The following is a 265,000-nucleotide window of genomic DNA, read 5'->3' on the forward strand; positions in this document are numbered from 1 at the left end:
ACATAAGACAATAAGAACATGGAAAACACTCAAATAACAATGTTACAGTAAGAGTAACGTGATAAAATAAATAACAAACTGGAGGTCGGACAGCGAAATCACTGTAAGAGCTTTTTTCGGATTCCAGCTGACAATAGCCATTTTTTAATATTTGAATTACCTCCCTTTTTCAGATCAGTTATTTACAATCCAAATTGTGAAAACTAACTCTCCAAAGCCATTGTTCACCACTGTCACGTAGGTACAAAGCTTAAAAAATACATTTCACAGGCAGGCTGTGTAAACAAAAATTTGTCATTTACCACTTACGGTAGCAGACCACGGTAGACACACACTCTCTCGAGCCGCGGACGCCTTCTTGATCTCCACCACGCTCAATTCAGAAAACAATGAACCTGCAATCATAAAAACACATTCACTGCACACAAGTAGTCTGAAACTTACATTTAAGATAAAAAAAGAGCATATGGAACCTGTACAGGTGATACTATTGACAAAAGTGAAAGAATGACAAGGCCGCAAAAAGGGGCTTCAAAATCAACTTTTTACATGTACGAAAGTGGCTGGGACGAATGAAACGTAATGATAGCCTGCTTTTGGAATGATATTTTTACAACGCAAAACATAGCACAACCCATCAAACCATGAATAAATACCAGGTATCCAGGTGGTTTTCGCGCAATAATTCACAGCGTGACCCTACTAGCGATTCCAGCTTAAAAAGAACCCCAAATACAATATGCCTACCGCAGTTTTCCTTCCTGAGTAACAAAGAACACAACAACAACAAGAGGTCATGACCCCACAGTTTCGCATTTGAAAATGGTCATATTCTCAGGATTTAATGCAATTTGGGGATACAATAGACCTATTACCCTCAAATTTGACATGGAAACCTACCCTTTCCCAATATTTCACTTTTGACCGGGGCCAATTCGCATATTTCTGCTTCCTACCGTGTACTGCTACCTTAAGGACACCAATTATTCTTTTTCATTACTGCAAAAGCAGCTTTTCAAGTATTGTAGACTATTCCTGACAAAAACACACTGTTTTCACTCAACTGTACTGCGAAATAGACTGTCTTTCTTCATATCAAACATTTAAACCAAAGTGCACACTTTACTCCTATTTCACGGAGAATTCATGCATTCAGAGTTCTGAGTGAGACACTCTTTAAATCTCTCCTGGAACCTTTTAGACACCTTTCAAACATGTTTCCTTTTTATAAACACTCTACTCATGCTTTTATACATCTTACTTGAACAGCAGATACCTTTTCCAACATGTCTGGACCTAATTTTTTGAGAAAAATTGTTGATTTTTCAGCCCGCGAAGTGCCAATTTCCTTGACTTTTGTCTATTTTGCTCCTTCTCCTACATTAATACAACTGTTTTAGCATACATAAGACACTAAGAACATGAGAAACACTCAAATAACATGAAACAGTAAGAATAACCTGATAAAATAATAACAAGCTCGATGTCGGACAGCCATATCACTGTTACGAGCTTTTTTTCTGATTCCAGCTGAAACAAGATGTGTTTGTGAAACACTATGTACACCCACCACATATATATGACCTTTGTACTTGACCTTTGACCTTGACGGATGACCTTGACCTTTCACCACTCAAAATGTGCAGCTCCATGAGGTACACATGCATGCCAAATATCAAGTTTCTATCTTCAATATTGCAAAATTTGACCTTTGACCTTGAACTTTGACCTTGAAGGATGACTTTGACCTTGACCTTTTACCACTCAAAATGTGCATCTCCATGAGATACACATGCATGCCAAATATCAAGTTGCTATCTTTAACATTTGCATAAGTTATGGTAAATGTAAAAGTTTGACGCTAACAAACAAACCAACGAACAAACCAACAGACAGGGCAAACACAATATGTCCCCCAGTATAGTCTGGGGAACATAAATAGCCATTTTTCAATATTTGAATCATCTCCCTTATTTAGATCAGTTATTTACATCCAAATTATGAAAACTAAGCTCATCCAAGCCCATTTTTTGACTGGACGGTGGTGAAAAATCTGTAAAAAATACATTTCACAGGCCGACTGTGTACATTTTTTTTGTCATTTACCAATTAAGGACACCAAGTACTCTTTTTCATAACTGTTTAAGCATCTATTTCTAGTATTTTAGACAATTCCTAACAAAACAGACTGTTTTCAATCAACTGTTTTGCAAAAAAACTGTCTTTCTTCACACCAAACACTTAACCCAAAGTGACACTTTACTCCTATTTCACTGACAATTCATGCTTTCAGAGTTCCAAGAGAGACACACTTTAAATGTCTCCTGGAACCTTTTGGAAACCATTTAAACACTCTGCTCATGCTTATATACATCTTACTTGCACCGCCGATACCTTTCCCAACATGTCTGGGCCTAGTTTTTGAGAAAAATAGTTGATTTTTCAGCCTTCGGGGTGCTAATTTTCTTGATTTTTGTCTATTTGGCTCATTTTCTTACATTAATACAACTGTTCAAGTATACATAAGACAATAAGAACATGAGAAACACTCAAATAACATGTTACAGTAAGAGTAACGTGATAAAATAATAACAAACTGGAGGTCGGACAGCGAAATCACTGTAAGAGCTTTTTTCGGATTCCAGCTGAAAATAGCCATTTTTTTAATATTTGAATTACCTCCCTTTTTCAGATCAGTTATTTACATCCAAATTGTGAAAACTAAACTCTCCAAAGCCCATTTTCACACTGCACGTTAGTACAAAAGCTTAAAAAAATACATTTCACAGGCAGGCTGTGTAAACAAAAATTTGTCATTTACCACTTAAGGTAGCAGACCACGGTAGACACACACTCTCTCGGAGCCGCGGACGCCTTCTTGATCTCCACCACGCTCAATTCAGAAAACAATGAACCTGCAATCATAAAAACACATTCACTGCACACAAGTAGTCTGAAACTTACATTTAAGATAAAAAAAGAGCATATGGAACCTGTACAGGTGATACTATTGACAAAAGTGAAAGAATGACAAGGCCGCAAAAAGGGGCTTCAAAATCAACTTTTTACCATGTACGAAAGTGGCTGGGGACGAATGAAACGTAATGATAGCCTGCTTTTGGAATGATATTTTTACACGCAAAACATAGCACAACCCATCAAACCATGAATAAATACCAGGTATCCAGGTGGTTTTCGCGCAATAATTCACAGCGTGACCCTACTAGCGATTCCAGCTTAAAAAGAACCCCAAATACAATATGCCTACCGCAGTTTTCCTTCCTGAGTAACAAAGAACACAACAACAACAAGAGGTCATGACCCCACAGTTTCGCATTTGAAAATGGTCATATTCTCAGGATTTAATGCAATTTGGGGATACAATAAGACCTATTACCCTCAAATTTGACATGGAAACCTACCCTTTCCCAATATTTCACTTTTTGACCGGGGCCAATTCGCATATTTCTGCTTCCTACCGTGTACTGCTACCTTAAGGACACCAATTATTCTTTTTCATTACTGCAAAAGCAGCTTTTTCAAGTATTGTAGACTATTCCTGACAAAAACACACTGTTTTCACTCAACTGTACTGCGAAATAGACTGTCTTTCTTCATATCAAACATTTAAACCAAAGTGCACACTTTACTCCTATTTCACGGAGAATTCATGCATTCAGAGTTCTGAGTGAGACACTCTTTAAATCTCTCCTGGAACCTTTTAGACACCTTTCAAACATGTTTCCTTTTTATAAACACTCTACTCATGCTTTTATACATCTTACTTGAACAGCAGATACCTTTTCCAACATGTCTGGACCTAATTTTTGAGAAAAATTGTTGATTTTTCAGCCCGCGAAGTGCCAATTTCCTTGACTTTTGTCTATTTTGCTCCTTCTCCTACATTAATACAACTGTTTTAGCATACATAAGACACTAAGAACATGAGAAACACTCAAATAACATGAAACAGTAAGAATAACCTGATAAAATAATAACAAGCTCGATGTCGGACAGCCATATCACTGTTACGAGCTTTTTTCTGATTCCAGCTGAAACAAGATGTGTTTGTGAAACACTATGTACACCCACCACATATATATGACCTTTGTACTTGACCTTTGACCTTGACGGATGACCTTGACCTTTCACCACTCAAAATGTGCAGCTCCATGAGGTACACATGCATGCCAAATATCAAGTTTCTATCTTCAATATTGCAAAATTTGACCTTTGACCTTGAACTTTGACCTTGAAGGATGACTTTGACCTTGACCTTTTACCACTCAAAATGTGCATCTCCATGAGATACACATGCATGCCAAATATCAAGTTGCTATCTTTAACATTTGCATAAGTTATGGTAAATGTAAAAGTTTGACGCTAACAAACAAACCAACGAACAAACCAACAGACAGGGCAAACACAATATGTCCCCCAGTATAGTCTGGGGAACATAAATAGCCATTTTTCAATATTTGAATCATCTCCCTTATTTAGATCAGTTATTTACATCCAAATTATGAAAACTAAGCTCATCCAAGCCCATTTTTTGACTGGACGGTGGTGAAAAATCTGTAAAAAATACATTTCACAGGCCGACTGTGTACATTTTTTTTGTCATTTACCAATTAAGGACACCAAGTACTCTTTTTCATAACTGTTTAAGCATCTATTTCTAGTATTTTAGACAATTCCTAACAAAAACAGACTGTTTTCAATCAACTGTTTTGCAAAAAAACTGTCTTTCTTCACACCAAACACTTAACCCAAAGTGACACTTTACTCCTATTTCACTGACAATTCATGCTTTCAGAGTTCCAAGAGAGACACACTTTAAATGTCTCCTGGAACCTTTTGGAAACCATTTAAACACTCTGCTCATGCTTATATACATCTTACTTGCACCGCCGATACCTTTCCCAACATGTCTGGGCCTAGTTTTTGAGAAAAATAGTTGATTTTTCAGCCTTCGGGGTGCTAATTTTCTTGATTTTTGTCTATTTGGCTCATTTTCTTACATTAATACAACTGTTCAAGTATACATAAGACAATAAGAACATGAGAAACACTCAAATAACATGTTACAGTAAGAGTAACGTGATAAAATAATAACAAACTGGAGGTCGGACAGCGAAATCACTGTAAGAGCTTTTTTCGGATTCCAGCTGAAAATAGCCATTTTTTAATATTTGAATTACCTCCCTTTTTCAGATCAGTTATTTACATCCAAATTGTGAAAACTAAACTCTCCAAAGCCCATTTTCACACTGCACGTTAGTACAAAAGCTTAAAAAAATACATTTCACAGGCAGGCTGTGTAAACAAAAATTTGTCATTTACCACTTAAGGTAGCAGACCACGGTAGACACACACTCTCTCGGAGCCGCGGACGCCTTCTTGATCTCCACCACGCTCAATTCAGAAAACAATGAACCTGCAATCATAAAAACACATTCACTGCACACAAGTAGTCTGAAACTTACATTTAAGATAAAAAAAGAGCATATGGAACCTGTACAGGTGATACTATTGACAAAAGTGAAAGAATGACAAGGCCGCAAAAAGGGGCTTCAAAATCAACTTTTTACCATGTACGAAAGTGGCTGGGGACGAATGAAACGTAATGATAGCCTGCTTTTGGAATGATATTTTTACACGCAAAACATAGCACAACCCATCAAACCATGAATAAATACCAGGTATCCAGGTGGTTTTCGCGCAATAATTCACAGCGTGACCCTACTAGCGATTCCAGCTTAAAAAGAACCCCAAATACAATATGCCTACCGCAGTTTTCCTTCCTGAGTAACAAAGAACACAACAACAACAAGAGGTCATGACCCCACAGTTTCGCATTTGAAAATGGTCATATTCTCAGGATTTAATGCAATTTGGGGATACAATAAGACCTATTACCCTCAAATTTGACATGGAAACCTACCCTTTCCCAATATTTCACTTTTTGACCGGGGCCAATTCGCATATTTCTGCTTCCTACCGTGTACTGCTACCTTAAGGACACCAATTATTCTTTTTCATTACTGCAAAAGCAGCTTTTTCAAGTATTGTAGACTATTCCTGACAAAAACACACTGTTTTCACTCAACTGTACTGCGAAATAGACTGTCTTTCTTCATATCAAACATTTAAACCAAAGTGCACACTTTACTCCTATTTCACGGAGAATTCATGCATTCAGAGTTCTGAGTGAGACACTCTTTAAATCTCTCCTGGAACCTTTTAGACACCTTTCAAACATGTTTCCTTTTTATAAACACTCTACTCATGCTTTTATACATCTTACTTGAACAGCAGATACCTTTTCCAACATGTCTGGACCTAATTTTTGAGAAAAATTGTTGATTTTTCAGCCCGCGAAGTGCCAATTTCCTTGACTTTTGTCTATTTTGCTCCTTCTCCTACATTAATACAACTGTTTTAGCATACATAAGACACTAAGAACATGAGAAACACTCAAATAACATGAAACAGTAAGAATAACCTGATAAAATAATAACAAGCTCGATGTCGGACAGCCATATCACTGTTACGAGCTTTTTTTCTGATTCCAGCTGAAACAAGATGTGTTTGTGAAACACTATGTACACCCACCACATATATATGACCTTTGTACTTGACCTTTGACCTTGACGGATGACCTTGACCTTTCACCACTCAAAATGTGCAGCTCCATGAGGTACACATGCATGCCAAATATCAAGTTTCTATCTTCAATATTGCAAAATTTGACCTTTGACCTTGAACTTTGACCTTGAAGGATGACTTTGACCTTGACCTTTTACCACTCAAAATGTGCATCTCCATGAGATACACATGCATGCCAAATATCAAGTTGCTATCTTTAACATTTGCATAAGTTATGGTAAATGTAAAAGTTTGACGCTAACAAACAAACCAACGAACAAACCAACAGACAGGGCAAACACAATATGTCCCCCAGTATAGTCTGGGGAACATAAATAGCCATTTTTCAATATTTGAATCATCTCCCTTATTTAGATCAGTTATTTACATCCAAATTATGAAAACTAAGCTCATCCAAGCCCATTTTTTGACTGGACGGTGGTGAAAAATCTGTAAAAAATACATTTCACAGGCCGACTGTGTACATTTTTTTTGTCATTTACCAATTAAGGACACCAAGTACTCTTTTTCATAACTGTTTAAGCATCTATTTCTAGTATTTTAGACAATTCCTAACAAAAACAGACTGTTTTCAATCAACTGTTTTGCAAAAAAACTGTCTTTCTTCACACCAAACACTTAACCCAAAGTGACACTTTACTCCTATTTCACTGACAATTCATGCTTTCAGAGTTCCAAGAGAGACACACTTTAAATGTCTCCTGGAACCTTTTGGAAACCATTTAAACACTCTGCTCATGCTTATATACATCTTACTTGCACCGCCGATACCTTTCCCAACATGTCTGGGCCTAGTTTTTGAGAAAAATAGTTGATTTTTCAGCCTTCGGGGTGCTAATTTTCTTGATTTTTGTCTATTTGGCTCATTTTCTTACATTAATACAACTGTTCAAGTATACATAAGACAATAAGAACATGAGAAACACTCAAATAACATGTTACAGTAAGAGTAACGTGATAAAATAATAACAAACTGGAGGTCGGACAGCGAAATCACTGTAAGAGCTTTTTTCGGATTCCAGCTGAAAATAGCCATTTTTTAATATTTGAATTACCTCCCTTTTTCAGATCAGTTATTTACATCCAAATTGTGAAAACTAAACTCTCCAAAGCCCATTTTCACACTGCACGTTAGTACAAAAGCTTAAAAAAATACATTTCACAGGCAGGCTGTGTAAACAAAAATTTGTCATTTACCACTTAAGGTAGCAGACCACGGTAGACACACACTCTCTCGGAGCCGCGGACGCCTTCTTGATCTCCACCACGCTCAATTCAGAAAACAATGAACCTGCAATCATAAAAACACATTCACTGCACACAAGTAGTCTGAAACTTACATTTAAGATAAAAAAAGAGCATATGGAACCTGTACAGGTGATACTATTGACAAAAGTGAAAGAATGACAAGGCCGCAAAAAGGGGCTTCAAAATCAACTTTTTACCATGTACGAAAGTGGCTGGGGACGAATGAAACGTAATGATAGCCTGCTTTTGGAATGATATTTTTACACGCAAAACATAGCACAACCCATCAAACCATGAATAAATACCAGGTATCCAGGTGGTTTTCGCGCAATAATTCACAGCGTGACCCTACTAGCGATTCCAGCTTAAAAAGAACCCCAAATACAATATGCCTACCGCAGTTTTCCTTCCTGAGTAACAAAGAACACAACAACAACAAGAGGTCATGACCCCACAGTTTCGCATTTGAAAATGGTCATATTCTCAGGATTTAATGCAATTTGGGGATACAATAAGACCTATTACCCTCAAATTTGACATGGAAACCTACCCTTTCCCAATATTTCACTTTTTGACCGGGGCCAATTCGCATATTTCTGCTTCCTACCGTGTACTGCTACCTTAAGGACACCAATTATTCTTTTTCATTACTGCAAAAGCAGCTTTTTCAAGTATTGTAGACTATTCCTGACAAAAACACACTGTTTTCACTCAACTGTACTGCGAAATAGACTGTCTTTCTTCATATCAAACATTTAAACCAAAGTGCACACTTTACTCCTATTTCACGGAGAATTCATGCATTCAGAGTTCTGAGTGAGACACTCTTTAAATCTCTCCTGGAACCTTTTAGACACCTTTCAAACATGTTTCCTTTTTATAAACACTCTACTCATGCTTTTATACATCTTACTTGAACAGCAGATACCTTTTCCAACATGTCTGGACCTAATTTTTGAGAAAAATTGTTGATTTTTCAGCCCGCGAAGTGCCAATTTCCTTGACTTTTGTCTATTTTGCTCCTTCTCCTACATTAATACAACTGTTTTAGCATACATAAGACACTAAGAACATGAGAAACACTCAAATAACATGAAACAGTAAGAATAACCTGATAAAATAATAACAAGCTCGATGTCGGACAGCCATATCACTGTTACGAGCTTTTTTTCTGATTCCAGCTGAAACAAGATGTGTTTGTGAAACACTATGTACACCCACCACATATATATGACCTTTGTACTTGACCTTTGACCTTGACGGATGACCTTGACCTTTCACCACTCAAAATGTGCAGCTCCATGAGGTACACATGCATGCCAAATATCAAGTTTCTATCTTCAATATTGCAAAATTTGACCTTTGACCTTGAACTTTGACCTTGAAGGATGACTTTGACCTTGACCTTTTACCACTCAAAATGTGCATCTCCATGAGATACACATGCATGCCAAATATCAAGTTGCTATCTTTAACATTTGCATAAGTTATGGTAAATGTAAAAGTTTGACGCTAACAAACAAACCAACGAACAAACCAACAGACAGGGCAAACACAATATGTCCCCCAGTATAGTCTGGGGAACATAAATAGCCATTTTTCAATATTTGAATCATCTCCCTTATTTAGATCAGTTATTTACATCCAAATTATGAAAACTAAGCTCATCCAAGCCCATTTTTTGACTGGACGGTGGTGAAAAATCTGTAAAAAATACATTTCACAGGCCGACTGTGTACATTTTTTTTGTCATTTACCAATTAAGGACACCAAGTACTCTTTTTCATAACTGTTTAAGCATCTATTTCTAGTATTTTAGACAATTCCTAACAAAAACAGACTGTTTTCAATCAACTGTTTTGCAAAAAAACTGTCTTTCTTCACACCAAACACTTAACCCAAAGTGACACTTTACTCCTATTTCACTGACAATTCATGCTTTCAGAGTTCCAAGAGAGACACACTTTAAATGTCTCCTGGAACCTTTTGGAAACCATTTAAACACTCTGCTCATGCTTATATACATCTTACTTGCACCGCCGATACCTTTCCCAACATGTCTGGGCCTAGTTTTTGAGAAAAATAGTTGATTTTTCAGCCTTCGGGGTGCTAATTTTCTTGATTTTTGTCTATTTGGCTCATTTTCTTACATTAATACAACTGTTCAAGTATACATAAGACAATAAGAACATGAGAAACACTCAAATAACATGTTACAGTAAGAGTAACGTGATAAAATAATAACAAACTGGAGGTCGGACAGCGAAATCACTGTAAGAGCTTTTTTCGGATTCCAGCTGAAAATAGCCATTTTTTAATATTTGAATTACCTCCCTTTTTCAGATCAGTTATTTACATCCAAATTGTGAAAACTAAACTCTCCAAAGCCCATTTTCACACTGCACGTTAGTACAAAAGCTTAAAAAAATACATTTCACAGGCAGGCTGTGTAAACAAAAATTTGTCATTTACCACTTAAGGTAGCAGACCACGGTAGACACACACTCTCTCGGAGCCGCGGACGCCTTCTTGATCTCCACCACGCTCAATTCAGAAAACAATGAACCTGCAATCATAAAAACACATTCACTGCACACAAGTAGTCTGAAACTTACATTTAAGATAAAAAAAGAGCATATGGAACCTGTACAGGTGATACTATTGACAAAAGTGAAAGAATGACAAGGCCGCAAAAAGGGGCTTCAAAATCAACTTTTTACCATGTACGAAAGTGGCTGGGGACGAATGAAACGTAATGATAGCCTGCTTTTGGAATGATATTTTTACACGCAAAACATAGCACAACCCATCAAACCATGAATAAATACCAGGTATCCAGGTGGTTTTCGCGCAATAATTCACAGCGTGACCCTACTAGCGATTCCAGCTTAAAAAGAACCCCAAATACAATATGCCTACCGCAGTTTTCCTTCCTGAGTAACAAAGAACACAACAACAACAAGAGGTCATGACCCCACAGTTTCGCATTTGAAAATGGTCATATTCTCAGGATTTAATGCAATTTGGGGATACAATAAGACCTATTACCCTCAAATTTGACATGGAAACCTACCCTTTCCCAATATTTCACTTTTTGACCGGGGCCAATTCGCATATTTCTGCTTCCTACCGTGTACTGCTACCTCAGAACGGACTATTGTTATGAAAGCGTCTCATTCATGTCATGATCATACCAAGCGTTCATCATTGAGGTTACAGTATACTAAACAATCTCTTGCACAACGGTTACATTTCATTCACTGCGTTAAAGAAAACCATCTCATACCATGATATCTTATATCAGTCTTAATTCATTATTATAAAATTGATATGGTTTCTTGATGTTAAGAAACCAACATGCATACACACGTCGAAGAAATTTCTAACGTCACTTAATAAACATTATGTTCAATTGTTGACATTTGTAAAGTGCGTGAAATGATTCCATCTGCGTAAATGGGCAATAAAATAGTTCCAAAGAGTTGCATTAAAACTCGCAAGTTTTTGCACGATTTATCGTACATTTAAAAGTCATATTTCTTAATTTAATGCATGCGATCTTAAATATCCAATCAAATATACATTGAATGCGTTTGTTCGGTTTTAGCTATTCAAAATGGCGTGCTGAGCCTTTCGCAGAGTTGTATGTGAGAGCAAGGAACGACAACTCTGCGTGGAGATTGTTCATCTGCATGTCATCTAGGTAGACACGCACCAAACATCAGCTCCGGAAAAAAGTTTAATATTGAGAAAATGTCTAAGTGCAATCTTATGTCAGAGCTGTAGACGATTGTGATGGTTTATCTGTGTTGATGATGGTGAAAGTAAAAATATGTAGTAGATGATTAATATTTCATTAGGAATTTACTTTGAAACTTTGAGGAGGTTTGAATTTAAAGAGAAAATACTATTATGGTATTCAGTCATACTTTATGATACATAGTTACTAGTAATCAAGATTTTTGATTTTCAAAGTTTGCTTTCCTTCTTTATCAAACATCATACATTACTAAAATGTAAAAGCTTTAAACATTGGTGTGTAATTCAATCAAATGTTTAAAGCTTTAGACTTCAGAAAGGTTTTACTTGTTGTATTACATCAATTTATATAAGAAATAAGTTTTTAAGTATTAAAATTCACCTTGAAAAGATCCAAATTTAAAAAAAATGAGGGGCGACCCCTCCCGCACCCTCCCCTGTTGGCCTCCAATCAAAAAACCCTTCGTACGGCCTTGGCATCTATCGCAGTCCGATAAAGAATCTAGTTCCAAATTTTGATCTGTACACGTCAACATGAAGCGAGTTTCCACGTCGAGAGTGTTTATCTTGAATTCAACAGAAAATCAATCTGTTTTGTATACTGACGAAAGTGTGATATGTCAGTGTGAACAATAACGGTAGAAGAGTAAAAAAAATGAAATTCTTGAATTTTCAAATAGGACTTTTGGTGACAGTGTTGTGTATGAATTATCTAGTGCTTGGTGACATGGCGTACACCTGTGACGTTATAATTGCAGGCGGAAGTACTGCTGCGCTGGGTGCAGCGTTATCCGCTGCGCGTGCGGATGCTAATTTAGTTGTTTGTCTGACGGAACCTTCTGATTGGCTTGGAGGACAACTGACGTCATCTGCTGTAAGTGCGATTGATTTCGGAACACTGAATCGCAATTGGTGGTTTCAGTCCACTACTTTCCAAGCGATGATCAATTCATTGGGTTCGAATCATGGCGCCTGTTGGGTAAGCACGGTTTGCTACCTTCCGAAAGATATTTTGGTGTGGATTAACGACAACGTTGCCAGACTTCCGAATTTGAAGGTTTTCTACAACACCGTTGTTAAGAGTGTCACCACTGACAATGACACTGTTAGCTCTGTGTATGCAATACAACGGTCTTCGAAAGACGGGATCGACCAATGGGGACGCTTATTGTCAGACACGATACGCGACTGGTATTCTCCAGCAGACTCTGCCATGTTCACCAAATCTGTCATAACGCTCCAAAGATCCAATGGCGGTACACCGGTGATCATTGATGCATCCGAGTTCGGAGATGTCCTCGCTCTCGGGAAAACCGGCTATCGACAGGGAGTGGAGTATCCAACTGAAAACTCTTCTGCAACAAATGAACGCTGTGGACAAAGATTCACAATTCCTTTCTATATGAACTATAACCACGTACGCTTAAATGATACCACACCTTTGCAAAGCCACGGCGTTTACAGCATGGGAACTTCTCCGTGGGGAAACATTTGGAGTTATCGGAGATCCAAAAGTATGCCTGGACTAGTGTTCCATCAGGCACACATCGGAGAAATTGCCAACCAAAACTGGGGAACTGGAAATGATTTTCTGGATTCGTATATCCTTCTGTCTGAAAGTGAAACCACTGGTCAGTTAAGTAACTGGATGGGTGGTATCGATGTATCCGTTCTATTGCTCGGGGAAGCGAGGGCATACGGCTGGTACCATTTTTACAAAAACCAGTCTGGGTCTATAAAGGAATATCTAGGGTTGGACACTCTACACTCTGCTGGAACGCAAACTGGTCTGGCAAAGTTGCCTTACATCAGAGACACCAGGCGTAGTGTTGGTCTTGACGGATTCGTTCTCAAGAAATCCGATATGGACACCCCGGTTTGCTCTTCGCCCAACATTTCGCAAGTCAGTCCAAATGTTAATCCACACGCTTTAAATTGCAAACAGTACGCCACACGTTTTCCCGATAGCGTTGCCATTGGGAACTACCTGGCTGACATCCATGGGGTTGCGAACTGCGCCTGGCCGAGTTATATAAATAATTACAAAACGCTGCCGTTCCACGTGCCGTTTCGCGCGCTAACGAATCAACGCTATAGCAATTTGCTAGTAGCCGGTAAGACAATGTCTCAGACGTTCATGGCCAACGCTGCAACGAGAACGCACCCGACCGAGTTTGCCACCGGAGAGGCTGCTGGTATGGCTGCTTCATTAATGGTCAATAACGGTTACTCGTCGCGAGACATGTTGGCGAACATCGATTCGCTTCAAAAAGAGCTACGCAAATTCATGCCTTTATACTGGGACGAGCCTAGAGTGGGCCAATTAACTGTTATTGGTTAATTCAACGCGTATCTGTGTGTTCTGTATGAATCATTTCAAACCTACACATATTGTTCGTAATTGCTCTTACTTGAATTTTAAATAGCTTACAATATTAATTTATTTGTGTATATGTTTCTTAATCACATGGAATACATTTATAAACACATAATAGTCAACAGTTACAAAAGTAAGGATCTTTATAAACGATTGATGTTTTTCTTTTAATAAAAGTATTTTAAAGAATAAAGCTAATCACATATTCACTAAGCTTACATTCGCGTTTTTAATGGTGACGATGTTTTATTTTATTTTTTCGAATTCCTCATAGATGTCTTTTGAGAGAATAGTGTGTTTATATTGTGTAATTATGTTCTTTCCTTTGTGACAAGTAAGACACTCCCATTTTCTTATATTTTCCTTTGTAACTTTAAATTACTTACTTTCATTTCCTTACGTGACCGCTCAATATTTGCAGAAACTACGTCTGGTTTTTATTCTATATGAAAACAATATTAAGCATGGATTATATTTAAAGAATACACAATCCTTAATTAAGATAAAAATGCGCTGCATCGTCATGATTTCATTTTATTTCAAGCGGGTATAAAAGAAAATCGCCACTTAACTGTAGATCATGTTTTTTGCGGAGTCAACCTCCGCGCAGAGATTTGACGGGGAACCTGGGCCCCGTTTCATCAACGATCGCATTTTTTAAAAAATTTTAAAATGATCTAAACTGTTTGTGTCAGTGTCATCAGTGTGTTTGGTTAAATTTTATGTGGCAATCAATTAAACATTTGAAATTCTCAAAGCCTTTTCTTCGGAAAATTAAAAAATAGAGGTGAAAATGTCCGAACATGTTAACCAGAATCGCCTTACATTTCACCAATGTTTGCCGACGTTGGAACTGCCCATTAAGTTATATAAATCAGGCGATCAACAGATTCTACGCAGATTGTGGTTGTTACAGGAATATGCGTATATTTTATTAGTTTTATTGTTGCAGGATTAACTAAACATGTACTTTTTGCGATGGGAAAAGTGGCAGAATACATTTACTATAATTATGGCAGCGAATGAACGTTATTCCCTTAAAAAATGTTGCACGCATTAACATGTTTCTGCTCATATTTGGAAAACAAATTTAATATTGTGTATTTATCTTTTTGAAATCTAATAACTGCATATAAGACATCTGAAAATAAGAAATGCTGATTTTCATTCCTTCGTAGTCCGTGTTCATCATTGAGTAAGAGTAGACCGCACATGTAATGAGAATTTTCCGTCATACGTTTGAAATATTTGTTTTGAGAAGTCATACATATAGCATTTGTTTGTTAGTTTTTCAAGGTATAATATAATATACTGGTACACATCTTTTTTGTTCTTTCATTGTGGTTTGCGACATGATACATTTACAAGTACAATACTGGCGATTGATAATTGTTCATTCCAAGGCACCTGTTTCAACAATATATGTGTTTATTAGCATATCTTTATAGTAAAATTGACGACATTTACATTTGGGGACAATCTCCGATTATGATTTTCATATAAACCGAACAAGAATAATATAATCGTGCTTTGTCCTCCGTATTGATTATTTAGTTTGAGAACAGACCGCACACGTGATGAGTTTATTTCCGTCGTACGGTGGACACTTCAGTGAACCACACGCAGCCTTCACAAAATTAAGCAAGGCTCCGTCTTGGGAGCCAGAATTGCTCCCTTCTGCAACCGTCGCATCGGAATCTACGCAGATAAATTCTTTGCTGCCGGCGTGACCGTGATACGTTGTCATCAGGTATCCGTAGTACTCAATTTTTCATCCGTCGTAGCAAATATTTCTTCCTGGGATCATCATGGTCGGTCTCGTGGATTTACACGCTGCACAAGGAACCTCGTTGTTATGGAGATTCGTCAAGATATTAGCCGAATTGTTCTCATATACTGCACCATATATCAATCCAACGTCATATGCCGTTGGACTTCCGTTAGCCCATCTTGGTTCCTTGGATAGACACAGATAGTTCACGCCACTCCCTTTTGTGTAAAGTGGGCACCTGCCACAAATCCTTCATAGATGAACGAAGCCCCTGTAGGACACGAATTTCGGCGTGAATACACGGATCCGACTTGATCGTTCACTCCATCCGTTCGTCGGGTACCGTCTGAAAACATAGAACATTATATTTAAGATCATTGAAACAAATTTAACGTAAATCAGTGTCTATCGTATGGTTACTTAAAATATAGTCCTTTTGGTTTTATTGTTAAGCCAGTTATGTCAATTTTGTTCTGAAGTGGTCACGTTTTCCAAAATGCAACTTCAAACTTAGAACCATCATAATACCTGTAAATATGTGCGATGTATTGTATTTATTCAGTCAAAATCATCACAGTCATATATTTTGCAATGAAATTATTTTTAAAAACAATGTAGAGCTATATACATCTTTAAAAAGATAAATCATTCTACAAGCAAAATGTACATGTCACCATAAAATGATCACGTTGGTAACATACATACAACTCAAGACATTAAATGATATCGATATAGTACTTAAATGATATCAGCTGTATAATACTGTTTTCACATAACGTTCAATTTTGCGAATGGCTCCGAAACAATGTCAAGTCGTTGCTGTAGGCGCTCCATGTTAAATTCCATCCGGACCATCTTTTCAAGGAGTTGTTTCTCGTAATGGAACCGGGAGCACTCTGGTTCCCGGTCAGTCCTGCACGCCACTGAGTGTACGTGCATAAACACCAAGAAACAAACTGTGCTTGTTACAAACATTTTTAGAATGAAAATATTCGTGGATTTCTGGCGTATTTATGGGTATCTTATATATACAGGATATCATGAAAAGACGTCTTGGCATCTTGAGTAAATTAATTGTTGAAAGTGATAAAATACAGAAATCACGCCAAAACAATTTGGCAGAGGAATGTATTTTTATAGTCGTTTCAAATCTTTTTAATTCGGCTGTTTCTTCTTCTATAAATTCATCCGTTTATACGCATTTTAGAGGTAAAACAATCTCTCGGTGAATTTTTTTATTTGGGAATTGCTGATACTGGTTTTTACTTTCTTTCACCAGAAAGGTGGAACACTGTTCGTCTATCGTTTCTTTTTCAACATTCTAAATTGTAAAACGGGAAATTTAAGTAAATGTCTCGTTCCACAATATAAGCAAATTTGAACATTATGCAAAAAAAAAAATGCCGGAAGATATATAATAATATATAGTACAAAGTGACAATTGAAAATGCATGTCTGCAACGCGTTCAAAGTTTGTGAGGGGTGGGGGTATGTAACAGGATGCCCTTTTATCAACAGATCTTAGGGCGATCTTACGTACATTCGGTCGCACGCTTATCGTAAGTCCTATTAACCGTTTTATCAGAGAGCTCGCAGCTAAGATGTCGTAAGATTTTTTGCTTAACGCTAGAATTGGGTTAAATTAGTAGCCAGACCTCGCATACTTCGGTAGTTGCTGTGCAAGTTAGTTTGCGACACAATTGACTGATTTACATTTTTCTCATACAGTTTTGAATTTGATTTCCACCTCTTATAATACCTGGAATATCTGTCCCATTGAATTTTAGTTTTAAACTTAATGAACCCGAATATTATCCATGTTTTGCAAAGATAAGTTTAAAAAATGGTACAGGATATGTACAACATAAGCAAAATGAATCTTAGACCGATGGTTGAGTAGTACAGTAGTTGGTTCAACCGATTCTCACATAGTTGATCCCAGTTGACCAGACCGCAATTGGATATTTCAGTAAATAAAATAAGCTGGACTTTGCAGCAGTAATTAAAAAAAAAAACCACCTTTTGTGAGTCTAGTCATTGTATTGGTTAGGTGCGTTACGACAACGTGTTATCTTGTAATGCTCAGTCTCAGACAATGATATACCTTATAAACTTCAAAACGTTCACCTGACACTAACCCCATGCATTCAACTGTTTACATTTTATACAGTTGTTTCCTGGATGATATCTACTCAACTTTCCCTTAAATTGACACTCAAAATACCCCACTGAATTAACTTTACCTGACTCATTTTAAAACAAATCATGCAAGAACAATCCATCGGACAACATTTGGAAGAAAATCATGTTTTGAATTTATTGTAAATGAAATAACATTTATAGCGTTAATTGAGTCTAGCTTTACAAAATGCTGACATGCATTTTATTACAAAACAATTACGGCACTGTGTGATGTATGGTTACATGCTCAATAGTCATGGGCAAATGAACTACCATACAGTGTACACAGAAGCACCACGTTAGCAAGGAATGTCTGTATTAGTTTCATTACTTGCATGATAACTATTTATTATACACATAACTCTTTCATTATTCTTTGGTTCTTGAAACTTCCAAATAATTGTCAATCAACATCTTTTATTGATATGTGTCTGATTTTCTTATAGCTTGTGAAGCGTCATTGTAATGATCAACTTTGAACAAACAACTGCATTTTTTTTAATGTGCAACAATTTTACTTTGATTTTACATTAAAAGATAACTATTTTTAAGTATTATGTTATAAGATGGAATCATAATTCAAAAATTTAAACATTTTAACTATTTTTTGTACATTTAGTAATGATTAGTGTAAATTATGTGTAAATATTTTAGTAGGTAATGGTGAGGCTTCGGTACATTGATAAAGGTCCCCAAAGCGTTTTAATAACGCGTTCGTTTATAAACTGCATTATTGAGCCATTATAGATCTTAGTGAATCCTGATTACAGTTATATTTTCTTTATCTTTAACCTCATCGCGATAAAACTAAATCGGAATATTGCTTATCTTGACTTAACGTGGGCAAAGGTTAAAACTAGGTCAGTGGAAGTCAAAAGCGGAAGTCAAAATCAATGCCACCAGGTCAAACCTTTAACACATGTTTAACCTTGATCACAGGAGCTCGATGGCATTGACTCAATGATCGACTATCCGTTGTGACGCAATTTTAGTTACCCGTTGTTTATTATAATGCATAATACTAGGTCAATAAAAATCTTCCGACAAAACGTCTTCTTAAAAAAAGAAAGTTCGATATGTATATAGATATTGACAAGGTAAATCTCTAGCCATTTTCTCAAGCAACGGAAGTGCGTCATTACCCATAATTAAATCACTGTCACCCCGCTCGCTCATTGAAATGCGTCCGCAGGCCGGAAACCTCGCTCTTTCTCTACAACAACAGCCAATACACACTATGGGCGCCAGATTTAATTGTTTTCGCGCTGATTTTTTTTACTGGAAATTAACATGGCAGACGTAATCAAGTTAAACAATTGGTAAGGAATGATTCATATGTATGCAATTTACAACCTATTTTATTGATTACCCCATTAAGTGAGTGATATAATTGTAACAGGGATTTATCACATCGTCTGTGGAGGTCTCTATACAGTTTTCAAGTATTACCAGAATAGATAGATCTTCATCCCGATGTACATAAAATGATAAACTAAAGAATATTGTACTCAGTAGCTACGTTCATGCATACATGATTCTGTTCGAAAATGATCATCTACTTTCAGTTTTAACAGAACGTATGCATGTACATGCGTGGTTCTCGGCCCTTGTACATTCAAATTAAAAGGTTGTTTTGTTTTCAAATGTGTCAATATGAAAATTCATCTAAAATAAAACACAGTATAAATAAAGTTGTGTCTTTCAATACAGTCGCTTTAATATTACTTCACGTATTTTGCGGCTTTGATTATGATCAAACCGACTTATTTGATTCGATAAGACAGTCAGAGGTACAATACATAAATCCTTAGGGGGAACAAGGTTAATCCAGTTTTCATACATGGGGTGTGTGGGACTTAGCACTTGACGAAAATATGCAATTGCAGGAAGTACAAATTGCAGGTAAAAACAATTACACAGCCGATCGATTGAGTTGCAGTATTCTTTATACAACAGAGTGGATATTGAATCAAGCGACAGAAAAGATGATATTTAAAACTTAAGGGCAATCTCTGAAAACAGAACAAGAAGACAACACTATTTTTCAGTTGGTCATACCATCCAAACGTGTATGCAACAAACGCATGATCAGTCACCCGGGACCAATTCTTTGCATACGTTTTTCAACCTTCTCCTCTGATACCAAGAGTTCTGTCTCAAATGACACAATGTCAGTGTCAGATCATTTAATTGCTACACATTGGCAATGCGGTTTGGGTATCCTCATTTACTGGAACTTCTCATAGCAAACCAATAGCACATCCTGTTTAGGACAATCTATTATCTCAGAAAGGGATCCTTTATCCCAGTGTGAAAACTCTCAACCTGACTGCGTGGCAATTATCATCAAACAGTTTGCAATAAAAGAATGTTCTTCAGATACAAGACAAATAGTGTTACAATCATAAAGGTAGGGGACTAAAAGAGATTTCTCAGCTAAATTCAGGAAGTTCTGTAGCTGGTGTGCCGAAAGGAAAATTGATACCTTTTCAATATCTTTGACTGAAACAGTTCAGGTTTTAACAGAATTGTTTCGTTCAGGTCTACAATACAGGACTATTGCTGGCTATAGGTCTATGCTTTCTTTTGTTTAACCGCATGTAGATAAAATACCAGTGGGTCAATACTCATTTAGTATTAGACTGCTAAAGGGGTTACTAGTCGCGAGACCTTATGGCAAACATCGATACGCTTCAAAAAGAGATACGCAAGTTCATGCCTGTATACAGGAACGAGCCCAAAGTGGGCCAATTAACTGTTATTGGTAAATTAAACGCGTATCTGTTTGTTCTGTATGACAAATTAAAAACTTACACATATTGTTCGTTACTGCACCTACTTGAATTTTAAAAAGCTAACACTATCAATTTATTTGTGTATATGCTTCTTAATCAAATGAACTTATATTTATACACACATAATCATGAAAAGTTAAAAAAGTAAACGTCTTTATAAACGATTGGTGTTTTTCTTTCAATAAAAATATTTTAAAGAATAAAGCTAATCACATATTCACTAAGCTGACATTCGCGTTTTTTAATCGTGACGATGTTTTATTTTTTTATTTTCGAATTCCTCATAAATATTTTGTAAGAGATGAGTGTGTTTATAATGCATACTTATGTTCTTTCCTTTGTTACCGACAAGTAAGAAGTGCCTATTTTCTTATATTTTCATTTGTAACTTTCTAGTTCTGACTTTCATTCACTTACGTGACCGCACAATATTTGCAGAAACTGCGTACGTCTGGTTTTTATTCAATATGAATACAACATTAAGCCTAGAATATATTTCAAGAATACCCGTTTCTTAATTACCATACAAAATGCGTTGCATCGTCACATGATTGCATTTTAGCGTGTTGTGCAATTGTAAATAACTCATGTATGAAAGGCATGTACAATGTTGGAAAGTCTCCACTTAACTGTGGATAATGTTTTTGCGGAGTAACAGACACATATCGATTTAAGGATTTAAGGATAAAACAACTGTAGAGAACACAAATGCTTTTCTCTTGGTAACACTTTGTCACAATATTAAATCCGAGTTCTAATATGGCACATCATATGTCACCAAGTTACATCTTACAACGTTACAATATAGATGCCACTTGTATAAATCAATCTAGAAACTCGGTCAGAATGTCTCTCTTGACATTATTTGTGTTATCATTCTAGAAGCGACATCAATGACTCAATCTTAATGAAACATAATCAGACTACTTATCTTGGCAATATATAGTGCAGTCTTAAATCTTAATCAAATGAAGTGAAAAACTAGGTAACTAAGATAAGTCTTTGTTGGTGCAATTTTAACCCGAATGACCGCTTCAGGGCTATAATTTCCCTCGCATTTGTTCTAGCATTGAAATTAAAGGTGTCATGGTTTTGCATCACATTTATATTTAAAAAATGATCTAAACTGTTTGTGTCAGTATCACCAGTGTGTTTGGTTAAATTTTATGGGACAATCTGTTAAACATATTTAAAATTTTCAAAGCCTTTGCTTCGGAAAATTAAATGAGAATTTAAAAATGCAGGTAAAAATGTCCGAACATGTTCATCAGAAATTGCTTTACATTTTACCAATGTTTGCCGACGTTGTGATGGCCCATTACGTTATTTGAATCAGGCGATCAACAGATTCTACGCAGATTGTGGTTATGTAACAGGAAATATGCGTATATTTTATTAGTTTTATTGTTCCAGGATTTAATAAACATGTACTTATTGCAACTGGAAAAGTGGGAGAATACATTTACACGTATAATTCTGGCAGCGAATGAACGTTATACCCTTAAAAATGTTGCATCAATTTTCATGTTTCTGCGCATATTTGGAAAACAAATTTAATATTGATATAAGTGTATTTATCTTTTTGTAATCTCATTACTACATATAATACCGCTGAAAATAAGAAATGTTGATTTTCAGTCCCTGGTAGTCCGTTTTCATTATTGAGGTAGAGCAGACCTCTCATGTACGTTTGAAATATTTGTTTTGCGGTGTGATAAATATAGCATTTATTTGTTAGTTTTTCAAGGTATAATATAATATACTGGTACACATCTTTTTTGTTCTTTCATTATGGTTTACGACATGATACATTTACAAGTACAATACTGGCGGTTGATAATTGTTCATTCCAATGCACTTGTTACAGCAATACATGTGTTTATTAACATATCTTTATTGTAAAATTGACGACATATTCATTTCGGGGCAATCTCCGATTATTATTTCAAAAGTAAAGCAAACAAGAATAATATAATCGTGTTTTGTATTATGTCCTCCGTATTGATTATTTAGTTTGAGAACAGACCGCGCACGTGATGAGTTTATTTCCGTCGTACGGTGGACACTTCAGTGAACCACACACAGCCGTCACAAAAAACAGCAAGGCTCCTTCCTGGTTTCCAGAATTGCTCCCTTCTGCAACCGTCGCATCTGAATCTACGCAGATAAATTCTTTGCTGCCGGCGTGACTTTGATACGATGTCATCAGGTATCCGTGGTACTCAAGTTTCCATCCTTCGAAGCAAATATTTCTTCCTGGGATCATAATGGTCGGTCCTCTGGATCTACACGCTGCACAAGGAACCCCGTTGTTATGGAGATTCGTCCAGATATTTACCAACAAGGTCTCGTATTCGGCACCATATATAATACCAACATCGGATGCCGTTCGACTTCCTTTGGCCCATCTTGGTTCCTTGGATAGACACAGATAGTTAACGCCACTTCCGGTGTGTGAATAGAGAGCACCTGCCACAAATCCGTCATAGATGAAATTTGCCGAAGTCGGGCAAATATCACGGTCCCAGCGTGTATACACTGATCCACCTGATAATAATGTATTAATAAAAGGTAAATGAAAAGAGATGACATTTAGTGAATATCGAATAATCAATATTGCCATTTGTGAGTAATGACATGGTTTTGAATTAAAGGCAGTATTTACGTTATCATTTTAACTATGTCCGAGTTGTTCCAAATATTTATACCACAAACACTAATTTCTGCATACCAACGTAGCAAATTTACAGTTAAAATAATAAACTTGTCCAAAATGTTGTATAATAACGTCGGTCTCGCCATTTTTTATTTGTTCTTTTAATTTTGAAAATACATTTGAAACTATACCTGAAAAAAACAACAACTATAAAATGTATATGAAGCAGAAACATCAGAGTATCATTTCCACGAAAGTCAAATTCATGGTGCAATTTACACGATTTAAATAATTAAAAAAACATGTTATAAGCTAAACGAGTACGAATAACGTATTACTTATTGCCTGCTAATGCAACATACCGTAAGACTCGGAAGCGCTTTCGATTCGTTGGTGCACGCGTTCTATGTTAAACTCCATTCGGACCAACTTCTCCAGTAGTTGCTCCTCGTAGAGAAACCGGGAGCATTTTGGTTCCCGGTCAACCCTGCACTTTCCTGACTCTATCCACACCGAAACAACGCAAAACAAGCGTATGATGTTCATAATGCAATATTTTAAATTAAGCATTTGGTTGAATAATTTCGCTGATCGAATTATGTGCGGAGATGTGTCCTGGAACTAAATAAATACTTATGATCATTATGCAGTTGGCCTAGTTTGGTGGAATGTACCGCATTACACTTAATATGTAACACCTAAATGCCTTGTTAACTGCTTGATAATTGCCCATTTATGTTCCTTTCAATTTAAAGTGTGAATGTATATGAAACGTAATATTAAATAATGTAATATCTGGTTTTCTTCCACGTATATGGTGTAAGCTAATACAATGCTCTTACTCAAGCTAAGAACTATATACTCATGATCACTATACAAACTTGAGATTTTATCAACAATGTGCTCATGTGTTCTCTGTGAACTTGTTGTTTTGATATAAATCCGCTAGTGTCTTTTTTTCAAGCAACACGGAAACAATGCATTTTGTATCTTTTTATAGTTTAGTTGGGTTAACTTTTTTTTACTCAAGATAAGTTTATTGCCCAATATCATATGTGAACAATGTCCATAGATAGAAGCCGAAAAAAGTTTAATAAAATTGTTGAAATGATTCGATCACTTCTTATTTTCCATATAATTAAATTAGATTCTTAGAAGACGGAGCGAGTAATGTGCGCGGGCAAACCTTACGTTGTTGTCACAAATCCTTCAAATTGAAAACGTTAGCTCCTCTTTACAAAGTCAGCTTTGACTGCGTTTGGTAGGTAGATACGGTTTGTTGTTTCAATTGTCGTGTTACAAACAATTACCTTAATTATTTAAAGTAATTTGTTAGAAGCGTCAGTGAATTTTATCATATAATTTATGTACTATTTATCATATTCTTTTAAATAGTACATATTCAAATTATTTCTCGGTTTCTTGCCAAAAATGAAGGAGCTCGTAGCGATTATATGATTAAACTCTACAATTCGCTGCAACTGGAGTTTCACTTGGTTTCTCATCGTGCTTTTTATTGCTATTTTTGTTGAAACTCATTAAAATCCTTATTGTACATACTTAATCCTGACCGAACTTGCATAACTGGTCAACTACGTTGAAATGCCTCCAATATACCGTTCTTTTTTAATTACAATAACATATAATATCAAAGAGTGCAGAGGTTCTTCAGAACAACATTGAAGGATTTCGAAGAGGAGCGGTAGTAAAATGCTTTGTGGATTTGTCAACATTATCGAGGATACCTTCTTGTGCAAAATTTGAAAATATGGACCCACATAGTGAGGGCAAACGACGACTTTGATTAGGAGGTAAATTGTTCGTTTGTGGACTATGTTTGTTATTGTTTAGCATCTGACACGTTTGGTTTGCTAGATGCACATGTACAATAATATGCAAGGTTTATTTCAACTGATCGCAATGTGCAGAATGCTTTTATAATCATTGGTCAGGCTGACAGAATGTGCTAAGTTGGGCACGTAGATGTTTTGATTCACTGCTTGAAATACTATGACAAGGTGTCCTAAAAGGCTTCATTATTAATCAATAAACTAGTCTCTATCATGGCGGGCAATATATCGTATGACGATATTAAATTGTCTGTCGGAGTTTCAGAAATAACAGTTGGGGACGACATTGGGCATGTTAAGGCAACTACGAATGAGAATACAACCGCTGAGCAAGAGAAGCAACGAATTGACACCAAAACGGTAATGTTTCTTCAACAAATCCGGATCTCTGTCAACAATTATACTATTATTTGTCAATTGCCGCGACAAAACGTCAGACGGATGAAAACATTTCTTAAATAGAGTTATTAATGACATTTTATATAAATATTTGGACAGAACTGCATATCATAGCGACGATGAGAATAATACGGTTGATTACTTCAAGTAATCGGAAATTTTAATATAATGTGTGTATTAGCCAGATGTTATTTATATAAAATGGTATTTTTAATGGGTGGAAAATTATGTTTATTTTTGCAATTTGCAATTATATTCCTGTACAATAATACATGTAACAGTGTATGAATTTTTAAAAACATATTATTTGTCGCATTTTCAATGTATTAAAATATAAATAATATTTTCTATACGTCAGATTGACTTTTATTTAGCAAAGATATGCGTAAAAAATTTTCACTAAAATAAAATGGTATTCAACAAGAACGCTTTATATAAAAATGTTTATATAGCAAAATGATTTTTACCGTAGATATTATGCATCTATCGCAGTCAGATAAAGACAGTAGCTGCAAAGTTGGATCTGTACACATCTATGTGAATGAAGTTTCCACTTAGAGAGTGATTAACGACTTCAACAGAAATATCGCCTGAATCCGCTTCGTATACTAGCAAAAGTGTGATATTTCAGTCTTCTTTCCGGCAAACCATTACGGAGGTCGAGTCTGAAAAGTATGACATTCATGTATTTTCGAGTAGGACTTTCAATGAAAGAGTTGTGTATGAATGAACCAGTGCTTGACGACATTGCCTACACCTGGGACCTAATTAGTTTATGCGTATTTATTGCTGCGCTGGGTGCATGCGGATGCTTATTTGGTTGTTTGTCTGACGGAACCCTCTGATTGGCTGGGAGGACAACTAACGTCATCCGATTTATTTCGGAACACTGAATCGCAAGTGTTTGTTTCAGTCAAATAGTTTCCAAGCGAAAATGACTTCATTGGGTTCGAATCATGGCGCATGTTGCTACCTTTCGAAAGATACTTTAATGTGGATTAACGAAATCGTTCATGACGTAAGAATTTGAAGATTTTCTGAAACACTGCTTTAAAAACAGTCACCGTTGACAATAACATTGTTATGTCCGTGTCTTCACTACAGCTGTTTTTAAAAGACGGGATCGACCACTAGAGTCGTTAATTATGAGACACGATACGCAACTGGTATTTGCCAACAGACTCTGCCATGTTCACCAAATTTGTCATAATGCTCCAAAGATCCAATGGCGGTATACCGGTTATCACTGATGCATCCGATTTTGGAGACGTCCTCGCGCTCGTGAAAGCAGGCTATCGGCAGGGAGTGGAGTATCCGAGATATACAAATTAATTACAAAACGCTGCCGTTCCACGTGCCGTTTCGCGCGCTAACGAATCAACGCTATAGCAATTTGCTAGTAGCCGGTAAGATTGTCTCAGACGTTCATAGCCAACTCTGCGACGAGAACGCACCCGACCGACTTCAGTACCGGAGAGGCTGCTGGTATGGCAGCTACAATGGTCAATAACGGTTACTCGTCGCGAGACATATTGGCAAACATAGATTCGCTGCAAAAAGAGATTCGCAAATTCATGCCTTTATACTGGGATGAGCCTAGAGTGGGCCAATTAACTGTAATTGGTTAATTCGTCGCGTATCTGTATGTTCTGTTTAAATCATTTCAAACTTACACGTGTTGTTCGTTATTGCTCTTACTTGAAATTTGAATTGCAAACAACTTTGTACACGATTGCCATTTTTCATTCTTTAAAGATATTTTAAAGAATACGGCTAATCACATGTTGACTACGCTTACATTCGCGAGTTTTAAAGGTGACGATGTTTTATTATATTTGTTTTTTTCGGAATTCCTCATAAATGTCATGTAAGAGGAAGAGTACGTTTATAATGTACAATTATTTTGTTTCGTTAATTACAGACAACTAAGAATCGCCCATTTTCATATATTTTCCCTTGTAACTTAAAACTGCTGACGTTCATTCACTTGCGTGACCGCTCAATATTTACAGAAACTACGTATCTGGTCTTTATTCAATAATACCATGTTAAGCTTGGATCATTTTTAGCTCGGCTGTTTTCGGAAAAAAACGAGGTATTGTCATAGCCAGCTCGTCGTGTTCGCCGTCCGTGTCAAGATTTGTTAAGGTTTTGAACATTGGCTCTAAAATCAAAGTGCTTCAATCTACAACTTTGAAACTTCATATGAAGCTGCACCTTGATGAGTTCTACATGCCACACCCATTTTTGGGTCACTAGGTCAAAGGTTAAGGTCACTGTGACCTCTAAAAAATATTCTGACAAGCTTTCATTATTCAAAACTGCACCCCAGCCGAGCATGGCACCCGTTATGCGGTGCTCTTGTTTAAGAATAGACGTTCTTTAATCAAGATTAAAAAAAAGTGCGTTACATCGACATATGATTGCATTTTTTTTCAAGCTGGTATAAAAGATCTCAAAATATTTCGACACGAATACACAGTTCATTTATACAAAACTAGACAAAAAGCAATAAGCAATTTGTGCAATAGCAAATAATTCATTGATGAAAGACATGTACACTGTTGGAAAATCGCCACTTAACTATGGATACTATTTTGGCTGAGTGACAGACATATATACACAATTTTTGTTTCTACAACTTATGCGACTAAATGCGCCGGTAATAGCGTTAATTGGTCGTTATCAATTTCATAAAAGTAAATGACATTTGATTTATTATGCCATAATTCAATTATTAATTAGTTTCATTGATTGTTTCTCGTATATTAACACAGTTTGTTTTAAAAATAAGACCACTGTAGACAGCATGAATGCTTTTTCTTGATAAGACTTTGTCACAATATCTATGCCGAGTTATAATGTGGTACGTGATATGTCACCAAGTTACTGCTTGTAATCACCGTGTTACCATTCTAGATGACACGTGTATTAATCAATCTAGATGACACTTGTATTAATCAATCTAGATGACACTTGCATTAATCAATTTAGATGACACTTGTATTAATCAATCTAGATGACACGTGTATTAATCAATCTAGATGACACTTGTATTAATCAATCTAGATAATCTATCTAGATGACACTTGTATTAATCAATCTAGATGACACTTGTATTAATCAATCTAGATGACACTTGTATTAATCAATTTAGATGACACTTGTATTAATCAATCTAGATGACACGTGTATTAATCAATCTAGATGACACTTGTATTAATCAATCTAGATAATCTATCTAGATGGCACTTGTATTAATCAAAGAGGGCACTTGTATTAATCAATCTAGATGACACTTGTATTAATCAATCTAGATGACACGTGTATTAATCAATCTAGATGAAACTTGGTCAGAATGTTTCTCTTGACAATATTTATGACGAATCTGTGTCAAAACATGGTCTCCGTTTGGATTTCAATTTCAAATTCTTTGAAAAACCTTAATACCATTCAAGTAGCGACATGCATGACTCAATTTTAATGAAACATGATCAGAATACTAATCTTGACAATACATAGTCCAGTCTTGAATCTTGATCAAGTTGAGTTAACAACTAGGTAACTAGGTTAAGTCTTCGATAGTTTGTTTACCTTGAACCCGGGTGACCGCTTCAGGGACATCATTTCCGTCTCGTTTTATTTTCTAGCCTTGAAATTACAGATTTTATATTTTTGCGTCAAATTTATATAAACATTTAATCGGAACTGTTTGGTTCAGCGTCATCTCTGTGTTAGAGTAAATTTCATGTTACAATGAATTAAACATTTAAAGTGGTCAAGGCCTTTTATGAGGCTTTATTTTTAATAATAATTAAAGGAAAATTCACGTGCTAATGTCCAAAAATGGTCATCAGAATCGCTATACATTTCCCCACTATTTGCCGACGTTGTAATGACACATTAAGTTAAATGAATGAGGAGATCAATAGAATTGACGCAGGTTGTGGTTATGCAATGGGAAATATGCGTCTTTTTTATTGTTCCAATATTTAATTAACAAACACTTATTTCAAATGGGCAAAATACATTTACATGTATTGTAATGGCAATCAACGTTATTTCCTTAAAATATGTTGCAACAATTTACATGTTTCTGGTCACTTTTGGAAAATACGTGTAATATTAATAGAAGTTAATTAATCTGTTTGTTATGTCTAATAACTACATATACGACAGCTGAATATAAGAAACGTAAATTATAATCTTTGTAGTACGTCTTCGTTATTGAGTGTAGAAAAACCGCGCATGCAATGAGTTTTTTTATCGTCATACGGTTTACATATTTGTTTTAGATGTGACAAAGTAAAGCATTATGTTGTTGCGTTTTAAGGTAAAATATTATAAACCGATACACATCTGTTTGTTCTTTTGTTCGGGTTTGCGACATACAACATTTACAAGTAGAACAATTGCTCTGGATAATTGTTCATTCTAAGGAACTTGCTACAGCAAAACATGTATTTATTAACATTTCTTCACAGTAGAAATTTTACATCAAATGCATTTAGGGGCAATATCCGAATATGATTTCCATATAAAACCGAACAAAAATGTTATACTCCTGTTTTGTTTAAAGTCCTCCGTATTGATTATTTAGTTTGAGAACAGACCGCGCACGTGATGAGTTTATTTCCGTCGTACGGTGGGCACTTAAGTGCACCGCACGCAGCCTTCACAAAATACAGCAAGGCTCCTTCCTGGTTTCCAGAATTGCTCTCTTTTGCAACCGTCGCTTCTGAATCTACGCAGATAAATTTTTTGCTGCCGGCGTGACCGTGATACGATGTCATCAGGTATCCGTGGTACTCAAGTTTCCATCCTTCGTAGCAAATATTTCTTCCTGGGATCATCATAGTCGGTCCTCTGGATGTACACGCTGTACAAGGAACCTCGTTGTCTTGGAGATGCGTCCAGATATTTGCCGACGAGGTCTCGTATTCTGAACCATGTATTATACCAACGCTAGATGCCGTTGGATTTCCGTTAGCCCAGATTGGTTCCTTGGATAGACATAGATAGTTCACGCCACTTCCTGTGTGAGTATAATAGGAACCTGCCACAAATCCGTCATAGATGAACGTAGCCCCTTTAGGACATGAATCTCGGCCCCAGCGGGTATACACGGATCCAACTTGATCTTTCACTTCCTCCGTTAATCGGGTACTGTCTGCAAAACATAGAACATTATCTTTACGGTCATTAAAACAAATGTATCCATTAATCAATGTACATATATAATGCATGGTTACTTTAAATAAAGTCCTTTTGCTTTTTGATAACACATTTTATTGTTCAGCAAATTATGTCAAAAGTGATGTTAGTGACATCCGTTTGTTCTAAAATGGTAACGAAATGCTTTCCAAAAACGAAGCAGCTTCACAATTAGACCGTTACTATTACCGATATATTGTCTTTATTTAGTACAACTATTCACTCATACTTTGTACTGAAATTTATGTATCAACACAATTTAAAGATATGTTTAAAAAGACAAATAATGTAACCAGCTAAATGTAAATGTCACCGTGCCATTATCACGTTGATAACATTAATAACACTTTAGATATCATACGATACCAATATAGTACTTAAATGGTATAAACTATATTTTACCTGTTAGCTGTTTTCTTATTCCTTCCAATTTTGCGACTACCTCCGAAACACTGTCAAGTCGTTGCTGTAGGCGCTCCATGTTAAATTCCATCCGGACCATCTTTTCAAGGAGTTGTTCCTCGTAATGGAACCGGGAGCACTCTGGTTCCCGGTCAGCCCTGCACGCCACCGAGGTTACGTACAAAAATACCAATACACAAACTGCGCTTGTTACAAACATTTTATAATGGAAATATGTGTGAATTTCTTGTTAATTTGTGGTATCTTTTATATACACGATATATCCTGAAATGTCGTCTTGGCGTCTACAGAAAATTAATCGTTGAAAAAAGACAGAGAAAACACGCCAACAACCACTTGGCAGAGGAATGTATTTTTTTTATCGTCGTTTCAAATATTTTTAATGCGGCTGTTTCTCCTATAAATTCCTGCGTTCAGACGCATGTTCGAGACAAAACAATCTCTCATTGATTTAGTTTATTTGCGAATAGATGATAGTTGTTTTTAATTGTTTTCGCCTCAAATCTTCAACTCTGTGCGTCTATCGGTTGTATTTGAACAGGTGGGGAATTTAAGTTAATGTCTCGTTGCACAATATAATCAAATTTGAACATTTCTTTATGAGGAAATATAGATTGAAAGATATGTAATGTTCAAGTATAAAGTGACAATTGAAAATTCATGTCTGCAGCGCGTTCATAGTTCGTGAGGGGGGATACGTATCAGGAGGCCGTTTTATCAACATATCATAGGACGATCTTACGTAAGGTTCGTAAGATTCGGTCGTTCGTATCCTGAGTACTATTGACCGTTTTTATCAAATAAATTCATAATATCGCAACATCCGGGCACTTGCGTCAGTTAAAGTTACGTACCCCTTGACAACGGTGAAAACAATATTTAGCGCTGCGCTTTTTTATTTGCATTGAGAAATAGAGCGTGATCGTTATTTATATATTTAAACGATTAAATTAAGATTTTTTTCAACATGCAAACAAGTTGTTCTACTTTACTGAAACAAATTAGATTAAAAACAAACAATAAATATATCAATTTAAAATATACAACATATATATTCCTTAACCGTATAGGTATTTAACTGGGAAAACAAACACGTTGATACCTTAAATTTAATTAAATTAAATGCAATATTTTTTATTTGAATGTTTGCATCAATCTTAAGATCGTGTAAGCCTTTGAATTCCGGTGTTTAATTGCCCCTTTGTTCTGCATAAACCGATTATCTCGTCTTGATCAGATATTATCCAGACTTAACTAACAGCATGGTGTCATAAACCACACTGGGTGGTAGATGACAGCACCATAAAACACGATTGATGATTCCACCATGTCTTCTTCTCTTTCTGTGTGTATTAAGCCGTCATTTGGTTGAATAATTGCTTAATAATAATAATAATAATAAAATCTTTATTTAAAGAAGATAGACTTGTTAAGAAATACATCAGATGAAATTACATAATATGCAATTTATATAATACATTTCTTATTTTCAACAAGGTCTTCTAACAAGATACAATTTACAACAAATACATCACATTTCATCTTGAGCAATAAGAACAAAACATAAAGAATCACATATGCATGCACATATAATGATATATATTATAATTAAAAACAAATGACAGACATAAAACTACAATAACCATTTATGCAAGAACAGTATTTAAACATTAAACTAATGTTATTTACCAAAACAACATGAAGCATGTTCAGTTTATTTCGTTAAGTGTGGAAGAAAGATAAGCTTTTATCTTAAATGTAATTAAATTGTTTGTTTGACGTATAGATTGGGGTAACGAATTCCAAATTGTTTTGCTAGAAAATTCAAACGATTGTTTGAAATAGTTTGTTTTGGGTATTCGCACTAGCTTTAAATCCCCCTTTTCGCAAGATCGCAAGTTATAGTGATTATTTTGTGAAGGTGTCAAAAGGTCACGTATGTATGTTGGGGTTTGATTGTGAAATGCTTTAAATACAATAACTGACGTGAAATAGTAATTACGCTGTTCGAAAGTCAACCATTTTAGATCTTTAAATAGTGTTTTTGAATTAGTGTTGTACTTTTTATTTAAAATATGTGCACCACAACGCTTTTGTATTTTGACTATTCTATTAATTTCCGTTTTAGCCGCTGAACTCCAGGTAACGCATGCGTAGTCGGATATAGGTGAGATATAACCATTATAAAAGAGCTTACGCATTTCAAGGGTTAAATATGGTTTTATTTTTTGCAAAAGAAACATTCGTGATGACATTTTTTAACAAACGCTGTTAATGTGTAGTTTCCAAGTTAGAGTATTGTAATATAAAGGCCAAGAAGTTTTTGACAATTTACTGTTTTGATCACCGTATCTGAAATTTTAAGTTTTAGATCTGTTATGTTTTGAGCTTTCCGTTTTGACCCTAATACCATACAAGTAGTTTTTAGTGGATTAATAATCATGTTATTAGTTTGGCACCAATCATTAACAATTGAAAGATTTGTTTGTAGCTTATTTTGAAGTGTTTGAATATTTGTTCCCACAGTGTGCAATGTTGTATCATCAGCATACATTGCAGAATCACATGTAAGATCTAGCGAAAGATCATTAACGTAAATAAGAAATAGAAGAGGTCCTAAAATAGATCCTTGGGGAACACCAGCAATGATGCTTTTACAAGTAGAGGTAGTGTTTTCTGCTTTGATAAACTGAAATCGATTGCGGGGATATGAAGAAAATAGGTCGCATGACCTATCATTAAAATGATAAATTTTTAATTTGTGTAAAAGAACCCTATGGTCCACAAGATCAAATGCTTTTTTAAAATCCAAGAAAATTGTACCTACCAGATTTCCATTATCAATTTGTTTAAGCCATGAATCAACTATATTAATCAATGCTGTTTGACAAGAATGATATTTGCGAAAACCCGACTGAGTTTTGTTTAATAGACCTGTAGATTCTAGATATATATGCAATTGTTTAGCTATATGCTTTTCAAATATTTTAGATATAGTAGGTAAAAGTGATATTGGTCTATAATTATTGGGATCTTCTACCGATCCACCCTTGTATAAAGGTATTACGTTTGCAATTTAAAGCATGTCGGGAAAGGTTCCATGTGATATACAGTTATTTATAAGAGCAGTGATTGGTTGTATAATGAATTCTTTGCAAAGTTTAATAATGCTGGGCCCTATACCATCAGACCCAGCAGATTTGTTTGAATGAAGTTGATTAATTAAAGTACTAACTTCTGATGTAGTAATAAACTGAACAGAGAAATGCTTAGATTCTAGCTTAGCATCTAGATATGTTTTAAGTGAGTGGAAATCGTGTTCAGCAAATTTAGTCTTTTTAATAAGTTTCGAGATGTCAACAAAGTGGTCATTAAGTGCATTAGCTACATTTGTTTTACCAGATATTATCTGATCATCCTTCCTTATTACATTTGGCAAAATAGAGGATTCTATGTGTTCATTTGATGCTAATTTAATAGTTTTCCAGAGCGATTTCGCACTTGTTTTGTTTTGTACCGCATTCGAAAAATATTCTTTTTTAGCCTTTTTGATTGCACTGTTACATTTATTACGCCACAACTTATATTGTGGCCAATTAGATTCACGTTTATATTTATCCCTTAAAGACCTTGCTTGTTTTACGTTTTCGTTGTACCAACCAGGTTGTTGTAATCTCTTCACTTTTTATATTTGATAGGGGCATTCTTATTAAGGACTGAGTTTAATATGTTATAAAATACTTCAAATGCCTCATTAGCATCCTCTATTGTTTCAACCATATCAAAATTAGCATTTGCTAAGTCATTTTGAAAATTGATTTCATTAAATTTGTTTAAACATCTGTACTTAATAATTTTATGATCATCTGTTTTAACAATTTTACCTTTGACGCTTAATGTAAAAACTACTGGGTAATGGTCACTTATGCCTATTTTTGGTATGATTACCTCAGAAATGTTGTCATATTTTGAATACAAATGGTCTTATATTGATGATGAACGTTCCGTAACCCTTGTTGGAAAAGACACGTGTTGTTTTAAATTAAAATCAGTGATAAGTTTTTCCCATTTCTTATTGTTAAATATGTTTTGGCTTAAATTAAAATCCCCGGTTGAATACATATTACTTAAATAAGATATGTTACATATTGTACAAATTAAAAGTCATGTCCAATAAACATTATCAGAAATTGTACACCGTAAAGATACTAGCCCGATTAATTTATAAAAAAAATTAAAGAATTTAATAATTACAAAATTTACGTAAAACACAAGTAACGTATCTAGCGTGAATCGGTTTATTCAAACGACGTCATTCCGAATCCCGGACAATCACTCCTACGGACCGTATTAATATTAAATGTTACGGCAACAAACGAACGACATCATAAAAACAAGAAATTACGTTTGACAGCAACGGGGTTAAATAATTAAAAAAAATGTACATAGATGTGTGTGTTAAAAGTCTTATATATTTGCCACTCATACTCATAACAATCAACTGGTTTAAACAACACATGTCAGGGACGAGAAGTGATATATAACAGGGCTGAGTATTGCAGTTTTAGTATTGACTTCCTATATACGTACAGCTCTAATGCATTTGCCATTTGAGAAAGTGCTAACTTAGAGGTAGACGTTCTTTATTTTTTGAATTTAATTAGATCTATTTATTTGTTTTAATTTGATTTAATCAAAAACGTAAAAGCGATAGACAATTAGTAAGTAAGTCACGTTTATTAAACCAATCTTGGGTCATAATGAATGGCATGTAAATCACAATGTAAACGGATAATGCACCAAAATAAAAGAAATACTATAAATCAGATCAGTATAAAGTAAATAAAGCTTGATTTTGATAACACAACTTTCAGTAGGTGTGCCAGAATTTCCTACTAATTTTCCAGCTTCACGTTATTATAATGAATTGACATAGTAGAAATATACAATGTACGAATATGAATGAACTCTAAAAGAACGACAAAATTAATTACATCAATATCTACAATGATACTCCCATTATTTGAGAATAAACTTATTTACCTAGTGTCTCAATGAGAAAGATACCCGAAAAACTAATCGAATTCGTAAAAAATTACACGGAATTATACAACCAACGCAGTTCTGCATATCGGGATTATGATTTCACTTAAAATGTTTGGAAAAGCATAACCAAGGCACTAAAAGAAGATGTTACCTTATATCTACTTAAATTCACGCTTGTCTTTCATAATAATTATCTCAATTAAAATTTTTTGTTTTATCCATATATTTTTTTCCCAAAAAAGAAAGATACGTTCGACGTATGCGGATAAATGGAATATAGTGTCCGTATTATGATTTTGCGGATACGGATGCGGATACGGATGCGGATAGATTGAATACTAGCCTTAGACGTGGAAAGTTTGAGTCGTTATCTACTTGACAGGCGATCCATTGAGAGGCTAGTTGAGTTGTTGACAGAGGATCTAAAAAACCGACGAGGGGATTACATTGAATACCTGTCCTGACGCAGATTTGATTTAACATCCATTTACATGCTCTGTTGTCAATGCTCCAAATTTAATTGAACTTACTTTCGTTTGATAACGTTTAATGACTTTGTTATATCTACATAAATAGAAATGTGCGTCTGAATGTTTTACGTTTGGTTCATTTATTGTTTAGTCGTAAAAAACATAAGTATTTACATTTCTTGTTTTTACTTTTCATCAAAACCAATGTTTAATTGTTTCTTTTAAACTAAAACTGTTCAGTTAATGACTTATATCTAAAAAAATAAGGTTGAATTAGTAGCTAGACATTGCATATTTCGGTAGTTGCTTTGCTAGTTAGTTTGCGGCACAATTTACTGACTTATATTTTTACAGTTTTGAATTTGATTTCCACCTTTTATAATGTATGGAATATCTTCCCAATTGAAATTAAGTTTAAACTTAAGAAAACCGAGTATTAGCGATATACTGTCAAGATAAGTTTGAAAATTTAACAGAAAATGTACAGCTAAGACAAATCAATCTCAGACTGATGGTTGGTTATTACACTAGTTGGTTCACCTGCCAAGTGGGCATCAAACGTTTTGCGAACGTTGCTGCAACGTAATATTTAGGTCGCAACGTCGGCAACCATTACCGAACGTTGCCACAACGTTGCATACAAAACATTACCCGGACGTTTCATCAAACGTTGCAGTTTGGTTGTCACAATGGTGTATATAAAGTTTTCCCGACTTTTTTTGTCTTTAGGTTGCATTCAAACGTTGCAGTTTGGTTGTCACAATGGTGTATATGAAAGTTTTCCCGACGTTTTTCTTTCCAACGTTGCTGCATCGTTGGATTTAGGTTGCATGCAAATGTTTCAGTTTGGTTGTCACAATGGTGTATATGAAAATTTTCCCGACTGTTTTTTCCAACGTTGCTGCAACGTTGTATTTAGGTTGCATTCAAACGTTGCAGTTTGGTTGTCACAATGGTGTATATGAAAGTTTTCCCGCAACGTTGTATTTAGGTTGCATTCAAACGTAGTATTTTTTAATTTATAATTTTAAATAATATAAAAATAAAAATCATTTACTGCCAACCGCCCTTTCGAACATTATCGGCAGATATGCACACTGTCGTGTCCGTTTCCTAGAAAGAACAAGTACTTGGTGTCTATAGAGGGGATATTGAAACGCTGCCCGAGTAGGAATCGTACTTTATAATAATACAGTTCATGCATAACATCAATGAAAATATGATTTCTTGTAAATTTTAGAAATTCATTTTTTTTTAATTTTACAAATAAGTTGCTTAAACTTAAAGATGCTCAAGATGAACTTTAACTCAAAATCGCCGGATGAAATTCAAAGTTTCAACCAAAATGAATTTTCAACATTTTTGTCTGAATCTTTCAACAGTCGCCGTGATGTAGTGGATGAGGTGTCCGCCTAGCGATCGGTAGTTGGTGGGTTCGATTCCCACGCGGGGCGCATTTTTTTATATTATTTATTTTATTGCGTTTTAATGCGACCTAAATACAACGTTGCAGCAACGTTTGGAAAAAAAAACGTTGCAGCAACGTTTGAAAAAACGTCGGGAAAACTTTCATATACACCATTGGTACAACCAAACTGCAACGTTTGACTGCAACCTAAATACAACGTTGCAGCAACGTTTGGGTGCCCACTGGGTGATTCTCACATAGCTGGTCCCAGTTGACCACACCCCAAAAGGATTTTTCAGTAAATAAAATAAGCTGGGCTTTGCAGCTGTAATTTAATAATGTGTATCCAACTTTTGTGAGTCTAGTAATAGTATTATTTAGGTGTGCGTTAAAATAATATGTCTTCTTGTAATATGAAGCCTCAGACACTGATAGACCTTATCAACTTCAAAACGTTCACCTGACACCGACCTTATGATTAAACTGTTTTGCATTTATATGGTTATTTCCTGAATGAAATCTGCCAAAATTTCCCTTAAATTGACAACAAAATACCCCACTGAATTGATTTAAGTTAACTCCTTTTAATCATATCAAGCAAGAACAATCCATCGGAAAACGATTGGCAGGAAATCACGCGTTGAATTTATTGTAAATGAAATAACATTTATAGAGTTTATTTAGTCTAACTTTAATTAATTGTGACATGCATTTTATTACAACACAACTACGGCACTGTGTGATTTATGGTTATATACTCATGGGCAGATGAAAAACATTACAGTGTACAAAAAAGCACCATATTGGCAAGGAATGTCTGTTTAATTACTTGCATGCTAACTATTGATTATACTCATGACTCTTTCATTATTTGTTGGTTCTTGAAACTTCCAAAATCTTGTATCGACATTTGTCTGATTTTCTTACTGCTAGTGATGCGTCATTGTAATGATAAAATTTGAAACCAACAACTGCATTTTTTAAATGTGTAAGACGTTTACTTTGATGTTACATTAAAACATAACTATTTTAAAGTATTATGTTATAAGATGGAATCATAATTCAACATTTTGATTTTTTTTTGTACATTTAGTTATTATTAGCTTTAATTATGTGTTAATATTTCGGTAGGTAATTGTGAAGCTTCGGTACCTTGCAAAAGGTTTCCAAAGCGATTTCATAACGCATTCGTTGAGAAACTTCATTGTTGAGCCATATTATAGATCTTAGTCGAGCCTGATTACAGTTCTATTTTCCTAATCTTTAGCCTCATCGCGATAAAACTAAATCTGAATATTCTTTATCTTGACTTTACTTGGGCGAAGATTAAAATAAGGTCACTGGAAGTTAAAAGTGGAAGTAAAAATCAATGTCACCAGGCCAGACCTTCTACACATGTTTGACCTTGATCACAGCTTAGCGCAATAAAACAGGAATGGCTTTTGTGTTTATAATAGTAATTCTTTGTTATGGGTTATTTACCTGTAATAAATATCATGTCGGTGGTCAGAAATGAAAATCATCCGACATGGTACACATGGATTGGAACAAACAAACGCAAATAAAAAACCTTTAGAAAATCAATGCCACATAAGGCAACACAGTACTACTTCCTGTACAAAAAGAGTGTACTTATGTCACAGAGCCGGATGCACTGTACTTTTAAATAAAATAATCTACATTTTACAAAAACGTTGATCGAGGGCAAAGTGGCAGAGTGTCTGCTTTAAATACATAGAACTATACTTGCATTATATTTTTTAGAAGGATATATAATTCATCGTGAATCGATTGTAAATGATATTGATAGTTTTACGAGAAAAGTAAGGATGGTAAAGAATATCCGGATATCCGAATACTGGTCAATCATCCGTATGGTAAAAGAGAATACGAATACTTTATTGAACACTATACCCCCGTTTGTTATGCACATTATGAATATTTCGACATTAATCTGTATACCAGACAACGTTGACGGACTGTCATAAATCCATTGTTTGTTTCTCCGCGGGTGTCTTTGACGGGCAAGCTTTATGCCTTATTGCTCACTTGCACATCCGCGTTTTGTGTTATTGTCATTTCTTTTCGATAATTGACGCAGAATGGCTACATGGCTTCACTTAATGGGTGAAATTCTGATAAAAACGTGCGCTATGTACATTCAAATTAAAAGGTTTTTTTGAAAATATGAAAATTCATCTGCAATAAAACACAGTATAAATAAAGTTGTGTCTTTTATTACAGTCGTGTTAAACTAATTTCACGTATTTTTTCGGCGTTGATTATGATCCAACAGACTGTTTTGATTCGATCAGACAGTCAGAGTGAAGTAGAATACATAAATCGTCAGGGGGAACAAAGTTAATTAAGTTATGTTCCCAGACATGGAATTTGTGGAACTTAGCACTTGACAAAAATATGCAATTAAAGGCAGTACAAATTGAAGGTAAAACAATTACACAGCCGATCGATTGAGTCGCAGTATTCTTTATCCCATAGAATGGATATTGAATCAAGCGATAGAAGAGATGATATTCAAAATGTGTGGGCAACCTCTGATAGATCTTTTTGCGCAAAAACAGAACAAATATACAATACTATTTTTCAGTTGATCATACCATCCAAACGTGTATGCAACAGACGCATTATCAGCTATGCTTTCTTTTGTTTAACCGCATGAAGATAAAATACCAATGAGTTAACATCCATTTATTATTAGTGTGCCTTATGGGTTTTTAAGAGTAGCCCAACGGTAAATAAGATTGTACATGATTGGAACCTACTTATTGTTTTGCAGGTCTATGAACAAGGCACTGCTGAAGTATGTGATGTGCTTCTTATAGCAATTACCAATTTTAGACGTTGGTGTGATCGTCAGTCTCTTACACTTGGAGAATAAATTTGTAGTTTACAAAAAGGGTGTTACTTTTGTAATAAATGGTTTCAGTAAGCGGGATCATATAAATCCAACTATATTTATCCCTGCATTTCCAGAATCAAAGTTGTTGGACCTCAAGCATGCAATTACTATATATTTAAGAAAAACTGAAAAATTTAGACACATAAATAATTCAGAGTAGTTAAAAAAATTATTTGTTTCGTATGTGATGCCTAATAAATCTGTATATAAACAAAACATTAAGGATGTTCAAGTTAAAGGACTCTCAACTCGAGCAGTAGCCCCTTCATGGTGTTTGTACAAAATTAAGGACTTTTCATGAAAAGTATCATGAAAGCAGCTGTTTGGACAAAAAGTCCACTTTAACACGTTTCTTTTTAAAAAGTGTAAATCGAGGGGTGAAAGCGAAACAGTTCTAAGTGCATTTTTCAAAATTTTACAGGAGAAGGTTAAAACTGTATCAAATAAACACAATAAACTATAAAGGCTTTATATTTTCAAGTTTGATAGAGAATATTCTGTTTTAACCACATTTTTAACAAACATTTTTGAATTTTCAGAAACAAAAAAGTTATTTGAAAAAATGTCACTAAGACCCTTTTCGCATTGAAATTTCACATTTTTTGCACTTGGCGTTAAGAACGAAACAGGTCTAAGTGATTGTTAACCTAACTTAATTAATCAGTTTGCAGTATTTATTTTATATAAACATCTTTTTTCTATATTGAAAATAATAATATTGCAAAAAATGGCACTTAAAACCTTTTCGCACTGAATAAATACTTTTTTCAACTTATTTTTAAAAGCAAAAAAAGTTCTAAGCGACATTTAGTGACTTGAAAAAGTAATGAAAATTCTCACTTAATAGCAAATATTTGAAATTGAATACTTTTAACATTTGTATTAAGGTATGTTTAAAATATATTTGAAAAAATACTTATAGCCATTTTTGCTCTAAACAGATAGCATAAATATATTGTTTTTATATAATTTTATAATGCTTAATATTCTATATGTCAATTGATGTTAGTTTACTCTTAATATTCATTTCTTTGCAGTTGTTTTTTGTCTAAACATAGGAGATGTACAAAAGTATTTTGTCAAATGTCTCAAAAACATTAAAAAAATGTTTTGAATTCACAACAAACAATAAATAATAAGATTTTTTTTGTTGTGAGTGTGTCCAACAATTAGTATCTAGTTAGAAATGGTGCATTGGGGAAACTTCTGTGATAGTACAATACGTTGTTCATTCCTTTCTGATTTTTTTTATAATGTGTAGTTTTCAATTAATTTTGCAACATTCTATCATTATTTGTGAAATTAATTCATGCTTTGGCATATATTTAGCGTATTGTGTAAGCCTAAGTCATGTCATTATACAACACAATTTATACCAAATTAATTAACAATTTTATATTGAAATGTAATATTTCATTTAACATCAAAACTATTAGTTAAGTGCATTCTTAGTTTTACTTACAGTAAATGCAGTATGTCTTGACATTTTTATAGAAAGTACACAATCAGAAGTCAAGCACACAACAACAACATGCACCATCAAACTTTTTCCACTGAACACTAGTATTAGCATGGTGTTGTACATGTACGTCGGATGAACCGTAAAACACATAGTTACTTGAGAAGGGGCTTTTCCACTGGGATAACTGAACTGTTATCAGGAAATTATTAGGCATGATAATCAGGCATGATAATCAAATTATCATGATTGGTATACATTTACATCATTCAGTTGTTTGATTTCAACTGAACAGAATTGTAACCCTCTGATGAACAACCACTGACACACATAGCAAATCACATCATTCCTAAATCGTTACTTATTGTTCATCATCTACTGACACAGAAACAAAGCAAATCACATCACCAATAAATGGTTACTTATTGTTGTACATTCACTGGCACAGATACCAAGCAAATCGCATCACCCCTGAATGGCTTCTTATTGTTGTACATTCACTGGCACAAATACCAAGCAAATCGCATCACCCCTGAATGGTTACTTATTGTTGTACATTCACTGGCACAGATACCAAGCAAATCGCATCACCCCTGAATGGCTTCTTATTGTTGTACAATCATTGGCACATACACCAAGCAAATCGCATCACCACTGAATGGCTTCTTATTGTTGTACATTCACCGGCAGATATACCAAGCAAATCGCATCACCCCTGAATGGCTTTTTATTGTTGTACATCCACCGGCACATATACCAAGCAAATCGCATCACCCCTGAATGGCTTCTTATTGTTGTACATCAACTGGCACAGATACCAAGCAAATCGCATCACCCCTGAATGGCTTCTAATTGTTGTACATTCACCGGCACATATACCAAGCAAATCACATCACTCCTGAATAGCTACTTATTAACCACTGGCATCCACAGGCACATAAAGTAAGCAAATCACATCACTACTTAATTGGAAACTAACTGATTAGCAATCACCGACACAGATACCAAGTTAATCATATCACTCCAGAATGGACATTAACTGATTGACATCCACTGGCACAGATACATGTACTAAGCAAATCACATCACAACAGAACTGAAACTAACTGATTAACAACATTTGACACAAATTCCACCCAAATCACATCTCTCTTGAATGGCAACTTACTGATCTACATCCATAAGCACACTTACAAATCAAATCTCATCACATCAGAATGGAAGCCAACTGATTCACGGTTTATTTTCAGAGTTTCCTAAAAATCCATGTCTTTCCAGAAAAGTACTTATTTGACCAACGAGTTCACATCTCACCTCAGAAACAAATTCAGTATTGGTAAATACCATAATATCAACCAAATTGCTGTTAAGTTTTTTTAATTTATATATCATAACTGTTATGTTTAACTTTCATTATGAAGTTGTATACAATAAACTAGGTTCTAGGTAATTTTGAGAGAAGTATACAAAGATTTCAGGTATAAGCAATTTAAGAATTACACAACTTAATATTCAATAAATAATTATATAAAACATAGAAACAACTTCTTTGTTTTTAAAAAAATCTATTCACTCAACGTTTCGGTCAATTTAGACCTTCATCAGGAGTAAACATTTTGTTATTTAATAAAGGAAATGACGTCACAATCACATGACGTCAATTGCAACAACGTCAAAGTGTTACATACTATTTGGCGTTAAAATTAACATATAACCAAAATAATATACAACATCATTATAAAAAGCATACAGTTCATATATGTATATTTTATCTAATTAACTAGATTATTAAAGTAGGATCAGTTATGATACAAAATTACTGGAAAAATGCAGTTTGAATGCGAAAATGTTGAATGAACCAGTAAAAACTACCTTAAAACTAGAAAATTAGAAGAGAACTTTAGAATTCATACCTAGGGGAGCTATAGTTCCTAGGTAATGCATCCAAGAACATTCTTTTAATTGGCGTTTCCAGTTATTTTGTATTTGTTCAATAGGAACAAAAGAAAAATCATCAATGCTATGTCCAGCCGAATTAAAATGTTCTGAGACATTAGTTAGACAGTCGGGAAAATGTTTAATGTCAAATTTATGGCTATTCATTCTTTGACTACATTTTTGATTAGTTTGACCAACATATTGTTTTAGACATTTTTTACACGTAATCAAGTAAATAACACTTGATGAAGCACAATTTAAATTATTCTTAATAGTAAATTGTTTACCCAATGTAGAGCTGGTAAAACCATTTGTTTCTGTAATATAATTACAATGTGTGCATCGTTTTCTGTTTCTATTATTATTAAGATTTGTATGTACTAAGATATCCTGTAAGTTTCTGGGTCTTTTGAACGCCACTAATGGCTTATGACTATATACTTGTTTCACACTCTCATTAAGAGATAACTTAAGCAGATTCCAGTAGTTGTTAAGAATTTTCCCAATGTTGGGCAGTGAAGGGTTGTAAGTACATACAAATGGGATAATTTTCATATTAGCTGACTTTTTAACACTAACTTCTAGTGCATCTTCCATAGATAGCATGGACGCTTTTTTAGCGCTTTGTCTATTACCTCTTTTGGATAATTACGTGCAAGAAAAATATCATTTAGATGAGTCAGTTTTTTTGTATAGGTATCATTATTAGAAGTGATCCTTCTATAACGTTTAGCCTGTGAAAATGAAATATTAGCTTTACAAAACATAGGATGGCATGAAGAATATTCAATATATTGATGACAATTAGTATTCTTTTCATGAACTGATGTATGAATGCAACCTTTTTCATCCTTAGCAATATTAACATCTAAAAAAACAGCACTTTCCTTAGAAAAATTGTATGTAAATTTAATTGTTTGATGAAAACTATTAATTTCTCTGAGGAAATTTATAAGCTCTTTTTCGGAATGGTTCCAAATCATGAAAATGTCATCAAGAAATCTTAGCCATATAACAGGCTTAAACTGGCAATTTTTTAAGAAATTTTCTTCAAATTGACCCATAAATAAAGATGCATAACTTGGTGCCATTTTTGTACCCATGGCAGTGCCTAAGACTTGCGCATAATCAACATCATTAAATTGAAAATGATTTTTGGTTAAAACTAGTTTTACAAGTTCTGATACTGAAGTAATAAAAGATTCAGATTTATTATTTTTTCGTAAAAAATAGTTACATGCTTTTATACCATCATCATGAGGGATATTACTGTAAAGTGAAGATACATCTAATGTAACTAAGTACGAATCGGTTGTTAAGCCTTGCAAACTATGTAATTTCTTAATAAAATCAGAAGTGTCTTTAACATAAGATGGTAAACATTCCATGTAAGGCTTTAAAATTTTGTCAATATGGAATGAAATATTTTCAGTTAAACTATTACAGCCTGATATAATTGGTCTACCTGGAAAGCCTAATGGTAGTTTAGTATCATGCACTTTATGAACTTTAGGTAATAAATAAAAGAGCGATGTACGGCTCTCTTTAGATGGGCAATCAATAGTTTTTACGACATACTCTATATCTTTTCGAAACTGTTCATGTGGATTCTCACTAAGTACCTCGTAGTATGTGCTGTTGTTGAGTTGTCGTTGGGCTTCAGCAATGTAATCTTCTCTGTTCATTATTACAATTTTGGATCCTTTGTCAGATTTTTTAATCACAATATTGTCATCTTGGCTTAAAGATTTCAAAGCTACCTAATATTCAAATTTTGATCACTTTACCGTGATAGTTTTATTCTTCTTGTTTTCTAAAACAAGATATTGTACATTAAGAAATTAGACAGAGCTCAAAACAAATTTAGTATGCTCACATCTCTTTGAAATTCATTTCAAATTAAACTAGCTTTTCTGCAATTATGCTTCATAAATTATGGATGAATAAAACAGAATGTTAAATAGCGCTTCAATGCTTATTAAATTGTCAAAAAAGGTAATTATTAATGTTACACATGAAAAGAATAATTTAAGAAAATTAGTAAATATCCAAATTCAGTGCGAAAAAGATCTAAGTGAACAATTTATTCAATATTTGTTACTAGTTTTCATCAATTACAAAACATTATCTGTTCTGGAGGTTTCAAAAATACAATTTTTTTTTGTATATATATTCCTCAAATATTGATAAAAGTTTCATTTAGATTTTTTCTTTACGCTTACTACCTGAATGCGAAAGAGCTCTAAGTAGCACTTTACTGCACATAGAACCTTTTCGCACAAAAAAAATATATTTAATTTCACTTAGAGCTGTAGGAAAAATTTCTATAATACTTTTTATTTGATTGCCTGGAACTAAGATATTTTAATACATGATGGGCATGGGTGTTGCGATACAAAATATACAAAAAAGTCATTTTGTGAAAAAATGTCAGTTAGAGCCGTCTCGCTTTCACCCCTCGAAATGCTAATTTTCTTGAATAGAAATGTCGACTTATACATATTAGCGATTGGGAAAAGAACTATTAATGGTTATGAATTGTCTTTGTACATGGCTAATAATATGCTCTAGGAAATAAAATAAATTGTTGAGGACTATAATTTGAAGTTAAATAGTCGCTGTAAAGTTTTTAAATATTTTTATTAAAATTCAAAGTTAAGCAGGTGAGGCAGACCTACACATACTTCTTTCTAGAATCAGTGGAATGAACTTTCCAAGATCATATTTTCCCACCCTTCATTTTAAATTGCTCTGGTATCTTTAGATATCCAAAATGTATGTCAAGCAAGTATAGCGATGAAATAAAATTGTTTTTTTAAATACTTACTTGAAATTTAAACAGCAAACAACTTTATAAACAATTGTTGTTTTTCGTTCTTTAAAACTATTTTAGAAAATACGGCTAATCACATGTTTACTTAGCTTACATTCGCGTTTTTAAAGGTGACGATGTTTTATGTTATATGGGATTTTTTTTATCGAATTCCTTATAAATATCATGTAAGAAGAAGAGTGTGTTTTAAATGTACTATTCTTTTCTTTCGTTAATTACAGACACGTAAGAAACGCCCGTGTTCATCTATTTTCCATTGTAACTTTAAACTACTGACTTTCATTCACTTCCCTGACCGCTCAATGTTTGCAGAAACTACGTATCTGGTCTTTATTCAATAATAATACCATGTTAAGCCTGGCTAATTTTAAAGAATAGACGTTCCTTAATTAAGATATAAACAAATGCGTTCCATCGTCCTATGATTTCATTTTGTTTCAAGCGGGTATACAAGATCTTAAAATATTTCAAAACGAATACAAAGTTCGTTTACAAAACTAGACAAAAAGTCCAGAACAAGTAGTTCCAGAATATCAAAGAAATAAGCGTCTTGTGCAATAGCAAATAATTCATTTATGAAAGATACGTACCTGTTGGAAAATCGACACTTAACTATGGATAATAATTTGGCGGAGTAACAGACATATTACACACTTTTTGGTCCTACAACATGTGCGACTAAATGCGCTGTTTAAGGCGTTCACTGATCGTTAGGAAGTTCATTTAAGTAAAACAGCGTTTGATTCATTGCACCATTATACAATTATTAATTGGTTGTATAGAATATGTCTCGTATATTTACAAAGTTTGTTTGAAGAATATGACCATTGTAGATACCACGTATGCTTTTCTCTTGATAAAAATTTGTCACAATATCTATGCCGAGTTCTAATATGGTACGTCATAAATTGAACGAATTACATCTTGTAATCACCGTGTTACCACTCTAGATACCACTTGTATTAATCAATCGAGATAAAACTTGGTCAGAATGTTTCTCTTGACAATGCTTTGACAAATCTGTGTCAAAAACAAGATCTCCGTTTGCATTTCAAATTCAAATTCTTTGAAAAAACATTATTACCATTTTAGAAGCGACATACAATATCGTTTATAATTCACTCGTGATCATAGAAAAAATATTTTTTCACGAGTATCGCAACACTCGTGGCTGCGCCACTCGTGAAAATGTTATTTTCTATGATCGCTCGTGAATTAAAATCGATAACCCACCGAATCCAACAAATATCCTCTATGTAAACATTTTTTTACCGTCATACGGTTTACATATTTGTTTTGAGATGTGATAAAATAAAGTATAGGTTGTTTGGTTTTGAAGGTATAATATTTTTAACCGGTACACATCTTTTTGTTCATTAATAATGGTTTGCGACATGACACATTTACATGTCAAGTAGTATATTGAAGTTTGATAATTGTTCATTCCACTTGTTACAGCAATAAATGCGTTTATTAACATGTCTTTATAATTGTAAAATTAACGCCAATTATATTTAGGGGCAATATTCGACTATGATTTCCATATAAAACCGAACAATATTGACATAATCGTATTTTGTTTTATGTCCTCCGTATTGATTATTTAGTTTGAGAACAGACCGCACACGTGATGAGTTTATTTCCGTCGTACGGTGGACACTTCAGTGCACCGCACACAGCCTTCACAAAATACAGCAAGGCTCCGTTCTGGTCGCCAGAATTGCTCCCTTCTGCAACCGTCGCCTCTGAATCTACGCAGATAAATTCTTTGCTGCCGGCGTGACTTTGATACGATGTCATCAGGTATCCGTAGTACTCAAGTTTCCACCCTTCGTAGCAAATATTCCTTCCTGGGATCATCATGGTCGCTCCTCTGGATCTACACGCTGCACAAGGAACATCGTTGTCATGGAGATTCGTCCAGATATTTGCCGACTTGGTCTCGTATTCTGAACCATGTATTATACCAACGTTAGATGCCGTTGGACTTCCGTTAGCCCAGATTGGTTCCTTGGATAGACATAGATAGTTCACGCCACTTCCTGTGTGAGTATAATGGGAACCTGCCACAAATCCGTCATAGATGAACGAAGACCCTGTTGGACACGTATCTTGGCCCCAGCGTGTATACACGGATCCAACTTGATCTTTCACTTCCTCCGTTAGTCGGATACTGTCTGCAAAACAAAGAACATTATCTTTACACTGCGGGGAATCACGTGATCACAAAAGTACATCGTACGCACAAAATGGCGGAAAAAGCTCTCGCTTAATGACGAAAATCAAGGTATTCTCATATTTTATAGTTTCAAAATAAATGATAACTATGCGCAGAGTACCCGCTTAGTCGCCTTATGTACTCTGGTAATTGTCGTTTTTCTTAGATTTCTGTAGTTTTCTCAAACATTCCGGAACAATAAGCAATGAAAATTGTACATCGTCTGAACATAATTTATTTTGACGTGTTTGCTATTCAAGACGACAAACAACGAAACAAATACAACATTTTTTGGTTGATAACATGCTTAGAGTATTTCGTACAAGGTTTTGCAGATTGTTTAAGCTTTTTTAGATCTGTGGCGAGGAATTTTTAAAATAGTACATCGTCTGAACTTTTTTTGTTTGAGTACATCGGCTTAACGCATCTGAATTGCTTCTGTTTTTACTTTTAATGCGATGTTTATCATAATAAAATTGTAATAACATCTGTGATCAGCCAATAACTTTATTTATGACGCTAGTATTCTTTTAATTTTACTACAAAAATTCATAGACAAAGAAATCCTAAATGCCCATCTGTGAATGTGTGTTTATTCAATGTGTTAAAAATTTATTTGCTGTTATATTGTCAACTGTATGCTATTATATTTAAATTTCAGAACTGAGATAAGATTGTAACACACAAGGTCCACGAAGTCTTTGCCAACAGCAAATTGAATCCAGTAACGTTCTACATAGCGATGGGCAAATAAATTAAGCCATCAATATGAAATGGACAAATTACACTGGATTGCTTTTGATTGTTTCATATTGAGAATTAAACATAATGAACGGAATGAAACAAGCTTCAGTAAGGGCAATTTTATAACTGCACTACCATGACCACGAATACTTGTGCTAAGGTACAGCTGGCTTGGTTTGGACACGTCTCCAGGCACGAATCTCTGTGCAAGACTTTTCTCTATGGCAAGTTAGAGGGAGGTCGACGCCGAGGCCGTCAGAATAAAAGCTGGATGGATAATGTAAGAGTGGACATCCCTTCCCATGGATGAATTTCATCTAAGCAGCTCACAACAGACTTGACTGGAGGAGGATTTTTGTATTGCTGTCCCTCATGTCCCCCCAACAGCCGAACCGGTCAAGGGGTTGATGAGAAAATTATCACCGTGATATGACTTTAATAAATCTTGAGAATGACTGTGATAAAGAATTTTTTTAAACTAACAGTCATATATTTGAATTTGTGAACATGCCAATTTATGTACTGTATATGTGCATAATATTTACCTCTCTGACTATGACGTAACGAATAGGAAGTACTGGAAATTTAGTTTAGTGAAAATAAAAATTACATTTGTTTCATAAAGCATATAACGTTAAGTTTCTTATTTTTAGCTCACCTGAGCACAAGGTGTTCATGGTGTGCTTTTAGGATCATTTGTCCTTAATGCGTTGTCAACATTTTCCTTGTTTACACTCTACAGGTAACATTCATTGCTTGATTGCCATGAAAATTGGTATGAAAAGTTGTCCCAATGATATCTTTTTCGTGTTCGAAACTGGGTCACACCAGGTCAAAACCTAGGTCACTTGGTCAAAGTAAAGACAACGATTGTTAGCACTAGAATCCACATTTATCGTTCAATCTTCTTGAAACTTCGTCAAAACGTATGTCTTAATGATATATCAGCTTTCTTTGAAAATGGTTCTGGTTCGTTGAAAAAGATGGCCTCCAGGGGGGGGGGGGCATTTTTGCTCACATTGCTATAGTAAAACCTTTTAAATACTCGAGAAGTCACATTTATACTTCAATCTTCATGAAACTTTGTCCGAACATTTGTTGTTATGATACCTCGGCTGAATTCGAAAATTATAACTGTCCGTTGAAAAACACGGCCACTAGGGAGCGGGGCAGTTAACCTTGTATGGCTATAGCAAAACCTTGTTAACACTATCGTTTATGAAAAAAACTTGCTGCACTGATGTTGTTCATTGGTACTTGTATCTGACAATGTAGAAAATACTCTAAGCACTAGTTGTAATGCACCACATGCTGAAGTGTACACATGCATAATTTCAACATTTTGCAAGGCTATCAACATCAGTATATTCTGTTATGAAGACATTCATGTACCGGGTATAATATATATAAAATAGATAATAGATATAAAAGTCCTCAAAAAGCTTAAATCCAGTAAATTCCTCTCGAGTATCAAATATACTTGTGTAAAGAGTATTTGCTGTTTTTTGTTATATAAATAACAACCTTTTTTCGAGCATGACTTGTATTTAATTTGATAAATTTAATTTAATAAAATTAAACACTATGTAAACATGTTAAATAATACAGGATTTTGTGTTTTCTGATCATATAACGGAACGTCATTTTGACGAAAAATCGCTTGGCTGATCACAGATGTTATTACAATTTTATTATGATAAACATCGCATTAAAAGTAAAAACAGAAGCAATTCAGATGATATGATAAACTCAAGACAGTTCAGACGATGTACTCAAACAAAAAACGTTAAGACGATGTACTATTTTCCAAATTTCTCGCCACAGATCTAAAAAAGCTTAAACAACGTTCAAAACCTTGTACGAAATATTCTAAGCATGTTATCAACCACAACATGTTGCATTTATTTCGTTGTTTGTCGTCTTGAATGTCAAAATAAAGTATGTCCAGACGATGTACAATTTTCATTGTTTATTGTTCCTGAATGTTTGAGAAAACTACAGAAATCTAAGAAAAACGACAATTACCAGAGTAATTACCAACGTGATTCCCAGCAGTGTTAAAGGTCATTAAAACAAATGTATCCTTAATCAGTGTACGTGTATAATGTATGGTTACTTTAAATAAAGTCCTTTTGCTTTTTGATTATACATTTTATTGTTCGGCACATTATGTCAATAGTGATGTTAGTGACGCCGTTTGTTCTAAAGAGGTAACGAAATGTTTTCCCAAAACGAAACAGCAAACAAAGAACCATCACAATTAGACATGTAAATATTATCGATATATTGTCTTAATTTATTCAAAATAACCACTTATACTTTGTCCTGAAATGTATGTATAAGCACAATTTAAAGCTGTTTTTAAAAAGACAAATAATGTAACCAGCTTAATGTAAATGTTACCGTATCATTATGACGTTGATAACATAAATAACATATTATACGATATCAATATAGTACTTAAATGGTATCAGCTATATTTTACCTATTAGCTGTTTTCACTTACCGTCCAATTTTGCGCATGACTCCGAAACACTGTCAAGTCGTTGCTGTATGCGCTCCACGTTAAATTCCATTCGGACCATCTTTTCAAGGAGTTGTTCCTCGTAATGGAACCGAGAGCACTCTGGTTCCCGATCAGCCCTGCACGCAACCGAGGCTACGTACATAAACACCAAGAAACAAACTGTGCTTGCTACAAACATTTTTAGAATTGAAATCTTCGCGGATTTCTGGCGTATTTATGGGTATCTTTTATATACAGGAGATACCCTGAAAACACGTATTGGAATCTTCTGTAAATTTATTGCTGAGAAAACACGCCAACAACCATTTGGCAGAGGAATGTTCTTTTTATCGTGGTTTCAAAAAATGATTAATGCGGCTGTTGCTGCTATAAATTCCTATGTTCAGAGGCATTTTCGAGATAAAATAATCTCTCGGCGATGTATTTTATTTGGGAATTGCTGATACTGGTTTTTACTTTGTTTCACCAGAAATGTGCAATTCTGTTCGTCTTTCGTTTCTATGTTAACATTTTAAATAGTAAAGCGAAGAATTTAAGTTAATTACTCGTTCCATAATTTTAGCAAATTTAAACCTTACGAGAAATAAAAGATCGAAATGTATATAATGTTATAGTTTAAAGTGACAATTGAAAATTCATGTCTGCTGCGCGTTCATAGTTTGTGAAGGGGGGATATGTATCAGGAGGCCGTTTTATAAAAAAATCAAAAGTTATATTCGGTAGTACGCTTATCGAAAGTACTATTAACCATTTCATCAAAGATCTCAGCTAAGATGAAGTAAGATTGTTTTTTTAACGCTACGATTGGTAAGACCAGTCTTAGCGTTCGTTAACATGGCGACTATAGCAGACGTCGTAAAGCCTAGGGAACTTTTCACAGATGTTTGCAGATGTTGGAAATTGTCATTAAATGCTTTATATTGATAAATGCATATATTGGATCTAAAAGGCTCCAATAAAAAAAATAAAATTAAAGAAAGAAAAAAGCACCCTCAACTGGGCAGGAACTACTTGCCCCCTGGAGTAAAAGTCTACCGCTAAGACCATTCGGCGGCCAACCGTGCTCACACAATGAGTGATGTTTTATACTTTATATAAGAAATCCTCGTAGTGTCACAAAATATAACGACACCAACAGAACTCTCCAAATTATTCAATCGTTGCAATGCTTTATAATGTTAAGGTTTTTAAATCGTCAAAAGATGCATAATTATAGTTGATATTTTATAGCATGGTAAATTGTCAGTATTACTGTTTCCTCACAAATATCGTACAACGAAAATTTGCGAATCTGAAACATTTTTTTTAATGTAAATTTACCAAAACGTAAAAAGGCCTCTTTAAAAGGATAATAATTTACTTTGATTTGTTTCACTTTCATCAACGTCAATGTTTTGTTGCTTCTTTTAAACTAAAACTGTTCAGTTAATGACATATATCTCGAATTTTTAACGTTGAATTAGTAGGCAGACATTGCATTGTTCGGAAACGATTTTCACACTTATTATCGGTAGTAACTTTGCGACACAATTTACTGATTTACATTTTTCACATGGAGTTTTGAATTTGATTTCCACCTTTCATAATGTCTGGAATATATGACCCATTGAATTTTAGCTCTAAACTTAATAAACCCGAGTATAAGCCATGTTCTGTCAACATAAGTTTTCAAAATTGTACATAATATCTACAGCCAAGCAAAATTAATCTCAGACTAAGGGTTGGTTTGTACAGTAGTTGGCTCACCCGATTCTCACACAGCTTATCCCAGTCGACCACCACCGCGATTGGATATGTCAGTAAATAAAATAAGCTGGGCTTTGCAGCAGTAAATTAAAAATGTGTATCACACTTTTGCGAGTCTAGTAATTGTATTGGTAAGGCGTGATGTCTTCTTGTAATGTGCAGCCTCAGTCACTGATAGACCTTATAAACTTCAATACGTTCACCTGACACTGACCTAATGCATTAAACTGTTATGCATTTATATAGTTATTTCCAGTATGAAATCTGCTAAACTTTCATTAAAATTGATACTAAAATAACCCAGTGAATTCAATTCATTTAACTCACTTGAAATCAAATCATGCAAGAACATCGGAAATCCTTTTGAAGAAAATCAAGTTTTGAATTTATTGTAAATGAAATAAATTTTATAGCGTTAATTTAGTCTAACTTTAATTATTGTTGGTATGCATTTCATTACAAAACAATTACCGCACTGTATGATATATGGTTATATGCACAATAGTCATGGGCAAATGAAATACCAAGCAGTGTGCAAATAAGCACCATATTGGCAAGAAATGTCTGTTTAATTACTTGCATGCTAACTGTTTATTATACACATAACTCTTTCATTATTTTTTGGTTATTGAAACTTCTAAATAATTGTCAATCAACATCTGTCATCGATATTTGTCCGATTTTTTTATTGCTAGTGAAGCGTCATTGTCATGATCAACTTTGAAACAAACAACTGCATTTTTTTAATGTGCAATAGTTTTGCTTTGATTTTACATTAAAAGATGACTATTTACAAGTATTATGTTAAAGATGGAATCATAATTCAACAATTTAAAAAAAATAACTATGTTTTGTACATTTAGTAATTATTAGTGTTAAGTATGAGTTAATATTTTAGAAGGTATTGGTGAGGCTTCGGTACATTTCAAAAGGTCCCTAAAGCGATTTAATAACGCGTTCGCTGAGAAACTGCATTATCAAGCCATTATAGATCTTAGTGGAGCCTGATTACAGTTACATTTTCTTAATAATTAACCTCATTGCGATAAAACTAAATCGGAATATTGCTTATCTTGACTTAACGTGGGCGAAGATTAAAACTAGGTCAGTGGAAGTCAAAAGCGGAAGTCAAAATCAATGCCACCAGGTCAGACCTTCTACACATTTTTGACCTTGATCACAGGCGCTCGATAGCAATGACTAAATGATTGACTATCCGTTGTGACGCAATTTAAGTTACCCGTTGTTTATTATAATGCATACACATACTTAATCAATATAAATCTTCCGACAAAACGTCTTCTTAAAAAAAGATAGTATATGATAGGATATGTATATATTTACTGACAAGGTTAATCTCTAGCCATTTTCTCAAGGAACTGAAATTCGTCATTACCCATAATTAAATCGCTGTCACCCCGCTCGCGTATTGAAATGCGCGCGCAGGCCGGGTACCTCGCTCTTTCTCTACAACAACTGCCAATATACACTATGGGCGCCAGATTTATTTTTTTACGCGCTGATCTTTATACAGTTTTCAAGAATTACCAGAATAGATAGATCTTAATCCCGACGTATATAAAATGATAAACTAAGGAATATTTTACTTAGTAGCTACGTTAATGCATACATGATTCTGTTCGAAAATGATCATCTACTTTCAGTTTTAACAGAACGTATGCATGTACATGCGTGGTTCTCGGCCCTTGTACATTCAAATTAAAAGGTTGTTTTGTTTTCAATTGAGTCAATATGAAAATTCATCTAAAATAAAACACAGTATAAATAAAGTTGTGTCTTTCAATACAGTCGCGTTAAAATAACTTCACGTATTTTGCGGCTTTGATTATGATCAAACCGACTTATTTGATTCGATAAGACAGTCAGAGGTACAGTACATAAATCGTCAGGGGGCACAAGGCTAATCCAGTTCTCATACATGGGGTTTGTGGTACTTAGCACTTGACGAAAATGTGCAATTGAAGGCAGTACAAATTGCAGGTAAAAACAATTACACAGCCGATCGATTGAGTTGCAGTTTTCTTTATACAACAGAGTGGATATTGAATCAAGCGATAGAAGAGATGATATTTAAAACTTTAGGGCAATCTCTGAAAACAGAACAAAAAGACAACATTATTTTTCAGTTGGTCATACCATCCAAACGTGTATGCAACAAACGCATGATCAGTCACCCGGGACCAATTCTTTGCATACGTTTTTCCACCTTCTCCTCTGATACCAAGAGTTCTGTCTCAAATGACACAATGTCAGTGTCAGATTGTTTAATTGCTACACATTGGCAATGCGGTTTGGGTGTCCTCATTTACTGGAACTTCTCATAGCAAACCAATAGCACATCCTGTTTAGGACAATCCATTATCTCAGAAAGGGATCCTTAATCCCAGTGTGAAAACTCTCAACCTGACTGCGCGGCAATTATCATCAAACAGTTTGCAATAAAAAAATAAAAGAAATGTTCTTCAGATACAAGACAAATAGTGTTACAATCATAAAGGTAAGGGACTAAAAGAGATTTCTCAGCTAAATTCAGGAAGTTCTGTAGCTGGTGTGCCGAAAGGAAAATTGATACCTTTTCAATATTTTTGACTGAAACAGTTCAGGTTTTAACAGAATTGCTTCGTTCAGGTCTACAATACAGGACTATTGCTGGCTATAGGTCTATGCTTTCTTTTGTTTTACCGCATGTAGATAAAATACCAGTGGGTCAATACTCATTTAGTATTAGACTGCTAAAGGTTACTAGTCGCGAGACCTTATGGCAAACATCGATACGCTTCAAAAAGAGATACGCAAGTTCATGCCTGTATACAGGAACGAGCCCAAAGTGGGCCAATTAACTATTATTGGTAAATTCAACGCGTATCTGTTTGTTCTGTATGACAAATTAAAAACTTACACATATTGTTCGTTACTGCTCCTACTTGATTTTAAATAGCTAACACTATCAATTTATTTGTGTATATGCTTCTTAATCAAATGAACTTATATTTATACACACATAATCATGAAAAGTTAAAAAAATAAACGTCTTTATAAACGATTGGTGTTTTTCTTTCAATAAAAATATTTTAAAGAATAAAGCTAATCACATATTCACTACGCTAACATTCGCGTTTTTTAATCGTGACGATGTTTTATTTTTTTTATTTTCGAATTCCTCATAAATATTTTGTAAGAGATGAGTGTGTTTATAATGCATACTTATGTTCTTTCCTTTGTTACCGACAAGTAAGAAGTGCCCATTTTCTTATATTTTCATTGGTAACTTTGTAGTTCTGACTTTCATTCACTTACGTGACCGCGCAATATTTGCAGAAACTACGTACGTCTGGGTTTTATTCAATATGAATACAACATTAAGCCTAGAATATATTTCAAGAATACCCGTTTCTTAATTACCACACAAAATGCGTTGTATCGTTACATGATTGCATTTTAGCGTGTTGTGCAATTGTTAATAACTCATGTATGAAAGACATGTACAATGTTAGAAAGTCTCCACTTAACTGTGGATAATGTTTTTGCGGAGTAACAGACACATATCGATTTAAGGATTTAAGGATAAAACAACTGTAGAGAACACAAATGCTTTTCTCTTGGTAACACTTTGTCACAATATTAAATCCGAGTTCTAATATGGCACATCATATGTCACCAAGTTACATCTTACAACGTTACAATATAGATGCCACTTGTATAAATCAATCTAGAAACTCGGTCAGAATGTCTCTCTTGACAATATTTGTTTTATCATTCTAGAAGCGACATCAATGACTCAATCTTAATGAAACATGATCAGACTACTTATCTTGGCAATATATAGTGCAGTCTTAAATCTTAATCAAATGAAGTGAAAAACTAGGTAACTAAGATAAGTCTTTGTTGGTGTAATTTTAACCCGAATGACCGCTTCAGGGCCATAATTTCCCTCGCGTTTGTTCTAGCATTGAAATTAAAGGTGTCATGGTTTTGCATCACATTTATAATTAAAAAAATGATCTAAACTGTTTGTGTCAGTATCACCAGTGTGTTTGGTTAAATTTTATGTGACAATCTGTTAAACATATTTAAAATTGTCAAAGCCTTTTCTTCGGAAAATTAAATGAGAATTTAAAAATGCAGGTAAAAATGTCCGAACATGTTCATCAGAAATTTCTTTACATTTTACCAATGTTTGCCGACGTTGTGATGGCCCATTACGTTATTTGAATCAGGCGATCAACAGGTTCTACGCAGATTGTGGTTATGTAACAGGAAATATGCATATATTTTATTAGTTTTATTGTTCCAGGATTTAATAAACATGTACTTATTGCAACTGGAAAAGTGGGAGAATACATTTACACGTATAATTCTGGCAGCGAATGAACGTTATACCCTTAAAAAAAATGTTGCATCAATTTTCATGATTCTGCGCATATTTGGAAAACAAATTTAATATTGATATAAGTGTATTTTTCTTTTTGTAATCTCATTACTACATATAAGACCGCTGAAAATAAGAAATGTTGATTTTCAGTCCCTGGTAGTCCGTTTTCATTATTGAGGTAGAGCAGACCTCTCATGTACGTTTGAAATATTTGTTTTGCGGTGTGATAAATATAGCATTTGTTTGTTAGTTTTTCAAGGTATAATATAATATACTAATACACAACTTTTTTGTTGTTTCATTATGGTTTACGACATGATACATTTACAAGTACAATACTGACGGTTGATAATTGTTCATTCCAATGCACTTGTTACAGCAATACATGTGTTTATTAACATATCTTTATTGTAAAATTGACGACATATTCATTTCGGGGCAATCTCCGATTATGATTTCAAAAGTAAAGCAAACAAGAATAATATAATCGTGTTTTGTTTTATGTCCTCCGTATTGATTATTTAGTTTGAGAACAGACCGCGCACGTGATGAGTTTATTTCCGTCGTACGGTGGACACTTCAGTGAACCACACACAGCCTTCACAAAAAACAGCAAGGCTTCATCCTGGTTTCCAGGATTGCTCCCTTCTGCAACCGTCGCCTCTGAATCTACGCAGATAAATTCCTTGCTGCCGGCGTGACTTTGATACGATGTCATCAGGTATCCGTGGTACTCAAGTTTCCATCCTTCGAAGCAAATATTTCTTCCTGGGATCATAATGGTCGGTCCTCTGGATCTACACGCTGCACAAGGAACCTCGTTGTTATGGAAATGCGTCAAGATATTTGCCGAACTGGTCTCGTATTCTGCACCATATATCAAACCAACGTCAGATGCCGTTGGACTTCCGTTAGCCCATCTTGGTTCCTTGGATAGACAAAGATAGTTCGCGCCACTTCCTGTGTGAGTATAATGGGAACCTACCACAAATCCGTCATAGATGAACGAAGACCCTGTTGGACACGTATTTCGGCCCCAGCGTGTATACACGGATCCAACTTGATCTTTCACTTCCTCCGTTAGTCGGGTACTGTCTGCAAAACATAGAACGTTATCTTTACACTGCGGGGAATCACGTGATCACAAAAGTACATCGTACGAGCAAAATGGCGGAAAAAGCTCTCGCTTAATGACGAAAATCAAGGTATTCTCATATTTCATAGTATCAAAATAAATGATAACTATGCGCAGAGTACCCGCTTAGTCGCCTTATGTACTCTGGTAATTGTCGTTTGTCTTAGATTTCTGTAGTTTTCTCAAACATTCAGGAACAATAAACATTGAAAATTGTACATCGTCTGAACATAATTTATTTTGACGTGTTTGCTATTCAAGACGACAAACAACGAAATAAATACAACATTTTTTGGTTGATAACATGCTTAGAGTATTTCGTACAAGGTTTTGTACATTGTTTAAGCTTTTTTTTAGATCTGTGGCGAGGAATTTTTAAAATCGTATGCATCATCCGAACTTTTTTTGTTTGAGTTCATCGTCTGAACGGTTTTGAGCACATCATCTGAACTGCTTCTGTTTTTACTTTTAAAGCGATGTTTATCATAATAAAATTGTAATAACATCTGTGATCAGCCAATAACTTTATTTATGACGCTAGTATTCTTTAAATTTTACTACAAAAATTAATAGACAAAGACATCCTAAATGCCCATCTGTGAATGTGTGTTTATTCAATGTGTTAAAATGTATTTGCTGTTATATTGTCAACTGTATGCTATTATATTTAAATTTCAGAAATGAGATAAGATTGTACCACACAAGGTCCACGAAGACTTTGCCAACAGCAAATTGAATCCAGTAACGTTCTACATATCGATGGGCAAATAAATGAAGCCATCAATATGAAATGGACAAATTACACTGGATTGCTTTTGATTGCTTTATATTGAGAAATAAACAACAATGAACGGAATGGAACAATCTTCAGTAAGGGCAATTTTATAACTGCACTACCATGACCACGAATATTTGTGCTAAGATACAGATGGCTTGGTTTGTACACGTCACCAGGCACGAATCTCTGTGAAAGACTGTTCTCCAGGGCACGTTAGAGGGAGGTCGACGCCTAGGCCATCAGAATAAAAGCTGGATGGATAATGTAAGAGTGGACATCCCTTCCCATGGATGAATTTCATGTAAGCAGCACACAACAGACTTGACTGGAGGAGGATTTCTGTATTGCTGTCCCTCATTTCCCCCCAACAGCCGAACCGGTCAAGGGATTGATGAGAAAATTATCACCGTGATATGACTTTAATAAATCTTGAGAATGACTGTGAAAAAAAATTAATTTAAACTAACAGTCATATATTTGAATTTGTGAACATGCCAATCTATGTACTGTATATGTGCATAATATTTACCTCTCTGACTATGACGTAACGAATAGGAAGTACTGGCAATTTAGTTTAGTGAAAATAAAAATTACATTTGTTTCATAAAGCATATAACGTTACGTTTCTTATTTTTAGCTCACCTGAGCACAAGGTGTTCATGGTGTGCTTTTAGGATAATTTGTCCTTAATGCGTCGTCAACATTTTTCCTTGTTAACACTCTAAAGGTAACATTTATTGCTTGATTGTCATGAAAATTGGTAAGAAAAGTTGTCCCAATGATATCTTTTCGTGTTCGAAACTGGGTCACACCAGGTCAAAACCTAAGTCACTTGGTCAAAGTAATGAAAACGATTGTTAGCACTAGAATTCACATTTATAGTTCAATCTTCTTGAAACTTCGTCAAAAGTATGTCTTAATGATATTTCAGCTTTCTTTGAAAATGGTTCTGGTTCGTTGAAAAAGATTGCCTCCAGGGGGGGGGATATTTGCTCACATGGCTATAGTAAAACCTTTTAAACACTCGAGAAGTCAAATTTATACTTCAATCTTCATGAAACTTTGTCCGAATATTTGTTGTTATGATACCTCGGCTGATTTCGAAAATTATTACGGTTCGTTGAAAAACACGGCCACTAGGGAGCGGGGCAGTTAACCTTGTATGGCTATAGCAAAACCTTGTTAACACTATCGTTTATAAAAAAAAACTTGCTGCACTGATGTTGTTCATTGGTACTTGTATCTGACAATGTAAAAAATACTCTAAGCACTAGTTGTAATGCACCACATGCTGAAGTGTACAAATGCATAATTTCAACATTTTGCTAGGCTATCAACAGCAGTATATTCTGTTATGAAGACATTCATGTACCGGGTATAATATATATAAAATAGATAATAGATATAAAAGTCCTCAAAAAGCTTAAATCCAGTAAATTCCTCTCGAGTATCAAATATGCTTAGCAGCTGGAGTTTCACTTCTTTATATTGTGTAAAGAGTATCTGCTGTTGTTTGCTAATGTCTTATATATCCCCCCATCAAATTGGGTACATGTCCGGTAGAAGTTATTTTATCAGTTATTTAGCTAGTCGAGTCAATAAAATATTTTACTTCCTGCGTGTGGCCACTTCTGACCCCAGTCAAGATTAAATAACGCATACATGTATTCGAGGGCCTCTATATGATGCTTCATATAAAATATAACATTAGGTCATAATGACTTCGTTATTAACATTACATTTTATTTTATGACATAACATTAACATAATTTTTATTTGGCATAAAATAGCATTAAATTGGTATTAAAAAGAGGTGGTAGAATCTGAGAAGAGTTGATATATGAGATGTAGATATACAACTATGTCATATCTTAGATACATTATTACAAACTATTTTATGAAAATTATCTCGTTACATTGTCTGCTTGTGTTGTAGTATTCTCATAGCTTTGAGATTCACACGATATCGATTCCACTTGACTGTTCTAAAAAAGATCTAAAAAAGCTTAAACAACGTACAAAACCTTGTACGAAATATTCTAAGCATGTTATCAACCAAAACATGTTGCATTTAAGTCGTTGTTTGTCGTCTTGAATGTCAAAATAAAGTATGTCCAGACGATGTACAATTTTCATTGTTTATTGTTCCTGAATGTTTGAGAAAACTACAGAAATCTAAGAAAAACGACAATTACCAGAGTACATAAGGCGACTAAGCGGGTATTCTGCGCATAGTTATCATTTATTTTGATAATATAAAATATGAGAATACCTTAATTTTCGTCATTAAGCGAGAACTTTTTCCGCCATTTTGTGCATACGATGTACTTTTGTGATCACGTGATTCCCAGGAGTGTTTAAGGTCATTAAAACAAATGTATCCTTAATCAGTGTACGTGTATAATGTGTGGTTACTTTAAATAAAGTCCTTTTGCTTTTTGATAATACATTTTATTGTTCAGCACATTATGTCAATAGTGATGTTAGTGACGCCATTTGTTCTAAAAGAGGTAACGAAATGTTTTCCCAAAACGAAACAGCAAACAAAGAACCATCACAATTAGACATGTAAATATTATCGATATTTTGTCTTAATTAAGTCAAAATAACCACTCATACTTTGTCCTGAAATGTATGTATAAGCGCAATTTAAAGCTGTTTTAAAAAAGACAAAAACTGTAACCAGCTTAATGTAAATGTCACCGTATCATTATGACGTTGATAACATAAATAACTCTCTAGATATTATACGATATCAATATAGTACTTAAATGGTATCAGCTATATTTTACCTATAAGCTGTTTTCACTTACCGTCCAATTTTGCGCATGACTCCGAAACACTGTCAAGTCGTTGCTGTATGCGCTCCACGTTAAATTCCATTCGGACCATCTTTTCAAGGAGTTGTTCCTCGTAATGGAACCGGGAGCACTCTGGTTCCCGATCAGCACTGCACGCAACCAAGGTTACGTACATAAACACCAAGAAACAAACTGTGCTTGCTACAAACATTTTTAGAATTGAAATCTTTGCGGATTTCTGGCGGATTTATGGGTATCTTTTATATACAGGAGATATCCTGAAAACACGTATTGGAATCTTCTGTAAATTTATTGCTGAGAAAACACGCCAACAACCATTTGGCAGAGGAATGTACTTTTTAACGTCGTTTCAAAAAATGATTAATGCGGCTGTTGCTCCTATAAATTTCCCTATGTTCAGAACATTTTCGAGATAAAATAATCTCTCGGTGATGTATTTTATTTGGGAATTGCTGATACTGGTTTTTACTTTGTTTCACCAGAAATGTGCAATTCTGTTCGTCTATCGTGTCTATGTTAACATTTTAAATAGTAAAGCGAAGAATTTAAGTTTATTTCTCGTTCCTCAGTTTAAGCAAATTTAAACCTTACGAGAAATAAAAGACCGCAATATATATACTGTTATAGTTAAAAGTGACAATTGAAAATTCATGTCTGCTGCGCGTTCATAGTTTGTGAAGGGGGGGGGGATATATGTATCAGGAGGCCGTTTAAAAAAAAGTTATATTCGGTAGTACGCTTATCGTAAGTACTATTAACCATTTCATCAAAGACCTCAGCTTAGATGAAATAAGATTGTTTTTTAACGCTACGATTGGTAAGACCAGTCTAAGCGTTCGTAAACATGGCGAATATAGCAGACGTCGTAAAGCCTAGAGAACTTTTCACAGATGTTTGCAGATATTGGAAATTGTCATTAAATGCTTTATATTGATAAATGTATATATTGGAGTTAAAAGGCTCCATAAAAAAGAATAAAATTAAAGAAAGAAAAAAGAACCCTTAACTGGGCAGGAACCACTTGCCTCAGGCGGCCATCCGTGCTCACACAATGAGTGATGTTTTATACTTTATATAAGAAATCCTCGTAGTGTCACAAAATATAACGACACCAACAGAACACTCCAAATTATTCAATAGTTGCAATGCTTTATAATGTTAAGGTTTTTAAAATCGTCAAAAGATGCATAATTATAGTTGATATTTTATAGCATGGTAAATTGTCAGTATTAGTGTTTCCTCACAAATATCATAAGTACAACGAAAATTTGCGAATCTGAAACATTTTTTTAATGTTGTAAATTTACTAAAACGTGAAAAGGCCTCTTTGAAAGGATAATAATTTACTTTGATTGATTTCACTTTTCATCAACGCTAATGTTTTGTTGCTTCTTTTAAACTAAAACTGTTCAGTTAATGACATATATCTCGAATTTTTAACGTTGAATTAGTAGGCAGACATTGCATTGTTCGGAAAATATTTTCACACTTATTATCGGTAGTTGCTTTGAGACACAATTTACTGATTTACATTTTTCACATGCAGTTTTGAATTTGATTTCCACCTTTCATAATGTCTGGAATATCTGCCCCATTTAATTTTAGTTCTAAACTTAATAAACCCGAGTATTAGCCATGTTCTGTCAACATAAGTTTTCAAAATTGTACATAATATGTACAGCCAAGCAACATTAATCTCAGACTGAGGGTTGGTTTGTACAGTAGTTGGCTCACCCGATTCTCACACAGCTGATCCCAGTCAACCACAAACCGCGATTGAATATGTCAGTAAATAAAATGAGCTGGGCTTTGCAGCAGTAAATTAAAAATGTGTATCACTCTTTTGCGAGTCTAGTAATTGTATTGGTAAGGCGTGATGTCTTCTTGTAATGTGCAGCCTCAGTCACTGATAGACCTTATAAACTTCAATACGTTCACCTGACACTGACCTAATGCATCAAACTGTTATGCATTTATATAGTTATTTCCAGTATGAAATCTGCTAAACTTTTATTAAAATTGACACTAAAATAGCCCACTGAATTCAATTCATTTAACTCACTTGAAATCAATTCATGCAAGAACATCGGAAAACTTTTTGAAGAAAATCAAGTTTTGAATTTATTGTAAATGAAATAAATTTGATAGCGTTAATTTAGTCTTACTTCAATAATTGTTGGCATACATTTCATTACAAAACAATTACCGCACTGTATGATATATGGTTATATGCACAATAGTCATGGGCAAATGAAATACCAAACAGTGTGCAAATAAGCACCATATTGGCAAGGAATGTCTGTTTTATTACTTGCATGATAACTATTTATTATACACATAACTCTTTCATTATTTTTGGTTATTGAAACTTCCAATTAATTGTCAATCAACATCTGTCATCGATATGTGTCTGATTTTCTTATTGCTAGTGAAGCGTCATTGTCATGATCAACTTTGAAACAAACAACTGCATGTTTTTAATGTGCAATAATTTTACTTTGATTTGACATTAAAAGATGACTATTTACAAGTATTATGTTAAAAGATAGAATCATAATTCAACAATTTAAAAAAAATTAACTATGTTTTGTACATTTAGTAATTATTAGTGTAAAGTATGAGTTAATATTTTAGAAGGTAATGGTGAGACATCGGTACATTTCAAAAGGTCCCCAAAGCGATTTAATTACGCGTTCGTTGAGAAACTGCATTGCTGAGCCCAGGGCTCGAATTTAACTTATTTTTCTACTTGCAAAACATTGCGAGCAGCTTTAATACCAACTCGCAAAATCAACAACATTCTCGCAAATTTTGCTGGAAACATAATTTAATTTCGTTTTTTTATTCAACAGTTAACTTTGCTTTATCTTTCGTATTGTTATTTCCATCTGTGGGCAAAAAGAAACAAGTTATTTTTCGCTTCGACGCCATGTCTGTTCAAGTTCAATGAACACGTGTGAATTAGTTGACTGTTTAACGTTCTTTGTACCAATACCATCCTCGTATCTGTACTATAAATATACTAGTCTATATACAAGGTGCGCGCTTCCGCATACGGGTATTAGGACGTTCTATGACATATGGTTTAGCGTTAAGGATGTCGAACGCATTTAGCAATATTACTGTTTTTATTTCACTATTGCGTTACTCGCAAAAAATTACTAGTGGCTTAAAACTTAACTCGCAATCGGTATTTTTCACTCGCATTTTGCGAGTGTGCCAGTGTTAATTTCGAGCCCTGGCTGAGCCATTATAGATCTTAGTGGAGCCTGATTACAGTTATATTTTCCTAATATTTAACCTCGTTGCGATAAAACTAAATCGGAATATTGCTTATCTTGACTTAACGTGGGCGAAGATTAAAACTAAGTCAGTGGAAGTCAAAAGCGGAAGTCAAAATCAATGCCACCAGGTCAGACCTTTTACACATGTTTGACCTTGATCACACGCGCTCGATGGCAATGCCTAAATGATCGACTTTCCGTTGTGACGTAATTTTAGTTACCCGTTGTTTATTATAATGCATACACATACTTAATCAATATAAATCTTCCGACAAAACGTCTTCTTAAAAAAAGATAGTATATTATAGGATATGTATATATATACTGACAAGGTAAATCTCTAGCCATCTTCTCAAGCAACTGAAGTTCGTCATTACCCATAATTAAATCGCTGTCACCCCGCTCGCGTATTAAAATGCGCGCGCAGGCCGGGTACCTCGCTCTTTCTCTACAACAACTGCCAATATACACTATGGGCGCCAGATTTAATTTTTTACGCGCTGATTTTTTCTGCAATTCACCATGGCAGACGAAATCAAGTTAAAAAAATTGGTAAGGAATGATTCATGTGTATGCAATTTACAACATATTTTGTTGATTACCCCATTAAGTGAGTGATACAATAGTTACATGGATTTATCACATCGTCTGTGGAGGTCTTTATACAGTTTTCAAGTATTACCAGAATAGATAGATCTTAATCCCGACGTATATAAAATGATAAACTAAGGAATATTTTACTTAGTAGCTACGTTAATGCATACATGATTCTGTTCGATAATGACCATTTTCTTTCAGTTTTAACAGAACGTATGCATGTACATGCGTGGTTCCCGGCCCATGTACATTCAAATTAAAAGGTTGTTTTGTTTTCAAATGCGTTATTATGAAAATTCATCGAAAATAAAACACAGTATAAATAAAAATGTGTCTTTCAATACAGTCGCGTTAAAATAACTTCACGTATGTTGCGGCTTTGATTATGATCAAACAGACTTAATTGATTCGATCAGTCAGAGGTACAATACATAAATCGTCAGGGGGAACAAGGCTAATTCAGTTATATGCCCAGACATGGGATTTGTGAAACTTAGCACCTGACAACGAAATACATTTGAATGCAGTACAATGTGCAGGTACAAACAATAGCACAGCCGATCGATTGAGTCGCAGTATTCTTTATCCCATAGAGTGGATATTGAATCAAGCGATAAAAGAGATGATATTTAAAATTTAAGGGCAACCTCTGATAGATCTTTTTGCGCGACAACAGAACACAAAGACAACACTATTTTTCAGTTGGTCATACAATCCAAACGTGTATGCAACAGACGCATTATCAGTCTTTGCATACGTTTTACCACCTATTCCTCTGATGCCAAGATTTCTGTCTCACATAAAACACTTTCAGTGTCAAATCATTTTAATTGCACCACATTGACAATGCGATTTGGGTGTCCTCAGTTACTGGAACTTCTCATAGCAAAACCAATACCACTTCATGGTTAGGACAATCTATTATCTCAGAAAGGGATCCTTTATCCCAGTGTAAAAATCTCAACCTGACTGCGCGGCAATTATCATCAAACAGTTTGCAATAAAAGGATTTGTTTTCTCCAGATACAAGAAAAATAGTGTTACAATCATGGAGGACAGCGACTACAAGAGATTTCTCAGCTAAATTCAGGAAGGTCTGTAGCTGTTGTGCGGAAATGAACATTGATACCTTTTCAATATCTTTGACTGAAACAGCTCCGGTTTTAAGAGATTTGTTTTATTCAGGTCTACAATACCGGACAATCGCTGGCTATAGGTCTATGCTTTCTTTTGTTTTACCGCATGTAGATAAAATACCAGTGGGTCAATATTCATTCATTATTAGACCGCTTAAGGGGTTACTAGTCGCGAGACCTTATGGCAAACTTCGATAAGCTTAAAAAAGAGCTACGCAAATTCATGCCTGTATGCTGGGACGAGCCAAAAGTGGGCCAAATAACTGTTATTGGTTAATTCAACGCGTATCTGTATGTTCTGTCTGAATCATTTGAAACGTGCGCATATTGTTCGTTATTGCTCCTACCTGAATTTTAAATAGCTAACACTATTAATTTATTTGTGTATATGCTTCTTAATCAAATGAACTTATATTTATACACACATAATCATGAACAGTAAAAAAAGTAAACGGCTTTATAAACGATTGGTGTTTTTCTTTCAATAAAACTATTTTAAAGAATAAAGCTAATCACATATTCACTTAGCTTACATTCGCGTTTTTTAATCGTGACGATGTTTTATTTTTTTATTTTCGAATTCCTTATCAATATCTTGTAAGAGATGAGTGTGTTTATAATGCATACTTATGTTCTTACCTTTGTTACCGACAAGTTAGAAACGCCCATTCTTTTATATTTTCATGTGTAACTTTTTTTAGTACTGACTTTAATTCATTTACGTGACCGCGCAATATTTGCAGAAACTACGTACGTCTGGTTTTTATTCAATATGAATACAATATTAAGCCTAGAATATATTTCAAGAATACCCGTTTCTTAATTAACATAAAAATTGCGTTGCATCGTCACATGATTGCATTTTATTTTAAGCGGGTATAAAAGATCTCCATATATTTTAAAACTGATACAAAGTCCATGTATACAAAACAAGAAAAAAGTCCAAAACAAGAAGTTCCAGAATATCAACTAAATTAGCGTGTTGTGCAATTGTAAATAACTCATGTCTGAAAGACATGTACAATGTTGGAAAGTCTCCACTTAACTGTGGATAATGTTTTTGCGGAGTAACAGACACATATCGATTTAAGGATAAAACAACTGTAGAGAACAAATGCTTTTCTCTCGGTAACACTTTGTCTCAATATTAAATCAGAGTTCTAATATGGCACATCATATGTCATCAAGTTACATCTTACAACGTTACAATATAGATGCCACTTGTATAAATCATTCTAGAGACTCGGTCAGAATGTCTCTCTTGACAATATTTGTGTTACCATTCTATAAGCGATATCAATGACTCAATCTTAATGAAACATGATCAGACTACTTATCTTGGCAATATATAGTGCAGTCTTAAATCTTAATCAAATGAAGTGAACAACTAGGTAACTACGTTAAGACTTTGTTGGTGTCCTTTTAACCCGAATGACCGCTTCAGGGCCATAATTTCCCTCGCGTTTGTTCTAGCATTGAAATTAAAGGTGTCATGGTTTTGCGTCACAATTATATTTTAAAAATGATATAAACTGTTTGTGTCAGTATCACCAGTGTGTTTGGTTACATTTTATGTGACAATCTGTTAAACATATTTCAAATTTTCTAAGCCTTTTCTTCGGAAAATTATATGAGAATTTAAAAATGCAGGTGAAAATGTCCGAACATGTTCATCAGAAATTGCTTTACATTTTACCAATGTTTGCCGACGTTGTGATGGCCCATTACGTTATATGAATCAGGCGATCAACAGATTCTACGCAGATTGTGGTTATGTAACAGGAAATATGCGTATATTTTATTAGTTTTATTGTTCAAGGATTTAATAAACATGTGCTTTTTGCAACTGGAAAAGTGGGAGAATACATTTACACGTATAATTCTGGCAGCGAATGAACGTTATTCCCTTAAAAAATGATGCATAAATTTTCATGTTTCTGCTCATATTTGGAAAACAAATTTAATATTGATATAAGTGTATTTATCTTTTTGTAATTTCACTTCTACATATAATACCGCTGAAAATAAGAAATGTTGATTTTCAGTCCCTGGTAGTCCGTTTTCATTATTGAGGTAGAGCAGACCTCTCATGTACGTTTGAAATATTTGTTTTGTGGTGTGATAAATATAGCATTTGTTTGTTAGTTTTTCAAGGTATAACATAATATACTGGTACACGTCTTTTTTGTTCTTTCATTATGGTTTACGACATGATACATTTACAAGTACAATACTGGTGGTTGATAATTGTTCATTCCAATGCACTTGTTACAGCAATACATGTGTTTATTAACATATCTTTATTGTAAAATTGACGATATATTCATTTCATTCCTGTACAATAATACATGTAACAGTGTATGAATTTATAAAAACATATTATTTGTCGCATTTTCAATATATTAAAATATAAATAATATTTTCTGTACGTCAGATTGACTTTTATTTTACAAAGATATGCGTAAAAAGTTTTCACTAAAATAAAATGGTATTCAACAAGAACGCTTTATATAAAAATGTTTATATGCAAAATGATTTTTACCGTAGATACTAGGCATCTATCGCAGTCAGATAAAGACAGTCGCTGCAAAGTTGGATCTGTACACATCAACGTGAATGAAGTTTCCACTTAAAGAGTGATTAACGACTTCAACAGAAATATCGTCTGAATCTGCTTCGTATACTAGCAAAAGTGTGATATTTCAGTCTTTTTTTCCGGCAAACTATTACGGAGGACGAGTCTGAAAAGTATGACATCCATGTATTTTCGAGTAGATCTTTCAATGAAAGAGTTGTGTATGAATGAACCAGTGCTTGGCGACATTGCCTACACCTGGGACCTAATTAGTTCATGCGCAGTTATTGCTGCGCTGGGTTCAGCGTTATTCGCTGCGCATGCGGATGCTTATTTGGTTGTTTGTCTGACGGAACCCTCTGATCGGCTGGGAGGACAACTGACGTCATTCGATTGATTTCGGAACACTGAATCGCAAGTGTTTGTTACAGTCAAATAGTTTCCAAGCGAAAATGGCTTCATTGGGTTCGAATCATGGCGCATGTTGATACCTTTCGAAAGATACTTTAATGTGGATTAACGAAAGCGTTCATGACGTGAGAATCTGAAGATTTTCTAAAACACTGCTTTAAAAACAGTCATCGTTGACAATAACATTGTTATGTCCGTGTCTTCACTACATCGGTTTTTAAAAGACGGGATCGACCACTAGAGTAGTTAATTATGAGGCACGATACGCGACTGGTATTTGCAACAGACTCTGCCATGTTCACCAAATTTGTCATAATGCTCCAAAGATCCAATGGCGGTATACCGGTTATCATTGATGCATCCGATTTTGGAGACGTCCTCGCGCTCGTGAAAGCAGGCTATCGGCAGGGAGTGGAGTATCCGAGTTATATAAATAATTACAAAACGCTGCCGTTCCACGTGCCGTTTCGCGCGCTAACGAATCAACGCTTTAGCAATTTGCTAGTAGCCGGTAAGACTGTCTCAGACGTTCATGGCCAACTCTGCGACGAGAACGCACCCGACCGAGTTCAGTACCGGAGAGGCTGCTGGTATGGTAGCTGCAATGGTCAATAACGGTTACTCGTCGCGAGACATGTTGGCAAACATAGATTCGCTGCAAAAAGAGATTCGCAAATTCATGCCTTTATACTGGGATGAGCCTAGAGTAGACCAATTAACTTTAATTGGTTAATTCATCGCGTATCTGTATGTTCTGTATAAATCATTTCAAACTTACACATGTTGTTCGTTATTGCTCTTACTTGAAAATTGAATTGCAAACAACTTTGTACACGATTGCCGTTTTTCATTCTTTAAAGATATTTTAAAGAATACGGTTAATCACATGTTGACTACGCTTACATTCGCGATTTTTAAAGGTGACGATGTTTTATTATATTTGTTTTTTTCCGAATTCCTCATAAATGTCATGTAAGAGGAAGAGTACGTTTATAATGTACAATTATTTTGTTTCGTTAATTACAGACAACTAAGAAACTTTCATTTTCATATATTTTCCCTTGTAACTTAAAACTGCTGACGTTCATTCACTCCGCTCAATATTTACAGAAACTACGTATCTGGTCTTTATTCAATGATACCATGTTAAGCTTGGATCATTTTTAGCTCGGCTGTTTTCGAAGAAAACCCGAGGTATTGTTATAGCCAGCTCGTCGTGTTCGTCGTCCGTGTCAAGATTTGTTAAGGTTTTGAACATTGGCTCTAAAATCAAAGTGCTTCAAACTACAACTTTGAAACTTCATATGAAGCTGCACCTTGATGAGTTCTACATGCCACACCCATTTTTGGATCACTAGGTCAAAGGTTAAGGTCACTGTGACCTCTAAAAAATATTATGACAAGCTTTCATTTATTCAAAACTGCATCCCAGCCGAGCGTGGCACCCGTTATGCGGTGCTCTTGTTTAAGAATAGACGTTCTTTAATCAAGATTTAAAAAAAGTGCGTTACATCGTCATATGATTGCAATTTTTTTCAAGCTGGTATAAAAGATCTCAAAATACTAGTATTTCGAAACGAATACACAGTTCATTTATACAAAACTAGACAAAAAATAATAAGCAAGTTGTGCTATAGCAAATAATTCATTGATGAATGACATGTACACTGTTGGAAAATCGCCACTTAACTATCATGGATACTGTTTTGGCTGAGTAACAGGCATATATTAACAAAATTTTTGTTTCTACACCTTATGCGACTAAATGCGCCGGTAATAGCGTTAATTGGTCGTTATCAATTTCATAAAAGTAAATGACATTTGATTTATTATGCCATTATTCAATTATTAATTAGTTTCATTGATTGTTTCTCGTATATAAACACAGTTTGTTTTAAAAATAAGACCACTGTAGACAGCACGAATGCTTTTCTCTTGATAAGACTTTGTCACAATATCTATGCCGAGTTCTAATGTGGTACGTGATATGTCACCAAGCTTACAGCTTGTAATCACCGTGTAACCATTCTAGATGGCACGTGTATTAATCAATCTAGATGAAACTTGGTCAGAATGTTTCTCTCGACAATATTTATGACGAATCTGTGTCAAAACAAGGTCTCCGTTTGCATTTCAAATTCAAATTCTTTTGAAAAACCTTAATACCATTCAAGTAGCGACATACATGACTCAATTTTAATGAAACATGATCAGAATACTAATCTTGACAATACATAGTCCAGTCTTGAATCTTGATCAAGTTGACTTAACAACTAGGCAACTAGGTTAAGTCTTCGATAGTTTGTTTACCTTGAACCCGGGTGACCGCTTCAGGGACATCATTTCCGTCTCGTTTTATTTTCTAGCCTTGAAATTACAGATGTTATATTTTTACGTCAAATTTATATAATTATTTAACCGGAACTGTTTGGTTCAGCGTCATCTCTGTGTTAGACTAAATTTCATGTTACAATGAATTAAACATTTAAAGTTGTCAAAGCCTTTTATGAGAATAATTAAAGGAAAATGCACGTGCTAATGTCCAAAATTGGTCAACAGAATCGCTATACATTTCCCCACTATTTGCCGACGTTGTGATGACACATTAAGTAAAATGAATGAGGAGATCAATAGATTTGACGCAGGTTGTGGTTATGCAACGGGAAATATGCGTCTTTTTTATTGTTCCAATATTTAATAAACAAACATTTATTTCAAATGGGCAAAATACATTTACATGTATTGTTATGGCAATCAACGTTATTTCCTTAAAATATGTTGCAACAATTTACATGTTTCTGGTCACTTTTGAAAAATACGTGTAATATTAATAGAAGTTAATTAATCTGTTTGTTATATCTAATAACTACATATACGACAGCTGAATATAAGAAACGTAAATTATAATCTCTGTAGTACGTTTTCGATATTGAGTGTAGAAAACCGCGCATGCAATGAGTTTTTTTATCGTCATACGGTTTACATATTTGTTTTAGATGTGACAAAGTAAAGCATTATGTTGTTGCGTTTTAAGGTAAAATATTATAAACCAATACACATCTGTTTGTTCTTTTGTTCGGATTTGCGACATAAAACATTTACAAGTAAAACACTTGCTCTTGATAAATGTTCATTCTAAGGCACTTGCTACAGCAAAACATGTGTTTATTAACATTTCTTCACAGTAGAATTTACATCAAATGCATTTAGGGGCAATATCCGAATATGATTTCCATATAAAACCGAACAAAAATGTTATACTGTTTTGTTTAAAGTCCTTCGTATTGATTATTTAGTTTGAGAACAGACCGCGCACGTGATGAGTTTATTTCCGTCGTACGCTGGACACTTAAGTGCACCGCACGCAGCCTTTACAAAATACAGCAAGGCTCCATCCTGGTTTCCAGAATTGCTCCCATCTGCAACCGTCGCCTCTGAATCTACGCAGATAAATTCTTTGCTGCCGGCGTGACCATGATACGATGTCATCAGGTATCCGTGGTACTCAAGTTTCCATCCTTCGTAGCAAATATTTTTCCCTGGGATCATCATGGTCGGTCCACTTGATTTACACACTGCACAAGGAACCTCGTTGTTATGGAGATGCGTCCAGATATTTGCCGAATCGGTCTCGTATTCTGAACCATGTATTATACCAACGTAAGATGCCGTTGGACTTCCGTTAGCCCAGATTGGTTCCTTGGATAGACATAGATAGTTCACGCCACTTCCATTGTATGTATAGTGGGCACCTGCCACTAATCCGTCATAGATGAACGTAGCCCCTGTAGGACATGAATCTCGGCCCCAGCGGGTATACACGGATCCAACTTGATCTTTCACTTCCTCCGTTAATCGGGTACTGTCTGCAAAACATAGAACATTATCTTTACGGTCATTAAAACAAACGTATCAATTAATCAGTGTACATATATAATGCATGGTTACTTTAAATAAAGTCCTTTTGCTTTTTGATAACACATTTTATTGTTCAGCAAATTATGTCAAAAGTGATGTTAGTGACGTCCGTTTGTTCTAAAGAGGTAACGAAATGTTTTCCAAAAACGAAACAGCATCACAATTAGACCGTTACAATTACCGATATATTGTCTTAATTTAGTAAAACTAATCACTTATACTTTGTACTGAAATTTATGTATCAACACAATTTAAATATATTTTTAGAAAGACAAATAATGTAACCAGCTAAATGTAAATGTCACCTTGCCATTATCACGTTGATAACATTAATAACACTTTAGATATCATACGATATCAATATAGTACTTAAATTGTATAAACTATATTTTACCTGTTAGCTGTTTTCTTATACCTTCCAATTTTGCGACTACCTCCGACATACTGTCAAGTTGTTGCTGTAGGCGCTCCACGTTAAATTCCATCCGGACCATCTTTTCAAGGAGTTGTTCCTCGTAATGGAACCGGGAGCACTCTGGTTCCCGGTCAGCCCTGCACGCAACTGAGGTTACGTACATAAACACCAAGAAACAAACTGTGCTTGTTACAAACATTTTAGAATGGAAATATGTGTGAATTTCTTGTTAATTTGTGGTATCTTTTATATACAGGATATATCCTGACATGTCGTCTTGGCGTCTTCAGAAAATTAATTGTTGAAAAAAGACAGAGAAAACACGCCAACAACCATTTGGCAGAGGAATGTATTTTTTATCGTCGTTTCAAATATTTTTAATGCGGCTGTTTCTCCTATAAATTCCTCCGTTCAGACGCATGTTCGAGATAAAACAATCTCTCGTTGATTTAGTTTATTTGCGAATAGATGATAGTCGTTTTTAATTGTTTTCGCCACAAATGTGCAACTCTGTGCGTCTATCGGTTCTATTTGAACAGGTGGGAAATTTAAGTTAATGTCTCGTTGCACAATATTATCAAATTTGAACATTTCTTTATGAGGAAATACAGATTGAAAGATATATAATGTTCAAGTATAAAGTGACAATTGAAAAGTCATGTCTGCAGCGCGTTCATAGTTCGTGAGGGGGGATACATATCAGGAGGCCGTTTTATCAACAGATCATAGGGCGATCTTACGTAAGGTTCGTAAGATTCGGTCGTTCGTATCGTGAGAACTATTAACCGTTTTTATCAAATAAATAGCAGCTAAGATGTGGTAAGATTTTATCTTAACGTAGCGTTAAGCAAAATTATGTAGATTGGGTAAGACCAGTCTCAGCGTTCGTAAACATGGCGGCCATAGCAGACGTCGTTAAGCCAAGGGAATGGAGGCTGCTTCGATATAGAAAGACAGTTAGGCTAGTATTTCATCTGTCCGTATCCGCATCCGCATATCCGCATCCGCAAAAAAATAGAACAAGTTGAAATGCACTGCGCTTATTCTATTCATCCGCATCCGCATCCGCATATCCGCACGCGAAATAGGCGTCCACAAAAAAAAGCTCAAGTGAGCATTCTAATGCGGATGCGGACAAGATACGGACGGCATTTAGCACGATGAAGGAAGCTGTCATCTCAAAAATCAACTGAAAAACTAATCGAATTCGAAAAAAATTACCCGGAATTATACAACCAACGCAGTTCTGCATATCGGGATTATGATTTCACTTAAAATGTTTGGAAAAGCATAACCAAGGCACTAGAAGAAGATGTTTCAGGTATTCACCATATGTATTCTTTTACAGACATAATGGTGATCTGTACCTTATATCTACTTAAATTCACGCTTGTCTTTCATAATAATTATCTCAATTATAATTTTCAGTTTTATCCATATATTTTTTTCCCCAAAAAAGAAAGATACGTTCGACGTATGCGGATAAATGGAATATAGTGTCCGTATTATGATTTTGCGGATACTGATGCGGATACGGATGCGCATACGGATGCGGATAGATGGAATACTAGCCTTAGACGTGGAAAGTTTGAGTCGGTATCTACTTGGCAGGCGATCCATTGAGAGGCTAGTGGAGTTGTTGACAGAGGATCTACAAAACCGATGAGGGGATAACATTAAAAACCTGTCCTGACGCAGATTTGATTTAACATCCATTTACATGTTCTGTTGTTAATGCTCCAAATTTAATTGAACTTACTTTCGTTTGATAACGTTTAATGACTTTGTTATTTCTACATAAATGTTAAAGAAAAATAATTTGAACCGTTTTAAATAGAAATGTGCGTCTGAATGTTTTAAGTTTGGTTCATTTATTGTTAAGTCGTAAAAAAGATAAGTATTTAAATTTCTTGTTTTTACTTTTCATCAAAACCAATGTTTAATTGTTTCTTTTAAACTAAAACTGTTCAGTTAATGACTTATATCTAAAAAAAATAAGGTTGAATTAGTAGCTAGAAATTGCATATTCAGGTAGTTGCTTTGCTAGTTAGTTTGCGGCACAATTTACTGACTTATATTTTTACAGTTTTGAATTTGATTTCCACCTTTTATAATGTATGGGATATCTTCCCAATTGAAATTAATTTTTTAACTTAAGAAAACCGAGTATTAGCGATAAACTGTCAGATAAGTTTGAAAATTTAACAGAAAATGTACAGCTTAGACAAATCAATCTCAGACTAATGGTTGGTTATGACAGTAGTTGGTTCACCTGCCCAGTGGGCATCAAACGTTTTGCGAACGTTGCTGCAACGTAATATTTAGGTCGCAACGTCGGCAACAATTACCGAACGTTGCCACAACGTTGCATACAAAACATTACCCGGACGTTTCATCAAACGTTGCAGTTTGGTTGTCACAATGGTGTATATAAAATCTTTCCCGACGTTTTTTGTTTTTAGGTTGCATTCAAACGTTGCAGTTTGGTTGCCACAATGGTGTATATGAAAGTTTTCCCGACGTTTTTTTCCAACGTTGCTGCAACGTTGGATTTAGGTTGCATTCAAATGTTGCAGTTTGGTTGTCACAATGGTGTATATGAAAGTTTTCGCGACGTTTTTTTCCAACGTTGAGGCAACGTTGTATTTAGGTTGAATTCAAACGTTGCAGTTTGGTTGTCACAATGGTGTATATGAAAGTTTTCCCGACGTTTTTTCCAACGTTGCTGCAACGTTGTATTTAGGTTGCATTCAAACGTAGTATTTTTTAATTCTTTTTTCAAATAATATAAAAATAAAAACTATTTACTGCCAACCGCCCTTTCGAGTATTATCGGCAGATATGCACACTGTCGAGTCCGTTTCGCAGAAAGAACAAGTACTTGGTGTCTATAGAGGGGATAATGAAACGCTCCCCGAGTAGGAATCGTACTTTATAATAATACAGTTCATGCATAGCATCAATGAAAATATGATTTCTTGTAAATTTTAGAAATTCAATTTTTTAAATTTTACAAATAAGTTGCTTAAACTTAAAGATGCTAAAGATGAACTTTAACTCAAAATCGCCGATGAAATTCAAAGTTTCAACCCAAACTGAATTTTCAACATTATTTTCGGAATCTTGAGACAGTCGCCGTGGTGTAGTGGATGAGGTGTCCGCCTAGCGAGCGGGAGTTGGTGTGTTCGATTCCCATGCGGGGCGCATTTTTTTATATCATTCATTTTATTGCGTTTTAATGCGACCTAAATACAACGTTGCAGCAACGTTTGGAAAAAACGTTGAGGCAACGTTTGGAAAAAACTTCGGGAAAACTTTCATATACCCCATTGGTACAACCAAACTGCAACGATTGACTGCAACCTAAATACAACCTTGCAGCAACGTTTGGGTGCCCACTGGGTGATTCTCACATAGCTGGTCCCAGTTGACCACACTGCAATAGGATTTTTCAGTAAATAAAATAAGCTGGGCTTTGTAGCAGTATTTTAATAATGTGTATCCAACTTTTGTGAGTCTAGTAATTGTATTATTTAGGTGTGCGTTAAAAAAATATGTCTTCTTGTAATATGAAGACTCAGACACTGATAGACCTTATCAACTTCAAAACGTTCACCTGACACTGACCTTATGCATTAAACTGTTTTGCATTTAGATGGTTATTTCCTGAATGAAATCTGCCAATTTTCCCTTAAATTGACAATAAAATACCCCCACTGAATTGATTTCAGTTAACTCCTTTAAATCATATCAAGCAAGAAAAATCCATCGGAAAACGTTTGACAGGAAATCACGGGTTGAATTTATTGTAAATGAAATAACATTTATAGCGTTTATTTAGACTAACTTTAATTAATGTTGACATGCATTTTATTACAACACAACTACGGCACTGTGTGATTTATGGTTATATACTCATGGGCAGATGAAAAACATTACAGTGTACAAAGAAGCACCATATTGGCAAGGAATGTCTGTTTAATTACTTGCATGCTAACTATTTATTATACACATAACTCTTTCATTATTTGTTGGTTCTTGAAACTTCCAAAATCTTTTATCGACATTTGTCTGATTTTCTTACTGCTAGTTATGCGTCATTGTAATGATAAAATTTGAAACCAACAACTGCATTTTTTTAAATGTGTAAGAAGTTTACTTTGATTTTACATTAAAACATAACTATTTTAAAGCAGTATGTTATAAGATGGAATCATAATTCAACATTTTGATTATTTTTTGTACATTTAGTAATTATTAGCTTTAATTATGTGTTAATATTTCGGTAGGTAATTGTGAAGCTTCGGTACCTTGCAAAAGGTTTCCAAAGCGATTTCATAACGCATTCGTTGAGAAACTTCATTGTTGATCCATATTATAGATCTTAGTCGAGCCTGATTACAGTTCTATTTTCCTAATCTTTAGCCTCATCGCGATAAAACTAAATCTGAATATTCTTTATCTTGACTTTACTTGGGCGAAGATTAAAATAAGGTCACTGGAAGTTAAAAGTGGAAGTAAAAATCAATGTCACCAGGCCAGACCTTCTACACATGTTTGACCTTGATCACAGCTTAGCGCAATAAAACAGGAATGGCTTTTGTGTTTATAATAGTAATTCTTTGTTATGGGTTATTTACCTGTAATAAATATCATGTCTGGGGTAAGAAATAAAGATCATCCGACATGGTACACATGGATTGGAACAAACGAACGAAAATAAAAAACCTTAAGAAAATCAATGCCACGTTAGGCAACACAGTACTACTTCCTGTACAAAAAGAGTGTACTTATGTCACAGAGCCGGATGCACTGTACTTTTAAATAAAATAATCTACATTTTACAGAAACGTTGATCGAGAGCAAAGTGGCAGAGTGTCTGCTTTAAATACATAGAACTATACTTGTATTATTATTTTTTTAGAAGGATATATAGTTCATCGTGAATCGATTGTTAATGATATTGATAGTTTTACGAGAAAAGTAAGGATGGTAAAGAATATCCGGATATCCGAATACTGGTCAATTATCCGTATGGTAAAAGAGGATACGAATACTTTATTAAACGCTATAACCTCGTTTGTTATGCACATTATGAATATTTCGACATTAATCTGTATACCAGACAGCGTTGACGGACTGTCATAAATCCATTGTTTGTTTCTCAGCGGGTGTCTTTGACAGGCAAGCTTTATGCCTTATTGCTCACTTGCACATCCGCGTTTTATGTTATGGTCATTTCTATTCGATTATTGACGCAGAATGGCTACATGGCTTCAAATAATGGGTGCAATACTGATAAAAACGTGCGCTATGTAAATTCAAATTAAAAGGGCTTCTTGTTTTCGAATTTGTTCATATGAAAATTCATCTGCAATAAAACACAGTATAAATAAAGTTTTGTCTTTTATTACAGTCGTGTAAAACTAATTTCACGTATTTTTTCGGCTTTGATTATGATCCAACAGACTGTTTTGATTCGATCAGACAGTCAGAGTGAAGTAGAATACATAAATCTTCAGGGGGAACAAGGTTAATTAAGTTATGTTCCCAGACATGGGATTTGTGCAACTTAGCACTTGACAAAAAAATGCAATTAAAGGCAGTACAAATTGAAGGTAAAACAACAACACAGCCGATCGATTGAGTCGCAGTATTCTTTATCCCATAGAATGGATATTGAATCAAGCGATAGAAGAGATGATATTCAAAATGTGTGGGCAACCTCTGATTTTGCGCAAAAACAGAATAAAATTACAACACTATTTTTCAGTTGAGTATATTATCCAAATGTGTATGCAACAAACGCATTATCAGCTATGCTTTCTTTTGCTTAACCGCATGAAGATAAAATACCAGTGAGTTAACATCCATTTATTATTAGTGTGCTTTATGGGTTTTTAAGAGTAGCCCACCGGTAAATAAGATTGTACATGATTGGAACCTACTTATTGTTTTGCAGGTCTATGAACAAGGCACTGCTGAAGTATGTGATGTGCTTCTTATAGCAATTACCAATTTAAGACGTTGGTGTGATCTTCAGTCTCTTACACTTGGAGAAGAAATTGTTAGTGTACAAAAAGGGTGTTACTTTTGTAATAAATGGTTTAAGCAAGCGGGATCGAATTGGTCATATAAATCCAACTATATTTATCCATGCATTTCCAGAATCAAAGTTGTTGAACCTCAAGCATGCAATAACTATATATTTAAGAAAAACTGAACAATTTAGACACATAGATAATACAGAGTAGTTAAAATGATTTGTTTCGTATGTGATACCTCATAAATCTGTATAATTATAAACAAAACATTAAGGATGTTTAAAATAAAGGACTCTCAACTCGAGCAGTAGCCCCTTCATGGTCTTTGTACAAAATTAAGGACTTTTCATGAAAAGTATCATGAAAGCAGCTGTTTGGACAAACAGTCCACTTTTACACGTTTCTTTTTAAAGAGTGTAAATGCTAATTTTCTTGAATAGAAATGTCGACTTATACATATTAGCGATTGGGAAAAGAACTATTAATGGTTATGAATTGTTTTTGTACATGACTAAACATATGGAAAATAACATAAAATGTTGAGGACTATTATTCGAAGTTAAATAGTCGCTGTTAAGTTTTTAAATATTCTAATTAAAATGCATAGTTAAGCAGGTGAGGCAGACCTACACATACTGCTTTCTAGAATCAGTGGAAAGAACTTTCCAAGATCATATTTTCCCACCCTTCATTTTAAATTGCTCTGGTATCTTTAGATATCCAAAATGTATGTCAAGCAAGTATAGTAATGAAATAAAATTGGATTTTTTTAAATACTTACTTGAAATTTAAACAGCAAACAACTTTATAAACAATTGTTGTTTTCCGTTCTTTAAAACTCTTTTAGAGAATACGGCTAATCACATGTTTACTTAGCTTACATTCGCGTTTTTAAAGGTGACGATGTTTTATGTTATATGGGATTTTTTATCGAATTCCTTATAAATATCATGTAAGAAGAAGAGTGTGTTTTTAATGTACAATTATTTTCTTTCGTTAATTACAGACAAGTAAGAAACGCCCGTTTTTATCTATTTTCCATTGTAACTTGAAACTACCGACTTTCATTCACTTGCCTGACCGCTCAATATTTGCAGAAACTACGTATCTGGTCTTTATTCAATAATAATACCAAGTCAACCCTGGCTTATTTTAAAGAATAGACGTTCCTTAATTAAGATATAAACGAATGCGTTCCATCGTCCTATGATTTCATTTTGTTTCAAGCGGGTATACAAGATCTTAAAATATTCCAAAACGAATACATAGTTCGTTTACAAAACTAGACAAAAAGTCCAGAACAAGTAGTTCCAGAATATCAAAGAAATAAGCGTCTTGTGCAATAGCAAATAATTCATTTATGAAAGATACGTACCTGTTGGAAAATCGACACTTAACTATGGATAATAATTTGGCGGAGTAACAGACATAATACACACTTTTTGGTCCTACAACATGTGCGACTAAATGCGCTGTTTAAGGCGTTCACTGATCGTTAGGAAGTTCATTTAAGTAAAACAGCGTTTGATTCATTGCACCATTATACAATTATTAATTGGTTGTATAGAATATGTCTCGTATATTTACAAAGTTTGTTTGAAGAATATGACCACTGTAGATACCACGTATGCTTTTCTCTTGATAAAAATTTGCCACAATATCTATGCCTAGTTCTAATATGGTACGTCATATTTAAACGAATTACAGCTTGTAATCACCGTGTTACCACTCTAGATGCCATTAGTATAAATCAATCGAAATAAAACTTGGTCAGAATGTTTCTCTTGACAATGTTTTGACGAATCTGTGTCAAAAACAAGGTCTCCGTTTGCATTTCAAATTCAAATTCTTTGAAAAAACATTATTACCATTCTAGAAGCGACATACATATTTGCCGACGTTGTGATGGCAGATAAAGTAAAAAGAATCAGGAGATCAATAGATTTGATGCAGGTTGTGGTTATGCACCGGGAAATATGCGTCTTTTTTATTGTTCCAAGATTTAATATACATACATTTATTTCAAATGGGAAAGAGGCTCAATACGTTTACATGTATTATTCTGGCAAGTAACGTTATTTTCTTTAAAAATGTTGCAACACTACATGTTTCTGCTCATATTTGGAAAATAAATGTAATATTAATATAAGTTTAATAATATGTTTGTTAGATCTAATTACTGCATATACGACGGCTGAATATAAGAAACGTAAATTATCATTCCTTTGTAGCCCGTCTTCGTTATTGAGTGTCAGAACAAAACGCGCAATTATTTTATGCTTTCCGGTGGATTATAGAGAAATATCAGTAAATTAATTCATTGTTAACTGTGAAATTACGTCATTTTTTGACGAAATGACGTAATTATCCCAGCGAAATTATTTCGTTTAAGTCTTTAACAGTGTATATAAACTGTGAAAAAAAGCATAAAATAAAAATAAAATGCGTTGGATTCGGTAGAATATCGTTTTTAATTCACTCGTGATCATAGAACAAATATATTTTCACGAGTGGCGCAACACTCGTGGCTGCGCCACTCGTGAAAATGTTATTTTCTATGATCGCTCGTGAATTAAAATCCACCGAATCCAACGAATATCCTCTATGTAATCAGTTTTTTTTTACCGCCATACGGTTTACATATTTGTTGCGAGATGTGATAAAATAAAGTATAGGTTGTTTGGTTTTGAAGGTATAATATTTTTAACCGGTACACACCTTTTTTGTTCATTCATAATGGTTTGCGACATGACACATTTACATGTCAAGTAGAATACTGACGTTTGATAATTGTTCATTCCACTTGTTACAGCAATAAATGCGTTTATTAACATGTCTTTATAATTGTAAAATTAACGCCAAATATATTATGGGCAATATTCGACTATGATTTCCATATAAAACCGAACAATATTGACATAATCGTATTTTGTTTTATGTCCTCCGTATTGATTATTTAGTTTGAGAACAGACCGCACACGTAATGAGTTTATTTCCGTCGTACGGTGGACACTTCAGTGCACCGCACACAGCCTTCACAAAATACAGCAAGGCTCCGTTCTGGTCGCCAGAATTGCTCCCTTCTGCAACCATCGCCTCTGAATCTACGCAGATAAATTCTTTGCTGCCGGCGTGACTTTGAAACGATGCCATCAGGTATCCGTAGTACTCAAGTTTCCATCCGTGATAGCAAATATTCCTTCCTGGGATCATTATGGTCGCTCCTCTGGATTTACACGCTGCACAAGGAACCTCGTTGTTATGGATATGCGTCAAGATATTTGCCGTATTGATCTCGTATTCTGCACCATATATCAAACCAACCTCAGATGCCGTTGGACTTCCGTTAGCCCATCTTGGTTCCTTGGATAGACAAAGATAGTTCACGCCACTTCCTGTGTGAGTATAATGGGAACCTGCCACAAATCCGTCATAGATGAACGAAGACCCTGTTGGACACGTATCTCGGCCCCAGCGTGTATACACGGATCCAACTTGATCTTTCACTTCCTCCTTTAGTCGGGTACTGTCTGCAAAACATAGAACGTTATCTTTACACTGCGGGAAATCACGTGATCACAAAAGTACATCGTAGGCACAAAATGTAGGAAAAAGCTCTCGCATAATGACGAAAATCTAGGTGTTCTCATATTGTATAGTATCAAAATAAATGATAACTATGCGCAGAGTACCCGCTTAGTCGCCTTATGTACTCTGGTAATTGTCGTTTTTCTTAGATTTCTGTAGTTTTCTCAAACATTCAGGAACAATAAAAAATGAAAATTGTACATCGTCAGAACATAATTTATTTTGACGTGTTTGCTATTCAAGACGACAAACAACGAAATATATACAACATTTTTTGGTTGATAACATGCTAAGAGTATTTCGTACATGGTTTTGCACATTGTTTAAGCTTTTTTTAGATCTGTGGCGAGGAATTTTTTAAATAGTACATCGTCTGAACTTTTTTTGTTTGAGTACATCGTCTGAACGGTTTTGAGTACATCATCTGAACTGCTTCTGTTTTTACTTTTAATGCGATGTTTATCATAATAAAATTGTAATAACATCTGTGATCAGCCAATAACTTTATTTATAACGCTAGTATTCTTTTAATTTTACAAAAATTAATAGACAAAGAAATCCTAAATGCCCATATGTGAATGTGTGTTTATTCAATGTGTTAAAAATGTATTTGCTGTTATATTGTCAACTATATGCTATTATATTTAAATTTCAGAACTGAGATTAGATTGCACCACACAAGGTCCACGAAGACTTTGCCAACAGCAAATTGAATCCAGTAACGTTCTACATATCGATGCGCAAATAAATTAAGCCATCAATATGAAATGGGCAAATTACACTGGATTGCTTTTGATTGTTTTATAGTGAGAAATAAACAACAATGAACGGAATGAAACAAGCTTCAGTAAGGGCAATTTTAAAACTGCACTACCATGACCACGAATATTTGTGCTAAGGTACAGCTGGCTTGGTTTGGACACGTCACCAGGCACGAATCTCTGTGCAAGACTTTTCTCTATGGCAAGTTAGAGGGAGGTCGACGCCTTGGCCATCAGAATAAAAGCTGGATGGATAATGTAAGAGTGGACATCCCTTCCCATGGATGAATTTCATCTAAGCAGCACACAACAGACTTGACTGGAGGAGGATTTCTGTATTGCTGTCCCTCATTTCCCCAAAACAGTCGAACCGGTCAAGGGATTGATGAGAAAATTATCACCGTGATATGACTTTAATAAATCTTGATAATGACTGTGATAAAGAATTTATTTAAACTAACAGTCATATATTTGAATTTGTGAACATGCCAATCTATGTACTGTATATGTGCATAATATTTACCTCTCTGACTATGACGTAACGAATAGGAAGTACTGGAATATTAGTTTAGTGAAAATAAAAATTACATTTGTTTCATAAAGCATAAAACGTTAAGTTTCTTATTTTTAGCTCACCTGAGCACAAGGTGTTCATGGTGTGCTTTTAGGATCATTTGTCCTTAATGTGTCGTCAACATTTTTCCTTGTTAACACTCTAAAGGTAACATTTATTGCTTGATTGTCATGAAAATTGGTGAGAAAAGTTGTCCTAATGATATCTTTTTCGTGTTTGAAACTAGGTCACACCAGGTCAAAACCTAGGTCACTTGGTCAAAGTAAAGAAAACGATTGTTAGCACTAGAATTCACATTTATAGTTCAATCTTCTTGGACCTTCGTCAAAACGTATGTCTTAATGATATATCGGCTTTCTATAAAAATGGTTCTGGTTCGTTGAAAAAGATTGCCTCCAGGGGGGGGGGGGGGGCATATTTGCTCACATGGCTATAGTAAAACCTTTTAAACACTCGAGAAGTCACATTTATACTTCAATCTTCATGAAACTTTGTCCGAACATTTGTTGTTATGATACCTCGGCTGAATTCGAAAATTATTACGGTCCGTTGAAAAACACGGCCACTAGGGAGCGGGGGCAGTACCGTTAACCTTGTATGGCTATAGCAAAACCTTGTTAACACTATCGTTTATAAAAAAAAACTTGCTGCACTGATGTTGTTCATTGGTACTTGTATCTGACAATGTAGAAAATACTCTAAGCACTAGTTGTAATGCACCACATGCTGAAGTGTACAAATGCATAATTTCAACATTTTTCTAGGCTATCAACAGCAGTATATTCTGTTATGAAGACATTCATGTACCGGGTATAATATATATATAAAATAGATAATAGATATAAAAGTCCTCAAAAAGCTTAAATCCAGTAAATTACTCTCGAGTATCAAATATACTTGTGTAAAGAGTATTTGCTGTTTTTTGCTAATGTTTTATATATCCCCCCCATCAAATTGGAAACATGTCCGGTAGAAGTTATTTTATCAGTTATTTAGCTAGTCGAGTCAATAAAATATTTTACTTCCTGCGTGTGGCCACTTCTGACCCCAGTCAAGATTAAATAACACATACATGTATTCGAGGGCCTCTATATGATGCTTCATATAAAATATAACACTAGGTCATAATGACTTCGTTATTAACATTACATTTTATTTCATGACATAACATTAACATAATTTTTATTTGGCATAAAATAGCACAAAGCATTCGGAAAGTCTATAACAATTCATTACATTGGTATTAAAAGGATGTGGTAGAATCTGAGAGGAGTTGATATATGAGATGTAGATATACAACTATTTCATATCTTAGATACATTATTACAAACTATTTTATGAAAATTATCTCGTTAAATTGTCTGCTTGTGTTGTAGTATTCTCATAGCTTTGAGATTCACACGATATCGATTCCACTTGACTGTTCTAAAAAAGATCTAAAAAAGCTTAAACAACGTGCAATACCTTGTACGAAATATTCTAAGCATGTTATCAACCAAAACATGTTGCATTTATTTCGTTGCTTGTCGTCTAGAATGTCAAAATAAAGTATGTCCAGACGATGTACAATTTTCATTGGATATTGTTCCTGAATGTTTGAGAAAACTACAGAAATCTAAGAAAAACGACAATTACCAGAGTACATAAGGCGACTAAGCGGGTACTCTGCGCATAGTTATCATTTATTTTGATAATATAAAATATGAGAATACCTTAATTTTCGTCATTAAGCGAGAGCTTTTTCCGCCATTTTGTGCATACGATGTACTTTTGTGATCACGTGATTCCCAGGAGTGTTTAAGGTCATTAAAACAAATGTATCCTTAATCAGTGTACGTGTATAATGTGTGGTTACTTTAAATAAAGTCCTTTTGCTTTTTGATAATACATTTTATTGTTCAGCACATTATGTCAATAGTGATGTTAGTGACGCCATTTGTTCTAAAAGAGGTAACGAAATGTTTTCCCAAAACGAAACAGCAAACAAAGAACCATCACAATTAGACATGTAAATATTATCGATATATTGTCTTAATTTAGTCAAAATAACCACTTATACTTTGTCCTGAAATGTATGTATAAGCACAATTTAAAGCTGTTTTTAAAAAGACAAATAATGTAACCAGCTTAATGTAAATGTCACCGTATCATTATGACGTTGATAACATAAATAACACTCTAGATATTATACGATATCAATATAGTACTTAAATGGTATCAGCTATATTTTACCTATAAGCTGTTTTCACTTACCTTCCAATTTTGCGCATGACTCCGAAACACTGTCAAGTCGTTGCTGTATTCGCTCCACGTTAAATTCCATTCGGACCATCTTTTCAAGGAGTTGTTCCTCGTAATGGAACCGAGAGCACTCTGGTTCCCGATCAGCCCTGCACGCAACCGAGGTTACGTACATAAACACCAAGAAACAAACTGTGCTTGCTACAAACATTTTTAGAATTGAATTGATTTCTGGCGTATTTATGGGTATCTTTTATATACAGGAGATACCCTGAAAACACGTATTGGAATCTTCTGTAAATTTATTGCTGAGAAAACACGCCAACAACCATTTAGCAGAGGAATGTACTTTTTATCGTCGTTTCAACAAAATGATTAATGAGGCTGTTGCTCCTATAAATTCCTATGTTCAGAGGCATTTTCGAGATAAAATAATCTCTTGGTGATGTATTTTATTTGGGAATTGCTGACTCTGGTTTTTACTTTGTTTCACCACAAATGTGCAATTCTGTGCGTCTATCGTTTCTATGTTAACATTTTAAATAGTAAAGCGAAGAATTTAAGTTAATTTCTCGTTCTTCAATTTAAGCAAATTTAAACCTTACGAGAAATAAAAGACCGGAATATATAAAATGTTGTAGTTTAAAGTGACAATTGAAAATTCATGTCTGTGGGGGGGGGGGATATGTATCAGGAGGCCGTTTTATAAAAAAAAATCATAAGTTATATTCGGTAGTACGCTTATCGTAAGTACTATTAACCATTTCATCAAAGATCTCAGCTAAGATGAAGTAAGATTGTTTTTTAACGCTACGATTGGAAAGACCAGTCTAAGCGTTCGTAAACATGGCGACTATAGCAGACGTCGTAAAGCCTAGGGAACTTTTCAGATATGTTTGCAGATATTGGAAATTGTCATTAAATGCTTTATTTTGATAAATGTATATATTGGATCTAAAAGGCTCCATTAAAAAGAATAAAATTAAAGAAAGAAAAAAAGAACCCTCAACTGGGCAGGAACCACTTGCCCCCTGGTGTAAAAGTCTACCGCTAAGACCATTCGGCGGCCATCCGTGCTCACACAATGCGTGATGTTTTATACTTTATATAAGAAATCCTCGTCGTGTCACAAAATATAACGACACCAACAGAACTCTCCAAATTATTCAATCGTTGCAATGCTTTATAATGTTAAGGTTTTAAAATCATCAAAAGATGCATAATTATAGTTGATATTTTATAGCATGATAAATTGTCAGTATTACTGTTTCCTCACAAATATCATAAGTACAACGAAAATTTGCGAATCTGAAACATTTTTTTTTAATGTTGTAAATTTACAAAAACGTGAAAAGGCCTTTTTAAAAGGATAATAATTTACTTTGATTTGTTTCACTTTTCATCAACGCCAATGTTTTTCGGAAACGATTTTCACACTTATTATCGGTAGTTGCTTTGCGACACAATTTACTGATTTACATTTTTCACATTTAATTTCCACCTTTCATAATGTCTGGAATATCTGCCCCATTGAATTTTAGTTCTCAACTTAATAAACCCGAGTATTAGCCATGTTCTGTCAACATAAGCTTTCAAAATTCTACATAATATGTACAGCGAATCAAAATTAATTTCAGACTGAGGGTTGGTTTGTACAGTAGCTGGCTCACCCGATTCTCACACAGCTGATCCCAGTCGACCACCAACCGCAATTGGATATGTCAGTAAATAAAATAAGCTGGGCTTTGCAGCAGTAAATTAAAAATGTGTATCCCACTTTTGCGAGTCTAGTTATTGTATTGGTAAGGCGTGATGTCTTCTTGAAATGTGCAGCCTCAGTCACTGATAGACCTTATAAACTTCAATACGTTTACCTGACACTGACCTGATACATTAAACTGTTATGCATTTATATAGTTATTTCCAGTATAAAATCTGCTCAACTTTCATTAAAATTGACACTAAAATAACCCACTGAATTCAATTCATTTAACTCACTTGAAATCAAATCATGCAAGAACATCGGAAAACTTTTTGAAGAAAATCAAGTTTTGTATTTATTATAAATGAAATAAATTTTATGGTGTTAATTTAGTCTAACTTAAATTATTGTTGGCATGCATTTCATTACAAAACAATTACGGCACTGTATGATATATGGTTATATGCACAATAGTCATGGGCAAATTAAATACCAACAGTATGCAAATAAGCACCATATTGACAAGGAATGTCTGTTTAATTACTTGCATGCTAACTATTTATAATAGACATAACTCTTTCAGTATTTTTTTGGTTATTGAAACTTCCAAATAATTGTCAATCAACATCTGTCATCGATATTTGTGCGATTTCTTATTGCTAGTGAAACGTCATTGTCATGATCAACTTTGAAACAAACAACTGCATTTTTTTAATGTGCAATAATTTTACTTTGATTTTACATTAAAAGATGACTATTTACAAGTATTATGTTAAAAGATGGAATCATAATTCAACAATTTAAAAAAATTAACTATGTTTTGTACATTTAGTAATTATTAGTGTTAAGTATGAGTTAATATTTAAGAAGGTATTGGTGAGGCATCGGTACATTTCAAAAAATCCCCAAAGCGATTTAATAACGCGTTCGTTGAGAAACTGCATTGTTGAGCCACTATAGATCTTAGTGGAGCCTGATTACAGTTATATTTTCCTAATATTTAACCTCATTGCGATAAAACTAAATCGGAATATTGCTTATCTTGACTTAACGTGGGCGAAGATTAAAACTAGGTCAGTGGAAGTCAAAAGCGGAAGTCAAAATCAATGCCACCAGGTCAGACCTTCTACACATGTTTGACCTTGAACACAGGCGCTCGATGGCAATGACTAAATGATCGACTATCCGTTGTGACGCAATTTTAGTTACCCGTTGTTTATTATAATGCATACACATACTTAATCAATTTAAATTTTCCGACAAAACGTCTTCTTAAAAAAAAGATAGTATATGATAGGATATGTATATATTTACTGACAAGGTAAATCTCTAGCCATTTTCTCAAGCAACTGAAGTTCATCATTACCCACAATTAAATCGCTGTCACCCCGCTCGCGTATTGAAATGCGCGCGCAGGCCGGGTACCTCGCTCTTTCTCTACAACAACAGCCAATACACACTACGGGCGCCAGATTTTATTTTTTACGCGCTGATTTTTTTCTGCAATTCACCATGGCAGACGAAATCAAGTTAAAAAATTGGTAAAGAATGATTCATGTGTATGCAATTTACAACATATTCCGTTGATTACCCCATTAAGTGAGTGATACAATAGTTACATGGATTGATCACATCGTTTGTGGAGGTCTTTATACAGTTTTCAAGTATTACCAGAATAGATAGATCTTAATCCCGACGTATATAAAATGATAAACTAAGGAATATTTTACTTAGTAGCTACGTTAATGCATACATGATTCTGTTCGAAAATGACCATCTTCTTTCAGTTTTAACAGAACGTATGCATGTACATGCGTGGTTCCCGGCCCATGTACATTCAAATTAAAAGGTTGTTTTGTTTTCAAATGCGTCATTATTAAAATTCATCTAAAACAAAACACAGTATAAATAAAAATGTGTCTTTCAATACAGTCGCGTTAAAATATCTTCACGTATGTTGCGGCTTTGATTATGATCAAACCGACTTATTTGATTCGATCAGACAGTCAGAGGTACAATACATAAATCGTAAGGGCAAACAAGGTAATCCAGTTCTCATACACGGGGATTGTGGGACTTGACGAACATATGCAATTGAAGGCAGTACAAATTGCAGGTAAAAACAATTACACAGCCGATCGATTGAGTTGCAGTATTCTTTATACAACAGAGTGGATATTGAATCAAGCGATAGAAGAGATGATATTTAAAACTTAAGGGAAATCTCTGAAAAGAGAACAAAAAGACAACACTTTTTTTCAGTTGGTCGTACCATCCAAACGTGTATGCAACAAACGCATGATCACTCACCCGGGACCAATTCTTTGCATACGTTTTTCCACTTTCTTCTCTGATACCAAGAGTTCTGTCTCAAACGACACAATGTCAGTGTCAGATCATTTAATTGCTACACATTGGCAATGCGGTTTGGGTGTCCTCATTTACTCGAACTTCTCATAGCAAACCAATAGCACATCTTGTTTAGGACAATCTATTATCTTAGAAAGGGATCCTTTATCCCAGTGTGAAAACTCTCAACCTGACTGCGTGGCAATTATCATCAAACAGTTTGCAATAAAAGAATGTTCTTCAGATACAAGACAAATAGTGTTACAATCATAAAGGTAGGGGACTAAAAGAGATTTCTCAGATAAATTCAGGAAGTTCTGTAGCTGGTGTGCGGAAAGGAAAATTGATACCTTTTCAATATCTTTGACTGAAACAGTTAAGGTTTTAAGAGATTTGTTTCATTCAGGTCTATAATACAGGACTATTGCTGGCTATAGGTCTATGCTTTCTTTTGTTTTACCGCATGTAGATAAAATACCAGCGGGTCAATATTCATTTAGTATTAGACTGCTAAAGGAGTTGCTAGTCGCGAGACCTTATGTAAAACATCGATACGCTTCAAAAAGAGATACGCAAATCCATGCCTGTATACAGGAACGAGCCCAAAGTGGGCCAATTAACTGTTATTGGTTAATTAAACGCGTATCTGTTTGTTCTGTATGACAAATTAAAAACTTACACATATTGTTCGTTACTGCTCCTACTTGAATTTTAAATAGCTAACACTATCAATTTATTTGTGTATATGCTTCTTAATCAAATGAACTTATATTTATACACACATAATCATGAACAGTTAAGGAAGTAAACATCTTTATAAACGATTGGTGTTTTTCTTTCAATAAAAATATTTTAAAGAATAAAGCTAATCACATTTTCACTAAGCTTACATTCGCGTTTTTTATTTGTGACGATGTTTTATTTTTTTATTTTCGAATTCCTCATAAATATCTTGTAAGAGATGAGTGTGTTTATAATGCATACTTATGTTCTTTCCTTTGTTACCGATAAGTAAGAAACGCCCATTTTCTTATATTTTCATTTGTAACTTTGTAGTACTGACTTTCATTCACTTACGTGACCGCGCAATATTTGCAGAAACTACGTACGTCTGGTTTTTATTCAATATGAATACAATATTAAGCCTAGAAAATATTTCAGGAATACCCGTTTCTTAATTAACATAAAAAATGCGTTGCATCGTCACATGATTGCATTTTATTTTAAGCGGGTATAAAAGATCTCCGAATATTTCAAAACTGATACAAAGTCCATGTATACAAAACTAGAAAAAAAATCCAAAACAAGTAGTTCCCGAATATCAACTAAATTAGCGCGCTGTGCAACTGTAAATAACTCATGTATGAAAGACATGTACAATGTTGGAAAGTCTCCACTTAACTGTCGATAATGTGTTTGCGGAGTAACAGACACATATCGATTTAAGGATAAAACAACTGTAGAGTACACAAATGCTTTTCTCTTGGTAACAGTTTGTCACAATATTAAATCCGAGTTCTAATATGGCACATCATATGTCACCAAGTTACATCTTACAACGTTACAATATAGATGTCACTTGTATAAATCAATCTAGAAACTCGGTCAGAATGTCTCTCTTGACAATATTTGTGTTAACATTCTAGAAGCGACATCAATGACTAAATCTTAATGAAACATGATCAGACTACTTATCTTGGCAATATATAGTGCAGTCTTAAATCTTAATCAAATGAAGTGAAAAACTAGGTAACTACGTCTTTGTTGGTGTACTTTTAACCCGAATGACCGCTTCAGGGCCATAATTTCCCTCGCGTTTGTTGTAGCATTGAAATTAAAGGTGTCATGGTTTTGCGTCACATTTATATTAAAAAAATTATCTAAACTGTTTGTGTCAGTATCACCAGTGTGTTGGGTTAAATTTTATGTGACAATCTGTTAAACATATTAAAAATTTTCAAAGCCTTTTCTTCGCAAAATTAAATGAGAATTTTAAAATGCAGGGGAAAATGTCCAAACATGTTCATTAGAAATTGCTTTACATTTTACCAATGTTTGCCGACGTTGTGATGGCCCATGACGTTATATGAATCAGGCGATCAACAGATTCTACGCAGATTGTGGTTATGTTACAGGAAATATGCGTATATTTTATTAGTGTTATTGTTCCAGGATTTAATAAACATGTACTTATTGCAACTGGAAAAGTGGGAGAATACATTTACACGTATAATTCTGGCAGCGAATGAACGTTATTCCCTTAAAAAATGTTGCATCAATTTTCATGTTTCTGCTCATATTTGGAAAACAAATTTAATATTGATATAAGTGTATTTATCTTTTTGTAATCTCATTACTACATATAATACCGCTGAAAATAAGAAATGTTGATTTTCAGTCCCTGGTAGTCCGTTTTCATTATTGAGGTAGAGCAGACCTCTCATGTACGTTTGAAATATTTGTTTTGTGGTGTTATAAATATAGCATTTATTTGTTAGTTTGTCAAGGTATAATATAATATACTGGTACACATCTTTTTTGTTCTTTCATTGTGGTTTACGACATGATACCTTTACAAGTACAATACTGGCGGTTGATAATTGTTCATTCCAATGCACTTGTTACAGCAATACATGTGTTTATTTACATATCTTTATTGTAAAATTGACGACATATTTATTTCGGGGCAATCTCCGATTATGATTTCCATAGTAAAGCAAATAAGAATAATATAATTGTGTTTTGTATTATGTCCTCCGTATTGATTATTTAGTTTGAGAACAGACCGCGCACGTGATGAGTTTATTTCCGTCGTACGGTGGACACTTCAGTGAACCACACACAGCCTTCACAAAATACAGCAAGGCTCCGGTTTGGTCGCCAGAATTGCTTCCTTCTGCAACCGTCGCATCTGAATCTACGCAGATAAATTCTTTGCTGCCGGCGTGAGCGTGATACGATGTCATCAGGTATCCGTGGTACTCAAGTTTCCATCCTTCGTAGCAAATATTTCTTCCTGGGATCATCATAGTCGGGCCTCTGGATCTACACGCTGTACAAGGAACCTCGTTGTCATGGAGATGCGTCCAGATATTTGCCGACGAGGTCTCGTATTCTGAACCATGTATTATACCAACGCTTGATGCCGTTGGATTTCCGTTAGCCCATCTTGGTTCCTTGGATAGACATAGATAGTTCACTCCACTTCCTGTGTGAGTATAGTGGGAACCTGCCACAAATCCGTCATAGATGAACGAAGACCCTGTAGGGCAAGAATCACGGCCCCAGTGGGTATACACGAATCCAACTTTATCGTTCACTTTATCTGTAAGTTGTATATTGTCTTTAATACAAAACAACATTACGTTAAATGTCATATTTAAGCTTAAATCAGTGTATATCATATGGTCAATTTAAAGATGACCATTTTGTGCTTTCAGATCAACCTTTACTTCGTCATTTTAGTTACGTCCTTTTTGTTCAAAATTGTTAAAGATCGAGGTGTTGTAAACAACATAAATAACACCATATATACCACAGAACCGTTTCAATTACACGTGTAAATTTGTCCGATATAATGTTTAAATTAAGTTAAAATCACCACTAAAAAAAGTACTGAGGTTTGTACTGGCATTATTTATAAACTTACTTTAAAAATAATTTTAAATAAATATGATGTTTAAAGTAAAATGACAATAACACCGTATCATAATGACGTTGATAACATGAATAAAATTCATTATATGATGTCGATATAATAGCTATACGAGTACCATTTTACTTATTATTTGTCTTTACATACCGTCCAATTTCCCAACAGACTCCGAAACGCTATCAAGTCTTTGCTGTAGGCGCTCTACGTTAAACTCCATCCTAACCATCTTCTCAAGGAGTTTTTCGTCGTAATGGAACCGGGAGCATTCTGGCTCCCGATCAACCCTGCTCGCCACTGATTGCACGTACAGAAACACCAAGACACAAACTTCGCATCTGACAAACATTTTAAGAATGAAAAGCTTCGTTGTATTATGGGTATCTATTATATGCAGGAGATATCTTCAGTAAATAAGATGTTGGATAACAAATTACAGCTAAAACATTCCAATAACAAGTTGGCAATAAACTATAATTGAATCATTGTTTCAAGGATTCACCATATGGCATTTTCTGATTTAAATCCGAGATTAAATCTGTGTCACGGTTGTCAAAAAACTAGGCCATACAATCAAATCTTTTTAAAAAAATCTAGAGACATTTATGACTTAATCTTGATGTAACTTGGTCGAAAAGTTTATCTTGACTTTATCTGAAACGAGTTTAAATTTGTGTCGCGTGCGTATAAAAACTAGGTCACCAGCAAAACCGTGTTACCGCTTTAGAAGTCACATATTTGACTCAATATTGATGACATTAATCATACATTTAATATTGCCTATATCCAGAAAGTGTTTAAATGTGGGTTAAAGCATGTCCACTACGAGCTTAACAGGTTTTTCTTATGCCCGTCTCTTATATTTATGTTACGGAGAAATAACTGTCTTATATATTAAGAAATGTTCATATTAGTTTCTATACATGTTATCAGTGTGTTAAATTAATAAAATCAATAATTAATGTATATGTTACAGTAACTCTGTTTCATGTTTGGACGCAACGAAATATCTATTTTTGTCTATTCGGAAATATGGGGCATTACGGTAATTTTGAAAGCTCTTTTTTGAATATTTTATGGACTATTTCATTGTATACGCCGTGTGAGAGCAGGTTGTTTTATGGATTAGGATTTGCATATGTTTCTTCATTTACTATTTTTAGTAAATGAAAAATCCGGGCGAGATTTATATCTCTTCATGTCATAGTCCCGCAACCACTTTCTATGTAAGAACCTAACCATTAAAAAGTTCATTCGTCCGAAACTGACAACTACAATAGTTCAATATTGCAGTAGGATTACGATATGATTACGTCCTAGAAATTAAGACAGAAGAAGGTCGGGCTCGATGCCCACTCTTTCATCGTTCTGAAAACTTTCAACCAGACACCAAGTACTGGTACAGGAAACAAATTCTTATGTTCTCAGTATTCCACACACATTCGATGCTTTCGAGCTTAAAATAACGAGATGTGTGTATTTCTAAGTTTATGAGGTTCTACATTATGTGTGGATCTGGAGTGTGCCACCCAATTAACTTCCTTGACTCAAACAAAGTTTAGATGATTTTTTAAATTGTAGCTGCAATTTCCAGCTATTTCGTTGTTACTGAAATATTTTTCAATTTTGGTTTTGTCGTGTGTTGTGGTGGGAAGCCGGAGTACCCGGAGAAAAACCCACATGTCCGGTATGGTGAACACTAACCAAACTCACATGCTGCCGGGAACGGGAATTAAACCTGTGTCGCCGAGGTGAGTTTACCAACCACTTCGCTAGCCGGAAAGCATTTTTTTATATATATTTACAATAAGATATAAATATATCGCCGGCACAAAATCTTCTATTTAGAAGGAGTGCTGTACCAGAAGAAAAAGAAGATTTAAAACTAATGAAATATATATCGCAGCCTACTTCATAGTGCTCATGCGACAACCGCAGATTACTCTCTTCAATTACGATATAAACGACAAACAAATGCTTTGTCACGTATATGATGAAATATTTATCTTCAAATTGCTAGCACTGACAAAATAAGAAAATGCTCAACCTCCGAATCTGAATAGCTGGTTCAAATTCCTGCATTCATAATCAACCACGTGATGATTGCCGAGCCACGTGGTACAATAATTTTCCAAATGGTATTTTTATTTATTTTTTTATTTTATTTAAGGTTTTTTGGTAAGAACCTAAACTTATAAACCTAATTTTTAAAATATTAAAGAAATGATTCTACTTGTCATAATATAAAACTTAAACATAAAAATACATTATTATAAAATCTGGTAGGATTTTCATGTGATGGCAGAGATTGTATGTGAGCATGGAACAACAACGGAAATTGGTTTATTATCGGAAAAATGAATGACTGGATTTAGTCGTATCTAAACGTTTTCACGGGAAGTAATACTATTTCAGAATAGACAAAAAAAATGACATTCCGTAAAGTCCAAAAATAAAAAAGCCATTTCATCAAAATCCAGAATCGATGAGGAATTTCGTAAATATAGAAAATTCACAGAGTTACTGAAACATATAAATTGTTAACTAATTTAACTCACTGATACCATGTATTGAAACTAATGTGAACATTATTTAATATATGAAACAGTTCTTTCTCCGTAACATAAATATAGAAGACGGGCGATAAAAAAAACTTATTATACCTGTTAACAGACTCTGCCATTTTCACCATGTCTGTCATAACGCTCCAAAGATCAAATTGTGACATTCCGGTTGTCATCGATGCGTCTGAATACGGAGACATACTCGCGCTCGGTAGGCTATCGACAGAGAGTGGAGTATCCGACCGGTAACAAATGAACGATGTGGACAAAGATTCACAATTTCTTTCTGTATGAACTTTAACAACGTGCTCTTAAATGAAAGCCTGCCTTTGAAAAATCGAGGCATTTACAGCATTTGTGCTTTTCCGTGGGGAAAGATTTTGAGTTTCCAAGAGTGTTCCCGGACCAGTATTTCATCAGGCACATATTAGGGAAATGTTATACTAAAACTGGGGAACCGGAAATGATTTTCTGGATTCGAATACCATTCTCTCTGAAATTGACACCCCCAGACATTAAATTAAGTTACTGGATGGGCGGTATCTATGTATCTATTCTATCACTCGGGGTAGCCTACGCCTGGTACCATTTTTGAAAAACCAGTCTTAGGCTATAAAGGCATATCTAGACTTGGACACTACACTCTGCTTGAACGCAAACTGGTCTGGCAAAGTTGCCTTACATCAGAGACACCAGATGTAGTGTTGGTCTTTACGGATTCATTTTCAAGAAATCAGATATGGGTATCTCAATTTGCTCTTCGAACAACTTGCGCAAATCAGTCCATATTTAAATCCACACGCTTTAAATGTCATCTAGTACGCCACACATTTTCCCGATAGCGTTGTCATAGGGAACTACCTGGCTGATATCCATCGGGTGGCGAACTGCGCCTGGCCTAGTTATATATATTTAACTACAAAAACTCTGCCCTTCACGTGCCGTTTCGCCCGCTAACGAAGCAACACTATAGCAATGTTCTAGTAGCCGGTAAGACAATATTTCAGACGTTTATTGCCAACGCTGCGACGAGAACGCACCCTACCGAGTTCAGCACTGGAGAGGCTGGGATGGCGGCTACATTAATGGTCAATAAAAGTTACTCGTCGCGAGACATGTTGGCTAACATCGATACGCTGCAAAACGCGCTACGCAAATTCATGCCTTTATATTAGGACGAGCCCAGAGTGGGCCAATTAACTGTAATTGGTTAATTCAGCACGTATCTGTATATTCTGTATGAATCATTTCAAGTTTACACATATTGTTCGTTATTGGTCTTACTTGAAATTTAAATAGCAAAGAACTTTGTTAACGATTGCCGATCTTCTTACTTTGAAAATATTTTTAAAAATACGGCTTATCACATGTTGACTACGCGATCATTCGCGTTGTTTAATGGTGACAATGTTTTATTTTATTTTCTGATTTTTTTCGAATTTCTCATAAATGTCATGTAAGAGGAAGAGTGTGTTTTAATGGACATTGATTTTCTTTCGTTAATTACAGACAAGTAACATACGCCCATTTTCATATATTTTCCCTTGTAACTTTAAACTACTGACTTTCATTCACTTGCGTGACCGCTCAATATTTGCAGAAACTACGTGTCTGGTATTTATTCAATAATAATATAATTTTAAACCTGGATTATATCTTAAGAATAGACGTTCTTAAATTAAAATAAAATAATGCGTTACATGCTCGTGTGCTTGCATATTTTTCAAGCTTGTATAAAAAATCTCAAAATATTTCAAAACTAATACAAATAAAGTTCATTTATACAAAACTAGACAAAAAGTCCAAAACAAGTAGTTCAAGAATATCAAAGAAATAAGCATGTTTTGGGATAGCAAATAATTACTTTATTCAAGGCATGTACACTTTTGGAAAATCGCCACTTAACTATGGATAATGTTTTGTCGGAGTAACGGACATACATGCACAGTTTTTGGTTCAACAACATATGCGACTAAATGCACCGGTAATGGCGTTCTTGGTCGTTATAAATTTCATTAAAGTAAATGGGATTTGATTTATTATACCATAATACAATTAATTGGTTTCATTGAATATTTCTCGCATATTTACAAATTGTTTTTAAGAATAAGACCACTGTAGACACCACGTATGCTTTTCTCTTTATACGACTTAGTCACAACAGTCATGCCGAGTTATAATGTGGTACCAAGTTACAGCTTGTAATCACCGTGTTTCCACTCTAGATGCCACTTGTATTAATCAATCTAGATGAAACTTGATCAGAATGTTTTTCTTGACGATATTAATGACGAATCTGTTTCAAAAACAAGGTCTCCGTTTGCATTTCAAATTAAAAAAAACATAAAATAAAAAAAACTTGTTACCATTCTAGAAGCGACATACATGACTCAATCTTAATGAAACATGATCAGAATACTAATCTTGACAATACATAGTCCAGTCTTGAATCTTGATTGAGTTGGGTTAACAACAAGGTAACTAGTTTGTTTACCTAGAACCCGGTTGACCGCTTCAGGGACATCATTTCCGTCTGGTTTTCTTTGCTAGCATTGAAATTAAAGATGTTATATTTTTGCGAAAAACAATAGTAAAATTTTTAATCGAAACTGCTTGTTTCAGTGTCATCACTGTTTTAGACTAAATTTCATGTTACAACGAATAAAACATTAAAATTTTTAAAGCTTTTTCTTAGGAAAATTAAGGAAAATATATAAATGCAGGTGATAGTGTCCGAAAATAGTCATCAGAATCGCCATACATTTCCCCAATATTTGCCGGCCTTGTGATGGCACATTAAGTAAAATGAATCTGGGCCCGGTTGCTCAAAGCATCGTTAAGTCTTAATGGACCGTTAAATGATAACGGACCTGTTAAAATCTGGGTTAGCGTTAACATTGGGTTGCTCAAAATAACGCTGGCTTTTAACGGCAAGTTTAACGTCAGTTTCTGCCGTTAACTTTAATTGAGGTTTAAAGCACAATTAAACAGTTAACGCTAGGTTTCAAAATGGCTGCTTTAGCTGTTCTGCCATTTAGGAAACCAAAGGAATTTCGATTGTCACATCATCTTGATGAATTAACTAGTGAAGAGTTTATTGCACTTTATCGTTTTTCTAAGAATGGAGTCTCTTTCTTGGAAAATCTTCTTAAGGACGATTTGCAACGGCAAACAAACAGAAACCATGCGCTGACATCAATCAAACAAATCCTCATAACATTGAGATTTTTTGGTACTGGAGCATTTTATTCAGTCATTGGAGACACTCTAGGATTCCACAAATGTACGGTATCTAGAGTTGTTGAAAATGTAACGGATGCCATCATCAAGCACTTGCATGAGTTCGTTGTGTGGCCATCACCAGCGGAGAAGGAAAGAGTTAAACAAGGCTTTTATGCAGTTGCTGGATTCCCGAATGAAATTGGCTGCATAGATGGAACACACATCCGCATTCAGGCACCTCATGATGATGAAGCTTCATATGTCAATCGGAAAGACTTTCACAGCATAGATGTCCAAGCTGTCTGTGATCATCAAGGTAAACTTAATGCTGTTTTATTGTTTATATATATATATATCATCTGAAATGAATAAATAAATGCATTTAGATCATGTGCTTATTTGTTTGTACTTGTAGATTTTTATTTGCAAAATCAGCGCTCAGGCAGCAGTATCATAAATTTGCCCCCCCCCCCGGGACCCTACCCCACCCCCCCCCCCCCCCCCCCCACAAGCTTACCTCAGGGGTTCCAGATTGTTAAATGTACACGTATTGTGTGTGGTTTGACTTTTCAACAACGAATATTGACAAAAATTCATAGTTTGAAAAAATAACCCTCGTATAGTTATTATATATACACAAGGTATGAAACGCACTATATGCCTATTGCTGAAAGATTGTGGAACACTGGACATGACCTTTTTCATCGAAAACACACATGTTCCCATGCAGTTGCCGACAAAATGCAACTGGATTCGTTAAAAGACAGTAAATGCAACGAGATTACACTACTAACCGATCTCCTGCTCGGCTAATAACTTTAATATTCAATTAAATTCGACTTTCTCGCTACATGTCTGTGTTTTGCTGTCATATTTTGTCGATCGAATGCTCGGTTCTAAAACGCCATATCATTGGCCAACACAATGAGAACAACCAACCAGATGACGCGTTAGAAAATTAAAATGGTGTACATGTGTAGATGAAACACCGAGTGACATATAGCGAGAAAGTCGAATTTAATTGAATATTAAAGTTATTAGCCGAGCAGGAGATCGGTTAGTTGTGTAATCACGTTGCTTTAACTGTCTTTTAACGAATCCAGTTGCATTTTGTCGGCAACTGCATGGGAACATGTGTGTTTTCGATGAATACTGATGCAGTAACTGCGTTAAATTACGCTGCGTTAGGGTACTTAACAGAGGTAAAGCTTAAAGGTAATGTTATCTTAACGATGCTTTGAGCAATCGGGCCCAGGAGATCAATAAATTTGATGCAGGATGTTGTTATGCAACGGGCATTATGCGTCTTTTTTATTGTTCCAAGATTTAATAAACATACATTTATTTCAAATGGGAAAGTCTCAAAATACGTTTACATGTATTATTCTGGCAGTCAACGTTATTTCCTTAAAACATGTTACAACAAATTTACATGTTTCTGGTTATTTTTGGAAAATGCATGTTTATCAATCTGTTTGTTATATCTAATAACTGCAAATACGACAGCTGAATATAAGAAACGTAAATTATCATTTCTATGTAGTCCGTCATCGTTATTGAGTGTAAGAAAAGACCGCACATGTAATGAGTTTTTTTATCGTCATTCGGTTTACATATTTGTTTTGAGATGTTATAAAATAAAGCACATGTTGTTTGGTTTTGAAGGTGTAATATTATAAGCCGGTACACATCTGTTTTGTTCTTTCATAATGGTTTGCAACATGATACACTTACAAGTACAATACTGACGATTGATTGTTCATTCCAAGGCACTTGTTACAACAAAACACGTGTTTATTTATATTTCTTCATTGTCAAAAATACGTCAAATACATTTAGTTGCAATTATCGATTATGATTTCCATATAAAACCGAACACGAATAGTGTAATCGTGTTTTGTTCTATGTCCTCCTTATTGATTATTTAGTTTGAGAACAGACCGCACACGTGATGAGTTTATTTCCGTCGTATGGTGGACACAATTCAGTGCACCACACACAGCCTTTACAAAATACAGCAAGGCTCCGTCCTGGTCAGCCGAACTGCTTCCTTCTGCAACCGTCGCCTCTGAATCTACGCAGATAAATTCTTTGCTTCCGGCGTGACATTGATACATTGTCATCAGGTATCCGTGGTACTCAAGTTTTCATCATTCGTAGCAAATATTCCTTCCTGGTTGGTCCTCTGGATTTACACGTTGCACAAGGAACCTCGTTGTCATGGAGATGCGTTCAGATATTTGCCGACGTAGTCTGGAATTCGGAACCATATATCAATCCGACGATCGATGCCGTTGGATTTCCGTTAGCCCATCTTGGTTCCTTGGATAGACAAATATAGTTCACGCCACTTCCTGTGTGAGTATAGTGGGAACCTGTCACAAATCCGTCATAGATGAACGAAGACCCTGTCGGACACGTATCTCGGCCCCAGCGTGTATATACGGATCTAACACGATCGTTCACTCCATCTGTAAGTTGAGTATTGTCTTTAACACAAAGAACACTAGGTTCAGTATCATACAAACATGTTTAAGTTTAAATCAGAGTGTATCTCATTGCAAATTAATAGATGATCCCTTCGTGTTTTCAGATCAACCTACACTTCGAAGCCTATAGTCATTTTAGTTAAGTCCTATTTGTTCTAAATTGTCAAAGATTGATGTGTTGTAAACAACATAAATAACACCATATATGTCACAGAACCGTTTCAATTACACGTGTAAATTTGTCCGATATATTGTTTTAATTAAGTTAAAATCACCACTTTTGAGGTTTGTACTGGCATTTATTTATAAACTTAATTTAAAAAAAATCTAAATAAATATAATGTTTCAAGTCAAATATCAGTGCCAACGTATCATTATACCGTTGATAACATAAATAAAATGCATTATATGATATCGATATAATAGCTTTACCGAGTAACATTTTAATTACTTATTATTTGTCTTTACATACCGTCCAATGTCCCGACAGACTCTGAAACGCTATCAAGTCTTTGCTGTAAGCGCTCCACGTTAAACTCCATCCGAACCATTTTCTCAAGGAGTCTTTCGTCGTAATGAAACCGGGAGCATTCTAGCTCCCGTTCAACCCTGCTCGCCACTGATTTCACGTACAGAAACACAAAGACACAAACTGCGCATTTGACAAACATTTTAAGAATGAAAAGCTTCTTCGTATTACGGGCGTATGTATGAGTATTTATTTAATGCAGGAGATTTCCTATTACGATATATTGGCATCTTCAGTAAATAACATGTTGGGTAACAAAATACAGTTAAAACATGCCAATAACAAGTTGGCACAATACTATAATTGAATCATTTTTTCAAGGATTTACCACATGACATTTGCTGATTTAAATCTAAGATTGAATCTGTGTCACGTGCGTCAAAAAACTAGGCCAATCAATCATATCTTTAAAATACTATAGAGACATTAATTATTTATGACTTGGTCGAAAAGTTTATCTTGACATTATCTGAAACGAGATAAATTTTTGTCGCGTGTGTCTAAAAACTAGGTCACCAGCAAAACCTTGTTTCCGCTTTAGAAGTCACATATTTGACTCAATATTTATGATATTAATCATACATTTAATATTGCCTATATCCAGAAAGTGTTTAAATATGGGTAAAAGCATGTCAAACACGAGCTAAACAGGTTTTTTAACGCCCGTCTCGTACATTTATGTTACGGAGTAAGAACTGTTTTATATATTAAATAATGTTCACATTAGTGTCAATACATGTTATCTGGGTGTTAAATTAATTAACAATGTATATGTTACAGTAACTCTGTGAATTTCTAAATTAACGAAATTCCTTATCGATTTTGGATTTTGATGATCTGGCTGTTTCATTTTTGGACGAAATGTCCAATTTTTGTCTATTCTGAAATGTGGGACATGACGGTAATTTTGATAGCCCTTTTCTGAATATTTTATGGACCTTTTCATTTTTAACATATCTAAGTTCCGCAACCACTTTCTATGTAAGAACCTAACTATTAACAATTTCATTCGTCCGAAACTGACAACTACAAGAGTTCAATTTTGCAGTACGATTACGCTAAGATTAAGTCCTAGAAATAAGAAAGAAGAAGGTCGGGCCCGATGCCCACTCTTTCATAGTTCTGAAAAATTTCACCCAGACACCCAGTACTGGAACAGGAAACACATTTTAATGTTCTCAGTATACCTAACACGTTGATGCTATAGAGCTTAAAATAATTAGATGTGTGTACCGGTATTTTCAATTTATGAGGTTCTTTCCGAACCAAAGGCTACATTATGCGTGGATCCGGAGTTTGCCCCAGCGGAGTGCCTAATAAACTTACTAGACTCACGAAACTGAACGATGTTTTTTTCAATTTTGGTGTTGTCTTGTTTTGTGGGGGTGCGGGAAGCCGGATCGAGTACCCGGAGGTTACCCCACCTGTCCGGTATGGTGAACACGAACAAAACTCACATGCTGCCGGGAACCGGAATTGAACCCGGGTCGCCTAGGTGAGTTTACCAACCACTTTGCTAGCCGGACAGCATTTTTGATATATTATATGTACAATAAGATTTAAATATCGCGCCGCCACAAAATCTTCTATTTAGAAGGAGTGCTGTACCAAAAGAAGAAGATTTAAAACTGACGAAATATAAATCGCAGCCAGCTTCATTTTGCTCATGCGAAAGTCGCAAATTGCTCTCTACAATTAAGATATAAACGAAAAACAAATCATTGTCACGTGTATACGATGAAAGATTTATCTTTAAATTGCTAGCACTGACGAAAAAGAAAATGTGTTTAAATGCTCAACCTCCGCGCAGAGATCTGAATAGCTGGATCCAGTCCCTGCATTCATAATCAACCACGTGATGATTGCTGAGCCGTGGTACAATAATTTTCTCAATGTTATTTTTATTTATGTTTTTTTTTGGTAAGAACCTTTACTTATATACACTATTTTGAAAATATAAAAGAAAATGATAGTTCTTTTCATAAACAAACAAATACATTATATTAATATCTGGTAGGATTTTCTTGTGATGGCATAGATTGTATGTGATAGCGTGGAACGACAGCGGATATTGGTTTATTATCGGGAAAATGAATGATTGGCTTTAGTCGTATCTAACCGTTTTCAAGGGAAGTAATACTATGACAATACCGATCACATGATTGGTCACATGACAGTGTACTGATAGCGGACAAAATGGTTGCTCTGTCGATTGTGTTGTTTGCAGTAGTAATTGTTTTATTTAGCGTCTGGTTGTTTAAGCTTGAGAAAATACGACGTAATGTGGATCGACTTGGTGGTCCAGTATCTTTACCACTTATTGGTAATGTACACCAGCTTCGAAGAAATCCAAAAGGTTTGTAAATTTATAAAATATAACTGAAGTAAGATTAGTCTTATTTATAAGACGCGCAAAGAATTTAGAAATTAGAGATACTTTTTAGATGGGCTAAATTCTTTGGAATATTTCCAAATATTACCCATATAAAAAGTAGCTTAAAAGTTAAGAGCGTCAAAAATTTGGACTAAAGTAAGGTAAACCTAAGGTCACCATCAAACATAATCCAAATAATTAGACGTAATTACCGATATCGACCTCATATTAATAGGAGAACATTACAAACAGCCATGCTGTTGTTAACAATACTAAGCTAGCACTTAAGCAAGCGATAAGAGTGTCAAAGTTAATGAGGTCTGTTCCAAACCAGAGGCTACATTATGTGTGAATACAGAGTGTGCCTTAGCAATCCTACATGTACCTAATTAACTTATTCTCCTGTTTACCGCGCATCAAGCGGTTAAATAACGGAGTTAAAGAATTTCTGAATTAATGCAACAAATTCAGCTATAAACAATTTACCTTCTAAAATGTATCACATTCCGGTTAAATCCATGTCATAATTATTCATTAACAGAGTGTTTAACCATGCAAAACCTATATTTCCATAAGTTCATAACACCATCAATAACATCCACTACACACGTGTTAACAGGCTGGTATTGAGATGTCAAATAGTCACTCTGAAAAGGGAGAGTACTCAATTTTAATAGGCATTAGGCTTACAAAAATTGATTCACTGAACACATTTTATTCAAACTGAAAGAGTAATTTAACTTTTATTTTGTGGAGGAAAGCCAGAGTATGGTAGTCAGGGGTGGCGAAATCTCAAAAAACTATACTTGTCCACGGACAATCATTTAGGAAATTTAACTTGTCCGTTGCTGAACTACACTTGTCCGTTAATGTTTATATAAATTATACACGCATTTATTGATTAATGTAAAACAATGTGGAATATACCAAAATGAGTATGATTTGCTAGTTTTGTTTATAGTTGTATTTAAATAGTACATTTATTACAGCAGTATATTATAAACAATATAAAGACTTTCTAAAACTTTTAATCTTGCAAAGCTATTGTTATTAAAACATGTGTTGAACATAAGTACACCGTAATCTTAACAAATTAAACTAGTCCAATATGTGGACCTCATCAGACTGAGGCTCCGCACTGGTAGCAATTTGATTATCATCAACTGGTAACCATTGAAAATCTGTGAGCCAAATTTCTTGAAAAGTTCTGGTGCGTTTACTTAGATCATATTTGTTATCATAATCTTTCTTAGTTTTTTGGGAGGTGGACTGCTCAAAGCTTCGGGTTTCTGCTCCGTTGTTGAAGATTTAAAAAAACTAAATGTTCCAATTTTACCATTAAAGTCATTTTAAATAACAAGGTAGACCGTGTTTTGATTACCTTACTTTGATACTTTTTATTTCCGTCTGATTGTAAAAATAAAGAAACCAGTCTGTACACTGTCTAACAGTCGGGCCAAATGTTTAAAATGCGGCATGCTCCTGGTCTCTTATAAAATAAGGGAGATCACTGCGCAGGGGAGTGCCCGTATTTTAGCTTGATTGCTCCGCAAATAGCACTGGCAATGTAATCGCATGTCAACATCGGGTTTTGTAAAGTTTAATTACGGCTTTAATACAATGTATTTTTTTGTATACCTGGACCCGACTTTTAAAAAACTTGTTGTCCACGGACAACTTAATTGAAAAAAATCAGTTGCCCAGACAAGCAAATGTACGACTCGGGCAACTCGGACATTTGATTTCGCCACCCCTGGTAGTTTCTTGTTGAGTCCTGGTTTCTTTTAGAGTCGTGGTTAAAGAGATCGCTCGAAATAACGTGATTACACGTTCCAAAATTATGCAGTTTTTAGAAAAATAGTTTTGACCAGGTCAACATCTATTTTCTTATCATAAATGCGACAAAAACAGGTCAATATTGTAATTCATCGGAGCTCTTATAAAATATTTCCTCTTTTATAAATTGTTCATATAGTGTTCCTCAGTAACACAAAATCGTTTATTTACAATTATTTTCCATACTACATCGTCTGTTGACATTTTTAGCTCGACTATTATATATGAAATATAAAGTGGAGCTATCCTACTTACCCCGGAGTCGGCGTTGCCGTTCCCGTGTCCGTTCACGTGCAAATGTTAAAGTTTGCGTACTACCCCAAATATTTTCAATGTCCTTTGACATAATTGCTTTCATATTTTGCATACTTGTTTCCTATCATGAACCCAACCTATAAACAAGAGCAGACAACTGTATCAAGCATTTTGACAGAATTATGGCCCCTTTTATACTTAGAATATGCATATTATTGATAAATCTATGTTAAAGTTTGCGTACTAACCCAAATATTTCCTGTGTCCTTTGACATATTGCTTTCATATTTTGCATACTTGTTAACAATCATGACCCCAACCTATAAACAAAAGCAGACAACTGTATCAAGCATTTTGACAGAATTATTGCCCCTTTTATACTTAGAATATGCATATTATTGATAAATCTATGTTAAAGTTTGCATACTACCCCAAATATTTCCTGTGTCCCTTGACATATTGCTTTCATATTTTGCATACTTGTTAACCAACATGACCCCAACCTATAAACAAGAGCAGAAAACTGTATCAAGCATTTTGACAGAATAATGGCCCCTTTTATACTGAGAATATGCATATTTTTGATAAATCTATGTTAAAGTTTGACAAAACAACACTTACCTTACATACCACAATGCACTCCACCCAAACCATCCCCCACGCCCCCCCCCCCTCCAGAACCCCCCCCCCCCCCCCAATTTTTTTCTTCTTCTTATTTTTGAAAGATCATTTATTAAATGATCACACACCCACACTATACCCCCCTCTCCCCCCCCCCCACCCCCCCCCCCCCCAACCCCCCACCCCCATTTTTTTTTTCTTATTTTTGAAAGATCATCTATTAAATGATCACACACCCACATTATACGCCCCCACCCCCCCTCTCCATGATGGCTTACATTATACTGTCAAGCACTCGAATAGTCGAGCGTGCTGTCCTCTGACAGCTCTTGTTTCACAAGAAGTTACTCTTCTCTGCAATATCAGTTTTAAGGCTATTTATAGATATGCAAATCTTGAAATTAGAATAGCCAATCAGAATACACGGCTCAACAAGAAAACATTTTCAGGATGGCAGTTTGACACTATCAAGACAATCGATTATTATCCCCATGCTTTTTGAAAAGCGTTGTGATATTGTGGTTATCTCCACCGTCGGTCTGTCTGTCTGTCCGTCCTGGCCACTATCTCCTCCTACACTATAAGCACTAGAACCTTGAAACTTACTCACATGGTAGCTATGAGCATATGTGCGACCCTGCACTATTTGGAATTTTGATCTGACCCCTGGGTCAAAAGTTATGGGGGTTGGGGCGGGGCCGTGTCAGGGATTTTCACTCATTTTTTTGTTATTTTACGTTAACTTCTTCATTTCTGCACCCATTTACTTCAAATTGATAATAAACCTCTCTTATGACAATACAGTTAATCTCAACTATGCATGGCCCCATTACCAACCCTGGGGCGCCCCGCCCACATAGACCACACCCACCCAAAATTGCCTTTTACTATAATTTCTTCATTTCTACACCGATTCACTTCAAATTGATACTGAAATTCTCTTATGACAATACGGTCAATCTCATCTATGCATGACAATACGGTCAATCTCAACTATGCATGGTCCCATTACCAACACTGAGGCGCTCCACCCACATAGGCCACACCCACCCAAAATTGCCTTTTACTATAACCTCTTCATTTCTACACCGATCCACTTCTAATTTATACTGAACTTCTCTAATGACAATACGGTCAATCTCAACTATGCATCGCCCAATTACCAACCCTGGGGCACCCCGCCCAAATAGGCCACACCCACCCAAAATTGCCTTTTGCTATTATTTCTTCATTTCTACACCGATTCACTTCTAATTGATACTGAACTATTCTTATGACAATACAGTCAATCTCAACTATGCATAGCCCCATTACCAACCCTGGGGCGCCCCACCTACATAGGCCACACCCACCCAAATTGCCTTTTACTTAACTTCTTCATTTCTACACCGATTCACTTCTAATTGATACTGAACTTCTCTTATGACAATACGGTCAATCTCAACTATGCATGGCCCCATTACGAACCCTGGGGCGCCCCGCCCACATAGACCACGCCCACCCAATTTTTTTCAAACATAACTTCTTCATTTATTCACTAATTGACTTGAAATTAATACCGAACATCTCTTATGACAACACTGTCTATTTCCACCATCCATGTCCACATTACCCATCCCATGGCTCCGCGCACATACGCCGCATCCACCCAAAATTGCCTTTTACTATAACCTCTTCATTTCTACACAGATTCACTTCTTATTCATACTGAACTTCTCTTATGACAATACGGTCAATCTCAACTATACATTGCCCCATTACCAACCCTGGGCCGCCCCGCCCACATAGACCACGCCCACCCAAAATTTTGTTTCAACATAACTTGTTCATTTATTCACCAATTGAGTTCGAAATCTGCGACAGTGATTTGAAAAAGGCTCATAACTACTGTGTCCCTTCAGATATTGCATTCAAATTTGGTATGCATGTGTATCTAGACAACAAGTTTCTATGTGCATACAATTTTTTACCCCTGTTACCTTGACCTTGAACATGAGGTCAGTGTTCATGTTTCGAAATCTGCGACCACGATTCGAAAAAGGCTCATTACTACCGTGTCCCTTCAGATATTTCTTTCCTTTTTGGTGCATGTGTCCCTTCAGATATTGCTTTCATATTATAGTAAGTTTTGTTCATTTATAAAACATGGCCGCCAAGGGGCGGGCATTTTTCCTTATATGGATATATAAGGCTATAGTAAAATCTTGTTAACACTCAAGAGACCACATTTATAGTCCGATCTTCATGAAACTCGGTCAGAAGATTCATCCCAATATTATTTTGGAAGAGTTTAAAAATGATGCGGGTTGGTTGAAAAACATGGCCACCACAGGGGCGGGGCTATTTTCCTTCTATATGGCTATAGTAAAACCTTGTTAACACTCTAGAGGTCACATTTATTTTCCGATCATCATGAAACTTGGTCTGAAGATTTGTCTCAATGATATCTTGAATGAGTTCAAAAATGGTTTTGGTTGCTTTAAAAACATGGCCACCAGGGGTGGGGCATTTTTCCTTAAATGGCTATATATGGCTATAGTAAAACCTTGTTAACACTCTAGAGGCCACATTTATTGTCCAATCTTCCTAAAATTTGGTCTGAAGATTGGTCTCAATGATATCTTCGATGAGTTTGAAAATAATTATGTTTGCTTGAAAAAAATGGCTTCCAAGGGGCGGGGCATTTTTCATTATATGGCTATAGCAAAATCTTGTTAACACTCTAGAGGCCACATTTACTGTCCGATCTTCATGAAACTTGGTCAGAAGATTCATCCCAAAAATATCTTGGACGAGTTCAAAAATGATGCCAGTTGGTTGAAAAACATGGCTGCCAGGGGGCGGGGCATTTTTCTTCATATGGCTATAGTAAAACCTTGTTAACACTCTAGAGGCCACATTTATTTTCCGATCTTCGTGAAACTTTGTCAGAAGATTTATCCAAATAATATCTTGTTGTCTCAGGTGAGCGACTTTGGGCCTTTCAGGCCCTCTTATTTTTTCACTGATTTACATCATAATTCATTGTTGATTACGGGGAATTGAAAATATGCATGACTTTGAAATTTAACTGGATGACATTACTAACAACATGCCGTGTGGGGATACATGTACGTGTCGGCCGAGGCGGCGCCATTTCTAGTTTATTATTATTTCTGATGATAAACTTTTGGGAAAAAAGCAACAAATATAAAGAACAAATGTTAATAATAATGTTTATAATGATTCATTGTCTTAAATTTATATAATATTTGTGATGTAATCACTTTATTAAAATTACCCACAACTCAATCAACATATAGCATACCTGAAGGAAACCCCACCTGTCAGGTATGGTGACCACCAGCCAAACTTACATGCTGCTGGGAATAGGAACTGAACTTGAGTTGCCTACATCATCAGAAGCGAGCGTACCAACCACTGGGCTAGCTAGACAGCTCTCTGGTTATTGAAGACCTTGGTTAAATTCCCTGTTGGAGCTTGGGATTTTTCGCTTTTTTGTGACAAGGCAAACACACATTGGGATTAAGTAAATGGGTCTGTGATTGTGTAATTCTATCAGGGTCATTGAGAGGCAAGATAAATGTACACTAAAGTGAGTGTTCTGTTCACCAATTTAATAGGACCATTTTTTCAGGTTTGAGTTTAGACATTATGCAATCAGATCTCATGTAAAATTTGGATATTGTGGTTATCTCCGCCGTCCATCTGTCCATCAGTCCGTCCTGGTCACTATCTCCTCCTATACTATAAGCACTAGAACCTTGAAACTTACACACATGGTAGCTATGAGCATATGTGCGACCCTGCACTATTTGGAATTTTGATCTGACCCCTGGGTCAAAAGTTATGGGGGTTGGGGTGGGGCCGGGTCAGAGATTTTCACTCATTTTTTTATTTTATGTACTTTAACATTGGCCATAACTTTTGCAATATTGAAGATAGCAACTTGATATTTGGCATGCATGTGTATCTCATGGAGCTGCACATATTCAGTGTTGAAAGGTCAAGGTCATCCTTCAAGGTCAAAGGTAAAAAAAACAAATCCATGGGAAGTAATAAGCTTTAAAGGGAGGTAATTAATAAACCTGCTAAATGATAAAAAAATATTATTAAATCAAAGCGACACAGTAGGGGACATTGTGTTTCTGACTAACACATCTCTAGTTTTATGTTATTTTACATTAACTTCTTCATTTCTACACCGATTTACTTCCAATTGATACTGAACATCTCTTATGACAATACGGTCAATCTCAACTATGCATGGCCCCATTACCAACCCTGGGGCGCCCCCTGGGTCAAACATGCGGCGTGGGGATAAGCGTCGGCCTCTTTCGTGCCATTTCTAGTTTTAACTTTTGATGATTATAATTGTTGATGTATGCTATGCATATTTAAGGTCACTTACAAGCCCTCAATAAAACCTGTTTGCATAATTGCAACTGAAGTATGCCCTAAACATTTGACACAGTTGCCAGAAATAAAACTCTTCATGTCTGATATTAAACTTTCTTCTGCAATGCACACAATGCCAATACAAACAAGAAAAAAACAGCACTTATATTACTTAAAACTTTCTTGTAACCCAGACCAAACAAAGCTGTAAAAATAATAAAAAAATCATGATTAAATAGAGAACAATTTTGGAATTACTCATTTCTAGTTTTATTTGTTAATATTCCTAATTTGTTGCCAATTCATAAATTAATAATTAGAAACACGTACAGGTTTGACGTCATGGGATTTACAGAGTATCTGAAAAGCAATGTACGCTTTAATTCATATGTCTGCTACACTATTGGTCCATTCCAGCACAGGATGTTTACCTTTGCATTTGAAAATTAGATCAAAGAGTAAGCAACTTTTATGCTGAAATTGCATTTTTAAGCATTTACAAGCTTTAAATTGTGTATACATTTTATCTTAAAATACTTACCGGTATTCTGATATTTACAACACGGCATTGAAAACATTTGGTAGCATATAAAACAAATGTTTTTGTTGTGAATGAGATTTGTGAAGACTTAAGCGATGTGATGTCATAAAATATAATATATGTAGTTATGGAGGTTGGTATTTTAACTTCTTTATAATTATGTTGTATGCATATTTAATGAGTTCATTATAACAAAAAAACAATAAGTATATTTCCTCCAGTATAGTACTGTACTAGGGTTAGTTTGTATAAACCAATTTAATTGACACTGACTCACATTTTTTACTGGAATATACATCACATCAGGGTTAAATGTTGTATAACTAAGTCAATTCATAAAAAGTGTTTGCATTGCAACCATGATCAAATCTTGTGTACATGTTTCTACATGATATATACATCTAAAACTGTATTTGTCAGTATCTAGGTGTAGATTCTTTGTCATCAATGTTTTTATTATGCCCCCGAAGGAGGACATATAGTGATCGCACTGTCCGGCTGTCTGTCTGTCCTTCCATCACACTTATGCGTTTAGGTTTCGAAAAATGCTCATAACTTCTACGTTGCTTCAGATGCAACCTTCATATTTGGTATGCATGTGTATATGAACAAGGCCTTTCCATACGCAAAAAAATGTTGACCCCTTTGACCTTGACCTTGAACTTAGGGTCTGCGTTTAGGTTTCAAACTATTCGTTTAGGTTTCGAAAAAGCGTTTTTCGGGGGCATATCATCCGTATGTCTTCCGATGGAGACAGCTCTTGTTTTCATCCTGTATTTATTAAAGTTTGTTGACTTTAAATTAGCAATAGTCTGATCCAATTGATAAACAATATGATGATTTGTAGTCAATATTATTATATAATTTATGAGGGATTGGTAAGTCGGATTATTTGTATTTGTTTCTGATTTCTTTATAAGATTTGTTTATGATTTGTTACTGATTCATTAACCCGATTTTGTTGCCAATCTAAAATCCAATATTTTAATGATTTATTAGCACTTCCTAACTAATTACATTTACCTGATTTGTTCAAGATTTGTTACAGATTTGAAACTGATCCATCAAAACAATTGTTATTTGTTCATTATTTATTAACAATTCATTAACTGATATGCATATTTTTTTTATTTTTAACACATGATAAACATTTCTAGTACATCTATCTATAAGACTGATTCTACCAATCTCTTTTTATGCCCCCGGATGGTAGGCATATAGCATTTGAACTGTCCATCCGTCTGTCACTCTGTCTGTCCGTCCGAAAACTTTAACATTGGCCATAGCTTTTGCAATATTGAAGATAGCAACTTGATATTTGGTATGCCATGCATGTGTATCTCATGGAGCTGCACATTTTGAGTGGTGAAAGGTCAAGGTCATACTTCAAGGTCAAAAATAAAAAAAACAAATCCAAGGGAAGTAACAAGCTTTAAAGGGAGATAATTTATATTTTTCATTTGGTAGGTACAGATCATTTTCACAAGGGAAGTAATATAAAAAATTACTTCCCTTGTGAAAATGATCTGTACCTGCCAAATGATATAATCCAAAGGGATATAGTCAAACAAAAATTTCAAATCAAAGCGGCGCAGAAGGGGGCATTGTGACAAACACATCTCTTGTTTTCATTTAGATTAGAGGTATTGAAATATACAACCAAATATATGCTATGTCTAATTATGTGTTATATGATTGTTACATATTTGAAACAATTTTGTACCAACAAAATTCATATGTTTTAGGTTTTAATTTTTAAGGATCTGATCATCGTAATAGCTGCTTTACATACTTTTTACAACAGATTAATTTAGTGTTTTGCTTCTTTTTAGATTTCACACGACAACTCTTTGAGTTTATGAAAGAGTACTCCCACCTTAAAGTCTTCCGGTTGTTGATTGGCGGTCACCCGTTGATATTAGTCTGCAGTCCAGAAGAAGCAGAGGTAATTAAGCCCATAATAAACAATAAATTCTTAGACTTAAGTCTAAATGTGAGCCTTTTTGTGACAGTCCGCACAGGCTAATCAGGGACGACACTTTCCCCATAACCTCGATTTTCAGTAAGGAGAGACTTCCTTGAAACTAAAAATACCATAAAAGCGGAAAGTGTCGTCCCTGATTAGCCTGTGCAGACTGCACAGGCTAATCTGGGATGACACTATACGCACATGCATTATGCCCAGTTTTCTCAGAACACGACTCAAATAAAGAATATTCTTATACTGTAATGTACTAAAACCACGTGAAAGTCAAGTCTAGCATGACAGTTAACACCTATAAGTATATACCGGTAAATCTCTATTTAGAACAATATGTTCATGATATAAACGTTTTTTTAGCCTAATACCGGTAATGTGCAAACTCTGAGGTATTTTTATGAGTCTAAGACTAAGAATTTTTTATGTGGTGTTGAATACATGTCCTGGATTCTAAAAAGATTCCAGGGCCCGTATTCACCAAACAATTCTTAGACTTAAGTCTAACAATCAAAAAATTCTTTAAATTAGAATATTCAAGAATTTCTTTAACTTTGTGAAAAACTTGTTATTAACCACCCCTATATACATCATTATTCTTAAAAAACATTTTGTGAATGACATTATCACCAGTGGTAGCTTGTATATATTCAAAAACTGAGCGCATTTTTCTAGGTTCTTAGACAATTCTTTATTCTCAAGTCTAAGAATGGTTTGGTGAATACAGGCCCAGTACTCATCAAAATGGGAGTTATGTTGTCTTTCCAATTTTGAGTATTATTGCTACAAGTCTTCAGTAGAAGCTTATAATAAGCTAAAATTTTGAAAACATTCTAGGCAAAAAGCATGGTAGCATAACTTTCAAACAGTGTGACAAGATTTTAACTTTATAACACTGTGTCTGATAAACTCTAAAATGGTTTTTACTGTTCTGCCTTTCCATAATTATTTAATGAAAATAAGTCATGACCATTTAATAATAAAATACAATGTAAAACCCTGTGTAATAACATGAAAATAATAATGTATGGAAATAAAACACTTTGCATCTTTTCTAGCCTCTGATGAACAGTACCAAACATCTGGACAAGGCTTCTGACTACAATTTCTTGCATCCATGGTTGGGCACTGGTTTACTGACCAGGTATGGTGTGTTGATTATTTAGTTCCAGGTCCAAAACTCACTCTAATGTGAAATACTGTGTCATTAAAGGCTGTTGTTCGCTTTTAAATGTAAAAATGAAGTTGCAGCAATTATATGCACTGCTTAAGTAAAGAGTCTGGTGCACTTTTTAAATGGCAATGCTGTAAGGGAAATTTAAGACAGAAGTTGGATAAATTGAGTATCTGAAACTAGTTTGATTAAATAATAATTATGTTTATGCAAACCCTGCAAGTCATTTCAATATTTACTGCTTGGATTAAAGATGCACTCCCTTTGGCTAATTTCCATAAATGTAGAGGCATTCATATTGATAATCTTCATAAAATTGTGTGATTTATCTGTATTTGTTTTTGTACGTGATTACAGACAGTCAAGCTGAAGAATGTTGTGACATATGAAGTCTGATAGATAACAGTTAACATGTCTCATTCTTAAAATAATTTTATACCAACAATGTGCATCACTACACTGTAATAACCAGTGACAGAGAAAACGATAATGGAATAAAATGGGAAAACTTTTTCTTTATAACAAACACCCACAAGGTTTTACTGGTAGACCAAGCAATAGTTTGACATGTAATTAACAAGAAAAATGTATAACATAGTATATTGTATCACAATAATTACTGTTTTTCTTTTTTGTAGCAAATATTATATAATAATATTATGCATAAAAACATCAATTGATTAAATTGTTATAAAACAAAAGCAAAGGGAATTGAGAACTACCTACTGTAGAACAGTACACTTGCTAAATAAAATATGTACAAGATAACAACAGTTTATGTTTGTAGCACTGGTGACAAATGGAAGTCAAGAAGGAAGTTGCTTACACCAACTTTTCACTTCAAAATTCTCAACGATTTTGTCAGTGTATTCAACGACCAGAGCAAAGTTCTTTTAGAGAAAATGCGGGGGCTAGCAGATGGGAAAACAACAGTTAACGTTTTCAACGATATCACACTTTGTGCTCTGGATATCATTTGCGGTAAACACAATTTTTATTAAAAGTACATATTATCTTAACAAAAGTGGCAATAAGTACAGTGATTGTTGTTTACATGTTTCAGATAATTTGTTGCTGAACAGTGTACATACTCGTAACAACTTCTTATGGAAAACATTGAAATCTTAAGTTCCATCAAGACTCACTGAGGTCTCTTATTATAAACTTGTATTATTACCATTATCATTAAGTGTTTGTAAAAAAGATGTTTGCTTATTTCTCAAATGAAAATGCAAGTTGACATGCTAACATAAATAAAGCCTACAAATTATCCTAAGAACTGTAAAATAATCAACATTACTTTACCTCAGAGACTGCAATGGGTCGCAGTGTGAATGCCCAACTGAACAGTGACTCCGATTACGTGCAGGCAGTTTACAGGTATACCAATTATGCTGATGAAAAGTTTGTGATAATACTCCCGCCATCTTTACTTAGAGATTTAACAGGATTGACCTATCCTTGAATCAGTCCATTGTAAACTAGCTTTTGAACTTTCTTGTAGCAATACTTATTACAAAATATGAATTATAACTGATAATGACCTGTGATGATTTTAAGACATATTTTAGCTCGCTTATATCAAAAGTCTGAGGATTATTGAAAAGCTCTTAAGTCTGTTTCCTTGATAGAACCAGTACTTGGTGTCTTTTGGGGAGCTTGAAAGAACCCTCCCAATGTGTGGATCGTACTTTTGACCTCCCATTCCCTAGGTGGACTCCACATCCTATGTATCACAGCAAGCTCAGGGCCTCTTAGTACATACTGTCCAACTTTTCATTTCTTCAATGTACACACTGTCTTATTTTTAATTGCTCCAGAGTACACACCGTTCTACTTTTCAGGGCATTTGAGTGTACTCTGTCCCACTTTTCATTGCGTCCAAGTACACATTGTACAACATTTTAGGGCCTCTGAGTAAACACTGTCATACATTTCAGGGCCTCTGAGTACACATTGTACCACATTAAAGGGCCTTTGAGTTCACACTTTCCTCCATTTCAGGGCCTCTGAGTTCACACTTTCCTCCATTTCAGGGCCTCTGAGTTCACACTTTCCTCCATTTCAGGGCCTCTGAGTACACACTTTCCTGCATTTCAGGGCCTCTGAGTACACACTTTCCTCCATTTCAGGGCCTCTGAATACACACTTTTCTCCATTTCAGGGCCTCTGAGTACACACTTTCCTCCATTTCAGGGCCTCTGAGTACACACTTTCCTTCATTTCAGGGCCTCTGAGTACACACTTTCCTCCATTTCAGGGCCTCTGAGTACACACTTTCCTCCATTTCAGGGCCTCTGAGTACACACTTTCCTTCATTTCAGGGCCTCTGAGTACACACTTTCCTCCAGTTCAGTTCATCTGAGTACACACTTTCCTCCATTTCAGGGCATACGAGTTCACACTTTTCTCCATTTCAGGGCATCTGAGTTCACACTTTCCTCCATTTCAGGGCATCTGAGTACACATTCATTAGACAGAGAAGCCCCTGGCTGTGGCCAGACTTTCTGTTCCGACTAATTGGACCTGGCAAGAAGTATGATGAGTCCTTGAACATACTGCACAGTTTTACTGAAAAGGTGCGTTAAGACTGCATGTGGGCAAATTTGTTCAAATAATTCATGATATAATTGTATAATTGACATGCATGTTGATAATAGTAAAATACTTTTTTTTTTTACAAGGGCCTTTACAAACGTCAAATTTATATTATAAAATTAACTTACATTTTAAAATAATATACAATATAATCTGATTTTGTAAAACAAAGTGGTCCTTTACAAACGTCAAATTTTTATTATAAAATTAACTTACATTTTAAAATAATATACAATATAATCTGATTTTGTAAAACAAAGTATTGTTTTATCAAATGGTTGAAAATATAATTCTATACTAGCGGTTAATATGCCGTTTTAAAGGTTATCAAAGAGAGGCAACATGAGTTCTGGAAGAGGTATGACCAAAACAAAGATATAACGATGGAGCAATTGCTGAGCGAACAGGACCTCAGCATGGGACAGAAACAGCGACTGGCCTTCCTGGACATGCTGTTGTGTACGTCATCTGAAGGGAAGCGACTCTCATTCCTCGACATCAGAGAGGAAGTGGATACATTCATGTTTGAGGTATGTCATGGCTCTTAGAATTATAATAATCTTCATATGTCTTCAATGGGCATCAATTAACTTCCTTAATACTCAAGAGGAGGTGAATACTTTTCTGTTCCCAGGTTTGTAGTGGCACTACCATGACAAATGAAGCACTTTGAAAATACACTTTTATTTGTTGATTGAGGCTTCAATCTACCTTCCTTTGTTTGAATATAGAGGGAATCTATGGTTCCATGCACTATAAAGTGATGGAACAGGTGGCCCTTTAGTTAATAATTTATTCATGCAATATCAAATGGTGAGACATGTGGCCCTTAGTTTTCCATGCACTATGCAGTTGGATCCTAGATCATCTGTGGTGCGTTATTGGACTATTTCCTGAGCAAAATTAAGACTACTTTTGTCTGAAATTAGGCCATGTTTTGCTTGAAAAATTTTCTTCGCTGGTGAGCCACTTGCTGACATTTTGCAGCCGATATTTTTTTGTTTACATAGACACCGGTGGCGTAGTGATAATGATACATTTACACCGTTAAACAGTTTTCAGTTCATGTGGTATCTAGGTTAGAAACCACTAAAACAACCCGCCCTCTCGGTAGTAATTATACGACATTTTATGAAATCCAAACATTACTTTTTTACATTTTTTTGTTTTCGAAGAAATGCGTGAGAAATTACTTAGTCAGCATTAGATCGTCATTGCATGTCAAAAACCGTGAGACTCACGGCGAAACAGTGAGACTTCTTGACAGGTAGACGTTTCCGATTCTGCAATGTAGTCTGGACTATTTTAGACGTCCTCCGATCCCGAACCTAACATTTGGTCATTTCCTGAGTTTACATTATTCTGTCCGCTTTCTTTTCTAAAGAATTGTGTAAATTTCTGTGGCTTCGACTTTCCATTTTCGTTCGCAGCATCCATTTTTCCCGGAATCTGCAACTCACTTTCTAAATCGGTCTTTTAAGTCGCATATCGACCGTAAAGGGAAGTTACTCTTATCTACTTTTTTAGCCAATCAAAATCGTTGTTTCTTGGAAAATTGAATCATTGAATCGTAACATCTATAGCATAGGTCATTACACGGCACGCTTCAGTGATTCAGTTATCACTAAATCACCAAGTAACCCAAATGTTTGAAAAGTCTGGTCGCATTGTAAAGCGTGACCAATTAAGACATTAGCCATGTGGATTATCGACCTAGGCGGTCGTCATTATCCCCTGGGACCTTTCAGGTTGGGGTGTTATCTGTGTAATCATAAAGTTGTTTCTGGCAATTTAAACGAATACTGATTTATACGGCCTGAAAACAGGCATTTAGAGTGTGCATTTGTAAAGCTAATGGTCTATTTTTTTAAATCGCCAATTTCTTGAATATCTTACTTTTAATCGCCTGCCAGGAATTGTAATCGCCAATGGCGATTTTGGCGATGGGTAACGCTAACGTAGCTCCTTAGTTATCCATGCACTATGAAGCTGGCCCCTTAGTTATTTATGCATTATGCAGGTGGCCTCTTAGTTATCCATGCATTATGAATGTGGCTCCTTAGTCATCCATGCACTATGAAGCTGTCCCCTTAGTTATCAATGCACTATGCAGGTTGCCCCTTAGTTATCCATGCACAATGCAGGCGGCTCCTTAGTTGTGCATGAACTATGCAGCTGGTCCGTTAGTTATCCATGCACAATGCAGCTGGTCCCTTTATGGATGCACTATTTAAGTGACCTTTTTGTTATCCATGCACTATGAAGGTGGCTCCTTAGTTATCCATGCACTATGCAGCTGGTCCCTCAGTTAGCCATGTTCTATTAAGCTGGTCCCTTATTTATCCATGCACTATTCAGGTAGCCTCTTAGCCATGAACTATTTTGCAGGTGGTCTCTTTGTTATCCATGCACTATAAGGGTTACTCTTTAGGTATCCATGCACTATGAAGCAGGTCCATTAGTAATCCATGCACTATTCAGGTGGCTCATTTGCTATCCATGCACAATTAAGCTGGTCCCTAAGTTGTTCATTAAATATGCAGGTTGTCTCTTATTTATATATGCTTCATTCAGGTGGTATTTTAGTAATCATTGCATTATGCAGATGTCCTCTTAGTTATCCATTCACTATGCAGGTGGCTCCTTAGTTATCCATGCACTTTGAAATTGGTCCCAATGTTAGCAATGTATTGAGTGGGTGGCGTCTTAGTTATCCATATACTAGGCATGTTGCTCCTTAGTTATCCATGCACAATGCAGGTGACCTCATAGTTATCCATGCACTATGAATGTGGCTCCTTAGTTATCCATGCACTCTGAAGCTGGTCCCTTAGTTATCAATGCTCTATTCAGGTGGCTCCTTTGTTATCCGTGCACTATGAAGCTGGTCCCTTAGTTATCCATTCACTATGAAGCTGGTCCCTTATATATCCATTCACTATGAAGCTGGTCACTAAGTTATCCATGAAGTATGCAGGTTGCCCCTTAGTTATTCATGCACTATTCAGGTGGCAACTTAGTTATCCATGCACTATGCAGCTGGCTTCATAGTTATTTATGCACTATCCAGGTGACCTTATAGTTATCCATGCACTATGCAGGTGGCTTCTTAGATACCCATGCACTATGAAGTTGGTCCCTTAGTTATCAATGCACTATGTGGGTGGCTCCTTACATGTAGTTATCCATTCACTATCAAGCTGGTGCCTTAGTTATCCATTCACTATGAAGCTGGTCCCTTAGTTATCCATTCACTATGAAGCTGGTCCCTTAGTTGTCCATTCACTATGAAGATTTGACCTTAGTTATCCCCTGCCATAGGCGGAGGGATATTGTTTTTGCGGTGTCCATCCTTCCTTCCGTCCGTCTTTCCGTCCGTCCGGAGCCATATCTTGAAAGTGCTTTGGTGGATTTTGTTGAAACTTGGTATGAGTATGTACATGGATAAGAGGATGATGCACGCCAAATGGCATTGTACACCATCAGTTAATAACAGAGTTATGACCCTTTGTACATGTATATTGAAAAAATGCTTTTTTAGCTCACCTGATTGCTCAGGTGAGCTTTTCTGACCGGTCTTTGTCCGTCGTACGCCTGTCCGTCCGTTCGTTAACATTTGCTCGTAAACACTCTAGAGGCCACTTTTTTTGTCCCATCTTCATGAAACTTGGTCAGAAGCTTTGTCCCAATGAAATCTCGGCCGAGTTTGAAATAGGGCTGTGCCTGGTCAAAAACTAGGTCACTTGGTCAAAAAAAAGAAAAACCTTGTAAACACTGTAGAAGTCACATTTCATGCCCAATCTCCATGTAACTTTGTCAAAATGGTTTTCTTAATGATATCTCGGTTGAGTTCTAAAGTGGTTCCCATCCGTTGAAAAACAGGGCCGCCAGTCGACGGGGCAGTTTTCCCTATTTGGCTATAGAGAAACATTGTAAACACTCTAGAAGTCACAATTTTTGCCCAATCATCATGAAAGTTGGTTAAAACATTGGTTTTATTGATATCTCGAATGAGTTTGAAAATGGTCGCGATCGGTGAAAAAACATGGCCGCCAGTTGGCTGGGCATTTTTCTCTATATGTATATAGTGAAAACATGTGAATACAGTAGAAGTGACATTTTTTGCCCAGTTTTTATGAAATTTGCTCAAAACATTTTTTTCCTTGATACTAGAGTTGAGTTCAAAAATAATTCCGGTCAGTTGAATAACATGGTTGCTGGGAGGGGGCAGTTTTTTCATTATGCTCCCCCCCTTTAGAAGAAGACAGGGGTTCCACTGGCCCAAAAAAAGTTGGCGCGAAACTGTCAGTTATTCTGACCTTATTAATTATGACAATGGTCTAAGAAACCTTACAACATCAATGTCATTGACTATATTATTACTTTTAAAAGTATGTAAATACATAAATAATAATAAGTAACTTCATAAGTCTTAATGAGCTTTATTTATTCATAAAAACATTGGTTTGCAAATGATAAACAATCACATATAACCAAATTTATCTAATAATGTTAACAATGGCACAGTATGCTGCATACATTTTTTATAAAAAATTATTTAAACATACAATCACACAAATGTACATCATCTGGAAGGGAAAAAAATTCAAACATCAGTAAATAAAGCCTCTCAATTTAATTGTGTAACAGTTACATTTCAGAAAATAAAACATCTAAATTTAATTGTTTAACAGTTACATTTGGTCATTTGGCTAATATGATGCACATAAAGTGAAAGGGAAAAAAATTATACACATCTGAACGACAAACATCTCAATTTAAATTAACAGTAATTTGTACACACATTTTCACACATGGTTAAAGATTTTGAACACTCAATGATTTAAAATTCTTCTGTTCTTTGCCCCAGCCCATTTCTTAAATGCCTGGTCAAGAGGGGAGTCCTGAGCTGCTCTGCTATCTAGAGATATCCTCATTAAATTGTCAAATGTCGAAACTGACAACTTACTTCTCAGGCATGTCTTGATGATATTCTGCTTTTGCAATTTTGAAGGATTTTCATTGCTTTCATTTGTTTCAATTTCTAAAGCACGCTTTTGAGGATTAAAGAAGTCATGAAAAGCCATGATTGCTTGTGAATATGTAATCATATATGTGTCTTTATATACGAAAGCCATCAACATAAACTGTGAAAAATATGAACAATCTTTAACTAATGTGTAAATAACAATACACTTACCATGGTATTGATTAAAGAGTAGCCGCCTTATATATCGTTATAATCATTGATTTTTGTGCCAGTTTGTCCTAAGTGTTACATAATTGAGTGTTCTTTATCATAAAAGAACCGTTAATCCGAAAATAACCCCCATAAAACTTGACAATAACAGTAAAAACATCGACTGTAACACTTTCACGCTTCCGTGATTTCAGTGCACTCTACACTGTAGGTCGCTTACATCGTCGTAAATCAATATTTACAACTGACAAACGCTGGCCGCTTATGCTCGGTCCCGTGCTTTTCGACTTGCAGTACATTTTCAGTTAGGATTTTACTGATTTTTTTAAATTCGCCACTTTAAAAAAATTGGAGCCACTTAAAAAAAATTAGCGCCATTTGGCGCCAATCGCGATCGACAGCGGAACCCCTGGAAGAGGGGGTATATTGTTTTTCTCATATCGGTCCGTCCGTCCACCAGATGGTTTCCGGATGATAACTCAAGAGCGCCTTAGCCAAGAATCATGAAACTTCATAGGTAGATTGATCATGACTCGCAGATGACCCCTATTGATTTTCAGGTCACTAGGTCAAAGGTCAAGGTCACGATGACCAGAAATAGTTAAATGGTTTCCGGATGATAACCCAAGAACACTTTAGCCTAGGATCATGAAACTTCATAGATACATTGATCATGACTCGCAGATGACCCCTATTGATTTTCAGGTCACTAGGTCAAAGGTCAAGGTCACGGTGACCCAAACCAGTAAAATGGTTTCCGGATGATAACTCAAGAACACTGATGCCTAGGACCATGAAACTTCATAGGTTCATTGATCATAATTCGTAGATGACCCCTATTGATTTTCAGGTCTCTAGGTCAAAGGTCAAGGTGACCCGAAATAATACAATGGTTTCCGGATGATAACTCAAGAACGCTTACGCTTAGAATCATAAAACTTCATAGGTACATTGATCATGACTCGCAGATGACCCCTATTGATTTTGAGGTCACTAGGTCAATGGTCAAGGTCATGGTGACCTGAAATAGTCAAAATGGTTTCTGGATGATAACTCAAGAACGCTTATGCCTAGGATCATGAAACTTTATAGGTACATTGATCGTTACTTACAGATGACTCCTATTGATTTTAAGATCATTAGATCAAAGGTCAAGGTCACGGTGACCTGAAACAGTAAAATGGTTTCCAGATGAAAGCTCAAGACCGCTAATGCCTAAGATCATGAAAGTTCATAGGTACATTGATCATGACTTGCAGATGACCCCTATTGATATTGAGGTCACTAGGTCAAAGGTCAAGGTCATGGTGACCCGAAATAGTAAAATGGTTTCCGGATGATAACTCAAGAACACTTATGCTTAGGATCCTGAAACTTCATAGGTACATTGATCATGACTTGCAGGTGACCCCAATTGATTTTCAGGTCACTAGGTCAAAGGTCAAGGTCACGGTGACTCATCTTAGAAAAATGGTTTCCGGATGATAACTCAAGAACGCTTACGCCTTTTGGCCCAATTTTCATGAAATTTGGTCAGAACATTTGTTTCCTTGATATGAGAGTTGAGTTCGAAAATGGTTCTGGTTAGTTCAATAACATGGCTGTCAGGGGGGGGGGGGGGGCAGTTTTCCTTATTTAGCTATAGAGAAACCCTGTAAACACTCTAGAAGTCACAATTTTTGCCCAATCATCATAAAAGTTGGTCAAAACATTTATTGATATCTGGGAGGAGTTCGAAAATGGTCCAGATCGATGAAAAAACATGGCTGCCAGTGGGCGGGGCATTTTCTCTATATGTATATAGTGAAACATGTGAACACTCTAGAAGTCACATTTTTGGCCCAACTTTAATGAAATTTGGTCAGAACATTTGTTTCCTTGATATAAGATTTGAGTTCGAAAATGGTTCTGGTCAGTTGAATAACATGGCTGCCAAGGGGGGGCAGTTTTCTTTATTTGGCTATAGAGAAACATTGTAAGCACTCATAAAGTCACAATTTTTGTGCAATCATCATGAAAATTGGTCAAGACATTGGTTTTATTGATATCTCGGATGAGTTCGAAAATGGTCCAGATTGGTGAAAAAACATGGCTGCCAGTGGGCGGGGCATTTTTCTCTATATGTATACAGTGAAAACATGTGAACTCTCTAGAAGTCACATTTCTGCCCAATTTTCATGAAATTTGTTCAGAAAATTTGTTTCTTTGATATGAGAGTTGAGTTTGAAAATGGTTCCAGTCAGTTGATTAACATGGCTGCCGGGGGGGGGAGCAGTTTTCCTTATTTGGCTTTAGAGAAACCTTGTATTGTAAACACTCTAGAAGTCACAATTTTTGCACAATCATAATGAAAATTGGTCAAAACATTGGTTTTATTGATATCTCGGACGTGTTCGAAAAATGGTCCAGATCGGTGAAAAAACATGGCTGCCAGTGGGCGGGGCATTTTTTTCTACATGTATATAGTGAAAACATGTGAACACTCTAGAAGTCACATTTCGGCCCAATTTTCATGAAATTTGGTCAGAAAATTTGTTTCTTTGATATGAGAGTTAAGTTTGAAAATGGTTCTGGTCAGTTGAATAACATGTCCGGCAGGGGGGGGGGGGGGTTGGGGCAGTTTTCTTATTTTATATAAAAGCATGTGAACACTCTAGAAGTCACATTTTTTGCCCAATCGTCATGAAACTTGGTGAAAAGATTGGTTTTATATATATCACATAATTAATGCCATAATTATTTCCCTTAGATTGTCCAATTTTTCATAATATTATACAAATTCCTTGTAAACACTCAAGAGGTCACAATTTTGTTTCAGATTTTATGAATCTTGGTCATAATATTTATTTTTGTAAGCAAAGTTTGATGTTTGGTAAGGGGGGTCATCTCAAAATATAGGCCAGCAGGTCAAATCTTACAAAAACGAAATCACTCCATATGCCGGAGTTTTGGTTCAATAATGATGAAACTTGACCAGGATGTTTGTCTAGACAATATCTAGGTCAAGTTTGATGTTTGGTAAAATTGAATGAACTTACTCCTCTCACGTGAGCGAACTAGGGCCATCTTGGCCCTTTTGTTTTGTGTTTGGAGCCATATCTTGGAAGTGCTTTGGCGGATTTCATTGGTAACTTGGTATGAGTATATATATGGATTAGAGGATGATGCACGCCAAATGGCATTGTACACTATCTGTTAATAACAGGGTTATGGCCCTTTGTATCTTGAAAAAAATGCTTTTTTGAATGTCAGATATAATACTTTTGTGTCCAGAAGCATTTTGGCGGAGGATATCAATTCAACAAATTTGCTTGTTTTCCATGCAATATGAAGCTGGTTTCTAAGTTATCCATGGTTGCTCCTAGTTATCAATGCACTATGCAGATGACCCTTAGTTATCCATGAAGTATACTGGTTGCCCCTTAGTTATTCGTGCACTATTCAGGTTGCAACTTAGTTATTCTTGCATTATCAAGATTTGGGACATGTGGTCCTAAGTTATTGACAGTTAACCTTTAATACCTCTACCTTTCTGTCAGATAAGTTTTTAGCTCGGCTGTTTTCGGAGAAAACCTGAGGTACTGTCATAACCAGTTCGTCATCCGCGGTCCGGCGTCCACCGTGCTAAAACCTCAAAAATAGCACTAAAATCTAAGTGCTTCCACTTACAACATTGAAACTTCAAATGTAGTTGCACCTTGATGAGTTCTACATGCCACACCCATTTGTGGGACAGTAGGTCAAATGTCAAGGTCACTTTGACCTCTAATATTCTTCAAACAAGCTTTTGTTTATTCAAAACTGCATCCGCAGCCGAAGGTTGGCAACTGCTATGCGGTGCTTTTGTTGTTTTAAAGTGACTGCAAACATGTATTGATTTTGAAAGGCTTTACTCTGTATTTAATTAAATGGCAAGATGTCATTGAAAGGCTTTTCTTGTTCTTAGGGTCATGACACCACTGCAATGGCATCCAACTGGGCCCTGCATCTTATTGGCACAGATGTTTCGGTTCAGAAGAAAGTACATGAGGAATTAGATGCTATCTTTGGTGAGTAATGTTTTTCTTCGTAAATAAGTGTTTTTTGTAGATTAAAAAAATAGAGTTTAAATACTTCAAATGCCACATTTGAACAACTTCATGCTGATTATAGGTTACATGTATATTTTTAATTTCAATTGAAGATTATATTGATGGATTTCCCAAATGAGATTTTTTGAGTGTCTGTTAATAATTTTCTGCTTTATATCTTTTTCTGTAAATAATGTTTTACCAACTTTAAAGAAAAGACAAAGTCACATATTTGCGCTCAATTTTTTTATTAAAGTAATCGCGGTAAAATCTTTTTAACATTAACATTTCATGACCTAAAACAAAAATCAATTTTGCCTTGTGTCTCAAACACTTTTTTCAAGGCTATATTTTAAATTAACTCAAAGCAGTAATATGGATCTTTAATTTGTATGCCCCCCTTCGAAGAAGATGGGGTATATTGTTTTGCACATATCGGTAGGTCGGTCTGTCTGTCCACCAGATGGTTTCCGGATGATAACTCAAGAACGCTTAGGCCTAGGATCATGAAACTTCATAGGTACATTGCTCATGACTGGCAGATGACCTCTATTGATTTTGAGGTCACTAGGTCAAAGGTCAAGGTCACAGTGCTCGAAATAGTAAAACGGTGTCCGGATGATAACTCAAGAATACTTACGCCTAGGATCCTGAAGCATCATAGGTACATTGATCATGACTGGCAGATTACCCCTATTGATTTTCAGGTCACTAGGTCAAAGGTCAAGGTCACAGTGACTTGAAACAGAAAAATGGTTTCCGGATGTTAACTCAAGAACGCTTACGCCTAGTATCATGAAACTTCATAGGTACATTGATCATGACTCGCAGATGACCCCTATTGATTTTCAGGTCACTATGTCAAAGGTCAAGGTCACAGTGACTTGAAACAGAAAAATGGTTTCCTGATGATAACTCAAGAACGCTTACACCTAGGATCATAGAACTTCATAGGTACATTGATCATGACTGGCAAATGACCCCTATTGATGTTCAGGTCACTAGGTCAAAGGTCAAGGTCACGGTGACTCGAAACAGTAAAATGGTTTCCAGATAATAACTAAATAAGAAAGCTTACGCCTAGGATCATGAAACTTCATAGGCACATTGATCATTACTGGCAGGGTACCCCTATTAATTATCAGGTCACTAGGTCAAAGGTCAAGGTCACAGTGACTCGAAACAGTAAAATGGTTTCCTGATGATAACTAAAGAATACTTAGGCCTAGGATCATGAAACTTCATAGGTACATTGATAATGACTGGCAGATGACCCCTATTCATACATGCCAGAGATTTTCAGGATCAAATCGGGACTTTTCATAAAAAATTATCGGGACATTTGACCAAAGCGGGACACCTAAAACGATCAATCATTCCACCTTTTCTTTAGTCAGTATATTACTTACAAAAACTGTATATTTCTGCCCAATATTGACGATGAATGTTTGTTCAGAATTTCGTGAACACATGCGTTCTCCTTTTTCCGGAAGTAAACACACTCCATTAACTGAAATATCGGGTGTCCCTGTTTGCCTCGATTTGACATCCAATTGGTGCAGGGATATCCCCTTGAACTTGTGTAAATCATGTGTGACACGATGTGAGCGCTTCGAGCACTATTCTTATTCAACCAATCAGAAATTAACTCTAAATTTAGATTGATGCAATATGTACAAACTATTTTATGAAAATCCGTTGAAAACGAAAGGTAGTTTGTGAGAAACATCAATGTGTATTGGTCAGCATTCAATTTGTTTGATGTACAAAATCGGTGTTTTGACAGGTTTTTTTATAATCTTAGGTTGTATAATACACAGGATAATACTATTGCTGGACTTAATTGGGCCATGAAATTTATACAAACGCAGGTGGCGCTTATTTTTTTACGATACCATAATTACTCTATGTTTTCGGACACTCTAAGTTTTCGGACACCCCTTTTTTTAGCAAAAATAATTATTTTTCGTGACTCTTAATTTTCGGACACACGAGTTTTCGTCCATAATTAATGTCTCTTAGTTTTCGGACAATATATTTCACAGCGCTATTTTACACAATTTCTATCCTGTTTTTGATATCTAATGACGTTTCGATCATGAGGTTTTACAACCAGATTAACATAATAAAACATGGCAGGTGCATGCCTGAGGGCAACGGACCATTGCATTTGCGTAATTGGGTAAATAACCTTGTAAACCGGTATTAAACCATGGTTTCGCCCGATAGCATAAGCGTTATGACAATTGCCAGGGGTAGCGCCAATTAACAGTTAAATTATCTACCGCAATGGTACTACCACTTCTCAGTAAAATAACTGTGACAAATACTAAACGCTTCAAAGTGTGATGCACCCTATTACAAGTTTTACGAACAATGGAAGGTGTTAGACAACAACTGTCGGAAAGGAAAAAACAAAGAATTTAAAGTTTGAATTTTTTATTGCGTTAATTACAGGTTCATACTAGCGAGTATTGGTACATACATGCTAATCTTTGAACTCGTTGGTCAAAGTACAACCTTGTAGTAACTTTCTGTCAAATAAATTAAGCATTTAAAATTATTTAAAATGCAGTGCAAACATATATAACTGCAATTTATACTTTACAGCATGGTATTTTACAAGCGCGTGCTATTCTATTTTCGGACACTTCACTTTTGACTCTAAGTTTTCGGACACCTCTATTTTGTGAATATTTTAGGTATCTAAGTTTTCGGACACGAAAAAAAAAAAATATTTTTAAGTGTCCGAAAACATAGAGTTATTACGGTACATCTTTCGATAGCAATTAGCGACCCCTATTTTAAAAACACCATGGCGTGGATGCTGATTAAATCAATAAGTTGCCGATAGGGGCCCTATTGATTTTCAAGTCACTAGGTCAAAGGTCAAGTTCACAGTGACAAAAAACGTATTCACACAATGGCTGCCACTACAACTGACAGCCCATATTGGGGGCATGCATGTTTTACAAACAGCCCTTGTTACAATTTCTGTTCAACACTGTTCTAATGGGAAAATAATTGGTGTGAATATGCCTGTTGAATGCAAAACAACTTTGGTTTCAAAATTACTAACAGTGAGTGATAACTATCTCGTTGCTACAGGTGACAGTGAAAGGGACGCAACTATGGACGACTTGAAGGAAATGAAGTACTTGGAGTGCTGCATTAAGGTAACATGCATTGGAGTCTCCTTTTGGTGACATTAAAGCTCCTAACAACCAACTTTGTCGGTCAGTGGGCACCGTCAACTTAAGCTTGTTACAACATCAAAGGCCACATTTTTCATCCAATCTGATGAAACTTGATATTGACAATACCTATCTAAATCTTGTAAAAACTAGGTCAGAATGTTAATCTTGACATTTTCAAAACAGATCTTGAAACTGGGCCATATGTGTTAAAAAACTAAGTTGCTAGGTTGAATGTCAGAAAAACCTTGTTCTCTAGAGGTCTTATTTATGACTCGATGTTGAGTCTCATTCTCAAAAGTAAGTTTTTTCCCAAATAATAGCCTAGATTTCCTAATTAAAAGTTTCCAAAAAGGATTAAATAAATAATAATAATAATAATAATGCAACATTTAGTTCATATCCCTATCCAGCTCTGAGTGAGATTAATCTAACTAAATGAATACTTACACTTTTATTCTCAATTTCAAAGTATTTGATACCAAACAAAACAAGTTCTTAATTTTAGTCACAACCACACAATTGCCCATTTTACCATTATGGTGAGAGAAAAACACTGGCCGGTCAAATCTTAGAAAAACTTTGGAACCACTCTAAAGGCCTCAGTAATGGCTCAATCTTGATGTAACTTGGTCCGTGTGTTCATCTTTGCGATATCTTCAACAAGTTCCAATCTGGGTTACATGTGTTAAAAAAACAAGTCACCTGATTAAATCTTAGAAAAACCTTGTAACAACTTTTGAGGCCACATTTATGACTTATTCTTGATAAAACTATATTTTTATGTGTACAATAAATCTAGGTTATTTGTGTTTAAAGCCCTTCTAAACAGGTCAAATCTTAGAAAACCTCGTTAAATTCAAGAGGCCACATTTATGACTAAATTTTGATGAAACTTGGTGGGGACATTTATCTTGACAATGTTTAGGCCAAGTTTGAACCTGGTTCACATGCTTATAGGGACCACTTGGACCACTACATGTTTCTTTATCTTGATCGTATCTAGGCAAAGTACTGTCTCTTAAATTTTAAGTCATGCACGTCAAAATCTAGGTCACCAGGTGTAATCTTAAAAAAGCTTGTTTCTACTCTAGAGGCTCCATTTATGAATCAGTATTGATGAAACTTTGTCAAAATGTTGATCTTGACAATATAAAAGCCATGTTTGAATCTGGAACAAGTGGGATCAACAACTGATCACCAGTTCAAGTCTTCAACAATTGCTGTCTGTTAACTCAGATGAGCACCTATGGACCATCATTAAGTTCATGTTTCACAGTTCGAGTGATGCAAATGGAATTTACTGTACACAGGTACCTTGCAAAAACATAGTGCACTAACTAAATTTACTGAATATTGATAAATTATTATGGCATTATATATTTTTTTTTAAATGATAAATAATAAAAAAAACTATAAGACCATTTTCAATGCATTTGTGAATTGTCATTGAGAAGTCCATTTGAAACTAAAATATGCAAAGTTTGTTCTTGTGAAAGTAAATGCATTTGGAAAATTAGGTCAATGGGGTTATGCATAAATCAGGCATACAATTTCCTAACCCAGTTCATACGCGGTTGAAATGCAGAAAAATGTTCTAGTATGATAATAACACGAAGAAAATATTTAAAATGTAATTGTAACACTCTAATGGTCACAACAGACTTGTATAAGCTTGTGTGAAAATCAAGCCTTAGTTTTGTTTTGATATTTGTAGGGCAGGATATTGTTGATATGATTGCATTATTGACAATACACTTAACTGGTTTATAAAAATGCAGTACGTCATAAATATTCATGTTTAAATTTGAATGTGAATTGGGTTCATTTGGAAATGAGCAACAAGTCACCATGACTCATGTGATTGGACAAACCAATCAGAATACAGTGTTTATGCTAAAAGTAGGCAGTTGTCACGATAAGCATTTAAATAAAGAATACACAGCTTTTAGCAAAAATCCTTTTGTTATTTCAACAAACTTGTTTGCTTCACCACCGTGATGTTCCATCATAATAAATGTTTCCAGGAGGCATTACGGATGCGTCCTTCAGTGCCTGTGTTCGGTAGGAGTCTGACAGAGGACATTGTCATCCGTAAGTACATGTAACTTCAATTTATTCCAAAATAATTATCATCAAACTTGATCTGCAGATTTTTATACCTTTGACAGTTTAAAAAGATGGTTTCACTCTGTTCAGATCTAGACAGTTTTTGTTATATGGTTGGTATTGTTATTATTGCCATTGGTGATGGGGGCTATATAGGAGTCACTTTGTCGGTCTGTTGGTCGGTCTGTCTGCTGTCCCGAAAATTTCATACGATCTTCACCAAACTTAGTCAGAAGTAGTATCTAGATGATGTCTAAGCCAAGTTTGAATATGGGTCATGCCGGGTCAAAAAGTAGGTCACTGGGTCACTTAGTGCGTTTTAAACCGAAAGTTTGTCCAGACCATAACTATTTCATTTATCGTTAGATTTTGAAATGACATGGTATATTTGTTCACCATCATGGGACGGTGTGTCATGCAAAAATAGTACGTCAATATCTCCAAGGTCAAGGTCACACTTGGAGTTCAAAGGTCAAACATGGCCATAAATGAGCTTGTCCAGGCCATAGCTATGTCGTCCATTTGAGATTTTAAAATCATTTGGCACATTTGTTCACCATCATTGGAAGGTGTGTCATGCGAAAGAATTATGTTGATATCTTCAGGGTCACACTTTGAGTTCAAAGGTAAAAAATGGCCATAAAAGAGTCCGGGCCATAACTGTGTCGTTCATTGTGAGATTTTAAAATCATTTGGCACATTTGTCCAAATCTGCAATGTCAAGGTCACACTTTGAGTACAAAGGTAAAAAATGGCCATAAATGATCTTGTTTGGGCCATAACTTTGTCATTTTTGAGAGACTTTAAAATAATATGGCACATTTGTTCACCATCATTGGACGGTGTGTCTTACAAAGAATTACGTCGATATCTCCAAGGTCACACTTTTAGTTCAATGGTAAAAAAATAGACATAAAAGAGCTTGTCCGGGCCATAACTATGTCGTTCATTGTGAGATTTTAAAATCATTTGGCACATTTGTTCACAATCATTGGACGGTGTGTGATGTGAAAGAATTACGTCAGTATCTCCAAGGTCAAGGTCACACTTTGAGTTCAAAAGTCAAAAATGGCCATAAATGATCTTGTCTGGGCCATAACTATGTCATTCATTGTGAGATTTAAAAATTACTCTGTAAATTTGTTAAAAAATCATTGACAGTGTGTCATGCAAAAGAATTAAGTAGATATCTGCAACATCAAGGTCACACTTTGAGTTCAAAGGTCAAAAATGGCCATAAATGATCGTGTCTGGGCCATAACTATGTCATTCATTGTGAGATTTTAAAATTACTTGGTACATTTGTTCACAATCATAGGACGGTGTGTCATGTGAAAGAATTACTTCAATACCATAACTATGTCATTCATTGTGAGATTTTAAAATGACCTTGTACATTACTTTTGTTCACAGTCATAGCACGGCGTGTCATGCGAAAGAATTCAGAGTGCAAAGGTCAAAATGACCATAAATGATAATGGCATAATAATTCTTAAAATTCACCATAAATTAGCTTCTCTTGTTTTGTGAAGACAGCATGCAAAATATTCTTTGTCAATGCAGCATGTGGTGGTATATGTTCCATCTGTGACAAAGCTCTAGTTTATTTTGCTATTCCTTGAATAGTTTGAGCTATAAAATTCAATCTATTTCAAGTAAATGTGTAACATCTGTACAGAAAGTTCACACATATGTTTGGGATGTAATTCAGGTTAATGAAGTATCTTTATATGTGCAACAGATATTCAAAACGATCTCAATGTATGTCTTAAAGATATGTTGTAGGGTCACTGACCAAATGCCACAATTGTTATGCACATTTACAACTTTGGTTATTACATTAACGTTGGATACAGCAAGTGTGTATGGAGAACCAGCCCTTGGGGAAAATTGGGGCAATTTCACTGTCGCTAAAATAGATAAAGAGTTTCTTTTGAATACTTTTGTAAATATGAAAACTTTTTTATACAGTTTTGTGCATATGTTGCTAAAATGCTGATCTTTGGTAGAGGCAAGTTGGTTCAAGGTCACTGTTACTAAAAACAGAGAATTCTTTTCAATAACTTTATTTTGAATGTAGGTATTTTGATGTTATTTTGAGTGAAGGAAGCATACATGTAGACCTCCCAAGATATTCCAATTATGACTTGGTAGGTCATGGTCACTGTTCTCAACTTCTCTCAAAATTGTTCGCGCTAAATAACTTGTAATAGCTGCAAGGTGTTGTGTTGAAATGTGTGTCTAGCTAGCATACGTGCAGACTTTGTATGGGGCCAGTCAGGTCAATGAACAGGTCACTTGTACCAAAAATAGAAGCGAGTTTCCCTTTATAAAGAAGAGTCTTGATGGAGGGTTTTGCAACGAAATGTGTGTGGATATAGCCTTTATGCAGACCTCAAATGGTATTGCCTTTTAAAAAAATGGAACAATTTTCTTTTGCGACGTTATTTTTTTGTTGTAAGTGAGTTTAATTTTGCATATAATTAAGTTGTTTTTTTTGTTGTTGTTTTTTTCTTCTTTATATTATTATTTGTTTTTAATGTTAAAACTATTGTAATTAAAATAATTTATGTGCAATCTCAAGTATGTTATGCAGGTAAACTACCTTCACATACCATTTCAGAATAAAACCTGTATCTAAACTAAAATACTTGTGCAGAGACTGTTTTTCTATTTTTAGCAATTGACCTTGACCTTCATCAAACTCGACCGAAATGCAATCCCCACCAAAGTCTATGACAGCAACCTACACACACAATTTCAATGCAAAACTTCTTTCCAAACGCAAGTTTTTAAGCGGAAACAGTTGTTTCTATTGTAATTATCAGTGACCTTGACGTTACCCTGACTGATGCCAAATGCAATCCCAAGCTTGGTTTGTAGGTAAGCTACCTACACAAAGATTTCTATTTTACACCTGATTGCAAATTTGAGTTACTTAGGGGAAAATATATTTCTAATTTTTGTAACAGTGACCTTGATCTGAACAGCTTAAAATGCAATCCTTAGCTAGGTATCCATTCAGCTAGCAGTGAATAAAATTCAAATGTAATAATACCTCCATCCAAACTTTAAAAATGGTGACCTTGACCCCACTAGCCCCATAACAACGCCAAGCAGCTCTCCAACAAAGTTTGTAATGTCCTAAGTGTCATCAAGATCAGTTAATGCAAGTTATTGACCAAAACCACCGCTCAGATAGCAGACAACAGTAATTTGGAAAATTGGGGATAATGCAATTGCCAATATCCATAAGTGCTTCATGCTTTTGTGCTTGTTAAAAAACTTGCTGGCGATTATTTAATTTCTCCATTTTTCACAAAATCAATGTGATCAAAACTTTTCTTCACACCCGACAGGTGGCGTTCCTTTGGAAAAGGGCACAAGTGTTCTCATAGTACCTGCTGCGATCCATTCCTTAGAGGATATCTATCCTGATCCGGAAACATTTGACCCAGATCGGTTTCTGCCGGTAAACTGCGTGTCAAGACACCCATTCGCGTACATACCATTCTCGGCTGGACCCAGAAATTGCATTGGTAAGTTTGAACTCTACAGTCACCAAATACAGCCACCATGGCAGATGTTTTTTTTAAATAATTATGTTTAAGCTTAATGTTTTAGCAATTAACAAGTAGACTACTGTTTTGCCTTCTTTTTAGCTCATCTCAGCACATAGTGATCATGGTGAGGTATTATGATCAATCTATGCCTCCTACATCAGTAGTCCATCATCAACTTTTGTCATTAATGAACAAGAGTCTCATGTTGTTTTTATTCAGTGTTAATGAAACTGGCTCAAACTGTTGATCTTTACAATATCTAGGCTGAGGTCTAATGTGAGTCACGTTCTTCCAAAAACTAGGTCATCAGGTAAAACCTTAGAAAATGCTTATAACATCTTTAGAAGCCACAATTATGACTCAATTTCCATTAAACTTTGTAATAATGTTTGTCCTAATAATATATCTGTGCTGAGTTTAAATCTAGGTTATGTAGATTCAAAAAACTTTGTCACCAAGTCAAATCTTAAAAATGTGAAACCACTTTTTAGGCCACATTTTTTACTTGGGCAGAATGTTTACCTTGACAATTTCTATGCTGCTTTTGATTCTAAGTCACACAAACAAGGTCACCAGATAAATTCTTAAAAAATCCTTTTAACCACTTCAGGGGCCACAATTATTACTCAATGTTTGATATAGCTTGGTAAGAACTTGGTAAGAATTCGATCTTTGAAATATGAAAGTTGAGTTTAAATCTAAGTCAAATGCTTCTTAAAACTAGGTCACCTAATCAAGTTTTATAAATACATTGATACTACTAAGAAGGCCACAAATATAACTTAATGTTGATAAAACTTGGTCACTGTTTTTTTTTGACAATACCTTGGCCAAGTCACATGTGTCCAAAATCAAGGTCACTAGTTCAAGTTTTAACAATTAGATGACCTTAAAATCTGGTAAGGATTTCAGGCCCTTTTGTTTGTCCAAAGTCGTTTGTCAACTGTTTCAAACCGATGGTTCTCATCCGATCTTCACCAAATTTGGTCAGAAGTTGTATCTAGATAATGTTATGAAATTATAATGAAAATAAAATGAAATAATGCCACTCCATGTTTTTGTCTACAACTCAAATATTAAACCATACTATTTTGTGAACATACTTTTTCTACTGTAAAAGCTTTGATGATTGCTTGTTCTTCTCTTTAGTGATTTATTTTAACAATAATTTTTACTGGACACTTTGTAGATATAAGTAAATTTGATTGGAATGTCTGTTTAATGATCTGCTGTCATTTTCCTGAATTTTATGCTTGTATACTAATACTATAAACACTCTGCATGTTATTCTTTTCTCAACATGTGTGCTGAAAAGAATTGATGTTCAGTGTTATTTTTTATGCCCCTAAGCGGCATATAGTTTTCTCATTGTCCATCGGTCTGTCAGTCTGTCTGTCCGTCCGTCTCTCTAATTCAAGTGGTTCTCATCTGATCTTCACCAAACTTGGTCAGAAGTTGTATCTAGAAAATGTCTAGGCCAAGTTCGAACATGGGTCATGCCGGGCCCTAAACTAGGTCATGGTGTCACTTAGTGCGTTTCAAACATTCAGCATTTTGTCCGCTCTCCAATTCAAGTAGTTTTCATCCGATTTTCCCTAAACTTGGTCAGAAGATGTATCTAGATAATGTCTACGCCAAGTTCGTACTTGGGCCATGCCGGGCCAAAAACTAGGTCTCGGTGTCATTTAGTGCTATGAAACATTCAGCATGGTGTCCGCTCTCTAATTCAAGTAGTTTTTATCCAATCTTCACCACACTTGGTCACAAGTTTTATCTTGATGATCTCTTGGCCAAGTTTGAACATGGGCTAGTTCGAAAATGGGTCATGCCAGTTACGCTTTTATGTAGTGTGGACACATTTCTTGTTTACGATTGGAGACATCTGCTAGATTAGACAGAAAACAAGCCTCTAAAAAACAGAGAAAGGCATCACTTTATTTAGTTAATCGTGAACTGCTAGAATGATTTAAAAAGACTAACCAGTAGGTATTTCTTTAGTAGAGCTTATTATCAAGACATCTTGTTTTTTTGCAACAGGTCAGAAGTTCGCTCTACTGGAAGAGAAAGTCATTCTGTCCAACATCTTTCGTAACTTCTCAGTGAAGAGCATGCAGAAGCTTGACGAGATGTGCCCATTGGCGGAACTAATTCTGCGGCCAGGGGAGGGAGTTAAGGTCATCCTTACACCTCGCAAAAAAGCCATGTGAGGCCACTTATAGACAGTTTCTTGATGGAAAAAACTTATTTAAAGGTGCTTCAATGAACAATTAATAACCTGCATTAGAATGTATTGATTTATGCTTACACATAGGTAACCAATTATTATACCCCCACAAACGAAGTGTAGGGGGGTATATAGGAGTGAACTTGTCTGTCTGTCGGTTCTTATAAGTGTCCACTCTCTAATTCAGGTCATTTTCATCCGATCTTCACCAAACTTGGTCAGATGTTGTTTCTAGATAATGTCTAGGTCAAGTTCGAATATGGGTCATGCCGAGTCAAAAACTAGGTCACGGGGTCACTTAGTGCGTTTAAACATTGAACATTGTGTCCGCTCTCTAATTCAAGTAGTTTTCATCCAATCTTCACCAAACTTGGTCAGAAGTTGTATCTAGATGATGTCTAGTTCAAGTTCGAACATGGGTCACGGCAGGTCAAAAACTAGGTCACGGGGTCACAAAGTTCGTTTCATGGTGAGCTTTTGTGATTGCCTTTTGTCCGTCGTCCGTTGTCCATAGTCCGTCATGCGACGACAACATTTGTCTTGTTCACTCTCTAGAGGCCACATTTATTGTCCAATCTTCATGAAATTTGGTCAGAAGATTGGTTTCAATGATATCTTGGATGAGTACGAAAATGGTGACGTTTGCTTGAAAAACATGGCTGCCAAGGGGCGGGGCATTTTTCCTTATATGGCTATATACAGCTATAGCAAAATCTTGTTAACACTCTAGAGGCCACATTTATTGTCCGATCCTCATAAAACTTGGTCAGAAGATTCATCCCAATAATATCTTGGCAAGTGCGAAAATGATGTTGGTGGGTTGAAAAACATGGCCGCCAGGGGGTGGGGCATTTTTCTTTATATGGCTATAGTAAAACCTTGTTAACACTCTAGTGCTTGCTCAGAAGATTTGTCCCACTGTTATCTTGGATGAGTTCAGAAATTGTAACCTTTGCTTGAAAAACATGGCTGCCAAGGGGCAGGGCATTTTTCCTTATATGGCTATATATGACTATAGTAAAATCTTGTTAACACTCTAGAGGCCACATTTATCGTCCAATCTTCATGAAACTTGGTCAGAAGATTCATCCCAATAATATCTTGGATGAGTTCGAAAATGATGCCGGTTGGTTGAAAAAACATGGCCGCCAGGGGGCGGGGCATTTTTCCTTATATGGCTATAGTAAAACCTTGTTAACACTCTAGAGGCCACATTTATTGTCCAATCTTGATGAAATTTGGTCAGAAGATTTGTCTTAATGATATCTTGGATGAGTTCGAAAATGGTTACGTTTGCTTGAAAAACATGGCCGCCAAAGGGTGGGGCATTTTTCCTTATATGGCTATATAAGGCTATAGTAAAATCTTGTTAACACTCTAGAGGCCACATTTATATTCTGATTTTCATGAAACTCGGTCAGAAGATTCATCCTAATATTATCTTGGAAGAATTCAAAAATGATGCCGGTTGGTTGAAAAATATGGCCACTACGGGGGCGGGGCTATTTTCCTAATATGGCTATTGTAAAACCTTCTTAACACTCTAGAGGTCACATTTATTTTCCGATCATCATGAAACTTGGTCAGAAGATTTGTCCCAATGATATCTTGGATGAGTTGAAAATGGTTTTGGTTGCTTTAAAAACATGGCCACAAGGGGTGGGGCACTTTTCCTTATATGGCTATAGTAAAACCTTATTAACACCCTAGAGGCCACATTTATTGTCCAATCTTCATGAAATTTGGTCTGAAGATTGGTCTCAATGATATCTTGGATGAGTTTGAAAATAATTATGTTTGCTTGAAAAAAATGGCTTCCATGGGGCGGGGCATTTTTCCTAATATGGCTATAGTAAAATCTTGTTAACACTCTAGAGGCCACATTAACTGTCCGATCTTCATGAAACTTGGTCAGAAGATTCATCCCGATAATATCTTGGACGAGTTCAAAAATGATGCCGGTTGGTTGAAAAACATGGCTGCCAGGGGGTGGGGCATTTTTCCTTATATGGCTATAGTAAAACCTTGTTAACACTCTAGAGGCCACATTTATTTTCCGATCTTCGTGACACTTTGTCAGAAGATTTATCCCAATAATATCTTGTTATCTCAGGTGAGCGACTTTGGGCCTTTCAGGCCCTCTTGTTTAAGATTAACATGGTGTGCGCTCTTTAATTCAAGTAGTTTTCATCCGATCTTCACAAAACTTGGTCAGAAGTTTTATCTAGATGATCTTAAGGCCAAGTTCAAACATTGGCCATGCCAGATCAAAAACTAGGCCACGGGGTCACTTAGTATGTTTTACACATTCAGCATGGTGTCCGCTCTCTAATTCAAGTAGTTTTCATCCGATCTTCAACACACTTGGTCAGAAGTTGTTTCTAGATGATGTGTAGGTCAAGTTCGAAAATGGGCCATGCCGGGTCAAAAACTAGGTCACGGGGTCACTAAGTGCGTTTTAAACATTGAGCATGGTGTCCGCTGTTTTTTGTGAAGACAACATGCAAAATATTCTGTGTCAATGCGGCATGTGGGGGTATTCGTCATGTCTGTGACAAAGCTCTTGTTATTTTTGTTGCAAGTTAAACATTTTTAGCTCCACTGGCCAAAGGCCAGCGGGGCTTATGTCATGGTCCTGTGCCCGGGTGCGTGCGTGCGTGCGTGCATGCTTGTGTTAACTTTTCCTTAAAACATCTTCTTCTCCTAAACTACTGGTCCAATTCTGATGAAATTTCTCAGGAATGTTTCTGGGGTGAACCTCTTTCAAATTTGTTCAAATTATGCCCCTGGGGTCAAATTTGACCCTGCCCCGGGGGTCACAAAAAATGAAAATTTGCTTATGTAAGGCCTTTTTTGTAAAAACTTTCAAAATCTTCTTGTCCATAACCATTGGGCCTAGGGCTATCAAATTTGGTATGTAGAGACATCTAATAGTCCTCTACCAAATTTCTTCAAACTATGACCCTTGGGTCAAATTTGACACTGCCCTTGGGGTCACAAAATTGAACATATGCTTTTATAGGGTCAATTTTGTGAAAACTTTCAAAATCTACTTGTCAGTAACCATTGGGCCTAGGGCTATCAAATTTAGTATGTAGAGACATCTAATAGTCCTTTACCAAATTTCTTCAAATTATGCCCCTGGGTTCAAATTTGACCATGCCCTGGGGTTCACAAAATTGAACATAAGCTTATATAAGGCCTATTTTGTGAAAAATTTCAAAATCTTTTGTCCATAACCATTGGGCCTAGGGCTATCAAATTTGGTATGTAGAGACATCTAATAGTCCTCTACCAAATTTCTTTAAATTATGCCCCTGGGGTCACATTTGACCCTGCCCCGGGGGTCACACAATTGAACATATGCTTTTATAAGGCCTATTTTGTGAAAACTTTAAAAATCTTTCTGTCCATAACAGTATGGCATAGGGCTACCAAATTTGGTATGTAGTGACATGTAATAGTTCTCTTCTTAGTTTGTTCAAATTATGCCCCTGGGGTCAAATTTGAAAATGCCCCGGGGATCACATTGAATATATGCTTATAAAGGTCTTATTTTTTGAAAACTTTAAAAATCAACTTGTCCATAAACATTGGGCCTAGGGCTTCCAAATTTGGTATGTAGTGACATCTTATAGTCCTCTACCAAGTTTGTTCAAACTATGCCCCTGGGGTCAAGTTTGACCCTGCCCCAAGGGCATAGTTCTACCAAATTTGGTATGTAGTTACATGTAATAGTTCTCTCTTTTTTGTTCAAATTATGCCCCTGGGGTCAAATTTGACCCTGCCCTGGGGGATCACAAAATTGAACATATGCTTATATAAGGCCTATTTTGTGAAAATCTTAAAAATCTTTCTGTCCTTAACCATCGGGCCTAGGGCTATCAAATTTGGTATGTAGTGACATCTAATAGTCCTCTACCAAATTTGTTCAAATTTTATCCCTGGGGTCAAATTTGACCCTGCCCCGGGGGGTAACGAAATTGAACATATGCTTATATAATGCCTATTTTGTGAAAACTTCAAAAACCTTCCTGTCCATAACCATCCGGCCTAGGGCTATCAAATTTGGTATGTAGTGACATCTTATAGTCCTCTACCAAATTTGTTCAAATTTTATCCCTGGGGTCAAATTTGAACCTGCCCCGGGGGTCACAAAATTGAACATATGCTTATATAATGCCTATTTTGTGAAAACTTAAAAAATTCTTGTCCATAACCATTAGGCCTAGGGCTACACAATTTGGTATGTAGTGACATTGTATAGTCCTCTACTTGGTTTATTCAAATTATGCCCCAGGAGTCAAATTTGACCCTGCCCTGGGGGCCACAAAATCGATTATATGCTTATATAGTGCCTATTTTGTGAAAACTTTGCAAATCTTTCTGTCCTTAACCATAAGGCATAGGGCTACCAAATTTAGTATGTTGTGACATCTTACAGTTTTCTTCCAAGTTTGTTCAAATTATGCCCCTTGGGTCAAATTTAACCCTGCCCAGGGAGTCACAAAACTGAACATACACTTATATGGGGCCTACATGTATTTTGTGAAAACTTTAATAAAAGTCTTTTGTCCATAACCATTGAACCTAGGGCTACCAAATTTGGTATGAAGTGACATCAAATAAACCTCTACCAAATTTGTTCAAATAATGCCTCTGGGGTCAACTTTGACCCTGCCCTGGGGGGTCACAAAATTGAATAAAGGCTTATAAAGCGCCTATTTTTTGAAATCTTTAAAAATCTTCTTATCGAAAACCATTCAGACTATGGCTACTGAATTTGGTATGCAGTAACATCTTATAGTCCTCTACCAAGTTTGTTCAAAATATGCTGTTTGGGTCAAATTTGACCCTGACCCCGCGGGTCACAAAATTGAACATTATATATGCTAATATCTTGCTTATTTTGTGAAAACGTTTAAAATATTCTTGTCCTTAACTCTAGGACCTAGGGCTACCATATTTTGTATGTACATGTAGTGCGATATAGTAGTCCTCTACAAAGTTTGCTCACATTATGCCCCTGGGGTTAAATTTGACCCAGCCCAGGGCGTCACAAAAGTGTACATGTGCTTAAATAGGGCCTATATTTAAGTATTTGCACATGCAGAGAATATTTGTTTCAGCCTTTTATCAGCAGTGGAGCGATACAGGGCCATCATGGCCCTCTTGTTTAATTTAAAAAGATTTGTATGGTTTTATAAACTTTTTCTTAGGGATGCAACAATACTACAGGATCTGCATTGCAATGATTTTGAAAGACGAACACGAGAAAATCAATAAATATAAACTCTTGTAGTATGGCTTCATTATTTAATGATTGTTTTAGCCAGTATAGTACATTAAAGACAGACAATGTTAACTAGATCAATAAATATGTGTGTGCTATATTAGCCATAGTACAAGTTTATTCCCGCTTTGCAAACAATTAATCTTAAGTTTCATTTTTGTATTTCTATCATTTCTTAACATTTTCCATGTTTTAATAAGTGTGGCGATATCCCTTAATGCCATTTTATTTTGCGTCATTTTGAGAACTTTGCTTGCAAGACTTTTCTGGTTATTTCTAGATACCGAGGTTTTTAAACATAAGTCATAATGTTTGACTCAGGGCTTTGTTAAAAGTTCACAAACTTTTTTGTATATTTAAAAAAACAACATATTTTTAAAATTATTTTCTTGTTAAGCGTATAGCCAAAAAATGGAAGATTTGTATGTAAAGTCTTTTGTCAAGTTACTGTGATGTTTTTAACATTTTATGCCTTACCAATTTGTTTGTGATATTTTTATACAAAATAAAGGCTGAAATAAAAAAAGTTGTTTGTATCAATTAAAGACTCTTATTTTTAATTCGGAAGTTTCCAAAGAGATTGGGATTATTTCTGTCATAAAACATCCTTTTTAATTGAATACATCGTTTGTTGTAAGCAAAAACAAGTTTTGCCGACAGACATACTCTACATTTTTGGTTGATATTAGTAAAAACAAACAACTTTATTGTTTTGGCTAGAAATAAGTATTTTTTCCAGTATTATTAGAAATAAAATTGTTAAACTCCTGAACCAGCGTTTTGTTTTTAGATGTTTGAGGCCTCTTGTACGGTGTCAACTGTGTGGACACTTTGAAAGGCCTTTATGGTTATGATTCCAGGTTGTAACATTTTCATTCATCAACTTACCAAACAAGCTTAACCGCCATTTTCATTATTCATCATTTAATTGCAAGTCGTTTTACCGCTTATGACATCCATGGGGTGACTGAGTGCGGTGTGTATCGCCTGTGTTGTTTCCTCAAATCCTGCAATATGCCACAATGCGCGGTTGCCCTCCTGATCATTTATATGAGCAAAACATTTTTAGCTCACTTGAGCCCTGAGCACAATGTGCTCAAGGTGAACTAATGTTATTGCCTTTTGTCCTTTGTGCGTAGTGCTGTGTCAACATTTGCCTCGTTAACTTTCTAGAGGTCACATTTATTGTTCGATCTTCATGAAATTTGGTCAGAAGACTTTTGCCAATGATATCTTGGAAGAGTTTGAAAATGGTTCTGGTTGGTAGAAAAACATTGCCACCATTGGGCGGGGCATTTTTCCTTAATGGTTATAGTTAAAACTTGTTAACACTCGTGAGGCCACTTTTATCGTGGGATCTTAACGAAATTTGGTCAGAAGATTTGTCCCGCCAGGTGCATTTTCCTTATAAGGCTATATATGGCTTTGGTAATACCTTGTTAATACTGGTGCTCGGGTAATGGTTTTTAACCCAAGTCCCGAGGGTAAACAACCCCATTAGTCAGTTGATGTTAACACTCGGAGGCCACATTTATCTCTGATCTTTATGAAACTTGGTAAGAAGATTTGTCCCAATGATGGACGAGTTCGAAAATGGCTCCCGTTGGTTGAAAAACATAGCCGGCGGTGCACTTTTCTTCATATGGCTTTAGTGAGAACTTGTGATCACTCTAAATGTCAAATTTATCGTCCGTTCTTAATGAAAAACTTCGTTAGAACATTTGTTTTGATGATATTTTGGACGAGTTCGAAAATAGTTCTGGTCTGTTGAAAAACATGGCCCCAGGGGGCGGGGCATTTTTACTTATATGGCTATAGTGAAACCTCATTAACACTATAGAGGCCACATTTATTGTCCGATCTTCATAAAACTTGGTCAATGATATGTTGGACGAGTGCGAAAATGGTTCCCTTAGGTTGAAAAACATGTCCGCCAGGGGCTGGGGCATTTTTCTTTTATATGGCTGTTGTAAAAACTTGTTAACACTCTGGAGTCACATTTAAAATGTCCAATCTTCATTACACTTGGTCATTACATTTAGCCCCCTTGGTGCAAAAACGTACATGTACCATATGACATTGAAATTAGAAGGCACATGGTACCTTTTTGCACCAATGTTGTGATTTGTTTTGATGATATCTTGGATGGGGTTTGAAAATGGTTCCGGTTTGTTGAAAAACATGGCCGCCAGGGGACCATTTATAGTTCACTCTTCATGAAACTTGGTCAGAACATTTGTTCAAATGAAATATTAGGCTGCACAAAACTGGTCAGTTTCTTTGTATCTCAGTTGAGCGACTTTGGGGTTTTCATGCCCTCTTGTTTAAAATTATTTTAATGTTTTCCTGGTGTTATAACTCACTTTAAATGATGTAACTGAAATACATTGGGAATAAAATCTTGTTTCATCTTTTTTTACGTGCAAAAAATATAAAATTATAGATCTAGAGAATCTACATACCCCAAAATGTAGTCAAATGATCACAGCTAAAATTTTAAATAAAAATCTTTACTAATAAATGATATATTTCACTAAACGTGTTGCGTTAGAAAACTCATTTAAGTGTATATAGACTACGGCCTTATTCATCAAAACGTTCAACACAAAGGTGAGCCATATACGATTGATGTATTTTCCAAAGGAAATATATTGTTAAAACGTTAAAAAATAAAAACTACCCAAAGTTTAGCTGTTCTTAAATATTATTAATTAAATGTTAAAATTACCGATGTAATGTAACCGCGAATCAACAAGTCATAATAGTTAGTTCGTTACGTCATAGATCATTGTGATCAAAATTATCAAGACGCATTTGCGGAATTTATTAAACAAACACCTTGATAAACAAGATCAGTTGCTAAGGAATTGCGTCTCAGTTTCACTTTCAAGCGAAGCAGTGAGTAGACGTGTTTTCAACGAGCCTTTACGAAAAGCATTTATCTTAGTTGAATCCATGTAAATCGTAGAATCAAAGTAAGTAAAATATACTCAGCTATTCAACTTCTGTAAAAATTGTATTTATTGAGCGTTAACAATTGCACAATTTTATTAAATGAGGCTTTTTTATATACAAAATACGCACAATGGACCAGTGAGTGGGTGGGGTAGAAAAAACATGACAAAAATCGTGTCGTTTTATTTGTATACGGTTTAAAGTCATACATTTAGTTCCGTTCTATTTTTGCAAATTTTAAACTAAGACATGATTTAAAAATTACAAACTTCTTACGCAAATCAACAACGTTCTGAAACTGGAAATTTAACCATCGCTGGAAATTTTACCATCGCCCACTAAACTTGTGTCAGAGTTTCAGATAGAAGCGAACATTATTTTAAGTGTGAAAAGTATGAGCACACATGAGAAAAAATAAACACAGATAATGCCTCGAGTACTTTTTATAATGTCAATGTGTTTTTACAAAGATACCATTTTTATCTGAAATTTTGGTTCGAATACCATAGCTAACACTAACAGTGTCTGTTTCAAAGTTCAGTGTACAAACCACAGCTGGTGGTTAGCGTATGGCTATGACAATAATTAGTAAAACATCTTTTTGAATGAAAAATAATCAAATTGTAATGAAAAATCAACTACTCTAAAAAAAATCACTATCAAATATGTGTATAACAAGGTTTTCAACTAAAAATGACCCACTTTAAGGCGAGGTACAAAATGTTAACTACTGTTCTTCTACAAAGTGATATCAAAGACGTTAACCTTTATACAAGAAGGAAAATTTTTGCGACGTGATGTTGATTTATATCAAGTGTATTTCGCTTGTGTACATGAAACAATGATGATCTAAACATATTTGAATCTCTGTGCGACGTTTAACTGATGAAAACAATGCGAACCTCTGTTTCACTATAGGATAATACACCGCATATAAACGTCTGTACGATAACAGAATAATTTTCAAAAGGTTAACTTCTGTTGTATAACAGGATAATGTACAACATTTTTAAATCTGTACGATAGCAGGATGATGTACAATATGTTAAGCTCAATTTGATTATGAGATGAAGTGCGACATGTGCACCATGATTCAGTCACATAAGGACATGTATGACTAAAAGCTAATGGACAGCGTCTTCTCGACGTCAGGGTGATATGCAGCATGCAAACTTATGGTTGACCATGAGATGAAATACAACATCTGAATCAGTATGACATAGGATTGCTGCACAAGATATAAAAATCTGTACGACTAAAGAATGCTTTACAACTTTACATATAAACCTTTTAACGATGTTCAGTATGATACACTATATGAAAGATATATAGGGTAATGTACGTTTTGTCCTTGTGATAATTTAAAGCTGTGATGTGGTATGATTTTTCTAATTCGTAGCGTAATTAAACGTGTAAAGTACATCTGTGTTGCTTAACAGATGTATCTGTATACAATCAGTTTAATAAATTCGGGATAGGATGACCGAGGTTTGGAGCAGAAATAATTGGGAAAATTAAAGTTGTCCATTGTGTAAGGTAGCCATTTTTTTGGGATGAGTTGCACTGTCTTCTTAGATCAGGTGGTCAAGAAAATAGACCGCATACAAAATGCGTTCACAAAGTGCTTAACTATTAGTTTCAGTTAAATAATGATGTTGTATCCCGCAAGGTATTCAAATGGCCCCACGCATATGTCTGTATTGCTCAAAAACTTATGTACAAGCTTTTTTCTAATTTTCTGTTAAATTCAAACAGAATAATTACAGAATGTTCTATATTTCCATGTTTATGTGTTATACTTAATTAAATATTTTAAATAAAGCCAAATATGTATATGGTAAAATCCTATATGGAAAATTGAAAAATGGGTGATTTCATATATGTGTTCGATATTTTCATTTATGTGTGGTAAAAAAAAGGTAATATTGCACTAACTTCCAAATCCCATAGGGTCCCATTATAATACTGAAAACTTTCAAAGCAAACTTTCTTGCTTTTAATATATACCACCTTTTACAAGCATGGTATCATCTTAAAGATGGCTCTGTCCTCATCCAACAAAGAAATAAAAAAGATACCTTCTCGAACATGCTAAGAATATAAAAATCGCCCAAACGCAAGCACCATCGGATCACGATGTTTTGGCAATACGATTTCGACAAAAGCACAGAACTTCAATAAACGCACCCAAAACGTTCATCTTTTAAGGTATGACATGAATCAGAATGTTGAAGACACACATAGCATACTGAAATAACCACACACAGAATTCGTGTGATCGCAAAATGGCGGTTAAACCTGGAGAGAAAAGGAACTGTTTAAAAATAAGCAATGCTTTCCAGAAAGAGATACACCAAGTTTTGTAATTGAAGGAGAAGGTTATACATTATTGTAATCATGGCTTTTGAACGTTTTTTTTAGTTTCAATGAAAACAGTGGCTATGCCAAAGTCTGAAAATTCACTTTCTCTTTTCCTCTACTTTCTTGTATCAAAACGATTTGCATTGAAAAGATGCTACGGATATTATATGCTTTATTGAGTTGCTTTGACTGTCTCCAGTATCGTCGATTCCATCCCAGCTAGCACCACGTAACGTTCAAATAACGTTACGCTTAAGTTCTATTTAGGTTATGATCACACAGAACGTTCCCAGAACGTTTTCAGAACGTTCTAACAAAACTCACACTATCAGTATTCGTAACTTATTTTAGTTATATAAAATATATATTATGAAAGTCACATTATAACAGTGTATTTTTACGATCCTAGGATGTATTGGTGGACTTTAAAGTTTAACGTTCCTGTAACGTTCTTACAACGTTTTTGTCGGAACGTTATCGGGAAACCAAATTTCAAAGTTACATCCCAAACGTTCGCAGAACATTATAAGAACGTTTAGCAATCACACAATATAAACATGTACATTAAATTGTTATATGTTTTCATAAAGAATTTGACGTTTTTTTTGTTGTGTTTTTTTTAAATATAAAATACGTGTATAAGTAGATTTGCATTTTGACCCGTTTGTGTATCTTCGAATGTTTGCAAGCGCGATTCTCTTGTTATCTAAACCAGCATGTTTATGGTGTACTTAATAAACTACATGTATTGTTTATAAGTTTATTATACATCCATTATAAATATATCATCAGGCAACTTGATGGTGCGCGTGTATGTGGGGAGCGCTAGCAATAGACTGAGTAAACTGCGGAGGCATGTATGTATATACTAACAGAGTGGCATGGCGTATGACTCATGCATTCAATTTAAGGCCTATACTGTTACACAGCAGATCTCCCGCGTGCGTTCCACTCTATTCATGTGTTCACTGACCTACTCAGTACTGGCTAATTGGATTTTAAAAACTTTGCTGTTGTTGAAAGTTAACCTTTTTGTTCAACAATAAGAGAAGTTGGAACTTACACTCGACGATAATCAACATTTTGCGAGGTAGTGTTTTTATTGTTATTTCAAGTTGTAATATTAAAATTCATATCATTATGCACTTGCTTTAAATTCAAATTCGGAATTATGGGGAAACTCTTACCATGGAGACTTCGTACCACATTTAAATATACTAACGTTCATTAAGTCATTTTTTTGTTAGCAATTTGTTGTTGGCAACATTCTTGAAAACACATGTAATAACGTGAAAAATAAATATGTACACTTCAACACCGTTATTTCGAACAGCGATAATCATAATTCACCGTTAATTGAAAAGAAATAAAATTCAAAAATTTATCTTTACCTCAATTATTAGATCTAATTTTATTAAATTCTAATATTGAAATATATAATTATGTAAAAAGTAGTTTATGAAAAGTGTTTGTTGGTCATGACATGATTAAAATATTGATCTTGTAGGTTAATTTCAAATTTAGTTATGAATTGATACAGTCATAAAATACATTATTAAATTTAAAGATGTTGTAACGCTTGATTATTTTACCATGTATGAAAATTCGGTTTCATATATGTGTATATTCAAGATGACGCATATATGTGTGTGTTATTCATGCGGTACATGTATGTCTTGTCATTTTTTCCCGTTTTATTTAAAAGAACAGTTGGTCATTCTGATATTTTTTGTACTTCTAGGACAACTGGGAAGACACCCGTACAGATCCGGATTCAAGACAAAAAAGAACAACAATGCGATGATATATATTTGTATTAATTACACTCATGCAATAAACTTGTGTATAATAAAAATGTGTTGGTTTTTAACCTCAATACGACAATTAGATTTAGGCTCGTTTTAGGTTAAATGATAACGTTATTCCGCAACGTTTCTGGAACGTTAAGCGAACCATACATTTTAACGTTAGGAGAACGTTGCAGTGAAACGTTTCTGGAACGTTTGGGCTAACGTTAGGATAACGTTCTAAGAACGTTTTTGTGCTAGCTGGGATAGTAAACAACAACTATTTTTGTGAAAACTAAGCTAATTAGTTTGAGTTGATATATGATCAAGTATTGTGTAATTGATCTCTAGAATTTCTCAGCGTAAACAACCTGGTTCCCGAGCTCCGAAATATCAATTTCTTTTCTCTTCTTATTTGCCTCGAAGCGACTTCCATGTTGAGCGCCGACTAAGTTCATGATGGTTGAAAGAAGGAATACGGCGATCCCGTAAGCCAGTAGCGTATAAAGGAACGTCTTCGGCCCGTAGTTATCGAAGAGGAATCCCATGACCTTCATGTAGGCAATTCCGCCGACGGAGCCACCGAGAAGGAATATGGTGATTGCGATACCGGTGACGTCGATGTGGAAGTTTGCCCAGCTTATACCGGACGGGAAGAGGGGCGCGATGAACACGCCAAAGATCGGCATGATCACCCACAGCGCAAGGTGACTCCTAGTACCGAGGAAGACGAGTGCGATGCCAGAGGCCAGGCATCCACCAGTCTCGATCATGATAAGGATCCGAATGGGCACCCAGTGCGCCGCGACGAATGCGCCTATGCGGCCACACGTAAAAGCTATCCAGAAGACCGTGTTAAGATAGATAGCGTCGTCTTGGGAAAAGTCGAGGTACTCGATGGCGTAGGAGCGAATAAACTTCCCTGCGATTCGCTCGCCGCCCACCGCTTGGAAGAAGAAGAGGAAGACCAGAAAGAAGATCTGCACGCCGTAAAAGACGCGGCCGTTTGCGCAGGTAGCAGGGTTGAACATCTGGCGGAACGAGAGTGCCTTCGGTTTTCCATCGTCGAGTTTCCCATCTTCATTTTCTGTCTTACTTGCATTTGCTACACCCTGTGCGTTCTTTCTGACGCCGTTACAATGGTATATGTAGAAAACTACGGAAACCACTACCACAATTACCGCGGCAATGGCGTACGCATATTCAATTCTGGATTCTTTTAAATAACTCTTTGCCGTGGTCATCGGTGCGCTAGTTGACGTCACAGTGGTGGTGTTTTGATCTTCGTCAGCTTTGACTGCGAGGAATGGATTGGAAATTAGCGGAATGATAAAGGAGCCTATTCCAAAGCCGCCGTGGAGAAGATGCAAAGGCGACGCCGAGTTTTCCTGCCACATATTGATGATCAGCTTCTGTCCGGCTGAAACAATAGTATAATATGTTCATAGAATAAATGTGATCAATATTAAATTAGTATGATACCAGTTTATGATAAGCAATGCTTTCATGCTGATATGACAAAGGCGATACTTTAAAAGTATAAAAATGTTAAAACCGCGATGTTAAATGTTTTTTTGCAAAGTATAGCTTCGTAAAGATGAAATAACAAACAGTTTATTTTAAGAGTATCAACGTGTTGAGATGTTAACATTTGATTTGAGTTGTTTTGAAAATCGTGCTATGTATTGGTGCTGCTTATGTATTCACATTGCTTAGGTTTCTATTAACGCGATATAAAACAAATTATCGCATTGTGTGAGTTAAATCTGACAGTTTTACATTAACTGAAAGTATACTCGATTACGCCATGTTATGTTTTCAATGTCCACCTTTACAAGTTTAACACGCCAACCCCAATAAAAGCAAAAATTTCACTGACACAAAGCAAGTCAGCATGTGAATACATTGACGTGGAACCAAAAAAACACAATTAAGTAATATATTAATCATACGAATCATTGTACAACTAGCATTTATTGCATGTCTATAGCATTCGTGAGAAATGTCCTGATCAGATAACATAATATAAGGTGAGCCTACGGCACCATAGACAGGCCCGAAATATGGCGTTGCAACATAAGACTCATTGAGGCCGATATTGCTGTACAATAACGACGTGAAAGGCGAACATTCTTTCACGGTATGTACACGTGTCGTTACCATCAAATTTATAAGCCCATTTCAACAAGCAATGGCATTTGTCACCAACTTTCTATTTAAATAATATCTAACTATAATTCCAATACAATCACATCTAACAATCGCATGCGCACGCACCTATGTTAATCACGCCCTCGCACGTGCCGCAGAACAGGCTTATGAAGAACAAAAGCTCGGTGCTGGTCATCCACGGGAGCGAGGCTGTGAAGGCCGCCATACCGTCCAGGCTGATCGCTAGTATGAGATTGGAGTAACGACCCAGCTTGTCCACCAGAAGACCGCCAGCGGCGGAGCCGATGAAAAAGCCGGCGCTCCGACCCTCCACCGCTGTTGCGACGCTCTCGTAGTTGACGCCAAGGCGCTCTTTGAGATCGATCAGCGTCGGGCCCGTGATCTCCAGACATAGTCCCTAAAATTCAGCTAGGGCAGTGTGTTTTGTTGTAATATACTCGGAACTCTTTACAAAGAGGATGGCACATTTCATATGGTGCGTTAACAAAGCAGTGCATGAGTTATCATATTGAAGACATAATGAACACGTTAATGTTCTACACAAATGCTTAGTTTTGCCATGTGAACCTCTTGTGGGCTTGAAATATGAATGCTAGTATTCGCACCTCTCTATATATCTCTCAATTTTATCAGATATTGTCTTATTATTTTAAGGACTTAATTGCACTCTACAACTTTCAATGGCATGCATTTTTATACCACCTCTGGCGATACAACAACACACATTTTCAATAAAACAACAATAGATATACATGTATGCTATACGTACTATGCATATCCAGACAATAACGAGGAATCCAGTCTTCACTAACTTCAAAATGAAAGCTCTTTCCGTTGGAATCCCCATTTCAACGACATGCAAAATATATATGACATGCAGTAATTATTAGCATATGTTAGATAACAAGTTTCCCCAAAACAACATTGGTATGATTGTATGATGGGCTATTTATGAAGACATTCGGTAAACAGTCTTAAGATAATATCATGTATTAATGTTAGCGTTCAAAGACTAGAGCATATTCCATTGTTGCAAAGGGACTTACTAACATATTTGTTGAAATAATAACTCAAATATAAATGTTAATGTATTACCATGGCATAGTCACGTCTCTGAACCAAGAAGCCCTGCTAACAAGAAGACAATGACATACTAAGGGGAAAATTTTTGCTCCCACCGGGGTGTTTAAAATATAGAATGCTTAAATCTTGAGTATTCTGTTTTTCGCACTTGTCCTTATATAGTGTTCTTGATACCTTTGATTCGCGTTATTTTAGTTAAAAAACAAGAACACCGAATGCCTTTCCATACACTTTTTTACATCGCTTCTTGTTAAAAACGCTCAAGTAATGTGAACACATTCCGATTGTCGATTACTCCATTTTGTCAACTGGTGCCGTTTCTCAACTAACCTGTTTGATTTGACGCTTTTCATAATATTTATAAGCTTTTTCAAGACGTCAAAAAACGTTGTTGCGTTAAATTAGTTGACAATAAATAAACTTGATAAAAAACAAACATATTTCAAATTGCATAAGTATGCGTTTAAAACAGAAACGTATGCGCTTGAAACAACGTACACTGAAATTGAAAAACAACAACAAACATTTTGCAACAAATTATTCGTAAAACCTCCACGGAATATAATTCAGAGTAAAGACATTTCGCCCAATGTGGCCTCAGAAATAAAAAGATAATGACGAGATCAAAGAAACGCAGTAGCGTAACACCTATACAATAGAACTTTGATTACTAGGTTTCACAACCGATATTGACAGTATGTTTCTATGTAATAAGAATTTTTACTCCATGATGCTTAGGAAATAATTGTCAAAATGCTTGAATGGTTCAGTCATTTGGTAATATTTTAACTGCAGGTTCCTTTAAGTCAACAGTTAATCATATGAATGCCTTTAACGCCCACCATACATTGGTTTTTTTCGACATTATATTTCAAACCTAGGCCTATAGTGGAATTCCTTGTTTGTTAAGTTACATCCGTCTGACTATAACGCTTTGTCAACCATGATAGGCAAAACAAATACACTTAGCTTTATATTAGGTGATAAAAGTTCATGTATTAACTTGATGATTACGGAAAACATTAAATAGCATGAATATTTTTGTCAACAATCTTTTGTTAAATTATTGATTGAGCCTTACATATGACCTTTTATATCGATACTATTTATTGAAAATCAAAACTTTTCTTTCGAATTAAAATGATGTAATATACTTGTAAGTGAAATTAATTGTTATTCATTTCATTTTACAGAGTTTGTATTAATAGTAAAACATTAAACGTATACTTGAGCGTTTCTTTGATTTTCATAAGTTTCATCACATTCTTCTTAAACCCATCATACTCACGTTATCCAACAATACGACTTAATGCAGCGTCAGAGTGCCGTATCCCGCGTTCCGGTTAAAAAAGGTTAGTGACCCGACGCGCTCGTATAGGTACCTGAAAAGCCGCCTATGAAACATACCGCCCACGAAACCGCTAAGATGAATGATCGTCAACCCCAGATGATTATCCGCCAAGACGAAGCCCGAGAACCAGAGCGACGCGATCGAGCGCCGCCCGGCTAGGTAAGGAACCAGATAGCTGTCGAGAGCGCAAATATTGATCAAGAAGACCGTCAACGCGAGGTTACCTGTCTCAACGATAATTAGGTCTCGGAGGCATACCTAGTTTGCGGCGATCAAAAACAGCAGATTGTATCAAGACGAATGTATTTTGTATGAAGCGTCGTCCGTTTTGCAATCAAGGTGATCGATGGATAGTTTGCGTGTGTAATTGGCCGACATTCTCTCGCCGCCGTCTGCGTTTGCAAAGTACAGGAACATTCGTCCTTAAGTGCAAGTTGAGGGCTCGATACTTGTATTTATCAACAGAACGGAAGTTTGCATTGAAGACAGCTTTCTGGTCTGCGCGGAACTTCCTGTCCCTACACTGAACCACTTTAAAGGACAACCTATATAGCGAGACGAGATTCGCCGATATCACTTATGAGATTTTAATCCGATATGACGGCATGTGTACGTCTTTCGATGAAGCAGGGTTTGGAATTCCGTCGATAGGCTGCACACAAGCGTTATTGTAACGTTCAACTCCGGTTACAGTGTGCGCCAAATCAAACGAGGGTTCATTAGTAGTTGTAGGCCTACTAGCAGCATATATCGCTAAACTTCAAGAAACTAGTTTGTGTACAAGGGATCAAAGAGGTGCATGTTCCATACACGGAATGCAACATGATATGGGGATGGCCGCATAAACTGCACAAGTTTCAAAATCAAACGCTGTACGGCTGGAATTAGTGTTTTGAAATAATAAATAATACGCAAAAGCAATGCAAAACTAGTATAAATCGTCGCGTGGTAACGTTTCTTAAAATAACCTTCAGATACATACGCAATGCTATTATACATCTGATTGTATTGCAGCTCAAAGTTATTTTGTTTTATCTTAAAAACTTATCATATGTTAGTGTGCAATATTACGTATTGTAGCTTCTTTCTACGGAAAGAATTTCATTTGAATACATAGGATGTTTCTCTTCCGGCCTTTTTGGTTGAAAACTAAAATTTATGCAATATAACGATAAACCTCTAAGAACGTTACAAGCATAGTATGTTCATCTTTGACCAACCAAAACGGTTTAGGAACTTTACATGATAAAATCCATAGTATCCGTAGTTAATAACGTACTCCTCCATTCCACCGAAAAAAGGAAAGGAACCACAACAACTCTGCATTCGGCAAAACGGCGTTGCGTTGGTTAACACGGCTGTGATATCTAGACTGAGATACAACATGAGGTGGCTGTACCTATCGAACTGGTAAACCAGAGACCGGGAAAAAACCTACGCCTTGATCGGATTTGGCAAGTGAGATCTTCTCATAATCGGCGTCGAGATCGAGCCTCAAACACTGTGTATGGGTCCGTAGATATTCAGAAACAAGCCCTTAAATAATGAAAATCATGCGGCATATAGGGATGTTTAAAATGCCAATAAGCCTTTCCGTTCCTTATAGATTGCAAATTTGTTATTGGGGCCGCATATCTCCATATATAATTGAATTAATAAAATAATATGTTTTAAGGCCGGTAAATGGATAATTGTTATATGTCAGTTTCGTTACTAGATTTCAGGTCTGTTTGTATGGGTCCTTAGATCAATCAGTATGATTCGCATGTAAATATTTTAACAGACTTGACATGTGTTGTATTTTTTTACAATTTTTGTAGTTTTTTAAACATAGATCATTTTGCGCGTTACAAATATTTGTATAACGAAATTTATAAGTTCTGTGTTTATTACTTTAACTAGATGAGTTTCTTTTTGTTAATCATCTAAACACTACATTTTGAATGATCATACAATATGTATATCCGGTCATACCGTTTCACAATATTACTGAGAAGGTGCTGGGTTGTTGAGCATCTGCTAACATATTTACAATGTTTGGAAATCGGCAAGTAAATAACTAGAAAGCATCACTCCTGGTTATGTGGAGTTTAATGCATAGTTTTGAAGTTTCATGCAAAAAGGGTTGGAACGAACTCCAATCGTTTTTATATTAATTTAACTTGAATAAAAAAATCAATTTATTTAGACGTTTAAGAATTATGCCAGTTTTATGTTTAATGACGTACACTCTGTAACGTCTCCAGGGATTAGCCTAACTTAACAAATGGTTGATTGGATACTTCTAAAAAATAATTCATACGTTTTTTCCCCTTAGACGATGGATTGAAGCGAAACCTAAAGAAAAATCGACAAAAAACAACAGCAACAAAATCACTTGTTTGGCAACAAAAGCAGCCGACATCAAAAACAACATTTAATTATCAAATACACTCAAAGTATAGGACCATGAATCCAGAAACATCACCATGTGTTATTTTTTTGGAATAATCCGCCATTTCTGTATTTAAAACAAGCGACTTTACAGGAGGATACATTCAACTTAACACTTCATTTCATAATAAATCGGTCACCACCTTACATCGGCACGTTAAAACGTTCTAGAGTTTACGATACAACTTCAAGCAAAGCCCAAAATTAACCACACACCATATACGTGTAAATAACTTAACAAATAACATATCAGATTAATTCAATCAAGTTTTCATTTTTATGTACACTGTTTAGAATAGGTCGCTGAAAACAAACAATTAAAAGGCCTTATCGGACAATACTGGACCAAATGTGCATGGCAAAATAAGGACACTAGAGATAAAGGGAGCCGCTTAGTGTATGTAATGAAGATGTAAATTATTGTCCTCTGTAACAAAGATAATGCTATGTGGCTTTAACTAACTATAATGTAAGCATCAGCCATTACAATGGACTTTAGCCATGTTTTTGTTTTAATATTTTGTGTTTTGGGTACGAACGGTATGAGTTTTACTTATATCTTGTAAAAGACGAACTAGTTTTCAGTCATTATACATTTATTCAATACTTTATGAATACATGTTGTCGGTTTATTGCACGCATTATGCAAACGCTTCCTAACAGAGAAATATGTTACAATATCAATAACTTAATAAAGTTTGTGCTCATGTTGTTATTTGCGCCTTAGTGTTAGCCGAATTGCAGTCATATCAAAGCGGCCAGTGAACCTGGTAACCCTTCTTTGAGAAAAACAAGCCACTGCTAAACATATATACCCATTCCACCCACATGTTGATGCACGGATATAAAACATACATAGAATGCATTCATATAAACATATATTTCTATGTTGGAATTATGTTTATTCTCCACCGACCATCAAAATGTTTCGTTCATTAAAAGTGTAGCCGATAATGTACTTTAACATCGTCAATATGATTTGTTGTCTTTAGAAAACCATTTTACACATTAAAGGTGTCCGCGGTTCAGATTTTTGCTACAGCTGTATGGGCATGACCAACAGGAACGAATGTCAGCAAATAAAGGAGTGCCAGCAAAATCAAGTTAATATTTTTATTGCAATTGTTTTCAAATAGCAAATACGAATTAGACGATACGACAGAAATTCTTTTACATAATGATTACTTAACATGTTTTGAATATTTTCAGTCTCGTACATCAAGGTATTAAGTCACGTATTACAAATGTGACCGTGGTTATTATACTGTCCGCTTGTCTATGCATCTTTGTTTCAGTATATACAGCTGTACTCATGCTTTACTCGCTTTACGTATCTTTCCTTGTTAACGGCCTTGTCAGCGTTCATAACTTTCATAATGACGTTCTTCTTCTTGTTCCAACAGTATTGCTTGCTCCAACGCGTCAGCGATGGGATCAGTGTCACCTACAACATAGGTTGCAGCGATCAAACGGTAACCAGACGTTCTTGCTTTATTTGTGGTTGCCTGCATTAGTTTAACCCATTTATGCCTAGTGAACTCTCCCATCCATCTAAATTGGATTAATTTATTTCCAAAATTAGGGATTTCTAGTATATTTATTTCTATATTTAGAATATTTCTTACATAAAATCCTTTCAGCAAACAGCGCAGACCCTGATGAGACGCCGCATTGTGCGGCGTCTCATCTGGGTCTACGCTGTTTGCCAATGTCTTTTTCCTAGACGCTAGGCATAAATGGGTTAATTTACACATAGAACAAAATTAATCTCACGAATGACCAGACAATATCATCATGTTGCCATTCGCAAGAATGCTGTTACATTCAAATGACCAATGGCCTATGCAATAAAAAACAATACACACACAATAACATTCAGCTTTTCAGTGACTGCTCCAAGACGGTGGTCCACGTTTTAATCATTGCATTTTAAAAGTTGATGTTCTGTTCCACAATTTCTAGATAGTAACACGAATCTCTCTCGACCTGATATAATTGCTTTGTTAAAGCGGCAGATAAGACCGTTTAATTAATCTTTGATTTTGACGGCCTCAATATGTGTCGTCAACAGTACTTAGATTTAAGACGAACCAGAATCATATTATTGATTAACTGATTGATCTATGATATGGTTTGGTTCGTTTTGAGAAAAGTCTTTGTTGTTTAATAATTAAAAACTAAACTTAAACTTGCAAATATAGTTATAAAAATATTACTATCGTATATGTTTGATAACTATTAAAAATACATAATTGTAATTTTTGATCAGTATACTGTTTTGAAACCATGTATTAGTCTCTTTGCTTTAAACCAGTAGCGTGTGGAACCACCTTACACTACCAACATGACTATTACAAGTTTTTTAATACAATATAAGTATAGTAATCTACATATCTGATACGATTGTTGATATATTTTATTTAAATTAATTATTTTAAGGTATGTCCGGCGTCTAATAAAGGAGAAATACTAATTATCGGACGCAGTGTCAGTTCGGACAACTCAGATTGTACTTCGTGTTGCCATGATGACTTGTGTATACCCAACGACTGCAGCCTGATCATGGATACCACTACGGTGGAAACAGCTGTAACAGCAACAGTAACTACAGCAGCAACGACACCATTTGCAAAAACTTCAACAACATCTGGTAAGTGTTTATTTTTTCCATTACGTTTAATCCATCATGTATTTATGTTCAATACTAACACATTAATGTTTTTTTTTCATCCGTCAATGTTTCAACTCTTATTATTTTCAAATCGCAATTAAGATATATAGTTTAAATTTATAAAACCACTGTATGCACAATTTAAACAGAACATTTTGACTGAACTATCGATATAAAAAATAAGTAAAAAAACTCTAATAGTTATTACGTATAAAAATAATAATGTCCATGTAGTAATAAACGTAAGCCAACAAATGCATTTATCAACAAATATTTAAGAATCTTCGTATACATTCCATAACATTCATATGGGGCAAAACTGTATCGATTTCTTCACGGCTGTAGAAAAATAAAATAAATCCTACAGTGGTGGAAACAGGCAGCGCGTGGAGCGATTGGTCCCCGTGGACGCCATGCCCGTATACGTGCGGACATGACGGGATACAGCATCGGTTCCGGCACTGCACGGTGACCGCCTTCGGGTGCGAGGGACCGAAGTTCGAGTCTAAGATATGCCACAGCCGCGTCTGTTGTACAGGTTGTGAAAATGTTCATGTATATCTGAATTACACGGATATAAGCATCGCTTATGTTAACTTTCAAAAACTATATGAACAACTAAAGGGCAATATAGTCATAAAGTTAATTTAATTGATTGGGAATAATGAAATTGTGATAATTATTTTATTTGCATAGTTTTCTTAACTTAATTCAAAGTGAATAAGAGTGTATCGTCTTTATCCCAGGATATTAGTAATGAAGGAGTATAAATGCACACGGTAATCGCAGACATATTTGAACCATCAAGTTATTTTCCGTCCAATCACCATGTTTAGGTCCCCCTTTCATCACATATATTGACCACGACAAGCAGATACCGGTCGGTGGGTTCCTGTCTCTCTACTGCAATGCAACGAACGCCGATCAAATCCTCTGGCAGATACCTAAGGTATACAGGCCCGTACGCAGGGAGGCCCATGGGGCCCGCCCCCACCCCCCCCCCCCCAGCTGGCTGTCAAGTTAGGATTTTTTTAATAATGGACCTTCTGCAATTTTTCCCTCATGAAGGGGGCCCACCGTACACTTCCCCACGAAACAAAAGAGGAGACTTGTTTTGTTGTCCCTGATAAACAAAGGGGTTAGCGCTATTTTACTCGCCAGTGGAGATAAGCCCCTAGGCAATGTTTTCTTATGGCCTTGTACACTAATCCCTTATCAGTCAATTTCCCCTAGTGATCCTGTATGCTATGCTTCATCTATTGATGGTTGATGTGACACTTTTGATTGGCCAAGGAAAGAGAAGCAGCGAATGGAAGCAATCGATACAGGAGGTCGTAGGCCTGAATATTGCTGACGTTAATAATTTGTGAAAAACAAATAATGTTGGAAGCATTTAGAGAGGTGATATGGAAAAGTATTCATTACTTTGTACCGGCAAGTTTCTTTGTCAAAGTCCAAGGCCCATAACTTCGCCAAAAATCAATGGACCGGAACGAAAATCATACTTCATTCGAAAGTCTTGTAGGTAGACTCACACACCAAATATCAGGTCAATATCTTAAAGCGTTTTGAAAAAGTCTGGATAATGAAATGCCGGACAGACGGACGGACAGTCCAACTGCCATATTCCACCCTACGTGGGACATAATAATCAGCTTAATATCTGAAAGAGTTGCGAAAAAAACCTCAGGAAAACGGTTATTATAGTGAACATTTAAGTCTAAGGCTTCGCCAAATATCAATGGGACGGGACGAATTTCACACTTTATCTTTCGGTCATGTAGGTAAACTTGCATACCAAAAATCAGCTCAATATCTGATATAGTTCCGTAAAAAACCTACGGAAAACGGTTATTAAAGAAAAAGTTTCAAGGTCCAATCTAATGTCACAGTTGTTGACAATTTTGATGGTTTATCTGTGTTGATGGTGGTGACACAGGTGGTTAGCGTGTGGCTATGCTATTAATTAGTGAAAACATCATTTTGAATGATAAATAATCATATTATAACGAAAAATTAACTTTTCTGAAAAAAAAAATTTCACTATCAAATATATATATAACAAGGTATGCAACTCAAAATCACCCCAAAACGGGGTGCATCGCTTTGAACAGCCATATCTTCATCAATTTTGCAGCGATTTTCACGATCTCGGTCTTATTCAACGCAGAAATGAATTTCCTTTCTGGAAATGTATATGTCTTGCAATATTTTTACAAATGCTGGGTCAACTTTTAAGAAATAACACGATACACAACACGCATGACCCAGTTGACAGTGATCATGTATTCTTTATGAATGAAATCTCCAGTTGTAAAGACACACCTCCGCATTGGACCAATGAAATCACTCGTATGTTTAAAATGTCAGTTGAAATGTATGTAAACAAAGGTTTCAAACGGCGCTGGACAGTTAGTCTTGATGCAGAATGTAACGACAAGAACGGTAATAATGTTTTTTCATACGTTTTATTGAATTATGGTATCGAACTACATGAACTTTGTAGGGAAGTTGCCCTTTACTCCGTGAAGATTTCAGTCTTAAAGACAGCATGATCACTGTCAACTGGGTCATTCGTGTTGTGTATCGTGTTATTTCTTAAAAGTTGACCCAGCATTTGTAAAAATATTGCAAGACATATACATTTCCAGAAAGGAAATTCATTTCTGCGTTGAATAAGACCGAGATCGTGAAAATCGCTGCAAAATTTATGAAGATATGGCTGTTCAAAGCGATGCACCCCGTTTTGGGCTGATTTTGAGTTGCATACCTTGTTATATATATATTTGATAGTGAAATATTTTTTTTTTTCAGAAAAGTTAATTTTTCGTTATAATATGATTATTTATCATTCAAAATGATGTTTTCACTAATTAATATCATAGCCACACGCTAACCACCTGTGGGTGGTGAAAGTAAAACTGTGTAGTAGATGATAAACATTTTATTAGGAATTTATTTTGAAACTTTAGAGGAGGCTTGAATTCAAAGAGAAAATAGTATTATGGTTATATGTCAGTCATACTTTATGATACATTTTTTTATTAAGGTTTTTGATTTTCAAAGTTTGCTTTACTTCTTCATCAAATATCATATATTTCTGAAAATGCTGTTCACACCAATATTTAAAGCTTTAGACTTCAGAAAAGTGCTGATTTACTTGTTATATTCCATAAATTTATATTACAAAATGAGTTTTGTTAAGCATTAAAACCCACCTTGAAAAGTGCAAAATAAAAAACAATTGGGTGGGAAGACCCTTTTCACCTTTTTATCAAGGGTTGGCCATATTGGAACCATTTTCCACATTGTGTCATAGTGTGATGAGTGATTCAAATCAAATTTCCAATATTGTCGAAAAGCATTACATGTTACATGTAACTCTATCCAAATATAGGATTGAGTTTCGAGAGTATAAAGCCTTTTTACAGATATATTCTATTTCATGCGAGGCAGCAAAAAAATCAAACAGTTTCATTCCTGCCAAGAATCTAGAAACTTTAATAAAACACATTCAGTTCTATTCAATAATTAGTGTACGCGAATTACATACGGTCCTTCGGATATATACATATATCATCGGATAACATGGTACATTGCTTTGCAAAATGGCGTAGAGTTCTCCACTGTGGTTTTACAGGTCGTCGGCAAGCCGTATCCAATCAATGTATTCCGACCCGTCGGTCTCGACACTGTGGTGATTTCCAACGCCTTCGCAGACAATCGTGGTGCGTACGTGTGCACAGCAAGAAACGCTTGCGGCGAGGATCAGAGCTCGCTTATGGTCGATGTAATATAAGAAAACGTACACTACATATTGGATCTCATAAAAGACATTTTCTACAATTTTAAGTTACAACTGATTTGGGTTGTTTAAAATATTTTGACATCAGTAAGATACCAATTAAATCAATACAATTATGCAATGCGAGTTACCATAAATGTTGTTGCCTATATGCATGATTTGTCGCAGATTGTATCGTTATGCAACTTAACATACAATGTTGAATGTCGTAATGAATTACGACTTACTCGGATATTTACCATAGCATTGATCGGGAGTAAAGCCGATATGTTTTTATCGATGTCAGATAAGGACTATGTTATCTCCCGTAATAATTTAATATGATGCAAGGGAGATAACTGAATGCGTTTATCTGTATAAAGTAGTATTTCTTAATGCAAAAATTTGTATCAGGAGAACTTAAAAGAAAGTACACCAGTGCCCGTTATCTCCCAATAGTTCTAATTTTAAACACAGGGAAACTACACTCAATTCAGAAGAAGATACTAGTTTTATCAGAACATTTATTTATGGAAAAAAACAACAACTCAATAACAGAACAAGCGACACAGTACAAATTCAAGTGGTAAACACAACAACTAATAAAACAGCAGTCACTGTCGTGGTTTATTCCGGTTTGCGGGTCACAAACCTCACAGTTAACCCGAAGTACTCACTTAAAGCCCCATGAACACTTACAATCAACGAATATTAAATCATAATGCTATTAATAAGTTGAGCTCATGCGAGGACGTCCTGCTCTTAACGAATAAAGAAAGAGAGCGCCTGCAAAAATGAAAGTGTATGCGGGGCTATACATAACTGTATTTATGGATCTTTTATCTTTGTCTTTAATTTGTAGCGCACTTGCATGTGCTTTGTATAAGGTCCGTGCGTTCGCTCTGTAATGTTCAGATATAGTCACGGGAAATTCATATGGAATGTATTGTCCCACAGAAAATAAAAACGAACATATTGTATCTCGTTAAATCAATGTTACCATACCACATATATCGTTGAAATTGTTGCTATTGATATAAGGAACACTGATTGTGTATGGGTGAACTTAATTTTACGAAATATTTTACGAAACGTTCTTTGATTTTGAGTTTTAATGGGGCATTAAGAAACAACCATACACATTTGGACCCAGAACCTTACACTTGGTCCATCTTCAAAGGCTTCTTATTAGAATTGTATTCATAATTTAACACAGGCCTTGCACGAACACTGTGTACTTACTGGATCTCCAGAGTCATTACCAGCTAGCGCGTGTATAGAAACTAAACGATTAGTTATTACAAAAGCGTTATTATTTTACCGATTCTTCTCGTTCTTTGTTCGCTAGGAGGCCTATGAAAAATGCCCCTTCAGTGTTATCTGTAAAGACAACAAAACACTAGGCTTAACAATGCTTATGTTTGTCAAGCACATACCCTTACATGTTAATTCTTTTCATTAAAAAGTAAAGCTTAGCAATAATCAACGAAGAATGGTAAATGTATATTTTAGCGAACATACATTTTATAGCAAAGCATTTGGTATTAAGTTATATCGTTTCTTGTGTTTCGTCTGGGCGAATAACATTGGTGCATGCTGAGCATCTTTTAAAAGTGTTTAATATCTATGTTTTTGAAATACGTTAAATAGTTTATGAGTCGATTGCAAGATCTCTCCGAACGTGCAAAAACATCATATTTTTTAACTTAACACAAGAAGCAATTTGCAGTCTGCTTGCGTTATGTAAAAGTAATTTAAGGTGAAAAGCTGAGTAAAACAGCTATGCCGAAAAGCGCATTAGTGTTCTATACCTATGTTTAGGTCAGAGTTGTTGACACAGTGTGGACTGCTAGGGTAACAAGTAATGCATAAACAACACAGTACGAGTCAACAGGGCTGTCTTTATGATTACCTAATTCGTAAGTAAAAAGTATGGCTCGGAGATTTATTTTTTTCTTTATTTTCATCAATTATCTGATTGTTTATTTTGAATTTGTATATGGTGTCAAAAATCTTAAGTTTTGTACAGGGAATTTTCATCATGAAATTATATCCTTAGTGAGATAGGTATTCGATATTCCAACAATATTCATTTTATATGATGGTGATTTCAAATTGTCTTTATATTCAGTTCTCATGTTCATCATACTTTCTATGCTTTCAGAACGTCCAAAAAGGGCCATGTTGTTGTTATTTTGTCTAAGTTATCTCTATAAAATAAATAGGATGACCAAAAGTGCACACAAATCTCGACCCGTGCGTTATGACACTCTCTTTATAAATTTGAATGGCGTGTGTTCATTTCAAACTTGCTATTATTTTTGAAAAATGAGTTGCGTCTTGGATTATGCAATAGCGAACAACTTCAGTGCCTTCAGCGCTTTGATTAAATCATGCAAACGATGTTATAAATGAAATCTAGCCTTCATGCGCATATTTCTGTGAACGACCACGAATACCAGTCGATTCAATATAGATCTACGGTATTAATAAAACGACTTGATATTTCTTGTAATGTAGGACCTTCCATTATTTTAAATTAAAGTAATAAATATATAAGTTCATTGTTTGTTCATGCCATTTGCACATGTAGCTCTTATAAATAAGATAAAAAAAATTGCAAGTAAGCTAAAGGAAAATACACCCTGATCATGTTATATTTTTTTTACTCTACGTAATTGTTGTTCCTATGACGTTTTAGTTCAACCTTTCACCCATAACCAAAACACCCAAAGGACTTCTCCTTAGGTTTGCACCGAATGAACTGCTTGATTGTCATGGTCGGGTCAGCCGATAACGATTATTGAGAGATCGTGCGAGAATGGTTCGACGTAGTCCGGATCGTGACGACCTTGACTGAATAGAAGTATTTGGCTTTAAACAGAAACATTGTGGAGACCAATTTTGATAGAGTGATGGAACGGTTGCTACAATGATTGCTCTAGCAAACAATGATGTAATCCAAATATAATGAATGTACCAACTTAAGCGTATCGTCAAACTTCGTGTTCAATAAAGATTTTAAAGACAACTTACCAATAAACCTTAAAATATTAACCTTCTCCATTAACTAGTGATCGGGGGTTTCACCTGCAGAGAGGGAGTTGAAAGGTTCGCTGCTCTTAACCCATTTATGCCTAACGTCTAGAAAAAGGCCTTGGCAAACAGCGTAGACCCAGATGATACGCCGCATAATGCGGCGTCTCATCAGGGTCTGCGCTGTTTGCTTAAAGGAATTCCGTAAGAAATATTATAAATATAGAAATAAATATACTAGACATCCCTAATTTTGGAAATAAATTGATCCAATTTTGAAGGATGGGAGAGTCCACTAGGCATAAATGGGTTAAGAAGTGAAACCTCTCGTCAACACCAAACAGCTAGTTGAGGTGAATGTCGTCGATGGATTTCCGCTAAGAGCCAGACATATGTCGAGGAATCCGGAGTAATGATGTTCCCAATCAAAAGCATCTCAAAAGCATCGTACATGGCTGAGACTTGCACACATCTGTATAATAAACTTAACACTATACTGTAGTCACTGTAGCCGATAAACGTCATAAAAAGTAAAAGAAAACCGTGAACAATGTTAACGGATTCCTTGTAAATTGCAAATGTGTTAACTTGCCCGTTTTCATTATTCCATTAATATTACAATGCATATAATGTACACGAAGACAACACATAATGATAATACATCCCTGGAAAATGTTCTCACGAAATTATAAGATATGCACACTTGTTATGAATATAGATTGCAGATGTCATGTCATGAAAGAAGGTAGTCCGTCCAAATTTAATAATCAGTGATATTTTCAAGCAGGTAGGTACGCCATAAATTGGCTTAGAGAATCTAATTAAGGAATGGCGTTTGCATTCGTTAGACTTGTCAATGGTTGTAGAAACTGTTGTTCAAAATAATTTCGAAAAGAAGCTTTCACCACTGATTTTGTCATTTGCATTACATTTTCTTTCGAAAATTATTTAAAACCATTTAATGTTCTTTCTAATATAATATTACTCCATAGGCTAACTGTAGAAAGTATGTGCGTTGATTCAATTAACAGATAAACGTTGTTTCGGTGTCAGACTTAGTTAAATATCAAAATGAAGTTGGTCGTCGTGTTGCTCTGCCTGATACCGTTCGTGTTCAGTGCCAGCGTCAACGAGAGATTCATTGTGCCTTTGCAAAGGGGATACGACAGTGAGTGGGTTTATGTCAATAACGACGTACGGTTTACCGCACTTAACACAATATACATTTCAATATATACGTCAATACATGTGTTTTTATAAAGCCATTGGACTTTTCACCTTATATATAGCGTACGGACATTAATCTTGATTATAATTACATGACAATCCAGGTACAACGATGCCATGTTTTACTGTTAATAATTAATAAAAAATCTTTAAGACAAGAACGAAGAAACGCATACTAAATATATATCGTCCACCAACCAATCTTCGAGACCTAAGTATAATATTACATGCTGGAGTATTTTTGCAATTTATTAAAACAAACGAAAACGATACAAAGTATGTTAGTTTTAATAGTATTGTAGTAAAATTATGGCATTTGGTTGAGTAAGCTTTACGTGTCGGAGGTTGGGCGTTTAAGTTACGTCATATTTAAGGAAACACACATAGTGTGGATTGTTAAAACAACTCAAAATATAGCTAAGAAAATTCATGGTATGTTAAATCGACTTTACCTCATACTTTATTTACTCTTCTTGAGCATGAATACACTTTTAAGCGTTAGCCAACTGATACTCATTACAAATAATGACTGTTTTTAGTCTTAGCCATCGCTAAGCATCTTTTTCCCAGTTCGGAACTGATGAGACCGAACAACAGTGTTAGACCCAGCTTTGCCCAACTCTCCTGGACAAATTTGATGAAAACATTTCGCTTATCAACCACATTGTCTGCGCCGAAGTTTGCAACGAGTAAGATCAATTTTTGGAATTTACGAAATAGTGGCGGTTCTATACCATGTGATACTTATATAAGATCTTGCAACAAATTACAGTGCGACATAATTTAAAATTAAGATAAATACACGCTTTCCCTGATTGAGTATTTCCTTGAAATAATGCACGTGTGCCCAGAAGCTAAGAAATGAATTGTATTACTTTAAGTTAGTAAAACATTGCTGTCAAGTCTTCTTTTATTCAAACATCATACCTCACCACCTACGATTTATCAACCCATCTATTTTTTCAACACTGATGATAAAGCAACACAGGCAATACAGGGATGTCATTGTGTTTATATTCATTTCGTAATTTAATGATTTTGAATTAATCCAGCAATTTTCATTTGATTTATGTCCGAAATGAAGACAGAAAATAACAAATGATGTAATAAATAGAAAACTAGGTTATAGTTAAATATACAACAGTTTATTTTCCAGAAACGAGCGTATGAACAATTTGCAAAGGCCCTTGGTTTAGGTTTGCTTTGTGTTATCGCTGTACCATAAATTTAATAAAGGACTGGCATGTGGTCACTTATTGACAGATCAGGCAAAAAAAAGGAATTGAAAAAATCGCTAAATACGCGCCTCAGATTGCCTTTTGATTTACATAATGGACACTTTTCGGCTTACATGTATTGCCTAGTTTTTTGGTGCTTATTATGTTCGCTTGTTCCGAAATCGTCTCATTAGAATATATAACCTATGATATATGATAATACTAGTCCTAGTATTTGATATGATTATTATATATTACGCATTTAATTGCTTTAAGAAATAGTAATGTATATCAATCCCTAAGGTTTATTTTCAGGGTCCAATTCCTTACCGGCCACTTCGCACCGGGCAAATAAGCCGCACTCTAAAATTATGATGCATTGTTAAACAACTCAAATACATTAATGGTTTGATAATACAGTATTGCTTTTATACTGATTCAAATTTAATTTAAATATTCGATACTTATGTGTACCCGAAAAATATATACATCAAGTTCATACAATTATATGTATTTTATGAGTACACATTTATATATGGCTAGTTACACAGCGTTCGTAACAAAGATATACACCGGGGATGAACAACTTTTGTCACGTGACCACAAAAGTCAACGCAGGTTGTTGAATTGCATCAGGCATCCCGCTCCGTCAGGTAATTTTCATCTTTTTATAGAGAATATGTGAACATTTCTGGACAATACAAAGCTTATGACATGCTTCATACCTTTTTGCATATTAAGACGCATTGTACTTGTTTCGAAGCTTTGCAATTTTCAAGAACACTTCGACACAAAATTTAGATTTTCGATGCAAACGCAGTTTGATTATATATTTTTCCACTTCCCATTCACGAATAAATCATATTGCTAGAAAAATGAGAGCACACGATGCTGAATTTTTGATAAAAGTTGTTGTTGTAATATTTAATTTGGTAAGTTCTTGCAATTTCAAAAATATACAAACGCGGGTTGGTTGAGCAAACGCAGTTTGCTGAAGCTGGATATGGCAAATGCAGGTTGGTTAAGATTACGGAATCCGGATAGTGAAATCTATAATCTCGCCCTTCTTTCATCAAAGGCGACGCACAAAACATGAAGCGACGCACGATATTTTGCGCGACAGTCGCGGCGTCGCACGATATATTTAATACGATATATCGCCTTTTGGGCTACCTACACAAGGGCGATATTTCGTGGTACATTCTCGCGCGTCGCTTCGTGTATCGCGCAAAATATCGTGCGTCGCCGCGACTGTTGCGCAAAATATCGTGCGTCGCCGCGACTTTCGCGCAAAATATCGTGTATCGATTCGTGTGTACCCTTGATGAAAGAAGGGCGAGATTATAGATGGCACTATCCGGACTCCGTATAAGATAGTGGTATACACCTGTTGATTGAATATTGAATACCATTTTGTTTCGATTTTGAATGTTGTACTCATTCCTATGATATCATTTTCCTTTTCAGAATGACACGAAAAACGTCTCACCCAGAGCGGATCAAACGAAGAACTGGATGCATCAAACTTCTGAATTCCTACCGCCAACAACCTCAACTTTTCGAACAGCAATGAAACGAAAATTTACACCAATGAAGTCCCCAATTCAGCAACCTTTTCGATCCCCTTTGTATAAAGCAAAAAGAAACTCGCACCAACAATTATTTTCAGACAGTGATACTCGCGATACTAACTGGGTTATTGATATGAACTCTCAAATACAAAGTGACAACGCGCCAAATCCAATGAACGATATTTTGACAAAGAAGAGATCAACAAAAAGTGCAGTTTCACAGATACATACAGTAATAAAGAAAACGTCGCATATCCCTGCAATACAGAGAAGCGTGAGACAAAAACAAATGCAACACAAACACAAAATGTTACCGTTTAAAATCGCACACAAACGGAAAATGATTATGAATCAAACAGACTTACCAACCCTAATGTAGCAAATACCATCGCAAAAGAATAAAAGGAAATGGTGGACGTTGTTGTTGAAAAGTTATCCTTACCTTAACTTTCTTCAAACTGATTATGATGGATATATTTCCACTTTATAATATTACTTTACTTTTGTGGGGATTTGAAACAACAACAGACATATTTGATCTAACTTTATATTGTTTGCTGTTATTTGTTTCAAGTTTTAAAATTACAGTTTCTAAAATAATGCCATGTATCTTGTATCTTGTAAATAAAAAAAAAGTATGTTTCTTTTAGTTTCATGAGGATAAATAATGTATACCTATAAGAAAAGGGGGTATCATGAAACAAATAAACCAATCGATTCCTCTTATTTTGCAAGACACACAGTTTTCATTTTAGGTGTAAACCATTATCTATTGATCCGAAACTGTAACTATAATAATAACTATTGACTTTTAAATGGGCGCCTTGCAAATCACGAGTGTCTTTATATTGGTCATACAATATAATGTCTGTATGTGTAAAGTGAGAAATCTGACAATCTTACAATATGATTGTTGGAGATAATGCAAAAAATATAGCTGAAGGCATACTACATCCATGACAAAGTGCACTTCACCGAGATAAGTCTGATTATACTGTGAAAAACATTGAAAATCCCAGCGGTTGAACGCAAACAAGATCAGTGTCTTTAACAACAAAACAAACCAAAAATATGAAGATTAATTGTTTTATTGCTGCAAAGAATATCCCGTATCGCAATAATACATGTAATCATCAGATCGAAAGCCAAAATTCTAAAAGAAACGATTAGCTTATACGCAAAACATAAAACTGGTCTATGTGACACTTGAGAAGGCATTACAGATTTAAATGTAATTGTTGACAATTCGCGCACTGATTCCAATGAGACAAAGATGAATCACCGAAAATATATTTTAATTATATTGATTCGAAATATTGACTCATTTGTAATCGCAGATTACAAATGAGTCTCGCTCTGTGAAAAGGGGGTTTAATGCGTAAAGTGTCGTCACATATTAGCCTGTGCATTCCACACAGGCTAATCAGGGACGACACATTCCGATAAACTTGATTTTTTCTCAGAAAAGACTTTCTTTTAACAAAAAATATCATAAAGGCGGAAAGTGCCGTCCCTTATTAGCCTGTCTGAACAGCACTTTACGCACATGCATTAAACCCCCTTTTCACAGAGCGCGGCTCAAATGTATATTCCAACGGATATGGTGAGATCATCAATAATCACAGATAATCAACATAAATTACAATAATTTTGACAAGATCAACTATAATCACAGATAATATAAATCGCAATTAATCGGTTGAGATCAACAATAATCACAGATAATCAACATAAATTACAATAATTTTGATAAGATCAACACTAATCATAGAAAAAAATAAATCACAATTAATCGATTGAGATCAACAATAATCACAGATAATCAACATAACTTACAAAGATTTTGATAAAATCAACAATAATCACAGATTATATAAATCACAATAAATCGGTTGAGATCAACAATAATCACAGATAATCAACATAAATTACAATGATTTTGATAAGATCAACAATAATCACGGATTATATAAATCACAAATAGTCGGTTGAGATCAACAATAATCACAGATAATCAACATTAATTACAATGATTTTGATAAGATCAACAATAATCACAGATAATCAATATACATCACAATTAATCGGCTGAGATCAACAGTAATTCACTGATGAGCAATACTGAATACAATAATTCGTATGAGATCAACCATTATCATAATCGATTTAAATCGGAATAATAAATATTACAACAATAATCATATAAAAAACAGGAAATTCAAACAAAACAACACAAGATGAACGATATGAAACACAATGTGTACGATGCAAACTCACGCGCAATACTATATATTATTGTATGGCAGCCTGTATTTTAACTAATTGAAAAAAATAACCAAGGCACATTAGTAAGCATTAAAAATAATTCTTGGTCATATCATCGTCCTACAACAGATGACTAGGCTCAGGTGCTTTGCAGATCTGTGCTTTGATAGACTACTGCGGTGCCTGTACCTCTTTTCACACATATCACAAGCAAAGTTTTTTCTCTCCATTGTGGGTGTCAAGGCGGGCCTGAAGGTCAATTTTCTCTCGGAGTTTTGTATTGCAAATCGAACAGGTAAATTGCTTTGCAGCAACCTCCCTCAGGACAGTGACGATTCAGGTCATCTTTCGTTCAAAACTTTTTGCCGCATTGTTCACAGGGGAACGGCTTTTCAACACCATGAATGCTGCACCTAATCAACAAAAAATTGGAACTGCTGAATAATTATTCAATACAGAAAAATTCTCAGAATATTATCCATATTAATATGGAACTTATCAAAATGATGGTCGTCAGAAGCGCTCCAGATAAGGCGCGTAAACGCGTATTTACGCATTTCAAAATCCAAAATACGCATTAAAAAATATTTGTAAGGGCCCAATTACATACTTGAAGTATCGGTACGCGTACATTCATGATTTATGCGGTTTAAATGCCAATTGTTCAGTGACAATTTGCATTGAAATTTATCTGGACCATTATTGTCGTTAAAAACTATACACTATAATGAACACACCAATATGCACCACACTAGTAGTTATTTGTTATTTTTAAGCCGGCTTATTTCGAAAACACCATAAAACATTTTAAATAGTGCTTTGCAACTAGGTTATAAAAAACACACTTTCGCTCAGAATGCAGTGACCTATGTTGAATTGTACTTTGATTTTTAAACCGACAGAACCTAGCATTGTACTAAAAACAAAATACACACCTGTGTCTGTTGAACGCCTGCTTTGTGTAAAATGTATTTCCACAACAGGCGAATCGTCCAGTCCCTCTGTGGCGCTTATCATGAAGCATTAATCCCCAACTCCGATTTAAATGTCTTCACACAGATTTTACACACGAACGTCATTTTTCTGTAATAAAAGAATTACTATTTGTTAAAATATATTTCTAAAATGTTTTATAAACTTTTAAAGACTACACCAATAGAGATATGAAACGCGAGTTATTGGATGTGACACAATATTTTATTCTTTTCGTCACAGTTCAATAAACATACGTGTTTACTAATGCACGGGATTTTCGTGAGTTTTGGCGGGTATCGCGTCTGTTGAAGTTCCGTAGTCATATATTGTTTTGAATAGTTAATATTTTCGTATTTGTAACCTTATCATAAATTTGAAGATTTTCAAAAATGTGAACAGTGCGCGTTTCATCATCGTTTGAATATTTTCGCAACCTGCGTTTGCAATTTCCTAGTGCTCAAGAAATACCAACCTGCGTTTGCAAAACATCCACCATACTATTACCTAAGACAAGTCGTATGAAAAAAGCTCACAAGAACTATAAACGTGTTGATTGTGAACTTGTTAAATCTCATTTATCGAGAAAAACGGCAATGTGTTATTGATGTCATATAATGACTGTTAGGCCATTTAATAAAATGAAATGCAAGGGAAAAAACTCAATGCATGTATGTGTTCTATGTTGTATTGCTAAAATGCCATTTTGCAATGAAGACTTTAATGAAAAGACACGTGGGCCCGTGAGCTCGAAACTGTTATGATTATGAGCAAATTGAAAGTAATACCATATCAACAGCATATAATAATTTAATCAGTACATTTACAATGACATTTAATCGTCAATTTCATTGTTTTCTTAATTAAGCTTAATTTTTATTCAAATGAAACATATTTTGCGTATCAATGAAAGGAAGTTATGTTTTGCGTTTTTCATATCCATCCATAATCTACGGTATTCAACGTCAGTACTAATGTTAATTAAAAAAAATTCATACATAATTAATTTTGTAATAGAATGATACAGAGGGATAAACACTGATTCATTTTACAATTCTATTTTCCGACTAAATTGCTGTTCCTATGCCCTAACAGTCCAGCCAATCACCGCCGGACGTAACCTTAGGTTTGCACCGATCGCACTATCTATAACGCCGCTAAGGTCCTGTCAGTCTTTATTCTTATAAATTCTCCCGGTTCAATCAGGAACGTTTTTGGAGTGATCGTGCGACAATCCCTTGACGCATTCTATATTGGGACGATCACGACTTGATAAAAGTCTTCGGCTATAAACAGTTACATCGTGATGATAAGGGGAACGTTTGCAAATGAACACGGTTGCTCAAGCAATCGTTGTTATCTTATGTCTCAGACTGATGAAAGTCTTCACGATTAAATTACAAACAAGGATGTGTACAATTTATAGTGAACGTACCAACATGAGCGCCTCGTCAACTATAAAAAACTCCATTAGAACTTACTGATTCTCCTTGAACTATTAACTGTCTTTGTGAACTAGTGCTCGATGCTCGTAAATAGTAAAACTACTGGTAACCAACACACAGCCATTGAAGCTGAATTTCGTCGACTTCTTTCCGCTCACATATGTAGAGGAATCCGGAGAAAAGCTGTTCTTCATTAAAAACATCAGCATAAACCTAGTTCAGCTATGCAGACATATGTGTGTCAATCAAACACTTAAGTGTGTTCTACGTTTGTAAACGTACAAGCTATACAAATAAGAGTAAATTATTTAAACGTGAATGGCTTCACTGTTTTCAAATTTTACCCGTATGTTCACTTTCATGCAGTATGTTATAACATGAGGACATCTCCAAATGATAATAAACCCCTGCAAAAACTGGCTTCTCAGGGGAAATTTACTTATATGAATGTTGTATTCTACCATGGAACTACAATAAAACATGAATGTGAGCTAGACCAGAAAAAGCTATCAGGTTTTATTAAGCTCACATATTCCGTATACTGTTTCATGTAACGAAAGAGGGACATTCGTATACTATATAACTTACCCCGTGCAAAGTGAATTATCAATGAAATTCGCAAGTAAGTAGGTTCACCTTCCAGCGATTTTAGAGGTGCTTTTTAGTGATTGGCGTTGCAATTTGTCAAACGTATATACCTAAGTATTGCTAGAAAGCCATATGCAACTATAAATATCATTTATGTATTTAATCTTATGTAGGAAACATTTGTACACATCATTAAAACATTAGATTTCATCACTTCTGATTTCCAGGACGTAAAACTATTTTTTGGGGGAAATCATAACATATGTGGTTCATTTTGCCGTTTAACTCAATTATTATTTAAAATGCTGTTTAAGATGAATTTCAATGTTATGAGATTCATTTTATTGACATACCTCAGTTTTGTGATTTTATCTTATTTATTTGTATGGTCCTCCGGTCGATGTCAACGCCAAATTATTTGTTACAACCATTCTATGTATGGCAACATGTATTACGAATATGCACCTACCTTCATTTATTGCATACATTTCTTCCAATCATGACGTTAGTAAATTTAAAGCATCAACAACAACAATATTCACACACAAACAATAACCCTTTTTGCTGGTTATAATTTACAACCAAACCAAAACGTTGTGTTGTAGATAAGGTCAAACATATCATTTAACATGATGTTGGACGTCGTTCTCCTCTGTCTGATGCCGTTTGTGTTCAGTGCCACTGTCAATGAGAGATTCTTTGAGCAATTTTCCCGACGCACTCTGCGCCTTTTTACCCAACGGACAGTGCGGGTATACGAATTACGAAAATGTTATATTGCATTACAAGTGTATAAGCATAAATTGCTAATAAAATGATGAAAATACAAAGCTTAGATTATTCAGGTAAAAATGCCTTATTTGCTCATACAGTTCATAATCCCGTTAAACGGGTTGTAAACATAATTGTATCACTTAAACAAATCATCAGGACATTGAAAAGTTTAATAGTACTTGAATTGAAATTCATATTTTCCTTTATTTGTGTTTAATATTTTTGTGATGCAATGGCCACACTACAATTTATAAAAACCTAAAGAGTTTATAATGAATATCTTACCAACCCAAAATGCGCACACATTCAATGACCCGAGGAATTTTATGGACTTTGGGCATAACTGTTGCTAAATATCTTCCTGAATATTGATTAGGGCTGAATTTGACAATTGAATTTATTTAGTATATAGACAATGAATGAGTCGTTATTTCAATTTAATAGATTATGCGATTGATGTTTCCATTTGTCAGGACGTTGTTCTCATTTTCATAGTTGATGCAGAATACTTGAAAGTCTTGTAAGGCTCTTATATATCCGATCAGCAGTGTAAACCCAGGCCAACTCGGTGTTTTACCAAAACGGTCCTGTCACAACTCTCCGATCACAGATTCCACATGCGTCGCCATTTGCAAAGAATAAGACACCATTGATAATTTTGTGTGCCCTCTTTATAAATTCACTAATACGGAGATACGTATAAAAGGTATCATTAAGGTTTAATGTTACGATTTCAGCTTGGTTAAACAATGCATTATGTGATAGACATGTTTCGATCATTTTAACTTCGAAACTAGCCTTTGAAGCTTTTATATGTAGCGTAGGACAAAAATGTCGCGAACTGCCGTATGGTTGCATCAAATAAAGTTAGAGAAAAATGTTAGGTTAAGATTTGTTGCATAAATCATTATCCTTCGAACTTGATTTTTTTGTATTGTTTGTTTATTCAATGTTTAATTTGTTTTATACCACACATACCAAATTAGCCTCACGTATAATGTTAAGAATTGTGATGATCACCAAGAATTCACTACACAACGTCGGATTGTATAAACTGACGTTTTTGACTTTGACACAATATGCATACTTGTTTCCAGACAATTCAATGTTTCTCACAAAACCTGATAAGATAGTTTGCTATATCTTTAATATTTAAGAAATTATGTTTGAATTAAGCATTATTATTAACTTTTGAATATTTATATGATACTTGTAATGTATATTAAGCGTTAAGATATGGAGGTGGACGTTTGCATTAAACAACCCTGCGAGAAGTTCCAACTTACCTAAACATTCTGTACATCGACTTTAAACTAAACACATAGCCTTCGTAAAAGGTATAATGATCCTTATCTAGCCCACCGGTAAGACGTAAAGATTACACAACTAAACATTGGCATACTGTAGGAAGGAATATAATCGATAAATAAATACAAAATATAAAAAAAATCTGTAAAATAACGAACAAAAACATTTGAAATGGTTTGAAGAATTAAATAAAAATGTGTATGGCTTATATATTGCAAAACCTCCTACATGTTAAGGGCTGCTTGAACCATAACCTCTATGAGCTGAAAGGCATGCGCTTAAACTCACAGCTTAATATTATCTTAATATGCGTATTTATAAAAAATGCGTTAAAACTTAGGCTTAATTCAATCATTTATCAATTACAAGTGTTTGTGTCTTAATTAAATGACATATAATTAAATGAAATATATTATATTTCATTGATATTGCTTTAAAGCGGTTTAAAACAAAAGTTCTTTGCAATGTCCTCTCCAAATCAGTGACCCGAGTTGTATGCATGTTTTTGCATTATTTGTATGTATGTCATGCCAATCAAATGTGTTGTGTGTCATAATTGTCGGCCGTTTTTTATTGTTATAAATGAAGGATCATTGGTCGCCGTGGCGAACAAAATATGATGTCCGTCTAGCAACAATGAGAGCAATTGTTCAGGCTTCACTGTGGGAGCGTACATTCGATCTCGTTTAAAATCATCAACTACTGTATCTACCAAGGAAATGCAATTGAGAGCGGTAAAATAAGCATCAGGCTTTCGATTGAACAGAGCTAAAATTAATAGGTTAAAACTAAAAGATTACAATCATAATATTTGAATTTTTTAAGATTTATGTGTTGTTGACGTAGATGATGTTGTATTTTGTTTATACTTGAGAAAGCTATGCCTTCATGTACGAAATAGTTATAAATAATTATAAATGCTTAAATACATAATTTGTATTTAACAACCGCGTTTTGATAAATAGAGATAAAAACGTTGCTTAGGACCAGTGGCCTCATCAAATATTTGTTTTAATACTGTTACTTACTGATCTTGATGCACATTTAAATGTAAAATAAAACTTAGGAGAAAACCAATCAATAACGATTTATGGATTGTACTTTGCCGTCCCTGTTATATTCGACATGCCAACAATGTTCAAGTACACTACGACATCTTACAATGGTAATGTGATAGTTGCTATTATCGTGACTTTGATAAGAGCAATCCTACGAACCAGTACAATTATCTGCGTCATGACTGACATTGAAGTCATATCTCCAAGATAGATTTCGGTTTATTATTAGTTAAATAATCAGTGTATTGTAATTCTGAAAAGCATTAGTATATTTAGAAAAGGAAGAGAGGTTTTACGTTTTCATTATGCATCCATAATTGAAGAACATTTATTTATTGACATCGATGTTATACATTTCAGCTTCCTTTCAGGCGCACTATCATGTGCACGAAATAAAACAGTCGACAAGAAACATAGTCATCTGTAATTGATGGGAAGATATTATAATACACGCATTTGATCAAATGTATACGATAAACAATCTACGATACAGATCACATGACTTTTTTAATTGAACTGTTGGTCCTACCATTTATCCCAATGAAAGTATTTGATAATTATTGTAGTGTGTAATAATGTAATTTGTACATCAAACTAATATATAGATTTTTTGAAATGTAAAAAAGGAGAATACACGTTGATTCATTTTTTCATCCTGTATAAGTGTTCTGCCTATGTCTTTATAGTCCCGTCGAACACACATAACCAAGACAAAGAAAGGTTTAAACCTTATTGCACTGTACGATCGTTCATGTCCGGTCAGCCTTTATCGTTTATGTACTGAGATCGAGTGACAATCTTTCGGTGCATTCTAAATAGGAACGACAATGACAATGATAAAATTATTCTGCTATATACTGAATATCGTGATGAACGATTGCAAACAACCACGAACACATATGTTAACATTGTACAATGAAAGTACCAAAATTAATGTCTCGCCAAACATTGAGTTCGGTTAAAGAGTAATAAAAATACCTCTAATACAACTTAATTATTAACCTTAAATATTAACAGTCTCCATAAACAAGTGATCTGAAGTTTCTCCCTGTAGAGAGGCATTTGAATGGTTTAATGCTCGTATAAGTAAAACTACTAGTTTACAAACAGCTTTTTGTTGAAAATTGAAAGTCGTCGATGGCGTTCCGCTGAGTACCAGACATATATAGGTATATAGACGAATCCCGGGAAAAGATGTTATTCATTACAAGCATCTCATTAGAATAATGCATGGCTGAGCCTTGCACATCTCTGTATAACGATCCTAACACGTAATTATTTTCTCTTCACCTGATTGACGTCCAAAAGTAAAAACAAGTGAGAAAAAATCATCTTAACCGTTTTCGGTGTACATGTCAATTCCAAATTGGATCCGTTTTATCACTTGCCTGTTTGCGTCATTCAACAACAAATACAATGCAACATAATATAGAATATGCATGGATACATCACCAAATGTTAATTGTTAATACATCCTTATACAAAATATTGGTTTCCAAGGAAAATAAATACTATAAATAAGTTTCAAAGTCAGTATCCACAAACGACACGTATTTAATAACATGAATGCAAATGTGCCGTTTCGATTTAACAAACGAATGCAACAATCTGCAATTATTTTTGTTTTGGTCTTATTTTCACGCAGTTACGCATGCTCTTTATATTGATTCCAGTTGCCTTGTCCTGAAAGACGACCGTCAGTATGTTATATAATTCAGACGGTGAAAATGTAATAATCAGTTAAATTCTCAAGCAAGTAGGTTAACCCTACACCCTACATTGACTTTATGGTTCTCTTTAAGGAATAGCGTTTGAACTCTTAAGACTTGCCATATTCGAAAACCCATATGCATATATTTAAGTCTATCACGTATTGAATCATTTGAAAATTGTTGACGTGATTTTCGACATTTAGCTTTCACCCCTGACGCTGTCAATTTGCATGAAATTTTCATCCGAACATCCTTTCACGTAAATTAACGTTCTTTCAACAAAATATTACTGATTAGAATAACTGTTAAAATAATGTATTTGTATTCATACAGAAACCTTGTATTGGTATTAATCTCTGGAAGATACCAGCATGAAGTTGGCAGTCGTTCTCCTTTGCCTGATGCCGCTCGTGTGTAGTGACAGCGTTAGCGAGAGAGTCATCGAATCTCTGCTTGGGTGATACGAAAGTAGGTATGCTAATGCCAATAATAACGTTTTATAGTCATAAGTTTACCACATTTAACATATTTCGTTTGTTTTCAATATATACGTAAATACGTGTTTCTATATAAAACGCTTTTTCTTATTAACTATGTACGTAACAGTGAACGAACACTGACACGTCTTCAATAAATAATTTAAACATAAACGGATACGTTATATGTTAGTTAGCATGGCTTATCGGCTTCACGGGCGTTTGAAACATATATTTGAAATAATGAACGTTTTCAAGAAGCTTAAGACAAATTTCAATCACTGTAACGTTGTGGATTCATCTAATTTTATCCCATCATCATGCATGAACCATTTACTATTTACGACCTAAAAACCCGTCACATAAATTGTGTTGTATTCACATCTAATGATAAGGAAGCACGCCCAATATAGTGTGGCCATTTTTATTTATTTTCATGACGTCAGTTAATGTTTGTGTGTTTTGTTTTCAGCCATTTTCACTTTTCTGTGGAAATGAAGACAGAAACAATGACAAAATGGTGGAATAAAAATACTAGGTGTACGTGTTGAACAATGAACAATTTATTTGCCTGAAACGAGCACCTTAACCATTCGCCAATGCTCGTGGTTAAGTTTTTTTAAGCCTCGCGAAATAAACTTATTTGTTACAAACATTCCCAATGCTGTACCTTAAATTAAATAATGGACTGAGCACCGTCATATATATTGCGTGATTTTGTTATATTGGAGAGTTATGTAAATATTAGACATCACGTGTAAACGCGCTGAATTAGTACAAGGGCCATGAACATTCCTAAACTTGTCATATTTTAGCAGTGACAATATATGACTTTTGCATTGTTGTTAGTGCTTGTCATAGTTGCTTCTTCCAATTTTTTCTGGACTTACGATATATGACAATACTGTTCCTAGTATTTAAAATAACTTGTGTATATTATGCGTTCAAAGGCTTTGACAAATATAACGTATATTAATCCCTATCTTTTCTTTCGGGGCCCATGTACTTGTCGGTCACTTTGCACCGGGAAAATAAAACAGCACTGTTAAAATAACGTTTCGCTGTTTAACAACTCGAATAAATGCATTGTTTATTTAAATCGTACTGTCTTTATAATTGATTATTTTTAATCCAGTAATTTGTTGTTGAAAAGATACATATCAAGTCCATACAATGTTTTGTTTATATGTGTACACAAAACAATTTGGTAAATAACAGCGCGTTCGTCACGTTCATATATATGAATTGGAAATGCCGAAATATAACCTGCAAAGAAAGTCTGATAATCATCCGTAATATTTTATATAAGGCAAGTGACCAATTTGCTATGCTTTACAGTCTAGAACATACAATACCGAATGAAACATAAGCATGATGCAAGCTACGGTTACCGCACAGACACAAATACAACCATAGTTAAACCCTTAGCGATTTTCGTACGTTTTTCAAATGTATAGCCATTTAAAGTTGATATATTACAGAATACTGACATGGACTTTTATAGGAGTAAACAACTGTAGATAATAAGTAATTTACAAAGACAGTTGGCCAGAATTATTATGAGACATGTGGTTTCACATTAATTATGGTTCTATCTAACTTTCAAACCTTCAAATTTGCATCAATAACATATTATTTAGAATGTAAATATTTTAGTTTTCTTAGACGAATTTGTTAACTGCAGTGTAGTCATGATTATAATGTTCATATCTTGTCTAATACACATCATTTGAGGAATGGTATAACAATGTATCGTTATGATAACTTGGATGCGCCATTTGTGGCATATGTTTTATGTATTTAACATTATGACATCGTCTTTGTTTTTAAGCACCTGATGCAACGAATTGTTTTGCACCAGTTTTGCGAGCATAAACACATAGCTCAGAATTATTAGCTTAAATGAAACACATACACACTTGACCTAATTGAAAACACGAAATAAATATTTTTCAGTTATCAACGTATTGGAACGCTTTATGAAGCCCATTACATTTTCTTACCCCGGAACAGGAAGGGGAGGGCAAATGTTGATATTGTCTTAAATTAGCTTAACAATTCAGGTGAAATTCAAAATTTACAACAAGAACAAGGACTTAGTTTCTTTCCTTTACCATTAAACAAATCAATGGCTAGATACACATGAGACATACTTTTTGAAAGTGTCAAATAAAAAAGATAGTGTCAATTTTCTTTTAAGGAAATACCATAGGCCCAATTGATGTCACCCTCAGAAAAACAAACGCCCTATGCCTTCATTGAAGCACTCCAAACGTTAATATTTCAACGAACATGAATGGAGTGCAGATTTGATGCTAATACAGTATTTATGAAAAAGTAAATAGCCACACAATTCGTGGATGCGATTGCTTATTGGTTATTATACCTAAGGAGGGAAGGAACTGCTTACTAATAAGAACTCCTTTCAAACACGAAGACATACACGTCATTTCGTCAAATGTAACCTTTAAGGAAATACATACTTTTAAGTCTTTTAAATATGCCTAACGTGTCAACGTGTATTAAGCTATTTGTACCACACGTGTACAATTTCAGGTCAATAAGACACGTATAAATATTCACAAAAGGCAAGGAGTGTGATAAATTGATTTTGCGTTCATGTTTGTTTTTCGGTCTACATATATACATTGAATTGGAGTCGTTTAAGATACCATTTTCGTTGAATTTAATACATGTTGGAGTAGGTGAGAATATTTGCTAGACCCCTCACCGGTTTACACCCACAAAGCTTTGCATGGAATCTATCATTTTTTAAAGTCTAAAATGGCGTGTTCGTCTTATGGTGGTCGTCAGCAGAAAATGTGCACTTCAACAAACACTGAGGTAAACTTAAATATTGTGAAAGCATATTGTAATTCCAGAACGTTATTCTTTTTTGAAAGGCGTGACTGAAAATGCACAAAAATCCACATCGGTTAAAAGTTCAAAGACAAGACGCTCGACAATTTAACAGTGTCGTTGCCGTGGCTGGAAATTACTACAGTTGACGAGAGCGTTCGACTGAATTGAGAGCCGTGTCCATAACAGCAGGGAAACAATACCACTTGTTGACTACTTGGGCATTAGAAATTAACTGGCTTTCGAAAATATTTCGATTCAGAAACTCAAGGAACCATATTATAGGGTAAATGTAACGGACTCGCGAGCGATTCAATTAAGAAGTCAGTAAATTAAATGAAATCGAGCTAAAATAAATAGTTTAACTAATTATACTAGTTTCTGAACATGCACTGTTAGTTTCATTTCTATCTCGCACAATGTGTTCAACATAAATGAATCTTGCCAATAATTTATCATATTAAAGCACATAGCACAGTTTACCTTCACAATTTATATAATATTAATGGTAAATGATGAATGAATGACAGTCTCATACCTCGTTTTGGATATTTTGGGTATTCTCACATGCATGAAAACAATTAAAGTATAAGTCAAATTTTGTCTACTTTTGATCTTATATTTTATTTGTCGACAGTTGTAATAACAATTTGCATAATCGGTTTATCATACGTTTCAACAACAAAAATAATAATGATATTATAATATTTGTGGTTATGAGTTGACGCACGTTTATTTGTGATCAGCGCGTGTATAACAATGCCATGTTACATTGAAGCATATACGACAACATACTGTTTGGTTAAACATCGACCACGTCAACCATACACCGAAATTCATATAATAAAGATTTTCTTCAATATTCATACACATGTAGTTACAGCAATATAAGCAAATATAATTAAAAACAACTATGAAGGAATCCTGGTGCATCCATTACCACATCACAACTGCAATCGTTTTTGCATTGGTTGCTTTTAAAGTTGTCTTTGTCGCAAACCAATATTATCAAAATAATGCCATGCACTTCAAATGTTTTGACCATTTTTGTTACCGTTTATGCGTGTAAAAAACGTAGGTTCCGAAATTTACCACATTTTGAATAATCATCCTGTGTATGACGCATATACACCGTTTGCGTAAGCTTGTCAAGCACTCGTAGTGATAGTGGGGTTCAATATCTAGTATAAACGAATTCACTGCTTATAACATGCATAGATCGACAAACTCAGTCAGACTTGAGAGTGTTGGACGGAAGGAATATTCCATTTTCTTTAGATTTGTTTGTATTTCTTTTTTCAAACATGAAGTTGGCCGTTGTGTTCCTCTGCCTGTTGCCGTTCGTGTTCAGTGCAAGTATCAACGAGAGATTCATCGAGTCTCTGCTTGGAGGAATTGACAGTAAGTGTATGCAATATTCGTAAAAGTACTGTACTTTCTTACCTCATAGTGTTTTACAATGAAAATACATTTACGCACAGACATTGCAAACTATTGCATTTAATTAACGAATAATGACACTAAAGAAGCACTATGAGTTGAAGTAATTTTTATTACCATTCATTAGTGACCTACTGCCTATTCCATACAAGACTACATGTACATACATTGACATTCAACATCAATGTTTAAAAGCTGTAGTCAAAAATTGAAGATCGAAATGAATTAACATTCAGTGCATTGTTTTCTTTTGTTTCTCTTCTATTTAAATTTAGTCTTTTCCCTCGCCCAGCAGATAGTGACCCAGTTTGGAACTTCTGAGTCCGAGCAACAGTGTGAGAAAGAATTATGTCCACCGCTTGTACACGCACTAGATTTTCACATTTCCCTTATCACGGATCTTGTCTGCGGCGCGGTATGCAAAGAGTAAGGATTTTTCCTTCGGTTCGAATGTTTCAACTTGTATTGTGCTTAAGTTTGTTTTATTAATTTCAAATCGTCTAACAATATATTAAACTACATAATGTTGCGTAAACAAATAAAAATATAAAATGAACTTGTTCTTATAATGATTGCACATATCAAAAGTAATACTGTACATGATAACTTATATTATGTGTTTGTTTTTTCATTTCAGGGTTCAAGTCCTTGCTCAACATGCTGGTTAAAATACATTTAATACAGATAACAATATTCGTACATTGGTAATGTTTCGTATTGAAATTGACACGAATAAACAATTCTTCTTCAGCAGTGTCTTGAAATTATCTTAAATTGTATACACATAGCGTATGAAAATGGCAATTTATCATATGCCATCAAGCATAAATCGGAACACGGTCTCACATGATAAATATGTCAATGTAATGATGACATGTTGTAAAGCGTCTACTTTTTTTAGACTAATTCATGAACAATAATAGCGGTTTGCCAATATTGGAATGTATTTGATGGAGTATGTCGCGACTTTGAAGAACATCATCAAATAACAAACATTCGTAATTAAAACACATTCGTTTTGAACATGCATCTTATCAGAACATTACATAGCAAACGATGATATTTCAGAAAAGTTATATGATAAACATGTTTGTTCATATCCGCCACCTTTATAACAGTACACCAACCTAAAAAACAAACATAAAATGATCAAATAAAAACCATGATCATCGACTAGGAACGGTCCTTGCAAAGAAGTGTTTACAGATAATTCACATTGCGTATAAGACATTATTTCGTAAATATTAACCTCTTTCTGCGTATATATATTAAATAAGCATATAAATATTATTCAAAGTAATTATATAGTATCGATATATTTTAGAGCTATTATTAAAATAAAGTATGTTAAAAATGTTGACTCTGTGCAAGTAAGTGAATGTATACCTTTAGTAATGGAATTGGAATATTTTGGGCTTGATGGTTATTCACAAGTGTTTGTTTTATCACTTTTGAACAATGTTTATTTTTTAATCAAATGATCATCGAGCCGGTTTGAGCACCGTATTCTTCGTTTTACTCCGCTCATCATATAAAGGCTGAGCCTTCACTTTATTCAAATGTTAGGTGTTGTGCTGTATTTATTGTCTTGAATAGCAACGATTATTTAAGGCACTTAACGTTTTGATTATAATTCATACATAACAATTGTTGTTGTCGAAATGCATTGTATAATGTTCGTCAAATACAATGTTATAATAAAATATAACTCAAAGTATGTGGGTTTAATAAAAGGTGGATCCCGACACAAATCAAAAGGCATGGCGTTGGCCGTCTTTTTTCTCTGCAAGATGCCGTTCGTGTTCATGGCCAGCGTAAACGATAGATGTATCGAGACTCTACACGGAGGGTACGACATTAATTAGTTCATTAGGAATTTTAATTGACTGGGATTAGGGGTTGTATGCAAGAGTAGAGTGCGCGACGTTGCGCTAAACGAGTACGCGGGCCATCAAAAGGCTTATCTTGACACTATCTGTTCGAACTGGTTTCCAGCGATGCAAGTTTCATTTATGACGCAGTTTCTCTTTGCACTTCATACTAGAGTAGAGATATTTCAGGAAAAAATGAAAGGGAAATTTGGGTAATCCCTGGTTTATTATAAAATAAGGAGCAAAAGGCCCTTTTGTACTGCCATACCCATCATATACGTATATCTTAAATGTGATGTCTAGTTGATACTTCGTACAGATTGCAAGAAATTCACCGTTCAAAATTTAAATGCTATAAATTAATAAAAAACATACCTTTTAAACTATTGTAAACTGCAAATACAATCGATAAAATATACTTACATATCAAGTTCAAATATCAAAATGAATGTTATACTCAAGATACATGTATGCTTTGTAAAACGTTTGACAATTGAACAATTAATAGAATTATGAAAGCAAAACTTCACTTTTTGTTTTTAAATTCACATGCAAATAATGAGATCTAGCTACCTATTAAGTTTTAATTTTATCAATTTTCAAAATATGCTCCTAACAAAGTTGAAGACGAAAAACTATAAAATTTTTTTAGAGTTGCATGATTTTTACACTGCACATCTACTCAATTAGATATGCTTATCTATTTATAAGTTAAAAGTTGACAGCTCTTCTCATTTTCGAGTTATTCTGCCGTTAAAAGAATAAACAAACAAATCAGACAATAACTCTTTAAGTAGGGAACAATATGATTGTACATACTCTTACAGCTATCTATAAATGTACCAAAGTTTAAAGATGATACCTCTTATAGTTTAAAAAAGCACAATATTTAACCAAAAATATTAAAGAGTAATAATTATAACCATAAAGAAGCCAGCTTTATAGTTTTTATACCTTTCTCACTACCTTAATCATCTTGATATTAAATTTCAAGTGGCTTACTTCTTTAATGTTTCGAAATATGCTCTGGAAAAAGATTAGTAAAACCTTTGACAAAAATCAACTCTAAAAATAGTGGATTAAAACCTGTAAACGTTATCGATATAAAACAATCCTAAGTCCGAGCGACGACGACAAAAGGAGAGGCAGATATCATGGAACCAGAATACCTCCGCTCGGACAACTTTATTGCTCGGGCATGATATATATGGTTATTTAACGAAAACAGTTCCATGCTATTAAATGTTGTTTCAACAAAGATGAATTTTAATCTACATTAGGAGATAATAAAATGAGCATTACGAAAATGAACCATACACAATACTTTATTCTTTTCAATTTAAATATTGTTATCAAGCTTTAACCCTGACAATTTATAATGCCCTGCATTATTCAAAATTTTAACAAGTCACATTTATTGATTTGAGTTTATCCAACTTCTGAGTTCACGTCTGGGCGAACGAATATTAAACGTTGAGTATCAAATCTGGTCACGTATCCCTTTGAAGAACGATAACGTCGTCGAAGTCAACATTCCAGTAGAATTCAACCCGCAGTTCCTGGTCACAATTGCCTCACTATCGAATGCTTTATTTGCGCTATAGATGCATACTTAACGACCGCAAATATTACAGTAACATAAGACAAACGCATCATGTTACCAAAGAATGGCTTAACGAAGCCTCATATATCCGTAAAATGTGACAGTGTAAAGTTTCCAATTTCCGTCGCTATCATAAGGAACCGCGGCGACATGGAAGGCAACACACACAAGAACTGGATCTGCTTCGTAGTGCGTGATGAGGGGTTGATTAAAGATTGTCTATTTGCCATATGTTTTCATATAATAAAAAAGAAAGTAGAGAAACTGATATCTGGTTAGATCGGATAAACGTACTTGAGGGAGGGGATGACATTTCAGTCTGATTCGAGACATTAAATCAACTTGTTTCCGTTGTATCATATTTTCTCCGGTTTAATCGTTGCAAGTGTTGGGCAAATTAAAACTGAAACCTGCAGCCTGCCAACCAACATTAGGTTTTTTATAACAGCCATTACAGTAAGAACGTTTACACTTTACGGACAGTGTAAATGCTTTTCTGTCAAGTTGAATAATTTAAACCTCATTGTTGCACACCTTATTATTAGCAAACAATAGTTTAGCTCCAAAAGGTGACACATCATTTTCATTCATCGCACAATTCTCTCTCAAGTCTGTATGATCGGTATACATGCAATGCAGGGAAATGGGCGTTTACTCACACTACAAAAAACTTGACCGAAACTATTACATATTATAAAGACAAAGAATTGTATTATATGTGTATCCGAATTTATCGCGCCCGGATGCTTTTCAGTTCACGAGTTTTGGGTAGTAAATATAAATAAAATGCAAATTATAATAAACCTCCCATTTTTTCCAACACGAAGACAGCCTCGGAAAGTAGGGTCGGTTAAATTTAGATAATAACACATTTATTTAAATAATAACTCAAACATTCGCCTTGCAAAGTCCCCGATGAAATGTTCCAAAATGTTGCAGATACGCATAGGATACAGGAAATAACCACACACGACAAAAATGCAATTAATTAATGCCTTTAAACTGAAATTAAGCCGTGGAATTGTGTCTAAACAAAAAGGGTCTTTTGCTACAAATAATCAAAGTAATTGAAATAAATCGTGTAATTTCGCACCATTTTAAAAAAAAAAACCCAATACATTATAAAAATAATTCATAGAACGTTGTTAAAGACCGAAACGAGCTTAATGGTGATTACATGGAAACAATCATGTTTCGACTGGAGCCTAACCAAACCGATATACGGATGTACATGATCATGATAAACAATACAAAACCATAACGGTCCTATGTAAATACATCACGTTAAGCGGCCAAATGGTTGTGCTTTTTTTATACGCAATATGTATGATTTAAATACCATTTATATTATATTTTTAATACTACTTCATTATTTTGGCCGAATAATGTTGTACGTTGCAATCCTATAATGTTGTTTTAAACTTTTGTCATATATTTGGTTGTTGATTTGAAGAACATGAACATGTTGAAGAATACGTACAATAGGCTTGTACTATTGATACACAAGCTCAAACCGAGTTATAATGAATTACGAATAATATTTTGGAAGCAAAAAACGTAAGTTGCTATAGTTCATGTGTACAAATACACACTTTTCCTAGCATATTATCTTTTAAAATGTGCATTTATAAGTGTCTTCAAATTTCGCGTGCTATAATATGAAGCGACGAAAATATTCCATCTACGAGACATCAATTTTTCGATTGAGCAAACAGAGCTTTATGTGTTCAAAAGAACAAGACACTTAAAAAGATTTGTGTTGTTTGTTACTGGTCGAAAACTTCTCAAATTCTGAATTTTACGATATGTTCGATGTTATCTACTGCGTGTCAACCACCATGTCAAAATGCACCAGGTAAACTTACATTGGTTGGTTCCCTTATAGATTTAATGGTAACAACGTTTGGAACCACTCGAATATTATGAGTGTTTTCAACTTTATGTTGCATATCTGTTAATGCTTGGTTACTCCACACAATACATTTAAAGTTTATAAATAGTTACTGTAAAGGAAAGTAGTTTTTAAATCAGAAAGAAGATTTGCAATTTACTCAAGAACTTCGTGAAATCGACAAAAAATCTTTTAGACAGCTTACAAGTCAAATTTAAATGCATTTCATTACACAATATAATAACACCTCTTTTGAAGCGTCTGTTCAAAGTAAATAAAACTATGGTACATGGTTGTTATTTTTAATTGGTAATTTCGGAATAACATTGTATCTTTAACAGAGGAATACAGGTTAAACTAAATTTACGTTATTAAATTTAAAACTTGTCGAAATCTAACAGACAAAGAAGTGGATTATTTGTGCATTTCCTCTATTTATGTATTTACTCTTTATTCTAGGTATATACAGAATATTGTTTCACCAAAACAAACATACATCGGGCTTCACCTGAGTTTTGCACCGTTCGCTCTGTAAATGCTGTTATGTGGTCGTTCGATATTCTTCGACCAGGAAGACTTACAGAGATATCGTATGACAACCATTCAAGTCGGTTGAGATCGTGACAATCACGACTCGATAAAAGTCAACGTCTATAAACAGGTAACATCGTGATGGTTATGTTCAAATTGGTCTGAGTGGAAGGAACGCGTGCACAAGACCAGGTCGTTGATAGAAATAGTTCTTATTTTTTGTCAGTTGATAGTCGATACGATCATACGGTTCACAACTGATGATGCGTGTACTATAGTAAACAATAAATTAAAGGCAATACTATGAGCGCATTGTCAAAAATCGTGTTCGGATGAAATCCTCATAAAAAAGACCTCTTCTATGTCAGCTCACCCATTCCATTTTAAATACTCACTGTCTACGTAGAATTTTAATAGGGGCTTTCTCTCCTTAACAAGAGTTCAAAGGTCCAATACTCGTAAATATGAATACTATTGTTAACCCCCTAAACCTCGTTAAATTCAATGTCGTATATGGCGTTCCGCTAAGCGCCTGGCAAATGTAGAGGAATCCGAAAAGAGCTGTTCCTCATTAAAACCATCTAATAAACATGTTACAAGGCAGAGCTATTCACACATATGCATGCTATTAAAATAAGCACTTCAATTGTAGTTACTTTAGTTGGTAGACGTCCGAATAAAAGTGAAAGAAAATATTATAGCTTTTATGGCTTCAGTTGTCTTACTCGATCCGTATTTTCAATTGCCCATTTACAATATTTCCTAAAAATAAAATTCAATAAAATTATGATATAACATGTGCATGAATACATACCCAAAGGTAATACACCTTGACAAAATCTATTCTTCCATACTGGGATAAGAACAACTTAAAGGTCGTACACACATATCTATACGCAAACCAGTTAGGTTCATAGTTAGTTAGAGGAAAGTATACACAAATATCGATAAATGCTTGGTTTGAACTATATTCAACGTCAAATATTAATATTTGAGTTAAAATAACATTTTATAGCAGAGAAAATACAATACATATTGCGCAAAAAGACATATCAAATCGATATATATATATTTGTCCATTCTTGTTACCAGTACAATGCGTTTTAATTCCCGTGGATTATTGATTATAATTTTATTTACACTTATATGTATCACCAATATTGCTGGGCCACTTTTGAGGTTGAGCGTTCTCAAACCGGTTTAAACCCACAATGCTTTGCATTGACCGTTCCAAGGCGGTGATCCAGCTTTATTATTCTATGTATGTATGTTGTTTCGTATTGTGCTGTTTCGTACTATTTTGGCAATTGGTCACTTGCCTTAAATAAAGGACCATCTAATTGTATATAATGAGAATGCAATACTGCCTCAGCAGCTGGAGTTTCACTTCTTTATATTAACAACGCTTAACCAGAGCAACACGCAGCAAATGTTCCAATGTTAACCTATATACCTGTTTTTCAAATACAACGTCTTATAAAATGAACACTTTTTATGCAAAGTCATGTTTTTATATATTTTTATTTCATTCTACCATCAAACTACAACTAAGACGTGGCCGTGAACTAGATCAGAAATAACAGTTTGGTTTTATTTATCTCAAGTGGGCCGTATATTGGGTCCAGTTGTTATGTCATGCAAGATGACCATATACTATATAATAACGCTGGACCTCAGTGAATGGTCAGAGAGGTTATCAATCAGGTAGGTACACCTTAGTTTGAATAAGCTGTTACATTTAAGGTATAGCGTTTAAATTATGTAGACTTGTTATTGTAAATCAGCTTAGGAGCAATTATGCAAATATTTATTGGAGACGTATTTAATCGTTTGCAGAATCTTAATATTTTTAAATCTTACGCTGACTTCATAGCAGCTGTTCATATGCATTCCATTTCTCTCGAAAATCATGTAATGTTCTCGCGAAAATAAGGGTTTTTCATAGGCAACCTGTAAATACACAGAAGCATATAAGTTGATTTTATTAAAAGCATAAACATTTTATTGGTGTTTAGCTCAGTTAAATATCAAAATGAAGTTGGCCGTCGTGTTTCTCTGCCTGATGCCGTTCGTGCTCAGTGCCAGCGTCAACGAGAGATTCATCGAGTCTTTGCTCGGGGGATACGACAGTGAGTGTGTTTATGAAAACAATTACGCAAAGTTTACCACATTTTCACAATTGGAATGTTATCATAAAGATTTATTCATGTGTATACATATAACTATTGGACCTCGATCCTCATTTACTGTGTATGATGATTGCAAACCACTGGATTTTGTCATTCTTATGTATACAAGTATATTAGAAATCTATCGGTATATCTTCGATAATAATTATGTTAAGAAATGCATACCCCGTTAAGTTTTTTTAAGTAATAGTAACACACGAAACTGACATAAAGTATGTTAGTTATTTTAATTTCGTTGGTATTTTATAAAATAATGCTATTTTATATTCAACAAATAAATTATTATTTACGTATAAAAGGTAGGCGTTAAATTTGTTGACTCAATATTGAAGTATACGGCGATTAATACTGTTTAGATCTTTACTCATATTGTCAGTATTTTGAAGTTGTGAAATTTACATTTCATGAAAGTATGCCATACACTACGGCAGTATTTATTTTGGTTTTAAGAAATTCTTCAATAAGGCCATACTTGGATATAAGACATAAGCTGAAGATGTTCGATCAACATTATAGTATTTTGAATATTAACAACATGGTCACGCTTTTATGCTTTAACCAACGTCTGTTTTATACAAATAAAGAATTTTTTCAGTCGTTGCTCTCGCTAAGCAACTTTTGTCCCAGTTCGGAACTGATGAGACCGAACAACAGTGTGAGACCCAGCTTTGCCCACCTCTCTTGGACACAATTGATGGACACAATGCGCTAATCACCCACCTTGTCTGCGCCGCAGTATGCAAAGAGTAAGACTCACGTGATCATATTGCAATTCGGTATTCCAGTAGGTCATTCACAAAGATGATTTGTTTGCGAATATAGACGCACAATTTTTTTCATACATTGACTATATTCAAATAAATTTTTGTTGAGTCGTTGAGTTTTCCCTGTAATGATAGACGGTTGCGAGTAGCTAAATACAGAAATGCAAGCCATATATTTAAGTAAGACTATTTAATTTATCCCATGATCATACATGAACACCTTATATGCTATAGTACGAATGCATACTTTTGTAATCGCAATCGAACTAAATATATTCAAACGATTCAAACTTAACGACTCGACTACTTTTGTTGTACAATATACACCATGTTTTGCCAACATCTTCATGCATTATTTCAATTTTAGGGCGCAAGTTCTCTCCTCCCACTACCTGTCGTCTGCTGCTCCAATTGGTGGAAAATAAACCGAAAAAGACAAATCTGAAACAATAATTTATTTCGTGTTCTTATAATCATATGTTATCTGTCAAATAAATATCCATGTGTTGCTTGTTGATGAATCTTCCACATAAATATTGTTAGCTTCTAGAGTTTTTGAATTTAATATCGTCAAACTGCGAAAAATCCATGCTTCAATGTCCAATGATTTACCAAACAATGTATTCGCAAACCAAACCACAACAACACAAACAAACGCGGATTTCCGGTATTTCGGAATACTTCGGAAAAAACTAATTAAGTAAAATATATATTGAATTGATTTTAATATATCTTAAGAGTCTCTACTGCTGTTCTTTTTAACATAGCATTTAAAAATTTAATACAAGTTAAAGATATGTGCCCCACACGAAAAGCCATACATTATCAAATGGTTTTAACATATCTTTATTTTACACATGCACCAGATATTTCCAAATTAAATTATCGTTATGTGTTTGGTTAAAATACTGTATTTTGATTGAAAAGCTTATCATATTTCCGTTTGAAGTTTAAATACGAACAGGTTAACAACGAAAGATCTTTTAGATATGTTTACAGAGAAGACTCACATGACGAACATTATTACCGTTAAACCATGTTGTAGGCTAATTAAACTATCGGACAATATTCTATACAAGCACATTTGAAGTAACAAAGCATAACGTGAAATTTTCTGGATCAGACGTCTATATAAAGAGACGAGATCAGGAAGACAGCACCAAATGAACAGTCGTAATACACTGGTAACCTATCCGTAAATATGTTAAAGGGATTACACGAATACTCTATTTAATTGTCATATTTTCTTAAAGCAAAACTTGAATATGGGGCAAGAACATAAGTAATATAATAAATCAAACACAATAAACAACAAGATAATGACACGTTTACTTGATTTGAGTTAAAAACCAAATGTTTAATATATTACCATACAATGGTGGCATTTTCTTATACGTGGACATGCCTTTTGTAAAATATGAATGCATTTTAAACTGTGAACACGAACAATTTTTGCAAGTGTTGTAAATTCTACGAAAGTTTGCGTACTGTAATCACTAACAGTTCTTAATTTCTTTTATATCTAATTATTCAATATTGGTTTAATCAGTTGTGTTGTGTGTGTTTTTTGCCGTAAAGGATGTTGTAAACATAAGATTTAAGTATGGGACAATAGGTATTCTTCGGTTTACAGAATGAGATGAAATAATTTTATGAAGATGTAAAATGGTCATCCTCTAAAGCGATCGTCAGTCCGAAACCAGTGCAAAACTGACTTTTGCACGCGCCGTCGTGACAGTATTTTGCCGACGGTACTTTCTTAGTCTCAAATTTAGAACGCTGTCCTACATCAATGCTCCTACATTTGACACATTGTAGCCAAATCGTGACTGCTTTGTTTTGTCGCCTATGAGAGCGCAACACGTTTGCGAACGATTTCGCAACGGCCAATATTATTGTTTGAAATTGAGAATTCGAATGTTGAAGACACATCGTGCAATTTGAGTGGCGACCCTGTTTTTCAAAGTGAATGTATAAGTTTTTATTTATTATTTAATAAAACAAGTTTAGTTTCGTTTTTGATGTATTTGTCGGAATGCACTGCTTCATATTATAAAACATAACTTCGTACCGTTACTTTCTAATAAACAACATATTTAGTGTCCCTTTTCTCAGAGCAACATAGGAATAGAAAAAATTCTTATTACGATTGCAGGAGTACACAAAACCATTTTTATCGGTCAATAAACATCGTTTTGAAATGTTAATGATTGTAATTTAACTACACGGGATTTAGTCGAAAATTAGTTACCTAATTTCGGCAAAGTTTTGGTTATTTCGTTGACCAACAATTTGGAAATCCGATGCGTATAAATTAAAGTACTCGGCATTAGCCCTTGCGATTTAAAAATAAGCATCGGAACGAAACATAATAATCACATTTACCACCATTTACCCGTCATATCATTTCTACCGCAAATTTGAATATTATTCGGCATTGAAGTTTAGAAGTTTCCGAGTCCGTGTAAAAAAAACACACATCCGTTACAGTGACAAAATAATTCAAATTGATGTATTGATCATTCATCAGCATTAAATACATTTTCGAAATGACAGCATGAATCTTATTAAATAAAGTAAATATATAATGCTTATACATAAAAAATATGCTCAATTTAATGCACGTTTTACATTTTGATAAATTCATTTGTAACAAGTTTATTTTACGGCGCTGCATAATCCAGGCATGATCATTGTTTAGAAGTTAGCAGATCTCTCATTTTGCAAGCGCATTTCACGGAACAATTTTGTGCAACTTGAGGACCTAATTTCACAATATTACACCTCGCACATGTTTATTGTAGAATAATCTACACTGTTTATCATTATTTGCTCATAACAAACAAGTTGCAGGTCGTGGTAGAATCCCGAATAAACCATCCTTGCTGTTAAGAATATATTTTGAGGCTTCCATATACACGTACAAGTACATTTTGTTGGATTTGTAATCGTTGTTCACTCATTGAATTAAAAATAATACGGCTTTATCAAAGAAATTACAAAATACAAAATTCTAGTAGTTTTTCTAAATGTAATAATAATCAAGTTTAATAATGATGCGCAATTGTCTACATCATACAATGTCGATTGCATGTTCAATTTATTTGTTTAATATTATTTTATTAGTTATCAAGTGATACATATAGACCGTTTGTGCCGTTATATAGATGATACAATGTTAAGATAAAATCAAGATAAGATCAAATGGGATAGTGTCCGATAACCATTGCGCTATATAAGGAATCACGACGATTGTCGTGATACATTAACACACTGGAACTAACTTAAGTAAGGTAAGATCATTGTCGAATGTGGAACTCGACTGTTTCTTGAAATACATGAATGTAGAACATTGATTTTTTGTATAATGGAAGAGCGAAGTTTGACATATTATTGTTAAGTTTAAAGTAATTAATCCTCTAGAAAGCGAAACAAAGAGCCTTAAAAATAACTTTCGAACACATTTCTAATATTTTTCTCTTTAAACTACTTCAGTTAACACCACCTCTCAAAATGAAGCTCGCCGTTGTTGTCCTCGTTCTTTTGCCATTTGCCCTTGCTGCAAGCGTTGATCACAAGAGGTTCATCGAATCCCTGCTAGGCGGCTATGACAGTATGTTTGTAAAAAACACGTATAAAACAGATCTCATGTGAAATCGTTTCACGTACTGATATATGCAATATTGCTTTGCAACTGAAACAACAATTACATCTTAATGAGGTTATACCGAGGTTTTTCGTATTCTGTGCAATTGTTAGGTCCCTACTAGTGTTGAAAATGCTTCTTTTAGGAGTCACGGACAGTTAGCATATAGAAGTGCTCGTCTAAAGAGCATTTTCATGTATACATATTTTAATTCGAGATTATATTGGTAATTGAAATATTTCCTAGTCGTAGCGTCTGATTCGAAAGTCATTAAGTTTGCTCGATTTGTGATGGGAAATTGTAAAGCTTGATAAAACAGCATTTGTTTACCTGTATATGGCCATTGAGTTTTGGGATGATGATGGAGTTCATTTGAGCTTTGTATGTTTACCGATTGAAGTGTTGACGCTTATTACTTATAACATAAAATGTTAACTATTATTTTAGTCGTTGGCCTGGCGAAGCAGCTGCTATCACAGTTCGGAACCGATGAAACCGAACAGCAGTGTGAGAATCAGTTTTGCCCAGAGTTGGTCGATAAAATTGACGGCCACAACACTCTGATCACACACATTATCTGCGCTGCTGTCTGCAAAGAGTGAGTGCTTTTTCAATGACGATTTAAAAATCGTAGATTTATCACAATGTTCTCATGTCCAAGTGTATATAACATGTAATAGTTTGTAGTTATATATTTGTCTGCACATAAAAACAGATGCGCTGAAAAAGGCTTGATGATAATTTGATGATATGACAATGACTTAGTGTTAAACTACAACATACCACTTTAACTGTTGACCATTTCACATTGTCTTTAGTAATAATTCACCATTCATATAAGATTTCATGTAAGAATTTTTTCTAAGATGTTTATCTGTGAAAAAGCCAGAAACATCTGTGTCGATTAACAAACAAACATCAATTACACGGTATTGATTTAAACTGCTTATGAATGTTGCTTGCATTTGTTATAGAAAATATTATAACATGTTTGAGGCCGTTTCCTATGAGGAATCGGTAGATGACATCTATTTGGGAAAGGTGATACGAGAGTTTTTACACTAAATGTCAAAACTTCGCCATCGAAATGCCAATACCATGTCATTTTATTGACCATTACTGCAATCAAAGTTGTGTAGGCGATGATAACGTTTAAACGTTACTCTTTGATAGATAAACATTTTTGAATTTTAAATGTGATCCAAGGCAAACCATGAACTTATTTATTTTTTACAACGGATAGATTTGCAGTACAAGTAGTATTTATACTTGTAATATGTGATGCCAATACAATATTGATTTTATATGCTTTTTTTAATTCTATTTCAGGGCGCAAGTCTTGTCCTCGCACTATCTCTCAACTGTGCCACCAATTGGAGGAAAATGAACATTTTATGTCATGATTTAAATGCTTTCTGTAAGCCTTAAAATAAGCAAAATAAAGTGAAAGCTAACTAATTTTTAAATGCGTTGTATGAATATTTATTTAAAGTTATTATTATTATTACGTATTATGTATGCCCATAACATAAAAATCCATAGCGTAGATATGCATACAAACACACACAGCGTTACTGCATCAAATACTTGTTCTTACAAACTATATATAACAATAATATTGATAAGTCAGTAACATCTACATAACATCTATTTAAGCGCCTTACATTATGGAGCCAAATGAAAACCATATTTGCCGTTCTGACAATAGTCTGAAACGAGTGTATTGTCAAGTTCTTTCGAAAATAAAACAAGGGAGAGCACTTCATATTACGAAATAGTTACACCTATAAAGTACAACCTTAAATTGTCTTACGCCTTGACCACACCAATCTGATCACACACATTGTCTGCGCAGCTGTTTGCAAAGAGTAAGTGTTGTATGATGCGTACTGCTATTATTGATATACAATTATAACGTAAATGCCCAAAACACCTAGATTGAATGTAAATGATACAATTTGTGCAATTTTGTAAACCTGCTAAAAGCTTAATTGAATATTATTTCAAAGTATTATTGTTTGCCTTTGCAATGACGTGTATTGAAAATAATTGCAATATAAAGAAGTGAAACTCCAGCTGCTGGAGCAGTATTGAATTTTCATTAAAAACAATTAGTAGGTCCTTTATTTAAGGCAAGTGACTGATTGCCCAAACAGTACAAAACAGCACAATACAGCACAATACAAACCAACATAAACACAAAATATGAATAAAGCTGGGGTCACCGCCTTGGAACGGTCAATGCAAAGCATTGGGGGTTTAAACCTGGTTATAGAGCGCTCAACCTCACACTTGGCCCAGCAATATTCATAATACATTTAAGTGTAAATAAAATTTAACGTCATAGCATTGTAACTCAAATTAAACAATAATAAAAGGGAATTAAAACGCATTCAATTTAATTACTATTTAATTACTCTATTGCATTGAAGATACAAGAGTAACAGAATTACAACTTTTTGACGAACGATCAAATAAAACTATTAACAATTGTCAACTACATTCCTTCTTTATAGAAAAGATTTGAGAATATAGAATCATAGAGTTAATATCTCAGATAATCATCGCGCAAATAAAGGAAGAAGCAGCAATAATGGGTGTAAAAATTCCATATTACATAGCTTGGTTGTTTATGTGACTGCTAAACAAATTAAAAATAATTAAATCAAACAAGAAACGCCTATCAGAGAGAAAATATAAATAAAATGGAACGTTATAAACCCAATGACCTATGCATGTAGATTACAAGCATTAAAAATACAACAATATGAACTCAAACATCCTTTTATTAAACTTATCAATGTGTCGCAATAGAAAATGTCATGGGCTCGATACCTGCTAAGAGGGCGCTCTATAGATTATTTCTGAATACACCAAGCACCGGCTCATTTTTTAAGCATTCGAGAGCTTTTCTAAATCATAATGCATTTATAGGTTTTAATTAAGTTAGATCCTATACGTTTTTGTCCATAACATGTACTATGTGTTGCCACACACCCCTGAGTTTAAAACCGAAAGTAAGATTTCTTGACGTATACGTCCATTCATCTGGACCGACGCGATTATTTTTAAGTTTTAAAGCGCAAAACGGCGGATTTCTATCTTGTGACCACCTGCTTTATTCTAATTGGCATAGACAAAATATATTTTTTAATATATACTTAAATTTACTATGCAAAATAAGGTGTGTGGCTTAAGTGCATTAGTTTCATTTTTGGGCACAGGTTCTCTACGCACACTACCGTAGGTCCTCTCGTCCAATTGGTGGAAACTTTACCATTTCAGACTCATCAGGAACATGTGTTCATTAAATTTAATAACAATCGCGCAAAATATATGTTTACGGTCTAATATAGAAGTCATGTGTGTTTGTTTATAATTGTGTTACAAAAATTTTGTTAAGCTTCTTGAATGTGTATATTGCCAAAATGAGAACAAAATAATGCCTTTATTTGTATAACAGCAATCGTAAACGTTATTACATACGATTAAGATTACTTATTGTTACACTTATTAGCATCCAGCTAACAAATTGGATCAATACGCATTTTTAAAGAATATTTTACTTCGCAAATTCAACACTATGGCAATTACATGCATACAAAGTTTTATTTTATTTTTAATTTATATACATATTCACACACACACACACACACACACACATACATATATGTGTGTGTGAACAAGTATATAAATTGTACATTTGAAGGCACAGAACATATATAAATAGCAATAGTTTTAATCGGGAACAATTTATTTCTATTGATGAGGACATACCGACAACTAGATTCTCGTGTAATTAAAGAATGCCACAAATGTAGCGATATATGGATCTGCAGATAAATCATACGACACGGAAAAATAAACACATGTAGGCGTATTTTCGTTTGTAACGAAACGTTCAATCGAAGAATCAATATTCACTTTTGTGATAAACCAGTGAATATGACTTATTTAAAATACAATGCAATTATGCTAATGTGATCATATTACCTGTACAGCCAAGCTATGTTATCGGGCATTTTACGGCCTACTTTACGGTTACCTCCTGAGATGCTCTTGTATGATCTATCATAAGCTATGTTCTGATTTTTAGGACAAGAAATAACAAAGCTTATACTTTTGTTTAACACATGTCATCTTGCTTCATAACATTTTTTAATAACTCGAATGCATATTCTAATATCCATTTTTTGATTTCATTTGCAATTTTAATAAATAAAATGGAATTTATGATAATATTTTTTAATTATTTTTTCATTATGAGGTAAATGGTTATTTACCAGTTTGTATATTGTTGTTAATTATAGGCTAAGTTTAAGGTTTGGATCGTTATTAGGTTATGTAAGGTGTATGTTTGTTCTTGTATTGTTAAGACAATTAGTTAATTGCATTGACAAAAATAAGCAGCGAATGTAAATGTACATTTTCGCTTATAATGAAATTTATGGACTTTATTTATTTCTATATTAAACGACCAATACTCGTGATGTAAAATAATTTTTGTCAAATCACGGCCGATAATCAGAGGCGCCATTTCCTTTTTTACGATGCATTAATAAATGAATAAATGCTACTTCCGAGGTGGCGCTAAGGACCTGATGCTTTGAAAATTGCACGGATAATTTTACATAGTGCGTAAGAGTGTTACATGTAATTTTCAACATATTTCGCATTATTAAAAAATCGGTCAATTTAGTGCGATTAAGCGAAGATCAGTTCATCATCACATGCACAGAAACACAAAATTATATACCATTTAAAAACATGAGGACCATTATTATTTGTGTCATGTTGGCGTGTTTGAAAACATATCGATGTGTTTCAAACCAATGAAAATGCCAACGACATCAAAGCATCGCTTTGAACATATTGTAAGCCGAGCGGTATCAGTGATGTTGCATTTTATGAACTTTCTTAAACACAACGCATTAAAAAGATAAAATAAGTCAGTTTCTGGTTTCTGCAGCTTTATTTATTAGAGCAGTAGATATATCATAACTTGTACCATAAAAAAACAGCACTATGTTTGGTAAGTTACACAACAAGGTCATTTTATTACTTAGCAGTTATAATGGATTATGGCGATGGAAGCAGTCGTCACTCTTTAGTTGTTGTTTATATTTTACTTAAATGAAGGTTTAAAACGTTAGTTAAATAAGTAAAGATGTAGTCTTATTTAAGATATGGTAGCGTAAGTAAGTCGTATATTTTAGTTAATACCTTTGTTGTTGGCTTTTGACATCTTGGAAAAAGGTTCTTGTCACTTAAGTTACGAGCCAAGTATAACGACTGAGCCAAGTTACGACTGACTTCATCACAACAAACAGCTATTTTTATATGCTGTTGCTGAGGCTTGGCTTTGCTGGCAACCAATCAGAACCTGACTTTCATGAAAGTATTTAACTGCGTAAAAGGGTTTTACCACCATAAACAACATTTGCTAAAACAGCATTGCAAGTCTTACAAGAAAGCATCACATCAATTAAAAGCTCAGAAAATAGTATGCATCACTAAACAATGCTTTCACAACATTTCTCAAGCATAATGACAATATTTCGTCTTACACACAGTGAAAGCAATTCGAAAGCAATGCGCGAAAGTACTTTAAATAGTTCCCTACCAGCATTAATATCTGAAAGGACTACTAGCTGTTTAAGTAACATTGTAGCAATAAAACAGTTCACAAGTCATAATACTACGCATAAACATCGAGACAGCAAATTTGCTCGAAAAGATATAAATTAGCCAAGTATAATTAAATTACTACGGCATGACCTTCGACATTGCAAATGGCCGACTTATTGTAACATTCAACCCGCGTTCAATTTCAAAGCTGGCGATTCAAATTACAAGTAATAGTGATTCAATAATGGAGAAAGCATTAACTGGATTTAACAAACATTTGATAAGGTTTGTTAAACTAGATATCAACAAGGGCAATTTCGATTATTAAAGTTAAACAGGTCAGGCCTTCTTATATGTACATATTTCGGACATATATATTACTCGGATAACAGTAATACAGTGTATTACAATATTCAAGTTGTTGCATCCACTAGTCGGTCTAATAGATACTGATTTATTTGTCCAAAAGAGATAGAGCCAATGCCGAAGATGTTGCGCTAATTACTGGAGGTTTCATCAATGCACGATTTCAGCTGTTAAAATTTTCGTTACCGACCTTACTTTTTTGTGTGGTATTCCACGTTGAATTTTCGTATTTTTTTCTTAATTGGATGATAGTGAAATATAATCAAACAAGTAAAGTTTACACAATTATGAAGAAACATAACTGTGTTGCAAAAAGATTTTGATAATTTCTGTCATTGAATATGCTGTAAAACTGGTAAGTAACTTATGCATAATACAAAAGAAAACGATTAAAGAAAGAGCTGTCCTGACATATTTTAGTCTAATCAACATTAGTTCACCTTTGCCTTGAGTGAATTAAGCATTTAGATAACGGGACAAATCTTGTCGTTCCAAGCAGAAGAAACATGTTTTAATTATAACGTGAATGATCTTACTGTGTAAACACATTTTTGTCGAAGAAATGTTCTGAGAATGTTGGAACGTTTGTTATTGGATTTATTTAGTATTACATATTTTGGGTTTATAACGTACGTGTTTTATTCATGTTGCCGGCATCTTAATTTAGTTGGTTACTTATACATTTTGTTGTTGTTTAGAATGTGTTTATGTTTTGTACAGATTTGGGTTTACGTATAAACGTTGACAAAAAAAAATTATGAAAAGGAACATTATCTATCAAATGTAAGTCAGGTGCTGATTCATATATCGTGCATTGGCGCCACCTCCTGTCCTTAGAGCCACATCCATGGCATTGGCTCCGTCTCTTTTAAAAAACATACTTCGCAATTATATATTATATCCTCAATAGGCCGTGTGTTTTTGCATGTAGCTACTGGAATATATTTGGCGCGATCGTTTGATGGCATTATCGTTTCAATCTGGTGGACATTTTCTCGTAACACAGGCAAAATCATCAGTTTGCTTTCAAAAACTCCACCATGGCATAGCTTATGAAGGTTCCAATGTTTCCAAATGGATTGTGATGATATGTTTCTTTACATTTGTGGATTAATAAATTTGCGCTTAATCGCACTATATTATCCGAATTTCTCTACATAATGCGAAATATGTGGGAAAAAAAATACAACCTGTTCACCCCGTAAAATTAACTTTGAAAATTTAGAACAGCCTGTCGTTATCGCCATCTCGGAAGTAGCATATGCTCATATATCAATGCTTCGCCAAAAAGAGTGGCGGGGATCCGCCAATACCGCATGCATGCACATTATTGTACACAAAGATGGAAAACTGTGAACATTTAAAGAAGCGGTTGATACAGATACGCATATTCGTAAACGAGTCCTAATAAAACCAACGGCAATTCAAATATAATTTGACATGTTTAATCTGTACCTTACTAGATACATATTTACGATTGAAATAATTGCCGAGGCGTATTAATCTCCGGACGTATAAAAATGCGTGGGTATTTGATGCGCACTCTTAAACAATATTTCCGGGTACACATATATTTTATCAGGTAACTTGCAGTGTTTAGTACCCCATTCGAGAAACGGTTTATACTCAATTCACACGTCGTATCGCAACTGGATTGGATTCTATGCTCAGTGTGTAACTTGACAATAAGTCTAAAGCCATGCGAAAAATATATCATTTGTAACACTCAAAGGAACTACAATCACTCGGGACCGGTATAAAACAAATATTTTACCCGACTTTTAGACTCCTTGCATAAAAGACTAATATTTAGGTTGAAAAAAGGAATTGGAATAGAATAGGAACATGAAAGTGTGTATCTTAATATTTATGTTCTCTGACATTTCGGAATTCAGCCATAATTAGATCGGACGGGATGTCATATACCCCTAACAATGCCTGACAACAACAAACAATTTGGACAATACTATGTTCCAGAGCATTACATTTGTATGCATCCTGTCGGAGAAAGGGATTTTGGCGCTTTGAAAGTATAACAGATTGTTATGCACAATGTGTCCGTTTTCTGTTCATCGTATATAACATCAACAATTTCAATAAGTCATCTAAATTGTCAATAGGATTCATGGTTGTATATATTCTGAATGATGATAAAAAAGTATTCAGATAAACTGTATGATGTTTCCCCATTATGGCTCATAACATATTGCATGAACTATGCAATATAATTGTTTAATGTCTCCATGTAACCAAAGCATTTGAGAATAGTAAGGAAAGTTACAGTGGACACTGATGAACCCACAACCATTTGGACGATTCAACATTTTATTTTAAAGTGAACACAAATGCAAAAAAAGGTCTTTTAACTGTGAAAGTTTGAGCGATTTTTTACAAGTTGTAAAGTGTAGTAAGAAGTATCAAATTGCGGATTACATATTCTGAAGTTGAAAAACAGACAAATCTCGGCTAAACTAAAATACTTTCTTTACCATCATCTAAACATTAACGCCATTCATGGTTTAAAGTTTGATTGAGATCAACCTGTATTCAAAGAAGAGTTGAATATGCATAATTTTGAGACTATATAATATTTAGTTAAAAGAACAGAAACATGGCCTTTATTCAGCCCAAAATTGAAGCAAACATAACAGTCTTTTACTTTCATCTACACTTAAAGGTTATTCAAATGCAAAAGTGTTGGGGGTCCACCCATAACATGATAAGGAGTTGAAAACAAATGCTTTACGTGAAAATATATATGACATGGGAGAAAACAACACACATAAACTGCCATCTTAATAGAGTTAACACTCGTTAAAGAGGGGTCTTAACACAATCTTCGTCATCTACGTACGAACGGATGGATGAATGGACGTACGCACAAACATTATCGTACGAACATGAACGCGAGTGATCTTATTTTCAAACCGTTTCTTCCAGTTTTAAAAAGCAGCTACAGTTCAAAACTGCCAAAAATTGACATGACCAAGCAACCGTATGATCCCCGCTTTTATCCCCTCTCTCATGTACAAAATAGACTGACACAACTGTCTTATGACGTATATTGTATGCGCATCCGTTTGCAACTGAAGGTTAACGTGTGTAATTTATATTTTGTTTGAACCTTATCTTTAAGCCTATGTGTGGCTAAAGCGAGATCCTACATGCGATTTTTAGACCACATTGAGACAGCTAATGAGTTGTTTGTAAGTGTTTGAGAAAAATGTTAAATGAAAGATTGATAAAAGAAAACACAACATTGTCATTGAAAGGCGGTCACCATGATATTTTATAGACCGTAACTAAAGTCACGATTCTTCATGCGATGAAATTATTAACATGTTATCCTTTTATATATGAATAGTAAAGTATAGAGTATATCCACAATATTATGTTGTTTTAATTTATATTAAATATTATGTATACAATTTAGAATAGCTCTATGAAACAAACTGGCTCGATATATATTACGTGTAAAGACGAATGGTGACTTTTACGTTCTTGATTCACATTTTGTATAAAACAGCTAAACAAATGTAAGGTCGATTTTATTATTTAACTTTCATTGTAAAAGATTTAAAAAAAACTGATCCAAACACATGGACACAATGAGTAATACTCAGGCACGGAGTATTTTCGGCAATTTCAACTCTTGCACCGATTGCAATCTTGTTTTGCATTCTCTTTGGAAGGAAACACTGATACGAGAGTCCACACCTAGACGTGATGGCACGTTTTATATAATGTTCTGTTTAAAAGATGCGAACGATAATCGTTGTGCACGTATTCGTTTGCTATATAAAGGACTAAATTGTTCATAATTGTCTCAGACTTTGGAAAATTACATAAGGTAGGGGTGGGTTTAAAGATCTGCGAGCACAATTTGCTTCGCGGTCTTAAATTTAATCAATGGATACTTAAAAATGTTTTATTATACTTTAAGTTTGTGTAAACTACTTTTAATTGATTATGTATATGTTTTTATCGGTTCAGTGTTTCACAATATACTTTATCGAATTAATAGCCATATTAGACAATTTTGTTAAAGAAAATCGAGATATCTACTAACAGTATGACTGAACTTGCGATAAAAATCTTAATCGTTAACAATATTGATCATTTTCTGTCATTTTAGTTAACATATGGCCTGCTCCATTCTAAATGAGAACTAAATCAGTAAGCAATAATACTAAATGGGCTAAATGTGATTCTCGCTGACGGGTGGTTCCTTTAATAAAACGACAACTAACGAAACGGTTTAAATAGTAAATTTAAACAAAGGTAAACATCCGACCATAACTGTTCTTTATCATTCTATGCGTGGATGGAATCAGTGTACAATTACTAAACATTATACTTCTGAAGATAAAGCAGAAAGTACATTGACAATGGCTTTCTTAAACAACTGAGTACCATTGAAACCATTCATAAAAGTCCGTTTAATTCATTAATGATTTGCTTGATAAAATCGTAATAATACATGTCATGTTATGCATTAAACAATGACATTAATTTTAGATTAAGGTGTACGATAAATAATATGTTAAGATAGCTCATACACATTAATATATGATTCGGGCACTCTGTTTGAAAAATGTGCGCGCTCGTTTTTATAAATATATTCCGTAAAGATTGGTATTCACGTCATTTACTTATTTAACTGTTACATTCGATAGAAAATCATTCATTTGAATAGATCCCATTCAACGAAATACAATAAACATCACGAAACGAATTGGTCAAGAATTTGCACCACACAAATCAATGGTTATCCTCGTTTGCATTAAATAACAAAAATCAATATATATTCACTATAAAGATTACCATTTTAAAAGTATATATCCGTCGCAATGGATGTGAAAATGTTAACGCACAAAGTGAAATAAAAAGGCTCCATTTTGTGCCATCCAGTTTTCTTACAGCTCAAAGTCAAAATAATACAACCAGGATCGGTATCCTGTTCCTTGTTAATCTGACCTTCGTCTTCAGGGCACACGTGGTAGACAAAACATATATGTCATGGATATTCAAATCTGCTGTTTCGATCAAAATAACAGCGAATTCTAACTAAGTATTTATAATTAATATTTGCCAAATGAAATATGTAACTACAAAGAGCTACATAGAAATAGAAATAGTGCTTATTACGATTGCAAAAATGCACAAAACTATTTTTATCGGTCAATTAACATCGATTTGAAGTGTTAATGCTTGTTAATTTAACTACACGGGTTTTAGTCGAAAATTAGTTGAGATATTTTTCGGCAAAGTGTTGGTTATTTCGTTGACCAACACTATCGATATCCGATGCGTAGAAATTAAAGTACTTGGCATTACTGTAGCTTGAGATTTAATAACATGCATCGGTATGAAACATATTATTCACAATTACCAAAATTCATCCGTCATTTCGATACTATCACGAATTTAAATATAATTCGTAATTTCAGTTTTGAAGTTTCCTGAGTCTGTGTAAAAAACACACATCCGTATCAGCGACAAAGATAATTCATATTGATGTATGGATTCAATAAATTTAATATATTATTCTTATACATGAAAGATTATGCTAAATTGAATGCACGTTTACATTTTTATAAACTCATTTATAACAAGTGCATTACACATGTATTTTGCGGCGCTGCATAATCCAGACATCATTTATTTTTCAGAAATTTGCCAGATCTCTCCTTTTGCAAGCGCATTTTACTGAATAATTTTGTGCTCAACTTGCGGTCTTAATTCTACAATACTACGCTTCGTCCGTGATTATTAAAAAATAATATGCTCTGATTTTCATTTGTTCATAACAAACAAGTTGCTGGTCGTGGTACAATCCCGAATAAACCATCTTTTCTGTTAAGAATATATATTGAGCCTTCCTAATGAACGTACATGCTTTCAGCAAATTTTGTTGAAATTGATTTCGATGTTCACTCAATGAATTCGTAAATGAATATGTTTTAATGAAAGCAATTACAAAAAACAAAGTAAATGCAGATTTTCTAAATGTAACAATAATAATCAAGTTGAGTAATAATGAGCAATTTTCTACATTTTACAATGATAACTATATGTTCAATTGATTTGTTTAATAGTATTGTATTTAGATGTCAAGTGAAACATATAGACCAATTGTGCCGTTTAAAAGATGTAACAATTTTTAAGATAAGGTCAAATCGGTTAGTGTCTAGTTACCGTTGTGCTATTTAAATTACCACGAAGATCGTAGTGTTACATTCACACGCTGGAAGTAACTTAACTAAGTTAAGGTCCTTATACAGTGTGAAACAAAATGTTTTTTTTTAAATACATGAATGTAAAACATTTGATTATTTTTAAATATAATGGAAGAGCGAAGTTTGACATATTATTTCCAAATTTAAAGTAATTAATCCTCTAGAAAACGAAACTAAGAGCCGTAAAAAAACTAACTTTCGAACAAATATATAACCTTTTTCTCTTGAAATATTTCAGTTAACATCACCTCCCAAAATGAAGTTCGCTGTTGTTGTCCTTGTTCTTTTGCCTTTTGCCTTGGCCGCAAGCGTTGATGACAAGAGGTTCATCGAAAGCCTGCTGGGCGGTTACGACAGTATGTCTGCATATTGCGTTTCAAAGTTAATATTGTCATGTTGTTCAACTACTTTATGTGTACTACCAACATACAACTGATACGACTGTCCCGGGGGCAATTATACTTCGAATGTTTAACTGACCATCAATCTTCCGTGTCTGCATTTTGTGTCCGCCGTTTGTTAATGGGCGATATATGAACAAGCTATCGAGGGTTCTAGAACACCGCTGATGGTGTAGATATATATCCCAATCAGACATTAAACTTAACCTTTACCTTTTTTGTTTCAGTTATTGCCCTGGCAAAGCAGCTGCTGTCACAGTTCGGAACCGATGAAACCGAGGCCCAGTGTGAGCATTCGTTTTGCCCAGAGTTGGTCGACAAAATTGACGGTCATAACCATCTGATCACGACCCTTCTTTGCGCAGCTGTGTGCAAAGAGTAAGTGTTGTATGATGGGTACTGTTATTATTGATATACAATTATAACAAATAGCACCGTCGAAGCATCGTTTGATAGAGTATCTAACACAAACACCTTGATTGAATGTAAAGGATACATTTCGTGTAACTTTGTAAATCTGCTAAAGTTGAATATCATTTCAAAGTATGCTTGTTTTTATTAGCCCTGATGTGTATGGAAAATAACTGCAAGCATTTCAAAAACACAAAACATTAGCTCAAACAGCTCTACTACTCAATGTGTCTTGCACTAGAAAAGGTCTTGGGTTCGATCCCTGCTAAGAGAGCGTGCTTTAGATCAATTTACAATGCACGAAACACCGGCTCTTTTTCAGAGCATTCGAGAACTTTTCTAAATGCATACTGCATTTATAGGTTTAAATTGACTAAGATCCTATACTTTTTTGTCCACAACATTCAACATGTGTTTCCAACATCTTAATGAATACGTTTTATTTTAGGGCACAGGTTCTCTCCGCACACTACCTGACGTCCGCTCCTCCAATTGGTGGTAAATAAACCAAGAAGGACAAATCTGAATCATGTGTTCATTTGATGTTCTGACAATCACACAAAATACATTTAAACTGTCTAATATAGAAGTAATGTGTGTTTGTTTATAATTGTGTTACAGAAACATTGTCAGCTTCATATTATGAATATTGCAAAAATGCGAAGCAAATAATTCTGTTATTTGTATAAAACAATCGTTAACGTTATTATATAGGTTGAAGAAGATCTTTTTATTTCGCCCATTCCACAGTTTGGCAATTACGCACATTCCAAAGTTTTACATGTTGTAGTCGTATGACATCACAGTCAACGTTCTAAACTCTCGCGTTTCTTCGAAAAACGCCAATTTCGAGCATTTTTTAAATTTATCATTATTTTATGACAACATCACACACGTTAACAAACTTGATTTTTCTAAAAACTGCAATACATTATCGTGATTTGATCGTCGATATCGTTGTATTTTTGGTTAACAAGTGTGCTGAATGTGAAATATAAAATTATTTTCTTCTAATTCGAAATTCGATTAAAAAGTTTATAATTCATGCCATGAACGGTTGTTTCCATTATCGCGTAAGCAATCACATTGCTTTTTTACCAGCTTTACTATTAAAAAGGTAGAGTGTTCCCTAAGATTCACGGGAGACCACTCAATTTACTTATTTTGGCCTATGGCTATGGGAAATACCCTTAGTCTTATCAAGCGTGCGGGTTAAATCTATACGGAAGATATTGCGTCTGGATCCGTGTTTATACCATTTTTTACTTTTTCGTTTTGAATTCGACACAACGAAACACGAGAATTAACGCATATTAGTTTTTATTCCGATTTTCTAATAACCGAAACAAAAACAAAGTACGAAAACAAAATTAACTTCTTCATATAGTTTTTCGTTGTACTAACTATAAAACAAAATACGAAATGTATTTCCCTCTTCAAATTTCGTTTCAATCTTCATATGACGAAAATCAATGATTAAAACTTGGTCCCGTTAACCGTACTTGGTTTGATATTACGGTTTACAAAAAACGAGTGGCGCTGTTCAAAGATCTATAATTAACATTTTTATTTATAGATCTTTGCTCTGTGCTGCTGTCTTGGGTAGGTAACTCATTCGTGGCTATTGCGCGTACTTTTTTCCCTTACATAAGATCAGCGTGGCTTCTTACGTGCATTTTTGGGGGAGGAAAAGACACGCCGTAAGGGAAGAAGACATGCATATTTTCAGTTGTTTTTCCAAATAATGTATTTTTTTTAAATTGAAATGATCATAATCTGACATCTAAATATTTCCCATCGTACCGGTATTTCAAGTCGATCCAACCGAATTGATAGGGCTATAGTTAGTCTCTTATGACACTTCTGTTTCTTTGCCCCTATACTATGCAAATTCAGTACTAATTTTACAAACAAGAGGGCCAAGATGGCCCTAGTTCGCTCACCTTTTTTTTACAAGGCCTTGTTTATTGCTTAGTTGAAAATTTAGTACTCTAGAGCATATTAGATTGGTTCTCTGCTGTTTACTTTTGCAGTGTGAGCATATGATTAATTCTGATTGAGTACTGTCCATTTACATGGGTTTTTTGCATGCAAACATTTGCAAGTAATGCTAATTCTACATGTGTACCAAGATTTTTACCCCACATGACCCAATGTCAAACTTTGCCTAGATATCATCAAGAAAAACAGCCTGGTCAAGTATCATCATTATTGGACCAAAACTGTCGCCTCTAGTGTGTTTACAAGGTTTTTGTAAGATAAGACCCCATGACCTAGATTTTGTCTCCACATTACCAAACGTCAAACTTAACCTAGATATTGTCCAGACAAAAATCCTGGTCAAGTTTCATCATTATTGAACCAAAACTCTGGCCTAGGGAGTGTTTACGAGGTTTTTGTAAGATTTGACCTGATGACCTATATTTTAACCCCTCATGACCAAACATCAAACTTTGCTTACAGAAATAAATATAATGACCAAGATTCATGAAATCTGAAACAAAATTGTGACCTGTAGAGTGTTTACAAGGATTTTGTATATCATGAAAATTTTGACAATATAAGGGCAATAATTCTGGCATTTATTATGCGATTTTGCTCATTATCAAACTTGACTGAGATCGTGTGGCCATATAGCTTCTCAGCAACTTTGATAAAGAATGCTTGAGAAAGGTGAATGCTAGAGTGTTTACAAACCAAAATGTGGACGGACGGACGACGGACAAAGACAGATCCTTAAACCTCACCTGAGCAATCAGGTGAGCTGAAAAGTGTTTTTTTCACCGATCTGAGCCATTCCCCAACTTGTCCAACTTGATATCAATAAAACCAATGCCTTGACTAAGTTTGACGATGATAAGGCAAACAAGAGCTGTCTCCATCGGAAGACATATGCCCCCGAAAAACGCTTTTTCGAAACCTAAACGCAGATTTCGAAACCTAAACGCGGACCCTAAGTTCAAGGTCAAAGGGGTAAAAATTTGTGCGTATGGAAAGGCCTTGTCCATATACACATGCATACCAAATAGGAAGGTTACATCTGAAGCGACATAGAAGTTATGAGCATTTTGCGAAACCTAAACGCAAACGTGTGACGGACAGACGAACAGACAGACAGACGGACAGTGCGATCACTATATGCCTTCCTTCGGGGGCATAAAAATGTGACTTCTTGAGTGTTCACAAGGTTTCTCTATAGACATATAAGGAAAACTGCCCCCCCCCCCTGGCGGCTATGTTTTGAGACCGATCGGGACCATTTTCGAACTCATCTGAGATATAAATAAAACCAATGTTTTCACCAAGTTTCAAGATGATTGGGCAAAAAATGTGACTTCTAGAGTGCTCACAAGCTTTTTTAAATATATAATTATAAGGAAAATGCGCCCCCCCCCCCTGGAAGCCATGTTTTTCAACGGACCGGAACCATTTTCAAACTCAACTCTCGTATCTAGAAAACAAATGTTCTGACCAAATATCATTGTGACTTCTAGAGTGTTCACAAGGTTTCTCTATAGCCAAATAAGGAAATCTGCCCCGCCCACTGGCGGCCATGTTTTTCAACGGACCGGAACCACTTTTGAACTAAACCAACATATCATTTAGATAAACATTTTGACAAAGTAAAATGAAGATTGGGCATGAAATGTGACTTCTACAGTGTTTACAAGGTTTTTCCTTTTTTTGACTTAGTGACCTAGTTTTTGACCCGGCATGACCCAGTTTCAAACTCGATCAAGGTATCATTAAGACAAATCTTCTGACCAAAGTTCATGAAGATCGGACAAGAAATGTGGCCTCTAGAGTGTTTACATGATTCTCTATAGCCAAATAAGGAAAACTGCAACGCCCGCTGGCGCCCATGTTTTTCAACGGACCGGAACCACTGTTGAACTCCACCAGCATATCATTTAGACAAACATTTGACAATGTAACATGACGATTTGGCATGAAATGTGACTTCTACAGTGTTTACAAGGTTTTCCTTGTTTGACCTAGTGACCTAGTTTTTGACCCGGCATGACCCAGTTTCGAACTCGACCGAGGCATGATTAGGAAAAAGCTTCTGACCAAGTTTCATGAATATCGGACAAGAAATGTGGCCTCTAGAGTGTTTACGAACAAATGTGGACGGACGGACGGACAGACGACGGACAAAGACCGATCACAAAAGCTCACCTTAGCAATCAGGTGAGCTAAAACACTCGTTTTAGTCCTATAATCAGGGAGAGGTCCTTACATTTTAAGAGCTGTAATACCCCCTCCCCTGAGTATTCCAATTATTATTACCCCTTAGACCCGAATGATGTTTTAAGAAGCACAATAATCGGCGGCTTCTGCAAAAATGTCCCCTTTGTTTTACTTTTAACATCACCGTACATAATAGAATATGTAAGTTGTATTAGCACTGCCAATATTGAAAGAAACAACAGGACAAAAGGAGAATAAATAAAAAGTTTTGTTTGAATCTTATGAAATGGTTTAGTGCAATGTGTCTTATATATAATATCCAATTCGTTCGATTAAGTACAAATACATGTTACAATTCACAACTGAACTGTGATATGTCTAGTGATTTTAGCTCTGACAGAGTTATAACCAAACACCTTATATGAAACCGTTTTGCGCTTGAAATAATTATATATAATATTAATAATATTAATAAATGTGCCTATTTAATAACTAATTAAACAACATATTTAATGTTCCGGAAAGAGCGCTGAAGATGAAGTTAATGCTAACAAAATATTTACCTTCTAATGATATTATAACGCCGCTAAAATTGACTTTAAATGTTACGTTTCATAAAGAAGGCAAATAGCATGCGTAATGCCTATAGAAACTACTTGCAAGCGTTGAAACGTTCCGTTTTTGACCATGGTTGTCTCCTCAAATGGAACTCGAATACCATTATAGAAAAGCTTGTATATCTGTAACTATACGTGTAAGATTTGCCGAGAGAAACGCGCCTTCAAGCAAGCGTTGGCTTGCGGGATCTGTTTAAGTGCATGCATACGTCGAAAAATGTATTATTTTATTCCTTTTATACACATCCAGTTCATTAAACCAGTCAAAGTGGAAAAAAGTACCTAAAAACGTTATTCATAAACTTAATTATTTGTAACAATGTCATAGTTGTAACTTCTATGGTATTTTAAATAAATGACTTTAATTAGCATTGATTCTATTATTATAATGTAATTGTCTTGTAATTTAATGTTTCTAGATCTATTTATTTTCCCATTAGAGAAGCCAACAATAGCTGTCCCAAGACTCGACTATTCTTCGTCTACATGCATGTATTTAAAAAAAAGATCTAAGGGAGAACACTGCGCAAAAAGATCAATCACGACTTATCTCTCCAATACAGCGGATCGCCCCTCGTTTTTCGTATACCGTTTTATCAATTCAAGAACGGTAAATGGAAACAGACACTGTGTTTCAATTTTCAAATATTGATTTTTGTAATATTAAAATTGAAACGAAATATAAATAGGGAAATAAGATCTGTGTTTTGTTTTGTTATTAGTACACCGAAAACCGATACAAAGAACTCAACTTTGTTTTTGGTTTTTGTTTTTGTTCTGGTTATAAGAAAATCGGAATATGAACTAATATACGTCGATTTTTGTTTTTCGTTGTGTCGAATGCAAATTTAAATGAAAAAGACGGTATATACACGGACCCGTCTGCTTCGCATTATTATAGCTTGACAATTAAAAGTAATTTAATCAAATAAGAGGTTAAGCATCGTCACCATATTTCAACAGACAGATATGTTGTGGAAAACATGTTTTAGTTAGTTATATAATTTAAAAATAATTAAAAACATACTTTATTTACACAGATGAATTCTTACGAGCACCAGATAGTACGAAAAACATACCTTTCTTCGGTTATCCTGAATCCATAGTTTTCCAACTTAAAAGTCCATCACATAAATAGCTACGTGTTTAAAATGTTGAAGTAAATTAACTGGCTGCAATAATTCCATCTTATTCACACAGATACAAATTTGAAACCAGCATTTTAGGAATCTATATAGTAATTTAAAAATTCAGTTTATATATCCTCGACTTGCGTAATTATATAGTGTAAAAAAGCGCTGTTAATTTTAAGTTTCATTAATCGGTTATAAAACAAGAATGATGCTTATTCTATATCAGTATTAAATTCAAAGTTATGGCGAAGACCGCAAATGTTAAATTACGTCACTGTAACTGGATATTTATTCTCAGTATTAGTATCAGTTTAAGAAACGTTAATAACATAATTTATTTAAGTTTAAATGGTAATACATTTTATTGTTTCTATAGGTAAGTTATGATCTTTGTCAAATGTTAGTATGTTAATAATTTTCCAGTTTTAGGTAATACAGTTGGTAAATTAGTACAGGCTTACACCGTACAATACTTTTGACGAATATTTAAGCGTTTGTGTAAAGCAAACCCCATGTTACTTAGCAAATAATGTGAATTACTTGCGCGTTTATACTTTTCACATGATATCTCAGTGATCGACTATTTCCTCAATCTTTACCTGTGTACGTATATAATCAATCGTTTATAAATTCTTGTTCCACAAACAATTTTGACACTGACCAGTTAACATAATGCCTATATTCAACGCTGCAATAATATTCAAGTAGATATTTTCTTAAAACTTTCTGGTACCTTGGAGTTTATTTAATAAGCGTTGTGTATGTCTTGATTTCAGACTAAACTCAAGAATACTAAAACTTACAAAACATACACAGGTCTTATTTCAAAGCGTTATCCATTGTAAGTACCATCAGATGTTATGCATTGTATGTCAGTGTTGTATAGTCAACCCAAGCGGCTTTCATCTCACATCAAGAAATGTTATATTAAAACATGCTAAATTTTTTTTTTAAGTTCCATACTTCGTATCTAAAGGATGTCTTATAGACACAATTAAAAACAAAAGGCGCAGTGATATCGAAAAAATTCATAGAGGATTGTAAGTTTTAAATCGTATAGTTTCTATACATGCGCAAGCCTGTGTTACGGTAAATCGAGTAAGAAAACTCCGGTAGTCAATTTTTTTTAATTAAAGATAACCGAAGTTAATCACCTTAGCAAAATGTTATCCAAAACTTATTCATATTAAATAAATATGCACATCTTTTTTTCAAACAATCGCCCTTTCAAAAAAGAAAATGAAGATAACAAAAAGTTATTCGCTGGAAAAGAATTATCCAGATCTATTCAATTGGTTACGGATAATTAAGAATCGATAGCGTAAATTGCATTCGCACCGAGTACTTTCGCTCTTTAAAATTGTTAAGTTTAATAATATCTGATAAGGCTGAGTTGTTGGATAAACATTATCTTTATGGAATAGGTCAGATAATTCTGTAAGTTTTTATTGATTATTATAAATGTTTTAATCTTAAATGTATTTTTGACAACGTTAAAATACATGTAGCAAATCCTAATGATAATATTGGTTTTAAGGTAATCGTCTATCAAATGGTTTCTTCCTTTAAGCAGCCATCTGCGTAAAACGGCAGCATTGATCAACTCAGTTGACACGCAAATTAACATCTTAGGCAGGTTATTTTACTTGGCAAAATTTTGCTACGCAATGCAGCTGCTGAAAGATTGCTGGCATTCAATATTCTGTGTCGGTTTCAACGATGCGGGGGTCGCTTTGCTTCGTAATTATGTTGTCAATTACACCGTGTGCTAATTAGCGCTTGAGCTTAAATCTGATGCAGCAATGCTGACGTCTGGTGATTAAGATAATCATAAACCCCTCATCACGATTACCGGTTCTTTTGAGTAGATTAAATAATGACATGTTGTTCTATGTGAGGTGCCTATGACAGGATTAACTATGATTATATCATTATTTGCTATGAAAACTTTATCAATATGAGCAGAATTGAGGCTCGCTGTAAAAAAAACTGTTAGCGGCAAGAAAGTAAAATTAATTATTTTTATAATACAAAATAACAAGCGCATACATTGTTTTCTCATTACTTGAATGCATATTAAACAATTACACTATGTTTGTCCGACCCTTTGTTTTTTCATATGTTTTTATTACATTTTGAGTTTGCAGCGAATGAATTCTCTAATGCAAAGAAATTATCTGAAATACTGCAGTTGTATAAAGTGTACTACCTTCTCCGCACAATAGTTTTGATATTCTTGCTGATTTCTCAAAAAAATACATGCAGAAAGGGACTCGCCGATATAAACTAGGAAAAGTGTTTAATACCTCGTACTTAACGCCATGTTAAGAAGTATTAACAAAGACAATGAACAGTTTTATTTTTGCCAGATATTTGCTTAAAGCATTCGCCTTTGACACGTTTTTCCATGGTAATCAAATTGAACAGTTGTGCCAATTCTACTCTCCATAGACAAAGACAACCATTGGAAATAACTTGATTTTAGTAAGGCCTACGTATTGCATTCTAATTACGTAAGATATTCCATATAAATGTTAAAAACATAAGCAAACATTTCACATACAGGTTATGTTGATAATATCATGTGATATATCCTACATTATTATTATCTTAATATCCATAACATGATACTCAGGGAGATTTGTTAAATAAGTTGTTGCTTGAAAACAAAAATCTTATTATGTATCAAATGGATTGGCATTTATAATAAACAGTTGGCATTGAATACTTAAATACTAAAACTATGTTTTATTTACATGTAATCACGATTGGACATTTAACAGAAAAATCACACCGTCTTGTATTCATGATACCTCACGCGTTCTCTTTAAAACGACAATTTTCAGAATAGTGTTTGTAACCCATTGATATTTATACACTCTAAGTACATTTGTCAACTGCACTGTTTCAATAAATAAATAACAGCTGCTTGGGTTATAAACATTAACAATCAAGTATGGTTATATCACTAGTTCGATGTATCGATCTATAAACAGCATCATTGTGGATCTAAAGCCATAGTGAGTGGTGTTATAATGAAACATTTTGTGAAAATATTACTCGATATATTTCGGCTTTTATTTAATGAATATAATACAATGACCTCGATGACTTTGCAAAAAGATTAATTCCAATATGATTATGATCTCCAATTGTACGTGTCAAAGTAGTTGTTTGTATGCTTGTCTACTTTTAATTTCAGATTTAATTTAATTTAATTTGTATTTTGCAGTGGTGAGACTAGAATTGTAGTTGGAACAAAATCGTCTGTGTTCTACTTGAGTGTGTAATATTTGGAATTCTGATTATATTTGAATCGAGGCATATAGCGATATTGTTACTCTGCTTTTGCGTGTGTGTTTTTTTGGGACTATTTCGAGTAGCGTTAACGGGAACGATCACACACAATTTTAATATTAATACGCAAGTTTAGACTAAGTTAATTTAATAAGTTTTCGCATTTTGTTTTAGCAATTTAAGATGTTTTTATTGCATCGGACAGAATTTAAAATATATTGTGGGATAAATAGAATACTGTATTAAATATAGTATATTTATAGTGTGATTGTGAACTTGAATTTATCCGACTCGTCTTACAAAGGCTTACACGGCTCGGCAAGCCTCGCCATGTTAACTTTTCTTCAACTCGTCGGATAAATTCAAGTACACACTTATACTAACATAGTATTCTCGATTTATACGCATAATATGCGAACAAACGTTGCTGCTACGTCACAGGCTCTTGACAAACAACGCAAATCGATTAAAAAAAAGATTTTTCGTACCAAGAATGACTGTCTGGTGACCGCATTATACGATGGTTTACGTGTTTAATATTTCTAAACGTTGCAATATCAATAACAAAGCTATTAAATAGTGACAACAAGATCTGGTGGAACTGCGAATTTGACATTTACAGTTAATATGTACTTCGTCGCCTCCCTTTCAAACTTTGTCAAGCATTTCGTTAGGTAGCACACGCCAATATCGGGTTTGTTCACATGCACTCGCATGGTTAATTGGGAGCTATATTTTTTACCTGTATTATTATATTCGTTTACATCGGTGTAGTTTACTAGACTTACACTTAGCACATCTCCATTAGAGGGATAATTCTTACTGGCAGTGCGGTAATTTACAGAAGTGCATGCAAAATAGTTTCTTTACATTGCGACTTGAAAACTGTTATCACATTTATAACTTTTCAAATACTTCAATCATTTAGCACAAGCGCACGTAATGCTGCCATTGGAATTAATTTGCTATTACAACCATCTTTAGATATTCTATGTTTTGCGAAGAATGAATTTTTATTAAAGAGAATTAACACAGTGTAGGCACGTAAATGAAATGTCTAACAATTAAATGTTAATATATTTCTTTGTCTCGCCGGCAAAGTGAAGATGGTATTCAAAAGATGTATTTGAAATGCATGTCTTATATAAATCATCCACCGTTGCAAGATGACTATCAAAAACATGACAGATGCTAACATATTCAGTGTAAATCTAACGACAATAAAGTAACTAACATTCCATTGTCTTTTCAGTAACGTATACAGTGTGATATACGGATGATGATGCACGCATTTTTGTTGTACCAATTTTTTTTAAGGTCATCATGTCTTTTTTGGTTGCTATAATATATGGGAATACACAAGTACATGTTATAATCACATTTTTTTGTGAAGTCTGAAGAATGAAGTACCTGCTCTTAAATGGTTTATGAATATATAGGTGAGGATTGAAAAATGGAGGACGAAAACGATTTGACGTACTGGTGCGTTCAAGACTGTTCTAAAGTTATCCTTGAAATTGACAATATCGTACTTAATGTTTTATTTTATGAACAACAAGACTATTAATGTATATTCCTGTTTAGTCGACATCTCATTTAAGATCTGGGTAAATCCCTAATTACGTTGTTTGTCTGGACGTCAAAGAAAGGGTCTATATAGAGTTGCTGCCTGGTTAGTCTACCATTCCGTACTTCTCTGAGTGAAAACCCAATCTCGACGTTAATTTGAATAATGTTAACATTACATATTTAATATCATTTGCAATATATAAAAGATAATCTAAGTATTTCGTTGTAATAATTTCAAGTATGCTCTACTGTAAAAGCTAACACATACCGTAACAAGAGGATTGCGCCCCCCAAAAAAGTGTGACTTAACTCCCTGTACACTATAGCCTCAACGTGATTAAAACATTGAATATATGTGTCAATATATTTTATTTCACGCTATAAACATATGTATGATTGTATTTCCTTATTTCTTTAAAGGATGTTGTGTATTAATTTGCGAATCTTTAAAGGATTCTTCTTTATTATACTTTTACATGGATACATTAATTTGAATTAAGATAAATCAGTTTTTGATACATTGCTGAGATATTTCTTACAAACTTAAAAACCTTCATTGATAAACGGTGAAGTGCGCTCTATTTGTGCCAAAAGAAGATCCAATATATTCTTCTCGGAATCTGCACATATGGTCATTGATCTCTCCAAGATTCCTCCTAAATGGTAGCTTGACATTCACAGGATCAAAATGTCAACATTGATAACAAGGCAAAAGTGTCAAGGCAAATTATTTATGACACCGGGAGAGCAGATAAATATTTAGAATAAATGTTTGATAATTTCATTTAGTTGTTTTCTGTAAATGGCAATTGATTTACCCGATTCCCTGATCGAATATAAATTATCTGGAAGATTTCTAGAGCGTCATGGCAGAATGACGTTTTGATAGCAATTTTGAATAATATGTGTTAATTTATCAATTATTATTATATTTGTTATTTATCATGTATAGTATTTTATTAATTTTAATTGACACTATTGAATGTAAGCAAGCGCTTAATTTGAATCAATACATCTTCTTCCATCACTAATTATATTACTTCAACTACACAAACTAAAACTTTTTTCCGCTACAGCTTCCACTACCGCCTCTTTTACTACAACTATTTCTACTTATATTAAAAAATTGCTGCTACTACCACTACCTTCACGTACCAATATTTCTATTTGTATTACTTTTATAACCACGCCTTCTATACAGAATATATATTGACGGACTCTCGATAAATATGAACAAACTAAACCGTCAGTCATTCCAATATTTGCATTGCTTACAAAACATACCTTAAATCAACATATATGACATCTAATTTTAAAAGGCTCTCCTGAGATTAATATCTTGCAAAGACGGAATGTGATTGAACATATATCAAACAAGCACCTAAAAGGGCTTTCTTTTCCGTATTTCATATATACTTTTTCTTAGCCTTTTCAGCCTGTTTTGCTAATTTATCTGGGTTTCGTTGCGTTGGTTAAGTGAAATTACCTCAATATTTCAAAATGATCATTTTACAAATAAGCCAATTGACGTCTGCATAGTAACTTTAGTTTTTTCATTTAGTTTATTTTATGATATTTACCCTGTTCACATTCAAAAAAGTTCTGAAAAGATATTACAAACAACAATTTAAGATATATGTGTTGACATTTTATTCCCGCATTCGTATTTTGGTTAACGATACGGTAAATACAACAATCGCAAATATTGTAAACAAAACATATGCGACAAATTTGCTATAACTATAAGTAAAATACGAATTTATATATAATCTACCAAACTCCTCAATAGACATGTATATAATTGTTAATAAATAACACGCAATCCATAGCAATGACATATTCAAAGAGAACACTATTCAGTTAAGTGTTTAAAACATCTTTAATAGTTTATCTAGCAAGGCTTACACAACCTGAAACATCACTGGTTTACGTTATCTTGCCGATCATAATAACGTATCTCTATTCCACACTTAAAGATACTTCTCTTGATTTTTATATTTGCTTAGTTTGTCGTCACATGAATGTATTAAAGTCTATAATATCGCACATACGATTAACATAAACATTATGCCATGAACATAATTAGGATGATACCATATACTACAGTTCATCAAAACTATATCATAGCGAGTAATCATCTTTACTAAGCGTATTATTTTGACACAATACACTTTATGACGGACACAAGTGCCTAATTTAAGAATATCATCATTCGAAGGAGTTACAAATCTAGAGAAGCGCCAAAATATCACATCCATTATCTTTGTTGAAGATTGTTTCGTACACTTGAAACACTGTTTTAAATCAAAAATATATAAAGCTCTAACAACAAGTAATATTGGAAGTAGAACATTTGAAACGGTTGAACGTTACTAGTCATGAAAACTTAACAATATACTACAATATTGTATCGCTACAATATACGCAGTATAGTAAAACACAAACACAAAACCAGCAATGAAACACAAGAAATGCATTTGAAAAAAAAACGCAATTTTATTCAAACGGTGATGTTATGTCTATATCTTTTTAAAATGACATTACACGCATAAACTGTTCATTATAAGTTTATGTGAAATTTAAAGTACCTCAACACGAGTACTATTCAAAAATACACCGCTAACAAAATGAGATTATACGGATTTAAAGCAGTGCCAGATCGCTACAACAATACCCGTCTGTATGTATATTTATGTATGCATTAATATACTTATACCATATATGATTCGTTGGTCACCTGTCTTGGTGTGTCTAAACGGTTATTTATACCACCAAAACAAGTAAGGTGCCTTATTGCCAAAATTTAATGTAATGTCACGACGCATCAACCTGTTCATTCTATCACACTAACCGTACACGTTGACACCGAACTCACTACAAACAATCGAAACACATCATGTTTTTACGATTCCATTGAATGCGTTCTGCTCTTAGTTTTTATTATTCCGACCGAGCACTTTTCGGATTTCGCCATCCTCATTACGAGCATTGGTTTTCGCCTGATAAAATTAAGGCGTTTTTCCTCTAACGTTATGCGCTTTCGAATTGTATTCTCCAAAGCTTCGTTCACATTTTTCGCCCGTTTTTGCGGACACAATTATTAACCTTTCTTTCCCAACCATACATACAACTGATTCAGACACGACACAAGATGTATACTTAAAAGTCTCAATATCGACCTTGTTTTCAACGACGGCGACTGAAAATTTGCCCTTCCGTTTCTGTTCTCGGATTTCATCGCGTAGTGTTATCACAGTCTCGAAGCTTGACGTGTTGTCAACTGAATACACGAGTACGAAAGCATTGCCAGTTGCTATGGCAAGTTTGCGCATTGCGGGTAATTGATAAGAGCCCGACGTGTCTAGAATATCAATTTCAACAGAAACGTTTTGAAACCACATCACATGTCTGTGCAATTCCTCGATCGCTTCATTGTGACTTTCTAAGAATCTGTCGTAAATTTCTTTGTGACTTTCTTAGAATCTGTCGTAAATGAATATGCTAATTATGGACGATTTTCCAACGCCCTTGCTACCTGCAGCATGTAATAGTCAGTGCAACACGTGCTATGGCATTAATGCACTGCAGCTGTTCACTAAATTGTTCATTTAATGATTCCTGAAATACAGTTGACTGGTACAATCTGAACAACAAATGTAATTTCTTAACATAGAAAATCTCCCTGTTCTGTTCATAACAATTTGATCAGATACGCACATCTTCAAATGATAAGTGTGCCAATAAAATAACGTCGTCCAGAAATCTGTCACCGAAACTACGACTGGGCATTTATGCCACACACGTCGATTGTTAGAGTACATTCGATATCTTATTTGCCAATATTGCTGTTTCTCATATCAATGTTCAAATATTATTTCCACAGGATATGTTTTGATATACAATTGTTAGTACATGTATATTCATTCTTCGCTGTTTGTTCAATATTGATTACGGCCAATACACATTGGTTTCTCAGCTATCCGCGAAAAATGACTTAAGCATACACGTATTACAGTAATCAAAAGAGTTGCGTGTGTTGTATTGTTTGTAAGTTTTTGTTTGTTAACAATTTAAACTTGCGCAGTGTTACCGATATTTGTTTTAATTGCTGTAAAATCTAACTTTCATAGAATTGTGTGTGTGTGTCTTAAGCATGTCTTTTAAGTTTTACTTAATGTTCGCTTATTTTTATATATAACAAAAAAACTTTATATATATTTTGTATACACGTTTTACACAAGGGATTATTTCCATTTATGTTATCCGGACAATTAAAAGCAGTAACCGGTAATTGTGTACACCAAACCTGGCATAACGTCGACATTAAGCAAACTGTAATTATGCTGAGTGCTATATAATTATCGGACGCAACCCGTTTATTAGGAAATAGCTGTTTCGACAAAATAATTGCTAAGTAAAACGATCCAAGGGATGTATTAACCGATAAGGAATATTGGAATATACCGTCCAGCGGCTGCATGGCAACAAAATTCACTTCCTTCTGTAAACGAGTAGTTCATTCACAATATACCGCCATCATATTTTTACAATGTTTGTTTTGCATTAATAAAGTATATTCATTTCATACAAACACTTTTCTAATTGTTTTTAAATACTATTAATATGTAAGTATTTATAATTGTTTTAGGCAAAGAAGGTTATTAGCTCGCTTTATAACCGAATGAAAGACACGTTTGCATTGTTGACGTTTAAGTTTTTGTTCTTTCTAAAGTTCAATCTGTAAAGAACGTTTAACGACATTGGAACACTACCAGCGTTTGATCTACTCGGCGTCTTGCTTTTGCGATTGTGAAGGAAAAAATCGATGTCCAAACACTACTCCTTTTTAGATCCGATGCTCGGCCCTAACAACAATACATTTACTATATAGCTCAGTTTATTTTTCGCCCATACGATATCAAGACGATAAATAACATACCGTTTGGGTGCAAGTAATGTTTCTATGCAACACTTAATTATGCGTTTGTGTTTCATATTCATTTTTTTGTTCGTGTAACAAGGTTATCTTATGATTGGCAATTGATGACAGGAGTGTCCAGGTTTATTCCAATGAATTGAATTTGATGGTACCTAACGTGATTAAAGAAGACCCTTTTTAAACCATTGAAATTGCGCCTTAGTTATGTGTATTCATGTCAGCCAATACGGAAATTGAGTAAAATGATCAAACATCTTAGCCCTAATACACTTTATCAAGGGAAGGTAAGCTCACAAGTCTTACAAAATAAATTATTTGATTAAGTAAAACATTTATTTAATCAAAATTGCATCATCAATGTTATATGAAATAACACCTCAATGTTCTATCAAAATAACTTGTATTGTTAAAATATGGACTTTTATTATTTAACTTAAATTTTGCATTTAATAAATAAATAATTGGAAATAAAAACAATGGTGTACATGTAGATATACGTGTGCATTAGCAATCGTTTACGTAATTTAAGGGGAAATAAGTTTAATATGACATGTGTGTGTATATCATTTGTAAATTTGACATTAATAAATATATATGTCTTGGCTGGTAAGGTAGACAATTACATCCTCTAGACATGCCAAGACGTCCTACCACTAAAGGAATATATATGGCCAGAAACTGTTGTACTATTAAACTTATTAATACTTGCTCTATAAGGCCATTTATCATCAAAGCGTCAGTAATAATAAAAAGTATTTGATGTCAGATTTTAATGTAGTTAAAATATTACCTCATAATGACCCGTCACGATGTAAGCCTGTTTTGTTATTGCGTTATTGAACTTATTCCTTCCGTTCGCTTAAACCAATGCTCGACGCGGGACGCTTAGCTTCGTCTGTTTTCAACTTGTTTTTAATAAACGTGATTATTTGTTATTGAGGCCAGAGCATGAGATGTTTTTTTCGTGTCGACGTAAAAATGAAAAGACGTTGTACGGACCGGGAAAACTTAATTATGATAGCCAATTTATTTGTCGGGGAAAGTGATTCAAGTTGTAAGATCCCTAGAATCCGATTCTCTTAAGTTCATTCAATTTTCTTTACATCCTCGTAAACATCAGTGTTCGTCATTAATTATTAGACTTCAATAACACACTTCAACTTACGGGAGAAATAAGCTTTATTTTTCTCGAATAAATATTAAAACAGCGACGATGCTAGCAAATCACTGTAAAAAAGTATCTTTCAAATGAGGCAACAAATCAGGTATCTGCACTTAGTTATTTAATTTATTGCATGAAAACGCTATAAATTATTGTAATTATCTATAGTTTGCTGCTCTATTTTGTTGCGTAGTAGTAATGACTTTGTTTAATGGGTTCCTTAGAACATGGTGGTTGACAAATGTAAATTATGCTGAGCAAGAAACATCGAAATTTTGGTCAGTTATTTGATTATATAGTTAAAACCGAGATTACGTGTCCTAAATTTGACCTGTTGTTTACTGTCAATTAAGATATGGGAGGTCCCATTATGAATGTATATTTAAGTGGTTATAGTTAGAATATTCCAATCTATAGCTGGACAAGCATCGTTTCGTAAATATAAATAGTACATGATGTATTGTCATTGTCAAATATTATCCTAATAATTATGAATTCCGTTTGAATGCATTGCACTTCATACGACGACATTCAAAATTGTGCAAATACGCATAAATATTGAATGCCATTTTATGCGACAAATAGTCATTCAATTATACATAGTTATAAGGCAATGGGTCTTTTGAATCATTTCAATTAAACGATAATTATTGCGACAAGTATAAAATACCATTTTCACGAAATATAGCATGCCTCTCCGTAACATTTTTTCGCAATTGTTATACAACCCTGTCAATAAAACATGCATTAGTTTTAATTAGAAAATGGCAAGACGTTTTTTTACACGAAACATCCATTAACCTATAACATCCTATTAACGGATGCCACATATAAAGATAATAAAGAAGACGAATATTGATTGAGAAAAAAGTCGTTGCAAGCGAACGGTGGTTAACTATGACGGCTTTTAGCGTCCTGGTTTAAGTCTTTTGGTTTATATTCGTTTATGTTTTAGAAAAACTGTTTACTGTTTCACAAAACAATTTTGATGCTCTGACTTGCATCAAACAAAAAAGATAAGTAGTTTAATGAGAATCAGATTGAATTGTTTTCTGTTTTATAAAAATTAAATTTGAATTCTTTAAACCACAGTTTAAACCTCAGTTGTTTTGCATTGATTGATCCCATAACGGTTACCCCCAGTTTAATCACATTAGCAGGTGGCCGCATTCCATAAAGTATTACCTTATTAAACAATACGGTCCATTAACTTCACCATTGTTGAAGCTAAAGTTTTATAACATGTGTTCCTGGTCAAATAACGTTTTATGTGTTTTTCTTATGCATTTGGTGATGCTGGGTGATGCTTGGGGCGGCTTACTTGAAGCCAATAGCTTATTAGATGGTTCAGTTTATATACCGTCATATTACCACGGTATTCTTCAGCAAATAAAATCAAAGCTTAAGAAACATATGCACAATAATAAAGGATTATCAGACTTTCGAAATTGCAAATCCAAGTTATTTTCCTATTTTGTATATAACCATTTAAATTAATAATATGTAAACGAAACAATGGGCTTGTTTATCTAGCTCAACTACGCATTAATATTTAACTGCATGGTTTCCATAAATATTACTTCAATCGTGCAAACGCATGTTTAAATAGGGTTTATATGCAAACATGACAAACTTTGTATTGTTGAATATATATCAATTTGTTCAAGAATGAATGCAATATGTGTGTTGTATTTCAATAGAATACTTGCGATCACATTTTAATTTCAAATAAACCAATAAAACATTCTTTCTTCCAACAAATGTAGGCGTTTTTGATACCAGTTAATTATATCATACGATGAAATAAACAGTATAGTGAGTTTATTTACTCCTTCATTATTAAATGGTCGTCAGTGCGAGGCCGAGAGACGTTCTTCAACGCGCTGTTTTGGCTAAGATATATTTACTACTTGTGTATGTTCGTATTGCTTCAATGAGTAAATAGTGAATGATTTAGTGTACTGTTCTGTCATACTGACCGAATAAATTGAATAAAGACTTTACATTTTAAAAGCTTAAAGAATGTTTCATCATTTGGAATGTCAAATTGCGATATTGACTGTTAAACATTTTCCTGTTTACTATCATTGCCACTTTTGTTATTAGTTGTCTGATGAATATTGTCCTTATTGTTTGCATGTTATTAAGCGACCAAATATATCACAGTATGAACAGCGGTTATGCGCATGTGTTAAGTGTGTGCAAAGATGTCCATAATCCGTCATTCACATTAAACCAATTAAACTTATATGTTTCCCTTAAAAACACAATTTTCAGGCGACATAAATAATGAAGTTATACTTCGATGCATTGATATTTGTCAATCGTATAACAGCCAACACTTTGTTTGCCTGAAAATGATAATATGATAGAATAATATTCTTAAATGAGCCATATGGGGTAACAACGATCTCATTGTATTGTCTATGTCATGGATCAAATTAAATTAAGGTGTTGCTTATCGTTGATTGTAAACTTTACTTAAGTCACCAATTGGACCACTTATTGTGTGTGCATGTGCAATTGCGTTGACGACTTGATATATGTATATCGGAAAAGAATCTCATTAATTGTCAATTCATACTAATTGGAACCCTAATTGTGTGCGTATTTTGATTGGCGTTTACGACTTGCTACATATTCCAGAAAAAAAATAATCGGAAAACAATGTTTACTATTGAGTCCCTTTTCAGGCCATTTGATTAAAGAGCTTAACAGGAAGATGCACGAGTCAATTCAGCGAGTCGAATCTCACTGAGGTTTCAATATAATGTGTCACATTATCACAGCTCGTTAAGTAAATGGAAATGTGATTCTGAAGCAAGATTTCTCTTCAAGAATGATACATTTAGAAAGATGGAATCTTGTTTTCACTGGATACTTGGCAAATACATATTCTTGGTAATCATATAGTAATATGTAACCTTTCAAAACAATACGGCACAGCGACCCTCGCAGGGAGGTGTTGAAAATATATTGAAAGATACATAACAAATATCGTATACAACATGTTATTGAGTATATTTAGTTTTATATATGTCGCAGCTGTAGTTGATGAATTATAATTGTTTTTTCAAAATATACCGTTGTATATAAATAAGTCGTAGATAACGATAGTTTAGGCAAGTTGCAACTTACTGGTGTTGAATGCAGAATATATGCAGACATAGTATTCCTACAAGTAAAGGCATTCCCATTATAATAAACGACCGAATTCACATAGACACGCACGCATGGGCGAACACACGCTCAAACAAACACACGCACACAATTATAATAATACATTTCAGAGTTATATTGAAACACATTCGAATTTATTAGAAAACCAAACATTATGTTTTTAAGAATTATAAGATTATACATTTTGCGTGCTGTATGTTTACTATGTCTGAAGTATTAAATTAATTCGGTAATTTATTGTAAAGTTTATTAAATTTAATTGATTGCAATTATAATATATGTTACATTTGCATTCAACAATCGTATGTCCAGTTAAAGTTCAATGATAACCTTTATTTTGGCTAGATGTTATAATTTCTATAGAATTGAAATTTGAATTCATAACATTTAAATTAAATGTTCAATTCAACTTCAACAGTATTCACTGAATAATAACATTTGCAATTAACACACATTATATATTGTCTCTCTTATATATCTATTGTCTAACATTCTAAACCAGTCGATGGCCCGACCTTGGCAGATACACAAGTAAACTGGAACTTAAGTCAATGAGCACAGCTGTGATTTCAAGAAGTGTTTAACCATCGTATTTCCGCCATCTGACACAATGTTTTATTTCATGCTGTTTTTAAGCTTTCTTGGAAATACTTGTTTATGGTGTTTAATGAACAAAACCACCATGTTTATGCATTTGCGAATTTTTTCAATCATCCAAGTGAAAACCGATACGTGAAAAAGTGTCATAATATCATATTCTAACATAAAATATGAGAATAATTCCCTATCGAAAGCATTTATGAGTTATGGAGATTGTTGTGTGCGTGATTTTCTACCACTGATGTCATTGAACTAATGCGTTCATCTCTTCAAAAGTTTTCAACAACAACGGCTTGCATGCTTCTGGGTATAAATACTTTATTGTTTTGAATGAAACACCCGGTAACGAACATAAACAGTTTATTACCATTCCAATCCGATACTGTAGCGTGGACTATCCACGAGATCCTTCATAATCTTTTTTTATGTCTGAAATTTAGAATGAAGATGCTTAATTATATATTTTTAGACATAAATACTTTGGCGATTTGGGAAGAACATGAATTTCGAATTACACGCCGTAAGACCGAACAACTTCAATCTTTGGCAAAAATACGACTTTTTTGCTTTTCAATAACGGATAAAAACGTTCATAGAATCGAAACATAGTCTTATATAATAATTTGCTGCGATAATTATATTTGTATAGATCGACGAGTGTTACGACATGTGTTATTGGGGCATTTACACATATTGCAATTGCAACTTTACACATTGTTAAGTGAAATAAAAGTATTCGCCATCTTGATAAAAAAAAATTCTTAATTTATGGTAGGGTAGATTGTTTTAAATATGCATCGATCCAGACGTACTTGTCACATCGGATCGATCAACATTAATAGTATTGCTCTTCGTTATGGAATTCTGTTATTTTTGGAGCCTCCGCGTGTCTATACTGGCAGGAAAAGAGAAATTGATATGATATTATCAAGTTGTTTGTTACAATATTTCCAAATTTGATTGCGTGTTAAAGGGATCTTTTTACGCTTTGGTAAATTGACAAAATTGAAAAAAGTTGTTTCAGATTCGCACATTTTCGTTTTAGTTATGATATTTGTGAGGAAACAGTAATACTGAACATTTACCATGGTCTAATATAGCCATTATATGCATCTTTTGACGATTTTAAAACCTAAAAATTATAAAGCGTTGCAACGCGAAACGATTGAATAATTTGGAAAGTTCTGTTTTTGTCGTTAAATTTTGTGAAACTACGAAAATTGCTTATATAAGGTATAAAATACATCAAGTATGTGTACTCGGCGGAATAGCTCAGTAGGTTAAAGCGTTTTTACTTCAGGACTCTGGCAGGACTCCAGGGGTCACTGGTTCGAAACCTGCTCCGGGCAATGTTCTTTTCCTTTTTTTAATTTTATTCTTGATTTTTTACTGACGCTTTTACGATCCAATGTTTACATTTATCAATATAAAGCATTTAATGAATAATTTAAAAAATGCCAAAATCTGTGAAAAGGCCCCTTTAAAAAGGCAGGCAGGTATGCATTCATTTGAAAATTTATAATTCAAAGGGATAACAAAAAAGAACCGGATAATGTATATGTTTAAAATGTGTTTCGAAAGTCATGCAATCAATTTACTGCGTCGTATTTCATACTTATCAAGCGGATTTTTAAATATCAGTAGATTAACACTTAATACTTTGTTACAACCGTCTTTTTGGTACTTAACCTCACATAGGTGTGGATTGTTATCGTAATGCACATTGGGAGTTCATATTGATTGCATTAATTGTCGGATGACTGCTATTCCTACCCATAGGCATATGTATTGTCGAAACGTATCATGCTTGTCAATTGTACAGTTATCGTTAACTGAACTTTATATAGAAATATTGGAAGAAAGCACATCTGTATCTGTGTCATATGTATGATCTGTTGAACAAACTAGCTTAGTTAATTCCCTGTCCTTAGGAAACACTTGCAATACGAATAAGTTGAAGACAAGTTCAAGCAGTGATCACAAATGCTCTCGATTTCTATAAGTTTTTGAATAATTTATCTGACCATCTGACCGATTTTTAAAACATCTTGTATTGGTGGCAACATATATAATATTTGCTTATTTAAAACAATGACAGCTAATAACTTTGATAGTCCTAATTTGACGGAATTTTAGACATAATCAAACTATTTTCCACACCTTTCCAGAATATTTGTAGTATATACATATGTTTTACTCGAAATACATCTTGTTAATGTAATCTCAAACAAAAAACTAGTGGCATACTTAGATTTTCCATCATTAACCAGGAGTGCAGTACACAACAGTTATGATCATTTTTAATAAAAAACAACAACAACAAAAGGATTTATTTCCAAAGTGCGCTAGAATAGGAAGAGTATTTAACGATGTCGATATGATCATAGAAAATCGATAATAGGTAGCAATTTAATTCACAATCATATAAATTACTCGAATGCCATACACATATACCTAATTAAATATATACGTACTGTTTATGTACCTTTTGAAGTAACAAACATTACAGTTACACGAAGGTCACCTTTAGAAAGCATGTATTACTTATTAGTGGCGGCATGGCGCCATAAGCGATGTATCACCCACTTCAAATGTAATGTTTATGCAAACTATCACGCTGTGTCTTTTATAATAATCTTTATTTTGACCTAACATTTGCACACGGAAAGAAATTACGAAAGCGAAAACGAATATTGTTATGTCCTACCTTTTTCAATCGTATTTGTTCGTCATATGACAATTTCCCAACTTAATAATCGATTTATCGCGCACGTTCGCACTTTCCAGAAGTGGTGCGGTATTAATTGTCATCCGTAATGTGTACCGGATGTAGCCATTTAAAGTAAATAAGAGAAAAGAGTATGACATTTTTTAGTAAAACATAAACTTGTGTATAAGCAAAGCCCATCACGAAAGTCGGCAAAATACACATTGAGAATCGCACAATAACATAAGGAATCTTAACATATTGTTAAGAACCAGACCACAGGTCACAAATACATCTGTTGAAAACAATTACACATAAGGGTAGAACTCAGACATATACATACTATCTTAATTCAGGTTAGAAAAGAAATGTTGTTTATTTCCAATAACATCTGCAAATATCATGGTCGGTATTTCGGGTATCTTCGTATCCTTGACATTTTGACTATATACGTTTTTTTAAACTTAATTAAGGATGTTAAATGAAAGGAAAGTGTCACATCTATTTGAAACGTTAAGCTTTTTAAATGTATAATTTGATTATGCAGAATTCAAAGAAACCGCATTATTTTATATCGTCAAATGTAAAGTTCGGCCTGAAAAAATTGGGTCGGGCGAGTAACTAAAAGCTTACAATTAATGTGATGTTATGAAGTCATAATAACTTTGTATTTAAACATCATTTTGAACTAACTTAAGACATTATTGACGTGCGAATAAAGTAGTTTTTGTTATTTATAATAATACATAAACGAATTTTGAAGAGGGTATCAGTTTTTCTGCAAATACTCTTTAATTGATAATTAAGACTAGCATGTACGAGTAAATGTCTTATGTAATTATTTTATCGATGTTAAGATATATTTACATTTGATCGCAAGACATTTTATTTTGATGTATGTGATTATAATTTTATTTTCAAATGCAATATTTTTGTTTTAAGTGACAAAGTAATATGATAATGAGAGCATATTTATGGTATGCGGATAACATTTGAAATCCTAAGTGAAATGCATTGCAGATTACAAAATTGTGATGTTTAAATCAACGATTTTAAACAAAACGCATTTACAAAAATAAATATCATTCAAACAAAATTGAAATATTGAACTAAATTATAGACGGATGTAACGACTGAAGAAAAGCAAATGATTTATGATTATTTTATAATGTGCCGTTGATAAAAATGGAACTTAAAGAAAAAATAAAATTGATATAGAGCCATTTAATATGCAATAATCCCAAAAAGCAGACTAAACATGTGTATTACAAGATAAAATGCATTTTTCTTGACAGAAAAAGCTGCATGTCACATATCCTTTTTAACACAATTTAAACAAAGAAACAACATCTCACAAAAGCTAATGGGAAAAGCATTATTTAATGGCATTGACAGTTAAGGAACAATCGTAAGTCGATGTCCAGATAAAGGATTTTGAAACATTTCTTAAACGTTCGTAAAATGGTCAATACGCACAAGGTTTCCTCTAACGTCCAAGTGTGATATGCATTGTCATGTGCCAGAACAGATGGGGGAATCACGTGGTAGTCAAGACGGCGATTTCCATGCCGAGGTAGATGTTCATCGCCGTTTCATACTCTATATTAATTGTAAAAAGCGTTATAATGCCGCTCACGTTCCAGCCATATCAGCACGAATCGCGTGTATTTCGCATAAATATTTGTTCTATACCTCGACATTACTTGCCGCGAAATTTCCTTGCGGGATGACCTAATTAAGCTCCACTTAAATTTGCGAGGAGTAAAAAAGAGATATTAAGCGAATTTTAATACGAAATAAACGCTAATAACCTGTTTACTTATATGACTGGAAAGTGAACGTCATTTAAAAATTGTAAACCAGTAATACAGGGTATAAAACGGGGAAAAATATCTCGGCATGGACGTCTTTATCTTGACTATCATATGATTACCTCCTCTATAGAAATTAGAAACAAAACACGAGCTTATTATTGGCATGGAGTGCTGCAGCAAAGACATTAGATGGGATTTTATTGAAAGTTGGAATATGTGAATTAAATATAAGTAAATAAATTCACTAAAATAAAAGTAATATTTTATGTTTCCTATTATCTGTTGACAGAATCAATACGAGTTAACCAGTAAAATTGTGCTTGTTATTAAGGTCATGTCTTACTTCAATATCGATGCCGTTAATACATATGAGCATACACAATCTTTACCCGTGTACGTATTTAATCAATCATTCGGAAATTCTTGTTCCAGAATGTCGACACTGACCAATTAACATAATCCCTGAATTGAGCACTGTAATAAGATTGTAGTAGATTTTGTCAAGAAACTTTCTTGTACCTTCGAAGTTATTCAATCAACGTTGTGTATTTCTTGATTTCGGAATAAACTGAAGAGTAATTTAATGGACACAAGAACAACTGATCTTATTGCACAGAGTTTTCTCTTGTAAGGACAATCACATCGTATGCATTAAATGTCAATGTGAAATTGTAAACGCAATCGTATTTCATCTCACGCAAATACATGCAGTATAAAGTATGGATAACTATAGCCAATAAAAAAAAAACCAATTCGAATAAAGATAATCGATGTTAAACACCTTGGCTAAATTTTGTTCAAAATTTATCCGAAACTGGCAACTGTTCGGATATCTTTTTTTTCCATACAATTGCTAACAAGAAAAAATAATTTGAAATTTAAAATATGCGATAACCAAAATTTATCCGCTGGAAAAGAGTCATCCAGATTTATACTATTGGCTACGGATGATCAAGCAGCAATAGTATAAATTTCATTCGCACCGAGTACTCCCGCTCATTAAATCGTTAACTCATTTACTAATATTTTATTTATTAATAGAAGACAAGCATGCATACTGCGTTAACATGTGCAATTAGGGATCTAATCATATCTTATTGCAAAATCATCAAAGCCATAGTATTATATTCATTTAAAACAATAGCCTGAAAAATATCGCATCAATATTTTCACAAAATGATTCATTATACCACCACTCACTTTTATTAGTAACATAATAACAGAAACATGTTTGTATGCCCTCGGTAGGGTGGTATATAGAAGTTGAACTGTCCGTCAGTCCGTCCGCCCGTCCGAAAACTTAAACATTGCCCATAACTTTTGCAATATTGAAGATAGCAACTTGATATTTGGCATGCATGTGTATCTCATGGAGCTGCACATTTTGAGTCGTGAAGGTCAAGGTCAAGATCATCCTTCAAGGTAAAAGGTCAAATGTATGGCTTCAAAGCGGCACAGTAGGGGGCTTTGTGTTTCTGACAAACACATCTCTTGTTTACATTCATTCCGCTATCAGTTTTACTTTTGTAGCGAACCTCTATTCTGCTTCAACATGGCTTCATGAGAATAAAGCTCATGCGTTATTTAGTAAACATTGTAATTGCCTAGCAAAACGACCCCTTTATTTGTTTAAACCGACATAGAATATTGCATTACATCAATCTTCTAGCATCTGCATAAAAAGTAGCCAATTAGAAAATGCCTCACTTACCTATGTTTATCTGTTTCTAAGCTGAAGTGATCAAAGCTGCCGGTTAAGGCCGTTTAAGGCAGGGGCTGCTTCAGTGAACTGACCCCTTGTAAGACGATTGGTCAGCTGATATCAGCATTCGCATTGAAAGAGACGAGCAACAACATGAACACAACTGATAGTATTTAATGTCTTTAACAATCAACGTGCACATGCAAACGTTTTATATGAATATCCATAGTGTATTTATCCGCTTTGATGAGAGATGAATGTTTACATTATAAAACTCTTTCAACCAACGATAAATACACGCTATTTTTAATTACATATTAACATGCGTAATTACAACGTGTCCGTTTTTAAAATATGTAAATTGCGATGAGCGAATAAGCGATCATTATTTAAAACGTTTAATGTTCTATGACACATTTCAATTTGAAAATTTCCCCGTTATTGATTTCTAACAAAAGGCTGCATAATCATATAAAAGGCGGCTACCGCAATACGAATTTCTGTATATGCGTAATAGTAGAACAATTGACGCTTTAAAGTAATAGGCACTTGATAAACGATGATGATCGATTTTGAATATATGTTTGCACCTCAAATGACTGTCTGGTGGTGATACACGATGTTCAAAGTCGGATAGCTGTTTAAAACAATAAAAACCGTGCATTTCATTTCTTTCAGGACTCCTTGTACTAGTTTAAGCTATCATTTGTTTGACTGATGACAAGTGCGGCTGTATTTGGAATTACATAAGGGTTAGTTATACATTGATCGTCCAAAACAAAACCGACGAAGAGCACACTCAAATGTAAGCTTAAATTGCACAATGGAATAGAGTTAGGGAGAGACCTTATGTTCCTTAAAGAACACTATGCTACAAATAAATATGGATGTATGTGGTGAAGAAGACCGCTAAGCATTTGCAGGAAATAGATGTTAGCATTGATTTCAGTAAGAGGTAAGAGTTTAAGAGACTATTTAGACATATAATAAACAGTAAGATGCCAATAATTTAGAACATTATTTTACGTGGGCTATTGATGAACTTACATATTACTGGTTTACGTGTTAAATATTTCTTAACGTTACGATATCTATAACCAAACTATAACATAGTGGCACTAAGATGGAACTGCAATTCTGATTTAAATTTGGTAAAAAAATATTGATAGGTAGCGCAAGTCATTATCGGGTTTCGACGCATGCTTCGCACGGTTTACATCTTATTATTGTTTAGTCAATTATGATATTCGTTAACATCTAATTAGTTTACTAGAAATACGATTGGCACACCTTCATAACATCAGTTTCTCAAGGTCATGTGTTAGCCGGTTGACGTGTTTTTTCGAGCGGATAGTTTTCTTGGATTTCAAACGTAATTTGAGGTATATTTTTTACAGAAAAACAGTATTCAGCTTAAGGATATTATGATATAAAATGCAAAAATCCGGAAATAAAAAAAGTAAACGCAAAAAAGGAAGTAGTACTGATGAAGAATTAGTAAACAATAATAAGTGTAAATGGGCGAAAGGAGGCCCGTTTGGAGTACCGCTTGGTGATGACAGTGTGATTTCCGTCAGTGACATTCTAGGTGAAGCGAACTCTGTGCTCTACGAAAATTCTCAAGTGTTTGACGACCTAGCATTGCCAACAGAATCAGGCGTTCCTGAAAAGTCTACCAATATGGCTAGCAACTCAACCCGCGATATGTCATCCATTGCCACGCCTAAAGATATTCAGGTATCTTACTACAGGCTATATTTGATAGGCTAACTAAGATTGAATTAAAATTAGAGACATTAACTACAGTTGCAAACAAAGTTGAAAACTTTGAAAAGGAACTTAAACAATTGTGGTGCAAACTTGATGATTTATATAAACGTTTTGCAGACCGTGTCAGCACTTGTGAGTCAAAATTGACAATCTAGAATTTGTGATGTCACACAGAAATCTGAGATCGAGCATGTGTCAAGGCAGAATTCAGAGCTACGTGACGAAATCACATATTTGAAGTCCCAGAGCATGCGGAATAATCTTTTATTCGGGGGCATAAACGAACCTGAAAATGAACGACCACAGGATGTCGAAGCAAAGGTTCGATCGTTTATCATTGACAAGTTGCAGCTTGCTCAAGACCTGGTCAACTCGATGGTCATTGAACGGGCGCATCGAATCGGAGCCAAGGATTCTGACCAGAATCAAAATCGCAGCCGAATGATTGTCTGCAAGTTCGCTAACTTCAAGGACAGGGAAACCATTCGAAAACAGGGCCACCTCTTGAAGGACACGAACTTTTCCATTAGAGAGCAGTTCCCACCTGAGATCGTCGAGCGCAGACGCAAACTGTTTCCCCAGTTAAAGGCCGCGCGTGATGCCGGAAAGAGAGCATGGCTTGCTAACGATACGCTATATGTCGACGGAAAACCAGTGCAGAAGAAGTAACGGTTGTCGGAGAGTGGACTAAATATCCTCGTTTGAAATTGTAACGGTCTAACTAATGATAAAATTACTGAACAAGAATTTATTGATTTGATAAAAAGCAGTGATATTACTATTCTTTCTGAAACATGGACTAATAACTTCTCTGAAATAAATATTGATGGTTATTTATGTCATAATTTATATCGCAAGTTTAGACACAGAAATGCTAAAAGAAATAGTGGAGGAATTGTTGTTTACATAAATGAAAAATTGTCCGAAGGTATTTCAATCGTAAAAAATAATTTCGATACCATTGTTTGGCTAAAAATTGACAAAACATTATTCTCTTTAAATTCCGATATTTATCTATGTGGGCTTTATTTATGGTCTGACGATTCACCTATTGCTAATATTGTCGATAGCGACCTATTTGATGTTTTGTATAACGATGTGTTTAATTTTGAACAGTATGGTAAAGTACGAATCGCAGGTGATTGGAATGCTAGAACTGGTAATCATTATGATTATATTCCATTCGATGTTTTCAATAGTGCTATTGATTTTGATTTTTATTCACCCGATATTTCCAGTGGCCGGGCCTCTGTAGACGAAATCTGTAATTCACGGGGAAATCGAATGCTCGATTTTTGCAAAGCGGCCTCGTTACGCATCGCTAACGGTCGAATCGGAGATACCGCTTCGTTTACATATTTTAGTAAACAATCATGTACCACAATAGATTACTTGGTATTGAGTGACAAGGATTTCTCGCTTATAAACAACTTCACGATTTTGCCATTTAACACGTTCAGCGACCATGCACCTTTATATTTTGAACTCGATGTGAAGTCACTACACATAGATAATTATTCGAACGTAACACCGGTAACGGATTACACATGCTCTAAATGGTGCGAAGAACACAAGCTCAATTTTAGACAGGTTATAATTTCTAAATTACCTGAGTTTAACGGGATGGTAAACTTCTGTCCATTTTCAAAGAAATGTATTCTACAGTAAAATCTTGCATAAAGCACTGTAACACGTTTTCCGATTTCTTTGATATATCCGTTGGCTTAAGACAAGGGCAAACTCGCCGATCCCATTTTCATTATTTTTGAAAGACATTGAATCGTATATAAAACATGATGCGGAAGGCGACCTCGGTCTAAACTTGTTTGATTTGTCATTTTTTAGCTCATCTATTTTTTGAAAAAAAATTATGAGCTATTGTCATCACCTTGGCGTCGGCGTCGGCGTTGGCGTTGGCGTCGGCGTCCGGTTAAGTTTTGCGTTTAGGTCCACTTTTCTCAGAAAGTATCAATGCTATTGCATTCAAACTTGGTACACTTACTTACTATCATGAGGGGACTGGGCAGGCAAAGTTAGATAACTCTGGCATGCATTTTGACAGAATTATGTGCCCTTTTTATACTTAGAAAATTGACAATTTTGGTTAAGTTTTGTGTTTAGGTCCATTTTTCTCAGTAAGTATCAATGCTATTGCATTCAAACTTGGTACACTTACTTACTATCATGAGGGGACTGGGCAGGCAAAGTTAGATAACTCTGGCATGCATTTTGACAGAATTATGTGCCCTTTTTATACTTAGAAAATTGACAATTTTGGTTAAGTTTTGTGTTTAGGTCCATTTTATTCCTTAAGCATCAAAGCTATTGCTTTCATACTTGCAACACTTACTAACTATCATAAGGGGACTGTGCAGGCAAAGTAATGTAACTCTGACTGGCATTTTGAAAGAATTATGTGCCCTTTTTATACTTAGAAAATTGAAAATTTGATTAAGTTTTGTGTTTAGGTCCACTTTATTCCTACAGTATCAAAGCTATTGCTTTCATACTTGCAAGATTTATGAACTATCATAAGGAGACCGTGCAGGCAAAGTTATGTAACTCTGACTTGCATTTGGACGGAATTATGGGCCCTTTATACTTAGAAAATTGAAAATTTGGTTAAGATTTATGTTTTGGTCCACTTTACCCCTAAAGTATCATAGATATTGCTTTCATACTTGGAACACTCACAAACTATCATAAGGGTACATTAAAAGGACAAGTTGCATAACTCTGGTTGTCATTGTTACGGAATTATGGCCCTTTTTTGACTTAGTAACTTTTAATATATGGTTAAATTTTGTGTTTCGATCCACTTTACTTCTTAAGTATCAAGGCTATTGCTTTCAAACTTCAAATACTTACATGCTATCATGAGGTTACTGTACCTGGCAACTTGAATTTTACTTTGACCTTTGAATGACCTTGACTCTCAAGGTCAAATTATTAAATTTTGCTAAAATTGCCATAACTTCTTTATTTATGATTAGATTTGATTGATACTTTGATGAAACTACTCTTACCTGACATACCACAATAGACTCCACCCAAACCATCCCCCGTGCCCTCCCCCCTCCCCCCCTCCCCCCCTCCCCCCCACCTAATTTTTTTTTATTTTTTTTTTAAGATCATCTCACAAATGACCACCACACCCTCACACTATACCCCCACCCCACACCCCCACCCCACCCCCCCCCAATTTTTTTTTTTGATTTTTTTTTTTTTTTTTTTTTAAGATCATCTCACAAATTACCACCACACCCTCACACTATACCCCCCCATTTTTTTTTTTAAACGGTTATGTTTGAAATACCGTCCAACCATCGCACCCAACCCCCCCCCCCCATCGCCCCCCCCCCCCGATTTTTTTTTTTCGCTTTTTTGGAAGATAATGTAATAAATGTCCACAACCCCACACTATACACCCCTCTTCACTCCACTCCTCCCTCCTTTGTGATTGAAAATGAGTCCCTTCACCTTTAAAAAGAAAATAGATGAGCGGTCTGCACCCACAAGGCGGTGCTCTTGTTATTTTACTCTTTGCCGATGACATGGTCTTGATCGGAAAGTCAGTTGAGGAGTTACAAACAAGTCTTAACAATCTATTTACTGATTGCGAAAAATGGGGCTTAGAAGTAAATACCGAGAAAACAAAAACTATGGTCTTTAGAAAACGAGGTCAAATAAAAAATACCGAAAAATGGTCTTACAATAATATAGAATTACAAAATGTTGATAATTTCAACTATCTCGGAGTAGTATTTCAATACATAGGAGGTTTTCAGCTGAATAGTCAGCATGTAATCGGAAAGGCAGTAAAGGCACAAAACGTTTTGTTACTTAATGTAAATAAATATGACGTCACTCCTCGTATTGCGTTGCAGTTGTTCGACGCCTTTGTATCCGCGACATTAAATTACTCTTGTGCTGTTTAGGGTTTTCATAGATTAAATGAAATCGAAAGGGCACATCTGAAATATTGCAAATCAGTATAAGGCGTTAAACAAAGTACTTGTACTGCAGCTGTTTATTCGGAATTAGGACGGTATCCTATTATATTCAACAGTATGTTCAAATAATGAAATTCTGGTTACATATTTTGTACTCAGAAAATATGGTTATTAAAACAGCATATTATACATCATTAGATTTACACGAGAAAGGATACAAGTCATGGGCCTCGAAGGTGCATACACTCTTAAATGAGTTCGGTTTAGCGACGTTTGGGCAAATGCCTTTAAATATAGCCTTAACGATTTTGTGCAAATGTTTAAACGTAGAACAATCGATTGTTTTTTGCAGAAACTAAGAGCCGATATCGTCACTAATGCTTTATTAAACCATTTATATATTTACTTAACAGATTCGTTTGAACCAGCAATTTATCTCGATAAGTCATATTTAATAAGACTTACCGCCGCTCCTTGTCTCGTATTCGATTATCATCACATGGCTTAAGAATAGAAACGGGTCGCTACGGTTCTGATAGACTTCCGAGAGAGGGGAGGACATGCTAACTGTGCAACAGCCGCGATATTGAGGACGAATTCCACTTTATCATTATTTGTATTTGCTATACAGAATTACGCATTCGATTTTTAAAAAGATATTATTATAATAGGCCGAGTATGTTCAAATTCATCCAGCTAGTTAAAACAACCAACAAGTCAGAACTCATTGGACTGTCTAAGTATATTTATTTCGCAAATAAGCATAGAATCGACTTAATTAATATGAATCAATAACATCACATTTTGCTGGTCGTTTTTAAGTGTATATTTAAAAATGTGTTTGTTATATATAATTTCAGAATTATGTGTTATATATAATTTCTGCTATTGAATCCCACTGTTATTGACATTGTACTGTTTTCCCAATGTGTTGTTGATAATATACATTGTACAAGTCAAAATAAACTGTCTGTCTGTCTGTTATTGCCAAACTATATGCATTTTCTGCTCAAGTTTGTTGCCGTTGATTGTATTTGATTTTAGGAATGGTTAACTGTCATTTATAAGTTGTAGTTATAATTAATATAATATGCGTTTTGTTTTTGAAATACATAGAATCCAAATATTTATCTCACATCAAATTTGTTAAGAACATTCTCCGGAATTAAAATAACAATTATGCCAATCACATTTCCTTGACATGCTATTTAATTGAAATATTTGCTATGTTTATATGGCTATGTACTGATTGTATTCGCCAATAAAATTGTCTGTCTGTCTTTCTGTCATAACAGGGATGATACTTAAGGACAGTGCAGTAATTTATTTGATACAACTATTATCTTCAGAAATTTATGTTTAGTGCAGTATGACTTTTGATAAAAGATAATTAAAAAGTGTTAAGGCGTTAATATAATTCCTTACAATTTAAATGTTATAACATACACATGCAAATTTGTGTTGCCGGCAAAGTGACGATCTTATTCAAAAGGTTAATTTGAAATGGAGGTCTTGTATTAACAATCCAACGTTTCGAACAAGATACCTATCGAAAAACATTACCGATACGAACTTATTATGTGTAGAACTCACGACAATGGAATAAATGATCTTTAAATTATAGAGACTATTTTGTTTTGAGTAGTGTGCATATTGTGATTTACGGCTCAAAATGCACTTTTATTTTGTTGAATGAAAATCGGGTCACTTTTTGGTTTCTATAAAATATGGGAACACACAGATTCATACTATATTCACTTTGATGTTTTTGTGAAATCTGTAATCGTAATGTACATTCTTTAAACATGTTTAAGAAATATATGGGTGTCCGTTCAACAAAGCCAGAATAAAAACGATAACAATATGACACATTGTAGAGTTCAAGACTGCTCATAAGTTATTATTTGCGTCAACAATATCGAACATAATTGATTTCATAAAAACACGGCTATTTGTATTTCGTCCTTTTTTGACGACAAATCATTATTGTACTTTGATAAAATCCCTAAAACGAAGTTTGTTTGGTAACAGAAAATGCCTTAATTGATTTGCTGCCTCCTTAATCCTCCATCAAATTGTTCTCTGAGTAAAAACCATAATCTCGAGGTTTATTTGCATACTGTAAACGTTTCATATTTTATATCATTCTGTCATTTATAAAGGATAACATAATTTTTCTTTGATGTATTTACCTTATGATCAAAATATTAATATAACGTCATTCACGGTGCTAAAATGATTCCAAAAATCATATCAAGCGATTGTTAATTGTAATAAACTTACCAGTAAGTCCATTCGTAACCATACAGCAGAATAATGTACATTATAGAGAGTCAGGTTTAAATAATACGGTACCAATTATGTACGTCTAATATATAGATATAACATAATTAAAATATTAAAAATGTTTATGCATGTACAGTAAAGGCAAAAAGATATAGTTATAAGAGTATTGTGCCCATAAAATAATTAAGTTGACTTACTCCGTGTAATACATTGTCGTATTGATTACATTGTATATGCGTGCCAATATCTTTGAATCAACAACATTACCACACTCATTCTTGAATTTTCTTATTTTAAATAATTTTGTGGATAGTGTTTGAAACCTTTAAATATTTCTCCTTTATGCTACCTTAACGTTGAAACGTAAACATGACTTTCGATTCTGAAAACATCAAAATACCTTTATTGATTAACGTTGAAGCGTGCCCTGTTTATGCCAAAAGAAGATACGATTATTTCCTCTCGATATCTCCACATATGGCTATTGATCATTCCTAGATTTGTCTTTAAAGGAAGCTTTGACATTCACATCAAAATGTCAACATGGTTTGCAATGCACACGTGTCAAAGGCAAATGATTTACGCCACTGGGAAAACTGAACAATATTTTACGATAAATGCTAGATTATTTCATTCATTTATTTTCTGTCAGTGACGAATGATTAACGCGACGTCCTGATCGAATATAAATAATCTTGTAGATTTGTTTTGATTTCAGAGCGTCAGTGTAGAATGACGTACTGTGAACAATGTTGAATAATATGATAATCTGTATCAATAATTAATATCTGTGTTATTTAGCATTTATGGTTTTAATTTTAATTGACACTATTGAATGTAAGCGGTCCTTTTTATTGACAAATCTTCTTCCATTACTAATAACATTACTTTAATTACAACAGCTACTACTTTTTTCCGCTCCAGCTTTCACCACCACCTATTTCAATACTACTGCTCCTATTATTACTACTATTAAGGTTCATGTAGAGGCTTCATTTTGCAAAATGTGGGACCCCAAGCATTGAACTCAAATTTGACTAAAGGAAGAGTGCTTCATTGAAAATGTATACATATATGCTTTAAAGGATGTTTTTCCTTCAAACTGCTACAAATTTTGTACATCAACGTATCATACCATCCACAAAATCAATCAACATACAAAGCGATTTTAACACTAAAATATACATTATTTTCAAAAATCTGAATCATGTTTATTCCACGTATTTCGGCGGAAAATTATATAACTAGTGAATAATATCGACATTGACGAGGGCAAGTTACGCTTAAATAGTAAAAAAAGTTTACATATCTAGAAATATCAAAACTCGAACACATGTCATTTCATCACCATGGGGGCAGCCATTTGTAAATTCATAAAATAGAAAGAAACATGCTAAAAACTCACCCTTTCGCCTAATTGACATTCCAAACGGTTGACGATTACAAATGCATTGGATTGTAATCTTTCCGTTGATGTTTGCAAACTGCACGATCAGACCTCATAAACACTCAAAAGAATAACTATGTAAGATGCATTTCACCAATGTTTACAATTGTTGTCGAATCACCATACTTTTATTATTGCGCATAAAATAGTACGCTTACAGACTGACAGAAAGATCGATACGTAACTCCGTTAAATTCATCACGGTATACTATTCTATGGATAATATATAATAACACATCGCTTTGACAATCTAAAAGGAGAAATAATTCTTTTAAACAAAGTTTTTAATAACGAAAGTGAAAACAACGGAAGTTAGATGGATATTCTGTGAGATGCACTTCGGCCCCAGAAAAACAATACAAATAAACTAAAAAAGACGTGTGGGGGACAATTTTCAGCTGGAAAATATTTGAAATAGGGTAAGTGATGATATCTCTACGTGGTCATTTCCGTTATTGAGTGCGATCTCTTGCTGATTAATGTTAATAGTTGTTTTACTAGTTGCGAACCAACTGTCAAAATAAGTTTGTGTTTTCTCAGGTATGTGTATACACATACCCGGTTTTCTCACCACTGCACGTGGTTTCGACCGATTTGTTTTGCACGTGTTTCTACGGAGCACAGCGAAGGCCACGCTTTCAAAATGGGTAGAAGGAATCGAAATATAAAATCAATCGGTTTGCCAATTTCTTTATATTCCTTTACAATTTTATATGTCGTCTGCAATCTATTTCAATTTGAGATGGTTTAAATTTGCAATTTGGTTGAGAGGTAAATAACAATATTGTTAAGCCTTTGAAAAAGAATTGTGACTCTTATTATCCACCATACCTGGATTTTTAAAAAGAAGTTACGTTTTAGTTATTTTTAGAACTTTGTTTAGGAAATTTATCCAAAATAGGCAGTTGAATAAAAACTCATGTGTTGTTTTATGACAATAATGTTCTGTGAAATGTTGCTAACTTGACCTTGTATATGTATATAGCTTTGTATTTATTCAACTTAAGGTAGTGCATATCCTTCCTAACTTTAGATTGAGATTTTGTAAATTAGTGTAAAAATGTATTGGTTTTAAACAAAAATATGAATAAAGCACACAAATATTGAATGTCAAAAATGTGTTTATGTTATTCTATCCGTCTTTAGCTTTAAAATGATATATAGTTTGACCATATTGTACCACATTGAATGAAGAAAAACCAAAGCGAATTTTTAATGGATTTTATACCCCCCATGAACCTTAACGCTTATATTACTAGAACTTCTGCTACTACCACTGCCCGCAAGTACCAATACTACTATTTGTATTATAATTATAACCACGCCTTCTACACAAAAGATATACTGACGGACGCTCGATAAAATGTCAACCGTCAATCATTCAAATATTTGAATTGCTAACAGATCATACCTTATATCAATATGTATGACATCTTATTTTAAATGCCCTCATGTTGTTTATATCTTCCTATAAAGGAATGTCATTCCACATATATCAAATAAGCACATAAAAAGGCTTTCTTTTCCGTATTTCATATAAACTTTTAATGCCCCCGAAGGAGGACATATAGTGATCGCACTGTCCATCTGTCTGTATGTCCGTCTGCCCGTCACACTTTGCATTAGGTTTCGAAAAATGCTCATAATTTATATGTCACTTCAGATGTAACCTTCATATTTGGTATGCATGTGTATATGGACAAGGCCTTTCAATACGCTCATAAATTTTGACAACTGTGACCTTGACCTTGAACTTAGGGTCCATATTTAGGTTTCGAAATCTGCGGTTAGGTTTCGAAAAAATGCTCATTACTTCTATCAAATCGTTTTCCGGGGTCATATGTCATCCTATGGAGACAGTTCTTGTTCTTAGCTTGTTCAGCGTGTTGTAAATTTTTTATCTGGCTTGCGATGCGTTGGTTTGGAGATATTACCTCAATGTTGTAAAATTTTAATTTTACAAATAAGCCAACTGACGTCTTCATAGTAAGCTTTTGTTTTCTAATTTGTTTATTTTATGTTATTTACCATGTTCACATTTTCAAAAAAGTTCTGACAACGTACTTACGAAGAAGAATCTTAGATGTATGTGTTTACAGTGTATTTCCGCATTTGTGTTTTGGTTATCAATACGTTCAGATGCATCAGTCGCAAATATTGTAAAAAAACACAGGCTTTATAATTTGCGAATGCGATAAGTGCAATACGATATTATATTATATGCGATCTACCTAACTGCAAAAAAGACAAGTATAATATTTTTAATACATATTACGTAAGGCATAGCAATTATATATTCATAGAGAACATTAAACAGTTAATAGTTTAATATAGTTTAAATAGTTTATCTAGCAAGGCTTTCACAACCCGAAGCATGAATGGTTTACGTTATCTTGCCAATCGTACGAACTTATCTGTTGTTAAGACTTAAAGAAAATTATCTTGATATTTATTTGCTTAGTATGTCGTCACATGATTTTGTTAGTCAATAATAGCAAAACACGATTAACATAAACATGAGGCCATGAAAATAATTAAGATGATATCATATAGCCTCTTTTCCTGTATATTCATCCACTTAACACATTAGAGATTATATATTATAAATGCACACAATTCAAACAGGAATGACGCCTTTTTCTTGAAGTTTGATGTGTTTCTTTATAAATTACAGTCAGCAGATGCGTAAATAATATATTTTTGTAGTAACAGGCTGATTTCAGAGAGGTACCCTAGCAACCATGAATTTGTCAGATCTTTCCTATCAATCTGTTCAATCTGTTCATTTTCCATTTTGATAAGAAAACATCTGAAATTTCCAACAATTTTGATATACTTCATCAGAAGTTTACCTTACCTGGCAAACACACAACCGTTCATTATTTGAAATTAAGATTGTGCAATATCATTGGCTTTTACAAACCTTGTGTAGAAATTTACAAAGAAATCCTTTTATTGTTTATGTTTTTACACAATATGTATTTCCCCTCATTATTTCGACAACAAAAGAAACATTTTGTGAACTGCCCCAATACAGATAACTGACATAAATGTTATAAGAAATCCTCATTTATTTCAAATATACAGGGGTGGATGAATCTTTAGGAATGGATGAAACAATAGAAAGGAAGTATACTACATTTGACAACTATATCATAGCTAGTAATCATCTTAAATTAGCGTATTATTTTGACAATAAACACTTTATGATGGACACCAGTAGAACTAATTTAAGCATGTAATTACCCGAAGGAGTTACATTTAATCAAGATTCATGTCCTTAATGATGTTCTTGTTTCGCACACTTGAACCACTGTTTTACATCGAACATATATAATACTCTAACAAAACGTTATATTCAAGTAAAACTTGTGTAACGGTTGAACGTTACTGGTCATGAAAACATATACAACATACTACAATATAATATCGCTACGATATTCACAGTATAGTAAAATAAAAACAAACATCAGCATTGAAACACAAAAAATGCCTTTGAAAAAGAAACGCAATTTCATTTGAACGGTAATGTTATATCTTTATATTTTTATAATAACATTAAATGCATAAACTGTACGTAATAAGTTTATTTGAACGTTTGAAGTCCCTGCAACAGCGAGCACTATTCATAAATATATCGATAAAAATAATATTATACGGATTAAAAGCATTTCCCAATCGCTACAACAATACACATCTGTATGTATATTTATGTATAACATACTAATATCATATATGATTCTAAGGACATCGGTCTTCTATGTGTAAAAGGTGATTTATAACACCAAAATAAGTAAGGCGCAATATTGTCTCAATTTACTCTAATGTCACGACGCATTAGCCTGTTCATTCTGTCGCCGTAACCGTGTCCGTTGACACCGAACTCAATCGAAACACACCATGTATTCACGAGTCCATTGAATGCGTTCTGCTTTTCGATTTTAGTAGTCCGACTGAGAACTTTTCGGATTTCGCCATCCTCATTACGGGCATTGTTCTTCGCCTGATAAAATTCAGGCGTTTTTCCTCTAACGTTATTCGCTCTCGAATTTTATTCTCCAAAGCTTGGAATACTTCGTTAACATTTTCGCCCGTTTTTGCGGACACAATCACAAATCTCTCTTCCCAATCCATACATACAACTGATTCAGTCACGGCACAAGACGTGTCCTTAAAGGTCTCCAAATCGACCTTGTTTGCAACGACGACAATTGAATATTTGCCCTTCGGTTTCTGTTCTCGGATTTCATCACGTAGTATTTTCACGGTCTCGAAGCTCGACGTGTTGTCAACTGAATACACGAGTACGAAAGCGTCTCCAGTAGCTATGGCAAGTTTGCGCATTGCGGGAAATTGATAAGAGCCCGACGTGTCTAGAATATCAATTTCTACAGAAACGCTGTCAAACCACATCACATGTCTGTGCAGTTCCTCGATCGTTTCTTTGTGACTTTCTAAGAATCTGTCGTGCATAAATTTGCTAATTATGGACGATTTGCCAACGCCCGCTGACCCGAGAACAACGACACGGTAGTTCGGTCTGACGTTATCTCGATCCATTTGTATACCTGTAATTTAATATTTCACCCATAATATAAAACCAATTATTACAAACATAGAAAAGACAAAAAAGCTGATTAATTGGACCAATGCCGTTTGTGTAACATAAAATATTGTCGCCCTATGACCCTCGATGTTTCGGGGGAAAATCATATTTCCAGGAACGTTCTTAAGCAATTATTAAAGACACCTTATTGGGCATCTTAACGTTAGTCAGTTTACTACAATATCTCGTAAACATAAAGCTGTTGGGAAAAGAAATAAACACATTTATTATTATCAGGTTTATGTACAACTATTTAATTATCAATTTAATATCGATGTACAAATGACCAAATTGTAGAGTAGAACTGTACCATTACCGTTTTTATATTTAAAAACATAATACACATTTTTAACATAGAATAATACAATCGTATGTGCAGATCCGTTTTATTTAGTTTTTTTCAACACATTTGTAGTGTAGTACTTAACATTGTCTGTCACATGTGCTTATGACACAGACATAAATCTCATTACGAAAATCACATCAATCTTGCTACCTGCAGCATGTAATAGTCAGTGTAACACGTGCTATGGTGTAAATACACTGCAGCTGTTCACTAAATAATTCATTTAATGTTTCCTTACATTCAATTAACTGGTACAATCCGAATGAGAAATGTAATTTCTGAATATACAAAGACTCGCTGTTTTGTACGTAACTATTTGATCAGATACGCACAAGTTCAAATGATTCGTGTCAATAAAATATCGTCGTCCAGAAATCTGTCACCGTGACTACGACCGGGGCATTAATGCCACATACTACATCGTTTGCTTGAGTACATTTGATTGCTAATTTGCCAATATTGCGGTTTCTCGAATCAATAAGCACATACTTTTTCCCAAACATATGCACTGAGTTACACTGTTTAGTGTATTCATTCTGCTTTCATTTGTTAAAATATTGAAAATGGCCCATACACATTGGCTTTCTCAGCTATCCACTAAAAATGACTAATGCATACATGTATTTCAAAAATCAAAAGAGCTGCATTTGTTTGTTAACAATTTAAACTTGAGCAGTGTTTCTAATATTTCTTTTAATACCTTTAAAATCAAAATTTCAAAGAAAATTGTTTGTGACTTTATTATGTATTTGAAGTGCTATTTTTCCTTTCGCTAAAAGGTAATATTTCGTAAAAGAAAACTCTGAACATTTATTTTGTATACACGTTTAACACAAGTGATTATTTCAATCTATGACAATTTTGTCCTCCAAACATGGCATAACGTCGACCTGAAGCATACTGTAATTACGCTTTGTGCTATATAATTATCGGACGCAACCTGTTAATTAGGAAATATTTGTATCGACAAAGTAATTGCGAAGCAAAACGATCCAAGGGATGAATTAACCGATAAGGAATATTGGAATATTTAACGTTTAGCGGCTGCATGGCAACAGAATGCAGTTCATTCTGTAAACGAGAAGTTCATTTACAAAATACCGCCATCATATTTCTGACAATGTTTCTTGTAAAGTATTCGAAATCGTATTGTGTTTCCTTATTAACGTTTATAACGTATATTCATTTCATACAAGCGCTATTCTAATTGTTTACACAATATTATAATGGACGTATTTATAATTGTTCCAGGCCATAATTGTTATGGGCTCGCTTTATTGCCGAATTAAGACAAGTTTACAGCTGTGTTCTTTCTTAAAATACAATTTGTAAAGAGGATAAAATGTTTTAACGTACTGTAGTTCCTCTATATTGGGAAGCGAATCGTATATATTAATATAAGTGTTCTGATAGAGAGCTATGGCACAGTAATTATGAATGCAGTGTGAAAACACTATACTTTTTGGGCAACCCTTTAAAGGACATGCCGCAACTATCAATGTATTAAATAATTTAATAGTGCATTCAAATATATGAATGCCTCAAAATTAGTTATTTAAAAAAGTATCAAAATAATAATATTTTTTTTTTGAGATACTGTTTTCATTTACGATACTTATCTCCCAATTTTAAACTATGCAGCTAATATTTTTGTACATGCAATTATCAATAATTCAAAATAGTATTTTGCAACAAATACCTGAATGTAAATAACTTTTTCCAACTCTAAAGGAACACTATTTGTGTAATTTATCCTTTGAAAACATTTTGTTAGTGTTATCCATCCTCTATTGGCATATTATAACTGAAATTTTATAAGTTCTAATATGTACTAATTATTGTTGACCGTATAAACAATACTGTTTAAATCCATACTTTATTCCGCAAACGCACATGTCCTTGTAAACTAACGACACTGGAACACTAACAGCGTTTGAACTGCTCGGCGTCTTGCTCTTGCGATTGTTAAGCAAAAATATCGATATCCACACACTACTCCTTTTAGAGCCGATACTCGGTACTAGCGACTCTCAATTTACTAAATAGCTTAGTTATACATTGCGCACTAGCTATATCAAGACGATAAATAGCATACCGTTTTGCTTACAGTTCCAAGAAAATCCAATGCAATTCATGTTTCTACGCACACTTTTAGTATGCGTTTGTGTTTCATATTCTTGTTCGTGTCACAAGGTTTGCTTATTATTGGCAATTGATGAGAGGAGCGTCCAGTTGCTGTAAAAGTTTATGTTGCGGAACATATTTTCATGACCATGGCCATGGACATACTTAACACGTGATATATGGTTTATATAGGTATATTCAAATGAATTAATTTGCTGGGACATTACAAAATACACTTTTTACACCATTTAAATTGCGCCTTAGTAATGTATATATATGTCAGACTTTACGGAAATTAAGTAAAATGGTCAAATATCTAAGTCCTAATTCGCTTAAACTCAACGTGTGTTAACTTAAAAGTTTTTCCGGACACTTTACTTATTATTGTTATCGAATTAATTTTGATTTTTTTTTAAAAATTCAGTTGAATATAATTAAGGAAAAACTATTATGACGCGATGGGGTTTTACTAGGAAAAAAGACGATAGGACCTAGCTTTTTCTGTTTTGTACATAGTGTGTGTGATCAAAAACTCGACACAAAACACAAATACGCGAACAAAAAAACACTAAACATTTGATCACTGTGTAAATGACATCATCCAGATATGTGCTAAAAATGTCCTTAATGAGTGTGGTGAGGAATTGCGGTAGACTGCGCGCCGTGATAGCTAACTGGTTTATATATTTCAGTCATTATTCGTAAGAATAATTGTTGTGAATATTCTATATGCATTTTAATATTTTGACATAATTCCACACTGGTACACCGGGGTAATTGAACAAATAATCTTGCGAACATTTATATCTGTTTATTTAGTATACAAATAATATAAACTATTGCGACTTTCCTTTTCATATTCACTCATAATCAAATGTAATATATTACACTTTAAATGACCCCAATTGTTTGTTTCAGTCGATATTCCAATGAAATGAATTTAACTAAGGCTTCGTTTCAGTGTGAACTACAATGCCATGTGCGCATAAATCAACTTGAGTCTTGACAGTTATCAGTTGGCCTTGTGTATACTTTAGTCCGTAGAATGTGAGCAAACGAAACGTATTTCATGAATTTAAATTTCTTTTTACGAATGTTAAAATTTCACAACAGGCCCCAATATATTAAAATTCGCTCATTTTAATATGATCATCTATAAAAGCCGACCAAACGGCTAAACACATCCTCAAGACATGCACAACCGACCTAAACCTATGAGAATATATATGGCCAGAGCCTTTGATACTTTTTAACTTATTTAAACTTGTTCATTACACCATCTATAATAAAGAGCCGGGGAAAAGAATTTTATAATGTTATATATCTTTGTAGTTTCAATATAACCTCATAATGCGCCGGCATTATGGAAGCATTTCTTTTTGGTTGCGTTATTGAACTGATTCCTTCAGTTCGCTTAAACCAATCGTCCGACGCGGGAAGCTTAGCATTGTCTGTTTTCGATATGTTATAAATGAACGTGATGATTTGTTATTGCAGCCAGAGCGTGAGATGTTTTTTCGTGTCGCCGTAAAAATAGAAAAGACGTAGTACGGACCGAGAAAACTTAGTTATGATTTTGAATTCATTTGTCGGGGAAATTGATTCAAGTTGTAGGTTTCCAGAATACGATTCTCTTTAGACCATTCGAGTTTTGTTATAACGCGTGATTATCATGGTCCGTAAGAAGTTTACATCCACTTAAAACAACAGTGTTCGTTCTTAATTATTAGACGGCAATAAATAATTCAACGAATGGGAGTAATTTCCTTTATTTGTCTCGAGTAAATCTTAAAACAGCGACAATTCCATAAAATCACAATTAATATTATTTTTCAAATTGTGCAGCAAAAGAGGTATTTAAAATTAGTAAGTTTATCTATTGCATGAAAACGCTATACATTATTTGAATCATCTATGTTTTCCTGCTCAATTTATCTGCGTAGTAGTATTGGCTTTGCTTTATGGCTTACGTAGATTTAGATGTTAAGATTAGATAGGAAGCTGTTGCAAAATATAGCATACTGTTAATAATGCTCAACCAGAAAAACCGACGATTTGGTCAGTTATTGGATTATATCGTTAAAACCGAGATTACATGTCCTAAATTTGACCTGTTGTTTCCTGTCAATTAAGAACTGTGTGGTCCAGTTATGAATGTTTATTTAAGTGGTTAAATGTCGAATATTCCAATCTATAGCTGGACAAGCATCGTTTCGTAAATATAAATATTACATGATGTATTATTATTTGCTTTTCCTAATGATTCTATATTATTTTGACTGTATTACACTTCATACGACGCCATTAAAAAGTGTGCAATTACGCAAAAGTACTGTATGACATTTTTTGCAAAAAATAACCATTCAATTATAGACAATGGGTCTTTTGAATCTTTTAAATGAAACGAGAATTAATTATTGCGACAAGTAAAATATTCAGGGAATAAAGCATGCGTCTCCGTAACATTTTTACACAAATGTTATACAAACGGGACCGTTAAACATGCACTAGTTTAATTACAAAGTGGCGTGTCGTATTTTACACAAAATATCCATTTACCTTTAACATCCAATTAACGGATGTCACATATAAAGATACTAAAGAACACGAATAATGATTAAGAAAAAACTCGTTACACGCGAACGAAAGTTAACTATGACAACTATTCAAGTCCTGGTTAAAGTATTTTGGTTTATACTCGTTATAATTTTAGCAAAACGGTTTATCGTTTCACAACAAAATACAATTTTGATGCTCTGATTTGTATCAAACAGAATAAATGAGTACCGGTAAGTTAATGATTATCGAATTGAATTGTTGTCTGTTTTATTAAAACTAAATTTGAATTCTTAAAACCGCGGTTTAAACCCCAGTTGCTGTGAATTGACTGTTCTAAAGACGATGACCCCCAGTTTACTCACATAAGAAGGTGGTCGCCTTCCAAATATATGAGTATTACCTTATTAAACAATAAGTTCCATAAACGTCACCGTTGGTCGTTTTTTTACATGTGTCCCTCGTCAAATAACGTTGTATGTGTTTTATAATGCATTTGGTGATGTTGGGTGATTTTATGGGCGGGAGTCCACAGCTGATTAGATTAGATGATATAGCTGTTACTTAAAAGCTAAGGACTACACTTTGATTGGCTGTTCTTTCTTCGCACATGTCTCTTGTTTTGATTTTTATCAAATAAGCGTAGTTTTACGCACATCATCGGATACCGTTTTGACGTATTGTGAATGTACGAAAAAGGCTATACTTCAATTTTAAATCCGTTAGTTCAGAGTCATCTTGATCAGCCGTTGTGTCCATTCGGTCGACGATTCATTGCTTATAGAAGTCGGAGTTCCTGACTGTTTAATTGGCTCTCTTTTAACTTCTGTATGAATTATCGGCTTATCTATGATAATGGCTTCATGAACAGATCAATGGCTGTTCACCGGGTCAATAATTCGGTATTGTTTAGTGTCCTGAGACATACAGCGCACTTTTTATTGTTGAATAGATATCATTTTTTCAAGACCAAATAAAGCATATGTTTTTGATTTTAATAGAATACTTGCGATCGCATTTCAATTACAAATAAACCCATTGAACATTCTTTCTTCCATCAAATGAAATTGTTTTTTGATGCCAGTGAATTATATCATACGATGCAATAAACAGTATAATAGTGACTTCATTTACCGCTTCACTATTGAACGGCCGACATAACGTGGTCCAGAGACGTTCTTCTACGAGTTGTTTCGGCGAAGAAATATTTATTCCATGTTCATAAGTACGTTTTGCTTTGTTTGAGTAAATATTGAATGATTAAGTGTTCTGTTCTTTCCTATTGACATAATAAATTGTAAAAAGACTCTATCTTTTAATAGTTTAAAGAATGTTTCTATCTTTCGGAATGGCAAATTGCGACATTAACTGTTAATAATTCCCCTTTATTGCCACTTTTTATTAGTTGTCTGAAAAATAGTGTCCTTATTGTGTGCATGCCATTACGCGTAAAATATATCACATTATTAACCGCGAGTATGTGCATGTGTAATGTGTGTGCAAAGATGTCCATAATTCGTCATTTACATTTTACCAATTAAATTTAAATTTCATATAAAAACACAATTTTCAGGGGAAATAAATGATGAAGTTATACTTCAGTGCATTGACATTTGTCAACGGTTTATCATCCAATCCTGTGTTTGCCTGAATATGACAAAGTTATAGAATAATATCCTAAAATAATCCATATGGGGTAACTACGATCTCATTATATTGTCTCTGACATTGGACCAATTAAACTAAGCTGTCACTTGCCGTGGTCTGTAAACTAAACTTAAGTCACTAATTGGAACACTTATTGTGTGTGCATGTGGACTTGCGTTGTTGATTTGATATACGTGTATTTATCGGAAAATAATCACATCTGTTGTCAATTCACACTAAATAGAACCCTAATTGTGTGCGCATTTTGATTTGCGTTGACGACTGGCTAGATATATTCCAGAGAAATAAAAACAATGTTTACTATTGAGTTTCTCATCATGTCATGAACAAAGACCGTAATGAGAAGATGCATGCGAGTCTTAAACGAGTCAAATATATCGGAGTGTCGAGCATAATGGGTCACATTATCACAGCTCGTTAAGTAAGCGTAAATAGGATTCTGAAGTAAGATATCACTTCAAGAATGATTCATTATGATCGATGAAAGCTTGTTATCACCGGATACATGGACAATGAATATACTTGGTAATCATATAGTAATATGTTACCGTTCAGGAGGATATGTCTCCGCGACCATCGCAGGGATTGGTTGAAAATATATTGAAAGAGACAAATACAAATATCGTATGAAACATTTTATTGATAATATAAAGTTTTACATAAGTCGCAACTTTATTTTACGAATGATCATTGTTTATCAAAATAAACCGTAGTATATAAATAATTTGTAGATAAAGATACGTTGGGCCTATTGTAATAACTTCACAAACTCGGTTTACATGTTATTCCAACGCATTCTACACAAACCGTTTTCTTGCATGGATTGTAATATATAACTATATGTGACAGTCGCCAGAGGCCAAGATCACAAATATATATAACAGAGCAGGCATTTTTTATTAAAAAAATGCCTCCAATAATGATATATTGCCAAAATGCACGTGTGCAGATAGAGTATGTTTGTATGCTCAAAGAAAAGTGATATTTTATACAATGCTTACTCAAAATCATATAAGGTGCGCACGACTCGAATGTGAAACACGTTAATATTTATAGTATTAATAATGTTTTGTAGTAATAAATCAAAAGTTACAGTAGCGCCACCTTTAGAAATCATTAAACTACCTATTAGTGGTCACATGGCGCCCTAAGCAATATATTACCCTCTTTAAACGTAAACATTTATGCAAATTAACAAGTATTAATTTTTCTATAATAATGTGTAATTCAACTACCAATATTTAAATATTGTAAGGCCTTACGAAAGCAAAACATAATATTGCTATGTGCTACTTTTTCAATAGGAATTCTTCGGCAGGCAGGCAGGCAGGCAGGAAGGCAGGCAGGCAGGCAGGCAGGCAGGTAGGCAGGCAGGCAGGAAGGAAGGAAGGCAGGAAGGCAGGCAGGCAGGCAGACAGACAGACTGTCTATGCAATGTTAAGCTTCCATGAGAATCGCATGCACTTTGCATTATAATTGAGATTTATTAATGTATTGATCCTTTATCACGATTACAGATGGAACAAACATCAAATAATGTAGTTCATTGACAACTGAATGGATTGTAAATATGCACGTAAGTGTCGTTATCCATTAATAAAGAATTTCAAGCTTTTTTAAAGCTGAATAATTGCCGCGAACAAAACGTGTTTGCATCTTTTACCCCATTAAACTACGAAAGATTGTATATCAAACACAATTGTCCAACTAGTCAACGATTGAAATAATTTGAATCAATTGCGGAACTCCAGTGGTTTACATTTAAAGAAACAAATTGCATTTGTATGTAACCGGTAATTGTCTGTAAACTTATCAATGGAATTGCAATGTCGTCTCAGCAAGCGGACAGATTCATCTTTGAGTACCAATCGGAAATATTTAATCGATGAGCTTAGTACGTGCTAACACAACGTGCACCTTTGTGAACAAAATGCGGCAAACATAGGGAACAACTGAACTATCTTTTATGACAATAACTTAAATAGATTGC

The 265,000-nt window shown here is 34.6% G+C and overlaps 10 protein-coding genes and 3 long non-coding RNA genes across 24 annotated transcripts; 7 read left to right on the forward strand and 6 right to left on the reverse strand.

The window, feature by feature from the left end:
• Positions 1-316: 316 nt before the first annotated feature.
• Positions 317-11,009, reverse strand: LOC127868482 (uncharacterized). 3 transcript variants are annotated; one of them, XR_008044144.1, is made up of 6 exons: positions 10,991-11,009; positions 10,390-10,483; positions 7,867-7,960; positions 5,344-5,437; positions 2,822-2,915; positions 317-395 (listed from the first exon to the last, which is right to left on the reverse strand). It is a non-coding gene; the product is annotated as an uncharacterized LOC127868482 (long non-coding RNA). The 3 variants fall into 3 exon arrangements; XR_008044143.1 differs by lacking the exon at positions 10,991-11,009 and adding an exon at positions 10,837-10,863; XR_008044145.1 differs by lacking the exon at positions 10,991-11,009 and adding an exon at positions 10,746-10,785.
• A 19,054-nt stretch (positions 11,010-30,063) lies between these two features.
• Positions 30,064-97,422, reverse strand: LOC127868479 (short-chain collagen C4-like). Of its 2 annotated transcripts, XM_052410299.1 has the most exons (3): positions 97,177-97,422; positions 96,440-96,699; positions 30,064-30,597 (listed from the first exon to the last, which is right to left on the reverse strand). In XM_052410299.1, the coding sequence occupies exons 1-3, from the start codon at positions 97,373-97,375 to the stop codon at positions 30,298-30,300; spliced, it is 759 nt and encodes a 252-aa protein (XP_052266259.1). In that variant the 5' UTR covers positions 97,376-97,422; the 3' UTR covers positions 30,064-30,297. The 2 variants fall into 2 exon arrangements, with proteins under 2 accessions (XP_052266259.1, XP_052266258.1); XM_052410298.1 differs by lacking the exons at positions 96,440-96,699; positions 97,177-97,422 and adding an exon at positions 31,322-31,644 and having other exon boundaries at positions 30,064-30,875.
• On the reverse strand, positions 48,740-76,530 carry LOC127868480 (short-chain collagen C4-like). Of its 2 annotated transcripts, XM_052410300.1 has the most exons (3): positions 76,095-76,530; positions 75,535-75,648; positions 48,740-49,479 (listed from the first exon to the last, which is right to left on the reverse strand). In XM_052410300.1, exons 1-3 carry the CDS (start codon positions 76,312-76,314, stop codon positions 49,016-49,018), a joined length of 798 nt encoding a protein of 265 aa, XP_052266260.1. In that variant the 5' UTR covers positions 76,315-76,530; the 3' UTR covers positions 48,740-49,015. The 2 variants fall into 2 exon arrangements, with proteins under 2 accessions (XP_052266260.1, XP_052266261.1); XM_052410301.1 differs by lacking the exons at positions 75,535-75,648; positions 76,095-76,530 and adding an exon at positions 52,885-53,152 and having other exon boundaries at positions 48,740-49,593.
• Positions 48,740-89,654, reverse strand: LOC127868481 (short-chain collagen C4-like). Of its 3 annotated transcripts, none has more exons than XR_008044142.1 (3): positions 89,336-89,654; positions 84,878-85,689; positions 48,740-48,781 (listed from the first exon to the last, which is right to left on the reverse strand). XR_008044142.1 is itself a non-coding variant. In XM_052410303.1 (3 exons), the coding sequence occupies exons 1-3, from the start codon at positions 89,532-89,534 to the stop codon at positions 59,562-59,564; spliced, it is 777 nt and encodes a 258-aa protein (XP_052266263.1). In that variant the 5' UTR covers positions 89,535-89,654; the 3' UTR covers positions 59,362-59,561. The 3 variants fall into 3 exon arrangements, 2 of the variants coding, with proteins under 2 accessions (XP_052266263.1, XP_052266262.1); XM_052410303.1 differs by lacking the exon at positions 48,740-48,781 and adding an exon at positions 59,362-60,025 and having other exon boundaries at positions 85,576-85,689; XM_052410302.1 differs by lacking the exon at positions 48,740-48,781 and having other exon boundaries at positions 84,094-85,689.
• A 10,565-nt stretch (positions 97,423-107,987) lies between the features above and the next one.
• LOC127868477 (cytochrome P450 4V2-like) lies at positions 107,988-148,030 on the forward strand. The gene is made up of 12 exons (XM_052410296.1): positions 107,988-108,186; positions 117,688-117,800; positions 118,892-118,977; positions 119,795-119,988; positions 120,318-120,387; positions 121,460-121,586; positions 121,929-122,135; positions 130,752-130,854; positions 133,984-134,051; positions 136,097-136,163; positions 139,538-139,717; positions 141,779-148,030. Exons 1-12 carry the CDS (start codon positions 108,027-108,029, stop codon positions 141,946-141,948), a joined length of 1,545 nt encoding a protein of 514 aa, XP_052266256.1. The 5' UTR covers positions 107,988-108,026; the 3' UTR covers positions 141,949-148,030.
• Positions 148,031-152,462: 4,432 nt separating this feature from the next.
• Positions 152,463-155,301, forward strand: LOC127868489 (uncharacterized). Its single transcript, XR_008044151.1, has 2 exons — positions 152,463-153,664; positions 154,316-155,301. It is a non-coding gene; the product is annotated as an uncharacterized LOC127868489 (long non-coding RNA).
• Positions 154,374-157,467, reverse strand: LOC127868488 (sodium-dependent glucose transporter 1A-like). Its single transcript, XM_052410305.1, has 3 exons — positions 157,303-157,467; positions 156,639-156,930; positions 154,374-155,781 (listed from the first exon to the last, which is right to left on the reverse strand). The coding sequence occupies exons 1-3, from the start codon at positions 157,378-157,380 to the stop codon at positions 154,709-154,711; spliced, it is 1,443 nt and encodes a 480-aa protein (XP_052266265.1). The 5' UTR covers positions 157,381-157,467; the 3' UTR covers positions 154,374-154,708.
• A 4,213-nt stretch (positions 157,468-161,680) lies between these two features.
• On the forward strand, positions 161,681-167,997 carry LOC127868490 (SCO-spondin-like). Of its 4 annotated transcripts, none has more exons than XM_052410310.1 (7): positions 161,681-161,797; positions 162,415-162,503; positions 162,804-162,872; positions 163,840-164,050; positions 164,439-164,609; positions 164,908-165,020; positions 167,712-167,997. In XM_052410310.1, the coding sequence occupies exons 2-7, from the start codon at positions 162,447-162,449 to the stop codon at positions 167,868-167,870; spliced, it is 780 nt and encodes a 259-aa protein (XP_052266270.1). In that variant the 5' UTR covers positions 161,681-161,797; positions 162,415-162,446; the 3' UTR covers positions 167,871-167,997. The 4 variants fall into 4 exon arrangements, with proteins under 4 accessions (XP_052266270.1, XP_052266268.1, XP_052266267.1 ...); XM_052410308.1 differs by having other exon boundaries at positions 161,790-161,931; XM_052410307.1 differs by having other exon boundaries at positions 161,791-161,940.
• A 3,339-nt stretch (positions 167,998-171,336) lies between these two features.
• LOC127868491 (uncharacterized) lies at positions 171,337-175,555 on the forward strand. Of its 2 annotated transcripts, none has more exons than XR_008044153.1 (4): positions 171,337-171,678; positions 172,658-172,807; positions 173,651-173,988; positions 174,803-175,555. It is a non-coding gene; the product is annotated as an uncharacterized LOC127868491 (long non-coding RNA). The 2 variants fall into 2 exon arrangements; XR_008044152.1 differs by lacking the exon at positions 171,337-171,678 and adding an exon at positions 171,707-172,059.
• A 22,124-nt stretch (positions 175,556-197,679) lies between these two features.
• Positions 197,680-199,160, forward strand: LOC127868492 (uncharacterized). Its single transcript, XM_052410311.1, has 3 exons — positions 197,680-197,828; positions 198,484-198,634; positions 199,020-199,160. The coding sequence occupies exons 1-3, from the start codon at positions 197,732-197,734 to the stop codon at positions 199,075-199,077; spliced, it is 306 nt and encodes a 101-aa protein (XP_052266271.1). The 5' UTR covers positions 197,680-197,731; the 3' UTR covers positions 199,078-199,160.
• Positions 199,161-201,834: 2,674 nt separating this feature from the next.
• LOC127868493 (uncharacterized) lies at positions 201,835-203,756 on the forward strand. Of its 2 annotated transcripts, none has more exons than XM_052410314.1 (4): positions 201,835-201,945; positions 202,148-202,265; positions 202,746-202,896; positions 203,628-203,756. In XM_052410314.1, the coding sequence occupies exons 2-4, from the start codon at positions 202,166-202,168 to the stop codon at positions 203,683-203,685; spliced, it is 309 nt and encodes a 102-aa protein (XP_052266274.1). In that variant the 5' UTR covers positions 201,835-201,945; positions 202,148-202,165; the 3' UTR covers positions 203,686-203,756. The 2 variants fall into 2 exon arrangements, with proteins under 2 accessions (XP_052266274.1, XP_052266273.1); XM_052410313.1 differs by lacking the exon at positions 201,835-201,945 and adding an exon at positions 201,955-201,996.
• An 8,347-nt stretch (positions 203,757-212,103) lies between these two features.
• LOC127868494 (uncharacterized) lies at positions 212,104-215,936 on the forward strand. Its single transcript, XM_052410315.1, has 4 exons — positions 212,104-212,142; positions 214,770-214,887; positions 215,160-215,310; positions 215,792-215,936. The coding sequence occupies exons 2-4, from the start codon at positions 214,788-214,790 to the stop codon at positions 215,847-215,849; spliced, it is 309 nt and encodes a 102-aa protein (XP_052266275.1). The 5' UTR covers positions 212,104-212,142; positions 214,770-214,787; the 3' UTR covers positions 215,850-215,936.
• Positions 215,937-254,108: 38,172 nt separating this feature from the next.
• On the reverse strand, positions 254,109-256,512 carry LOC127870400 (ras-related protein Rap-2a-like). Its single transcript, XM_052413008.1, has one exon. The coding sequence runs from the start codon at positions 256,268-256,270 to the stop codon at positions 255,617-255,619; it is 654 nt and encodes a 217-aa protein (XP_052268968.1). The 5' UTR covers positions 256,271-256,512; the 3' UTR covers positions 254,109-255,616.
• Between the last annotated feature and the right edge of the window lie 8,488 nt (positions 256,513-265,000).

The sequence above is a fragment of the Dreissena polymorpha genome, chromosome 2 (assembly GCF_020536995.1).
Source record: "Dreissena polymorpha isolate Duluth1 chromosome 2, UMN_Dpol_1.0, whole genome shotgun sequence".
In the NCBI taxonomy this organism is placed as follows: domain Eukaryota; kingdom Metazoa; phylum Mollusca; class Bivalvia; order Myida; family Dreissenidae; genus Dreissena; species Dreissena polymorpha.

Bases quoted from the DNA above. Each gene is read 5' to 3' on its own strand.
- LOC127868480 (XM_052410300.1), bottom strand. From the start codon at position 76,314: ATGTTTGTAACAAGCACAGTTTGTTTCTTGGTGTTTATGTACGTAACC. The intron at 75,649-76,094 runs GTAAAATATAGT...TATGTTTTGCAG, and splicing joins TATAAGAAAACAGCTAACAG to ACAGTACCCGATTAACGGAG. The intron at 49,480-75,534 runs GTGCCCACTATA...GATTTGTGGCAG, and splicing joins CTATGACGGATTAGTGGCAG to GTTCCCATTATACTCACACA.
- LOC127868494 (XM_052410315.1), top strand. From the start codon at position 214,788: ATGAAGTTCGCTGTTGTTGTCCTTGTTCTTTTGCCTTTTGCCTTGGCC. The intron at 214,888-215,159 runs GTATGTCTGCAT...TTTTTGTTTCAG, and splicing joins CCTGCTGGGCGGTTACGACA to TTATTGCCCTGGCAAAGCAG. The intron at 215,311-215,791 runs GTAAGTGTTGTA...GTTTTATTTTAG, and splicing joins TGCGCAGCTGTGTGCAAAGA to GGCACAGGTTCTCTCCGCAC.
- LOC127868490 (XM_052410307.1), top strand. From the start codon at position 161,889: ATGGACTTTAGCCATGTTTTTGTTTTAATATTTTGTGTTTTGGGTACG. The intron at 161,941-162,414 runs GTATGAGTTTTA...TACACATTAAAG, and splicing joins TTGTGTTTTGGGTACGAACG to GTGTCCGCGGTTCAGATTTT. The intron at 164,051-164,438 runs GTAAGTGTTTAT...TAAATCCTACAG, and splicing joins AAAAACTTCAACAACATCTG to TGGTGGAAACAGGCAGCGCG.
- LOC127868477 (XM_052410296.1), top strand. From the start codon at position 108,027: ATGGTTGCTCTGTCGATTGTGTTGTTTGCAGTAGTAATTGTTTTATTT. The intron at 108,187-117,687 runs GTTTGTAAATTT...GCTTCTTTTTAG, and splicing joins GCTTCGAAGAAATCCAAAAG to ATTTCACACGACAACTCTTT. The intron at 139,718-141,778 runs GTAAGTTTGAAC...TTTTTGCAACAG, and splicing joins TGGACCCAGAAATTGCATTG to GTCAGAAGTTCGCTCTACTG.
- LOC127868488 (XM_052410305.1), bottom strand. From the start codon at position 157,380: ATGGGGATTCCAACGGAAAGAGCTTTCATTTTGAAGTTAGTGAAGACT. The intron at 156,931-157,302 runs GTACGTATAGCA...GCTGAATTTTAG, and splicing joins TTATTGTCTGGATATGCATA to GGACTATGTCTGGAGATCAC. The intron at 155,782-156,638 runs GTGCGTGCGCAT...CTATTGTTTCAG, and splicing joins CGAGGGCGTGATTAACATAG to CCGGACAGAAGCTGATCATC.
- LOC127870400 (XM_052413008.1), bottom strand. From the start codon at position 256,270: ATGGATCGAGATAACGTCAGACCGAACTACCGTGTCGTTGTTCTCGGG.
- LOC127868493 (XM_052410313.1), top strand. The intron at 202,266-202,745 runs GTATGTTTGTAA...CTATTATTTTAG, and splicing joins CCTGCTAGGCGGCTATGACA to TCGTTGGCCTGGCGAAGCAG. The intron at 202,897-203,627 runs GTGAGTGCTTTT...ATTCTATTTCAG, and splicing joins TGCGCTGCTGTCTGCAAAGA to GGCGCAAGTCTTGTCCTCGC.
- LOC127868492 (XM_052410311.1), top strand. From the start codon at position 197,732: ATGAAGTTGGCCGTCGTGTTTCTCTGCCTGATGCCGTTCGTGCTCAGT. The intron at 197,829-198,483 runs GTGAGTGTGTTT...GAATTTTTTCAG, and splicing joins TTTGCTCGGGGGATACGACA to TCGTTGCTCTCGCTAAGCAA. The intron at 198,635-199,019 runs GTAAGACTCACG...TTTCAATTTTAG, and splicing joins TGCGCCGCAGTATGCAAAGA to GGCGCAAGTTCTCTCCTCCC.
- LOC127868479 (XM_052410298.1), bottom strand. From the start codon at position 31,541: ATGTTTGTAACAAGCGCAGTTTGTGTATTGGTATTTTTGTACGTAACC. The intron at 30,876-31,321 runs GTAAAATATAGT...TATGTTTTGCAG, and splicing joins AATAAGAAAACAGCTAACAG to ACAGTACCCGATTAACGGAG.
- LOC127868481 (XM_052410303.1), bottom strand. From the start codon at position 89,534: ATGTTTGTAGCAAGCACAGTTTGTTTCTTGGTGTTTATGTACGTAACC. The intron at 85,690-89,335 runs GTAAGTGAAAAC...TATGTTTTGCAG, and splicing joins GTCATGCGCAAAATTGGAAG to ACAGTACCCGACTAAAGGAG. The intron at 60,026-85,575 runs GTTCCCATTATA...GATTTGTGGTAG, and splicing joins CTATGACGGATTTGTGGCAG to GTTCCCATTATACTCACACA.